General features: G+C 46.1%; 13 protein-coding genes and 2 long non-coding RNA genes across 48 annotated transcripts; 4 read left to right on the top strand and 11 right to left on the bottom strand.

Moving 5' to 3' along the window:
* Window positions 1-1,676: 1,676 nt before the first annotated feature.
* On the bottom strand, window positions 1,677-10,686 carry CD2BP2 (CD2 cytoplasmic tail binding protein 2). 3 transcript variants are annotated; one of them, XM_053266161.1, is made up of 7 exons: window positions 10,543-10,686; window positions 9,287-9,368; window positions 8,447-8,585; window positions 7,155-7,312; window positions 3,958-4,474; window positions 3,282-3,409; window positions 1,677-2,009 (listed from the first exon to the last, which is right to left on the bottom strand). In XM_053266161.1, exons 2-7 carry the CDS (start codon window positions 9,359-9,361, stop codon window positions 1,899-1,901), a joined length of 1,128 nt encoding a protein of 375 aa, XP_053122136.1. In that variant the 5' UTR covers window positions 9,362-9,368; window positions 10,543-10,686; the 3' UTR covers window positions 1,677-1,898. The 3 variants fall into 3 exon arrangements, with proteins under 3 accessions (XP_053122136.1, XP_053122137.1, XP_053122138.1); XM_053266162.1 differs by having other exon boundaries at window positions 3,282-3,406; XM_053266163.1 differs by having other exon boundaries at window positions 3,282-3,403.
* A 1,404-nt stretch (window positions 10,687-12,090) lies between these two features.
* LOC128330562 (sesquipedalian-1-like) lies at window positions 12,091-14,615 on the top strand. Of its 2 annotated transcripts, none has more exons than XM_053263627.1 (2): window positions 12,091-12,420; window positions 13,604-14,615. In XM_053263627.1, the coding sequence occupies exon 2, from the start codon at window positions 13,616-13,618 to the stop codon at window positions 14,249-14,251; it is 636 nt and encodes a 211-aa protein (XP_053119602.1). In that variant the 5' UTR covers window positions 12,091-12,420; window positions 13,604-13,615; the 3' UTR covers window positions 14,252-14,615. The 2 variants fall into 2 exon arrangements, with proteins under 2 accessions (XP_053119602.1, XP_053119601.1); XM_053263626.1 differs by having other exon boundaries at window positions 12,419-12,556.
* A 1,712-nt stretch (window positions 14,616-16,327) lies between these two features.
* TBC1D10B (TBC1 domain family member 10B) lies at window positions 16,328-40,999 on the bottom strand. Its single transcript, XM_053263819.1, has 9 exons — window positions 39,762-40,999; window positions 31,225-31,324; window positions 31,000-31,107; window positions 30,742-30,848; window positions 29,417-29,531; window positions 25,194-25,259; window positions 24,114-24,303; window positions 22,630-22,784; window positions 16,328-20,428 (listed from the first exon to the last, which is right to left on the bottom strand). Exons 1-9 carry the CDS (start codon window positions 40,631-40,633, stop codon window positions 19,703-19,705), a joined length of 2,439 nt encoding a protein of 812 aa, XP_053119794.1. The 5' UTR covers window positions 40,634-40,999; the 3' UTR covers window positions 16,328-19,702.
* Window positions 41,000-44,894: 3,895 nt separating this feature from the next.
* On the top strand, window positions 44,895-56,548 carry MYL11 (myosin light chain 11). Its single transcript, XM_053263767.1, has 7 exons — window positions 44,895-45,033; window positions 48,161-48,256; window positions 53,854-53,929; window positions 54,056-54,160; window positions 54,254-54,332; window positions 55,257-55,305; window positions 56,169-56,548. The coding sequence occupies exons 1-7, from the start codon at window positions 45,031-45,033 to the stop codon at window positions 56,271-56,273; spliced, it is 513 nt and encodes a 170-aa protein (XP_053119742.1). The 5' UTR covers window positions 44,895-45,030; the 3' UTR covers window positions 56,274-56,548.
* Window positions 56,255-67,621, bottom strand: QPRT (quinolinate phosphoribosyltransferase). 6 transcript variants are annotated; one of them, XM_053263762.1, is made up of 5 exons: window positions 67,576-67,621; window positions 64,436-64,518; window positions 62,562-63,118; window positions 59,990-60,121; window positions 56,255-57,997 (listed from the first exon to the last, which is right to left on the bottom strand). In XM_053263762.1, the coding sequence occupies exons 3-5, from the start codon at window positions 63,111-63,113 to the stop codon at window positions 57,776-57,778; spliced, it is 906 nt and encodes a 301-aa protein (XP_053119737.1). In that variant the 5' UTR covers window positions 63,114-63,118; window positions 64,436-64,518; window positions 67,576-67,621; the 3' UTR covers window positions 56,255-57,775. The 6 variants fall into 6 exon arrangements, with proteins under 6 accessions (XP_053119737.1, XP_053119738.1, XP_053119735.1 ...); XM_053263763.1 differs by lacking the exon at window positions 67,576-67,621 and adding an exon at window positions 66,708-66,718; XM_053263760.1 differs by lacking the exon at window positions 67,576-67,621 and adding an exon at window positions 65,236-65,263.
* A 161-nt stretch (window positions 67,622-67,782) lies between these two features.
* On the top strand, window positions 67,783-78,759 carry DCTPP1 (dCTP pyrophosphatase 1). Of its 3 annotated transcripts, XM_053264106.1 has the most exons (6): window positions 67,793-67,938; window positions 70,037-70,355; window positions 71,917-72,204; window positions 75,557-75,684; window positions 75,843-75,953; window positions 77,048-78,759. In XM_053264106.1, the coding sequence occupies exons 2-6, from the start codon at window positions 70,071-70,073 to the stop codon at window positions 77,274-77,276; spliced, it is 1,041 nt and encodes a 346-aa protein (XP_053120081.1). In that variant the 5' UTR covers window positions 67,793-67,938; window positions 70,037-70,070; the 3' UTR covers window positions 77,277-78,759. The 3 variants fall into 3 exon arrangements, with proteins under 3 accessions (XP_053120084.1, XP_053120081.1, XP_053120083.1); XM_053264109.1 differs by lacking the exon at window positions 70,037-70,355 and having other exon boundaries at window positions 67,783-67,938; XM_053264108.1 differs by lacking the exons at window positions 67,793-67,938; window positions 70,037-70,355 and adding an exon at window positions 67,974-68,144.
* SEPTIN1 (septin 1) lies at window positions 78,726-91,284 on the bottom strand. 2 transcript variants are annotated; one of them, XM_053264104.1, is made up of 12 exons: window positions 91,149-91,284; window positions 89,414-89,949; window positions 89,140-89,230; window positions 87,363-87,449; window positions 87,134-87,257; window positions 83,615-83,749; window positions 82,493-82,610; window positions 82,168-82,269; window positions 81,979-82,078; window positions 81,713-81,878; window positions 79,339-79,423; window positions 78,726-79,106 (listed from the first exon to the last, which is right to left on the bottom strand). In XM_053264104.1, the coding sequence occupies exons 2-12, from the start codon at window positions 89,414-89,416 to the stop codon at window positions 79,026-79,028; spliced, it is 1,092 nt and encodes a 363-aa protein (XP_053120079.1). In that variant the 5' UTR covers window positions 89,417-89,949; window positions 91,149-91,284; the 3' UTR covers window positions 78,726-79,025. The 2 variants fall into 2 exon arrangements, with proteins under 2 accessions (XP_053120079.1, XP_053120080.1); XM_053264105.1 differs by lacking the exons at window positions 89,140-89,230; window positions 89,414-89,949; window positions 91,149-91,284 and adding an exon at window positions 88,340-88,384.
* A 2,805-nt stretch (window positions 91,285-94,089) lies between these two features.
* ITGAL (integrin subunit alpha L) lies at window positions 94,090-181,430 on the top strand. Of its 8 annotated transcripts, XM_053260796.1 has the most exons (33): window positions 94,090-94,192; window positions 95,250-95,426; window positions 96,650-96,679; window positions 101,465-101,608; window positions 128,844-128,961; window positions 134,314-134,408; window positions 135,187-135,251; window positions 136,465-136,579; window positions 141,576-141,706; window positions 145,485-145,630; window positions 146,073-146,217; window positions 147,651-147,810; window positions 148,400-148,467; window positions 148,560-148,692; window positions 151,176-151,324; window positions 153,021-153,158; window positions 153,275-153,478; window positions 154,348-154,478; window positions 155,991-156,151; window positions 157,096-157,250; window positions 163,637-163,765; window positions 164,247-164,320; window positions 167,118-167,259; window positions 168,325-168,429; window positions 169,628-169,707; window positions 170,065-170,154; window positions 172,116-172,191; window positions 173,589-173,699; window positions 173,905-173,994; window positions 175,318-175,419; window positions 176,227-176,319; window positions 177,857-177,967; window positions 179,768-181,430. In XM_053260796.1, exons 4-33 carry the CDS (start codon window positions 101,545-101,547, stop codon window positions 179,927-179,929), a joined length of 3,543 nt encoding a protein of 1,180 aa, XP_053116771.1. In that variant the 5' UTR covers window positions 94,090-94,192; window positions 95,250-95,426; window positions 96,650-96,679; window positions 101,465-101,544; the 3' UTR covers window positions 179,930-181,430. The 8 variants fall into 8 exon arrangements, with proteins under 8 accessions (XP_053116771.1, XP_053116774.1, XP_053116770.1 ...); XM_053260799.1 differs by lacking the exons at window positions 96,650-96,679; window positions 101,465-101,608; XM_053260795.1 differs by lacking the exons at window positions 94,090-94,192; window positions 95,250-95,426; window positions 96,650-96,679; window positions 101,465-101,608 and adding an exon at window positions 98,238-98,529.
* On the bottom strand, window positions 120,316-131,908 carry LOC128329481 (uncharacterized). Of its 2 annotated transcripts, XR_008309676.1 has the most exons (4): window positions 131,299-131,833; window positions 130,575-130,891; window positions 127,818-127,906; window positions 120,316-121,818 (listed from the first exon to the last, which is right to left on the bottom strand). It is a non-coding gene; the product is annotated as an uncharacterized LOC128329481 (long non-coding RNA). The 2 variants fall into 2 exon arrangements; XR_008309677.1 differs by lacking the exons at window positions 130,575-130,891; window positions 131,299-131,833 and adding an exon at window positions 131,840-131,908.
* LOC128329482 (uncharacterized) lies at window positions 164,226-172,359 on the bottom strand. Its single transcript, XR_008309678.1, has 2 exons — window positions 172,096-172,359; window positions 164,226-164,480 (listed from the first exon to the last, which is right to left on the bottom strand). It is a non-coding gene; the product is annotated as an uncharacterized LOC128329482 (long non-coding RNA).
* Window positions 181,431-182,137: 707 nt separating the features above from the next.
* LOC128329480 (zinc finger protein 436-like) lies at window positions 182,138-190,197 on the bottom strand. 4 transcript variants are annotated; one of them, XM_053260804.1, is made up of 3 exons: window positions 190,075-190,197; window positions 186,485-186,585; window positions 182,138-184,984 (listed from the first exon to the last, which is right to left on the bottom strand). In XM_053260804.1, exons 1-3 carry the CDS (start codon window positions 190,134-190,136, stop codon window positions 182,949-182,951), a joined length of 2,199 nt encoding a protein of 732 aa, XP_053116779.1. In that variant the 5' UTR covers window positions 190,137-190,197; the 3' UTR covers window positions 182,138-182,948. The 4 variants fall into 4 exon arrangements, with proteins under 4 accessions (XP_053116779.1, XP_053116781.1, XP_053116782.1 ...); XM_053260806.1 differs by lacking the exon at window positions 190,075-190,197 and adding an exon at window positions 189,413-189,578; XM_053260807.1 differs by lacking the exon at window positions 190,075-190,197 and adding an exon at window positions 188,500-189,376.
* Window positions 190,198-197,177: 6,980 nt separating this feature from the next.
* On the bottom strand, window positions 197,178-198,348 carry LOC128329588 (BLOC-1-related complex subunit 6-like). Its single transcript, XM_053261090.1, has one exon. The coding sequence runs from the start codon at window positions 198,042-198,044 to the stop codon at window positions 197,322-197,324; it is 723 nt and encodes a 240-aa protein (XP_053117065.1). The 5' UTR covers window positions 198,045-198,348; the 3' UTR covers window positions 197,178-197,321.
* A 1,680-nt stretch (window positions 198,349-200,028) lies between these two features.
* On the bottom strand, window positions 200,029-209,477 carry LOC128329584 (zinc finger protein ZFP2-like). Of its 4 annotated transcripts, none has more exons than XM_053261073.1 (3): window positions 209,320-209,477; window positions 205,535-205,680; window positions 200,029-203,813 (listed from the first exon to the last, which is right to left on the bottom strand). In XM_053261073.1, exons 2-3 carry the CDS (start codon window positions 205,641-205,643, stop codon window positions 202,150-202,152), a joined length of 1,773 nt encoding a protein of 590 aa, XP_053117048.1. In that variant the 5' UTR covers window positions 205,644-205,680; window positions 209,320-209,477; the 3' UTR covers window positions 200,029-202,149. The 4 variants fall into 4 exon arrangements, with proteins under 4 accessions (XP_053117048.1, XP_053117050.1, XP_053117052.1 ...); XM_053261075.1 differs by having other exon boundaries at window positions 205,586-205,680; window positions 209,320-209,476; XM_053261077.1 differs by having other exon boundaries at window positions 205,625-205,680; window positions 209,320-209,476.
* Window positions 209,478-211,052: 1,575 nt separating this feature from the next.
* LOC128329585 (zinc finger protein OZF-like) lies at window positions 211,053-220,447 on the bottom strand. 5 transcript variants are annotated; one of them, XM_053261080.1, is made up of 4 exons: window positions 220,036-220,447; window positions 216,720-216,930; window positions 213,995-214,889; window positions 211,053-212,375 (listed from the first exon to the last, which is right to left on the bottom strand). In XM_053261080.1, exons 2-4 carry the CDS (start codon window positions 216,799-216,801, stop codon window positions 211,748-211,750), a joined length of 1,605 nt encoding a protein of 534 aa, XP_053117055.1. In that variant the 5' UTR covers window positions 216,802-216,930; window positions 220,036-220,447; the 3' UTR covers window positions 211,053-211,747. The 5 variants fall into 5 exon arrangements, with proteins under 5 accessions (XP_053117055.1, XP_053117053.1, XP_053117054.1 ...); XM_053261078.1 differs by lacking the exon at window positions 220,036-220,447 and adding an exon at window positions 217,862-217,967; XM_053261079.1 differs by lacking the exon at window positions 220,036-220,447 and adding an exon at window positions 217,862-217,935 and having other exon boundaries at window positions 216,720-217,093.
* A 125-nt stretch (window positions 220,448-220,572) lies between these two features.
* On the bottom strand, window positions 220,573-237,667 carry ZNF771 (zinc finger protein 771). 5 transcript variants are annotated; one of them, XM_053261086.1, is made up of 6 exons: window positions 237,446-237,667; window positions 236,383-236,498; window positions 228,167-228,256; window positions 226,027-226,182; window positions 225,785-225,886; window positions 220,573-222,275 (listed from the first exon to the last, which is right to left on the bottom strand). In XM_053261086.1, the coding sequence occupies exons 2-6, from the start codon at window positions 236,470-236,472 to the stop codon at window positions 221,346-221,348; spliced, it is 1,368 nt and encodes a 455-aa protein (XP_053117061.1). In that variant the 5' UTR covers window positions 236,473-236,498; window positions 237,446-237,667; the 3' UTR covers window positions 220,573-221,345. The 5 variants fall into 5 exon arrangements, with proteins under 5 accessions (XP_053117061.1, XP_053117060.1, XP_053117058.1 ...); XM_053261085.1 differs by having other exon boundaries at window positions 226,057-226,182; window positions 228,131-228,256; window positions 237,446-237,666; XM_053261083.1 differs by having other exon boundaries at window positions 228,131-228,256; window positions 237,446-237,665.
* Between the last annotated feature and the right edge of the window lie 4,311 nt (window positions 237,668-241,978).

Below are 241,978 nucleotides of genomic sequence, written 5' to 3'. Positions count from 1 at the left end.
TTCTTTGAGAGTTTCAGCAGGTGTGTGGATAAAAGTGATCCAGTTGACATAGTATGCTTGGACTTTCAAAAAGCTTTCGACCAAGTTGCTCATCAAAGACTTGAGAAAACTTAGCAGTCATGGGAAAAGGGGACAAGTACATGTGTGGATTGCAAACTGGTTGAAGGATAGGAAACAGAGGGTAGGTATAAATGGAAAGTTTTCACAATGGAGGAAAGTAAGAAGTGGGGTCCCCCAGGGATCTGTACTGGGACCGGTGCTTTTAAATGTATTCATAAATGATCTAGAAGTTGGGGTAAGCAGCGAAGTGGCCAAATTTGCAGACGACACCAAACTATTACGGTAGTGGAATCCAAAACAAGTTGTGAAGAGTTGCAAAAGGATCTCTCCAAACTGGGTGAGTGGGCAACAAAATGGCAAATGCGGTTCAGTGTTGGCAAGTGTAAAGTGTTGCAGGTTGGGGCAAAAAAACCCAACTTCACATATAACACTGATGGGATCTGAGCTGTCGGTGACTGACCAGGAAAGTGATCTTGGGGTCATGGTGGACAGCTCGTTGAAAGTGTCAACTCAATGTCCAGCAGCTGTGAAGAAGGCAAATTCCATGCTAGGGATCATTAGGAAGGGGACTGAAAATAAAACTGCTAATATTTTAATGCTGTTATACAAAATCTATGGTGCATCAACACTTGGAGTACTGCATACAATTGTGGCCACCATACCTAAAGAAGGCCATTGTAGAACTGGGAAAGGTGCAGAAGAGGGCAATCAAGATGACTAGGGGCCTAGAGCACCTTAAACACCTGTGGCTTTTTAGTTTAGAAAAAAAGACGACTGCATGGAGACATGAAAGAGGTTTATAAAATCATGCATCGTGTGGAGAACGTTGGCAGAGAGAAATTTTTCATCCTCTCCCATCCTAGAAACAGGCGTCATCCCATAAAATTGATTGCCAAAAAAATTTAGGACCAACAACAGGAAGAACTTTTTCACACAACACATAATCAACTTGTGGAATTCTCTGCCACAAAATGTGGTGCCAGCCAACAGCCTGGCTTTAGGAGGGGTTTGGATAACTTCACAGAGGAGAGGTCTATCAGCGGCTACTAGTTGGAGGGCTACAGGCCACCTCTGGCCTTAAAGGCAGGATGCCTCTGAGTACCAGATGCAGGGGAGTAACAGCAGGAGAGAGGGCATGCCCTCAACTCCTGCCTGTAGGCTTCCAGTGGCATCTGGTGGGCCACCGTGTGAAACAGGATGCTGGACTAGATGGGCTGTGAACCCACCGGCCTGATCCAGCAGGGCCGTTCTTATGTTCTTAACTCCCACCATGCCTGATTACTGGCCACTGTGGCTGGGGATGAGGGGAGTTGCAGCCCAAGAACAGCTGGAGGGCTGAGGTCCTGCAGCCCTGACCTAGGGCACTGGCCAACAATTATCTTCGCCCAGCCGAAGACTCCATCACTTTCCACACCCAGACACCATCTTGCATGTGCCTTTTTCTCTCCTTCCCATCCGCAAGGTGCTGCTGGAAGCAAGGGGGAGAGGGTGAGAAGAGGCACCTAAGGGGAGGGGAGACTCCACGGCCTGAGGACAGGCAGCTGCCAACCCAGTCCAGCACACCGTAGGAGAATGCCTCGAAGTGATCACCATCAGGGAAGCAGGAGACCAATCCATGCAGGTTGAAGTTGATGCTTTAATTTCTCACAAACCACGAAGCAGCCTCAGTGCTGGATGGCAAGTCAAACCTCTTCCTCTGCCCTTCCAAAAACACAAACACACACACACACCCCTCCCTTCCCCTGGCCCCCACCCCCTAAAGTCCGGCAAGTTCTTTCAAGCCGCCGTCGTGTGGAGTTGCATCTCTCGCGCTCTCTGGGGTGGGAGTCGGGTTCTGATCACGTGTAGAGGTCAAAATCAATGCGCTTCGAATTGTAGAACTGGCCCTGCGAATTATCTGCCTTCCTGCAGTAAACCCCATCAGGGAAGTAGCCCTGGGATACCCAGTCCTGGAGGGATACAACAAAAGAGGAAAGTGTGAGTGGAAATTGCAGAGTCCGGGGGGGCGGGGGGAGACGATGGAAATGGAGCCAATAAGCATTGGAGCCAGTGATTCATACGACCAATCAAAGTGAGATTCAAATACGGTTAATGCTAGCAGATGCAAGCACCATCACTACAGTACAGAGTCGGCCAGAAACAGAAGTTAGCAGAAGGCACCCAAGTCAATGGGACCTTCATTCTGTGGGCTTTGCCACCTGGCAATAACATGGCTTTTTTGGAAGGCTTCTGGAGGAGGCTGGGCTCTTTCCCTTTTTCTCTTAATATTGCTGCAGGTGGGGTTTTTGTATGCTGCTGGTATTCATTGCTGGGCTGCTTTTGCTGTTGCTTCATTCACTTTTATTTCATTTTAATTAGATTATTACTCATTATTGCTGACTGCTTGTTCCGATTGTTTAACGTTTTTACTGTTAATCACTTTGGATTTATTTATTTATTTTAGAAAAGCAGGATATATTTCTGACTCACTTTTCTATAAAAGCAAGCACCGAGGCTTCCAAAAAATATAGGAACCTAGGAAGCTGCCTTTATACCGAGTCTGATCATTGGTCCATCTAGCAGAGTTACTGTCTACACCAGGCCTGCTCAACTTAGCCCCCCCACCAGCTCTTTTTGAACTACAACTCCCATAATCCCCAGCCATACTGGAAAATAGCCAGGGATGATGGGAATTGTAGGCCAACATCTGCAGGAGGGCTGAAGTCGAGCAGCCCTGGTCTACATTGACCGGCAGAGGCTCTTCATGGTTTCAGGCATCCCTACCTTACCTGGAGATGCTAGGGATTGAACCTGGGACCTCCTGCAGACAAAGGAGATGCTCTACCACTGAGCGACCGCCCCATCCCCAACATAGGAAGCTGCCTTATACCCACTAAGATCCTTGGTCCATCTAGCTCAGTATCGCCCACACTGACTGGCAGCAGCTCTCCATGGTTTCAGGCAGGAGGCTTTCCCAGCCCCACCTGGAGATACCAAGGATTGATCCTGGGACTTTCGGCAAGCAAAGTAGGTGTTCTTCCACTGAGCTCATACCCAGAGAAAAATACAGCAGAACAATCATGGTACGGGTGCAAGAAAAGCATAAAGAAACCGAAATGAACAAGAACAGAAATGAAGCACCAAGAATCATGAACTTAAGACAAGGAAAAGGAAAAGAGATGCAACGAAGATCAGGAAAAACCATGCACAGTGATTCATCTGCCCCACCTTCAATCTCTTACCTGCATCTGGGAGCTACTGAAGGGGCCATAGAGTTCAGAAACATTTGTGTTCTCCCATTTATACTCCCACATCACCTCGGAAAGAGCATCGTCACTTCCTTGCTGCTGCGACTCATTTCCTGCTGCTGGAGAACATTAGAATATCAGGTTGCTGATTGCACCCAATTTCCAATAACTAAGAGCTGGCACACACACTGTCAGGACAATCACAGGCTGCAGCTCTAGCTGGGCTGTACTACTTCAAACATCAGGTGGGTGAGGGGAAATCACACATTCAAATGCTTTCCCACATAAACACTCTGCAAGCAGAAAGCTAGAGCATCAGGGAAAATGCAAAGCAAAGGACACACACACCCATATTAAATTTCCATACGCAGGGGAAAGCATTCAGTGATATAACCCCTCCTCTTCAGTGGTACTGCTCAGAAATAGCTGCACCATGTGAATCTCCTGACAGTGCATTTCAGCTTTAAAGCTCCACACTCCATCCCCTCCCCATATCCACACTAGTGTTCCCTCTAACAGGGATTCCCAGATGTTGTTCACTACAACTCCCATAATCCCCGAGCAAAAGCCATTGCAGCTGGGGATTCTGGGAGTTGTAATCAACATCTGGGAATCCCTAGTAGAGAGAACACTGATCCACACACTCCTCCACAACCCAGTGGCCTTTCACCTGCTGTCTTCTCCGCCAGTTTTGCTTCGTCAATATCCTCCGCAAACATGTCGAGTTCTGGTTCGGCAGCAGTAGCAGCAGCTGCAGGAGGATGATCCAGCGCTCGGAGCCTCAGTGCCAGCTTCTCCCGGGTCTCCTGGTAGATCTCATATACTCCTCGCGCCACCATTTGGTCAGCCAGCCCTGACAGGCGCTCCAGCTGTTCTTTCCGCTCCGGCGACCCGGGTTTCTGGGGCTCACTTTCCTCCACGGGTTCTGCCCCCTCTGGCTTGAGGCGGCTCCAGGGCCTCCGCTGGTGCTTGCTGCTCTTGGGGCCACCCTTGTCTCCGAGCCGCTGGATGGCTCTTGCCACCGTCTCACCAGGCTGCACTAAATCCACCATGCCTTCCAGCAATGCCTTCTTGTCCAAAGGCGTGCGGCCAACTTCAAGGTCATCCTCATCTTCCTCATCTTCCTCAACATCTGCAGAAGCCAGCAGTGGCTTCTTCCGGCCAGGAGGCTGTTCCTTAATTTTGACCTAGTTAGAGGGAGGAGAGAGTGAGGTGGACAAAGTCATAAGAGGAAAACAGTATTGCCTTTCAGGTCTACACAAAGGGTTCCAATGGTTGCCCTAAACCCAAAATAATATTTTTTCAGTTATTTTTATTTATTTTGCACACTTGTATACCGGCAGAGACACATATTCCTGGGGGGTTTGCAGAATTAACACAACCCTAAATTTAAGGCAATTAAAACATTAAAAACTATTGAAAAATGTTGGATAGGCTGAGTTGTTGTTGTTTTAAGCTGCCAGAGATGACAAAGCTCTTACTTGGGCAGGGAGGGCATTCCAAAGTCGTGAGAAGATGACAGAGAAGGCCTGGCCCTGGGTCACCACCAGATGGGCCAGTTGCAACTGAAGGAGGACCTCAGATATTGGCTATTTCTCTCTCAACATTCTCAAGGATGACATCTGGTTTGTTTAATACGCTTTGCCACTGACTACCCTGTCTTATCTGTATGGTAATGGAAGGCGGAGTACAATAAAAGCACTCTAACCTGCAGTGTTACACCCAGCCTTGTTTTTAGCAGCTCCAGGCAACTCCGGAAGGCTTGTAAAATTTCAAACTATTTATTTCCAGAGTTTATGCCTTGTCTTCCTACAATAATAATCAAGGTGACTAATTACATTCCAAAATATGACCACCGTAATCAGAAGAGGGGCTGCAGTTCAGCAGCAGAGCGTATGTTCTGCATGTAGAAGGCCCAGCTTCAATTCTCAGCATCTCCAGGTAAAAGAAGATCAGCAGTAGACAATGGGAAGGACCCGGATCTAAAACACTGAAGAACTCCAACTGCCAGTGGGAGTAGATCAGGGGTTCCCAACCTTGATCTCCAGATGATGTTCAGCGACAACTCCCAGGCTGGGGGTGATGGGGATTGTAGTCCAACAACATCTGGGGACCCAAGGCTGGGAATCTCTGGAGTGGACAGTACTGGGCTAGATGGACCAATGGTCCTATGCTCAATTAAAAATACACGTTAGGAATCCACATCCTTACAGTTTCTGCCATCCTCATGCCTTGTGCTTATTTCCATTATTATTATTATTATTTATTTACACAGTCAGACAGGTGTTATTGACTGGTTTGTTTTATCCAGACATCGAGTCCTTCCCAAGGACCTGGGATGGCTGAATTTTATTGTCAATGTTGTTGCTGCTGTTATAGATATCGTAGCAGAATATAGGCTGTTCCCAGTAAAGTTGCTTTTTGTAATTGGCTGATGGTGATTTCTGTGGCCCCTATGGTGTTGAGGTGCTCTTCAAGGTCTTTTGGAACTGCACCCAGGGCGCCAATTACCACTGGGATTATTTGGGTCTTTTTCTGCCACAGCCTTTCAATTTCAATTTGTAGATCTTTGTATTTGGTGATTTTTTTCTATTTCTTTTTCTTCTATTCTGCTATCCCCTGGTATTGCTATGTCGATTACTTTGACTTGTCTTTCTTCTCGACTACAGTTATATCTGGTGTATTGCGTGGCAGATGTTTGTCTGGTTGTTGTTGTTGTTGTTGTTATTGTTATTATTACATTTATATCCCACTCTTCCTCCAAGGAACCCAGAGCGGTGTACTACATACTTGAGTTTCTCTTTCACAACAACCCTGTGACGTAGGTTAGGCTGAGAGAAATGTGACAGGCCCAGAGTCACCCAGCTAGTTTCGTGGCTGAATGGGGATTTGAACTCGGGTCTCCCCGGTCCTAGTCCAGCACTCTAGCCACACCACCACGCTGGCTTATTATATGTGGCAATATTATAAGTGGCTTATTATATATGGCAATGTGGGCAGTGCTTGCTGTGGATGTGGAACTCAACTGATTAACTCCTCTGCTGTGGCTCCCTCTGCAGGTCTCTTGAGAATCTCCTTCCAGAATCTCTGGGCATATTTCAGAATGGTACCACACAAGCCATTCTTACCCTACACTAGTAGTGGCTGGTGAACGCTGCTCCGGCGGGGGCAGGAAAGCACCGCTTTAAACAGCAGCAAACCTACCCGCTGCTCATACCCAAAATGCATCCCACAGGCAGGCTGCCTTACTCCCGCTGCTCAGTTGGCCTCTACGGATGCTGTACCAACTCTTCAAATGGTCTTCGCACATGCAGGGAGGCCAGCTGAGCTGAGTAGCAGGGATAAGGCTACCTGCCCCTGGGATGCCAGGTTGGGTGCCCCCGCCCCACAGAGCATTTCGGGTACGAGCAGTGGTTGGCTTGCTGCTGTTTAAAGCAGTATTTGCCTACCCTCACCACCCCGCTGGAGCGACACTCACTGGCCAATACTGTTCTGCACCCAGTACAAATGGTAGGTGCAGTCAGAGAATCCACAGAGCCTCTCATTTCATATGCTCTCTACATCCTCGAAGGAACTGAGGGCACTTAAAGCTCAAGTAAAGGTAAAGTGTTCAGTCAAGTTGGTGTTGACTCCTACTCCTGGCAACCACCTGTGGTTGTCTTTGGTAGAATACAGGAGGGGTTTACCATTGCCTCCTCCCGTGCAGTATGAGATGATGCCTTTTCAGCAACTTCCTATATCACTGCTGCCCAATATAGGAGTTTCCCTTAGTCTGGGGAACATATCAGCCAAAGTACTTTGTTCCTAGGATAAGACAACCTTGCTCATCCCAGCTGCCCTGCCCTCAGCCTAGACAGGGGGTCTTACCCAGTCTATGTTGTCCAACCAGTTGTCCCGAATCACTGCTTCTTTCTTCAAGAAGTAGTTGCCCTCTGAATCAAAATGGCCTTCCTCCATCTCTTCCTGCAGATTGAAGGGGGTGATCCGGACACCATCCTCATAGTCAATGGTGGCCGATTCCTGCCCTACAAGTGGAAAACAGCCTCCTGTAAGACTGGACTGAACTACTGCAACTTTGGCATTTTAACTGCCGGAATCGGAAGAAAGTGCAACCACAAATGTTTCCACCCTGCCAGTATTGCTCTGCTCTCCTTAGCACCTCCTATCTGTCCATACATACACACAGGATCCATATTGTCCTACCTTACTGGGCCGTTGTAAGGATTACTAACATAAGGTATGGGAAGCCTTTGCACTGGGTCTTCACACCAAACATTAAAATCGTCATTCAGTTGCCCCGTTTCTATTAAAGCAGCCATGGGGGATGAGGCTGCAGCTCAGGGGCAGAGCATCGGCTTTGCCTGCAGAAGGTCCCAGGTTCAATCCCTGGCAACATCTCCAGGTAACGCTGGGGAAGACTCCTGCCTGAAACCTTGGAGAGCCACTGCCAGGCGAGATGGACCAAGGGTCTGACTGGACAAGGATCTGACTCGGTAGATGGCAGGTTCCTATGGACCAGTGGTCTATCTAGCTCAGTATTGTCTTCACAGACTGGCAGCAGCTTCTCCAAGGTTGCAGGCAGGAATCTCTCTCAGCCCTATCTTGGAGATGCTGCCAGGGAGGGAACTTGGAACCTAGATAGCAATAGCAATAGCAATAGCACTTACATTTATATACCGCTCTATAGCCGGAGCTCTCTAAGCGGTTTACAATGATTTAGCATATTGCCCCCAACATTCTGGGTACTCATTTTACCGACCTCGGAAGGATGGAAGGCTGAGTCAACCTTGAGCCCCTGGTCAGGATCGAACTTGTAACCTTCTGGTTACAGGGCGGCAGTTTTACCACTGCGCCACCAGATGCTCTCCCCAGAGCGGCTCCATCCCCTGAGGGGAAGATCTTACAGGGCTCACACTTCTAGTCTCCCTTTCATAAGCAACCAAAGTGGACCCTGCTTAGCTAAGGGGTCAAGTCATGCTTGCTACCACAAATGTTCCTATACCCACCCAGATGGCATCCCAAACACAATCAGACCTTATATTTTCATTCATAAGGACTAAAAATTCACTTTAAAATTAAAAAAGACAAGAATGTCACCATGCCAAGTTCTGTTATTAAAATCTACATGCCCCAGGCCTCACTCCTCATCTCATACTTACCCTCCACATCATCCGATGCGAGGATGTCATATTTACTACCTCGCCCTTCATCATCCTCATCGTCATCTTCCTCGTCACTGTCCAATGAGTGCTTGCCCTTAAAGCGGCTGCCAGGCCCTCCAACTGCAGGTTCCACCAGCTGTCCAAGAGACAGAAAAGCTAAATGCAGAAGGTCTGCTTTTAGAGATTTAGGTCTTTGCTGTTCTTCCTCAGTGTGGTTTTATTCACCAACTTGCAGTTACTTCAAACTAGCAGCTCACCCCTGATGAAAAACTGCTCTAAATCTTCAGGACTCAAGTAAATAGTCACCCAGTTTTCAATTATTTTAAAAAGCACAGGGGATGAGGGTGGGACACACAGATATTTCCCTCCTGAATTTGTCCCCTGAATATCTTCATCAATATTTGGGCTGGCCCATTGACCATAATATCAAACTAACACAAAAGCAAGAGTCAATACTTCTGCACAAGGTAATGACGATATTAATCCAGATACAAAGACAGAACAATGTGATTCCTAAAAGAACCAGAAACTAATTTAAAATTCACCTATACAATGGCATCATCCTGACATCTTTAAAACCAAAATTTAGTTTTAATAACTCCAGCAAGACATTTTGCAACTGTTTAATGTTGCAGCCTAGTTAATGTCACTCAGGAGGTAAGTTTCATAATCCTCTTCAAATGCCAATGGAATGTTACTGGGAGGGTTATAGGTCTGCCTGGAGTTCCTATATAATGGGCAATAATGATTGGTGAACATGAGAACCCTCAACGCCAAGCTACAGGAGGAAAAAATTGTATCTTCAAAACACACACTTTCAGACATTCAATTTCTCACCTTCTTCTTTGGCAGGCTCATTTCATCTTCATCCTCATCACCTTGATCTTCAAAGGTTACCTTGCGTTTTGACATTATGGCCCTAAAGAAAGAGACCCAGATTAAAACATGAATACTGTGGACTCCCAACACACAACATACTTGTCCACAGGCTACATACACACTTTTCAGGGAAGAACTTGGCAGCCTGCTGATGGGTTCTGACAAGCAGTTCTGGCAGAACCGATTAGGCTCTTATCTCCATCCTGCAGGTATCATGGAAAGTTTGTAAACAAGGAGCCATCAACGCCGTCTTCCCTACCTGTCCTGGTGCAGGGAGAAATCCTACCATAACACAACAGCACCAATTGTAGTTTCAAAGTCCAATGATTATAGAAAAGCTTAGCAAATCAAGATATTTGTACTTTCTCTCTATAACGGTTTGATTTAAACTATCTGAATTAAGGAGCCCCAAGTTTCTTAGCAAACATTGCTCAAAAAAGTTTGCATAATTTATTCTTTCAAGAGTAGTCTTTGGAATTCTGTTTATTTCTGCAAAGAAGTGGCTACTGAAGAAAAAGTACAGGAGGGAGGATTAAATCTCCAAATAGCAGCCCCCATGGGAAAATAAGTGAAACTCCCACTCCTTATTCCTCTCCTCAAGGATTAGAAGCCAACACCTCCCTAAGAAGACTTTCATTTCAAATTCAGGCAACAATTTACCTTCTTTAATTAAGCCTTTGGCACAACCACCTAGTCCCCATGCCCTACGAAAACTAAGCACATGTTTAAATAAATATTCTTCCCTTGCCTCTATTTCCATTCTCACCCCCACCCCCCGTTGTTTCTGCTGTACTGAACTATAGATTGCAACCGCCTGTGGCAGAGACCTGCCCTCTTGTGTTTTGTAAAGCACCATGCACAAAGTTGCAATGCAAATAATTGTTATAAAACAGCCTCAATTATACATGCAAATTAACTGCATAAGAGACATCCCCCATAAACCCCAACCGAAACTAGCAAAAACCAGAACCAGCTAGAGTAGGGGGAGGCTGCAAAAATCAAAGCAAACCTCTCTCCCATAGCAGAGAGAACCTCCTCGCTCATCTGAGGGCTCATCTGCGCAGTTACTAGAGCAACCCAAAAGTCCCCATTTCCTCCCCCACAAACAGGCTCCCGCCAACTCCCCAAAGCCCGAGCGCAGCGAGCAATTAGCATATGCAAATGAATGCCCCTCTTCCCCTCCCCACCCTGGAAAGAACGAAGCCGGTTCCCACCTAAGTCCTTAGGCAGGATCACCCCAAACCTCGAAGCACAACCACGACGAAGGAATCAACATCCGGGTCCTGTCAGTCACCATTCGAAACGGATGTGACGCTAGATAGGTAGAGGCATTCCCGCCCTCCGCGCGTCGGAAGTGACGGCACGTTCTTCCAGGCAGCCAGCCAGCCGACCTGGCGGTTTTATTGCTGCTGAGGGGCCTAGACGGGGAGCTCCGTGTCGTGCCTAGCTAAATTTTGTGCCAAGTGTTTGAAAACCGATAGAATGGTCGTACTCAGTGCTGTTGTTGTTGTTTGCGGGATGTGTGCTTGTTTTATTTATAAGTTTTAATCGTTTGTTACGGATCATAGTCAAAAGAAGAAAGCCGGACTGGCATGGGCTATAAGCCATGCTGAAACTAAATGAAACCTCCATGTTCGGAGGCAGTGTATCTGAAATACCAGATGCTGGGGACATCTGGTCACCACAACAGAAGGGAGTTGTTCTCTCTGAGGACTTTCTGGAAGCATCTGGCTAGCCATATAGGAAACACTAGATACCCTTGGTTTCATCCAGCTGGGCTCTCCTTATGGTCTTTATTTAATGAGCTCTACCTTATGGCCTTCCTGCCACATAATACAGCTGATTTGATTCACGTGTCCATGCAGACATTATCCTGCACAACTGAGTGCAGCCTGCTGCTTCATGCAAGGATCTGCAGATTAGGTTGCTAATCCAACACTAAGAGTGGTAGCCATATTAAGTTTGTTACAGCAAAGTGTCTTGTGGCCCCTTGAAGTCTAACGGATGTATTGTAAAGCCCACCTTGCCAGACTTTGATTCAACACAGCTATTAACAGAACAGGCTATCTGTGACCTAATTGTAAAATAACACAAAGCAAGATGATAAATTAGTGGATTACTAGGGTACTCTGCTAGAGGGCATTCCACACACCATCTTACCTGATAGGGAGAAAGTCTTCACTGGTCTCAAGATCTCTCTCACATCCCTTTCAGGTGTTCTGTGCTCCTTGAGGAGTACCTGATCTGCAGGAGCCACTACTTGATCCAGCCACCAAATGGTGCAGCAGGGAAAGGGCTTGACTACCAAGCCAGAGGTTGCCGGTTCAAATCCCTGCTGGTTTGTTCCCCAGACTATGGGAAATTCCTATATTGGGCAACAGTGATATAGGAAGTTGCTAAAAAGGCATCATCTCATATTGCACGGGAGGAGGCAATGGTAAACTGCTCCTGTATTCTACCAAGGACAACCACAGGGCTCTGTGGGTGCCAGGAGTAGGAGTTGACACTGACTTGACCGCACACTTTACCTTTCCTTGAGCTTTAAATGTCCTCAGTTCTCCCATTTTTAGCTTATTCAAAGGGTTGCCTGCATTTCCACCAACAGTTGTGCCCTTAGCAGCTGCTTGACTGGCTGAAAAACATCAGATGTACCTCAAAGCAAAATGATACTCCTGTTGAACATCTGCCTGCTGCTGTACAGCTGTCAAAGGCCCATTGTTCAGCACTTTTTGCTAGGATCTAGTATGAAGCTGAGGTACCTGTGATGAGGCAGGGTCTAGAGCGAGGCAGGCAGTTATTTTCCCACTGTGTTCTCCTGAAACATGTTAAAATAGAACCTTAGCTATTAACTTGAACCCTCGGCCTTCCATTCCCTGCAGCATTTTCTCTCTCTGACCCATGCACTCTCCCCTTAACAAGGTTCCCTTTAGGACCAGAGAGAACTTAAACTTGCAGTTAGTTCTTCTTTCTAGCTATTCTCTTTGCTCTTGGGGAGGAACTGCTTTCAAAGTAGATGCGAGTCTCTCCCCCAACAGAGTCTTCCTGGAACATAGAATCAAGTGATTTAGGCACACCTGGATGGAGAAAGCTAGGTGAGCTCAAGCCCCACCCCTTTACCTGGGAAACTATTGCTCTGTAACAGTAGAGGACGTGAGGGTAGGAAAAACTGACGACGATCCAAAGACAGTCTAACCCCAAAGGGGGAACCGCCTGCATTTAGCCCCAAAGGTAAGGAAGCTTGCATTCCAGTCAGACCTGGGACTGCTAGGGTGTGTTTCCTGGGGGGGATACCCTATATTATTATTATCCACTCACAGGAAGGCAGCCAGATCCAGTACTCTGCAGAAGGGATATAGTTCCCTGCCCCCATGCTCGCTTTCTACACTTCCTTAATTCCTTCTGTGTTTCGCTTCTAGTATTAGTCATTTTCTCCTCCGGTCTGTTTTCATTCTCCCTTACAACTGCGTCCACTTAAACATTCAGTAATTCTTTTTTCCCCCTTCCCTGTTCAGTCATCTGCCTTCCTCCATTGTCACCTTTAACTCTTACTCTTTTAAGTGCTCTTTTTCATTCCCTTCACTTCGTCCTGTATACCACAATTTGTTCACTAATTTCATTCTAATTCTTGCATCCTGATCTTGAACTTCTTTGCTTGATGCTGATTCCCCCCACCACTACTCTTAAAATGCCACTTCTATCCCTCCTTCCTACTTCATTCTCTCTCTTCCCTCTGGACTATAGGACCCAGCTTCAGTTTCTGGTAGTGCTGGGAAAGTCTGCTGTCTGAAACCCTGGAAAGCTGCTGCCAGTCAGTGTACAATATGGGGCAGGCTAGATGGCCCAACGGTCTGATTCAGTGCAGGGTAGCGCCATATAGTATGTGGTTCTGTGGTCTGATTCTGCACCCCACCCCCTTGTATCTTTCATGATCTTGTATCCCTCATTAGTTACTTGCTTTACCACTTATCCCTTGTCCTTCGCTTCCATTCCTCTTGTACCTTTTTTCTTATTGCAATACCATCTTTCCCCATTTCCCCCAACCTTTCTCTTACCTACAGCTCAACCTAGCATGTCTACTCAGAAATAAGCCCTGCTGAATTCAGTGGAGCTTACTCCCAAGTAAGTGCATCTCTAACAGGAATTGTAGCCCTGTTCTTTGTGCTTTCCCTCTCATGATCCCTCAAAATCTCTTTCCTCTTTGAGCCAGTTTCCTTGCACACCAACATGCATGTTCTGCTCATGCTCACTCCACCCTCTTCTCATCCCCACTGTCAGGGCCTGGCCACCATGAAACTCCACATTTCCAGCACCCTCACCTCTTCCCACCTGGGAAATCCTCCAGATCGCCAGGGATTCCTCTACAAGAAGAGCAATCGCAGTGCCTCCTACCAGCCTTATTGGTGTGAGCTCCGAGGCAACCTCCTCTTCTACCGGGAGCGATATGGAGACCGAGACTCACGCCTAATCGTCCTGGAGGGCTGCACAGTGGAGCTGCAGGAATCCGCCTCTGAGCCATACACCTTTGAAATTTCCTACCCTTGTGGGTTACCTGGTAGTCGAGCCTACAAGATGGCCGCTGAGAATCAAGCAACCATGGAGGGTTGGGTGCGGGCTCTCAGTACAGCAAGGTTTGCGTATCTTCGGGCCTTAACTTCTGAACTGGAAGACCAGTTTCAGGATCTGAAGAGCCAGCAGCTTCCCAAGCTGGAGGGACATGTGGGATGCTCAACAGCAGCCTTCAAACGACCGCCTCCAAAGCTGGTGGCAGAAATGGGCTCCCCAACCATGGATTTCACACAGCTCCATCAGAAATTTGGAGAGGAAATTGTTAGGGTGAGACTTTTGTGGCAAGACGAGAAGGCAGGCAAGAATCAACTTGAGGGAGACAAGCAACCTGAGGAAGATAACTTGATAAATTTGTAGCAGGGAAATAGATGAGGCCATATATTTGACCTCAACCAGTGAGGTTTGGGAGTGTTAAGAGCAGAGTTCCCTCTAACAGTGATTCCTAGCTGTTAACTCCCAGAATCCCCAAGCAAAAGCCATTGCAGGTGGGGATTCTGGGAGTTGTAGTCAACCACATCTGGGAATCCCTGTTAGAGGGAACACTGGATAAGAATCTGTCTGATGTTTCGGACAGAAGAGGCATATAGACCGCTGGGTAGGCCTTCCTGCAGTACTGTAGCTTGTGAACATCTGTGCAATGGAAACATTATGACATTTTTCAAAGCTGTGAAGATTTTTTAAAAATGCATTCTTAAAATAAAAATCCCGTGAGCAGTGGAAATTGTGTGTTCCTCTTCAACAACACAGGAGGCACAGCTGAGTGAGAAATGGCCAGTTATGGAAGGGAGATCAGTTCTTAGCTAAGGGACATTCGTATGAGTGCTTGGTGGTTGTGTTCCTCACTGAGCCACACAAAATGCTGCCAGACACAGTAGATTATATCACACACCCCGTGGGAAGTTGCCTTCAACCCAATCAGACCATTGGTCCATCTAGCTCAGAATTGTCCACACAGACTGGCAGCAGCTTCTCCAAGATTGCAGGGAGGAATCTCTCCCAGCCCTATCTGAAGGTGCCAGGGAAGGAACCTGGGATCTTCTGCATGCAAGCATGCAGATGCTCTTCCCTATCCCCTAGGGTAGGCCTGCTCAGCTTCAGCCCTCTTGCAGATGTTGACCTACAACTCCCATAATCCCTGGCTATTGGCCATGGGCTGGGGATTATGGGAGTTGTAGTCCAAAAACAGCTGGCAGGCAAGATTTGAGCTGGCCTGTGCCAAGGGGATTATCTTGCAGTGCTCACACACCTCCAATTCAAATGCAAACCAGGATGGACCCTGCTTAGCAAAGGTTATCACAAGACTAGGTCTCCTCCACGAATCCATGGCCACTTAAAACCCCAAAGGATCTTTGCTCCCAATAACTGTTACAGGAAGCATAGGGTTTAAAATTGGATGCTGATCAGTAGCAGGTTTTATGCAATAGTACTTTATGCTCACTGGTTCCCATGCTCAACAGCAATTTGGCCATCTAGGATACCCTTGGTTCAAGCCAATTCATTACAATACCGAATGACAAGCCAACGATACCTATCTTAAGAAAGACAAGAGTCCTAGTACAGGGGCTCCCCACCCTTGAGTCCCCAGATGTTGGACTGTAACTCCCCTTGAACTAGCAATTCCGCTGCTGCTGAAAAAAGAGGCACCTTTTTAATAAAGCGATTCTCTTTATTTAGTAGTGGGAGAGCAACTGGCCCTATCCATCCCCAGCACAGCATCCCTCCAGTGGCTGTTGCTGGTGTCTCGTGTTTCTTTTTCCTTTTTTAGATTATGAGCCCTTTGGGGATAGGGCGCTTTTTAATTTATTCCTCTGTTAAACCGCTTTGGGAACTTTTGTTGAAAAGCGGAATATAAATATTCATAGCAAGTGATATCTCATAATCCCCAGCCACAATGGCTTGAGAACCCCTAGTGTGGTAGACAAAGCGCTGGACTAGGAGTGAGAAGACCTGGGTTCAAATCCCAATAAAGCCCAGTGGATGATATTCAGGGTCTTCCAGGGTTGGCATGAGGCTAAAATGGGATAATTTTATATAAGCCACTTTGAGGTCCTTAGTGGAAAGGCATGATAAAAGTGTGATGCATAAATATGAAGCAATAATCCAATGGATTGTACTGAGCCAAGATGTTTGCTCCCATGAAGACTGCCCCGGCCACCCAAACGCATCCTTAAGCAGACAATGCCTTCCCCCCTTTCCATTGATATGACATAAGAGGTTGCTTACAGTGAGATCATTGGTCGATCTAGCTCAGTATTCTCTGTACTGAGTGGCACCAGCTCCCCATGGTTTCAGGTAGGAGTATTTCCTAGTCCTACTTGGAAGTACTGAGGATTGAATCTGGGACCTTCTGCATACAAGGCAGATGCTCTGCCACTGAGCTATGACCCATCCCCCTTTGAGCAGCTTCCCCCCCCCCCCCCGCCCCGTTGAAGCTATACAAACGAAATTCTTTAGATCCATATTCCAGGTGCCTTGCTGTGTTTCAAACTCCATTCTCAGATGGGAGGCAGGAGTCACCACTTTGGAATCTGGCTACTGGCAGTGCATTATCCTTTTTCTGGTTAAAACTCTATTTCTCTCAAGTGGCTTTGGCCTCATTAACTCTGATCGATGGGTTCAATTCAAAATGCAAGCTGATGGTTAAAACTAAATTGCAACATTATGGGCTCCTGCAGGAAGAACTTATTAGGCTTGGACATTTCCATGCCCCGAGGGCCATTACACAGCGCATTCTCGATATTGAATTACAAGGCCAAGCAGCTAGAATACCGAGAGGCTTGTACATGGCTAATCAGCTTTTTATCTGAAACCTGCTGACTACTTAAGTAACATATAAATCCCAAAATGTAGGTGTGCTCTAACTCTCGCCCGACTTAATGCTCTCCCCACAGCTGTTTTAGAGGGGAAGTTTAAGGGGATTCCATACTCTTTGCGATTATGCCCCTACGGCTCAGGCGCTATTGGATCCATCACCCATGTAATCTTATTTCGTGACTTTTACAAGGATATCCGTTCAAATTTTATCTTACCAATTTTGAAGAATATTCCTGGCCATACTGATTACTTTTATCTTGATTTCTTGCTGTCCAGTTTTAATGCTATGATTTCTAATTCGGTGGCCAAGTTCTGCTATGTTGTTTGCAAATCTCGATACATATTCGTATGATGTAATTTTATCTGATCAATGACCGAAATAAAGTGATTCTGATTCTGACCCATCCCCATGTGGCTGATCCCATTCAAGACAATGAATCTGAATTTTGATTGTTAACATTTTTAAACAAAGCAATGAAAAAATCCAATGAGAACGAGGCACGAACGACAAAAATAAAAAAAAAATTAACAAGGAGGATAGCAAGGGGATGTCAGCTGTAAACTTCCAAGTTTCTGCTCTTCCTGATTGGGGGGGGGGGAGACTAAAAAAAAAAACACAATTAAAAAGGCAAGGGGGAGAAATGGATGAATTCCTAATTTCCAGTGTCTGTCCCATTAAATAGGAGCACAAGGCCAAAAAAAAAAGTATCTGTATACATAATTACAATACTGAAACATATATATAATATATGTGTTATAGAGAAAGAGGTTATGTACAGAGATGAGGATGGGCTAATGGAGTTTTTTTGCTAGGTCATTGGTAGGACAGTGGACTCTAGGAGAAGCCGCCATTTTGGAAAGGTGAATTCTGGGAAGCAAAATTTTGAAACAGGTTCATGATTTCAAACTATTCACAACTGCAGAGAACATGACCTAAAAGGAGGAAACAATGCTGTGGAACGTAAAAGCAAGAGTTGCAAGATTCGTGTCCTGACTCGGTTCTAGTTCAATCTGACCAAGACAAGAGTTCAGTTTCCCAGTTGCCAGCATCCACATGACCGCTCTTCTCACAGACTTCCTCAAGTTATGATCCACAGTCCCCACTAATCTGCTGATAATTAACATCCACTAACACCCCAGGCCTTTCTAGACTAGACAGAATGAGAAGCCAGGAATCTGACTGGCTGGATTTTTCAGGGCCATCAGAGGCCTAGTAAGCAAATACCAGCATGTGGTAACATAAAAGGAGAGTGAGAGAGAGGGAGAGTGAGTGAGTGTATGTATACATGCTGCCCCAGTGTGGTCGCACAGCATACCACAGAGAACGGCATTCCAGTTATTTTAGAGGGGCCTGTTCACTTTTCACTGAGGGAGGGGGAGAAATAAAGCACACACCATTTGGGCATGTCTACACTCCAAACTAAAACCATTTTTAAACCTCTTTGAACTGCCCCAGCTCCCCCTTCAGAATGGTCTGTGCTGCAGGGCTCTCACCTTAGAAAGCATTCTCAGAACTACAGTTCCCAGGAATCCTTTGGCTGAAGGCATGCCCATTCAACTAATTTCCATCTGGCCTGGATTTGTAATGAAGATGTCTCCTTTGCAACCAGAAACCAGGAAGGATGGGGGTTGGATGTATTCTAACAATATTAAGGACAAATCTTTCCAGATGGCGAGGGCTTATTATAGTACACGGAAACTGTTGGCTGGGGGGGGGGGCGGCATTGCAAAGATTTCCCCCGTGGTGGCAGAAGCATGCAACGAACACAACTGCCTCTTATCTGCCAGCAGGAAGTGGCCAACCAAGGTTTCCCCACCTTATGCTTCAGGAATGTTTTTTGCCAGAAGGCCATGCTCAAGGGCAAGGAATGAGATTCTTTCCCTCCTCAATGAACAGCAGAACACAAAGTATGGCTTCCTCTCACTTCTCTTCTCCACTCAGGAATGGCTGTCCAGATTCCTATGTACCAATTCCTTTTCCTGACCACTGCTAAGAAACCCCTGCATGGGAGTTGTTTTAGGAGCAGCTGAATGACCACGTCTGCAGGGAGCAGGGTTGCCAACGCAACACTTCCCCAGCCCTGCTTCTTACAGCTGCATGACAGGCAGAAATACAACAGGCGAGGTCCGCCACTTTGGTGCACATCTGTGCTGGGGAAATGCCAGCCTTGTTAAATTTTCTGCCTGTTGCGTGGCTCTCAGAGTACAGAGCCTCTGTCAAGGAACACGGCAGCAACCCTAACTTGTAGGTAACCATGCATGGGAGGGTACGGGTGGAAAGAGAGGAGGAAGAGGGTGGCGGCTAGGGGGAACCTCTCATATGAGCCTCCTGGGAGCCTGTCAATTTGGGGTGGAGCAGGGGAATACCTAGCAGTGCTCCGAGGGCCGCACTGACCCCCAGTGGAAGGAGAGTTTGTTAACGTATTGGAGGAAGGGTTAGGGGAGACCATACTTTGCTCTTATGACTGGCCTTTTTGGAAGGAAGTGGTGTATGCAGCCTGGCATGGTTAATAGTTTCGAAGGAGAGAGGATTCTATATACAATGCTGGAGAGGGGTGTGTGGGAGTTATCATTAATAACACAACAACCTCCTTGGTTAAGACTCCAAGCTGGGAGGTGCGGGCAGGGACATGTGCACAGCCGCACTTGGGTGGGATGTGCAGCCCCCTTCTGTAGCCACGCAGAATGCAGCAGCTATCTTGGTTTGGTCCTGTTCATCAAGGAAGAAGGGGGTCAAATCCACCTCAAATCAGGCGCACAAAGGGAAGTGGAAACATGGACACAACTTAAAGACACCCCCCACCCACCCACCCCATTCCACGGCGGCTCTAACTTGGGTGGTTCAGTGCATAGCAACAACGACTCCCCTGGGCACACCTCCTCCTGTCCTCTGGGTCCCATGACCATGACAGACGTTCCAGGTGGTGGCCACCACCTTGGTCCTTGGCTGAAGGGAGGGTGTCATCGGGGCTTGTGCTGCCCCCCCAGCCCTACTCAAAAGTACGTGTCCTGCAGCACGGACGCCCCTGGGACTTCCCCATCTTTCCCCTCCTCGGCGGGCGGCAGAGGGGGCGCTTTGGGCTCCTTTTTCCTCAGCGAGAGCTTCCTCTCTTTCTTCAGCTTGGCTTCCTCTTTGGCTCGCTCCTTCTGCTGCTTCTTCTCCTTCTCTTTCTCCTGCTTCTCCTGCTCCTTCTCCCGCCTCTCCCGCTCCTTCTGCAGCTTCCTCTCCTGCTCTCGCGCCTGCTTCTGCCTCTCCTTCTCCAGCCTCTCTTGCTTCTCCCGCTCCTTCTCTTTCCGCTTCTCCTCTTTGCTGCTGCTGCTTCCGGTTTTCTTGGGGCCTCCCAAAGGCACGTTGTTCCCCGTTGGGGAGGGCAGAGCTGGGTGCAGCCCTTCGGAGACCACCATCTGGCTCTGGGCCACAGGAGGGGCTGGGGCGGGGGCGGCGGACACGGCCAAGGTGCCCACGGAGTGTGCCGGAGAGAAGGAGGGGCCGCCTGCGGTACTGTGAGAGACCCTTTGCTTCAGGCCGGTGAGGCTCAAGAGGCTGGCGCTGGCCGTCAGGGGCGGGTTCATCCGGTGGCACTCCTCGTAGATGGCTCGCGAGCCGTGCAGCCGGCGGGAGGGCTTGTACTGGAGCTCGCCCTTGGTCTCCCGCCACTTCTTCAGCTGGGTGGTGTTCTCCCGCTCGATGAGAGCTTCCGTCACGGGGATATTGATCACCTGAGCAAGGTGGGAGAAAGGACAAGAGTCACCCTCCTTTCCCCAGGCACCCCCTCCCCCAGCGCACACCTAGCGCCACCTCCTGTAGCAACACCCCACATGCCTACTGGGGAGCCTGCCCATTCAAAAGCAGGACAGTCTCTCTCGTCTGAGCAAGGCAGCAGGTCCGGTGATGAATAAACCGCCTCCTCTGGCGCTCCTTGGCCTGCCCACCTTTTCTTTCAAAGCAAAACTTTGAAAGAAAGAGAAAAGACTGGCCAAAGGAAGCTACTTAACTCTTTGTACTCTGGTCATATTTTTAGTGCAAACTCATCTACCCCCAAGCAGCTTAAAAAAAAAAAAATCTAGATTAGGGAGGGAAAACTACAGAGATCCAGTCCTTTCCCCACACGCCAGTGCAGAAACAGCTTGGGGAGTGATTTTGCACCAAAATACAGAAGAATTAGGAAAGGATTACACACCATCTCTCTCTCTCTCTCTCCCCCTCCCCCTCCCTCCCTCCCTGTTCTCCCTTCATTCTGACTCACAGACTGCTCAGACTGATTGGGTTCATTTATTTTAAATAAAGAATGAAAACAAACTCCGTGCCATGTGTGGTTTGGGCTTGAGATGGAGAGCTCTTCACAAAGCAACCCTCCCCACACCATTTGGGGGAACTGGGTCAGAGCACGAGAGCAGTCCTGCTGGAACAAAGGGCCAGCCTGCCCGCCCAGGGTAGTTTCCCACAGTGGCCAACCAGTAAGGAAGTCCGCAAGCTGGGCAACAGCCTTCCTCCCCCGCTTACCCTCCAGAACTGGCCTTCAGTGGCATGGCATCCCCACCAACATGGAGCTTTCATTCAGTGATCATGACTAATAGGCATCAACAAACCATGAATGTCTCTCATTCCCCTTTCAAAGCCATCCAAGCCAGTGTCCATCACCACATCTTGTGGCAGCGAGTTCCACAAATTGTGAGTCATGTGAAGAATACCTTCTTTGGTCTGTCCTGCATGCAAGGCAGTCAGCTTCACTATTTTTCAAGCAGGGGCCACTTTGGCAAAACACACACACACACACACACACACACACACACACACACACACACACACCCTTCAATGTGAGAGCCATTTCCCACTGTGCTGGGCACCACACAGTACTTCACTTTTCTCAGTGCTGGGAAGGCCGTTTGAGAGAGCCAGAGCCCAATCTTAAGAGCTCTAGGGAGAACGCCCTGAGAAGGGCTACACTTCCTGGCACTCTGTGAACACCTTCCAAGGGCTCAAAAGGGTTCCTTTCCCCTCAAAGAGCTCCCAGCCGCTGGGCAAAGTGCAGCACTGCATGGTAAAAACGGCTGCCTCCACATGGTGCTGTGGGGACTATGCAGATAATTCCGCTTTGGCCAAAGCTTCACAGGGAGCTGAATTTAGGATTGACGAGGGCTGCCACTGGCCCCAGGGCCTTACTACCTAGAACACTGCTGTACATCGAGGGCCTTTGTGATTGTGATCCAAGCTTTTTAGATCTCATTTCCAAGAAAGGATCAAAGGCCAACCTTCCAGAGTTTTAGAAAACAGCATGAAGCACTTTCATTCACCCACCCCGAGCATCTTTTGTGTGTATATTATTCAGTAAGGTTTTTTAAATCACACACCTTCCCACTCAATGATTTGGCTTTAGCATTTTGAGTGTATTTCAATAATTGTGATTATTGAACATGGATGTGCTTGCTCTTCTTCTGTAAGCTGCCAGAATTCTCTCTTCATCAAGTCTAATGAATCAAACCAAGGTGGCATGCATTCATTCTACACGAGTTCCATTTACTGTGCAAACACAGAATCAAATCTATAGTAAGAAATCTGAAATTCACAGCTCTTCTTCAGATTTAAGCCCCACGTTTCTAGTTCTTTTGGCTGCTGATACAAGTTTAGAAACACATATGCAAAATCTGAAGGGTTTTTGCAGAGACCAGGCAACCATCTGCCATCAAAGATTTTGGCCAAGATGCAAATCATCAGAATTGCTACAATAAAGGCACAGCACACCAAAGTTTAAATCTGCTGTTTCTTAGAATCATCTGCATTATCTGGACACCGTTAGCATTGTCCTATCTGGTTTTCTGCAGTACGGATATCATGTCATCCACTTATCCTCAGCAGAGAATCCACGCTTCCCGCCTCCAGCTTCAACGTCCGCCATTCTCTGCTCAGCACAGCATCTCACCTCATGGACCAGGAAATCCTCTTGCATGGCCTGAACAGGGAGGTTTCGTAGCTTCTCCATGGTCTCGTACATTCCCTGGCATGAACGCAGCTTGTCTATTGAGCCCAGCGTATTTCGCAACAGCACCAGGCCCACCCGGAAGATAATCTTCACCCCTGCAAGCAGAAGGAGAGGAGGGCGAATCAGAGGGCCAAGGAGGAGAAAAACTGGATACATGGCATGAGGCCAGGAATTGCTCTACATGGGACAAAGGGGGAGATGGGGAATCCACAAATGGGGGGCTGTGGCCCAGGGGATTTGGCAGGAGGAACAGATAAAGCTGACAACATGCAGCTCTGAGTCTGAGCACAACAAAAAATATTTATATATCACTTTTCAACAAAAGTTTCCAAAGCAGTTTACACAGAGAAATAATAAATAAATAAGATGGCTCCCTGTCCCCAAAGGGCTTACAATCTAAAAAGAAACATAAGATAGACATCAGCAACAAACACTGGAGGGATACAGTGCTGGGTCAGGTACTCTCCCCCTGCTAAATAAAGAGAATCACCACATTAAAAAGGTGCCTCTTTGCCCAGCTAGCAGGGCCCACGGAGAGCCCCATTGGGCCAAAAGGAAGGCAGATCCAGTTTCGCATCCTGCTTATCACAAGGGCAAACCAGAGGCCTCTGGGAAGCTCATAAGCAGGGTATGAAGAGAACAGCCCTCCTTTAGGATTTGTCCCCCAGCAATTGGTACTCAGTGGCAATCTGCCTCTGCACATGGGAGGTACCATTCAACCCTTGTGGCCAACAGCCATGGATAGACACGTCCTCCATGAACTTGTCCAATCCTCCCCTGAAGCCATCAAAGCTGGTGGGCACCCCTACATCCTAGGACAGGAAATTCTAAATGTCCATTGCGTATCATGTGAAGAAGGACTTTGTCTGTCCTGAATCTACCAACCATCAATTTGACTGGTTGACCCCGAGTTCTAGAATTATGAGAGAGGAAAAAGTCATTCTTGCTCTCCACACTATGAAGAACTTTATCAGGAACCTCTAACTATTCCCCCCCCCTCCAAGAACAGAAAGTTATTCTCTGCACCAGACGTTTCCAATTTTGTAGTCCAACAATATCTGGGGACCCAACCTTGGGAATCTGTGGTCTATACCACTTTAGGATAATTGTGTTAGCATGGATTTGGAATCATAGAAGCCCTGGCTCTTTTGCTGCTATTGAACAAAGTTCTAGCCTGCATTATTGCAACAAACTCGGCAATCATGTGAGCAACGGCTCAGGAGATTTCCTCCTGTGCAGTGATGGAAGGGCAGTTCAGAAAGGGAGCAGGAGGCGGGGGATCTGATTTCTAGCAGAAAGATCAGGGCTACTGCAGTTCTTTTGTATCTGGAAAGGCCATTGCCCCTTGACTGGATCAGTGGAAAGGGAAGGAGCAGACACTAAGGAACTGCAGGTGCAAACAGAAACAGAAGGACGAGCCTCACCTTCGCAGAAGAACATGTCCCAAACGCGCAGTACAGAGCACCAAGGCAAGGTCCGGGAGAAGATGCACATGAACCACTCCGTCATATACAAGATGGGATCAATCTTGTATCGCTTCAGGTGGCGGTAGGCAATGGGAGATGCCCGCCGTAGAAGGGCAAAGAAGATCTCACCATCCAACTGGATTGCCTCCTACACAAAACAGCAGACACACCTGGATGGAGAGGGAACTTCAGGGACTCTGGGACAGCACCCCATTCTCCCTCCGACCAGTGTTCCCTCTAACAGGGATTCCCAGATGTTGTAGACTACAACACCCAGAATCCCCAAGCAAAAGACATTGCAGTTGGGGATTCTGGGAGTTTTATTCAACAACATCTGGGAATCCCTGTTAGAGGGAACACTGCCCCCCACTAATGCTTCCACCTTCTTCCCTTGATTACAGAGGAGTCATAGATTAAAAAGTCAGTCCAGAGACAGAGAGCAGGCATGTTAAGCCTGGCTCTAAACCTGGTAAGTGGCAGAGAAAGATGTGAGCAGAGAGGCAAAAACTGCCCAGGACTGAAATGGTCCCACAGAACACAGTTAGAAGCTGCATGGACCTAACAGAGTTGTCTTTTTATGGACAAAGTCCCTGTGACTTTAACAGCGGCATAAAAGGCAGAAAACCAAAGATGAAACTTCCCAGCATGAAAAAGGTGTCATCTGTGAATCTCTGCCTGCTCTGTAGAGGTTTCTGCTCTGCAGAAATGAAAGTGTGGCAAGAGCAGGCATAAGCATTACTCTCCAAAAAAGACAACACAATCATTGTTGAATATTTCCAAACTATGAGCCTCCCCTCCCTTTCCCAGGAGGTCCTACGAAAGGACTCCTTCCTCTCCAGAAAGCACTATTCCAGAGGATTCTGAGATCTCCTCCTATAAGTTCACTTAGTGCAGTCAATCGTGTGAAGAAGAAGTGGAGGAACACCTGTCTATAAGGGATTTCTGATCAGCATAAGAAAGCACAGCCGTGTGAACAATCCCTAGAGAAATACTGAGCGACGCTTGCTTTTGCTCATGGGAATGCAGCCCAGCACTCACCAGCCCAGCACTGTAATAGCCAGGGAGGTATTTCTCACAGATCTGCACCAGGCACCAAAACGCTTGCTGCAGAAAGAGAGAGGAATTATCAGTACATACTATCTTGGCAGCCACACCCACAACACATACATTCTTCTCCCAAGAATCCTGGTTTGCTTCCTTCTGTCTCAGGGCCACAGTCTCTTCTGTTCTGACCACTACACTTCCTTGAGATGATTGTGCAGGTGTATCCAAGTGTTAATGTCTGGGGGGGTGAGGTGGGGGAAAGTGGGATGTGAACACACACAGCACCACCCATAAATTGTTGTGGGCCTCATTACTGACACCGCCCCAAACTTCCGTTTCTGGGCAGTTTACAGCAAAATAACAGAAATCAAAACAGAAATTAAATCCTTTAAAAACGCTTAAAACCACAAATCTAGTTAAAAAGCCTGGGTGAACTAATGTGTCTTTCAAGACTTTTAAAAAGTTGTCAGAGATGGGGAGGCTCTTATTTCAGCAGGGAGCACATTCCAGTGTCTCGGGGCGGCAACAGAGAAGACCTGTCGCTGTAACTGCAGACGAACCTCCCCAGATGATCTCAATGGGAGACGATGGGGCTCATAGTGAAGAAGAGGTTCTCTTAAATACCCAGGGCCTAAGCTGTTCAGGGCTTTATTGGTTATAACCAGCACCTTGTATTTTGCCCAGAAACTTATTGGTAGCCAGTGTAGCTCTTTCAATACAGGGGTAATATGGTCTCTCTGAGTTGACCCAGAGACCAACCTGGCTGTCACATTCTGTACCAACTGCAGTTTCCAGACTATGTATAAAGGCAGCCCCACATAGAGCGCATTGCAGTAGTCAAATCTTGAGGTTACCAGTATATGTACTACTGTTCTAAGGTAGTTTATCTCAAGAAATTGATGCAGCTGGCTTATCAGCCAAAGCTGACAGAAAGAACCTCTGCCTTGAGACATTAGGGAGAGGTTTGAGTTCAGAAGCACTCCCGGATTGCATACCTGTTCCTTCTGGGGAAGTGTGACCCCATCCAGAACCAGCAGATCAAAATTGTCTTCTGACCCTGCACAACAAGTACCTCTGTCTTACTTGGATTCAGTCTCAGTTTGTTATCCCTCATCCAGCCCATCACTGCCTCCAGGAAGGCATTTAGGGAGGTTATGCCTTCTCCTGATGATGTGGACATTGAGAAATAGATTTGGGTGTCATCAGTATACTGATAACACCCTGCACCAAATCTCTTGATGAGCTCTCCCAGTGATTTCAAGTAGATATTTAAAAGCACTGGAGAAAATATGGAGCCCTGGGATACGCCATATAAGAGTTCACGTTTTGAAGAACAAGAGTCTCCAAGTGACACCATCTGGAATCTGCCCAAGAGACAGGAGCAGAACTACTGCAAAGCAGTGCCTCCCACCCCCAACCCTCCAGAAGAATACTATGGTTTATACTATTAAAGGTCACCAAGAGATCCAAAAGTACCAACACACTCCCTATGTCAATTCCCCGTTGGAGATCATCCATCAAGCCGACCAAGGCAGTCTCCACCCCATAGCCTGCCCTAAAACCAGTTTGAAATGGGTCTAGATAATCAGTTTCCTCCAAGACTGTGTGGATCAGGGAGGCCACCACCCTCTCATTTACCTTGCCCAGGCATGGAAGGTTGGAGACAGGACTATAATTGCTTAATCCAATGCAGGCTTCTTCAGAAGAGTTCTAATAATTGCCTCCTTAAGATAGGAAGGCATCCTGCCCTCCTCAGAGAAGTGTTTATAATATCTACCAGACCCTGCCAGATAGTATAAGCCATGTCGGACAAGGGTCAAGAGAACAGGTGGTAGGCCACACTACCCCAAGCAGCTTAACCACATCATCAAGAGTCACAGACTGAAACTGATCCAGCATAACCACAAAAGAGGAGTTGCTGTACACCTCTGCATTAGACTGTGTAATAATTGTAGGTTCTAAGTCGGCCCAAATATGAGACATTTTATCCACAAAAAACTAATTAAAAAGTCACAACGGGTAATTGATGGTTCCAAATTATGATTCAAGGGAGAAGGGGCGTGTACTAGCCCTCTCTCAAGCCTAAACAACTCCACTGAGTGTGAGCTTGCAGATGGGCAGAAACTAATCGCTTCTTTGCCACATGTAATGCCCAAGCATAGGTCTTCAAATGCACTCTATGTTGTAATTTGTCAGATTTGAGGAGAATCTTTCTCCACTTGAACTCCAGTCATCTACCCTGCTGCTTCAGCTCCTAGAGTTCTTCCATATACCAAGAGGCCAATTTTGAAGTGGGTCAGAGAGAATGCTTAGGAGCGATCATGTCTACTGCCCTGGTGAGTTTGCCATTCTAGTTCTCCACCAAGGCAACAGAATCACTGGCAGAGCCAACACTAAATCCCTCCAAGGCTTCTCGGAATCCTATTGGATCCAATAACCTCCTTGCGTGGACCGTCCTAATAGGCCCCCTCACCCCTACGGAGGTGGGATGTGACTGTGAGTCCAACCTTAACTAGAGGGTAGTCCATCCATGACAATGGGGAAATCACAGGAGTCCCCATGCACAGAACACCACCATGATCAGAGAAAAAGACCAGATCAAGCCTGTGACCAGCAACATGCATCGGTCCAGAGACCACCTGGGATAGGCCCATTGTTGTCATGGCCTCTATGAACTCCTGAGCCTCCCCAAAGTTGGTCCCGAAATTGGTCCTGAAGTGAACACTGAAGTCCCCCACCACCATAAGCCTGGAGGACTCCAAGGCCAAGCCCGAGATCAAGTCGGTCAGCTCAGCTAGAGACTCTGTTGGGCAGCAGGATGATCGGTACACCAACAGAAATCCAAGTCTCTCTCTGGTCCCTAAACTCAAGTACACACATTTGATATGGTCAGAAACTTTGACAGGGATCCTGGTAAGGGAGATTTTATTTATTTTTTAAAAGGACCACATTCACCCCACCTCCCCACCAACGTCCCCTCCCCTGCTCCTCAACAGAGTACCCTGGAAGGAGAAGCTGGGACCAAACTGGGCCACCAGCCTCCCCCAACCAAGTCTCTGTGATACATACCATGTCTGTCCTTTCATCCAGAATCAGATTATGGATTATTTCAGTTTTATTCTGGACCGACCTGGCATTGCAAGGGAGCAAGGTGAGGCTCTATGGGTGGTTGGCACTGCTCCTCGAAGTCAAAGAGCTGGCAGGACAGCCAGAAGGGGAAATAGCTAGTAGATTTCTGATTTCCTCCCCCTGTAACGGCCTGCTGACTTGCCAATGTAACTTCTTCAATTCCCCACCACCACGGGAATAGACGCCTCACCCAACTCCCCATCTCCAGACAAACATAGACACATGGTAGACTAACTTCACCTGTCTCAACAATAGAAGCTTTCTCAACAACCATGAGATAACATACTCTGCCCAAGCCCTCAGTCCCACACCAAAGGCCTGGCCCCAAAGGCCGGCCCCTTTTGGCAGCTGCCTACAGGCCGGCTGTCTGCAGGCCAGCTGTGCCTCCAGTGCACCCTCCTTCCTTATCAGCCCCAGAAAGCCAGAGTCTGTCTCTCCTCTCACGAGAGACCCTGAGACAGGGCTGATGTCAATGATGCCCACAGGTATAGATGATCAGGCAACTGGGAAAGGAAGACCACAATGCTAATGAAGGCAGCAGAGCAAAAGCTGAGCAGAGCCAATCTTCTTGCTCTCCAGGCTGGGCAAGCGGGGTGGGAGGCTGCAATAAATCTCCCAGTTCAGGGAGATTTTAGCTTGGTTAAAATACAGTGGTCAACCCTGTGCCTGCCTAACATCACATGGAAACATGGCAGCTGGTGCTCCGGTGCCAGCTACTGGGAGAAGTAGAGAAAGGTGCTGGGACTCCTCCACCACCACCCTGGTCCAATACTAGCTCAATATTGTCTACACTGATGGGCAGCAGCTTCTCCAAGGTTTCAGGCAAAAGTCTCTCCAAGCCCTCCCTGGAGATGCCATGGGTTGAACCTGGGACCTTCTGTATGCAAAGCTGATGCTCTACCAATGAGCTATGGCCCCCTCCCCAGTGCCCCCACCCACCCACACACAGTGGGTCCCTTCCAGCCCCAACAAGCCAGGACCCCGGCTCCTTTCAGCACTCCTCCACTAGGCCTGACACCTTTTCAAGGAAGCCCATGCTCTCCGCTCTTTCCTGCCTTACCCTGCAAGGGGATAAAGCGGCTCCTCACCTCTGCAGGCATATGCATTAGCAAAACCGCCGCAACAGGGGCCTGGGCTTGGCAGTAGCCCTCTTCTGGCCGGTAGATGGTGTAGGCTTTCAGGATGCGGTAGAGGTCCTGCTGCCTGCAGCAGAAAGGAGGATGAAGGCTGAGAACTCAGAACCTGGGATGGCGTAGGGTGGGAGGGACATCGGACCCAAGTCGGAACCACCACTGGAAGATGCAAGCAACTAGTGCCCAGGGGGCACCCTTTTCAACCCAAGACCCCCTGAGCAAAGCAGAGTCACAGACCTTGCTTTAGGACTGATAAGATGAATAGATCCAACGAGACTCGCAAATCATAGACCATAACACTACAGGGGTCACTGAAAGAGACACGGGGTGGGGTGGGGTCTTACACTGGGGCAGCCCTTTCATGAGGGGAGGCAAGCACAAGAGGCAGCAGGCCGTTGGGGGTTCTAGGAGGGTGGCAGCAAGATGCCCCCCCCGCTGCACTGCTGCCAACAGAGCAGCTCTTCGGGACCAAGCTGACCCCTGCACGCTTCGAAAGGAGCACGAGGAGAGGAGAGGAGGCTGCTGGCAACCTCCCCACCCCACTGTGCCGCTTTCAAAGCTTGCAAGGGTGGGTCCTGAAAGGGGGCTGGCCACTAGCAGGGCTGCGGGGCAAGGCAGCATTTGGCACCTCGCCTCAGGTGCTGCAATGCTCTGGGCCACCCCTAGGCTTAGTAGGGCCCCATACTACTGGGGGTCCAGTTATCTCAAACCAAGGAAGAAGCGATGTTGGGAAATGAGGTGTAGGAGGCAGAGCAGTGAGGTGCCAAGTGTAGGGGCTCAGCAGGCAGGGATGAAGCAAGACCTGCAGCAGGCAGGTGGGTTTACCTAGTAAACCTTCTGTTGGGGTGGGAGGGAGTGATCTAGCACAGGGATTCTCAACATTGGGTGCCCAGATGTTATTGGACTTCAACTCCCATAATCCCCAGCCCCAGTGGCCTTTGGTTGGGGATTATGGGAGTTGAAGTCCAATAACATCTGGGGACACAACACTGAGAATCCCTGATCTAGCATATATAGTGCAGGCCTGGTCAAACTTGGCCCTCCAGCTGTTGTTGAACTACAACTCCCATCATCCCCAGCCCCAATAAATTGTACCCAAGGATGATGAGAGTTGTAGTTCAGCAACAGCTGGAGAGCCAAGGTTGCCCACTCTGATATAGTGGGCGCCATTTCAGAAAAGCCTGCATCACACTGGAGCAGCATTAGACATGGTGGACCTCCCAACCCTAGATTAGGAGGCTTTTGCCCCATGGTTCTGCCCCGCTCTTCCATCCTCTCACCCATGGCCTCCCCGAGCCGCAAACATCTCGTGGAATGGGAACTGCCTGTGTAGATCCTTCTCAATCACATCGAGCCACTTCGGATCTCCAGACTGACGCTCCAGTTCCTAGCAACAAGGCAGGTAAAAAGGAGAAGGCTGAGAACGCAAGAAGGAGCCCGGCTGGGTCAGCCTGAAGGTCCTTCTGGGCCAGCATTTGGCTGGGTTTCCATTTTCCTCTCCCCACAGCACAGGAGGCCAGAAAGGCAGTCAGAAATACCTCAAACTTCCCCAGGTTTTGATCTAGGAGCTCCTTGCTGTTTGAGAGAAGTTGCCATGCTTTGGCACGAAGGGAAGAGGGGATCCCCTTCCGACAACGCAATTTCACCTGCAACAACATGAGGAACCGATAAATAAATAAGCCAGCAAACCAAGCAAAATATTAGTCAGAATCTTTCTATACAGCAGGGAGGAATTCAGTACTCCAAGTCTGATCTCTGCCCACCTTTTGGAATCGGCGCGACAGCCATTTGTCCCAGTGGGAAAACATGTCCAGCCACTTGAGTTCCCGCTGTCTGGCCACATCTACAGGGATGCTGCTCTCACTGAAGAAAGAAGAGAGGCATTTTAGAAAGTCTGGACAAATTATGCAGATCTGCTTCTTTTGCATAACATTTGTTGCTCCTGCTATTTATGGGAGGGACAAAGGTCTCCAAATCTGGTCTGAAAGCATGTGAAGCAGCTGCCTTGTTGAAGCTAACCAGGTCTGGGTCTGGTCAGGGTATGGAAGGCAGACAGAGTGGGAAGCCCCATGTACTCCACTTGCAGTTGCCGCATGGGGGGCAAAGGCAGACATGTATGTAACACGTACGTCAAATACGTAAATAAAGTGATGCACTGAAGCTCTCGGGCTTCCTCCAGCATCTCAGGTTTCACAGGGACACAGCTACAAGTCCTTTCCTGAGAAAGGCCAAGCAGGGAGCCATACAGAATGCTGAGGGGCAAGGCCCTGGGATTAAACTGTGCCACATGGACCCCAAACTCTTCCTGCTAGAAACCTCTTCCCCACACATCCCTGGTTTGTATTTCCCAAGAGGACCCACCACCCTTCCACTCAAGAGAGGCAAGGCAGCCCATTGACCCAGGGGTTCTCAAATGTGGGTCCCCAGACACTGCTGGACTACAACACCCATTACCCATTTTGGCTGGGATGGTGGAAGTTGCAGTCCAACAACATCTGAGGACCCAAGATTGAGAATCTCTATACTAAGCAGATTTCGAATACCCTCTGAGAGAGCATGTATTCAGCCATCCCCAACTCAACGCATACCATAACATAAGAACAGGCCTGCGGGATCAAGCCCAAGGCCTATCTAGTCCAGCATCTTGTTTCTGAGAAGCTCACACCCTCTCTCCTGCTGTTGCTCCCCTGCAACTGACATTTAGAGGCATTTTGCCTCTTAGGCTGGAGGTGGCCTATAGCCCTCAGACTAGTAGCCATTGATAGACTTGTCCTCCATGAATTTATCTAAGCCTTTCTTAAAGCCATCCAGGCTGGTGGCTGTCAACACATCTTGTGGCAGAGAATTCCATAGGTTAATTATGCATTGTGTGATGAAGTATTTCCTTTTGCCGATCCTATTTTTCTTAGCAATCAGTTTCATGGGATGGCCCCTGGTTCTAATTCTCTCTGTCTCTCCACATCATGCATCATTTTATAGACCTCTATCATGTCTCCCCGCAGCCATCTTTTTTCTAAACTAAATAGCCCCAGGTGTTGTAGCCTTGCCTCATAAGAAAGGTACTCCAGGCCCCTGATCATCTTGGTTGCCCTCTTCTGCACCTTTTCCAGTTCTACAATGTCCTCCTTAAGTTATGGTGACCAGAACTGTACACAGTACTCCAAATGTAGCTGCACCATATATTTGTATAAAGACATTATATTAGCAGTTTTATTTTCATTCTCCTTCCTAATGATTCCAAACATGGATTTTGCTTTTTCCACGGCTGCCAGACGTTGTGTCCACACGTTCAATGAGCTGTCCATCACGACCCCAAGATCTCTCTCCTAGTCAGTCACCAACAGCTCAGACTCTATCAGTGTATATGTGAAGCTGGGGTCATTTTTGCCCTAATATGCATAACTTTACCCTTGCCAACATTGAACCACATTTGCCATTTTGTTGCCCACTCCCCCAGTTTGCAGAGATCCTTCCGGAGCTCCTTGCAATCTGTTCTGGATTTCAGTACCCTCAATAGTCTGGTGTCATCTAGGGATCTGCACAGAACAGGATGGGGGTGGCTTGAGGGGGTGGGGGGGTCTCGCTTTAAGGGCAGGGGAGGGTGCACTTACCCCCCCGCTCCCCCCCCACTGGTGCTCGGTTTTGGTAAAAGCCTCCGGGGCAGCAGTCTACCTCCCTGCTACCCCTTCCTCTTCTTTGGCCAGAAGTGGCTGGAAGTATTGGGCATGTATGTGCACACTGCGTGTGCGCTCATTGCAATTGTGCACACGTCTGACCAAGCGCTGGCAGGGAGGAAGTGGGAGAAGGGGGTAAGTGCACACTCCCCCGCCCTTAAAACAAGACACACACACTCGCCCTTAAAACAACACACACACACACACACACACACACACACACACACACACACACTCCAACCTCGAACCCACCCAGTGTTCAAATCTGTTCAGAGGCCCATAAAAGGGCCTCTAAACAGGTTCGTGCACATCCCTAGTGTCATCTGCAAGTTTGGCCACCTCAATGCTCACCCCAACTTCTAGATCATTTATGAATACATTTAAAAGCACTGGTCCCAGTACAGATCCCTGGGGGACGCCACTTCTTACTTCCCTCCACTGTGAAAAACGGTCCATTGATTCCTACCCTCTGTTTCCTGTCCTTCAACCAGTTACCAATCCACACATGAACCTGCCCCCTTATCCCATGACTGCTATGTTTTCTCAAGAGTCTTTGATGAGAGGAACTTTGTTGAAAGCTTTGGAATCATTAGATGGGCAAGCTGGAGTGCTTGCCCATTTTGGCCCAGAGGCTTCTGGCATTGGCATATAAGCAACCAATAAGCTATGTTTTCATGCTAATGAAAATATAGATATAGTGGACATAATAGAAACATGGTTATGAAGAATCTGTAGTATTCTTCAAGCTGAGCATTTCCCCACTAACTTTATTCAGGCCCTCCTCCACCCCTCCTCACCACTGAGTTCTATTCGCTTTGCCCACCTGCTTGTTTGTTAACTGCCCTCTGAGTCCACAAACATTCCACTCCACTGAGTCACAGGGGGGCAGTTTGGGGAGTGGTTTCACCCTCTTAAGAGTTTTGTCCCTTTCAGATGTTTGTGAAACTGATATATCTTAGTGTTCCTGCCGCTACCTCCCTCTCACCTGCAGGTGCTCCAGCTATGTGTCCATAAGGATCATAACACATCCAGCTCTTTCAGAAATAGATAGAAGATTCAGCTAAGGAGAAGGCAAGCTGCTCTAATTTCCCTTAATATCTACTTGCTATCTGTAAATACGTGTACACACACACACACACACACACACACACACAGAGAGAGAGAGAGAGTTAAGCACCAGTGCTACACACTGAAGTTAAAAATCCTGGATTCAGCCTTGGCCAGTCTTTCTGTCTGTGCCTTGCAGCCTGCAAAGGGATTGTGGGGAAAGAGAATATTGAGAGGGACTGGTGCGATATCCTTCCATGTAGCCTGTTGCTCTCGAGATAATGTCCCTGAGAAGTCTCTGCGTCAGAAAGTCTTGTGGCTTCTCACTACTCATCCCTGCTTCTGCGCTCACTGACTGCAAACATGATCCTACATGCACACGAACTGCGAGCTTCAAAGGCATCCAGCTTCCATAAGACATCAAAGGATGTTGGACGACTAGGCTAAGCTGAATGACATTAGGAGCTCCTTCAGCTAACTGTAACTCAAGATTAGCAGGCTCGTGAGGAGAGAATGGCAGGGGAAGTCAAGCTAGTCCTCGCATGAGAGAAAGTTGTGAGATGTCCAACTTCACTTGCTCCCCTTTTGCCCTTCTCGCCTCTATCAGTTTCAGTCAACAGGCACCGAGGAAGGTGATCACACACAGAAGGATCTGGGCAGGGCTCCCTCAAACAGAACCCAGCAAGAAACAGGAAGGGCGGCTTGCCAAACAGGAAGTGGTGGGGCTTTTTTTAATTGAAAAAAGCCAGGGAGGGAAGCAAGAGCCAGGGAAGAAAGAGATTGCCATAGTGAGTGAGGGAGGCCTCGTGGCTTCCTCCTCTAGACATGGGAAAAGCCCAAAGCTAGTGTTCTTGTGGGGCTCTGCTTCTCTGTCAAGCAACCCAGGAGCCTCAAACATCACTAGATCTCACCGACTGAATTGGTCTCTGTCCACTTCCCAACAACAGTGAGGTATAGTGGCTGGAACCCTAGGTTTGACTATTCTTTCCCAGTCAAGTCTGCATCTTGCTCTTCCTCCAAGGAACTGCGTGGGGCTTATTTTATCTTCACAACCACCTTGTGAGTGACTTGCCCAAGGCCTCCCAAGGGAGTTTTGTGGCCAAGTGGCAATCAGAACTTCGGTTTCCCACATCCGTGCCCAACACTCTAGTCACTAGCCCACAGGAGAAAATGATCCCAAGTCCAACTGCAGCGCTTTCTGGAAGCAGGAGCCTGGAACCTGGATTGTCTCACCACCTGCCAGGGGACAGAAGAGGCTGCCTGCAGAATATCCCTAGCTATACTGTACCACTGTTTACTTGCAAGCTGCTTTGGGAGCCAGTCTTCATTGATAAGTAGGCTATCAATATGATCAACTAAAAAAGCTCTACCTAGCCCCAAACCTCACTGGGTAACCTCCAGGAGGAAAAAACACAACACACTACTCCATAGCCTGGGAAATAAAACAGACACTTTAAATCATGCTGAGCCACTGGGATGATGCTGGGAAGAAAGCTAAATGCATTTCCACTGGGATAATGCTGGGAAGAAAGCCCAAATCCTGGGTCTAATCTGCCCCCAAATAACTCAGCAAGCCTGATTCCTCTATCCAAGTCTGTCTCAAGTGAACCAACTTTAACACAAATGCAAAGAATGATGGAAGTTTGGTCCAGTTCTTCTACTCAGTTGGCTACTAGACCCACAGCTCTGCCCTTACTGGTTGCTGTAGTCTTTGCCAGTCACCCGTCCCAAATATCTGGCTTTCCTTGGTGGTTCCAGCTCTGTAAGCAGCTGAAAGATGACAGAAGGTCGTACAGATGGATGAGCAGGGACAACAGCTAATCTACATCCGGAAAAGGACCTTAAACAATTGGTTCTAGCCCCTGGCAAAACAAGCATTGCCCCCACCCAGCCAGCTCACACAAGGCCCCCTAATCCCCAACACAAACATGCTCCATTCCTATCCAGCATTCTGCAGACAGGCAAACTCACAGTCAGCAGACTGTGCACTTGTTGTCCCACTAGGAACCAAAAGCACATTCCATGATTGCAATACAGTTATACAAATCAGGAGTGTCTTTTTAAAACTGATTTTTCATTTTTAATTTTTATTCAACTGGGGGGGGGGCGGCTGGAGCGGGCAGAATCAGGATGATCTGTGTCACATCCTTCTATTCTTAGAAATGGCTTCAGAAATGGGACCAATTCCTGGAGGGTATGTCTATCAGCTACTAGTCCCAACACCTGACAATACAGTTCAGAAGCAGAATCTCTCTGGTTACCAGACATCAGGTGATGGTTCTCATCACTTTGCCCTTGAAATTGCCTGGATTCCCTGACTGGCCAAGTCAGAGTGCAGATTACCTGGACCCCTACTTGATTCAGCAAGGCAATTCTCACGCTCTTAAATATTGTGTCACATGCTGAGAACACTTGGCTAAAGACGTTTCACTCATGGACCATGAGTACACTTTTCTTAATGAAAGCTCAGATTCCTGGGATTCAGAATCTGTCAAATCCTATGTTAGCAGCCAAATGCATATCACAACAGCAGCTTGTGCCTAAGGGGATCAGTGCAATAGAGGAAAGCTATTGCTCCCCCTCCCCGCCTTTTTCAGCCAACAGACCAGTCTTATTATTCCTAGCACGGCTCACATTTATTATCCTGCCCTTCCTCCAAGGAACTCAGGGTGACATACATGGGAAGCCCCCTTTTATCCTCACAACAACCCCATGAGGTAGGCTATGCTGAGAAATAGTGACTGGTCCAAGATCACCCAGTGAACTTCATGACTGAATGGGGACCCCACGGTTCTAGGATATCCATATGGTTTAGAAGACTTGCTTAGCCTTCCACCTGTTCAGCAAAACCATGCATTATTACCAGTGTTTCCTGTAACAGGGATTCCCAAATGCTGTTGACTACAACTCCCATAATTCCCAGCCAAAGGCAACTGCAGCTGGGGATGAAAGGATTTGTAGTCAACGACTTCTGGGAATCCCTGTTACAGGGAATACTAGTTATCCCCCTCGGGAGCCAAACAAGCCATAATGCTGGGCTTCACTGCATAATTGAAGGCTGCAGACCACTACCTTGCCAGACATTTAAGTCACCACAAGGTTTCTGAATCCACCTGGTGTCTGCTGGCTTTAAAGGGCCTGGACAAGCAGCTTCTGTCACAGTGGTAGAGAAGGGACAAGGAAGGGGCACATTCCTACTGGCAGAGCTAGAAAGCTTCTGCAGATATGTTTTTGCCCCCATCCCCTATTGCACAATGTCTTGCAGCTGAGGATGCATGGAGGGAGGGAGGTGGGAGAGGGTGCTGTCCAAAACAAGCAAACAGAAAGCCAAGCTAGATGTGTGAATGTCCACTGGAGGCCAGGAGTCCACTCCCAACACATTTCTCCCAATAGCCAAAGGTGTGCATTATTTACTGAGAGCCCGAAGGCCATGAAGAGCAGCCAGGCTGGGCAAGAAGAATGGTCCATCCAACCCTGCATCACATCTTCATGGGAGACTAGGAAGTGACAGGATAGTGATGAAGTATTCCCTAACCATGGTTGGGAGATTTAAGCTACAATAAAAAATTTACTTACTAGGGGTAAGCTTGAATATGGTGGGACTAGCTTCCAAGTAAACACACACTGGACTGCACTGCTGGGAATCTTTAACATTGGGTTGCTTTTCTTGACTATACAGCAAACGACACGGAAGAGAAACAAAGTCTCAAGATGCTTGAAAATATATTTCAAATATATTTCCAACAAATTTCAGCCAAAAAAGCCTTCTTCAGGACAACTTCAGTTTTTGTATGCCCTTGTAGAGTCTTGTTTGTAACCTGCAAATCAGTTGTGTTTTTTATCCTAGTTCCAGTAAATAAATAAAGCTATTGCATCAACCAACTCCTCTGTGTCGATTATGACCTAGAGGCAAAGTGTTATAGAAAAATTGTAACTGCCCCTGAAGGCAGCCTTTTGGCGGAATGTGGCAGGCTTCCAACAATATATATTTTCTAGCACAGAGACAGGCAACCTTGGCCCTCCAGCTACCGCTAAACTACAACTCCCATCATTCCCAGCCACAATTTATTATGGCAGATATAGTTCAGCAACAGCTGGCAAACCAAAGTTGCCTGTCCCTGTGCTAGCATCTTGTTGTCTCTCTTTGGTGGCATTTTCATGGATGCTGACTGGGGGATTTCATCTCTTTTTATACAACAAATGCAGCCACAGATGCAAAAATCCTGTGCGGGTTTGCTTAATCTTTAGCAATCCCCACATCTTGAGAACAGGGAGTTCCTTTGTCTCACTCTCCCCCCTCCCACCCAAGACATGGAGTTAATGGGGATGCTACTGGAACAAGTTGGCGAAGTACAGCTACAGAGCAGATACACTATTCTGCATAGTAAAAAGTCACAGATGTGACAGTCCGAATCCACACCACTGTAATGTTATAGCCCTCTCCCCCAGGTATTTGAGACAAAGACTGCTATGCAAGGAATATAGAAGCTCAGTCACAATGAGTAATACAACAAAGGAACCAGCACCCTTCCAGTGAAGTCACACACTCAAGACAGCTCTCATTTCAGGCCAATGAGGGCAGCATACAAGCTGAAGAGGAAAAACACAGTTATGGGAGAATTTAAAGGAAAAAAAGGAAGGGGCGGGGAGAGGACAATTGAGATCCCAGTCATATCTGGATAGAGAAATGAGTCATTTCACAAAATAGGAAGATCTTGCTAAAATATTACAGATGAAGTTACCTTAACTCAGAGCATTGATCCACTTGCCCAGTACAATATTGTTTACTAGCAGCGGTTCCCCAAAGGTCTCAGGCAGGGAAAGGCCTTTCCTAGACCTGCTGCTGAGATTCCTTTTCTAAGCCAGACATGCCAAAGATTGAACCTGGGAGTTTCTGCATACAAAAGTGTGTGCTCGCCATTGAGCTTTAGCCCAGTTAGGATGGAGGAAAAGCCAAGCCATTTGGGGTTGTCCCCAAAAATGTCAAACAGCAGCTGTGCCCACCTAATTCACACGACAGTTTTCACAGTACCAGGAGGTCTCACAGATCCTTTTGTACCTCCCAAGTGAAGGGGGAAATACACTTTGCACATCTTTAGACGAAGCCAAGCACAGAATTAGGGCCAGAGAAAACAGGAATTTTGCCTAGGGGGCAGATGATCCCATAACCCCCAGACCTCAATGCCCTATCAGAGGCGGGGATCCCTATCAAATTCCCAGAAAGTCATAGATCAGAGCCAACATTGCCCAAGCTAGATTGATGCTTTTCAAGAAAAAGGATGGACAAGCATCTCTAGATGATGCCAGGAGTGGCTATCCTATCTGGGTAGTTGTTTGGGACAAAGGTATCTATCTCCCAACTCTATGGTTCTCTACTAAGTGCATCCATCTGTCCAGGATGTGAGCTGGCACCCTCTATGGGATAAGATCATGTATGCTGCTCCTAGCACCCTAGCCTGGGTTGGAGCAGCATCTATCACTGGACATCTTGCCAAGATACTTTGTCTTAGATAAATAATATTAACTAACCCTCAATAGGGGCAAGGAAAGAAGACCATCATTTTGGTGTTCATACTTACAGTGCAACTGAAAACTGGCTGCCCCCTAGGAAACCATATTTGTCTGTTCTACGATACGCCAATCCATTGATCTCGGAATCGGAGCCCAGGGAACTAGCATCATCAAGGAATCCAGGGCCAGTGAGCGACTCCAAGGTGCCCGACATGAGACTAACAGAATCCAAGTAACTCAAGGTGTCAGGAGCCGGAGGGGCCTTGGGTGCCAAGGTGCCCAGGCTCGATTGAGAACCCATCTCCTGGAGTGGTTGCGAAGCAGGGGGCTCGTGAGGTGCCAAACCCTCTGGAGTGGTGGGTGGAGTCTTCTCTGGTGGAGTTGCAGGGCTAGGTGCCACCACTACTACTGTTGGTGATGCAGGTGTAATCGGGAGGGATTTCACCACAGTCTCTGCAGGAAAAGCCTCAGGTGATGACATCATTCCAGCATCATGAGATGACATCACTGATGTTCCATTGACTGTTGCCATAGGAGGCATGGGGTCAACTGAATTGACCCTAGGCACCGTCACCACAGAAGATAGGCCTCCCACTGGACCATCCACAGCTACGACTCCAGTATCAGATGCCATCTGCATGGGAGATGCTAAGTTTCCATTATTGTTGGCCACAAGAGACATCTCTATGGTCACCGTGGTCGATGTAGTTTCTGAAGCAATGCAAGATGCTGGTATTGTAGCATTGTCCACCACGATTTTTTCCACAGTTTCCACAGTTGCCACATTCGCCGTTGCCATGGGTGAAGTTGTCACGTTGTCTGCAGGCCCGGTGGGTGCCACAGGAGCTGGGCCTACCCCCTTAAGAGAGTGGAGCACTGAGCGGGGGGCATTATACCGAGGTGGGGGTGATGGGAGATCACCAGACCCAGCCTCCATCATAACAATACCCCCTCCCCCCCAATGGGGGGGATGCGGCCCAGTTGCTCAGCCAAAGCCTGTGCTATGGGGGGAGGGGGGAGGGGGAGGAAGCCAGCGAGCCTCACGCTCCCCCCTACCCAGGTAGAAGCAGCAGCAGCAGCAGTGAGAAAGAGAGAGAGAGAGAGACAACCACCCAGATTGCGCACGCACCTCCAGGCCATCCACTCTAAAGCTTGGCCAATGAGTGTTAAGGAGGAAAGCGAGCTTAGCCAATCACAAAGGAGAAAGAGAAAGGCTTTAGCCGGGAAGGTGGGGACCGCGGAAGATGAACCAATCAGAATGCAGTGGGAGAAGGCAATCATAGGAGACGGCGATCAAAAAGAGGAAGGGCAGCAATAAGGAACTCGGCAAAAAGGCGGGACTACTAGGGAGTGTCTGCCAATCGCAGGCAGCGAACCAAAACCAAGAGCCCGTGTTCCCAGACAAATTGCGGCTTTCAGGCCGGGAAACTAGACCAATCGGAGCAGAGCTGACTACGACAGTAGCAGGAAGGAAAGGAGGAACTGAGTTTAAAGAACCTCTAATCCGATAGGCGGAAGTACCGATAAGGGTTCGCCAATTGCAAGCAGAACAGATAATTAACCCTTCAAAGTCACGACTATAAGTGACGTTTGCAGGCGAGCTCAGCTGACAAACAGCAATTCCCGTCACTCAAGGGGTAGGTAGCAGGCATAGTAGGACAGTCTTGAGCGTTTTTGAGTGGCGTACTCTTGGACCAATGATGGATGTGTATATGGGCGCAAACGTTTCTATCTCTCTATAAATCTATCTATCTTCTTTCTATTTATATAATCCACTTAAGCCATGCGTAGAAGCGGCGACCGGCGGGCGTGGGTGGGGGGGGTGGAGAAAGCGACGACCGGCGGGCGTGGGAGGGAGGAAACGGCGGGAGTGGGATGGGCGGTGAAAGCGTGTGGGGGGTGAGAGAAAGCGACGACCGGAGCGGGCGGGCTTGGGAGGTAGAAAGCGGGGGCGGGGACTAGAGGCGCAGGTGGTCTGCGCCTGGTTCAGCTAGCAGACCAGTAAAACGAGAGCCTCGTGGGTGGGTGTGAAGGGTCCCACTTCCCACATAAGCCAATAGTGATGGGAGGGGTTGAAGTTTGATTGACATTCTCCCGTGCCAATCAAATCCAAAGGTTTGAGTAAGGCATCTGAGTGTCGCGGTCTGGGACCAATAATTAAACAAGGAGTGGGAGGGAGGTATATGGGGAACAGCGATTAGCACAGCTGGGTTGTCGAATGGGAGTCCGAGATGAGCTTCCCAAGGAAAAAAAAGGACTTCAAGTGTCACCTCACCGCCTGAGACGTCATTTTCAGTTTCTTGACCAAAGTCCCAGAATCCTTTGTACCTATGTTATGCCCTTTTATTGTGCTTGGCAACTGCAGTGTCATTTCTAGGATCTTCTCTTTCCCCCAAGGAGAGGGGAGCCTAAACTGGGTGGAAACCTCCCAGTTCTATTTCTGCCCAATTAATGTTGGGGGTTTTCCCACCCCTTTCTTTTCTACAACAGTACTAGCTTTAGATGTCCACACATCTGCATGAACGAATATAATGCAGATTATAAGATTTGTTTTTTATTTTGCCCTGGCAAAGTACATGTACCTCTAACAACTGTGCGGTATGGTGGAATTCAGCAGGTTGTGGTAGTAGGATACAACTTTCCCCATCATTGCATTGGGAAAAAGCTGCTCCACTTGAACTGCCGTTAAAGACACAGATTGGTGAGAGAGTATACTGTGCAATGGGTGCCAGGACTCCTGTGTTATCTTTCCAGGCTGGGACTGGGAGTAAAGGAAGTACATCTCTGGGCTATCAGGGCATATCATCTTCCATCTTGGGCATATGCCCAGGAGGAGGATGTGTCAGCTCAGCATGGTTAACTGTAAAAGGCCTAGAGGGTCAGGTTACCCTGAGCTGAATGGATGGGCTCTATCCTTCCTGCACTTTTCAACATCTTAGCAAAAAATAAAATAAAATCCATTCCTGCCCCCGTACATCTCACTTTGTTATCTTCACCATCACTATCATTTTTCAACTTCTGTTTTGGTTGAGTTCTGAGTTCTTTTTCACACAGTTCATAATTAATCTGTGAAATTATCTGCTGCTGGATGTGGTGATGATGGCCCCCAGCTTGGATGGCTTAAAAAGGGGCTCAGACAAATTAATGGAGGATAGGTCTTTCAGTGGCTACTAGTCTTGATGGCTATAGGCTACCTCCAGGCCCAGAGGCAGGATGACTCTAAATACCAGTTGCAGGGAGAAGCAGCAAGAGAGAGGGCATGCCTTCATCTCTTGCCTGTGGGCTTCCCAGAGGCATCTGGTTGGCCACAGTGTGAAACAGGATGCTGGACTAGATAGGCCTTGGGTCTGATCCAGCAGGGCTGTTCTAACGTTCTGCCTTCTCATCTCTGTTATTTTTTCAGTGTGTTTCAGTTTTTTCTGTTTAGCACTCACTCATCCATCCCTTTTGCAGCAATTGGGATAACATCAGTGCCTCATCATGGTACTCCACCACAACTCCATATTGAGATCCCCCATTGTCTCTTCCCTCATGTTGTGTGTGTGTGTGTGTGTGTGTGTGTGTGACATTACTGGATATCTTTCTCCATATTATTGTGTCCATTCAAAATCCTACAAAACTAGTGCCCAGTCAGGCCTATTATTCTGTCTGTTTTGAAAAGCAGAAACTGTTAAAGCCTGGATCAGCAAATAGGCTTCGAAGACAGCCATTGCAGAAGGGAATTCCCCATTCCTCAACACTAACAACCAACACATTATATTTCCATAGCCACAAGCACCCTCCTCACACCTCTCTTGCCTCCAGGTTGGCAGTTGGTGGATTTGGGTGTTCAGGAGGGTGGATTCCACCAGGAGACCTCTAGTTGCTGTTCCCTGTACCAGGAAAGAGGACAGCAGTGGAAGCTTTGAATGATTTCAGAAGCGTATGGCTGTCTTTTCAGTCTACAATATTCCTCTCTCATATTCTTTCTCCATACAATACATGGATAAAATCAGGGATAGAGGGAGGAATTAAGGGGATGAATGGAAAGGGTCTCCTGTAGCTGTCTGCAGCGAGGTGGGAGAAGCAGCTCAGACTACTATCTTTAGGAGTCTCTGTTCTTGCCTGTGTGCTTTGCAAGCGACAGCTGGGGCGAGCCATCCCAAAAAGGAAATTTTCTCAGGGACATTGGATACCCTTGGCTAGAAGAGAGAGAGAGAGAAGAAGAGTAGAGAGAGGGTTGAAGGCAAGAAGGGGAGTGTATTTGTCCTACTTCCTGCACTTTCAACACTATGTGAGGCCTTAAAAATATCAGTATAGGGCCCAGCATCCTTTCATCAGGCTGTGCTGAGCAGTGATGTGAGTACAGATGCTCAGGCCAGCAGCTGGCTGCCCACTTGTGGGCAGGTTTCTGGATCTGAGTTTCTTGGTCACCCACTGGAATGTCCCACCATTCCAGTAGGTGGCTTGGCCCTGAATTAAGGTTAGCCTCATTTTTGTTCCATGCCAAAATGTATTGTCAAGTTTTGGATCCAGCAACAGCTGCCAAGATTAAGGCTCATGGGATAATCTTAAATTTCAGAACAAGGCTAACCTTTTGTACTTTGCAAAGCTTTGTGAAGCTAATCTGTCAAAGCATCATTATTTAAGTGAATGCAAGATAGCTGGATTTCATACTAGAAATTTCAAAACCTATTTCCCCCCCATAGTCTTTGGAATAGCCCTTTAGCTCCCACACCTCACTGTAATGAAGCCTATTTCATGTAACTGAAATAAATGCATATTCTTCCCCTATTTGCCCCTCTCTCCATTTCCTTCCTCTTCCTCTGTGGTCTCCCCTGTGTCATATTTAGATGGTAAGCTCCTTGGGGCAGAGATCTGCCCTCTGCTTTGCACACTGACAATGCTAAATCAGTAAATAAATAAACAAGTAGTAAATGATGGTCTTAGCAATGGACCAGATCAGCTGTAAACAGGGGGAGAGGTTCATACTTGTCCCAAAGTATGGGGCAGGGCCTATACAACATAAAGTTGGAAAATAGGATTATCACAATCCCTTACGATAATAAGATTTTAGGGGTAGAAATTGTCAAACCTAATATACCTTCCCTTTCTCCAAGAAAGGAGTTAGCCCATTTGCGTTCCTCTGGAGTCTATTTCTGGACTCCAGTTACCCCCACCCCCAGCTCTGGAGCCAAACTTGAAGATGTAGCTATAGTTAGCTGCCCCGCCTCCCCCAAGGAGAGTCTATTTAACCCCGGGGGAATTCACAGCCTGTGTCTAGGCTCCTCGCCCATCTGGCCCCTGGGACATCTCCACCGCACCCACAGCTGCTGTTCGTCCTCCTGCTGAAAAAAGATGGTAAGTAGAACAGAAGGGTGGGGTGCAGGTACTGAAAGGTCCCAAAGGAAACTGGCTACCTCTTTATCATCCAATCTTGTGGAAATGTACAAAGCGGAGAGGAAATGAACGAATATCAATTTATCAACATATCTATCAATCTTCCTTCCTTCCTTCCTTCCTTCCTTCCTTCTCTCCCCTTACCTATTTTAGTAATATTTTATGAGAGCTACAGCAATAATTATGTCTTGAGCATCCCTTACCTATTTAATTCTCTCTCTCTCTCTCTCTCTCTCTCTCTCTCTCTCTCTCTCTCTCACACACACACACACACACACACACACACACACACACACACACTTCTAACTACCTATTCATTTCAGTTTCCACTTGTCGGCAGAATAAATATGTATTCATCTTAAGTGGCGCAGCAGGGAAATGCTTGACTAACAAGCAGAAGATTGCTGGTTTGGGTCCTTGCTGCTACTATATTGGGCAGCAGGCAGCTGCGATATAGGAAGATGCTGAAAGGCATTGTCTGATACTGTGCAGGAGGAGGCAAGAGTAAACCCCTCCTGTATTCTACCAAAGAAGACCACAGGGATCTGTGGGCGCCAGGAGTCAAAATCGACTTGACGGCACACTTTACTTACCTTGGAGCTATTGAGACTGGAAGTAGGAATACCTGTGGATGCTGAAGAGCTGCTGGGAGGCTTGATAAGGGGAAAGGGGCTGGTGAGAGGTGAATACAAAACAGCATACAGAATGTTAAGTTATGAAGGATGATTGGAACCCTCTTCCGGTATTCCAGGTCCTTTATTATCTCCCGCTGAAGCCGATCTCACATATATTTTCCCCTTCATATCCTCCCATTGACATGGTTTCTCTCCATACCCTAGGACTCCCTGGCAAATGATTTCAGCCCCTGAATAACTGCACAATGCTCCAATTTCTTGAGTCATGCGGCAAAACGCTTTACTGGGAATCAGCTGGACCCCCAGCTGAAAGGCACCAGCTGCTTGGGGCAAGGGCAGTTCTAAGGGAAAGGATTTTTTTTTAGAGAAGGAGCAAAGGGCAGCTGAGTAATTGCTGAGTAGGAAGAAGCTTCAGGAATTGCATTCCTAGAGGCGCCGCAGAATCCAAACAACGGGAGCCGGAATCATGTAACCCTTCCTTTTTTCTGTTTTAAGAAGAAGAAATCGGAATTTTCCCTTTCACTTTGAGGAACTTTGTGTGGCGTCATCCACACAGACCCGTCGTCGTCTTATGAAACCCAGCCAGGCCCCAGCAGAGAGCAGGTGTGCTGTGAGAGGTGCTTACAGAGCAATTGCTCCAGATCGCCACCCACACAAGTGAGCCAAGCCATGCTGCTGACGCCAAGAGACATGTCTTCATGGGGTGTCGTCTCCGTTTCTTACTTGACTCCCTAAACCTTTACAATTAACATTTCAGAAATCCAGCTCACTTCTTAGCCCCACTCTCCTCCTGCTACACACTTAAGACTCTACTGCCTAGGGAAGGAACCCATTACTACATTTTCTCCCTCCACCCAACTAGCTTCTAGTCCAAACTCTTTTGCTGCTTCCATCTCTGTCTGGTTTTAGCTTATCCCATTCATATACTATCATTTTATCATATCCAGTCATTTTTGTCCAGTCAGCACTCACTAAACTCACATCTTCCTCCCAGATTTCTCCTGCAAACTCCTGTCCAGAATATCAAGAGCCCTACTTGATTATCCCATGCTTGGGTGCATCTGGAATCCCTATTCTGCCATCCCTCCCACATCTTCAGAACCTTCTGGAACTTGCCTCATTGTCATTTGTCACAACTTGAGGGCCAAGTTGCAAGATTGCATTTTCCCCCAGTAGCTTTGAGCACACTGAAGCATTCTTCTAACACTTGAGAATGTGACTCCAGATTATGAAGGACCATGGTTCAATCTTGTATGTACACAGCATCACAGGAGGCATTGCAGCTGGGTTGTGGGGTGCTGTCAGCTACTTCAAGCAATAGATGCTAGGTCTGAAGGCTCTAGGCCATAATTTGAGTAATATTGTTCATGTAGTGACCAAATTTGGTGGGAGAACTGATGACTAAGAGTGTAAATTGTTCCTCTAGTACGGTTTTTTCTTTTCTCACATGGGACAGAGTTAAGAAAGAAGTACTATTTATCTTGGTCTTCTGGAAGTGACTCATCTGCACACCATTTAATATTAGACGCATCAGCTCCTGGGTGGTGATATTTTTCTGGTAGAATTGTTTTTGTTCCAAATTTGTTTTTCTCCAATTGTATTTGCCCAAATTGTAATCTTGCAGGGAGATATCAGGCAATATATTATTAATATTCATTTATTTTTTAGTCAGCATCTGTTAAAAATGTGACTGACATCCTGACTAACATACTTAACAGAATGCCCGTTGAAATTAATAAGATGTCAAATTCAATGAGACTTCTGTTGAGTAATTTAGGCATGATGTCAGCCAGTTTTTGGAAACTAAAATATATAGACTGTTTCCGGAGACATAAAACTAGTATATGTGGATAAGTTTACATTTTTAAATTACTCCATACCCACACATATGAAGAAATATTTGAAGAATAAATATTTGCTGTTACAGACCTGAAATATAGATTTGGGGTACCCCAAATATTATCTGCTTCAACCATCTGGCTTGAAGCTGGTCTCAATTCAATTTCTTGACAATCAGAAAACGTGTTTTGTGCTTCCAGACCATACAGTTAACTGGAACTTTTTTAAAATTCCAGGTTTGTAAGAAACCTTGTTAACGGCAATAACACATTTTTTAGTCTTTGACCCTTCCTCTCATGTTTTTGAAAAGTAATGAAGACTGATATCAAAATCCTGCTTGGAAATAAAAACCTAACTTTTAAAAAACAATTTGGGAATAATTATTTCTTTAAAAGTGAAAAGACATTCTTTCCCGACCTTAATTTTTTCAGATACAGAAATATCACAATATCACAAATGTTTTACAGAACAACATTCAGCATACCTTTCAACATTTAAATCTCCAGAAACCTGCAGAAAATGTGGCCCCTTTCCCAACCTTATTAAAAATGTCACTTGTTTTCATGCTATGGAGTGGTCCCTGCCATTAAAATCCCCATCTTTCTCCATTACAGGCACCCAAGAAGGCAAAGAGAAGGGCAGCAGCCGAAGGAGGAAGCTCCAATGTCTTCTCCATGTTTGACCAAACACAAATTCAGGAGTTCAAAGAGGTAAGAAAGAAGGAAAAGATGGAGGAGAGAATAAATGCAAGTTGCCAGAAGCAACACTGAATTCAGAGCTAGAGGAGGATGCTCAGAGCCATAACCTCACTGTGGAAATCCACCTAACCTTGCATCCTCAAGGTTCCTTGCATCCTCAGATGCACTGTGGAAATCCACCTAACCTTGCATCCTCAGATGTTGTTGAATGACAACTTCTATCATTCTTTGGCCATTGTGGCTATGGATGATGGGAGTTGCAGACCAACAATATCTGGAGACCAAAGTTTGAGAATCCCGACATAGAAATCACATGTTGTGGTCAACAAGGATGTGAAAGGTCTAGATAAGATATACAGAAGATATTTCTAATCATAAAATACTGAAGGAATCTGTAGAGTTCTCCTCTGTAGATATTTCTTGAAAAACATGGATGGCCATTGGTGGTGGATGGTCCAGACAGAATTCGGCCTGTAAAAATTGAGGGACCAGAACACCTGGGGGGAAAACAATATTTCTTGATCTACTCAGTTTCATATGCGAAGGCCTATGCCTCATCAGTCTTCCTAAGTTTCATTTTAACCCTTGACAGTTTTAACCCTATACAGTGCAGGTCGCAAATTCTAAAGGGCTTAATGAAGAGGAGGGGCAGGGTGAGGAGAGAGAGGTAGGCCTGGTTCACCCAGTTATTTGAATCTAGATTTAATATGGGTTACCAACATTAGTGTGATTGTGTGAACCCACGCCAAGGTGGTTGATGGTCCAAGATGAATCTGAGATCCCACCTTGACATGAGAGTCAGTGTGGTGTAGTGGTTAGAGTGCTGGACTAGGACCGTGGAGACCCGAGTTCAAATCTCCATTCAGCCATGATACTAGCTGGGTGACTCTGGGCCAGTCACTTCTCTCTCAGCCTAACCTACTTCACAGGGTTGTTGTGAGAAGAAACCTAAGTATGTAGTACACCGCTCTGGGCTCCTTGGAGGGAGCGCAGGATATAAATGTAAAATCATCATCATCATCATCATCACACTGATGTCGGTAACCCACATTAAACCTAGATTCAAACAATTGTGTCAGCTGGGCCATAGAGAATCAATCCATGGGGATTGATCAAGTTCTTCAGAGAAAGTTTCTTTGTCTCTATAGGACACAGAAGGCAGCGTGCAGGCTAGTTAGTCATGACCAAGCACCACTGAAATCAATGAGACGAATTTGTACGACAAACCCCATTAATTTCAATGGGACTTAGACATGACTAACTTAGCCTGGATGTTGCCCATAGCCTTTAGAAGAGCTCAAATTGTTGACACCTCCTAGCCTTAGAAGGTTTTCTCTTTAAACTTCCCCTCTTATTAGATCCAACCTCCCCTTCGCACACCACTGAGGTAGCCTCCATCCTCTAGTTGTCATCCAGTCTATAGCAAAATGCCTCCATTTAGGAAGCCAGTGTGATGTGGTGGTGAGGATCTTCCATATGAAGTTCTCCCACACATCTGAGATTCTTGGTCTTCATTTCAAAGAGGCCCTTCCTTGACCTTCTGCAGGGGGGGTTGCCGTTACCCCGCAGCACCCCCACCTCAAGAATGGTAGTGTTTCCTTTTTGGGACCCTTGAGACGCAGCAGCATCTATTTTGGGCAAGGAAGGACGGAGAAAGTAGGTGACAACTGTGCTTGGATGGAACAAGCAGCAGCTCCTTACAAGGAGATCTTTGGAGACAAATTCTGCATGACGGGCCTGGAGGAAGGTGGGGAAGCAGAAGCCCTAGTGGCTGCAGCCCATGGGGAGTGAAGATAAGCCTAGTATTGTAAAAGCTGAGAACACTCTTCCGTTTTAGGGCTCCAAATAGAGAAATGGGGTACAAAGATTATATTTGGGGTGGGGCGCAGAAAGAGTTATACCTGCTCATTCACAGAACGGGTTATCTTGTCTTTTGCCCTGTAGCTTTGGACATTTCTTCAGCCCTTCTTTCTCCTCCTTCACGCTAGTCCACCCTTTTTTCACACCTCTTTTCCTTTTTGACAAAACTTGTCTTTGGTGCAGAGAGCAAAGCTCACTACTGGAATATTATATATTCGTATTATATATTTATTAGGTTTACATCCCATCTTCCTCCAAGAAATTCAGGCAGCGTACAAGACTTTTCTCGCCTTCCCCATTATATACTCACATCATTCCTGTGAGGTTTACAAATACGAATACGACGAATATTTATATACCGCTTTTCAACAAAAGTTGAAGTTGAGTGGGGATTTGAACCCAAGTTCCCCAGTGCTAGTCTAACCACATTTCACCATGTTGGATTTAAGAAAAAGTTTCTCTTCTGGCATCACATTCACAACTCTTTGCACCTCTTGATTTCTGCCTTTTGCTTGGCTAATCTCCATATTTGAAGAGCTGCTGCCAGTCGGAGCAGATAGTACTGGGATAGACAGCTGAATGGTCTGACTCAGTAGAGGGCAGCTTCATACATGTATGTTCAGTTTTGCTCCTTAGGTTATGGAGCGTAGTGTCTCTTGGGCTGCCTATTTTTAGGGATGGGATGGGACAAGGTTGTGCTGCTTTGTTTGCTGAGATCACATTTCCAGAAGTGGGCATTTTATAATATTGCAGTATGTACATGTTAAGCTTCTCCAGACACAGACCAATTGTTTGCTTACATCAATGGTGCTATATAAATCTAGTTATACTACAGCTAAGTTGGCTGTCTTTATATCCACCCAAAGTAACTAAGTGTTGTTCCAATCAGTGTTGTTTTTGTGCATTTAATATGCAGTTCTTATACATGGCTTGGAAGGCATCCAACTGCTGTTCACCAAGAGAGTGCTTCTGTTGCTGGGAAATGGTATTTTCCGCTGCGCTCAAAGCACAGTGTTGATTTGCTGGGATAATGCAATTTTCATTCCAGCAATTAAAATTATTGTCTTGAAAATGAAAAGAGAGTTGGAAAGTTTGTCCACTTCTTCACCCACAGAGACAGTTCTGCACATACTGTGGTATTCTGCACATACTGTGGTATTTGGCAGTTCACGTTTAGCAGGAAAGCTCTACACGTAGTAGCACGAAGCAGAAAAGGAGGAGGGTAAGTGAGGCAAGAAGAGAGTTAGTTCTCCCTCCTGCCCTCCCTCCTCTAGAGACCTCATCAACAGCTCCTTCGGAATGTACCACCTGTCCCCTTAGGGAGGGGTACTGGGTTTAATGCGAGACAGAAGTAGATTGTTTCCATTCCTGGTAGAGGCGAAGAGGGATATCAAGTGACAGGTGTCTCTAGGGCACAGCTGCAGAAAAATGGGGAGGTGAGAGAGAGGCCCAAAGGAGTCATGCCAGCTGGGGTTGGCGTCTCTCCAATCCCATGATGCATTGCTAGATAAGCGACAGTGAAGAGAACTGGAAGAAGGACATGAAGGGATCTTGGGTTTCTCTGAGCATTAGCACAGGAACTCCTTGACTTAAATCATCCAGTCACCATTTAACAGGGAAAGCTATTTAGCAACATTCCTGAGCAAATTATAGTGTTTTTATTCCCCCTTGCTGCCATATCTATGCTGCTCTCTGCTACAGTTTGGAGCTAATGTTTCTTGATCAGCCTGCAGCTCAGTTACTTATTTTTTTGTTTTCCTCTTGAGTAGTAGAGTTTTTTAGATGGTAAAAAACTACTGATATATTATCTCCACTTTTTTCTCCTTTTATCTTAGTTATATGTGCTCAGATCTCTGTTATTTTGCCTGCTTAGTGCTTATGAGATCACGCGGCATTCCGTGTGTTCGTCCACCCCTATCAACTTTGCAACACCTGGATCAATATGAACCAAATTGGTTACAGTTATAATGACACATAGGGACACTTCAACGCCGTAGTTTGTGATGATGTTATCCACCCTAATTCAAGATGGTGAATGCATAAACTTTTGAGGCGCAAGTGGGCTAACTCGTGGACCGTCTAACCGATTTGAACCAAATTAGGTACAGTTGTAGCGAGTGACAAATAGGGACACATCGGTGGCATAGTTTGTGATGATGTAATCCACCCCAGTTCAAGATGGCAGACACATAAACATTTGAGGTGCAAGTTGGCTAACCTTGGACTGCCTAACCGATTTGAACCAAATTTGGTATAGTTGTAGTGAGTGACACATAGGGACAACTGAATGGTGTAGTTTGTAATGATGTCATCCACCCCAGTCCACGTAGACGTGGGAACATTTGAGATGCAAGAGGTCTAACTTGTGGACTGCCTAACCAATTTGAACAAAATTTAGTCCAGTTGTAGGGATAGTGAAAGGGAAGTAGGCAGATTAATTTTTACTAGAACAACTTGTTCTAATGAACATTGTGTTCAGGACCCTTTGTTAACTTCATTGCTATAGAGTTGTCTTTCTTGAAATGTGGTGATCTAAACCTGGCGTTTTCCTGCTTTATATCAACCAGCATCTAGAAAGGAGTGTTTCCTTTCCATATTGTAGAATGGAAAAAGGAGATAGGTCCAGAGACCACATCACTACTTTGTGGAAGTATTTTTATACTTTGTCAATATTGACTTTGTAAGCAAATTCATGCAAAACTAAAGCTGGTTTCAACTTCATGGATGTTTGCACAATGAGATGTATTGAAACATACATAAGACCATCAGTGCTTCTAAAATATAGGCACAGGTTTGTGCAGTCTTGCAACTACCAATGGTGAACATGGACATGTAGGGCAGGGATTCTCAGTATTGGGTCCCTAGATGTTATTGGACTTCAGCTCCCATAATCCCCAGCCCCAGTGGCCTTTGGTTGGGGATTATGGGAGTTGAAGTCCAATAACATTTGGAGACCCAATGTTGAGAATCCCTGATGTAGGGTATACTGACAAAGCATGTAATTCTGGAAAAGGTTTTTCACCCAGATCCATTGCTGAGCTTGGGGCCTGTTCACATGAGTGTACAGTACATTTCTCATCACTTGGTTATCAGCACTGGATGAATGGCAGCTGAATGTGTGAACTGACTCCACTGAATAGCATTGCATTTGGGGTGCCTTGAGGTGGTTTGAACCATCTGTGGTGTTTGATTTGTGGTAGCTTATTCACACATGCAAATCATTGCATGAGGCGCTAGTCAAGTGATGAACATTCTGTACATGTTTGAACCGGTCTGCAGAGCACCAGCAAAAAGGAGAGTTCTGACAAAACATTAACATCATTGCTGTTCTACATTTACCCAGAGCTTTACTGAGTTATATACAAAGATTACACAAAGCTTAGAAAACAGAAGCCCTTACTCTTGTGTAAATGTCAACAAAGGCTGTGGTACTATAATGCAGATCTACACATGTTCTGTATATCAGCTGAGTGTGGAATCTTCAAAAACGGAGTGTCCAAGTTTATGCAAAACCTGTTTGCAAATGGAAGGTGAGATTCAGAATTCTTATGCAAATATCATGTAGTCTAGGGCAGTTGTCATTAGATTCAAGAGCAAAGGTTATTTTGCTTGCTTGAGGGGAGCAAGGACTCAAGAAGAGTTATCTTACAGAACCTACATACTAGCAAGGTCCATTGCTGTTTTGGAAGGAAACGTAGAGGTGAGTTTTCTTACAATTGCACCATGGTTTCTCTTCTCCCTTTCCCTAGGCCTTCACTGTCATTGACCAGAACAGAGATGGCATCATTGACAAGGAAGACCTGCGAGACACATTCGCAGCTATGGGTAAGACAAGGGGGAGTGCTTGAAAGAATGTGATAGTGTGAGAGGGAGATAAAGCAAAGCTTTGAGGCTGATAGATGCCTCCCAGTCCAGCCCTCAGTGGCTAATCCTCTCCCTCCATCCCTGCAGGGCGCCTGAACGTGAAGAATGAGGAGTTGGATGCCATGATCAAGGAGGCCAGTGGCCCTATCAATTTCACTGTCTTCCTCACCATGTTTGGGGAGAAGCTGAAGGGTGAGTGATTTCCTCCATCCCGCTCCTCCTTCCTCCCTTCTTGATGGCATGTTCCCACCTCTCACTGTTGTACATCCTCTCTCATCCTACCAGGTGCTGATCCCGAGGACGTAATCATTGGCGCCTTCAAAGTCCTGGACCCTGAGGGCAAGGGCTCTGTCAAGAAGCAGTTGTGAGTATCTACCTCCAGCCCACTTCCAAAAGAAGCACTGAGCCGATCCACATGTAACATCAAGCCATGCTTTGGCCATCCTAAGGCTTATATGCTCCTGTTTCCACTTCTCATGTTTGGATCCCTTTCCTAGTTTGCTTATTCAGGGAAATAATAATTGGCCATTGCATCCAAATCAGCAGACTGTGGTCTGTACTCGCCCTCTGTACCAGAATTGGAATCCCTGGTTTGAAGTGGGACCTCCAATTAAGGTTGCTGTCTCAGGTGTGATGGCAGACTGTGGTTTACCTGAAACCAGCACTCAAGGAGCATGTGAAAGGAGGAAGGAAGGGGAGATGTGTGCCCCAGCCTCAGACATGACTGCCAGATAACCCCACTATCTCAAGGGACACATTGTACATATACACTACAAACATATGTCTCTTTTTATACTATTTCTGTCATGGTTTTCTTTGTAAAAAATACTGGAAATTGGAAACTAGTGGATTGTGAAAATTCAGATTCTTCACCAAACCACCTTTGTTGAAAGTTTTGAGAATGCTTTAGTCACCTCTAACCCTCCTAATGAAATGATGGTTCCCAGTGTTCCCTGGGGAGAAGGGATGATTTTTAAACCAGCTTGAATACATGATACAAAATCAGTGTAGATATGAATGATGTTGCGGCACTAGAACTGAAACACTTTCACAACTGAAATTCAAAGAGGGTGGGGTTAGTTGCCTGCTGAGTCCCACTAAGGAGCTGGAAAGCAAAAAACCAAACTGGACTCTTGGAGAAGGCTTGGAGCTTATGCAAGACTGGAGAGATGTCAATCTTATGCAAGATTGTGGAGTAAAAGCTGGAGGATTTGGAAACAATCTGACAGGAATTCACAAATATTTGGGCAATCCTCTCATGCACCCTGTTCTCTTTGCCTCACCATAGCCTGGAAGAACTCCTGACCACCCAGTGTGACCGGTTCACTCCAGAAGAGGTAAGGCAATTTAACCACATGATAATGACACCCTAATGTTGTCTTCTCTCACCCACATCTCCTTCTTATGCCCTTTTGTTTTCCTGCCATTATTTTTCTTCTTGTGAAAAAATAAAATTAATCCAAATTCTGTGAAAACTAAAATATTGGGTATGGGATAAAATATTAAAATTGGAAATACTTATGCAAAGTACACTTGCATACTTGTTGACTTATCAAATTGATTTCAATGCATGCACGATTTAATTTGAAGCCAAGACTCATCCTTAAAATCTTTCTTAATCTCAAGAAATAATGAAGTATCTCTGAGCATAAAAAGAGGATTTTATGTTACCACTGAATAATCATAAACCAGATTTACATATGGTTTCAGGCCTGAAAAGTGTAACTTATAGGCAGCTGAACTCTTACACCTCTGTTTATCCATGTTTGCAGGCTTTAGGATTGTAACTCTCATGTTATTCCAGATAGAGAGGAAAACATTTAATCAATGGGATGCTAGATACGATTGTCATGAAGCTGGATCACATGGTCTAAAACACTGCAGCTCAGCCCTGATTGGCTGATTTAAATGCTAACATTCCACTACAGAAATATGCCAGAAGGCAGTTGGTGATAGGGAGTTGAAGCAGCAACAGTAGTTCTGTAGAGAATCTTTTAAAAATCGTAAACAAATATCAATAATATACAGAATTTTGCTCCTGCATTAAACATACTGATATATTTAACTGAATGGAACTCACACACACTCTATTGCTCATAGGTGAAGGCTACCACAAGAAATGTTGTGTTTTTAGCCCTAGGGAACAGAAACTGATACAAAAATCAGACTTCTCATTTTAACCCCCTCCTTCTTCCTGCAGATCAAGAATATGTGGCACGCCTTCCCTCCAGATGTAGGTGGCAACGTTGACTACAAGAATATTTGCTACGTCATCACACATGGAGAGGACAAGGAAGGGGAATAAACGCCGAAGTCCCCACCCTTGCTTTGTGGGGGGAATCCACCAAGACACCCCCAGGCCGGGGAGTTTCCTTTACGCCGGTCCCTGATGATCCACTCACTTTTGTACCCCAGCAATATACATGTCACTCTGTTATTTATTATTCTTACTATTGTTTGGGGAGAAAAATCACACACCCCAAAGCCAACCCCTGCCCATCTCAACCAATCTTAACCTGACCGGGACCTTCCTCCGTAAAATGTCTTAATAAAAATGAGGACATCTCTGTTTCTAATGCCCCTCTTCTAACAGTCGGTTTTTCCTGCTCTTATATGGGATTCCCAGCAGCCTCCCATCCAGATTATTGATCCTGTCCATGCCTCTTAGCAACGCTCCCACATCAAACCATTTACTGGGTACCACATGCACATTTTTAATACTCCTGATTCGATTTCTGGGCATGTCCACATGGACTTCACTTGAACAGACCTATTACTACATTTTAATGTATAAACTGTTCTCACAATCAGTGCAATTAAAGAATGGGAGGAAGGTAATTCCCCCCCTCCCCCTTTATCTTTGCAATGCACACTTATGGGCAATGTGGGGATTGTGGTTACAGAACCTAGATGTGGTAGTTATTCTGGATTAATGATCATAGTAGACTGCAAGGGTGTCACCTGGGGTAGGAATCCTTGAGTTGGGATCCTTCTAGGAGTTGGGACAGAGCCTTGCTACAGTTCCTTCTTGAATTCAGAATACTGAGCAGAATAATCGAGCAGCTCTTTGGTTATGGCAGGAAGAATGGAGGAGGAGAGGGACCTGAGTTTGACAGAGAAAGAACAGGAATGCAAGATGGAATAACTGGGATGGCAGGAGGTTTGCAGCAGAATAAATAATTGTTTGAGAGGCGTCCTATGGTGAGAAGCGCAAGATTATGAGGGAAGATGGGGTGAGCGCTTTTGAGATCTCAGAGAGTTGGGGAAAGTGGCCCACTGCAGTGCGACAAATGTGAGGATATCTGGTGGCATCCCAAAGGCATTCAGGGAGCAATAATATGGATGGAGCTGTAGTGGGGCACAAACAGGTTAATAAATAGTGAGGAATCCGCTTTTAAAAGATTGGCACTTTATTGGCTAGCTCATAAAAACAGCCTGCAGCAGGAGTGGAAGGGGCATAACCGCAAAACCACAGACATTTTGAAGTGGCCAGGTGGCAGAATGGAGCTCTGAGAGGGATGCAGGCAGTGAGCCTTCCCCGCTGCCGCTCCACTGCTCCCTCACCTAGCCTCCTCCCACACGGTAGGTCCCGCTTGCTACGGCAGGTAGGGGAAGAGGATAGGCAGAGGGACTGGTGGAGCAACTTCACCACAAATGAAGCCCCTTCAGCCCACACAATGTTTTGGACTTTTAAAGGTTGGTACCTGGCAACCACAGTCCACAATGGATACAATCTACCTCCCACAGCAAACCTCCTGCCAGTTTAAATGGTACTTAATTACTGTCAGGCTCCCCCATCTTCACAAGTCAGAAGACAAAATTCCGCAGAGATGGCTTGGAGGCTGAGTCTCGGCAAATCTTGAGGGAGAAATCGACAGCTCTGGCTGAATTGGTGAGGCAACCGAGGGAGACCACATCAATATTGGGTCCCACAAACCGAGTCACGTTATCTTCGGAGATTCCTCCACTGGCTTCGACCATCACATGGGGGAAGGAGGCCTTCAGGGAGCTAGCTGTGGGGTGCAGATCCTACAAGAGAAGAAATGGGGGTCGATGAAACAGAAGCTGGGCCCAACCAGGTGCTCACCGATGTAGGCCTTATGCTTATGTCACCTGTATGGCAATGTCAAGATTCTGACCAGCCCCAGAGTCCAAACTACAAAGCCACTTTTTGATGAAGTTCCCACAAGGAACGAAGTGTCCTTTAACCATATCAACATCACCATTTATTCTGAACCTCTGCTTTAAAACGCCCAAGACAGGCATTTCAAAAGTGAAGCGAGCCTAGAAACAGTCAGTTCTTCCTGTTTCCAGAAGAAGCCAGCTGGGCAGTGCTGAAAAACATAAAAGCTAAAAAAACTCAAAACCCTGCCTGAAGCGGCAGGGGAAGGAAGGGGGAAAATCAGTCCTGTTGTTAGATATTCTGTGGAAACAGGCCCTAATGGGGCAAAGAATTTTTGCAGAATAGTCAGAATATAAATACAGATGGTCTAGTATGCTTTAGGTCAGGCCTGCTCAACTTTGGACCCCCAGCTGTTTTTGGACTACAACTCATAAGAACAGCCCTGCTGGATCAGACCCAAGACCCATCTAGTCCAGCATCCTGTTTCCCACAGTGGCCCACCAGATGACCCTGAGAAGCCCACAGGCAAGAGATGAGGGCATATCCTCTCTCCTGCTGTTGCTCCTCTAAAACTGGTATTGAGAGGCATCATGCCTCTGAGGCTGGAGGTGGTCCACAACCACTAGACTAGTGGCAATTGATAGACCTGTCCTCCATGAATTTGTCTAAGCCCCTTTTAAAGCCATCCAAGCTGGTGACCATCACCACATCCCAGGGCAAAGAATCCCATAGATTAATTATGTACTATGTGTGAAAAAGTACTTCCTCTTGTAAATTTCCTGATCCTAAATTTCCTGATCTTCAGTTTCATGGCATAACCCCTGAAATTCCCATAATCCCCAGCCACAGTGGCCGATAGCCAGGGATTATGGGAGTTGTAGGCCAACCGCCCTGAGCCGTTTTTGGAAGGGCGGTATAAAAATCAAATAAATACACAAGACAGATAAAACACCTGCAGGATGACTAAAATAAAATAAAAATCTGCACGAGGACTAAAATTGAACAGCCCTGCTTTAAGTTAATTAACTGTATTCAGAATTAACAAAGTTAAATTGCTGTTTAAAAATAAGGGCCATGGCTTGTCAGTTATCCCAGTGCCTTTATATTCACTGGCCAGAACAGTACACTGGAGAACAGGAGGATGTTAACTTCTTAGTGAGCAATTCAACAGAATACTGCCTCTATGCTTTTCCTCACAGTTGCACAAATAAAAGTAAAAAGGGCTAGAGATTGACTTTTTAAGTAAAAAGTTGAAAATTCAAGGAAAGGCCTGGAATATTTCTGAGGGGACCAGATCCTGTTGTGGCACTATGGCCCAGGCATAAATTCTTGCTGGGATCAGGATGAGATACATGTATATCAGTAGAGGAGTGAAGGTGGAGGCAGGAACAAAAAATGGACCTCAAGGAGAGGCATGAAACTGTTATAAATAAGACAATAATAATAATGGCCAACATATTTCCATTCCACTGAGGCTGCTGTGCTCTTGCCAGTGTTGGGTAAGAGCATATTTATGCATCTACTTAAAATGGCACGTGGGTATTTGCGCAGCACGACTTCCATGGGAAGCAACAGAAGTAGTACTGCACAAGTGCCCATGGGCTCTTTTAAGTAGCTGTGCTCGTGCGCTCTTGCGAAATACCACGAGGACTGCCTTCCACACGTGCAGCAGCCCCAGCGGGTCAGAAATGCCAGCACTGCCTTGCTCAACACGTCTGCCAATTATAACAAGAAAGCAAACCTGCCCAGCAAATTTTAAAATTGTGATAATTTCACATTATCATTTCAAAATAAAAGTCAAGATTCCCCAAGTCAGTTCCTATTACATACACAGGACATGATCTTGTGTTTTTTTTTAAGATTTCAGACTCTGACTCCATCTTGTCCCAGTCATGTACCTCAGGGGCAAAATTGTCCAACATGATAATGTCAGAACCACATTCTGCTGCTTCCAGGGCCTCTTCCAAGGAGCCACACTCGACTTCTATCTTCAGGGCAAAACTTCCGACACGCCGGGCCCTCTGGACAGCCTGTGGGTTTGTAAAGGTTTAGAAAAAAGCAGATGTGTGTTAAAATAGTGGGCCGATTCAGTGTAATGTGGAGTCAGGATTAAATTCTGGAGTCACACAATATCCCCAAGCTTTGGGAGCATGTGCTCCCTGTCCCCTTGCCTACCTGAGAGTCGAGAATGTTCTGCTTTCGATTCTGGTTAGGAACAAGTCAGGATCGCTCATTCCATACAAACTGAGCGATCCAGGTTTATTCTAGCCAGAGTTCTAAAATAAACATGGATCTGAACCTGAGATTAAATCAAATTGTATATTTGTTGTACAATTATGAAGACAAGAAGTTCAAGTAAGAACTAATCTGTCTACTTTCACTATAATTTTAATTGATGATTACTATCTTCACATTAGCCCACTTCTGCCTCAAACATTCTGCCTCAACCAAACTGTTGGACTCGCACCTCCTGCTTGAACAGCAGGTGGAGGCTGCAGCCAGAAGTGCCTTTGCCCAGCTCCATCTGATTCGTCAATTACGCCCTTACCTTGATCGGCAAGCATTAATGACAGTGACCCAGGCCCTTGTTATCGCCCGCCTAGAGTTTTGTGACACCCTCTATTTAGGGTTACCTTTGAGGACAATCGGAAAGCGACAACAGGTCCAGAATGCAGCGGATCGTTTACTTGTGGGTGCCAGAAAATATGACAGGGTAACACCTCTCCTGCAGTCATTACACTGGTTGCCTATTCGCTACCGAGTTCAATTTAAAGTCCTGGTTTTGACCTTCAAAGCCTTGCGGGGTTTGGCACCTGTTTACCTACAGACCTGCCTCTCCCATCCAGTTACATCCCGTCCGGTCAGATCTGCTCAGATGGCCCTTTTGTCGGTTCCCGAATTCCGGGAGGTTCGGGGTGCTAGGACCCGTGAAAGGGCCTTCTTGGTTGCTGCCCCACTTCTCTGGAATTCCCTTCCTCTGCAGATTCATTTGGTTCCTTCATTGTCGATTTTTAAGTCTCTATTGAAGACTTTTCTCTTTTGCCAGGCTTTTACCTTGTAGTGTACCTAATCCCCACCCCCTGTTAGTTACTTTAGTTTTATTTAGAATGGAATTTTAATCCTGTTTGTTTTGCATGTTTTTGTACACCGCCCAGAATCTTCGGAGTGGGCGGTATATCAAGTGTTTCTAATAAATAAATAAATAAATCCTCTATAATAAAACCCTTAAGTGTGATCCCGTGCCTCCTGTGTCTTTCTCGGCAGTTTTGGGCATGCGCAGAGCGCATGCCCAGAACCACCAAGAAAGATACGGCCGCCCAGACACGGGCGGCCATGTTGGCCAAATCGTTCCAAACAATTGCCGCCGCCGCCCGCCCGCCCGCCCAGCTGCCCGAGTCCTCCTCAACCCCGGCCCGCGTCAGTCGGGCGATCTAAGACCATATTCTGAGAAGGAGAGAGGAGCTCACAAACAGAGCTCCTCTCTCTGCAAAGCCTCTGCCCGAACTGGCGCTTTGGGCGCAAAGGACGCCTGTTGCGTCCTTTGCGTCCATAGCGGCAGTTCGGGCAGAGGCTTTGCACAGAGAGGAGCTCTGTTTGTGAGCTCCTCTCTCCTTCTCAGAATATGGTCTTTCATCGCCCAACTGACGCGGGCCTAACCAGGTGAGGAGGACTCGGGCAGCTTGGAGGGCGGGTGGGTGGGCGGGCGGTGGCGGCGGCAGCAATTGTTTGGGCCGATTTGGCCCTTAATCATGTGGGGGGGCGGGTGAGGAGGACTCGGGCAGCTGGGAGGGCGGGCGGGCGGTTGGTGGCGGCGGCAATTGTTTGGGCCGATTTGGCCCTTAATCATGTGGGGGGGGGTGAGGAGGACTCGGGCAGCTGGGAGGGCGGGCGGGCGGCGGCGGCAATTGTTTGGGCCGATTTGGCCCTTAATCATGTGGGGGGGGCGGCGGGGGCGACTGGTGGCGGCAAGTGAGAGAGCGGCGGGAGGGGTAAGTAAACCCTCCCGCCGCTCTTAAAGGTACCCCCCACCCAGAGCCACTAGCGCCCGTTATTATAATGGGCTGAAAAAAACTAGTAAATAAATAAATTCATACATCTGCCGTCTTGAATTGAGCTGGATGACATCAACACAAACTACGCTGTTGAGGTGTCCCTGTGTGTCACTACACCTGTTCCAAATTGGGTTCAAATTGGTTAAGCAAAAAGAACAGAGTATCCCAATACTGCTGTGTAAACATTTAAATAAATAACCAATAATTGGTTAAGCCCTTCACAAGTTAGCCCATTTGCGCCTCAGACATTCACATGCCCACCATCTTGAATTGGGGTGGATGTCCCTTCAACTGCACCATGTTTGGTTCAAATCAGTCTAGGCATTGCAAAGATGATAGGGACACACAATGGACACACACAGCTGTGTGATCCCATAAGCTAGTAGGCTAAAAAGGGAGAAACTGGAGAAACACCCACCTGTGTGATGCTCCCAGATGCCCACACATGGTTGTCCTTCAACATGATGAGGCTCCCGAGGTCAAAACGGTGGCAGGAAGCTCCTCCCACTAACAGGGCATATTTTTCAGGTAGACGGAATCCCGGAGTGGTCTTCCTTGTTCCAGCCACCTCTCCGTGCCAGCCAGCTTCTCGTGCTGCCCGACATGCCTTTCCTGCTGATGTGGCAATACCACTGCATCGCCCAATACAGTTCAGAGCCACCCGCTCACCCAGCAAGAGGTCTTTGGCTTGCCCACGGACTTCGGCCACCCGGATGATTGGCTCAGCCCATTCCCCCTCTGGCTGGAGCCACTTCACAGAGCAGCCCACTTCAGCAAAGATGGCCTCAAAGAAAGGGAAGCCAGCTAAGATTCCTGGGGATTTGCAGAGGAGCACGGCACATTCCTGTCGGTCACCCACAGCATAACCACCATAGTCAAAGCTGGGAACATCTTCATGCAGCCAGTCATGGGCCAGTTGACGCAACTGGGAAGCAGGGAGAAGATGTGAAAGATCGAATTTGGAGGCCATGAAGACTAGGGAGAATAAACCATAGAGATATTGACAAAGATATACCAGACAAGGCTCTAAGCAGCTAATGGAGACACTTAGTGGTAGGAATAAGTAATGCGACTTACCATTTCATGCCCTGCACATGCTCCTACTGGGAAAATCAAAGTGCTAAATTCATTTATTTAATTTTAGACTATCCTCCTACAAGCCTCTAAAAACCTGGGGAAACAGGCTGTGTGGTAATATTTCAAGAAATGTGTGGCATTGGGCCTCAACTCTCCATTTATTTAGGGGTGCCATGTTGGAAGACTGAAATTAGCCATCACAGCATAAGTGGTTGTATGATGTTTTTATTATTAGGACCAATTAAAATGCCACAAGGTGGTTAACTTGGAAAACTTGCTCAATACTTTCTGGCTTTTTATTTAGATTTGACAAAGGTGCTATTTTTGCTTTTGGATTCCCCCCTGCCCCAGGCCTAACAGATCAACAAGGCTGTCTCCAATTTTCATCTCATAAGGAGTTGTGTGAGTCTATCCAACATCTGAGGAGGTATCTCCTAAAACAGGGGATCTCTCAAACTTGGGTCCCCAGATGTTGCTGGAACTCCCATCATTGCCTTTCACTCTTGCAGCAGTTGGGTTGATGAGAATTGTACTCCAACAACATCTGGGGACTCAAGTTTAAGAAGTCTTGTCCTAAAGGACATCTCCAACTACCTGCCCTCGGTCCGCTGCTCCTATATCAGTGAGTGTATGTGCAAAAGAAACAGAGATGGATTGACAACTCACACAACCAAGTGAATAAATAACCTCTGTTGCCCTGTCCTGCAGGAGGGCAAAGGTCAAAATCCAATTTTACCCAAACAGGCTGACTTTGCCATTAAACACACTCCAAGGTAAGGAATTCAGTCTTCTACATTCATTCAAACTCTAACCACTCATTAGTGTTAAAGGGTGGGAAAGGGAGAGAGGTTAGAATTGCTGAAAGCCAAAACCATTGGAAGCAACTATAACAATGCAATTGTATGCATGTTTATTCAGCAGTGAGTAGCATTTTGTTTAGTAGGGCTTACTCCCAAATGAGTATGCAAGGGACTGCCGTTTCAAACATGTAACACATTAAAGAAGATAGCCCTCCCCCAACAGCCAACAAAATTAAAAACTAGCTGCAATTCCAGCTTGTCCACAGCAACTAAAAATGAGATCAAGCAGGACGGTTAGTCTTTTGGTGGTTCTGGAATTTTTACTCGATGATACATCCCAACACACACTCCACCCCCACAGTTCTGCAAGAACCCCAAATGTAGATAATTAAAAGAAGTAATTCTAGTTGCTTACCAGACAATCCAGGTTCCCAAATGTCTCCTTGCAACTTTTTCTCTTGTAGAACTGGTTGCACAAGAGAGAAATTTCCTGAATTCCTGAGGGGTGGGAGGAAGCATAGTAAGAGGTGGGATTAGGGTTAGGTTAGGATGATTTTTTTGCACTTTGGACTCTGGCCTTTTCTTGTATAAACAGTTGCCCACACCCCAGGCACAGCTGCATCTCAATATCAGTTCAGCTGAGTTGATCAAAAAGGCATTATATGGTCATAACAAGAGCCCTGTTCACACATTATGTTGAACTTACATACAGATCTCTACCCACAGTTATTCACATATTATTCAATTAGGTACAGCAGTAAACTTCTCATTTGTACCCTGCATTCGAGGGGGCCTGTACCCAGGTTCACTTCTATGCAAGGGTGTCCGTAGGATGGGCTTTTGTTTGGGGGCGGGGTGTAAAGCTCACAATCCAATATCCCACTCCCTGGGAGTATGGCCCAATGAATTCAGCGGGAACTGGCTCAATCCAGAGGGAGGCAACTTCCCCCTCTAGAGTGGCCATGCCCCCCAAAATTCTGGGTTTCACCTGGATTTTAAGTATCTCACCCAGATTGCTTAGCCCACCCAGATTCACCTGGATTTCAGCTTTAATAATAATAATAAAAAAAAAAGCTAAGCTCTAGCCTTTGTAGAAGCAGAGTTATGGAGCAAAACATGCAGTCACTATTCTGTTCAGAAATTATTTTTGAACCAAGTTACATAATATGCACATTAGGCACCCAGATTTGGAAAGCCAGAATATGGCAACCCTACCTCTTCCCAATCTGCCCAATGCCCATGCTTCTAAGTGAACACACGTATAGTCATTCATACCAAAAAATGTACTTGGGTACAGATATCTGCATGCGTGTATAACATAAAAAGGCAGTTCACACAATTGCAAACTGGGTAGGACAAGTGTCCCACCCAGCTTCTTCGGGAGCTGTGTGCACTCCTGATTTTTTTAATTGCATGCTAGCAATAAAAACCTTGGTAGGAGGAGTGGGGAGTGATCACCTGTGAGACAGGAGCTGGGTAGGACAGCACCATCTTACTCGGCACAAGCCGTCCTACCCAGCTCCTGCCTCATAGATGTTCACTCCCCACTTCTACCTTTTAGAGAGTTTTGAGGAGGGATTTCTTGATCTACCCCAGCAGCAGCAGAAGGGCCCAGGTAAAGAGAGCACTGAGAACTAATACTGTCTGGAGACATGGAGTTCTAAGTAAAGTAGTTGATTTAGGAAATCCATCTGGGAGATAAATAAAGGCCTACATGCCTCATTGCTAGCTACACAGAGGGAGGGAGAGGGGGAAGGGGAGGAGGAGGAAGTCTCTCCAGATGAGAGAATGAAACCTGAGATTATCAGTCTAACAAAAAGGGAATTACAGTAGAGAAAGCATAGTCAGAGAGGGGACTCCCTTGCTCAGTCTCTTCCCCAGTGCCCCTCGTGGTCAATAGGGTTGCTGGTGCTAAGGGTTGATGTCATCAGGAGCTGCATCTCCAACACCTCTAAGAGAGATTCCCAGATGTTGTTGACTACAATTCCCAAAATCCCCAGCTGCAATGGCTTTTGCCTGGGGATTATGCGAGTTGTAGTCAACAATGTCTGGGAATCCCTGTTAGAGGAAACCCTGAATATCACCTACATTTTTGCTAGAACACATTCAGAAATTGGGAGCGTGCACAGCTCCCGAAGCTGGGCCGGACACTTGCCCTACTGAGTTAACTATTCTGTGAGCTGCCATAATGTTTGAATAGGGCTAGAGTAGACGAGTGTTGCTTGAATGAAAGGGGAACAGATCCCCAGAAAGCCTGTCAGGAAATTAGGACTGAGCAGAAGCACCATCACACTTGCCAGAGGTGCCCGACTCCTACTGATGCTGTCAAAGGGGCTAATCCTATTAAGCTTGTCACCCATTCCTTCTTTCAAAGAACCACTCCTTATCTAGGATTAAAATGCAGTGTTCCTTTTCAAGTTAATAAGGAACACAGTTGGTTCCTTTAAAAAAAAAGTCTTACAATATGTTCCTTATTTTGGAGCTCTTCAAGTGGCAAGCCTAAATCCTATGCACATTCATTTGAGAGTGTGTCCTGTTGAGCTCAGTCAGACTTACTTCACAGTAATGCGCCTTTGGCCTGATCCAGCAGCAGCAGAGTTTTACTCTGTATGTTTTGGGGCCCCACATAAAATACTGCAAGTTGTACTGTACAGTTATGGAGTGAAAGAGACTGGAGAAACACTCACTTGTCTAACGATCTCATATGCCCACACATCATTTTTCATCACGATGAGGTTTTCCTCCCACTAGAAGAATTTATTTCTCTCACAGGAACATATACTGACTCATATACTGCCATATACTGAGCCTGACCATTGGTCCACCTAGTTCAGTACTGTCACAGACTGGCAGCGGCTTCTCCAAAGTTGCAGGCAGGACTCTTTCTCAGCCCTATCTTGGAGATGCCAGGGAGGGGACTTGGAATCTTCCACATGCAAGCATGAAAGTGCTCTTCCCAGAGCAGCCCCTTTTCTTGAGGGGGATATCTTACAGTGCTCACATGTAGTCTCCCATTCACATGCAACCAGGGTGGACCCTGCTTAGCAAAGGGGACAATTCATGCTTGCTATCATAGGACCAGCTCTCCTCCCTCATGAATGTCACTATTGGGCTAAGTGGGGAATCCTAGATTCCTGTGGCATGCACATTCCTGATTTCTGCTTGTGAGAACCTGGGGAAATTGGCAATGTGGGGTTGGCAGCACATGAACCCCACATTTACTCCAAATTGACATCTCTTGTTCAAATCCTAGATTAATGATCTGGGGTAAATGTGGGGTTAGCATGTTGCCAACCTCACATTGTAAATTTTTCCTGGGCTCCCATGACCAGAAATCAGAAGTACGCATGCCAAAGAAATCTAGGATTCCCTACTTAGCCCACACAGTGATGAAAAGCAGCCAAAGCAGCCGTCTGAAATACGCACAACAAGCAGGCACCAATTCAACATCTGTCTCTAGATTACAAATAGCCCCAGAACCTCTAGCGGCAAATCCCTGCATAGTAGCCACGCCCCAGAGTGTCGTTCCTTTGCTTAAACTCCTCCCCGCCTCACCATTGGCTGTTGAGGAAGGATTTAGTTGGTTTTGTGTGTATGTGTGTTTGTCAACTCCTCTAGGATAATTGGAGAATAGAAGCCCCAATGCTACATTCCTATTGGTCCTGCTTCTTGCGGAAGCAGAGCTGTGGTTGGTTAAAGGTGTCAGCACTCCAAAACTTATTTCCCGCCAGCTACCTCTGAGTGGACCATAAATGCGTTTGTCCTAGCTCTACTGGCCAATCAGAGTCCGCTGGGAGGCGCAAGCTCTCTGTGTTGAACCCGGGAAAACACGTGGTTCAGTAGACGGTCTCTTTGCGGGGGAGGCCCGCTAGGATTTCCTGTTGCTTTTTCTGCCAATTCGCGTGTACTCTGCACCAGGTATGTGATGGCGGAATATTTCAACTGGTGCGGCTTGTGAGTTGCAGCTGGTGGGATTTTTCCCTCCCTACTGCTGCAATTCTTACACCCGAGAAGTCGCTTTACTCGACAACTGGGATGGAGGAGGTTGACTGTGATTTAACAGAAGTGTACAGGGGAGGAGGACAGATGTGCGTCAGTGGAGGGACTGGAAAGATGAGATGAAGGTAGTTTGGAAGAGCCTTCCCTGAACTAGTGGGGCTTGCGGAAGTGCTTACATAGGAAGCTGCTTTATACTGAGTCACACCATTGGTCCATCTAGCCCGGTATTGTCTACACTGACTGGCAGCGGCTTTCCAAAGTTCCAGGCAGGGGTCTTTGTCTTTCCCAGCCCTACCTGGAGATGCCAGGGATTGAACCTGGGACTTTCTGTTGTGGAGCAGATAATTCTGCCACTGAGACACAGCCCCATCCCCCAAATAACCCTCTGAGAAATGCTTGACTAACAAGCAGAAGGTTGCTGGTTGGAATCCCTGCCGGTATGTTTTCCAGACTATGGGAAACTCCTATATCCGGCAGCAGCAATATAGGAAGATGCTGAAAGGCTTCATCTCGCACTGTGTGGGAGGAGGCAATGGTAAACCCCTCCTGTATTCTACCAAAGAAAACCACAGGGCTCTGTGGGTGCCAGGAGTCGAAATCTACTTGATGGCACACATTACCTTTACCCCAGATGAGATTCCAACCACACACCCTGCATTAAAAGGCCAGTGCCTTATCCATTGGCTACTGGGGCTTGATCCTTGCAGAATAAACCCAAGAGTCAGTCTAGTCTAGCACCCTTCTTCCTACAGTGGCCAAACAGATGCCTCTGAGAAGCCCACGAGCAGAGCTTTCAGGCAATAGCCCTTACCACCACTACCACCCAAATTGTATTCAGTGGTATACTGCTCCTGACAACTGCAGTTCTACTTGGTTGAAACATAAGAGGCTTGCTGGATCAGACCCAAGGTATATCTAGTCCAACATCCTATTTCCCCAAATGACCCACCAGATCATCCAGCTATCGTGGATAATAGAGGTTACTAGGTCTTGTGGTGTTTTTAGATGGTGAGGCTGAGGCCTTCATGACTGGGAGCTGTCTTCTCATTCTGTGAAGTGCAATGGATATGGATGCTTCTTTATAAATAACAACTTTAGTAATACACCTTTCCTCTGTGGCTTCCTCTGATGATCCTTTAAAGCCATCTAAGCCTGTGTCATCACTTAATTATGCATTCTGTGACAAATGATTTTTCCTTTGTCCTGAAGAGGGAGTGTGTGGCTGCTCCTGGTATATGGAGCAGCAAGGCAAGAGAGACAAAGATACATACTGAACTTGTGCAGACCTAAGAGTGAGAAGGAATTGGGGCCAGTACTTAGTTTCCAAAATGAGAACTGCCTGGACATCACACCATTTTTTTTGGAAGCTCACCTCCCTAATATCAGAAATAAGGGATCTCACTAGTGAGGGGAAGGCACTTGGTGTATGCTCAGATATGATGTTTAGAGCCTTGACATTGAAAGCAGCCTTGGGGGCTGAGAGCTGGAGAGCCTTGAGTCAGATTAAGCCCCAGTTATGGGTGTTAATGAGGGGAGAGAGAAAGTGAAAAGGAAAACCTTAAAGGCTAGGGCCAGGCTGGGCTGTAGGCGTGCCACCTGTTCCCTGATTCAAGGAACTGTTCTTTATTTAGGATTAAAATGTAGTGTTCCTTTTTGAGATAAGGGACACAGATTGTTCTCTTTTCTTCTTTTTGGCCTTGGGTTTGAGCCAGGGCCACTGATGGCAGGGGACAGTATAAACAGTGAAAGGAGGGTGTCCTCGTGTTGTAGGCCTCTAGAAAGCAGTATTCAGCCACTCTGTGGGCCAGATAGCAGACTGCACTGTGGTAGGAACCACAACTCCCATGAAGCTGCGGTTTTTTTTGGTTTGTTTTGTTTTTTGGTAAGCCAAAATTTCATCCTTGCCTTTGCAGGTGGTGGGAGGGAGGCTAAGCCTTGTGAAACAGAGCAGCCAGGCCTCTAGTGGTGCAGCTCATTCTGAGAAAGGCTCTCTCTTTCTCTTTCTCTCTCTCCGAAGGGTTTAGAACAGCTTTTGGTTGCCTACTGTCGTCATGGCATCTTCCTCCACTCTGACTCCAGCAAAAAAAGGCAGGCGAATGCAGAAATATCGTGAAGAATGGGAAAAGGAATTCCCCTGGTTGCGTAAAGTGCATTATGATGCTTTGAAAGCTCATTGCAGTGCATGTAACAGAGACTTCTCCATTTCGCACGGTGGAGTGTGTGATGTGAAACGGCACGCTGCTGGACAAGGTCACACTCACAGCATTCAAATGAGGGCTCCAAGCCCAGCCGTATCCAAGTTTCTAATTACTGAAGGTTCATCAGAAGCCAATAAGGTGCTTCTTTTTTATTATCTCTCTTTTGTACCGATTAAACGAAAGAGAACGGGTATGCACAAGTAATGCACTTCGAAATTGTTGTTGGTTGTTATGAGGTTGCATTCTGGCCAAGTTTCAAATGAGAAGCACACCTGAAATTGGTCATCTTGACTAATTTAAGTCCCATTAATTTCAATGGGACTTAGTTAAGACTAACCTAAGCTTGATGCTACCCATGAGTTCTAGAAACAACTTGCTTAGAGAGGCAGTTCTCTCTCGCCCACCGGGGGTTTGCCAATCGCTGGTAAACTGTCACCCCCCTCACCAACCGTGATTTGAATATTCGCGGTTGGCGCCATTTTAAAAAAAAGGCATTTGTTTTGGCCAATTTACAGGGTCATTTATAGGGTCAAGGGGCAATTTCATGGGGGTTTGGGGTGATTGGGGGGTTGGGGCTATTTGTGGGGGCTCAGGGGGTCATTTATGGGGGTCAGGGGACCTTTTCTGGGGCTCAGGAGGGATTTTTAAAAACCTTTTTTTGTGTTTCCAGGCACTTTGGCACTCGCAGTTCCCTTAACCCCATCTCCCATTGAAGTCAATGACTTCCCTACTGCAAATTTGCCAACCGCAAGGGTTTCCAGGAACAGAATCCTCGCGATTGACAAGGGACAACTGTATATGAATACATGAAATTTTAAAATATTACAGTATTTTCTAATAAACTACTGTTAATGTCCTGATACATTTTACCAAGGTCTTGCAATGCGTTTCTCCTTTTGGAGCGCTTTGGGCGGCAAGCCTAGCTGTCGCTGCCTTGGGTTTGTTGAAGGAGTCCGGAGAGCACTGTAGGCTGCTTGACACAAGGTGAATTTCCAGCACAGGAATTCCTTCTGTGTAGGGAGCACTTGTTGTATTTGTTAGATCTACACCTCCCCCGTGTGCACTCAGCAGGAAAGCCAACCATGATTGGCAGCGTAATCTTGTTTTGTCTACATGTGACGAAACAGGCACCTGTACCTTGATCACATATAACCAACATAGGGTTTGAGCTATTTCCCACACGGAAATGATGTCCATGGAGGAAATGTCATTTCCCTGACATGAGTTGTGCAGATCGTAGTATTCCCAAGGCCTTGCTGGTAACACTGCTTTATCATGAGAGCAGCTAGTTTTGTGGTAGCAAGTATGAATTGTCCCTTTTGCTAAGCAGCATCTGCCCTGGTTTGCATTTGAATGGGTGGCTACATGTGAGCGTTCTCTACTGCCAGACATTCCCCTTAGGGGATGGGGCTGTAGCTCAGTGGCAGAGTATCTGCTTTGCATGCAGAAGGCCCCAGTTTCAATCCCTGGAGCATCTCCAGGTAGGGCTGGGAGAGACTCTTGCCTGAAACCTTGGGAAAGCTGCTGCCAGTCAGTGTAGACAGTAGTGAGCTAGATGAAGCAATGGTCTGACGTGGTACAAGGCAGCTTCCTATGTTCTTTGGAAGCCTCTATGCTTATTTTTACAGAAAATTGAGGGAGAAATAAATTTATATCTCTTGTGTTCCTATGAAGTAAGTCTCTCCATCATCCCTTGCAGGCCTTACCAAACATGTCTTCATCAATGAGGGACAAATGTGGGGAAGAATACTGCAAAGACTGGGAGGAGGAGAAGGATTCAAAAGACTGGTTTCAGCCACTCAGAGACGAAGATAAAGCAACCCACAGGTTTTGCAAGTGTGAGATGCATGCACACCACTCTGATCTTCAACAACACATGGGCAACACCGAGCAGAAAATGAATGTGCCTTCAGGTTCTTCTGCACCTCTTGCTGATGCTGGGCTAAGTGTTTTGAAGCTTTCTGGGACCACAGCCTCCACATGCCCTGTAAGTAAGTGTGTGTGTGTGTGAGTGTGAGAATGAGAATTGTATATGAGACATCGTCCACACATGCAGCAAACTGAGACAGTAGAATACTGAGGTGGAGGAGTGGGTTGTACCACCTCAAACTGCAGGTGGGTGATCACGAGTTCAAAGGCTCTCCTATGTCCAAATGTTGCCAATGGAAAACCAACAGTCCAGGGTCAGTAATGGACCCTTAGTGAGGTACACGGGGGGCGGGGGGCGGAAATGGGCTTCCCTTTATTCTCTCTACAAGTAACATATTTAGAACAGAAACAGGGTTGCCTGGGACAAATAGAGATTTTATTAAATAACTCTCCCTCTGCATAGCCTCGTCTGGGTGCCACAGTTAAATTTTTAGGCACCAGAGAACCATGGTGGCTAAAAACTTAACTGGCACCTAGACTAGGATATGCAGGCTTTATCAAGCTCTGGTCTATCTAGGATTGATCAAGCTCAGGCCTATCACATGGTTCAAGAGTCTTGACCCAGGATAACCATAAGAGCATCTCCTCCCATATGAACCTTCTTTGACCCTGAGGGCTTCAAGGGAGTCTCTGTTCCAAGTCCTGACTTTTGGGGTGGTAAGATCTTGTAGCATTCAGGGTGAGGAATGCCTTTTTGGGAGGACAGGAATTTTTGTTGGCCTGCATAGGTTGCAATTGTTACGACTGGTGTGTGTATGTTTATGTCATGTGTGAGGGAACATGCATGGGTGCATTCTCAGCTATGTTTTATTTCCGGTGCTCAGTTTCGAGGTCTGCCAAGTACCAGGGGCAAGTGAATGAGTTAGTACAGAGGGATATCCTGGTGACCTCTCTCAGCAAACAAGTTGTCATAATTGAGTTGAATAAATAAGTTGGCATAACTGAGAACCATCTTGCCCGTGAGATCTTTATAGCAGATGGTGGCATGAGATTGGCTCTGTGGTGTCACCTGATTCCCAGAATGAGGATTCTAGCCTGTGGCAATAGTGCTTGAATGACCTGCACTTCCGTTCTCTGGCCAGTAGCTACAGTGGCAAACCATCACCTGGCAGCCAGTTCCAGTCCACAGTACTGACTGTGAAGAATTGACTCCCAGTTAATAAAGGGGCTCAGTTAAAAGTTTATATTTCTGTATTATTATTTTATTATTTATTTATTCGATTCCTATACCATCCTTCCAAAAATGGCTCAGGGTGGTTTACACAGAGAAATAATAAATAAATAAGATGGCTCCCTGTCCCCAAAGGGCTCACAATCTAAAAAGAAAGACAAGATAGACACCAGCAAAAGTCACTGGAGGTACTGTGCTGGGGGTGGAGAGGGCCAGTTACTCTCCCCCTGCTCAATAAAGAGAATCACCATGTTAAAGGTGCCTCTTTGCCAAGTTAGCAGGGGTTGCCATGTTGCTTGGCTTGTAGTACTTGTGTGGAGTGTGCATGGCAACGGTTGCCAGGTGCTTGGATCCTAGTTACGGTCTCTAGGGGGCAGAAGTTCTGTGGATTACAGAACTGGGGCGGCTGGAGAAAAGAATTCAGTTGGGAGTTAACTGGCAGTGAGTGAAGATGCAACTGACAGGGACTGACCAGGAAAATAATTGGTTAAAATAAGAAGGGTAAGGTGTTAAGATAAGGAGCTGATGGAAGGAAGGCTAGGAAGAAAACGTGTGAAGTCTCTTTAACTCCACTTCCAGATATAAGTTTGATCTTGGAATCAAACCCAACCATTTATATCAGCTAGAGTGAAAGGCCAATAATGAGAGGCTGGGAAATCCTGAAAATCGGAGCGTGGGTGATGGTTCTCAAACTTGGGTCCTCAGATGTTGTTGTTCTACAATTCATAGAATGGGAGTTGTAATTCAACATCATCTGGGAACACAAGTTTGAGAATCATTTCTGTAAATAGTATTCTTGTAAGTTCTGTATCTGGTTAAAAGGGATCACCATTTTGAGAAATAATACGTTCTCTGACCCTTCTGAATGAATGGACTCTGCTGGGTGTTTTCCAGATTATGAGATTATGGCAGAAGCATTGCAGGGTGCAACGGAATGGTGCAACGGTTTCCAACCATGAGTAAAGGGTTGTTCAGTGCTTCATGGTAAGCTGGTGGCCATTCAGATTGCTGTCCACTGCAACGTGGTTTCCAGGCGGGGATGAACCACAATTCTCCTTGAACCACATTTTCTGCCCCCTCTTCCTGCCTCATTTTTGCGCCAATGGGGGATGACGTGACATCTTCTTCTTTTTTTTTTAAAAAAAAAAGCTGTTTCTGTTGTGCAAAGCCATTGGGGAAAGCGCTGTTCAAAAACAAAAATTTACTTGCAGCATTGCACCTTGGGGATCAGGTGGATTTTGAACAAGAGGGTCGTGGTGGAAGAGTCAAGGCAGCTGTCTCCCTTGCTTTGCCCCCCAAAAGTGGTGAGCAAAGCAAGCATCAGCTCTTAAGGCTCCGCCCACTGCTTCCCCTTTGCACAGTGTAAAAATAATAAATAATGGGGGGGGGGAGATAAAATCAAAGCAGGAAGGACAGATCACCCCCCCCCGAACCACCCATGCCACTTACACCAGAGTAACATCATTGCAACCCTCATAAAATGGGAAAATACTGCTTCTTTCCTTCAACGTGGATGCAACGTTGTAGTGCTGCAGCGCAGCAATACAATCCAAATCAGGGCATCAGAAATATGGATGGCACCTTGCTGCAAGTGATGTGGTATAGAGAGGAGAGCTGGTCTTGTGGTAGCAAGCATGACCTGTCCCCTTAGCTAAGCAGGGTCTGCCCTGGTTGCATATGAATGGGAGACTTGATTTGTGAGCACTGTAAGATATTTGCTTTAGGGGATGAAGCCGCTCTGGGAAGAGCAGAAGGTTCCAAGTTCCCTCCCTGGCTTCTCCCAAGATAGGGCTGAGAGAGATTCCTGCCTGCAACCTTGGAGAAGCCGCTGTCAGTCTGGGTAGACAATACTGAGCTAGATGGACCAATGGTCTGACACAGTATACGGCAGCTTCCTATGTCAGATCGCAGAGAGTAAGGAACCACACTTAGTGGATACATTGAGAAACTGTTCCAGCGAGTAATGCAGTAAGCGCCGCCCTGGTGTAACCCTCATGCCTATAGTATTTGCCGCCTACCAAGGGCAGTGAATATTGACTACTCAAGAGCGAAGTATTGTTATGGGAATATTTGTAGTGAATAAATGGTGGCAGTGGAGCAAGGCAGGCTTGGTTGCCAGGGTGTAGATTAGCAGAACCGTCACACCAACGATCTGGTATCTAATTTAAAACTGGCAACATAAAATGGACAGCAAAGTGTCCTTATTTCACAATTGTCATTATGTTGTTTTCTTCACTAGGTTTTGCACCCTTTGGCCAGTTCAACAAAGATAAAAGAGGAAAAAATAGAGGAGGTGATGGTGGGAAATGGGCCCGGAAGCTTAACAGAGACTTTTCAGTTCAGCACTACGCCTACCTTGGAAGACATGTGAGATCCGTTCCCCATGATTGTATTAACCCTCGGTTTCTTCAGCTCACTTAATCTCTCCTCCGCCCCGCTGCCACCATTGACCCTTATGGACAAATCTACACTCCCAGTGTCCACATTCTTGCTCTCACACACCTATGTCTCTCTGTCTCCCACAGTCGAAGCATCCAATCTGCGTTTGCAACTGAGCGGGGCTGGGGGAAATACCACCAGCCTCGGAATCTTCTTCTTGCCCTCGTTGGAGAGGTGGGAGAGTTGGCAGAGCTCTTGTGAGTATTGATGAGGGAGCTGAAGCTTGGGCCATGAGGGCCCTGTTTTGGAGGGAAGAAGAGGTGCCTTTCTTGGGAGATGCCAAAATGGCCCTTGGAATATTGTATGTCTCTGTTGTAGTAATCCTCCTCCTAATGATGATATTTATTATTTCTTAAACACTTACAAAAGAAGGTGCTATGCTATATATCAGCATGTGGGAATCTAGATGTTGGAACTCCAGATGTTGCTGAACTACAAGTTGTAGTTCAGCAACATCTGGAGTTCCACAGGTTGGGAACCCCTGCCTTATTACTTGGAGTTAATGAGACTCTACCCACAGTTTTACATTAAAATCTACAGTAAATAAACACATGAGGAAAAGGAAAGTGGGAAGAGTAAAGACAATGGAGGAAGACTAATAGGAATCTCAGCAAATTATTGAAAGCCAGGGAAAGAACATATATCGAGGTGTTTTTTAAAAGAGTAGGAGGCAGTGAACCATACAAAGACTGGAGGGGATGAATTCCAAAGATAAGGTGCTATCAAAGAAAACAGAAGTATGAGACAACAGGTGTAATCTTTGATCTGAGAAGAAGGCAGAGCTCCAGAAAAAGTATAAAGAAAAATGAAAGAAGAAAGATTTTAAAAGTAAGTAGAATTGTGAAATGAATGCAGTAAGGGAAAGGAAGCCAATGCAGAGAGGAAGGAAGAGGAGAAACATGAACATATTTATGGGCAAGAAAGTTGAGTTGCAGAATGAAGCATAGATATCAATGGGATAAAGAGTCCAACAAGTAAGACATTGAAATAACCAAGTGTATATAGAAAGGTCATGTGGAAATAGCTGACGTGAGATTAATAATGGTTTCCAGGGCAGAGGGAGGCCCTAATGCCTCTTGGTTTTAGAAATCAAGCACTACCTATTCTTGGCTTGTTGCTAACCCAGGTCTCAGACTGCAGATGTTGGCCAACAACTCCCATCATCCCTGGATACTAATCATTATGATGGGAATTGTAGTCCATAAACAGCCGGAGGGCTGCCGTTTGAGACCCCTGTTCTAACCTGTGTCCAGCTACTGACCACTCACGTAGCATTCTCTGTTATCTTTAGCCAATGGCGAGAAGATGCCCCTGAAGGCCTACTGGGGTGGACAGCCTCAGAGCGCGAAGCCCTCTCCGATGAGCTCAGCGATGTCCTCATATACCTGGTGGCACTGGCAGCCAAATGCCGCGTGGACCTTCCCTCTGCTGCCCTCCGTAAAATAGAGAAAAACCGCCTCAAATATCCAGCCGAGCAAGTCTATGGGTCGTCCAAGAAATACACAGAGTATCAGAAATGATAACGGACACTGTCTCCTCTTGGGCAGGGGGAGATAAACTTACCGGTGTCTTTTTAGAAGTTACAAGTTCTGGGGACTCCAAGGATGTTTTTGTGACCTGGGGAGTATCCAGACTCTCAGTTCAAAGTGTGACCCTGCCTCAGGGGTGGTCAACTTGAGACTCTCCATAGCTGTTATTGGACTGCAACTCCCAAATTGCAGTTGGGAGTGCTGGGAGTTGTAGTCCAACAGTGGCTGAAGAGCCTCAGGTTGGGCCCCCTGCCAGATCTCATCTTGATCTTCGTAGAATGAGACCTGATTTAAAGGCAGTAGCAACTAGTAGTAATCTGTCCATTTGTAATGGATTGGGGTGTGTTTGGAAGGAACAGCAATGCTGTTCTTTCCTTTTCCCTTTTTTAGTTTGTTAAAATGTCTTGGATGATGTGTGCCCCAGCACACAGGAGGAGGAGCAGAAAGACACTAGCAGGTGAGGTGAGAATTACTAGTCTCTCAAAGCAAAGTATGGTGAAAACCCTACTTACTTTCTCGCTAAGAGAGCGAGCGAGCAGGGATTCTTCAGACACTATTTTAAAAGTTTAGCTGGACTTATTGGCAAGTGCAAAACTGACACCCTTCACCTTGAAACTATTCAAGTTTCAGGACTAAGCTAGTTATTGCATGGGAGATGCATGTACCAGTCTCCCCAGTTGTTGTTTCTCCAGTGGGTGGGGGACCCATAGTAGACTGCAAGTTTGGTTTTGGTAAAGGGGCTGTTTGACCCCACTGGATTTTCAGAATTGGTCCCTCCAACTGACTGTCCACTCATGGGAGAAATTCTTTATTTTTTCTCCTGTGGGTGAAAAAGTCACTTGGAGAAGGAACAACTTGAGCTGAATAAATGGCTGGTGGGGGAAGGATTAAGCAACTCCTCCCCACTGCTATTCTTTTGGTTCATACTGGCAGTTTCTGCAGTCCATCTTCCATGTAGCTTCTCTTTGGCCCTCTGCTCTTGAGTCCTCTTTGTAGGCTATATTCTTGTACCCCAACCAACAATCCTGTTGGCTCTTCTGGTTGCAGTGTTATACTGAGAGCTCAAAGTTCAACATTTCTCTGGCCTGTTGTTTTCCTGGCTCGAGAATTATGATCTATCCTATGTTATCAGTTGCCAAGTCCTCAAGCTATCCATGTGCCCCCATGACAGCTGCTACCATAATAATGCAGCCCCTCTTGCTGTAGTGGGCCTGTGGATAGCACAGACAAGATGTCCAGATAAACAGATAATCCTGGATGGATGGGTGAGATTATCAGTAAAGAAGCATCTGTTTGGGGAGAGAAAGTTGGGTCCTGCAGCCCAAAAAGAATATATCCTTGGAGTCGGGTATCTAGTGATAGAGATACTGTATGTTCCTATGGAGCACTGGTAAGCAGGTTGTGTGATGGTGGATGGATGAAAACAACTTGAGATCTGACTTGAAGTCATGAAAAATATATTTTATTTTCATTGTATCAGTCTCACATTTTATTGAATCAATACTGTGCCGGTGGGATGGCACCAAGATTTACAGTAGGAAGAGGGCTTTAAACGAAAGATCCCTTAAGTGTTGCTGCCTCAATCGCTCAAATACACAATGTACCCACCAACACGGGACACTGCCATCTCCAAGGTCTAGAGGGCCTCCTTGGTCACGGGCCACATAGAAGCAGGTTAGAGCATCTCTCTCTCTCTCTCTCCCAGGATTCCCTTGGATGGGTGGAGGGGGCCATTTCTCCTCAGAGGCTGTCAGATTGCTCCCCCTGGCTCTGCATCATCTGTGCCTGCATCCTCTGTAACACTTCTTGCATCCGGCGGAGCTGAGCAAAGAGGAAGATAGATAATGAGATTGTGCTCACCACTGAGATGGAGCCGGCTGCCGATCGCTTCCCCAGCAGCTGCCACAAGATGGGGGTGGGTGGGGCGGTAGGAGCTGGTTTGTACGGAGACCTGTTGCTCAGCAGTCAGTCATCACCAACTCGGAGATTAAACTCCAGACCTGAAACAGAGGATCCCTTCTGCCGCCAGGAGTCGTGCTCGCTAACCACTCACCTCCTCGTCTTTCTCACGAATCAGCTTCTCTGCGTCAGCCAGAGGCAGCATTGGAAGCTCAGTAGCGCTTTGGCGTGACAGCTTCCTAGGGCGACAAATACGAATGAAACAAATATTTATATACTGCTTCCTCACAAAAGTTCCCAAAGCAGTTTACATAGATATAAATAAAATGGCTCCCTGTCTCCCCCGCCCGCCCCATCCAAGGGCTTACAGTCAAAAAATGAAACCGAAGATAGATACCAGCAACAACCACGGGAGGGATGCTGTGCTGCGGGTGGCTCGGGCCAGTTGCTCTCCCCCTGCTAAATATAAGATGGTCACCCCTTTTAAAAAGGTGCCTCTTTGCTCAGTTAGCAGGGAGAGCTTGTGATAGAACCCAGGGGTCCTGACTCCTACCTGTAAAGTTTACTCTCAGCCCGAGGTAGCATTGCAACTGAAAGAGTGCTGTGAATTGGTTTGATTCTCACCTCTGCTGTGAACTTACTGAGGCTATTCTCACGACCAGCAAAAATTCGATTTTTGCTGGTCATGTAAACCACTGGGCCGCTAACTGGGCTTTCCGGATCATATGTTGCTGCGGCTCCTTGTGCTGAAACTCATGAGGAGACCCCTGACCGGGAGGCTAAAAAACAACCTCCTTGCTCGGGGGTCTCTCCAGCATGCTCTGTGCACTCACGCAGAGCATGCTGGAACTTCCAGGGGCTGCATGGCCCCTGAACTCCCAAGCATGGCTGATCTGGCTGCCCAGGGCTGCAGCAGGGATTGTCTGTGGGGAGAGCGGGCTAAGCCCGCTAACCCTGTTATGGTGGGTCTTACCGATCGTGAAGCCTGCCTCACTGAGTGGCCTTGGGCAAGTTACACTCTCAGCTTGAGCCCTCCCACTGCAATATGGGAATAACAATACTGGCCAGCCTTACAAGGTTATTGTAGGGTTACAAGATTGTGCACATGAAGTGCTTTCAAAGGCTGTCCTCTCGCGAGGCGATTGCTTCAGGTGGCAGAATACTGGGACACGAGTAGGGTGCCCCCTCCTCCACCCTGGGAGCAGCTTCTCAGACTCTTGCAAGTCAACAAGTGCATCTCCTCACCCTCTGTCTAGCTTGCAAGGCGCATGAGGAGTGAAGAGGCTGCTGGGAACCATCCTTGCCCCACTTTCCAAGCTGGCAAGCATTGCTTTTGAAAGGGGGCTGGCCCCCACCAGGCTCATGGGGACAAGGCAGTATCTGGCACCTTGTCTCGGGCACCACAATTCCTTTGGCTGCCCCTGAGCCTTTGGAACACCAGAAAGCCCACGCTAAGTTTTATTATTACCTGACAAAAACTTTGCAAAGGCTATTATATAGCTTTCCTCTGAAGAGAAGCATAGCACTTCAAGCAGCAGTTTCTCAGTTCTTTTCTCTGCTGGTTCTTTGTGTAGGCATATTGTTATCTTTCCTTTGTTAATAAGACTCCCCAAAGGGGTTGTTTTTTAAAAACTTCTTTTAGAAGTCTTTTGAACCTGAAAATAACTTCCCTGGCATGCCAGGCAGAATAATCAATTTAGGAAAGAGGGCACCAGTGCAGAAACAATGAGAGGAGACCTTAAAAGTGCCTGGGAAATAGAGTTTATAAGGCTCAATGCATTTCAAGTCAATAACTTTTCTTTAGATATGGTGATTAACAAAGTGTTAACGTTTTTAACTTTTGTAAACTGCCTTGGGATTGTTCTTAATGAAAGGCGGTATATAAATTTAACAATAAAATAAGTGCATGCCACCTCCATCAAGTTAGTTGAAAGAAATTGTTGAAAGTTGAGAGCCAGTGTGGTGTAGTGGTTAGAGTGCTGGACTAGGACTGGAGAGACCTGAGTTCAAATCCCGATTCAGCCATGATACTAGCTGGGTGACTCTGGGCCAGTCACTTCTCTCTCAGCCTAGCCTACTTCACAGGGTTGTTGTGAAAGAGAAACTTAAGTATGCAGTGCATCACTCTGGGCTCATTGGAGGAAGAGCGGGACATAAATGTAATAATAATAATAATTAAAAATAATTGTCCCTGGTATTTACTGGGAAATGGCTGTTATATTTAGGATGTATCAGTGGGGAGTATGTACAATTGCGCTTTATGATCATACATTTCCTCTTTAAATTCTTCACCAGAATCCCTTCAGTTGCTTTCCTCCTTTCACTTGTGGGTTCTCAAACCTGGGTCTCCAGACGCTGCTGGACTGCAGCTCCCAAAGACCATTCTGGGGATGATGGGAGTTGTATTCCAACAACATCCAGGGAACTACCTTTGAGAACATTTGCCTTAATTGAACTCTGGTCTCACACTTCAGTGCACAACATGCCCTTCCTCTCAAGAACACACAGGCATCCCGGAACTTGCTTACGCGCGGCTGCTGCGGTCCCGAACCCCAGTCCTGGCCAGACTCTGGATGCACTGTGCACGGTAGTTCTCGTAATGCACTTCGTGGGTCACATCCTTCAAGTCCTGCATATGGGTTTGGATCAGCATGTTCCGAAGCTTGAGGAAGTCACAGTGAGCGGAGTTTTCCACTGGGGGTTGGGAGTGGGGGATGACAAAACCAGGAAGTTGTCAGGAGCTTCCTGTGGGACACCCCCCTCTAGTAAGCCCCTCATCTTGAATGCAGCTTACCTTCCACTGTTCCCCAAGCATATTGCCTCCCCCGGAACACTTTGTCCTTCAACTCTCTGACCACATGACTAGATCCAATTACAGCAAAGGGGATGCTATGCTGCAGGGAGAACACCAGTCATAAGTTAGCACCTCCTCTCCAAATAACCCCACATCGCCCCACAAACCCGCCTCCTGTCCAGTTCTCACCTTCATTGCAGCATCCTGAGCTTTGAACTCTTCATCTTCGTCTGAGTCGCAATCGGGGAACTCATAAATGTTGATCCCATTTTCTACTAACTCTCGTCGGATCTGGGGGTTCAAGAGAATTGAAGCAAGCAGCTAAAAGACCCATGAAGTGTAGCTGCACCTGAGATGGGGGCAGCAGTGGGATACAAGGATGCTGGCACCAGAGATGCAGGTATTGGCATGGGACTTCTAGCAGAGTGTCTTCTTCAGATAGGAGAGTGACTTACTGTGTGCTTCTGTTTCAGCCCAGCAGTATTTGCAATGTACCCCTGTTGAGAAAGCTCACCTTCTCTTTCTTGTGTTGCACTTCTGTTGGAGTCAAGCTGTCAGCCTTTCCAATTACCGGCATAATATTGACTTTATCATGGATGGCATGGAGGAATGCTATGTCTAGGGGGCGGAGCCTGCAGCAGAGGAGGAGTCAGAGTCAGTGTCTTGGATCATCCCTCAGAGCATCTTGGAATTGGCTGGCCAGTATTATTAATAATACTGGCCACGCCAGGGCATTATTCTAGGGTGTGAATGCCTGATGTGCAAAACAGGAACCGAAATGTTGAAATAATTTATTGTACTCAAGTCTGAAACTAGTATTGCACTTGAACCTGATCATGTTTAGAGTAAAAAACAGGTTAAAAGATCCCTTATCAGAGCCCTTTTATTTTATTTTTAAAATTATTTTATTCCCGAGCACCTTGAAGTAGTGTTTAGCTGGTGCAAGTAATCCTTTTTTCCGCTCTGCATTCCTTGCAGAAGTGATAAGCTGGTGTGGCTGTCAGCAGTAACAGTGGTAAGCTCGTGCAACAGCAGGACAGATCCTTTGCAACCTAACTGCCCGGGTTCCAGAGTCTGATGGTAACAGTTTAGGCTGAAATTTTAGCTGGGCAATGAAAGCCTTTCCTGGTTCTAGGCCACGGTTGCTCAACTTCGTCCCTCCTGCAGATTTTGGCCTACAACTTCCATAATCCCTGGCTATTGCCCGCTGTGGTTTGGGATTATGGGAGTTGTTGTCTAAAAACAGCTGGTGGGGCCTAAGTTGAGCAAGCCTGTCGGCTGATGTCTGGCACAGCTCCTAGCTCCAATGTAACCTCCAGTGGTCAGTGTATTTCCTTAAAGGAACAAAAACAACTGCTGGGATTTAAGTCCACTGAGAAAAACCTGTGCCCCAATCCAGATACTTGTAGGCTGCACATGCCCAGTAGCATTTTTATTTTTTAATCTTCCCCAGGGTTGAACAGTGCTGGCAATAAATTCTGGCTCAAATTTAAGTTCCTATGAGGAGACTCTCCAGCTGTTAGACTACAACTCCCATCATTCCCAGCTCCATTCAACAGCTGGAGAGCCTCCAGCTGCACACCCTGAACTATTGCATGTCACTGCTCTCACAGCCTACATTTCCACACAATCTTACCCGTGTCCAAAAGGTGACAGGACATAGAGACAGCAGTGGACACGTCCATCCTGAATGTTCTTGCGGTCCAGGCCGCTCTCATCCCGAAAATACTGCTCAAACTGGCAGTCAATGTAGTTGGCAATTGGCTTCCAGCTGTCGGGAAAGAGGGAGGAGAAAAAAGGAGATTAGGCTAAGAGATTCAGCTGCACACCATGCTCAGTTTATAGAGTCTGTTGATTAGAATGCTTGGATTTTTGTTCTGGTAAGAACTAATCTGCCTAATTTCCTTTCACTATCATCTTAATTGGTAATTACCATCTTCACAAGTCAGTTCACTTCCGCCTCAAACGTTCACACATCCACCATCTTGAACTGGGATGGATGACATCATCACAATCTACACCATTGGGGTATCCCTACGTGTCCCTAAAACTGTACCAAATTTGGTTCAAAGTGTTCCAGGCATTGTGAAGTTGATAGGGACGGATGGATATACGGACACCATGTTAGTGCAAGGCTGTTGCACTAGCTTCTTGCATTAAGTTAGAGCTTGCATTTCAGACTAATATTGCACTAATGCAAGCCACAGGTGCACAATCTGTGGCACACCTCATTGGTTCTTAAAGGGGAATTTTGCACAACAGAGCAGTTTCAAAAATCCCTGTGCCTTCGTGAAGCTACGTGATCTTTTGGTGCTAGCACATCTTTGCTCATTGTGCAAGTGCAGCGCTAGGATATCAGCCAAGATTTCAAATAATGGGTGCCGCTGGATTAGCGAAGAAGAGCACAATGAAAAATATTGTAGGGCGGTTCACATGGTCGACATTAGAGTAGGAGAAGTCCCCTACTCTAATTTGGGAGCTCTATGTGCTGCTCCCGATTTTCAATCATGTGTCTGTCAAACACAAGGTCAGAAGTGGGGAGTTTGATTTTGACCCCAGCTGGGTAGGATAAGCATACCCTGCCAGTGGCAGCACCTGAAAAAACGTTGAGGGGAGACAGAACAGGGACAAAGAGCATTTATGGGTAGGTGTATTATATTTCTTACATGAAAATGGGGGGCAAGTGGGGGGCAAATGGGGGGCAAGCTGCTTGTCTGGGGTGGGTGGGGGTGCTTGCCCCTCCACTGAGCCGCCCTTGTGCCTTACCCAGCTTCCATCCCCAACTTCGGAACAAAGTAGGGAGGAAAACTGTCCTACCCAGCTGGGGCTTAACTCACCATCAAGGTCTCTGCCTTCGACCTTGTTTTTACCTGACAGACAATCAAATATCGGAAGCACACACAGTTTCCCAAACTAGGGTAGGGGACTTCTCCTACCCTGTTCTTGATTGTATTTATTTAGCATATTTCTATACCACCCAAAACGCAAGTTCTCTGGGTGGTATGACTTGCCCTTGTAGATAGCAAGTTGTTAATGTTATGTCCTAATGTGTTTATCTATATAAAAATAAACACATTAATATTTATATACATTAATATTAGATCCTCCAAAACTAGATCTTAACATTTTAAATTAACATTTATTTGGATTTTGAAATTTCACCATAATGTTGAGTTTGCACTATTTCAGTTCAAGCCGATAAAGACCAAAAATAGATCTAGGAGTTTCCAAGACCTGACAGTTCTCTCAAGCTGATCTATTTCCCAAACCTTTGCTTTACTTTTCATCTTGTTGCCTTTGGATTGATCTCTCAGGGTCTGGAGAAAGCGCCTGGTTTCGTGCAGGCACATATTCCATCACCTGGCACACGGCTAATCACGTGAACTGCTGCCATTGGATATGAGGTGATGTCATGGGATCTGAAACCTCTCTCTGTGCATTTAATCTACAGTTAGTGGTGTGCACGAACCGGTCCGGAGGCCATGTTAGAGGCCTCTGAACTGGTTCGGAACCTGGCCAGTCTGGCAGTCCAGCACTGGGGGGGGTGTCTAGCTTTAAGCGCGGGGGGGTAGTACTTACCCCTCCCGCCGCTCTTCCCCCTCTGGTGCTGCAGTTAAAAGTGAAGTTTGGGGGGGCGGCAGCGTTCCTCCCTGCCACCCCTGCCCCTGTCGTTGCCTGGAAGTTGTGCCAACACGCATGCTGCCGTGCGCGCACGCCGCGATGGGCGCATGCATGCTGGTATTTCACACAACTTCCAGGCAACGACGGGGGCAAGGGCAGCAGGGAGGAACGCTGCTGCCCCCAAAACTTCACTTTTAACTGCAGTGCCGGAGGGGGAAGAGCGGCGGGAGGGGTAGGTACTATCCCCCCACCCTTAAAGCTAGACACACACCCCAGTGCCGGATCACGCCTACGTGGTTCCGTGCACACCACTATCTACAGTGGTTGTTGTTTCACCATCCAAGCCATCACTAGATATTGCAATCATCGCATTCCAAGCACACAAATGTGAGCTCAGCCCAGGGGCAGTCCACACACTTTGCTGCCTGAGGTAAATATGGACCTACTCAGCTGTGAGTGTGGGTGTTGAGCATCCTCAGTTCATGCTTCCAAGGCAGTGGCAGCAACGACAAGCGCACTCAGGCTATGCTACCAAGCCAGACAGTGGTAGCAGGGGGTGGGGGAAGTAGGAGGGCAGATTGGGGGAAATGAACAGTGTGCCCAGAGGAGTAGCCACAGTGGGTGGTGGGGTGGTTCCGTGCTGGCGGGGCCTGACACTTCCTCCCCGCCACATGAAGTGACTGCCTCAGCCTGCCGCATGGAAGGGCTGTCCCGACTTGCCCTCATCTCCTCTCTCTGATTTCCAAAAGTTGGAAAAGCATCTGTGAAGAACTGACTGGTCATGGTTATATGTTGTGGTTATACCACCTAGACAGTTATATATCAGGTGGTATAAAAATATGATAAATAAATATGCCGCTTGGTGTGGGTGGGGTAGGGTTAGTGAGTTGAGCATGGCAACAGTCATCTGGGCCTTTCCCAGACAGCAGGCTTTAACACACAGGATTAAGAGGGGTGAAATGCTGCAAGTTACGGGGCATATCGGATATTTTGAATTTGCCCCAAAATCCAACGTAAAAAGTGGGGTGTTTTTTTTTACTCCGGACATAAATCAGGCTAGGCTCCAAGGCACAATGAAAAACCTGAATCTTGTATGGAGTGCTCTCCAATAGCTTGCGGGGACTTCGGCGTAAATCTGGATGATATGTGAACGACATTTTGCTTGGTTTGCTTTTGTTTTCCTTTGTGAAACAATAAATAAATCCTCTTTATTTTACAAATATTTGGGCTTTCTCTATTGAAGTAACAAGCTATGTCTAAAGCACTCCCTCATTATCAAAGGCGGTAGATATTATAAGAGAGGACTGTTGAAGATAAATGGTGACAATGGCTACAGGAACCATTACAGTCTGAATTCCACGTTTCCTCCCAAAGACCGAAGCAGTTTTGGCTTCCAGCATCCCTGGTTTAGCTCACCAGACTCACTTCCTCTCTGGGAGAAACATGGAATCCTGACTCCCAGCTCCCATTTTCTCTGCTGTAACTTCATGCCTCTGTTCTTGAGAAACTGTGGATCTGCAAAACACACACTTACCATTCCGAATTATCCACTGCATCCCCAAATCCTGGGGTATCGATCACTGTCAATTTCACTTTCACACCCATTTCTTCAATATCTACAGCATGTTTGACAATTTCCAGAGTCTGGGGGATCCTGGCTGTGAAATGGGAAAGACAGGATGCTATGTGGTATCCTCACCAGCTTCCCTCTTCCTGCCCCCGCCCCCCAATATCGCAGACCACAGTCACCAATCCTGACTCACCTTCTGCATCTGGAACCACTCGATCCTTATACAGATCTGTCAAGAAAAGGCTGTTGATAAGGGTGGATTTTCCTAGACCGGACTCTCCTATTGGAAACAAAAGCATAAGGGCAGTCCTGGAATTCTTATGGGCAAGGCTTATTCTAATGTGTTAGCTAGACACATTGAGGCTGTTCACACAACTGAAAACTGGGTAGGACAAGTGTCCTACACAGGTTTGGGAGCTGTGTGTGCTCCCAATTTTTGGTTTTGTGGGAGCAAATAACTAGGTAGGAGGAGGGAGAAGTGAATGGCGGGAGACAGGAGCAAGGTAAGACAGCTTTTCCTTCTACCTTGGTAAAATGCTGGGTATGAAAGCTGGGTAGGACAGTGCTGTCCTACCCTGCTTCTGTCTCCCACACCCCGCTCCTCAGTTGTTTGCTCCCAAACAACCAGAAACTGGGAGTGTGCCCAGCTCCCAAACCTGGATAGGATGAACATCTTCATTTTGTGCAGTGCCCCCCCAAAGTGCAATAAAAACATAGGAACATAGGAACCTGCCATATACTGAGTCAGACCATTGGGCAGAGGCTTCTCCAAGGTTGCAGGCAGGAATGTCTCTCAGCCCTCTTGGAGAAGCCAGGGAGGGAACTTGGAACCTTCTGCTCTTCCCAGAGCGGCTCCATCCCGAGGGGAATATCTTCCAGTGCTCACACTTTTAGTCTCCCATTCATATGCAACCAGGGTGGAACCTGCTTAGCTAAGGGGACAAGTCATGCTTGCTACCACAAGACCAGCTCTCCTCTCTTTTTGTGCAGTTGGGCCTATGGAATTTAATAAGGAAGTGAGTTGTTCTTTAAAAGGCAATAGAGAAGAAAAAGGAAAGAGAAACAGAAACAGAAAATAGAAATGAATACTGTTTGTTTTCAGTCTTTACAACCTTATACCATGTATTGGAGACTTCCCTTACTCTCTTCCATTTTTTGCAAGGCACCTACATTTTTCTTGCTTCTTCTCTGTCTGTTCCTTCCTTCTTCCTTCCTTCCTTATTTCCCCTCTCCCCTTGCCTGGCTCTTTAAAATTTTTTACTCATTCACATTTTCCTTTCCATCTTCCTTCCTTTTTCTTAGAACATTCTGGAGTAAAGCTTAGAATAAACCTTGCTTAAGGGCAAGACTGTGGAGTATATAAATAGCCTGTATTGGGATGAATCTAAAACTGGGTTCTCTTTGAGTCAGGACTCTAGGTTCTTCTCCCCACATCCCCCAAAAGGAAATATATCATAGTGAACCATAATAGAGAGCCTGAGAACTAGGACACGTGGGATTCTGCCCCTCCCATTCCACGTTGCAAGTGAGCATGACTCAAGTTATATTCCAAGGTGGTTTTACACAAAACATAGGCAAATGGACCAGTAATTAAGCACTCGCTGTTCAACATCAACTATCAGATTCTACAGAAACCTACCATTTAGGAGCAGCTCTTCCTCTTGTGCAACATAATAGCATGTCTGCAAGAGTGTAAAAAGATACACAGCCAGGAGGAAAGAATCTGTATATAGCCAAAAGGCCAGGGCTCTATTTCTGCTGGGGAGTGAAATAGGGCTGCCCACTCTGACTGAAGCTATTCCTGCAGATTTCCACCAACCCCATCAAGATTGTTGCCAATTCCTGGAAATTCTAGGCCAATCCTAGAGGGTTGGCCACCCTAAGTGGCAGTGGGCATTGTGGACCGATAAAACCTAGGAACAAGGATGGTGTTAAAGAGTTTGCTAAGATGTAGGAAGTTGGTGCTTTACCTGCTACCATGAGAGTGAAGTCAAACCCTTTCTTCACAGATTTTCGGTGGACTTGTGTGGGCAGAGTAGCAAAACCAACGTAATCTTTATCCTGAGACACAGAAACATCACATCAAGAGAAATCCTTCTGTCTGGGCTTTCCCAGGGATTCTGAGATATCCCAGCTACCCACTACCCAGTAAAGGCAAAGTTGTGCCGTCGAGTTGGTGTTGACTCTGGTTGGGGGCCCAAAAAAGAAGCAAGGCAAAAAGGGAATGGTTTTCTAGATTCTTACCATAGCTGGTCTCTGGCTGTACTGGAGAGATGCTGCAATAATGTCTGTGCACCTTGTTGTGTCTCACTGACACAAGAGGAAGTGGTAAGTCAGACAGGAAGCCAGTTTTCACCCGCATCTAGATCTCCCATTGGCTGGCCAACTTTCATTTCCTTTCCTATACTTTCCACCTGAGGGTGACGCTGGTTTTTAGTTTTAAGCTGCAGTGGCACCAAAGAATGATATTTGGGAAATGCTTTTTGTACAGATATATTCAGCCCTTCTTTTCTCCCCATTTATGCCTGATGGGCTTATAGCATGTAGTTTAGTTCAGCTTAAACCCATTTGTCTTCTGGTTTCCCACGAACAGTACTCTCAGCTGGCTTCCAACAAAAGCAGACACCGTCTTTATGTGGACAGGAGCATTGACAGCATGTGGTCACCTGGGTCGGCATATGTCCTGGATCAGTTTTGTAGTAGCCTGGTCTTCTGTGCTGCCCAATATTGGTAGATGAATGGATTCATGGCTTCAAAAACTGGAAGCGAGTGTTAGATTCCTTTAGAGAGTGGGAAGATTTCATTATAAAATGACAGCAGTGTAGGTAGGCCTGAGCCCAGATATTTTTAAATACACCTAGCAATGCCTCTATATGTGGGAGAAAACAACAATTATTTCTGTAAGAAATAATGTTCAATTGTGAGCCCCTTTGGGATAGGGAGCCATTCCATCATTCTTTTTGCTATATAAGCTGCTTTGAGAACTGTTTTTTAAAAATTAATTTAATTTAATTTAATTTAATTAGAAGAAGAAAGAAAGAAAGAAAGAGAAAGAAACCGACACAATGAGGAAAATTAATCAGAGTAGTCCCCCGACATGAAAAGGACAAGTTAGTCAATACAAGAAACCTACATCCAGTTAATTTTGATGGCTTTTAGTCATAGCTTAGTCATCATTCTGCCTCATGATTTGGGATGTTGTTCCACCCTTAGAGGCAATTGCTTGAGATAGCATTTGGGGATTTTCTGGGAGAACAGGGGAAAGATGGAAACCTCAGAAACATTGGTTTGCCTGTACATCTGAAACATGAATCATGGTTTGGAGTCTAAATTGCAGTTGCACAAACCATAAGGCCAAACTGCAAAATTGCAGTTAGCATTATCTCTGAACTAACCCTGCTTTCAACACACTAGTCAACAGCTATGAAAGAAGTGCTGCTGCTGCTGCTGCTGCTGCTGCTGCTAAATTCCAGATGAATGCAGCACTGGCACTCATGTGGGAGAGAAGGGCAAAGGTCAGCCACCTCCCCCTTCTCCCAGAAGCCCTGAGTCACCTGAAAATATGTCCCCGAGGGCTCTGTGTCCCCCAGAGTAATGTTTTCAGGTAGCACAGAGCGCTTCCAGGGAAAGAAGTCATCAAAATTCACCTTCTCTTCTGTGAAAGGGCTGGTGTTGCATTAGCCACACCCATCAGTGCACCAATGCTTCTCAAGTAGCAGTCACACTTTGCTAGTTGGAATGTTGCCCTCTATTCGTATATTTTCTCTGTATTTATCCTAGGCAAGGGCTGTCAAACCCCTGGCTGACGGGCCAGATAGGGCCCACACAGCTCTTTCCTCCAGCCCTCCGGCCTTCCTTCCACACACCATACCACGTATCTGCTTCCTTTCTCCTCCCCATCCCCTGCCCAGTGCCAAAGCACCAGTGGCTTCCTTCCCACGCCCCGACACACACACACATTGTGTCATTCCTTCCTTACCTGCTCCATCAAAGTAGTGCATTCAAAATCCTGGCTGGCTTCCTTCTTTCTCTGGAGCCACTCCTTCCTTTCCTCTTGCCCCATGCTGTGCCGAAGAGTCAACTGGCTTCCTTCTTCCTTCTGCCATCGGTGGTATTTCTCTCCCCCTCTTCCATCCACTCCCCACCCCCCGTCAATCCACCCCAACCCCTTCCCCTGTCTTTCTCTCTTGTCAAGCCTCCCCATGCCCCGCTCTCTCCTCAAGCCTCCCCCCATCCCCTCTCTCACTCCCTCTTGTCAAGCCTCCCCTGTCCCCTTTCTCTCTCTCTCCTTCTCCCCCACCAGCATTCCCTCTAACATTCCCAGATGTTGTTGGCTACAACTCCCAGATGTTGTTGATGTATGGGACTAACAACTCCCATCATCCCCAAGCAAAAGCTATTGCAGCTGGGGATGCTGGGAGTTGTAATCAACAGCGTCTGGGAATCCTTGTTAGAAGGAACACTGTCCCCCACCCCCTCTGGTCATTAGGAAGTATGATATGCATAATTTCTTCCCCCCCAAAAATAAAAATCTAAATTTCCCACGAGCATATTCCAGTGTAAAAGTAGTGCATTCAGTGAATTTGAGTGGCAGGGCAAGGGAGTTTATTCACAAGGGAGTTTATTAAGAAAGGGTGTAAGAGAAATAAGCCCTGCTCTGCCCCCTGCTGGTCTTATTTTCCCAATCAGAGATTTCACAGACAAGGCTGTTCTGCCAGCTTTAAGGGACATTCAGGTGATATACATGCACAAGTCATTTTACATGGTCATTTTTACCATGGTAGATGCACCACAGAGGTGGTTGGTTTTTTGTGTGGTTTTTTTTTTTAATTCTCTGTGCACCATTGTGAATAAACTGTATTTTCCTTCAAGTCAGAATAAAAGTAGTTTGAAAAGGCAGAGTTTATTCACAGATTGACAGTAAATGGCACTAAGAATATTATACAACATCCTTGGGTGTTTTGTGTATTTTTCTCCTTGTACTTATTGCACTGAAGTAGGACTATATCATCGACTGGAAGAGCCCTACATTGACAGAATCCTGCATACATACAGCTGTACAAATGGGACTCTTTCCCTGTGTTGAAATTAACGTGTGTAGGTGAGGTCTGGCACCTGTAATCACATGATCCCACTTATTAGAATGTCTGAAATGAGCTTCTCCTTTTGTATTGTTGCCCTAACCTCTAATCCTAGATGCAGGGCCATCCACAGCAGGGATTTTTAACATCTGAAGCTGCCTCTTGTCTCACAAGGATTCCAACCTCTGAGCGAACAGCAAAGATCCCCGGGTGCTCTTGATCTGGCCTCACTCGGCAGCAGCCAAGAACAGAGTGCTGCAACCACTGGAGAGTCTGGCCAACTGATGATGTCATCGGTTGGCATTGGGATGCCAGGGGCCCACCCACACAGAGTCACAGCCATGACCATGAGGCACACCTTGGGCAGCTCCCGATATCTTCTACAACAACAACGACAATTATTTATATACCTCTCTCTTCAACCAAAGCTCACAACATGGTTTACATAGAAACATGAATAATACATAAATAAAGTGGCCCCCTGTCCCCAAAGGGCTCTCACAATCTAAAAAAGAAACACAAGATAGACACCAGCAACAGTCACTAGAGGGATGCTGGGCTGGGGTTGGATAGGGCCAGTTGCTCTCCCCCTGCTAAATATAAGAGAATCACCACTTTAAAAGGTGTCTCTTTGCTCGGTTAGCAGGAGTAATTGGGGTAATTAGGAGTATCTAAATAAGCAAAAGCTAGTATACAAATAATCGTAGACAAGGGAGGTAGCAAGTATCTACATTACCTTCTGACAGGCAATATGAATATAGTGAAGAAAATAACAGTTTCACATACATCTCAGTTATGAAGGTATGTATATGCCGGGGGCACTGTGTTTTCATTTAAGGATCAATGCAGTTTATGCAGTTTTGGAGAGCTGTAGCTGTTGGGTGGAGCTTGTGCAGGTTCTGAGTTGTAATAATGAAGAGCAGTTCTGTTTTGAGCCCTATGTGATCTTTCTATTTTTTCTGCTACTAACGCAGCAGGAAGAATATTCTTCCATAGGCTTAGCTGATCAATAGGGAGATATAATCAATCAACCTTTATTTTGGTCAAAGACCAGCACAGGATATAGTACAAATACAAAGAACTAAAACTCATTAAAATTATTAAAAACCAGATAGATACACCTGTGTAACCATGGCTATAATTGGCCTAAAAGATAATAGCTATAACTATAATTAAGATCAGTTATATTATGATTATGATAATTAAAATACAACTCTACAAAACTGTGGGGTAATTAATAAAATACGATACTGTAGGCTAAGCCTGGGAGCTATAGGGAGATTAATAAAGTAAGGATCAAAGACAGAAATAAAAGATAAAAGATAAAATAGAAATCAATATGCAACTATCTTTAAAAGTATGACATCTAAAAACGTAGAACAGCTAAAATAACATATAAGAGCTACTCTGTGAAGTAGAGGAGCAAATTAAAAATTTATACAATCAAATAAAATGATCAGTAGTTAAAAGTCTGCTGCGAAAGATATTAACTGGCGATCAGGACCAGATGGATCTTGCACACTGCCCCACAGAACCTGGCAAAGGGAGATATAATGATTGAATGCCCTGTTTGTTTATTGAATGAAGGGATGTTATGTTACCACGAACGGAGCTCCTTTTACCATACCATTAACAGTCTTCTTTGAGAGATCTTTCACATAGAGCAAGTTGCCAAATTCTACATAACCATCCCAATATTGTCAAGCTGCTTCTGCCCTGACTAGTAACCTCCATTTCTACCCAAAACCGGTCTTTGTTTTGTTTCCCAAACTTCTAAGTTGCAAGGAGTTCCAGAGCAGTGCAGTTGGGTTTAGTTCCCTTTGGAGGAGAGAGCACTGGAGGAGGTTTTCCAAACCAATTTCTCCTGCTTCACTATGCTTAGGGTAGGGGGGAGTTCCTACGAAGGAGGGATTTACAGTGACTTCAATGCAGAAACGGCAAGGTACTGTTTATACCACCAACTCCTTTTTCCAAGACATTTCATTACAATTGATCCTTAAAATGTATGTCCGTCTCTGAGCAGAAGCCCAACACGCCCCAGAGTAATGCAGGGTGGTGGTGGTTAACTCATCACCATTGTCCTTCTCCGGCCACTCTTGCTGCCTGTAGCTGGCTCCCTCTCTGGGGAAGCCCAGCTCCCAAACTGTAGGCCGCCCTCATCATCGGCTGCCTCTCTGCTAAATTGCCCAGTGTAGCCTGTGAAAAAGGCCAATTCCATGCTAGAGATCATTAGGAAGGGGGTTGAAATTTAAAATGCTAATATTATAATGCCCTTATACAAATCCATGGTACGGCCAGATTTGGAGTACTGCATAAGGTTCTGGCCACTGTATCTTAAGAAGTACATTATAGAACTGGAAAAGGTGCAGATGAGGGCAACCAAGCTTATCAGGGGCCTGGAGCACCGTCTTCATGAGGTAAGGCTACAGCATTTGGGGCTTTTTAGTTGAGAAAAGAAGCAACTATGGGGAGACATGATAGAAGTGTATGAAATTATGCATGGAGTAGAGAGACTGGACAGAGAGAAACATCTCTCCCTCTCTCACAACCCTAGAACCAGGGGTCATCCCATGAAACTGAAGGCTGGAAAATTTAGGGCCAACAAAAGGAAGTACTTTTTCACACAGCACATAATTAATCTATGGAATTATCTGCCACAGGTTGTGGTGATCCTATCTTGGATGGCTTTAAAAGGGGCTTAGAACATATTCACGGAGGGCGGGTCAATCAATGGCTACTAGTCTGGTGGCTATAGGCCACCTCCCGCTTCAGGCAAGATGCCTCTAAATAGCAGTTGCAGGGGAGCAATAGCAAGAGAGAGGGCATGCCCTCACCTCTTGCCTGTGGGCTTCTCAGAGGCATCTGGTGGGCGACTGTGTGAAACAGGATTCAGGACTAGATGGGCCTTGGGCCTGATCCAGCGTGTTCTTTTGTTCTTAAAGCCTCTCCTAGGCTCTGCCTCCTCCCATGCCTCACTCCTTGTTTCCTCTTCCCCCAAGTCTTGTGCAGTTTCACTGGACCCCTCTGGGGCCTCACCGCTTCGGGCAGCTCCAAGAGAGATGGAGGCTGGTCGGGCTAGGCCAGTGCAGCTTTCTTTCCCAGCCCCTGAAGGGTGAGAGATGGAGGAGGAAGAGGAGGGACGCCCCATACCGCAGGAGCACTGCCACCTACCTTGGGTGAGTGAAGGGCATTGGGCAGGGCAGCGTCCAAACAACATAATATATGCATGTTTTAAAAGTGGTGTTTGGGGAGTGTTGAAAACGGCAGTGCGGGATACTCTGGCAGTTTTGGCTGTGCTGTATGGAGAGACCTCTGAGATACAGCATGAGGCAGAGGTGTGACCACCTGTGTGGGAGTTACTTCGACTCTGCAGGCCACCTCGCAATTCCATTCAGAGTTGCTGCTTGCGCCCTGCAGTCTATTTCTGGGAGAAAGGCAGCGCCATCTAAACAATTATATATATATTTAAAAATCCTGGTGCTCTAGTGCCACTTACAACCATGCACTAGCACGGAGGGCAGACATCTGAACATTCATTTAAAAAGCAAGTGGTAAATTATCAGATGTTACATTAGCTTGGATGCCAATGCCAGAAAATATAACAGGGTAACACCTCTCCTGTAGTCATTGCACTGGTTGCCTATTCGCTTCCAAATTCAATTTAAGGTCCTGGTCTTGACCTTCAAAGCCTTGCGGGGCTTGGCGCCTGTCTACCTATAGACCCGTCTCTCCCATCCAGTTACGTCCTGTCCGGTTAGATCATCTCAGATGGCCTTTTTGTCGGTCCTTGATTTCCGAGAGGTTCGGGTTGCTAGGACTCGTGAAAGGGCCTTTTTGGTTGCTGCCCCACTTCTTTAGAACTCTCTTCCCCTTCAGATTCATTTAGCCCCTTCCTTACTGATTTTCAAATCTCTATTGAAGACTTTTGTTTTTTTTCCAGGCATTTGCCCTGTAGTTTACCTGTTTGTTTTTTTCTTTTTTTATTAGTTACTTTAGTTTTTAATTTAGAATGTAGTTTTTAATGTTGTCTCATTTTGCATGTTTTTGTGCACCACCCAGAGTCTTTGGAGTGGGCGGTATATTAAATGTTTCAAATAAGTAAATAACTAAGTAAATAAATAAGTAAATAAATAAAATGCCGAGGAGTCCCCAGAGCTGCGACTCTGTTTTTGCTGGATTCTCATTAGCATCAGAAGATTAAAGGCCTGTTTTTTTGTTTTTTGACGGGCCCTACTGCTAAGTGATTAAAAATGTGAAAGAGATGCTGGGTGTACCCTACTTTGATTTACCCTTTTATTTTTATTTACAGTTCGCTTTATTTGTTTTTGCTTTACAATAAAGGGATCTTTCTGTTTAAAACCTAACAAGGTGCTCCTTGTAATATTACCTCTCCTTTCAGGAACCTCTCAGTGGGGAGGCAGACAATTAGGTAGGTGAATGGCTATTTATTTACCTATAAAAGTTTTCCCCTCTCTGAAAGCAAGAAAGGTAATAATAGCTTTGCTTGTATCACTCCATTGGCCAACAGAGGGGCACACATGGCAGAAGAGAGAGCTATCCTCCCCCTGCCCCAAGGGATACTGAGAAACATGCTTTGAATTTAGGTCTACATGACAGTAGCTGGAGCATCCTATTGATCTTGTGTCCAGATACTACAGTATTATACATAAGCAACAGGGATATTTTTAAAAGAAAGAAATTAACAGCTGACAGCACGCATCCACACACTTTGTATTTTGTGACCCAACCTGAGCAAGGGAGAGAGAAGATTCGGCCTTCCTGTCCCATTGGCTCCCAGTCCCTAGTGAAACCGCAAAAAGGAGCTTTAGTCCCTAGAAGTAGCTCAAGCATCCTAATGAACTTGGGTGCTGGTGCTCTTGCACAAAAGCACAAAGAATCGATAAATAAGGGAGATAACACTGAGAACTGTGCATGTGCAACATCTGTTATCAGGGCTTACCACCCACCCCCAACCAGTGAGATCGCAAAAGCTGTTTTAAATTTAGCACCGTGATCTATGCCAGTAGATGGAAAATGGAACATTCTTGTCCCCGTGTGCACTTATTCTCATGCAAGAGCATCATATAATCTTTTTTAAAATTAGAATTTGAAAATATTACTGGACAGCACACATGCACACACATGTACTTCTTGCGGACCTGGGCACAGGTGAATGCTTCAATAGGAAGCAGGAGGTGGTACACCCCGCCTCCTCTATAACCACATTGGCCAGAAGCCTGTCATGTAAACAAGCCAAGGTTGGAAAAACTGTAAGGAACCATCATCAACCACAATAAAAGGCAGCAATGTAGACAGCCCAGATTTATTCTCATTTATGCTTATTTATGCGTAAACATACTTATACGCGCTTATATTCTCTTGTCCGTACTTGTCCAACACACACCACTTCCTTCCATTGTAAAGGCCTCTGACTGGGGAAACCTGCTGGAGAGTATAGCATTGTGGTGCCATGAGCTTTATTTAGAAATGTACAAGCAGAACTGAAATGGAGGCAAAAAGACACTCCGGCAGCAGGCAGGAAGTTCCCCACCAGCCACTTGGGAAGCCCCTCCCCCACATCTTTCTCTCCCAGTTTCGTCAGCTAAAATCGTCTGAGCAATCGCTCTCTCCATCTCTCTTTTTCTCTCTGCTTCTCTGACCCTCCGCCAAAGTGCCAAAATAATGTGAATCTAAGTTTCCTACGCTTTTGCTTTTTCTTGTTCTTTTTAGAACATGCAGTCACAATGGCCACAATCTGCTTCAGAAGACAAGTGCAGGGAGCTGGTTTAAGGACAGGCTTTTAACCCATCCCCTTCAGTGGTTTTTCTGTTAAATGTTCTTCTCCCTCCCGCCTCCCGATCCTCCCTTAACATTATGTGAACATTGGGTCTCTATTTCTGTTTTCTGAGGGCAAACTGCCACACACACCCTATACACACCCTCCGGAGCCTTGGAGGGAAACCTCACCCTCAACCCCCTGCCAATAAATGGCCCACCCATTTAGGAAACATCCACAGCCATTAAAGCAACATGGAGGTTGAACATACAGATGGCATAGGACCCTGCTTCATACCAGCCAGACCACTGGTCCATCTAGCTCAGTATTGTCTACCCTGACTGACAGCAGCCCCTCACAGTCTCAGACAGGAAAATCTTCACAGCCATGGAGGTTGGAGATGCCAGCGATTAACCTGAGACCTTCTGTTTGCAAAAGTGCTTGTTATGGACCTTCCTTGAGAGGTTCTTTTGTCAAATCCTTGACACCAGTCTGGAAAATTGGTAAGAGATCCATTCACAGGACATAGGACATGTTAAATACTGTATTTACCTGAATCCAAGACTAATTTCCCCAGTTTATTTGGTTTTAGTATTTAACCTGTATTTTTGAGGGAGTTGTCTTAAATTCAGAGTTGTCTTCTATTTATATATTTATTTAATATCTTATTCTATTTCACGTTTGTTTGTTTGTTTGTTTGTTTGTTGTTAACTTTTTATACTGCCTTTCATTAAAACAATCCCAAGGTGGTTCACACAGAAAAATTAAAACAAGACTATAAAAATTACATAATTAAAATATTAAGATAAAATATAAAAACAGAACTCTAACTAGAAAATTTTTTAAAATACACACACAAAATAACCATACAAAATACAAAGAAGCAGCAGTAGAGACAATCACATAAAAGCCTGAGTAAAAAGCCAAGTTTTCACATGCTTTCTAAAAGCCGTGATGGAGACCGAGGAGCGAATAGCCACCAGGAGAGCATTCCAGAGTCTGGGGGCAGCAACAGAGAAGGTCCTGTCCCCTGTGCATGACAGCCAAGCCTCCCTCATTGTCGGCAACTGGAGCAGAGCCCCCTCAGATGACCTTGTCAAGTGGGCAGCAACCCTTGGGAGCAGGCAGTCCATCAGGTATCCAAGGCCCAAACCGTTAAGGGCTTTAAAGGTCAAAAGGAGCACCTTGAATTGGCCCCGGAAACAAACTGGCAGCCAGTGTAGCTCTTTCAAAATGGGTATGATGTGATCCTGGTGGACAGCTCCAGATAAAATCCTAGCTGCCACATTTTGCACTAGCTGCGGTTTCCAAATATTCTTCAAGGGCAGCCCCACATTACAGTAATCCAGCCGTGACATGACTAAGGCATGAATAAATGTGGCCAGATCTGCCTTCTCAAGAAAGGGAGATCTAGCGCACTAGCCGAAGCCATGCAAAGGCACCCCTGGCCACTGCCTCCACCTGAGCTTCCAAAAGCAGAGCCGGGTCCAGCAATACCCCCAAGCTGTGTACTTGTTCCTTCAATGGGAGTGCAACCCCATCCAGAACCGGTAGAATCTCCTCATCCCAATTGGCTCTCCTACTGACCAATATTACCTCTGTCTTGTCTGGAGTCAATCTCAGTTTATTAGCCCACATCCAACCCTTCACGGCCTCCAGCCCCCGATTCAGGACATCCAGTGCCTCCCTAGGATCAGGTGACAAGGAGACATAGAGCTGAGTGTCATCTGCATATTGCTGACAGCTCAGTCCAAGTCCCCGATGACCTCTCCCAGCGGTTTCATGTAGATGTTGAACAGCATGTTTTCTCTGTGTAAACTGCTTTGAGAACTTTTATCAAAAAGCAGTATATAAATATCCATTTGTTTGTTTGTCCCTAGGAGGGTGCGAGGTGGGGGTGAGCAACACTCCCCCTCAGCCACACTCCTTTGCCACTCCCCGCCATGTTGGATACACAGCAGGGCACTAGTGAAGTTAAATGAAAGGAGCGCTAAGGAGTTCGATCTCCTCCCTCCTCATTCCAGCGCAAAGAGAGAGGCTTTCGAACTTCTCAAGCCAAGCTAGTTTCTAAATAAGAGGTTTGTATGCACCCTGATGCTTAATCAGGGTGCACATGGGCCTCTCATTTAGTATCCAGCTTGTGTGGGGCTGAGAAGTTCAATCTCCTCTCTGTTTGCGCAAAGGAGGAGGGAGGCAATGGAACTCTTTAGCACTATGTGCTAAATTAATCCTAAAGCTACTAGGGAATTTTCCTCTACAGAAGCACTCCTTTCATTTCATTTCATGGAGCAGGGAGGGAGGTGCAGAGCAGCGGCTGACAGGAAGTACAGGGGTGTTTGGGCCTGGCCACAGGGCCTGGGAGAGCGTGGGGCTGGGTGAGCTCGCCCCGCTCGCCCCACCTAAAGGATGGGCCTGCTTCATATAATAATGACCACAAATCTGTCTTCCAGCTCTTTGACCTCACTTTTGGCCATATTTTCCTTTCTATTCCCCAGTATATAGAATAGCGCTTCATGAATCTGATGAAGGAAATGGGCTTTTGTGGACTAGAGTCCACAAAAGCTTAAATAAATTTGATAAAGCTTAAATAAATCTAGTCCACAGAAGCCTAAATAAATCTGATGTTTTTTAAGGTGCTACAAGACTCTGTTTTTATCCATTCACAGGAACTGGATGCCACAGTTGTAACTGTATTTCTCTCTGTCTCCTGTGATGGTGACATTCCACTTTTTTCAAAGTCATTTATATGTTTGTTTGTTTGTTTATTATATTTATTAACCGCCTGATAGAAAACATCTCCAGGTGGTTTGCATAACATCCAGACCTTTAAAAACAGCCACCATAAAAACAATTAAAAGTAATTCAAACAGTTAAAACAACATAACATTTTTAAAAACAAAAAATCTGAAGAAACAGGTGTTTCTTAAGAGCTTTCTTGAAGGCAGCCAGAGATGGAAAAGCTCTTATTCTGAACAAGTAGTTTGCAGCATAGGAGAGAGAATATGAAGAAGACGTTTCTCCATTCCCCAAAGGACTCACATTATAAAAAGAAACACAAGAGGCACACCAGCAGCAACCACTGGAGGGACGCTATACTAGAGACAGTTGCTCTGCCTCTGCTAAAGATAGAAGAGCCACCACTTTAAGAGGTGCCTCTTTGCCCAGTTGGAGAATATATGCTGATGTAGCCTCATTGCTTGAAGGTCACCTGATCTGTTCTTTTACCATTGGGTATAAAGACAGGAAGAAACTTGTCACCTTCAATCTTTTCTCCTCCCCACAATGTTTCACTCCTCCCTTGTAGACCACACAATAGGCACCTCCCTTGTAGACCACACAATTTTGAAATATAAGAAGCAGAAGGGAAGGGGTAAGACTTGACTTCCGCTCTGACTCAATCAGTTGCTTTGCTGGAACCTCTCTCTTGGCTTTATCTAGCACTTCAGCTGGTGGCCTGGCACCTTTGCCAGCCATGCCCTCTAGAGAGTAAACCCTTGAACCCTTTATGTCATTCCACCATGGCCGGACGTGTGCCGCTTTCATTCCACTTCCTGACCCTTCTGATTGGATCAGCAATTCACGGTAGGTTGCATTGAGTGGGCAAAGAACTAGGGTCTCTTGCTTGAGGTGGCCAGGATAGAGAGGGTTTGGATACTGGTTTGAGTGAAAGGACTGGATCTCAGTCTGCATGCACTGAGACCTGAAAACACGTCATCTTCTTCTTCTTGTTGCTGCTGCTGCTGTTTCCTCTTGGAGGATTTTACTTTGAGAGAGGATGACTATGAAGAAAATGAAAGACCTGAAGATTAAAACAGGAACAGATAATAAAAAGAAATTGTTTTATTTGAGGGGCAGTGGGGAGGAACAGGATCTAGTCCTCCATGAAGGCTCTGCCTTTTGCTGACAGAACTATATCCCCAGATTTGCCAGAACCAATTTGCCAGAAGCATGTGTCCCCCGAGAGTCACTGACTCCTGGTTTTGCATTCCAAGTTCATGGCAACTTTTTGTACTTTGGTGCCCTATTCCTGGATGCTTCTTGCCAAAATACCCTAGGTCTGAAACTCAAAACATGTTAAGGTTTGAAACTTATTTTTTATGCAGCGGGAGAAACTGATTTTGCAATCTTTCTGCAAGTGAAGCAGATTTGCTAGAATGGGTCATACCCACCTGTCCATCCATATGGCCCATGCTTCCTCCAGAAGGGGCTGTTTCTAGATGCTGTACATAGTGGTGGACTGCCATCCTAATGAAATGTACTAGAGAAAGTTCTATTGAAACTTGGCAGTCCTTTAGAGTAACTGCTGAGGAAATACTTTTTTTAAAAGGAAAGATTGTGCTGTCGCGACCAGAGAGCCATGTGGTTTTCTTGGTAGACTACAAGAGTGGTTTACCATTGCCTTCCTCCCGCGCAGTATGAGATGATGCCTTTCAGCACCTTCCTATATTGCTGCTGCCTGATATAGGAGTTCCCCATAATCTGGGAAACACACCAGCGAGGATTTGAACCAACAGCCTCCTGCTCTCTAGGCAGGTTGCTTCCCCGCTGTGAAATACTACTGAGGAATTTAATCCCGATGTTGGTCACAACACAGGAAGAGTCTTGCTGGATCTGACCAAGGCCCATCTAGCATTGTGTATGGAACTGCTTTCTTTTGTTTGTCTTGGAGCCCATGTCAATCAGTTCATTGCATGACCCTGAGTTCTAGTATGAGCAGAAAAATGTCTTTCTGTCCACTTTCTTTATACACTTCTATCATGTCCAGGTAATGTTTTCATGAGGCCAAGTGAGGTGGTCATCTCAGGTGAAGGACTGTGGGGACCAGCAGGGCAGCAAAATGCACCCCACTCCCTCGCCAGCATCATTGGATGTACTGCAATTTGCCATGAGGACAATGGAGTTGCTGGAAAAACCCTCTCCATCCCAACAATATATCTTCTTGTGGAAAATTAGTCAGTTCAAGTGTATTAAAAAAAAAATTTAAGAATGAGAAGAAGAAATGCTCTAACAAAATGGATCTGTTTTTGTTTCTGCCTTTTGTTCCTGAAGATACTAAACTCCTTATAGCTCTAATCTGGTCTCTGTACAGGGGTGTATCTAGGGTAGGGCAGGCAGGGCACATGCCCTGGGAGCCACTTGAAGGGGGGCGCAAATTCTTAAAATTATTTAAAAAAAAAAAAAATGGCCACCAAAAACAAAATGGCCACTTCACATGCTCAAATGGCCTCTGTGAGGCCCTAGGCCATGCCAGGTCTCGCAGAGGCCATTTGAGCATGCACAGTGGCCATTTTGTTTCCAGCAGCCATTTAAAAAAAACAACACACAATTATTTTAAAAAATGGCCACAGCACATGCTCAAATGGTCTCTGCGAGGCCCTAGAGGCCAGCAGTGGGAGGGGTAACCTCTGCAGATGCCCCCCTCCCACGGCCTATAGGAAGCGCCCTGAAGGGGCTACAGGTTAAAAAAATTAATGTAATATGTCACTGTACACATATTCAGTTTGGCACTATGTACAGAGAATCAGGGCTTGTGAATACTGAGCTGAAACATATGAGCTAGGATTGTATTCATTTGCTCTTACTTTGCTTCTTATGATAAGTGAGTTAAATGTGGTGTCTTAATAATATGGCTATTAATGGTGAGTTTATCTTTGAATCAGTGTGAAATCCTTAGTATTAAGGCCCACTGGGAGTTTCTTGCTCACTTTCTCTCATTTTAACTGTCTTTCTGAAATACCAGAATATATTCCAAGCAGTGACACAGTTTACTCTGCATATCCTTTAATTATTTTCAGAGTATCTGGGAAAAGCCAAATTCTCCATTTATTTTTAAAACTTATGTAATAGTGATGCTACAATGCATAGTAGAGAATTAGATAGGCACTTCTGTTTAGTTTTCCAAGTACACCTCCAAGTAGTATTTGGGTATTTCATGAGCCCCAGCATACTGAAATTTGTAGTTTCCCAGCATTTTTTGGTCTGGCTACATCCACTGCTAAATAGTTTTTGAAATTTTAAAAGATTAATGAGCTTGGCTTATATTTTTCAGCTGATATTATAGTAAAGTTATCTAAAAGATGGGTGTCAGATGTTTGGACAGGGGGCGCAATTTCAGTGCTTGCCCTAGGCGCTATTTTCCCTAGATACGCCTCTGGGGTTTCTCTCTCTACACACACACACACACACACACACACACACACACACACACACACACACCATTAAGTATATTTATATGCTGCTTTTTTAGCAACAAAGATGGCTTAATTAGAAAAATGTGAGGAAACGGTTCTTTCTCAACATGTTTCCCCTTATAATCATTACTATTTTATTTTGCTTTGTGCTAGTAACAGTAGCTCATATATAAATAACACATATTGTCTTTTTAATAAGCTTGTAATGGATTAAAATACCCCAACCTTTTGAAAGTAGCTTCACAAATTGCTAAAATGAACATTAAGCCTCCTCCACCACCAAGTCTATTTTTATACATTTGCTTCAAAATAAGGCTTTGCAAAACAGATCACAAGAAACTCATTTTAAAAACTCTCTTGTCAGTGAAATGCTTGGTTGTCTTTAAATCCTAAGAAATTGGGGTAACCATATATGACATTCTGCTGTCCTGTTTGAAATAAAATCAAATCTTTATTAGTACGGTCATTCGACCAGCAAAACACAAAGTGCCTCTTTGAAATCAAATTGGTGGCCTTTCCTTCTGTAGTGTATAGACAAGTGTACACTGTGGTGTATAGACATACACTATAGTTTATGCTTTTTGCTTAAACAAAATGCAAAGTGGGCTGCTTGCTGCTGTGAGAGGTGTAAAAAAGCTGTTCGAGTTTGCTTCCGAGTGTACATGTTGAGGATTGGAGTGCATGTGGCTAAAAGTCAATATAAATACGTATCTGTTATAGACACAAATATATTTTATTATGTCACATATCCTGTTCTTCCTCCAAAGAGTTCAGGGTAGTGTACATGATCTTCCTCCCCATTTTTATCCTCAGAACAATCCTGTGAGGCAGGTTTGGAGGAGAAAGAGAGAGAGTGTCTCACCTAAAGTCCTGGGTGCTTCCCAGACTGGACCCTACAATGGGGTCAGGACATATCTCGGAAAGGCACTACGTACATCATGGCACCACAGTCCCTATGCAGACAGCAGGGTGCCGTTCACATTTCCAATGCCTTGTTGTGAATTTAATCGCTGTGATACAGAGCAAGGACCTCGTATATCCAGCGTGAAAAAGTTGCTGTTTTTCTGGGTTGTTAGTTGCTGTGAGACTGCTCCCCCTGCTGTTTATGCGACTTGCCCTAATGCGACTTGCCCCAACAGAGGCATTTCGCTGCTGATGAGCAGCTAGTCTGGAAAGTGCCCTGTGTGGGTTTCATGACTGATTGGGGAATGCCAAGTCTCCCAGTCCTAGGCTTAACACTCTAATCACTACACCACACTGGTTCTAAACAGTGGGTGCATATTGATTGCAGGAGAAACCTGATGCAGGAGAAAAGGGAGATTAATTCTTAGCGGTGAAGTAAACTAGTGGGGAGGAGAATGTTGGATACCTTTAGAAAGCATGAAAGAGTTTAATTATTAAAATGTGGGGAGGCTGTGGGCCCCAGGCAGGTTCTGTTGGCTCAAGCCCTGGGTCTTTTAAGTACTTAGCAACACCTCTGTACAGGAGAGAGGAAGAGGGGAGAGTGGCAGGATTATATGTCCAAAATCTGGTATCGGCAGGTGTGTTGTTCAAAATTTCTTCTAAAAATAATTTTTAAAAGATTCAATATTCTTCTGAGTTTGGGTGTAAAAAGTAGTGCATTCCGCTAATTTACATTGGGGGTTGTAATTTTTACCCCGATTAATTAGCAGAGCACTAAAGAAGCTTCACACTCCAGTTACAGAGTAGAATGCAAAGTTTAGTTGTTGCAGCTATATAGAGAAGGCGGAGATTCTTGTAGAACTAAATACTAAGTAGATTTATTGGTGAAGTACAACTTTGGATAGGAAAGACCTAACCCTAATCTATAGAACTGCATAATGAATAGGGAGGGAGGGAGAGAGATGTTTCCATCTGCTCTCTAAGAGGAAAGGAAAGGAATCTGACTCTCACAGGAAATACCTGAGGAGTCCTATCAAGGGTCATAGAGTAGAGATAAAGCAGGGACAGGTAAGGAGACCCTTACTCACTATCTCTTCTCCCAATGCTCCTAGTGGTCATTACTAATAGTTGGTGCAAAATATCAATGCACTGGAACTCCATATCCAGCAATTTAAATGGCAGGGCAAGGGGCAGGGGAGGGGGAGAAAGAGAATGAGAGAAGTGGGGAAAGAGGAAGACAGAAAGTGGTGTGAGGTGGCAGAAGGTGGCGTAATACTATGTGTGGCTCTCCAGAAGTTCATTGGAATCCAATCTGGCCCACCACGAGATTTGAGTTTGACACCCCTGGCATAGCACATTTGCAAGAGAGAGAAAATCCAAGCCCCAATATTTTAATATGTGGGGGGAGTATTCCTGTTGCACCCCCTGTAATTTCATCCTGGATCCACCCCTGCATTCAGAGGCGGGCCAGAGTAGGTGAGGAGCACAAGACCGCAGGGGGAAAGATCAGGCGGCTGCTGCTTGCTGCTGCCCCCCCTCCTGGGAAAGAGCAGGGATAGCATCAGAAAGTGAAGTTAACCCTTTTTATGAAGCTGCTGCCGCCGAGGAACTGCCGATCTGGATCCAAATTCACAGGCACCCTGGCACCCACCCACCCCGATCCGTCCCTGCCCCTGCCTAGTGACTGTCACGGATAGTGCTATTTTTATACATGTATCTGTCCTTTTAGAATATTTGTCTAGGCTGCTTCACTTGAGCTTTATGTGAGTTCAGCCTGTGAGCTCAGATCCATCACTTTGTTTTGTGGCCACGGGCTGGTCCTCGAAGATATAAAAGCAAGAGAGGGACTCTGAAAACGTGCAAAGTGCACTTTCCTCTGAGCATTCCCACCCTTCTCAAGATTTAAGAGCCAGTTTTACTTTTAGGACAGCTAGGCCTATTAATTAATACATTTTGAATGAACAGAATAGCAGTTTGATGCGTAGAGATAGGCAGGGGAGAATAATGCTTTTCTCCAGGCTGTGGAAAGATTCGCCTGCTGATTTCTGTCTGTCAAGCTACTCTTCTAGGACTAAGAGTAGGCCAGCTTGTTTTCTTTCTGGTCACCTGGCTACCCTAAGAACCTGGTGTTTCTATTACGCGAAATATCTCAAATCCCTGCTTAGTCATGGGGCTTGTTTGATGTCTTTCAGTAATCCACTAGTCCTGACTAGATGTTCTAACTGGATGCCACAGTAAAGGTAGCTGTCTTAAACTGAGTCAAACGCTTGGTCCATCTAGCTCAGTATTGCATTGGCTCTCCAGGGCTCCAAGCAGGAGTCTTTCCCAGCCCTACCTGAAGAGGCTGGGGTTGAACCTGGGACCATCTGCATGCAAAGCAAATGCTCTACCATTGGGCAATGGCCCCATACCATGTTCATGTGGTGGAGGCTGAGGACATGTTTGCAAGGTGCAGGTTGCACAGTTGGAGCCTGTGCATGTTGGGGTAGGCTCCTGTGCAGATAGAATCCACAGAGGTCACGCAAGACAATGGGATGGGACCAGCTGGCATGACACCACCACCACCACCACTATGCGCACGCTGCACCCATTTGGAACACTGGGCTACTTTCTTTTGGCCTGGCACCCCCTGCCAGGCCAGTCCCCAGAGAGTAAGCCCCTGCACCCTTTATGATTAGATCAGCTCTTCATGGTAGGTTGCACTGGGTGGGCAAAGGCCTCTGAAGTCTAGGAACATAGGAAACATAGGAAACTGCCATATACTGAGTCAGACCATTGGTCTATCTAGCTCAGTATTGTCTTCACAGACCGGCAGCAGCTTCTCCAAGGTTGCAGGCAGGAATCTCTCTCAACCCTATTTTGGAGAAGCCAGGGAGGGAACTTGAAACCTTCTGCTCTTCTCAGAGCGGCTTCATCCCCTGAGGGGAATATCTTGCAGTGCTCACACACATCAAGGCTCCCATTGATATGCAACCAGGGCAGACCCTGCTTAGCTATGGGGACAAGTCATGCTTGCTACCACAAGACCAGCTCTCCTCTCCCGTCTCTTGGGTGTTGCTTGAGGTGGCCAGGATGGAGAGTCCACGGGTTTCTGTTGCGGACAGGAGTGGGCAAACCTGGCCCTCCAGATGCTGTTGAACCACAACTCCCACCATTCCCATTCACAATAAATTGTGGCTGGAGATGATGGAAGTTGTAGCTCAACAGCATCTGGAGGGTCACGTTTTCCCACTCCACCCACCCCCCGGGTCAGGGTGTGGAGTCTGGTTAGGGTGCAAGGGTGTTGCTAGATACTTAAAAGATCTGGGGCCCAGGACCACAAGCCACCTTTTTTCATAATGAAACTTGATCATGCCCTCCCCCTGCAATAAGTGTGTGTGTGTGTGTGTGTGTGTGTGTGTGTGTGTGTGTGTGTGTGTGTGAAGTCTTCAATATTTAAGTCTTCAGTACAGGAGCTATGAAGATGGAAGCAGCAGAGAGCCAGGTGAGGTTGGGACTGGGAGCTCTCTCCCGTGCCCTGTGCAGGTTCCTCTGCAGCTGCGCTTCCTCTCTGGAAGATGTCAGGGAGGAGGGAGGTGGCTGAGGAGATTCAGGATTCTGATCAATTCACTGGGGCCTGTGCCCCATGGATCACCCCTAATGATGTCCCTGTCCTGAAAGGACTGGACCCTGGCATCTAGCAAGGCTTCGAAATACTTGTGTATTTGTTTGCTTGTTTTGCATTAGATGATTTTACTTTGATGGATTCTGGAGAGAATGAAAGACATGGAAATTGAAGCAGGGATTGGTTGGTTTTATAGAAATTGCTTTATTGGCAGGGGGCAGAAGTGAGGAAAGTAATCTAGTCCTCTACAGAGGGCCCACGTTTTGTTATGGAAATCATATTCCAGATTTGCCAAAATGCATGCATTTACAAATTGGCAGCCACTACAGGGCTCAGGAACTCCAGTAGTCTCCTTGTCTGTGTCAAAAATTATGCCTGACAAGTGGAAAAAAATCCTGACGAGTAATGTACCAATAAACTCAAGGAACCATCTGACAAGTAAAATATTTTGTCATGCTGGTGAACAGAGGCAACATTTCCTGACCCCTGATCCACTATCACTGACCACAATGTTGCTTTGCATTTTAAGTGTATGGCAAAATTTTGCACTTTGCTTTGTCGTTCTTGGATGCTCCTTGCCAAAATACTGTAGATCTGAAATCTCAGATATGTTAATGGGGTTTGTTTTGTAGCCAAAATGGCATAAAACTTCTCCATGCTGCCCTGAGCTCCTTGGAGGCAAGATGGAGTTGAAATGTGGTAAATAAATCTGGGATTAGGTAAAAGTATTTCAGCTCTAGGGGTTGCCAAAAAAAGAAGAAAAACTCTCAGGGTTGCCAACTGAATCACTCTAGAAAGATCAGCTCTTGGATTTTTAACAACAGCCTGATGTTCAGAAATCAACAGGCAAAGCTTTTAAAGACATAGAGAGAAGCATTATCACCCATTTACACCTGTGCCCTTGGAAGACACAGGTACCATGGCTGGCTGAAAGGCTGGTAATCCTTTTAGAGCTTTTTGAAAAGAAGGAAAATGATGCCTGGACTGCCGTTTAAATGAGGATTTATGGAGAAGGCTGTAGCCAGCATATTCCAATAATTAGAGCGTGGCATTTCTTTGCTGACACTTTCCCCACAAATGGAGGAAATTATTGATTGAGAAAGCTTCTCCTACCATATCTGCTTGTTCTACAGCAGGCTTGCAAAAACCAAAACCAAAACAAAACACGGCGGGGGGAGTGTTGGCTCTATTAATCCCGGATCCTGAAGCGACTGAAATTCAGGGGCAGCACTTCCATGAGGCAATGTGAGGCACTTACCTCAGGTGTGGGTCTTGGAGAGGCACAGGGGCAGTAAGTACTGCACCACAGGCACCACCTCACTGTCCACTGCTACCTGGAGATGTCTACGAAATGAATTTTTCAATCCAATTTGAGTTCAAATGGAATCAGCCTGATCTGATTCGAGCTCAAAACTGCTGCCATTGAATCTGGATTGATTCAAATTTTATTTATTTATTTATTTGATTTGATTTGATTTGTATACCACCCTTCCAAAATGGCTCAGGGCGGTTTAATTTGAATTCAAATTGATTTGGCCTTTTTTTTTTAAGGGCTAGGGGCACCAAAGTGGGTTGGGTGGCGGGGCACCATGGATGCCGCCACCAACCAACCCACGTAGCAATTGGGCACTTGGTTGATTTTAGGTAAATTTAAAAAAAAATTATGAGGCCTCCTAATTTTACAAGGGAGACCTGGTCTATCCGTTGGGTTCAATGGGTAGACCAGCTCTCCAGCAAACTCAGTGCAGATTACCTATTAGGATTGCTAGAGAGTTGTTCTACCCACAGAACCCAATGGTAGACCAGGTCTTTCAACCCAATGGGTAGAGTGGGTCATTCCAGGTCACTGACCATTGCCCATTGGGTTTTGCCCATTGAGTTTGTTGGAGAGATGGTCTACCTAGATAATCCAATGGGGAGACTAGGACTCCCTAACTGACCCATTCTAGAGACCTGGTCTACCTATTGGGTTCTCTAGGTAGACCAGCTTTCCAGCAAAACCCATTAGGTTTGCTGGAGAGCTGGTCTACCCATTGAACCCAATGGGTAGACGACATCTCCCTAGACTGGATCATTCCAGTTAACTGACTTGGAATGACCCAGATAAATTTTAAAAATTAACCAAAAATAATCAAAGTGGCCAATTGCTACATGGGTTGGGTGGTGGCTAGCTCCCATGATGGGTAGCCACCCAACCCGCTGTGGTGCCCCTAGCAGCCCATTGGGTTTGGGTGACAATGGGATATTTCATGTCCCCATTGTCCCCTATGGGTGAAGCAAGCTGCTGCACACACCACAAGAAGCTTGGAGGTCTGACATTGCAAAAACAAAATGGATACTCGAATCGCCAAATCAATTCAAGCCAAATCTAGGGCGATTCAATTCAACCTCGAATCTGGTCAATACCCTCAAGGGTGATTCAATTCGAGGTCAAATAACTTGAATCAACCAGATTCGAGTCAAATCAATTCAGCCACGAATCAATTTGCACTTCCTCACCCCATGGAAGCACACTATCCATATTCCCTTCTTCACTTCACTGGGGCACACCTTGTCTTCTCCTCCCAACTTAAGCTACGAAGGCCCCTACTGCAACTGCATGGCTTGGTGGCATAGTCAGAGTACTCACATGTCGTCTGCTTCAGCAACATGGCCTGAGAATGCTGAGCAGCCGAGGCCCTTCTAGGTACTGAAAAGATCCAGGAGCAGGGATGTCATTAGGGGGTGACTTATGTGGCATGGGCCCCAGGGAATTGCTCAGTCCCTCCTCCCTGACCTCTTCCAGAAAGGAAGTGCAGCGAGGGAGGCACCTGCATGGAGCACAGGAGAGAGCTCCCAGCTTCACCTTGCTCTGCTGCTTCCACCTTCATAGCCCCTGTATTATAATATTGGATACTTGGGGAGAAGAAAAACAACAACAACCCAAATGTAAGTATTCAGGGGGGTGGTCATGATCAAGTTAATTATCAGAAGGGGGTCTGTGGGCCTGGGCCTCGAATCTTTTAAGTACCTAGCAATGCCCCGTCCAGGGACCACAGTTCTTTGCTCAGGCTCCAACTTCCACACTCTCCCTCCATTAGTAACTGTTTTGTGGCTGTGTGGTTTGTTGTGCCTTCTTCATACTGCTCCCCGCTTCAGAGTTTCTTTTATAGCAGCCAAGCTACCCAACTTCTTTTTTGTTCTTGTTTTTACCTCTCTCCTCCTCTGGCCTCCATCATTGCTGCCACTGCCACCACATCCTCACCACATCGTTCATTGCTGCCGAGCACAACCTGCAGGGCCACTGGGCAAGGAAGACAGCCCACAGCCCCAGCAACTCTTCCTTGTTCTTCTGGGCCTCTGAGGAAGCCCGCAGGTCGCTGGGGTCACAACTCCAAGAGAGAGGCCCCACTGCACCGCAAGGTTGCTTCTGGGGCCTGGGCCACCACCCCAAGAGAGCCCACAGCTGCCCTGCCTCCTCCTCCTGGGTCAAGAGAGCCCACAGGCTACTGGGACCACTGCCCCAAGAGAGAGTCCCCACAGCCAGGTCCACCACCGCCATAAGAAAGACCACAGCCCAGCAGCCCTGCCTCCTCTTTCCAAGTCCGTGCCTGCTCGGGCCAGTGCTGTAATTGGACAAAGTGCGACAAATACCCCCGGATCCCCAGTGGTGGTGGGGTCCTTGCTAGAGGGGTGGCAGCTTGCTCTTTTCCTCCCACCTCCCCAAAAGGCAGGGGTTGATCTTCACTTCTTGTCCCAGGGCCCCCTCCAATGTTGCTATGTGCCTCTGGCGGCTGCTGGGCTGGAATTTTCCCCTCCTCTGTACATGATCTGTCCCTCTCCTTCTAAGTGCTTGCTGTAATGGAGGGACAGAATGAGCATTGGAACAGAAGAAGAAACAGGGGAAGGTGCTACATCCATCCATCCATCCCCTTTTCATTATGGCCAGTGATGTAGCCGCAAATTCAGAAGTGCAGGTGCTCTCCATGACAGCCCCCATAGCCACAGGCACCATGACAGCCACACCCCTTGCTTAGGTAGACGCAATAATTTGCATGGGTCTCTCACAAGAAGAACATGTAGACTCTAGGGAATGTACTAGAATGAATGACTGGGAATGCCCACCAAAATATTCTGGGTTTTTTCCTAAATGGCCATAGGAATGAATGGGATTTCCAAATGGCTGTTGGCCATTTGGAAATTCGATTCATTCCATAGCCATTTGGAACCAGTGCATTTTGTTGGCACTCCCAGTCATTCATTGTAGGATATTCTGACACTAATCCAATGTAGGACTTGCATGCTGACAATCGCAGGTTCGATCCTTGGCAGCATCTCCAGGTAGGGCTGGGAAAGACTCCTGCCTGAAACCATGGAGAACTGCTGCCAGTCAGTGTAGACAATACTGAACTGAACAAGGCAGTTCAGTTCACTTCCTATGTTTCTAAGACAGGACGGATGGTAATAAATGGTTGGAAAAGCAAGAGCACATTATTTCCATGTAGAAAGGGCTTTGCATCCCTGCTGAGATCCTGGAGGGGGGGAAAGTAGCAGGACTGCACCCCTGCCCGTCTCTGCAGCACTTCACCACTGATTATGGCACAGACGTGGAAGGAGAGAGACAATCATGGATAGAGGAGGGGGAAATTCCAGACCAGCACATGCCCCCAATCACCACCTCTTCCATACTTAAAACAAGGTTGAGGCTGGGACTGGAGATCTGGGGCACCCAGCAAAGCATTTGGGGTACATGCCCCAGGGGCCCAGGGCTAACATTGCCCCTGCGGAGCCCTCAACCACAGATTTGAGGCATCATACTGTATTATGCCTCATGCAGCAAAATATCTTAGACCATCTCTGCAGAAGTCCCACTACATTCATTAAACCCACGTTGTGATTTTTTTTATTAAATGCACACATCCTCCTCTGCCTCATTTTGTGATATTTCCAGCTAGGTCTTTGGTTTCCATCTGAGTCACAACACGCATGGGAACCACTTTGACAGCATCCGTGGTAGCGGTAATAAAGTTGCGGACGACTCTCTAGCAAACCCAGTTTCTTGCCACTGTGGGTCTTGGCGGCGGGGAAGAAACCAGGCTGCTACCCCACATAGGAAATGAGTCTGAATCAAGCCATTTCACCTCAAGGATGCAGCAATGAGCTGCCAGTCTCCCAGAGTTGCCAGCTATTTCACTGGCCCTGCTGCTGTGTCTCTTAACAGCAACCCACCACACAAAACGGTTGCAGATGAAATGTTTGCCTATTGCAATGGAGTGCAGTGAGAGAGAAAACATATTGTGTGTGCACGTGCTGGCAATCATACTAGGGAAATTTTTAGACTTGCAGATATCAGTTTGTCAGATGAATGCCCGGGCTCTAGAACATGTTCTCAGCCTGTGAAGTAATTGTGACAAGACGGTCTCTGAGCATGTGCCAAATGCCTTTTAGCCTTCACAGATTCCAGGACTGAGCCACATAGACTCCAATTGTTCCTGTTCACTATGGACAGACCCAATTGTCTGCTATCTGGCCTTAGCAAATTATTGCCCTATTTTGCCTTATTAACATTTTTAGCATGAATTTTGAGTTCAGTTGTCATTATTTGGGGTCCAGATCCATCCCCAGGGACTTTAGAAGGTGAATCCTAAAGTAGGAAGTGGATATGAACACTGAAGTCTGTGTGATGCCCAGCTCACCGCTTCATGGACTTAAGCTACTAAAATATATTTTGAACTGTTATTGCTTGTGTTGTGCACTGCTTCTTTAAAAGTCAAGCCCAGAAGGCCTCAGGAGGAGACAGGCTATGTGAAAGAAACAGAGAATCTAGTTTCAGTTTTGTAGCAGAGATCTGTATGAGTGATTGTGCCTGTATCATCTCAGAAAAATATAACCTATAATTAACCAAACAAACAAATCCTCTCGTGGCTTATATATGGGTGGAAAACAAGTGACTGTAGAGTGAATAAATACAGCATACAGAAGTGGGAAGAGATAGTTTGTATTCTATCTAGCAATCTTTTTATGTTTGTTAATTAGAAGTTTGTCCCACTGGGATCCTGTAGCGAGTGTGCGGGGAGGAGTCAGAGAGGGAGAAGGAGAAAAATACCGTTGTTTTTGAATAAAGCTTAATTATTTCATTTATTTATTTATCAAATTTGTACACCGCCCCAAACTTTCATCTCTGGGCGGTTTACAGCGACATAAAACAGGTTAAAACACAGAAAATAAAAACCTTAAAGCAATTTTAAAATAATTAAACAAGCATCAGATTGCTTTGGTGCTTACAAGGGAAGCAGCAATAAAACAAGAGACATCAAGTAACTGGCAATGTGGCAGGGGGAGGATTCTTTCAGTAATCCTTGGTATAAGAATTGAAGTATGACCAATGTATCTGTACCCTGTTTTCATCTGTGATATGTTGGAGGGTATGTCCATAGGCAGCATTAAAGGCCAAGTTCTAACTCCTTGAAAATGACTTTTCTCCCCCACTCCCAGAAAATTATTTTTACAGGAACTCATGTATACAGGATGCAGGTAGACTCCTCAGAACCTATTGCATCTCTGGTGGGCTGTCATGCACTGAAAATATCACACTTGCCTCTATGCAAGGCTACCAACTGACCTAAATAACACCCCTCCCCCTCCCCCCCTCCAACAGCCCTGCTGGATCAGGCCCAAGGCCCATCTAGTCCAGCCTCCTATTTCACACAGTGGCCCACCAGATGCCACTGGAAGCCTACAGGCAGGCATTGAGGGCATGCCCTCTCTCCTGCTGTTACTCCTCTGCAACTGGTATTCAGAGGCATCCTGCCTCTGAGGCTGGAGGTGGCCTATAGCCCTCTGACTAGTAGCCATTGATAGACCTCTCCTCCATGCAGTTATCCAAATCCTTTTTAAAGCCATCCAAACTAGTATCCAACACCACATCTTATGGCAGAGAATTCCACAAATTGATTATTCATTGTGTGAAAAAGTACTTCCATTTGTTGGACCTAAATTTCCTGGCAACCTGTTTCATGGGATTACCCCTGGTTCTAGTGTTATGTGTGAGAAAAATTTCCCTCTATCCACTTTATCCACACCATGCATGATTTTATAGACCTCTATCATGTCTCCCCACAGTCGTCTTTTTTTCTAAACTAAATAGCCCCAGGTGTTGTAGCCTTGCTTCATAAGGAAGGTCCTCTAGGCCCCTAATCAGCTTGGCTGCCCTCTTCTGCACCTTTTCCATTTCTACAATGTTGTTTTTTAACTGTGGTGACCAGAATTGTACACAGTACTCCAGGTGTAGCTGCACCATAGTGTTGTGCGAGGGCATTATAACATTAGCAGTTTTATTTTCAGTCCCCTTCCTAATGATTCCTAGCATGGAATTGGCCTTTTTCACATGAATTGTCCCCTTTGCTAAGCAGGGTCTGGTTTGCATTTGAATGGGAGATTACATTTGGATACTGTAATTTCCCTTAATTATTTCTCTTAGGAGATGAGGCCCGCTCGGGAAGAGCACCTGCCTGCTTGCATGCAGAAGGTCCCAGATTCCCTCCCTGGCATTTCCAGATAGGGCTGGGAGTGATTCCTCCCTGTAACCTTGGAGAAGCCGCTGCCAGTCTGTGTAGACAATATTGAGCTAGATGGATCAATGGCCTGACTCGGTATAAGGCAGCATCCTATGTTCCTATGTTTAATCCTGTTATCTTCAGTTAAAAGGACCAGGTAGTAGACAATGAGGATTACTCCTGCCTAAAAACCTGAAGACAGGGGTGGTCCAAGTCATTTTGCTGCCTGAGGCAAGGGGAGTAACACCAGGAGAGGGGGCATGCCCTCAACTCCTGCCTGTTGGCTTCCAGTGGCATCCGGTGGGCCATTGTGGGAAACAGGATGCTGGACTAGATGGGCCTTGGGCCTGATCCAGCAGGGTTGTTCTTATGTCCTTAAGGGACAATATGACCCTCCTCACACATGTGGGTGTGTACGTCTGTGGCAGCAGGAGGGGCTGTTCTTGGCACCCTCTATCTCTCCATTCACACCTCACACCCGTATCTCAGGCAAAGGTTTTTCACAGAGCTGTGGGTATATCAAGGTTCTCTTAAAAGCATAGCTGTGGTGCTTGATTGAAGTTAGCAGTTCTTGTGGTATGGAAAACCAAGATCACCTCCTCCAGCTGTTCTACAGAAAGACAGGAAGAGATACAAGTTGTGTTACAATGATTCCTGCCATCCACATGGAACGACATTTTGCAGAGAGATGAGAAGTGAAAGAAGCCAAATGTCTGTGGGGGCACCCGGCAGGCAGATCAGAATACTCCTGATTCTGAGTTATTCAGAGGAGATTTCCCAGACACTAGGCATTACCCTGAGTTTACTGCGAGTTTGAATTTGCCCCCAAAAACGGCCACAAAAAATTGATTTTTTTTTTACCACGGACATAAATCAAGCTAGGCTCTAACGGGCAATGAAAAATCCGAATCGTGCGTGAATCCAGTTGATGTGCGAATGGTGGGAGAAGCATGCTAAGAGCCCTGTCTGGGAATGCTCCAGTAGATCAGCAAGGATTTCTGATTCCCAGTAGTTTAACACCAGCAAGTAAAACTACCAATTATGTGTTGGTAATTGGCCGTGCCCCCAAACCACTATTTTGCATGTAGCTCCATGCCCCTCCTACTAGCTGCTTTTTTTGCATCTGGCTCAGACAGGTTCTAGTTAAAAAAACAAAGTAGAACTCACAAGCCTGAAGTTTGCCCACTCCTGCTTGACAAACTGTGATCTGGGAGGACTTCAGTGCTTCAGCTGAGCTCCTTGACAGGCAGAAACTAGACATCTAGTAGCTGAAGCGTTCCTCGGTCTGGAAATGGAATCTAGCAGAAATCTTGCGTAGGTAGGTAGGCAGGCAGGCAGGTAGATAGTATAAACTGGCAAGCTCTTACCCTCCTTGTGACTAAAACAAGGCAATTAGAGAGGATGTTTTAATCTCCTCCATCCTTCCGTAGTAGCTGTGACTCGGACAAAAATGTGATATACAGAGATTAGCAACATATACAGTGTTTATCTCTGTACAGTATGGTACAGAGATAAAAGCAGTATGGAGATACCCTGATTTCTGCAGATCAAATCACTGTGAAGGACACAGCTGCTAACAAGGCTTTTAAACATTTGCAGGGAGGGTTTTCCAGAGCCAAGGGCTGCAATTGGTCCAACCGCTAGTTCTCAAGCTTTTCACTATTGGGGAAATCATCAACTCTTTTTGCATGTTTGAAAATCAGAGGTGCCAATTTTTTCACTGAAAGAAAGAAAACAAAATAGCTGACTGTGTGTGTGATTTTTGCAGGCAACACTATGTAAGCAAAAAGGAGGCAGGAGAAGGGAGTGTAATGCACTGGTAGGTAACGAAAAGGATGAAGTTGGCAGTGCATCTGCAGCATGGCCAAGCACTACTGTACGTTTTCCCCGTATCTGGTTAAAGGCACAGAAGCAGGGCCCGTGAAAACGTTGGCACAAAGAGAAATGGCATAAAGCCTTTGAATGGCATAAAGCCTTCAATATGAGAGCCGAAGTGGCTCCTGCTTGGAAAATAATGAAGATTACTAATGTAACCTGTAAGCCTTTCTGCAAATTAGGCACTTGCACGCTTTTCCTTTCTTATATGCCTGGTCTTTTTCTCTACCCTTGTTCCTAAACTTGTAATAAAGCCCATTTGTGTACTTTGACCATGCGAGGTTAGTGGTGTGTGTGAATGCTCTGAAAAAAGTGTATCCTCCCACGTGCCTATTTCTCTCACACAGTTTCCCCCAAAAATACAGTACAAAGGGATATTGGCCATGTCTTCCCACCTATGTAGATGCAAAGGCGGCCAGAGGTTCCCAGTGAACAGATCCTAAAAAAACACCCCTTACTGGGGTCTTTAGGATGGTATTAGTAGACCGTAGCAGGAAAGGGGAATCTGGAGGTTTTCCACACATATGCCTTGAGGTATATGGCGTGCACAAAAGCCTGAAATCGGCCCGTCTACCTCATTTGGAGGCAGCCAGGGCCGAGAATGGGAGCTCTTTGCCTGCCCGCCCTCCCAGCTCCTCCCTCTCGGACAATCAGTGGCTGGCGGCTGCGGTGGTGAGTGCTCTAGAGACTCCGAGTCAGTCCGCTGCTACCCTGTCACACCACTCGCCAGTGCCCCACCCGCCCCAGCCAGACCTCGCCCTGCCCCAGAGCAGCTTCCCTTCATCGTTTGGGAGGTGGGAGAGCTGCTCTCGCTGCCCTCCCATTCCACTGACACTGCTCAGCGGCGGCTTTAAAAGTCAAAACAAAAAAACACCCCTAGGTGGCCTTGTCCCCGTCACCCCACCCCCCGTCCCTGTCCTGATTTCTGCCAATGCAGTGTTGTGTTGGCAAACCGCCCCCCGCCCAGCACTTGCACTTGCAAATCACTTAGAGCAGCCCATACCCAAAACAGCTGTCAAGCTCCCCTTAATTGAGTTTTGAAACACGCAGATTTACTGGCATGACCAACACAAACATAACAGAGAAAACTGCAGGGCATAACAGAAGCCCCGGGTTATTTTTCAAAAGCCTCTGAAACTAGAGGATTTTTAAAAAACCAAACATACTTCGGGATAAGCCAGAATTCGCAGCCTCCATTGGGGAAAATCAAAGCCCTGTCTGTCCTGGGCCCTGATAGCCCGCAGGGATGTCGGGGTAAATCCAGCTAATATGTGGACTCCAATCAGGGTGCTTTCCAGACTAGCTGCTCAAGAGCAGCAAAATGCCTGCATTCAGGCAAGTCGCATTGCAAACGTAAACAGAAGGGGGAACAAGAGCAGAGGGAGCAACTAACAACCCCCCAAAACAGCTACTTCCTTATGCTGGATATATGACGTCCTAACTCTGTATTGCAGCAGTTAAATTCAAGAGAAAGCATTGGCAATGTGAACAGCACCCTGCTGTCTGAGTAGGGACTGCGGTGTCACAATGCAGGAAGTGTGAAAGCACAAGATCTGACATGACCCCGTTGCAGGGTCTACTCTAGGAAGCATCCTGGAGTGGATTCACAATAAAAGCCCTGTGTGAAAAGCCTCCAGAGAGGCAGCGGTGGATAATACCTGATCCCCACCCCCCGCCCGCCCAAGATCCTCATCACAGCATCTGTTAGCGGCATTTTGTTGTCATGCTGGGAAACAATTTAAAGCAGGAGTTGGTGGTCTTGAAACCTGATATGGTATCCTTTGTGTGTTTCAGAGAGCCATTTTAAGAAGTGCTTTCAAACACTATAAAACACATTTTGTGTGTATTTTTTCAATTTAGTGTCTGCATAGGTGAGGAACAGAGCAGAGGGCAAGATAGTGAAGAAGTGGTTTCAAAAAACCCGGAAACGTTTAGGTGCCTTTTTTTTTTACTAAGAAGAGAAATAACATAAGTTCATATAGTGAGAAGAATGCATCATCAGTGTTCTCAGTTTGAAGAACAGGAATTATTAAGAGTGTTAAGGATCTCAAAACTGTGTTTTTTGAGCCACATAGCAGACAATTTTATGGTGCATCACCAACAAGCTGTCACCCCCATACCCCACCCCCACCCCATAGCAGATGAAGCTTTTCCTGGAACTTCAGTGCTATGCCAGGAAAAGCAAGAGACCTGGCTAATTAGGCTGCCCAGGAGCAGGGCCTCTATATTTATGGCTGATCTGTTTCAGATTTAACTCATGATCACCTTCCTGGAAGCCCCATTCCCAGCAGGCCCTCTTCTTTATCAAGTGACAGCCTCACCCCCCAGATATTTCAACACAGCAAACAATTCTTCCTCTTTTGCTATGCAACACGATGTCAGTCAAAACGAGAGAATTGGGGCTGTAACCCAATTGAAGAACTCTTAGTTAGTTTAGCCATCAATGCAAATGGTGCTTTACAAAGAAATAAAAGACAGGTCCCTGCCCTGAGGAGCTTACAATCTAGATATATGTAACTAATCAGGTAATAAATTGACTAACTGACTGATATTGACATAAGTCAAACAGAGGGGGAAAAGAGAAAGAGGCAGGGGGAAATGGAGCGGGGTTGGGGAAAGTATGCAATTATTTCAGTTAAACATAGCCCTCTTCAGACAGGTTGTAATGTGTTCAGGTATCTGTACACATGTGCGTGTTTTTTCCTAAATGACTGTTCATTTTAAAAATGAAGCTGGGTACAGACCCTCTCAATGCAGGGTACAGAAAGGAAGTGAACGGCTGTACATGTGAAGAACGTGAGAATAACTGTATTATATGTGCATATCTATCTATCTGTACACAGATTGTACATGCTTTGAATATAATGTGTGAATGGGGTGGGTGGGGCTGGACTGTAGCTTGCTGGCAGAACATCTGCTTTGCATGCCGAAGGTCTCAAGTTCAATCCCTGGCACCTCCAGGCAGGGCTGAGAACATCTGAAACCATGCAGGGCTACTGCCGGTCAGTGTTATACTGAGCTAGATGGACAGTATAAGGCAGTTTCCTATGTAACCAATTTCAGCTAATGGATAATGATAATAACTGGTAATGAGATGAGATGAGCAAACCTAATCCCCAAGGAGCAGATGGATTCTGAGGCAACATTGGGCTGGGGTGAAAAAGAATACGTGTGCTTGGAACATCCTTTCACTCCTGTGCAAAAAATATCAGACACTCACCATGCATGCATTGCAGACACTTTCACACACATTTGCTGACGTACATTTCTCTGGCTCAGAAACTTAAAAACAAACAAACTCATATACCTTGGTTTAAAGTCAAGATTAATCCTGTAATCAGGAGCCAGCAGTGGGTCAGTGAGCCAGGAGGCAGAGAGCAGAGAGTGAGCTGTCGCCCAGCCGATGGACCCACCCTATAATGGTTGACCCCGGGGTCCAGATGGCCTCACTGATGGGCCCTTTTCTATTGATTGATTGACTGGTTGGTTGGTTGGTTGATTGAATTTATGTACCACCCAATATCGGAATCTCTAGGTGGTGTACAGAATTAAAACATAATATAAAATATAAAATATGTAAAGTTCATAAAGAGAAAAAAATCATAATAGATAAAAACACATTAAAATTTAAAAAATTGGTATCAGTTGGAGGCCTGGGAAAATAGGTACGTCTTCAGGGTCCTCCTAAAAACAAACAGAGAAGGAGATGCTCTTATTTCAGCAGGGAGCGAGTTCCAAAGCCCTGGGGCAGCCACAGAGAAGGCCCGGTCCTGAGTTGCCACCAAATGAGTTGGCGGCAACCAGAACCGGACCTCTCCAGATTATCTTAACAGGATCATTATTAAACATTGACTATTGGTAATGCTGTCACGCCCACTCACTGCCAGGGGGGGATCTTTCCTGTTTAGCCTAAACAGGAGTGCCCTCAGAATTCTATCAAAAATCTCTCAAAACCTTTGCAGTCGCATGTGGCTGGAGTGGGAGTAAGTAAGGAGAACTGAGGAATCCCAGCACAGTCAGAGTAAGCTTAAAACAATTACAAATCTAGTTGATTTAAGTACATATAGAAAAGCAACCGTTTACAGAGACAAGCATTAAAAGATGTAAAAAGCACGGATTCAAAAGCAAGGTAAGAAAGGTAAAGTGTGCCATCAAGGTGATTTCGACTCCTGGCGCCCACAGAGCCCTGTGGTTTTCTTTTGGTAGAATACAGGAGGGGGTTACCATTGCCTCCTCCCGCACTATATGAGATGATGCCTTTCAGCATCTTCCTATATTGCTGCTGCCCAATAAGCAAACAAGGTACCTTTTCATCCTGACCCAGTGATATTGTTTGGGAAATTGCTCAGGTCTTTTAAAGTCAAAGTCCCAGCCAATATACGAAGATGGGCAATCAGGCCCATGCGGTTTTATTTCATTATTTATTATTTTTATTTATTTTACATTTATATTCCGCTCTTCCTTCAGAGTGGTGTACTACATACTTAAGTTTCTACCCACAACAACCCTGTGAAGTAGGTTAGGCTGAGAGAAATGTGACTGGCCCAGAGTCGCCCAGCAAGTATCATGGCTGAATGGGGATTTGAATTCGGGTCTCCCCAGTCCTAGTCCAGCACTCTAACCACTACACCACGCTGGCTCTCTCACGCTGGCTGGATTTACTTGCTGCTCACAGATGGTGCCAGACAATAGGAAGCTCATTTGCACAGTATATCTTCTAATTAATTCCATTTGGCTGATTCCAACAAATTGGAAATCGCACAGAAGGTACCTGACTGACAGTAGGCTGTTGCATGAGGCAGAAAAGGCTCAAAATGGAGTTCAGAATAAAGGAAAATTCTGGCCTTTGGGTGGAATAAAGGCCAGGTTCTTCACACACATGCCTCCCTCAGGGGTCCAGACAGAGACACTTGTCCTCCCTTGTTTAATTTTGGCAATGTGCCCCTCTCCCCAATCCCCATGCGGGCCTCCTATGCTCCTCTCTGAAATGTTAGAGGGCATGGTGTTGAGTAGGCGATATTACACAGTACAGCGGGAAGAGAAGGGCACTAGTCGTGGTGATCCTTCCTGTGACAGCAGATCCAGGGCAGGCATCAGGTTCAGTAGTTCGGGAACTAGTGGTAGCTCTCACTTTGGCCTTGCTTCTCCTCCCTTCCATTCCAGCCAGTACTGCAAATCTGATTGGCTGGCTGAGTGAGGGCATCATGGCTGCGCCATTTTCAATCTCTTTCTCTTCTGGGATCCAGTCAAAGCCTGCCTTTCATTTTCATGCAGTGGGCTGGGCAAGGCCTAGAACCTACCGGACATTCCCCGGTTACTGTGCTTTGCAGAGGACAATAGTGTTGTCTCTTTCCCACCCTCACTTCTCTGAGTGGTGACTAGTTTCGTGGGTGCTGCACTTCTCAGCTTCCCTTTTCTCTTTCTCTCTTCCCCTTGGAGGAGAAACAACTGGAATCTCATGATATCTTTGTAGTATTTGGTATATTTACAAATATACCAGTTGAGCAATGGATGGAGTTGGAAGAGCAGTAGAAGCAGAGCACTCCCATAAATCAGCAACAGGTGGCTACATCCCTTCCTACAGAATAGATGATGATACCTTCTGCCTCAGTGCTTCGTTCTAGGCTACAAAAATCAGTCGGCATCTGTCTCGTCTGGCCTGCCTGCTGTTTTCCGCACTAGCCTGGAGCATTTCCAAACAGCAGGCTTTACTGCAAGAGTTTACTGCGAACTCAAATTTGCCCCCAAAACCTGATGCAAAAAGTGGATCCTTTTTGCCCCTGACATATTTTGGGCTATGCTCTAATGGGCAATGAAAACCACAAATTGTGTGTCAAGTGCAGGGATTTCGGGATAAACCTGGCTAATATGTGAATGCACACCCTCCATTCTGGAGAAGTGAATTAAAAGCCCCATCTGGAAATGCTCCTGCTCTGGCTGAGGAAAACTTAGAAGTGTGTGTGTGTGTGTGTGTGTGTGTGTGTCCTTATACTTTCCCATCAGCCCCTTATGTGACTACCTTTATTTGATATAAATCAAATAGATAGATAGATAGCAATAGCAATAGCAATAGCATTTACATTTTTATACCGCTTTATAGCCGGAGCTCTCTAAGCGGTTTACAATGATTTAGCATATTGCCCCCAACATTCTGGGTACTCATTTTACCGACCTCGGAAGGATGGAAGGCTGAGTCAACCTTGAGCCCCTGGTCAGGGTCGAACTTGTAACCTTCTGGTTACAGGGCGGCAGTTTTACCACTGCGCCACCAGGGGCTCATAGATAGATAGATAGATAGATAGATAGATACCTGCCAGACTCCTGATAACTATTGATAGCTCTGTGTATTACTTCGCCCTCGGGATGGTGGTGCAGAGCCATCCACAGAGCCATTTAGGAACATCCTCAGGGCCTCTTGGTCCATCAACCAATGCTTAATTTAACAAAAGAATAGGGCTGCCAGCTAAGGATCCCAAAGTCACAGTACTAGTAACTAAACCAGGGATGCTTGTCTTCCTCTAATGGCCTTCTCATTGCGAAAACCTTGAAAAGCTTCTGGGAAATACCAGTATTTCCGAGAAACTCACTGCGACAGGAAAAGTGTCACCAGCTACATTCCTGCAGATAGCACTGCTGTTAATGTTGCATGCCCAGTAACACAGTCAGTAAGCCTAGTGGTTGCACATTCTTGGATCTGGAACAGACATATGTTTATTATGTGTAGGTAAAATTCTAACGTGTACATATGACAAACATATATGTATATTGTACAGGCACACAGAAAAGAGAGAATCAGGATTAACAGCAGATCCCCATCTTGTGTACACAGGGTGGAAAATGCAGATTCTTTTTGCTACTTAATGCATGAAGCAGCTCACAGCTGAGGGGGACTCTGGGCCTCAGAACCAAAAATGAGATGTGTACTTGAATTGTGTGTGTGTGTGTGTGTGTGTGTACATATTACTGAATTTACCTGAATCTTAGATTAGGTTTCACCCCCAAAATCTTTGATATTAGAAGGGGAGGGGGATGTTAAATCCAGAATGCTGTTCCATTTGAGTAAATACAGGTATAACTTGTATTTAACCTATATTTTTTAAGAGGGTCATCTTAAATTCAGGGTCATCTTCTATTTGCATAAATATGCTATTAAGGTAAGGGTAAGGTTGTTTGACTTTGAAGGAACCACACAATGCTAGTCAATTGTTTTTAGAAAAAGTGTGAAATATATGTTCTGAAAGAGTGTGAAATATGAGTTTCTATTGCAAAACATGTGAAAGATGGAGAGATAAAGTCAAAGGTGCCTCTTCCTGCACATGAACACACACAACCTGCTGCCGCCTATGAAGATACTCTGATGCAACTCTTCCTTCTTAGAACATCATGTCTGGAGGTAGAATGGACTATACTTTCAGAAAGGAGTACCAGTGTGGTGTACAGAGTATTAGACTAGGACAGGGAGACCCAGAGTCAAATGCCCACTTGGTCATAAAGCTCACTGAGCGACCTTGGGCCAGTCATTCTCTCTCTCTCTCTCTCTCTCTCTCTGTGTCTTGTCTAACCTACTTCACAGGGTTGTTATGAGGACAAAATGGTGAGGAGGAGGAGGAGGATGGAATAAGAATGCAGTTAATAATACTGCAACTTAAACTCCAAGAAAGTTCCTGTCTTTGCTTCAAAACATTCACAAATAATTAATCATGGCCAGTATTAAGTGCATCTGCTGTGCCTATGGTTACCCAACGGGGGTGAGAAACAGAACACTCGGGGGAAATGGACAAATATGCAATACCGACTTCCTTATCAAACCTCTGTTTATTTTACTAACATTGCAATGATCGCCTTCCCATCTTAACATGTTGGTGTTTAGAATTTAGATCCTTTTGCTTCCCTTCAAATGGATCTGTTGCTCTCAGCAGTTTCCCATGGTGGCTGAGCAAAAGCAAAAATGAAGGGGAAATCCCATTGGTATTAATGTAGGCTGACCTTTCTGAGACCTCCAGTAAGCATTGCTGCCTGCACCTGAAACATTTCAGCACGGATATGTGCCTACACCTTGGACTATCTGAATGAATTAAAAAGGCAGCCCCTTTCTCTAGTTTACGTTGGCAGTCTTCTTGTGGTTTTATGATTCATATATCTGCAAAATATTGTGGTTGAGATTTATTTATTTTTAACCATGGAAGGGCAAATGTTATGTGCTGTCTCTGTAGTGTTGGGGTTATCCCCCTCCTCCAGCTTCATAAATTAGTTGAGCAAGGAAAATGTTCTGGGTGTGAGCCCACCACTTTTTCATGGAGTCATCTTAAAAGAAGGTTATTTCTAAGGACCCAATTGTTAGCCTTTTCTGATATTCAGATTTTTGTAACATGTTAATCTCAGCTCAGTTTCAGAGTCTGCAGTGTTCTCAGCTGTTTAAAAGTCTAAAAAACTAGAGGTAGTAGGGCAGCACCATGTATTTTATCCACGTGTCTGCCTCTTACAGTTAATTGTTTGAAGCAATGCAGCAGAGTGAGGTAAGATGGGCAAGTTTCCCTTGCCCACATCAAAAAACCCAAACAATGGAGGTGCTCATGCACAAGCATAAGCAGCAGATTCAACTGACTCGCCAGCAAGAGGCCAGGCTTGGTTGCTTCTTCTCTTGCTTGTGCAAGAGAAAGTAGCTGATTCACCTAGTTCAATTCGCCCAGCTTGCTGAGCAGACGCGGTTGCTTCTCCTCTTGCTTGTGTGAGAGAAACCAGCCAAATCACTCAGCTCGCTGGCAAAAGGTCAGTGAGTGGGCAGTAGAGGCCAGAGGAGGATGTGGAGGAGGAGAAAATGGGCAGCAATGTAAATGGCCCAAATTTGAATATGAATATATTTGAATATGAATGTGAATATACCCTTATTTATGTGTAAGTAAAGTGTGCCATCAAGTCAATTTTGACTCCTGGCGCCCCCAGAGCCCTGTGGTTGTCTTTGGTAGAATACAGGAGGGGTTTATCATTGCCTCTTCCCACGCAGTATGAGATGATGTCTTTCAGCATTTTCCTATATCACTGCTGCCCGATATACAGTGGTCCCTCGACTTACAAACTACTCGACATAAGTATTTTTCGAGTTACAAACGGCAGTTTTAGATCTGGTTTTAGATGCGGTTTTTTCGACTTACAAATTTTTAGATGGGGTTTCCTCGACTTACAATTTTTTAGATGGGGTTTCCTCGACTTACAAATTTTACATGCGGTTTCCTTGACTTGCCTGCCTGTTTACTGCCTGTTTATTCTTGAAAAGAAATGTTCCTGTGCAGTTTGCAAGCCTTACTGGGGGTCTGGGTCTTTTTTCTAGGCTCCGGAACGCATTAATCCGTTCCCAATGCATTCCTATGGGAAACCGCTTTTCGACTTACGAATTTTTCGACTTACAAATGTGCATTCGGAACGGATTAATTTCGTAAGTAGAGGGACCACTGTAGTAGCAGTGGGGATTCGAACCGGCAACCTTCTGCTTGTTAGTCAAACATTTCCCTGCTGCAACACTTAAGGTGACTTTATTTATGCATACATATGCATAATATACTCATAATATAATATATGCATAATATATATTTATGCATACATATGCATATAATGTACATATGCTTTATATACTCTCATCCTAACTTAACCCAATGTATACCACCTCCCCTAGAGTAAAGCCTCACCATTTGGAAAAGCTTGCCAACTTTTCCTGTGCTATCTCTTCCTCCATCACTTTGTTCATAGTCAATGTTATCCTCCTCTGTTGCAAAGGCTGCTGGGGCGAAGGAAATCAAGCAATTATTTATTTATTTTGGTCTTTGACCAGCTGAGAACAAAGGAAATGAATCCATAAATAAAATAATGTGCTGCAACTTTGCTCTGATGTGTTCTAAAATCATGATGGGGATGCAGTCATCATGCTTCCTCTCCCATAAGATGAAAGGGCTGGAAGTGAGATGAAGGACTGTTCTAGCACACAAACTCTCCCCGCCAACCTTCATCACAGCTTAGGGTTGCCAAATGAGCAGGAAACACCTGCCTTGCTTGCTCCTCTGCTTTAACAACAGTGTGGTTTGCAGCTATTACCATGTAACAATGCTTATTGCTAGCGGTGTAGCAAGGTTGGAGTGGGCCCTGGGACAAGATTTGAAGATTCCCCCCAATCTTTGCCTTCTGTGAGTACTGGCGGCAAGTAGTTCCTCCTTGTTGGGATATTCAGTCCCAACCCCACAGTCACACCTAGTCATTCTCCAGTCAAGCTGATGCAGACTAATGACATCACAGGCTATGGCAGCTTGGTGAGGCAGGCCTACCCCAATGCCAGTGAGAACAGACGGTGGCCATAGCCTCTTTTAAAGCAGGCCTGTTCTTGTTGGCATCGGGGCAGCTTTGCCTCACTGAGCCAGCATGGGTGCTTGAGAACACAGCTGGCACAAATTGGAGCCAAGCGATCAGTGGAGGGGGTGGGTGACCCCCAGACACCTGTGCCTCTGGACATCCCCTTCCAGCTCCATGGTAGCTACACCCCTGCTTATTGCCACACTAAGAAACCTCCCCTTTGGATTTCCAAACTGTTGTTAAAGGCACTGGAGCAGGCCAAGCTGCTTTTTTCCAGTCCTTTGGCAATCTTAGGTGAGGAAGAGAAACGAATTAAATGAATGTGCTGCTTACTTCTCCCTGAATATATGTTGCACTTCCTGTTTTCACAGGCCCTTCCCCATCTCTGGAGTACAACGTTGACATCTTTCCAGCAGCCCTCTTCTCCCACAACATCAGCAAGCAGTTTGGATACCAGGTCCTGCAGATTGGGGAAGGCGCTGAAGCAAAGTAAGCCTGCAACCCACCACCAATTGCAATGGAATCCAGATCTAGGGGCAGGCAGGGCAGGGAAGAGATTTGTTTTCAAGGAGTTTTCTTGTATTTGGGGTCCTCCTAACTGTGGAAAAGGAGTGATAGCAGTCTGCCCTCCCCCCCCCCCGCCACCTTGGTAATGTGCCTGTGCCTTTAACATCCAAAATTTAATAGGTGAAGCTTTTCCTGGCATAGATATAAAGTAATGGGAAAAGTTTCACCCACTAAATTTGTTAGGCTGTTTTTAAAGGCATGACAGGAACAGCTGGCAACTCTGGGTAGGACCCAGGCATGTCTCCTTAGGAAAAGTAATCCACATGTTAGAGATTACCACCAAGGGCCCCAATCTGGGGTGGAGCGGGTTCAAAGAACACAAGGCGCCCAACTCCTGGGAGCCGCCTGGCTCGCCCCTTGCCCCAAGCTCTAGTCGGCTTCATTCCCAGCTGGCTTTGTTGTTGGCTAGGTGTTTTCTTTGTTCCCTCCATGACCTAATGAAGAAAACACCCAGCCGACAATGAAGCCAGCAGGAAAATGAGCTCCGGAGAGCTGCACAGGCCCTTCCAGCTGCTGGCCACACCCCCTGCATGTGACATCACATGCCGGGGGTGTGGCTGGCGCACATGAGGGGCTGCTGGGGAGAGGGGCGGACACCAGCCTACTTCCCCCTAGCTACATGCCTGGCCCCAATCCCTCCGTCTGTGAGACTTCCTTATTGGGCGGGAAGTACTTGTGGCCAATACAAGCCAAAAGGCACTTGAATATTAATCTGGGAGAAGAGATAGAACCCAGACAGCTTCAAACAACTGTTATAGAAATAAACAAAGAAATAACAGGAAACAACCTCTAAAATTCCTCTGTACAATAGTTTTCTCCCTCCATTTCTAATATGCCACAAAATGAGTCCTTTCATGCTTTGTCTCCTGGGAGTTTTCCAAATGCTGATTTACTCCTGCTTCACTACACATAGGGTAGGGGTAGTTCATACAAGGGAGGAATTTACAGTGACTTCAATACGGTAACAGCAAAGCGGCATTAATACAGCCAACAACCTTTCCCCTGACAATTCATGATTATTGGTCCCTAATAAGTAATATAAGCCTGTTTGAAAAGTTGCCCTTAGGGAGAGTGTTGAAAACGGCAGTGTGGAATACGCCAACATTTTTGCTGTGCCGTATGGAGAGACCCTGCAGATAAAGCTGATAGAGCGAGAGGTGGAGGTGTGGTTACAGAACACTGTAAAAATTCAGTGTTTCTCCAATGTGTAGTTATTGTTTGCCGTGTGTCCAGCCAGGTCCCCTCGCACACAGTTTGCAAAGAAGGGCTGGGGTGGTTCAGGCCTCAGAGTACAAAGGGGAGGGAGATGTGCTTCACCCTGGTCCTCCTCCTTGGGCTTGTTGGTCCTGGTGTCCACCTCTCTCCAGAGGTCCAGGACACTACCTATCAGGACAGCCTCCTCATCCTTGGCCATCCCCTTTATGTGCCTCTTCACAAGCCTTCTACCTCCCACCCCCTTGGGCAGCCAATGCCCTCCTTTATTCCCCTTAACCAGTCATCCTTTACAGCTGTGTCTTGGCTGTCCTCCCTCCTACCTCTTGAGCCCCCTCCCCTCTGGAGGCACACTGCTGACATCATCACGATGCACCTCCTCAGCAGCTCTCCCTTGGACCTGCTCCGCCCGTAATGGCACCGTGGCCTCTGCTTGTACGGCCTGCCCTTGGCTGTTAGGGCTTGGATTCTGCTGGTCTGCATAGCCCCTGCTTCTCCTTCCTGGTCGCCGCCCACTGCCAAGGCCTTGGCAGGCCTCTGCCAAGGACTCAGTTATCCGTCCCCGGAGGAGGAGGTAAGGACGGCAGGCAGTTGCACCAGACACGGTGATTCTCTGATGTTAATGCAATTTTGGCTTAATCTGTTAAAAAATCATTAAAAATAAATGTATTGCCCAATTTACTTGAAATTAAATACACAGAGACCTGCCATCACTACTTGTGTGCCAAATTTCAGAATTATCTGCCCATATTGTGTTCTGAATTTGTTTCTCTTTTCCCCATAGATGGCTGTGTTTTTTGTTTGAGAAGATGCTCTTGCACAATTGTGCTACTTCAAAAGGATTTTTGACTTATTTTCTTCCTTTTGCAATAGCAGAGGTGTGCAAGAGCACCGGAAAAATAATAAAAAATAAACAAAAGTGAGGAATTTCCTAAGAAGTATATATGCACAGAACCTGGGGCCTGGACTTCCCACTCCTCCCAGTGAAAGCCCCAAAGTTGAAGCAGTGCTTAATGACAGTAGATGGAATATGAAATCACTCCTTACCTATCTGGACCCAGTGAATGACTCAATAGGAAGCAGGAGGCAGGGCACCCCCACCTCCTCTTGGCCACAAATGTGTGGGATCGATAACCTTATCCATCCATCCATCATATTTCTATACCACCTGATATAGACATCTTTAGGCAGCGTACAAAGTTAAAACATAAATGTAAAAACAATATAAAACAATTAAAATTAATAAAACAGATAAAAACAATCTCAGTAAATAAAAACATTAAAACTTAAATTTCAGTTAAAAGTCTGGGAAAACAGGTACATCTTGAGGGTCTTCCTAAAAGCAAGCAGAGAAATCCCTTATTTCAACAGGGATTGTATTTCAGAAATATGAACTTTCTGGAATATGAAATTTGAAATTTCCTGGCAAAGTATGTAAAACTTTGACAATTTCTCATTTGAAAAACCTTAATAAACGGTAATCAGCTGCAATAAAAAGCAACAATGTGAAACGGTCAAGATTTACTCCAATTTATGCTTATTTACACTTATATACACTTTATATACTTTTGTCCTAACCTGTCCTAACCTGTCCTAACTTATCCTTCCTCTTCCCACAGTAAAGTGCCCCTACCCTTGGTAAACCTCCAGCCTGCCCACTTCCTGCCTCTGCTGACAATACACTTCTACTTGCCTCTGCTGACAATACTGCTTCTACTTGCCCAAATGTCTCTCTCCCACTATTTCTTCACTCTATTTTCATCTATATTTCCTTGACTTGCTCCTCTCCGTCTTCAGCTGCCCTCCCTTCCTTAAGGGCCACTCCCCAACATTCTCATCTCCCTAGCAACTGTTGCTAGGAGCACCCTCCATTCTTTGACCCCTCCCCTTCTTCACTGCCTCCCAGAGTAAATGCCACATGCTATAAGCAAGGGCTCCTCTGATGATCAAGTGTGGGTTCATGGGTTGGTGGGGCTAGAAGCAACTCTGTGTGTGTGTGTGTGAGAGAGAGAGAGAGAGAGAGGGAGGGAGGGAGGGAGACTGCATGGGATCTAATTAGATGGGGAGCCATCTTCTTTGGGATGTTGGGGTCTAGTGGGGGCACTTGGATGCCCTGGTTGTCTGGGTGTTCAGGGAGAAAATTGGGTTAAGAGTCAAGGGATCAGGTGCTTACACTGTCACACAGTCACACAACAGCCTGGAAAGAGGAATTCCATATGTGTGGTGGCTGCTTTTGCTATTTTGGATTCCCCATCTGGGTGAGGTTAACCAGCAGGTCCACACCCTTTCGTTTTAATTCTGTGGTGGAGGAGGGGGCGTTCCCAGCTCTTGTTCAGCAATTTCACTGGATGGAAACTACATGGTTCCCCTTTTAATGAGAATATCCTGCTTTTCTGCATGGGTGTTTTGTTGTTGTTGTTATGAGGAAGTGAGAAAGTGAAGAGTTATGATGGGGAAGAGGGGGAAGATTAGTACTTTTTAGTTTGTTGGGAAGGTTCTTTAGCTGTGAGGTACCACAGCTTTCCTAGGGTCTTTCCAGACAGGAGTAAACTACAGGATGTTCAAAACTTCTGTGCACGCTCCAAGCACGATCTTTCTCCTTATAAACATTATGCTGCAGGCTTCTGTGCTACTTCTTAGCTGGATCTTACCCTCTATAAACATGCTCAGCAATGACCTTGTGTGATTTTCTCAGCTCCACCTGCTGGTCAGCTCGTGCATTCGGAGAAGAACCCATCATTTTTCATTACTCCTTTTGTGGTAACTTGGGGAAAGGGTGAGTTCTTCTTGGAATGCAAAAGCTGGCCAGTAGGTGGAGCTGTGAAAATTGCACATGGTCCCTGTTTGGTGTGTGTACAGAGGATAAAATCACACTGGGAATGAGTGTGGAAGCTTGCAACAGTATGTATACAGGGAATAAGATCCCACTTGGAACTTATACAAAAACTTTGCACATCCTGCAGCTTATTGCTGTCTGGAAATGCCCCTAATTGCACCATCTCCATGCAAGGTTTATTCAAAGCTTTGTTTCCTACTGCACAAGTGAGGTGGGTGTAGCCCATCCGCATCCACGAGCACCCCCTTATTCCACAATTTCCTGACAAAAAGGAAGGAAGAAAGGTAGCTAGGAAAATAAGAATAGAAAAAGAGACAGACAAGAAGAGAGGCAAAATAACCAGGGAAAGAAAGAGAGAAAGAGAAAATAAGAAAGATAGAAAGGAAGCAAGAAAAACGAGTGTGCCTTGCAAAGAATGTGCTTATTCAATAGGGTTATTAAGGTTAAAAAGAAATCATATGCATATTTATTCTCTGTTTCTTTGTAAGAAACAACCTATTTCCTTATTCAGCTCCATAGGTCCAACTGCACAAAAAGCTAATTCAGTGGTGGCAAAAGGGAGGAATGTTCCCCATTCAGAGCACTCAGGGTGGAGAGGAAGTGCAAGCCACGAAGGCTATTCTCACGAGCAGCAGAAACCAGGCTCTGGGCGCTAAGCCCGGTTTCTGCTGCTTGTGTGCTACAATGGGAGCCACACGGCTTCCTGCAGCCAGCTCTCTTAAATGCCCTCTCCCCATTAAACGAGGCTAGCGGAGTGCACGCTCCATTAACCCCAGTTTTTTGGTCATGTGTCGCCGCAGCGTGGCTCCTCACTGCGACAACTCACGAGTATACCCCCGGTGGGGGTGGGGTGGGGTACAACAAGCCTCCCGGTGTCAGGCGGCTCCCCAGAATGCCCCACACACTCGTGCAGGGCATGCTGGGACTTCTGGCCCTCAATCCCCGCCGCTCCAACTGGCTCTGTGATGGAGCCAGTAATCGTGTGGGTGGCCGATCCGGCTGCCCAGGGCAAACTGCCTGCTCGTGTGTGGGGAGAGCGGGTCAAGCCTGCTCTCCCCACAACCCCCCTTCTGGTGCTTCACATTGCTTGTGTGAAGCACCTCATTCTCGGGCTAAGATGGAGATCTGCATTTAGCCACAGGCAGTATATTGGAAAGAGGTTAAGTCTGGACATCAAAGACCATAGTACCCCACACCATGCCCTCTGTTTTATTACTGCTTTTCAGGATTGTTGTGGGAGCCCCCGGCGAGCAGAACTCCACAGGCAAGATCTACCAATGTAGTATGCAGAGTAAAGAGTGCCAGGACGTTCCCCTGGAGGGTGAGTTTCAGGGCTCCAGGATTTCATAGGCCTCAATTAAGAGGCCATCAGTGATCTCATGTAACTTGTGGCAGCTGTGCATGAACTGCATGTGCACCCACGGTCTTCACTTGATTGTTACATTTTATTCCTGCCGTTCTTCCAAGGTGCACAGGAAAGCGTTTTTGGCACCTTCCCCACCCTGAAGTTTTATTAGCAAATAACTTTATGAGATAAATTTGCTGAGAGACGGTAAAGGTAAAGTGTGCCATCAAGTTGGTTTTGACTCCTGGCGGCTACAGAGCCCTGTGTTTGTCTTTGGTAGAATACAGGAGGGGTTTACCATTGCCTCCTCCCATGCAGTATGAGATGATGCCTTTCAGCATCTTCCTATATTGCTGCTGCCTGATATAGGTGTGGGAAACATACCAGCGGGGATTTAAACCGGCAACCTCTGGCTTGATAAGTCATTTTTCCACTGCGCCATTAGAGAGAAGGTTACTGGTCCAAAATCACCAATGAGCTTCAGAGCAGCAATGTTTTTGCCAGTGGGGTGTGTGTTCCGGGATATCAGAGGTGGCTCTGAGAAGACCCACAATTCTTTCATCCTTTCTTGAAATGGCTGTGGGGGCAATCTTGCTTATGGCCTTTAGGCCTTGACAACTGCCCCGTCTTGTTGGGTACTGGTGCCAGCCACACAGAGATGTTATGGATGTGAGGCCTACAGATCAAAGGGGACTGAGATACTGTACATGTTTCTCCTTCAGAATTAACCCATCTGATCTATGTGTCTTTATAGGAAGTTCTGGAGTGTCCCATCTTGGCATGACTTTAGCACGCAATGCTCAGGGATCTCAGATGATTGTGAGTCTGCACTGGAATGCTGGAATGGGGGTGTGGGGTAAATTTTAATTCTGCCACAGGGTTGGAGGGGGGTCTGTGTATGTTCTCTTTGACAGCTGCATGACAGGCAGAAACCAAGAGGTAAAGCCTTTCCTCATCTCCATACCCCCATGCTGGGAAAGGCTTCTCCTGTTGGCTTTAATGAAGCTGTTAAAGGCACGGAGTGGGAGGGTCTCTACAGGGGCTTTGTTCTCTCCTTATAATTACTGAGTCCTCGAGTCGCAATCCACCTATATTACTGTGTCTCTAAGTCTATTTGAGCCTCGGGAGTCTTCAGAGGTCCAACCCAAGAGACACTGTAGTGGTTGAGGTAAAATAATCCAGATAAGATCCCCTCCCACTAATTAACATGGTCTACTGGAAAGTGTTTTTGCCCAGTTCCTGTTTATGTCAAGAAGGCATGTACAAGAGCATTTCCCAGTGCACTGTGTGGCCCATGAGTCAGATCTAATTTAAGCGTTGCTGCCCCAAATCATCTTGCCTTACAGCAGGGTAAGTTCACATTCACATTCTCCTGTCTTGCCCTCCCTTACAGTAGAATAGGTTCACTGGTAGTTCACATTCTCCTGTTCTACATTGCTAATTCAGAAGCTTTCCAAGTGGCAGGAAAGTGCGGGGATTTTAAAACTTGTGCAAATGTCTAACACTGTTTTACTCACAGTCCACATGCTCCTATAGCCCTCTGTGCTCTTTCCTAGTACGATTTGATTCTCTGGCCACATACTGATTTTGGACCTTGCACAATTTTCACATAGCCACCTGGTAGCCACTGCTTGAAGTTTTAGAACGACCTGTCCCTTTCCATTACAACTTTAAACTAGTAATGAAAACTAGTAAACTCAGGCCAGCAGGTGGAACTGTGAAAATCACGTGAGGTCCATGGTCAGTGTGTGGCTGGAGAGTGAAAGCACTCTACGAAGGAGCATGGAATTTATGGGAGCATGTGGACTGCAAGCAAGCTGGTGTTAGAAACTTGCACAGAAGTTTTAAAAACTCCACACTATAGCTGCTGTCTGGAAAGCATCTCAGGATCCCCTTCTGAGATTCCCACCATCTCCTGTGCTATCTTCTTAGCTCCCTTATTCCAGAACCTTCCTTTCCCCTAATGTTCACCCACTTCTTTATATGTATGCATTTATTTAAGTGTTGACTTGTGAAACCTCCTCTTTTGTAGGCATGTGGGCCAGGAGTTGCTCAACACTGCGACAAGAATCTCTATGTGAGCGGGATCTGCTATCTGCTTGATGCTAAATTGAGTAATCCCCAGAACATAACGACTGGATATGAAAGTGAGGAAGAGAGATACCTTGACCTCAGGAGAGCACCCACAGTTGTAACCCTTTGGAGCTCACTCCCTGCTAGATCCAGATCCAAGAGCAGAACCCAGGATTTATGGTTTAATAACAACAACAACGAGTCCTTCCCAAGGACCTGGGATGGTTTGATTTTATTATCAATATTGTTGTATATTATCAATATCGTCGTTGTAGCCATATGGGCCACAGAAATCACCATCAGCCAATTACAAAAAGCAACTTTACTGGGAACAGCCTATATTTTGCGATGATATCTATAATAACCAACAGTATTGATGACAAAATTCAGCCATCCCAGGTCCTTGGGAAGGACTCGATGTCTGGATAAAACAAACCAGTCAATAACACCTGTCTGACTGTGAAAACAAGAAATAATAATAATAATAATAACAACATTGAGTTCAGCCATTCCAGGTCCTTGGGAAGGACTCAGTGTTGTTGTTGTTGTTAACAACAACAACAACAACAACAAAATTGGCTTTGATAACAACAACAACAACAAAACTGAGTCTTTCCCAAGGACCTGGGATGGCTGAATTTTATTATCAATATTGTTGTTATATCTATAACAACAATATTGATAATAAAATTCAGCCATCCCAGGTCCTTGGGAAGGACCCGATGTCTGGTTAAAACAAACCAGTTAATAACACCTGTCTGACTATATAAACAAGAAATATTACTACTACTACTACTACTACACCGCTCTGGGCTCCTTGGAGGAAGAGTGAGATATAAAATGTAAATAAATAAATAATACTATTATACAACTCTGTCAAGCAGGTTGCTCTCCTTAGGATGGGGGCAGGGGCAGGCTGAGGCAACCGTGGCTTGACAAGGCCACTTCATGGTCACATTCACCTTCATGGTCAGGGACTTCTCAGCCCACAGCTCCTTACCACAAGACTGCATCAAGCAGAAGGGGAAAAGGCCAATGTGCAAGAGAGGAAGATTCTTTAAACTGTGAGAGGCCATCAGGAACAGCTCAATAAACATTCTTGCCAGAGTTCTATTGACAGATTTGGGTTTCATTTTCCCTGAAAATGCAATGTGGCTCACTTGTTGTCGCCATCTGGCATTCTATGTGTTCCTTAGGCACCTTGATGTTGTGCGCCTGCTCTCTTTGCTTGTGGCACATTGTGAGCTGAACACAATATAAGAAGAGTCCTGCTGGATCAGGCCAAGACCTATCCAGTCCAGCATTCCCCCCCCACCAACAGTGACCACCCAAATAATAAAAATAACAACCATAACCAACTTTTTTAGCTACCCCGTAACAAATTGTTCTTTGGGTAGCTCATGATAAAACAACAATGCAATAAAACATACAATTAAAACACATAAAACAAAAGATTACAATAAAATACAAAAGCATGTCAAAAACTTTTCTTAAAACCTATTTTAAAAGATCTGGGTGAACAGAAAGGTCTTCACCTGGCATGTAAAGGAGCAAAGTGATGGTACTAGGCAGGCCTCACTGGGGAAGCTATTCCAGGAATGGGGTGCCACCACCGAAAAGGCCCTGTTCCTAGTAGCCACCCACCTCACCTGTTTGGCAGGATACGCAGAGTAGCGTCTCTGAAGAAGATCTCAAATCTGTTTGAAATTGGACTGAATTTGTCTTGCAGACAAACCTATGAATGATAATAGCAGAGGGTGGTGTTGGAATATTGACCAGCCAGATCTCAGACAGTGAAGAACAGAACTCTGCTTTAGTCTTTACAGAGGACAAAAGATGGGGGGTGAAGGAGCAGGTCATCATTAGGCTGCCCAGGTACATGTATTTTTAACAGAAGAGATTTCAGCAGGTGAGACTTGTTATCAGGGCTCGGCCAAATTGGACGCTGGCCAAGGGCCCAAAGCCATCAAAGGGCCCATGGCCAAGGCCCTGGTGAAAAAATATGGCAACTGCCAGCATGCCACTAAGAAGTGCTCCAAGCCACTGCCACTGCCCCCAATCGTCCCCCAAGCCCTTGTGGAGACTCCCTCTAATGGTTGTGGTGTCTTGGAGGTCTTCCTTGACAGCCATGTTGGTGCCACCTACTGTTGCATCTGGTCCACTGCCCCCACCCCTGAGGCTGCACCACCAACTCACCCCTATGAGGGCCCACAAAGGCATGTGGCCAGTAGCTCCCTATGAACCTAGTGCTGGTGAGAAAAGCAGCTGTGATTGAAATTCCCTCACCTCCACAACAGTAAAGGCACAGGAACTCTGTCTTACTCTGCATTTGATTGCCCAGTTGTAACATCAAGTGAAGACAGCAGGCTGGAGTTATATCATGATAATCAGTGTTGTAATTTAGAAGTTTGTCTCTGTGGGGATTGTGTAGAGAGTGTGGGAGTGGAGTCAGAAGGGCAGAAGGAAAAAAGAGGAGTGAAATTGAGTTCTACATACACTTCTCAGTTAAATCTGCAAAAGACACTTGGTGTTTACAAGTGAAGCAGATACAAAACAGGCTTTTCGTCTTCATATCAGCACTGCAATTGTCCCTTTAAAAAACATTTTGATGGAGAGCAATTGCCTGTGGATCGCCTTTGGCTCCGTCCTATAATAAGCTTCACCTGCCAATTTCTGCATATTATTTATTTTGAAAGGATCTCTCCTGGTTTTTGCTTATAGAAACAAACCTGATAATAATAATAAAAGTAATCATAAATAAAACAGATAAAATTACAATAATCAACAGAGAAACTCCCAGTAAAAGCTCAGTAAGCAGCTCTGCAACTCAGCCAACACCATCAGCCTTCCTAAACAGTCACATTTTAACCTGGTGCCTAAAGGTATAGATTGTAGAGTCTTGACTGGCCTTCACGGGGAGGGAATGCCCAAGAACTGGTGCCACCACAGAGGAGACCCTGCTCCTTCTGGCTATACATAGTTCCTCAGACAACCTGGGCACCCCCCAAAGTAGGACCTTGAATCACAACCAATAGCAGACTCTGTTCCTTTTTCCAAGTCAGTTAGCAACTCTAGATGGGAGATAAAGAGATAAGTGCATCAGGTCAGATAGATCTCACTGGATGTGAGAAAGAGGAAGGTGAGGTTTTGAAACCATTATTTAGAAATCTCAAGATTAAGCAAAGACTAAAAACCCAGATGAGAAGTGGTTGCCAATAAATTATTTTTGGTGTTTAGGAAGTAATTCCACCTTCAGAGAATAAAGGACTTCTGAGGTTGATCATTGTTGCTTAGGAATATTTTCTGCAAAGTATTTTGCAGAGACCTGCTGAGTTAAACAGTGAAGAAGCACACTGCAGGCTCATCCTAACTCTCCTAGGGAGAATGTGGATTGTTGGAAAATATTTATTTATTTATTTATTTTTCCAAGAAGCCCATAAATGTGCATGGTTACATTTATCCTCACAACCACCCTGTGAAGTAGGTTAGGCTGAGAGATAGGTGATTGGCCCAGAGAAGAGTCTCCCTGCAACAGATGCCAAGTCTGATTAACTCTCAGTTCTTCCATAGCCAAAACTCACCTCATACAAAGACATTTCGCATTCTATTTATTGCTGGTTTAAGCTACTATTGGCAGCCCTGGAGACCAATCAATCTGCCTCCTCCGGGGCCTCCCCATCTATTCCCCAGCAGAGACCACCCAGTCAGGGACAGTCCCAGAATTCTGCAGCCTGAAGCAAAGTACAGTATGATGCCTACCCCCCACCTGTGGATGGGTGCTCAGCATTCTTGGGCCGTGCTGGCAACACAGTGAGCACTCTCAGATTCCGCCACCAAGCCAGGCAGTGGCAGCTGGGGCATTTGTAGCCTAAACCGGGGGGGCGGGGGCAGGGGAGGAGAAGAGGTATACTCCAGTAGGGTGAGGAGGGGGAAATGAACAGCAAGCTGCAGTGAGGCAAGGAAAGGCAGTTGGTAGTAGATGGCAAGGTGGCCAAAGGGATGGGGCTGTAATTTGGTGGCAGAGCATTTGCTTGGTTTGCAGAGCGTCCCAGGTTCAATCCTGGCAGCATCTCCAGCATGTAGGGCTGGAAAATATACCTACCCGAGACCTTGGAAAACTGCTGCCCATCAGAGTAGGCAATACTGGGACAGATGGACCAATACTGTATTTTTGCAAATATACCCCATGGGGTATACAAGTTGAGATGTGTGAAAAAATAATTTGCTGCTCATGTTGGAGAGGAAAAGGCTAAAGAGCCCTTTGCCCAGCTGAGACAAAGGGAGAATATTGCCGAGCGCTCTGTTGCTGCTCATGTTGAGGAGCAGGGGTTAACGGAGCCCTTTATTTATTTGTGGGTTTATATACCACCTACAACTCGTGTCTCTAGGTGGTTTACATCTTGGCATGTGTAGGAATAGATGAGTGGGTGAAGTCACGGTTGCCAGCCCTATAGCCTTTGCTTGAATCAAAACATTGCCCTGGTTAAAAATTAGCTGTGAAACAAGATGTTATTGCTTTGTTTCATTATTAGAAAAAGCCTGACACCATTTCAAGACGTTGGCTGACATCCTTCCTCCTGACTAATGAAACGTTTGTGTAAGGAGCAAAGTTGCACCAGCACAAGAAGATTGTGGCATTGCACTAAAAAAGCAAGGAGGGATTTGTGCAATTTACACCAAAATTCCATTGGAAAGAAATGAGATGTACTGTTGCATAAGGGCAAACATGCTTGTGGTAGCACAACACGAATCTGGAATGCAAGCTCCAAACAGTGCAAATGGCTAGTGCATCAGCTTTGTGCTAGCATGACTTCCTTTCACAAGTGCTTTGTGGGGATGTCAGCCATCTTTAATGTCTGCTTCTCTCTTGTACATAGTCTGGGTAACAAAGGCGTGCAGACAAAGACTCCTGCTTTTTTGAGAACTCAGGACTCCGGTGCCACAGCGTCCTCCCCTCTTCGCACCCAATTGCCCTCTCTCTCTTTCCTCGTTAACCCTCCCTGGGGTCTCTCCCCCCACCCACCTTCTGTTCCATTTGAGCTACCCAATCTCTCTCTCTTCACCCCACAGAATGCCTGAAAGGAAACTTGGACCTGGTGTTTCTCTTCGATGGATCGGAAAGCATGACAAATGCCCAGTTCAACACCACGCTGTCGTTCATGATAGACGTGATGGAGCAACTGCGCAACAGCACCATACACGTATGCTCTCTTTGTCAGGCTTCAGGCCTTGAGAAACGGGGGGCGGGTGACAGGCCATGGTACTTCGGGCCTGTGTCTGCCAGCTTCAGAGTTTCCCCTTAGAGTTATTTTTGAGTGCTGTTTTTGGCACATACTCACCAAAACTCTCACTACCGCTGAGCTCTCTTTCCTGTCCAGCCCAGCCTTTCAAAGCCCTCAGAGACATGCAGCTGAGGTAGCTTGGTTGCTACAGGATACTTTCATGCAGCAAAAACAGTAGTAGAGTACAATGGCGGCTTGCCTCTCCCGTGCTTAACAGAACCCTGGGGGAGCTTGCTGCAGCAGTACATACCATGTGTGCACGCTTGCCCTTTCTCTTTCCTCTGTGACTGTTTACAGCCAGAAGCAAGAGTGTGCACACAGCATTTTTCCCCCTCCTAAAGGAAAAGCAAAGTTATTCCAGTTGCTTTTCCGAGATTAATAAGTGTATGGAATGCATAAGGGCCCATGAGTGTTAAGAGCTGTGACCTTTCTGGATAGTACACTTTTCTGAGCTTATGATAACTGCAAAGGGTTCAAGCACCTGGTGCAACGATGCCAACTGATTACACCAAGAGGAGATCTAACTTACTTTATTATATTCTGCAGAATACAAGAAAGGTGATGCTTTATATCAAATGCAGCAAGGTAGAGCAACCCAAAATGGAATCTGCTCTAAGTATATATACAAAATGACAACAAGTTTCACACTTCCAGCAAATCAAAGGGCAGGAGACAGTCAGGTGATACATCATCATAGCAAGCTTCTACATCAAACAATGACTGACATTGTTACCACTTTACATTCCTAAAACTATGCATCGTTATTCTGAGCAAGGGAAACAACCCTCTTTCCCACCAAAGGGAAAGAATAGGATGGCCTATCACTTCATGACTGTTGCTGAGTTCAGGATACAAAAGTAACATAGGAGTGTGAGAAAGGGGGAATACATGAGAACGCTGATAGCAGCTAGCCAGATCCCCCCACCGTGTAGGAAGACATGTCAGGGCAGTCTTAGAGCCTGTGGCTCTGTATTAGCAATCTAAAATGGCGTAGCATATGTCAACTAAAGCAAAACTGAGTCTAGGGGTATTTTCCAGATATCACTTACTTCTGAGGGTTTCCAGATTTACCTTGCATGCGGAAGAGGAAGGGGGCTTCCGTATGCAGCAGTTTTTGTGGTTTTATTTGCTGCATTCATGTTGCTATTTTCTGTCCACTCTAGGGGTCAGAAGGTTGGGTTGCCCACTGGCTGTCTGTACTTCTCTCTGTTCCTCCACTGAGCTTCACACTATCTCCACATCTGCACTAAATTAAAAATAAAATAAGATAAAGATTTTCTGTGCACGTTCAGGTTAACGCAGTTCCAGTTTACTAAACTTCTGCAGCATTTCATCTCCCACTACTGCCAAGACCCTTATGGAGCTTGGATGGAAGAAACAAAAGAAACAATTTGATATGGTTTTAAATGTATTTGGACATTTTTGCTATCTGTAATTAATCACTTCCTGAAATAGTATCCTCCTGGCCACTTGTTCCACCTGTTCCACTTTAGTGACTTGACTGCATTTTTTGGTGGACCTTCCTGAGAGTAAGCCCCACTGAATACAGTGGGATTTATTTCCAAGTAAACATGCTGTAGCGGATTAAAGCCTTTGTCTCAGAGCAAGATCATGTGGGGGAAAGAAATGCTGAATCATCCCTGCTTAGCTACCTGGCTAGGCGTCTCCTAAAACTATCCTGTCTTATCGGTAAGTTCAAAAGGCTGCCACCACCACCCCTTTTATCAACAGAGCTTGAACCTCCCTGGGCTCAGGGTGGAATCCCAGGGAAAAGTCTCTTAACTTGGCTCTTGGACAAGTTCAAAAATTGTCCAAGTACAAGCCTACACGTGTTGAGAAAACTGATGCTGAACATTTAAGGACGTTTTCTGAGTTAAAAACCAACTTGGAGAGGCTTGTAAAAAGGAAAGAACTAAAAAAAAATCCCCAGTTTTACTCAATTACTATAGACCAGTGTTTCTCAACCACCGGTCCCTGGACTGCTGCCGGTCCCTGAAGGCTTGAGTGCCGGTCCCTGACTGGGAGTCAAACCCCCCCCCCCAACTGAAATCAAGGCACTCACTTCCTAAATTTTGCACATGGCACGGAAGAGGAAGAGTATCACGGAGGCATGGAACCCTTCTTGTGCCTTGTCTCCATGTGCTGCTGAGATCTTCCTACAGCTATCTTATTCCCTATCTTTACAGCTTCAAACTGTATGCGGTGCGGGGGCATGGAGGAAAAGGTATGGCAGTGGGCGCCACTTGAAGGGCTGCTGGTTCTTGCATGCTCATTATTTGCAGCCAAAGGTTGGTTGATTGAAACCCAGCTGCCTGTTGTGGTCGAGGCGCCTTGAGAGGGAACGCTGTTTCCCTCTTGCATCAGTGGGGCTTGCTTGTATGTTGTTTTCATTGGCCCCATGTAGCTTTTGAATTTTTCTAATGGCCCAACATACCCTCTCCACTGAGTAATCAGAAGCACCTCCATCCCCACCCCACACATACTGAAGACATACTGGAGACAAATTTGTTCACCCAGGCTTTTAGATTCAGGGGTTCTCAACCTTGGGTACCCAGACGTTGGTGGACTTCTACTCCCATAATCTCCAGCCATAATGGCCAAATGCCATTGTTGTTGGGGGTTATGGGAGTTTAACTGAGGGACCCAAGGTTAAGAACCCCTAATATTCCATGTTTGCAAAAGATTCCAAATTTAATTATTTTAATGCTTATATTATTTTCATTCTAAACTGCCCAGAGATGCATGTTTGGGGCAGTATAGAAGTCTGATAGATAGATAGATAGATAGATAGATAGATAGACAGACTTGAAACCAACCCCTTTACTAACTGCTGGTCCGGGAAACTGCGCATGAAGAATGTAGCGGTCCTTGAAACTCTGCACGAAGAATTTAGCGGTCCTTGACTCCAAAAAGTTTGAGAAACACTGCTATAGACTGCTTCCGTCTGAGGCTTTGAGCTTTCTTAAATACAGTCAAAAATACTTAGTAGGTTACAAAAACAGGTTGTCTTAATGCACGCTTAAATGTTTATAGAGTCTTTTGCAATGCCCTAGGTAGGGTGGGTATAGCCTAGTGTTTCTTATTTTAGTTACGTTACAGGTAAACAACAATAGAACTGTATCAGGAATATGCAAAAGCATGCACACACACAAGAAATATAAGTTTCTAACGCAAAATCTAACAAACTGTTCCCTGTGCTGAATTCCCTTTTCCTTGAACTCACCCAATTCCTGAGGAGAATCAAGCTTCTTGCAATCCTTTCTTTTAAAGATTTACAGAGTTACTCTATGAAAGAAACCTCCATGCCAGCTTTGAGCATGAGGGAGCAAAACCCCATTGCCCCTCACTAAGCCATTTTGCATGCACTTCTCTCCAACAAAGAACCCCCTTCTTGTTCCCAGAATTCCCAGCAGCTGCTCTCTAGGTCCCATCCACCTGGTGTACTGATGGGCTGCCCTAGTGTTGCAGCCTAGGGGGCAGGGCATGGAGAATGTGGTAGGTGGCTCCAACATGCTTTAAAATTTTGAGGCTTGACTTTTTGGCATTTAAATCGCCACGATTGGAAAGGTCAGGATGGAAACCAGTGTATTCTCACTATCTGTGATCCACAGTGTCCCTTAGTCCCACAACTTAGCCCCACAGTGCAATAACGTCTACTACAATGGTGCTTCTTCTGTTTTTCCTTCCAAAACTCCAGTTTGCTGCTGTGCAGTTTTCGCAGTCCACGACCACCGCCTTTGATTTTAATGCTTATATCAGAGACCCCAACCCTCGAAAACTCTTGGCCAATGTGCAACATGAGAAAAGCATCACAAATACTTACAAGGCGATCAAGTTCGTAGTGTGAGTAGTTTTACTTTCAATTGAGAAGGGTGATCAGGAATGGAGCAGCTTGGGAAGGGGTGGAGTGGAGCCCAGGGCAGCATGCCTTTGACAGAATATATAAGCCAAGAGATTGCCCAATATACTGAGTCACCCCTGTAGCCTATTTTGTTCAGTTGCAGTCATGAAAGGGAGCAGGAACCATCACATACAGGGGACTGGCAGAAGATAGCAGTGACACTGGGGTACCACCATAGGCTGTGCACTCTAATAGTTTGAAAACATTTGTTTAGGCCATGATCTCAGACTATCAAGGCAAGTTGTAGGGCTGGGCAGAGATGGAGTGGGAGCCTTCCCATCTACCCTGAAAGGAAGCCCTGCTCCTGAATTCTAAGAGTTTGTTAAAGCTGTAAGACTTGTTTGTGTGAACATGAATAACCATTCTCCTGTTTGCTGATGGCAGGGATACCATTTTCACACCTGAGTGCGGCATGCGACCACAGGCAAACAAAGCAATTATCATCATCACAGATGGACAGGCCACTGATATAGACACTGGGGGCATAAGCGCAGCAAAGAATAAGGCGATTACACGCTTCATCATTGGGGTAAGGCAATGGCCCTTTGGACATAGTGGCTGGGGATGATGGGAGTTGGTGTCCAACAACATCTGGGGACCGAAGGTTGAGGAACCCTGGTAAGGTATCCAGAAGCCTCAGGGCCATGCTACCACGAAGCAAGGTGAAGCAGACGCCTTCAAGTGGCAGTCTATGGGCCTCTTCTCAGGGACAGCACAGCAGCCCACCCAGCAATTCCACCAAGGATACAGAGAAAAGAAGACGAGTAAGCACTGTGTTGCTTTTTCTCTTCCCTTCCCAATAGGAAGTGGGGCGGGGAAGGAAAGGGGAGATATTTGAAGGATAGGCCTGGGTGGTTTTAATTTTTTTTTTTTTTAAGAAAAGGGAAGGGGCACCATTTGGTGCTCTGCTTCAGGGAGCCAGTTGTCATGGTTGCTACCAAGGAGGCTTCCCCAATTGGGGGTGGGGTGGACGGGCTGTGCAATTCAGATTAGGACTCTAGCCTTATTCAGACATTACGTTGTTCGAGTGTGCCAGTGTTGCTACACTCATATATATTTTTGTGTAAATGACTGTACCTGCGTTGTTTTAAAAAGTGAACCTGGGTACAGGTCCCTCAAATGCATGGTACAGACAGAGAGTGAAGTGCTGTACCTTTTTGGTTGTGGCCCCTCAGTTTGGAATGTACTCCTGGATGAACTTCACCATGCTTCCTCCCTCAGGTTTTTAAAGAAACATTTAAAGAGCCATCTTTTTAGAGAGGCTTTTTAGTTTTTATTTTCGGTCTGGGACCAGTAGGTTTTTAAACTGTAAATCTGAGTTTAACTGAGTCTAGTTTTTAACAGAATTTTATTAATTTTATATTGCTTTATCTGTTTTATTGTCTTTGTGAGCTGTCCCAAGCTGTATCGCCCTGAGGGACAAGATACAAATATTTTACATAAATAAAAACAAAAACCTGTGTTAAACATAACAAGTGGATAACTGTACCTCTGTACAGATCTGTACCTATGTACATTGTACACTCATCATACACAACAGAATGTCTGAATAGGGCCCATGTTGCTACGGGAGGAAGGTTAGCCTTTTCTCTATACACCATTTTCCTAACTGAAATGCCCTTGCTCAAGATGCTCCTTGCCCCACAAGGCAGTGGGGAGCATACAGGTGCTTGCCCATTTGGCCCTCCAGGGCAAACAGCAGCTGGAAAGGAGTGGGTGTGCAATTTCAATAAGGAAAATGAAACAAAGCGTCTGGAGGAACCAGACATCTCCAGTGCTCATTCAGCCAAGGGAACCTGAACCCTGTGGTGCAGCCACTGGGCTTTTTATGCTTAGGGGAAGAGAAGCCTATAATGAGGGGCCTTACTAGGTGGTGCCTTGTTCTCCCCACTCCTCCTCAGCTGTGTATGGAAATCCCAGAGTCTTGCCTTTGTGTCATTTAGCAATTAATTGCTTCCCCAGATTGGGCAGAAGTTCAAGAAGAGTGAGTCTGAAGTGTTTGCCTCAACGCCCAAGGAGCAGTTTGTGAAGCACCTTGACACATTTGAGCAGCTCAAAACCAGCTTTACTGATCTCCAGTCCAAGATCTATGCCATCGAAGGTGTAACTGCAGATGGGAATGGTACGGAATCCAGCCTTTTGAAATAGAAGCTTAGCCCAGATTCAAAGGTTACCTGCTACAAAGAAAGAGGCCAGTCATTAACTTCTGGCAGACTCCCATTCTATGGTACAAGCTTCAGGCATCTGCATTGCATGGTGTGTCTGAAGCTTCAGTTTGCACATCCATGTGTGCCAAAAGGACAAACCACCTGTCAGACAGATGTTCCCCTAGTGGCCAAGCTTAATTTCTGAAAAGAGGGGTGCTAGGGCTCCTGCCTTTCTAGAAGTCACATCCTCTAACCCAGAAGCCATGCCCCCTACTCTCAGATGTGCATTGGCTGGGATAACTTGGTGGAGAGATAAGTGCATTCTAAACATGCTCAGAGGCACACTCCCATGATTACTACTGCACACTGTGGTAGTGATGAAGCTATAGCCGTGGTCTCCATCCATTCCTAAATTTGATTGGTTCTTTGCAGCCCCACCCCTTCTTCCCCCTCCCCCACAGCTTTCATTTTCCTCCATGGTGCACAGTTGTAGCTCCTTCTGGGATAGGAAGGGGCAGTTGTCTACACAAAGATGTATTTTTCCCCCATCTGTGTATGTTGCAGGTACCAGTGACAGCGGCTCCTTCCACTTGGAGTTATCATCCAGTGGATTCAGTGCAGATATATCCCAGGTGAGGCAGAAGCGGGATGTGTGGTGTGGAATGTGAATTCTTGGCCCCATCATGCATTTCAAAACTTGTTTCTCCCCCTCTCCACAATGTAGGGCCGGGTGGTCTTGGGTGCTGTGGGTGCTGACAACTGGGCCGGGGGACTGTTAGAACCGCAAAATGATTTCATCAGTGAAAGGTTCATCACCGCCCCCTTGGCCAAGAAGGATATGGTAGCAGCCTACTTGGGTGAGTAGGGCAAGCTGGTATTCCCCAAATACTACATCCCACAGCTGTCTGGATCCTTCCTTTTAGGTCTCTGTGCTGGGTGTGTGTGTGTTGGTCTTTTATAGTATAGAAAGAGGAATGATAATTCACGTCTGGGTTTTTACAAAAATTAAATCCAGTTGTTTCTGGTCTTTCAAATTTCCACAGCATCCCCTGCCCCCTCCGCTTTGACTGAGCTATATCTGGCTCCTGTGGAGCTTGGAACAGGGCTGGGGTGTGTTGTTGAAGCACAACTATGCTTCTTAGAAGTGCCTCTGTTTTCAAAGAGACAAGCAAAAGAAACAAATGTTTGATTTGCTTTTAAGTGTCTCCTGCTTTTCTGGACATGGTTGCTGATTCTTAATTCATCATTTCCTCCCACCAGAACCTCCCCACTTTAATGATGTGGCTGCAAACCTATGTGCATTTTATGGGAGTAAGCCCCATTGATGGGACTTGCTTCCTGCATAGATTGTGCTGTTGAGACCACAACTGCCATTAGAAAAAAACAGTTGGGGATGGGACTGTAGCTCAGTGGTAGAGCATCTGCTTTGCATGCAGAAGGTCCCGGATTCAATCCCTGGCAGCATTTCCAGGTAGAGCTGGGAAAGATTCCTGCCTGAAACCTTAGAGAGCTGCTGCCAGTCAGTGTAGACAATACTGAGGTAGATGGACCAATATAAGGCAGCTTCTTATGTTCCTAATCTTCTGATTAACCCAGGTTGTTATATGCGGTCCTAGCACCCGCCATTTCACAGATCCGTGGTCAGGCCACGTGCACTCGGTCTCGGTATATATGTGTTTAAAAGGGGTTTAAATTCGGTTATCCATGGTTCCCAGACAGAAATGACCTCAGAAGTCATTTCCAGCCACCATTTTGCTGATCGGAGCCATTTTGTGGCTCTTTACTCAAACCTCCCCCCCCCCCATGATTTTTCATGGAAAATTGGCACAATTGGGAGTTTGGGGGGGACATTGCTGGATAGATGGGGACCTGCAGAGCATGGCAAGGTACATTATTTCTCCAATTTCAGCCTTTTTATTGGATTTCTTGCCCTTTTTTGCCCTCCAGGAACCTAATCCCCCAGTTGCCATTGACTTGCGTACTCATTATCCGTGGTTTTGTTATCCACTGAAATTGGTGGGAATGGAATCCCTGTGGATAACAAGGGCCACCTGTACAGAGGCGTATCTAGGGAAAATAGCACCTAGGGCAAAGACTGAAATTGCGCCCCCTGTCCAAGCATCTGACACCCATCTTTCAGATAACTTTACCATAATATCAACTGAAAAATACAAGTCAAGCTCATTAATCTTTTAATATTTCAAAAACTATTTAACAGCCAGACCAAAAAATGCTGGAAAACTACAAATTTCAGTATGTGGGGGCTCATGAAATACCCAAATACTATGTGGAGATGTACTTGGAAAACTAAACAGAAGTGCCTGTCTAATTCTCTACTATGCATTGTAGCATCACCATTACATAAGTTTTAAAAATCAATGGAGAATTTGACTTTTCCTAGATACTCTGTTAATAATTAAAGGATATGCAGAGTAAACTGTGTCACTGCTTGGAATATATTCTAGTCTTTCAGAAAGACAGTTAAAATGAGAGAAAGAGAGCAAGAAACTCCCAGTGGGCCTTAATATTAAGGGTTTCACACTGATTCAAAGACAAACTCACCATTAATAGCCATATTAGCAAGACATCACATTTAACTCACTTATCACAAGAAGCAAAGTAAGAGCAAATGAATACAATCCTAGCTCTTAAGCGTCAGCTCAGTATTCACAAGCCCTGATTCTCTGTAAATAGTGCCAATCTGAATATGTGTACAGTGTCTTATATTATATTTTTATTATTATTATTTTTACCCATAGCCCCTTTGGGGGGCTTCCTAAAGGCTGGGGGGTTTTTTTTTGCAAAGATTCCCCCTCACCCCGCTGGCCTCCAGGGCCTTGCAGGGACCATTTGAGCATGTGCAGTGGCCGTTTTTAAAAATAATCTTTTTTTTTTTTAAAGGCTACTGAAAACAAAATGGCCACCGTGCATGCTCAAATGGCCTCTGCAAAGCCTGGCATGACCTAGAGCCTCACAGAGGCCATTTGAGCATGCACGGTGGCCATTTTGTTTTTGGCAGCCATTTAAAAAATAATAATTACAAAATGGCGCCCCCCTTCAAGTGGTGCCCAGGACACGTGCCTTGCCTGCCCTACCCCTAGATACGCCCCTGCACCTGTATAGCGCTAAAATGATTTTCTAGCCCAGGGGTCTCAAACTCATGGACCATGGGCCATCTACTGCCTACGTAGTTCCACAATATAGCCTATGTGCTCTTAGCAAGTTACTAATCCTCCCTGTTGTAGAGGGTAAAGTATACTTTTGTTATGCAGGTGTGCCTTCACTTTATGCCTTCTCCTTCTCCTTTGTCTCTGTTGAATGATTTTTCTTTTCTTTTCAGGATATGCAGTGAAATTCCTAAAGCACAATCAAAAAGAGTTCTATGCTGCTGGTGCTCCCCGATACCAGCATGTAGGACGGGTCTTCATCTTTGAGGTCAACCTCACCACTACCAACTGGACTTTAACACAGGAGATAGAAGGGCCGCAGGTGAGGAGAATGGGGCACTAGGGAACTCTGTATTTGTTTGTTTAAAAAAAATTACATGCTGTCTTCTGACATTTGTGAATCTCCAAAATAGCTAACCAAGTTTTTAATGTTCAGATAAAAGCATCTGATAAAAATGAACATCATGAAGCTGCATGCAGACTTGACTACTGCAATGCGCTCTCTGTGGGGCTGTCTTTGTACATAGTCCAGAAACTGCAGAATGCAGCCTTTACCCTTCCATTAAACTACTGCTCGGGGCGGCTTACAACATTAATAAAACACACTGCCTCATTCGTTAGATTTCCTCCTGACTAATGCTGCACTAGTGCAAACGTGGTGCTAGCTAGTTCTGCTAAGTTGGGATCGTGCATTCCAGATGGTAGGCTTGTTTACATGACTGTTAAGCACTCCATATTTGTGTGAGTTATAAGCTAGGTCAGAGGAGAGGAAAGTGACTGTGTGGCAGGCAGACACAGGGTCCAGCGGTATTGGCTCCTGCCTTGGTAATATGCTGGGTAGGATGATGCCATCGGAGCCTGTGCCCACCTCCCAGAAGACCTAGCTTTTAACTCACACATGACCAAAAATTTGGAGCACGTGCACAGCTCCTGAAGGTGGGTAGGATGCTGGACTTACCCACACAACAGTCATGTGAACAGGTCTGGTGTTGTGCTGCTGCAACAGGGTGCGCTTTTGCCACCTGTGGCATGCCTGCTGCAGTGAAACGTCTTCCTCAGTCCCTATGCATTGCAGGGAATGATGTAAAGCTGTCTGCCATCCTTGCTACACAATCAGAACACCAGCACATGTGTCGTGAATCTGTTAGCTCGGCTAACCCAACAGGATTTTACAACCCCCTTCAGCACTCCCCCTGAGAGTAAACAGAAAGCAGCAGCAAAACCGAATGAAGGAAAATAAAATGCTCACAAAGCAAATAGTCAATGGATTAAATCCCCTGAACTGAAACTAGGTACCCTGCTCTAACACTAACTGAGTAATAAGTGGAAGGAAAAGACTAAACAAGGAATGAAACAAGTGAAGAACACAGAACAAGGAATTAAGGGAACAATGCAGGAAAGTACAGACAAGGCAAACTGGGACATAGAAATGGTTGAAATTCAAGAGCACACTATCTGCAGCCAACAAAGTTGCAAACAGCATCAGAGCAATGAGAGACTGTTGAATATATATGGCTCAAGAGAACCAGCAGCCAATCAGGCTTCCCTGAGTCAGCACTTTGGCTTTCTTTCTTGGGATCTCCTACTCCTGCATGACTCCCACTGAGCCTGCCTCTTGAGACGTTGTCTCAAGACAGGTGAAATCCCAAGCTGTTTCCCATCAGAGGTCATGTCTGGCAGCTGTTGCAAATCCTCAGCTCCAGAGTCTGGTTTCTCTGCCAAATCCTGTGGCTGTGCCTCTAAGCCCTCACTAGCTGATAAGTCCTCCTGCTCTGACTCTTCTGAGTCAGAAGTCTAAGCCATGATACCATGTGGACCAAGAGTGCAAGAGGCTGAGCAACTCTGAGCATCTGGCCAGCTTATGAGGGTGCATCTTTGTCCATTGCACTACTGAAGCATTTTTCTGGATGTCAGTCAGCATCCCAAAAGCCCCAATCCAGATTCTCCTTACCATGCATCTTGAAGGTCCCTGTGCTAGTTCCTCCTTAATCCCATACATTTGTATGTTTCTTTTGCAGATTGGGTCATATTTTGGGGCAGTACTTTGCCCAGTGGATGTAGACAACGATGGCGAAACAGACCTGCTCCTCATTGGGGCTCACCTGTATTTCACTGAGGCGAGAGGGGGTCTTGTTTATGTGTATGGCTGGGGACAGGTGAGCAAAGTGGGCCACACTCTGTGTATTCTGTGCATCCATGAGATTCCCATAACACTTTTCAGAATTGATGACTCTGAAAGAGAGTCCCTGTTTAAGAACATCTCTCCTTCCAGAACGGTCTTGTCCACCAAGGGGAGCTTCAGGGGGACACAGGATACCGCCTGGGCAGGTTTGGAATGGCCATTGCAGACCTGACAGACATCAATGGAGATGGAAGGACAGATGTGGCTGTGGGAGCTCCTTTAGAAGATGAGGAGAATGGAGTCATATACATCTATAATGGACATGGGAGGACCCTGAATATGCATTATAGCCAGGTAACAGAATATGATTATAAAAGTAATCTGAACACTAGTGGGCTTCAAGAGAACTGCTCGCCTGCTGCCACAAGAGATAAAGCAATTTAAATAATTAAAGGCTCCTATGAGCCCAAGATACCATTAACCAAGGAATCTCTGTGTGACTCTGTTCTAGCTTGGCTTCCTCTGTCAGGAGGTGTGCTCAGAACAGTGACTCAATGAGAACCACTGATGTGGGGGCTGCAATTCATACTCTTTCATGTGCTAAAAGTAAACATTTTTGGAGGGTAAGAGCAAAGGGTGCCTTTAATTCAGAACAGAAGTGTGCTCTGGCTACCTGAACTTCGGGAACTACTAAACTGTAGACACCATTCTACAGTCAAAGATTCCAAAGACTGGGCCGAAGGAGCACGCGGGGGCTTCCTTCCCTCGTGAATACTCTGCTTAAGCTCAGTTTTCCTTGGACTGAGGAGTGGACGAACTGACTTTGTGGTAGTCATAGGAATATAAGATGTGCCCTTCCGTCTAAGACCAAATGTCCTCCTAGACCAGCATCCCGTTTTCCAGAGTGGCCAACCAGATAACTCCAGGAAGCCCACAAGCCGAGCATGACAGCAGCTGCCCTACTCTCTTGTTTACCGCCTAGCCATTTTTATCCAGAGTTACAGCCTCTGCCCATGGAGGCACAGCCAATAGCCGTGGATAGACTGACATTCCACGGATACGTCTAATTCCCTTTAGCTCTTGGCCATCACCACTTCTTGTGGCAGTGAATTCCATACTTTAATGACATGTTTTGTGAAGAAAGATTTGCTTTTGTCTGCCCCGAATCTACTGGTCACATTGCTGTCCTATTGCAATAAACTACCAGCATTTATCTCACACAGAGAATTAAAGGTGCAAACGTTTCTCCCGGCTTGAAGTTCTTTGGACAGTCCATCTATGGAAAGACAGATCTCAGTGGAGATCAACTAACTGACATTGCAGTAGGAGCTCTAGGAAATGCTGTGGTGCTCCGGTAAGTGACTGAAAAGCCCTTGGGCTCTCTGGGAGTGGTGGTGTGCAAACAGAAGGTCCCTGGTTTGATCCCCCACATCTCCAGTTAAATTTATATTAGGAAGAGCTGTGTGAATATTCATCTGGTCTAGAGTTCTTGGATTCCATCCTTGCTCTAAAAGTAGAATGGAGTCTTGTGGCTTAGGAGTAGCAGATTATGAAGGAGGGAGTAGAACTATCATTATTTAATTATTTAATTATCTATTTATATACCACTTTCAGCAACAACAAAAGTTCTCAAAATGGTTTACATTTCAAATTTATAAGAAAATAGTTCCCTGCCCCAAAAGGGCTCACCATATAAAAACAGACACCAGCAATAGTCGCTGGAGGGACACTGTGCTGGAGTTGGAGAGGGACAGAACTTTGTCATGGCCCTCTGTGCAATCACACTAATGGGAGCTACGTCTGCACAGATAGTCCTTTGGGAAATGTCTCAAGCTCTTTGAGAGAGATGCTCCCACATCACTCCCACGTGTTCATTGTAGCTACTAGGGAAGGGCCATCTTAAGAGGTGTCTTTTTGCCAGTTAGCAGGGACTAATTTTGAGTTTACTTACTGTAAGAGGGGAAGCCTTACCAAAAAGAGTTGGTGGCCATGGTGAAGGAGATCCAGGACACTGGGATGCGATCTTTAGTTATGGAAAGGAATTGAAATCTAAGTGGGAGGGGGGAATCTTTGCATTGTCTGGAAGGGGTGGGGCTCCACTGGTCATATCGATGAGTGAGTTGTGATTTGGAGTCAGTTTTAAGGAGAGTTCACACAATCGACATTAGGGTATGAGAAGCCTCCTATCCTAATATGGGAGCCAGACATGCTCCCGATTTTCAATTATGTGTTAGATAAAAACCAAGTTTGGAGGCAGGGAGTTTGATCATCAGTTATGTCCCAGATTTTCTCACCTACCTCATTCAGAAACTGGGGATCAAATCTGGGTAAGGCCCGCTCACCCTATATCCAGCTGGGGCTTGAGTGGTGATCCAGCTCTTCACCTCTGACCTTGTTTTTATCGAAAACTGGGAGCACTCCTGACTCCCAGAAAGTCCTGGAGAGGGCTTGTCTTTCTGGAAGCTGAGATGAGAAGCCAACAGCTTGCCAATGAGTCAAGGTGTGGGAAAGTGAAGTGTGGGCTGTTGCCCTGCTAGTGGGGCCCCCTCCCTTAAGACTCCGAGACATTTGTTTCCCCTCCTGTTTAATTATAACTATGCTCCTGCCTGAAATGTACACAATAAAGGAAAGATTGTTGACATTTACCTCTGGTTTAGAAAGGGGAAGTGGGTCTTCCTCCCAAAGAGATGGTGGGGTGGAGGAGATATGCAAAGTGCCTCTCCCTTTCCAGGAAATTAACCGGGTGTGACTGCCAGACAGGTGTGAACCCCTGCTTCTTTTGTTCTTCTTAATGAATTAACCATTGGCCAAAAGAGCTTTAGTCTGTGAAGGATGGCAGGTTATCGCTGTGTTCTGTTGCCCACAGCTCCAGGCCCGTCATTACAGTGGCCGCGGCAGTAAAGTTCCAACCCCAGGAAATCCCAGTGAAAAATGTGGAGTGTTTGGGTGATGCCAGCTCCTGGAAGACTGCGTCGGTCAACCTCAGTATCTGCTTCAACACCACCTTGGCCACCTACCACTACCAAGGTGAGGGACGCCAGAGGGCCATGGAGATCTAGAGCTCCTCTTTGACCCTAATCCTATTCTCCAGGAAAGCATTCAGCATCCAAGACTGTAGCTTAGGGCCCGATACAAGGGCAGGGCCTAGGCACCAGGGTCGATTCCACACCGGGAGCTTAGTCTGGAATTGCTATCTTTTGTTTGCTCTCTCTTTGAAGATAATCCAGATGATGTTGCTGATAGTCTGCTACTTAGAGTTCTCTGTATTGTCCTCCCATCTTTTTTCAGACTTGCGTTGTGGTGATTTTTTCAAATTTTAAAACACAATTGCAGCACCAGCTGTACAGTGTGAACTGCCAAAGCACTGCTGAGGCTACCATGCCTTTAATTAAAAGCTTCCTCCTTTCAGCTTCTTCTCCTTTGATTGTTTTGCTTTGCTTTTTGTTCAGAAAAGCAGCAGCAGCAGCATTCCTGATTAATAGTCTCTGAAATGCTCATTAATGACAACTTCTGCTCCCTAGGGTAGTTACTGATTTATTCCCATTATTTTCCCCCCATTTCATTTTAAGAATTGCAAATAATAATACTTCACTATAAAAGAAAAGCAACCAGCAATTCAAGTCTCTCTCTCTCACTCACTGTAAATAGGAATTTAATTAAGAGGCTTGAGCCAGCCTGAGTTCCCAATCCCAGATTACCAATGTCACGAGGAGCTCAGACTGGTGTGAGCTCCTCCTGCCGCCATTTCCCCTGGTTCTCTCTCACATGCCTCCTCCCCCAGACTTTTGGCAGCAAAATGATTGTGAAAACCAGCCCCTTCTCTTCAAATCTAGACTTCCCCTGCTGTACCGGAAGGTCAGGAAGTCCTTCCCCACTGATCTATCACCCACCCAACCTCTCCCCCTTCCTACACAAGCTTCCTGGTTGAATCCAGTAGGCCACCTGTAAGCCTTCTTATTCCCTCCCTCCAGGTCCTATCTCTGCCAGACTCTCCTTCCACTTGGAGATTGATCAATTTAAGATGAAGAACCGAGGAGTGTTTCGCAATGGTGAGAAGGTTACACATGGGGTCCTCGAGATAATCTCTTTGAAAGAGGTGTGCATTCCAGAGAATATCCTTTTCCAGGTAAATGGAGGCTTATTTCCATTGCATCCAACAGTATCTGAGTGAAATGTGGTAGCTGTTTTATATAATTGGCTTCTGACCTGGATATGGAACGGAAACTGCATTGGTCGCCCTGATGGATAGGCCTGGTGGATAGACAGAGGGAGTGTGACTGTTAATTCTCCTGGAGCTTTCAGCCACTTTCGATACTGTCAACCATGGTATCCTTCTGGGATGTTTCTCTGGGTTGGGACTTGGGGGCACAGTTATATGGTGGCTCCACTCCTAACTTGATGGTCATATTCAGACGGTGGTGCTGGGAGATGCCTGCTCCACCCCCTGGCCTTTGGCCTATGGGGTGCCACAGGGGTCTATTCTGTTCCCCATGCAGTTTAACATCAGTTTAACAAGCCTCTGGGAGAAGTCATCCGTAGGTGTGGGCTGCGGTGCCATCAGTAAGCTGATGAACATAAGAACATAAGAACAGCCCTGCTGGATCAGGCTCAAGGCCCATCTAGTCCAGCATCCTGTTTCGCACAGTGGCCCACCAGATGCCACTGGAAGCCACAGGCAGGAGTTGAGGGTGTGCCCTCTCTCCTGCCATTGCTGCCCTGCAACTGGTACTCAGAGGCACACCCTTGAGGCTGGAGGTGGCCCACAGCCCTCTGACTAGTAGCCATTGATAGACCTCTCCTCCATGAAGTCATCCAAACCCCTCTTAAAGCCATCCAGGTTGTTGGCCGTCACCACATCCTGTGGCAGAGAGTTCCACAAGTGGATCACGCGTTGTGTGAAAAAGTACTTCCGTTTGTTGGTCCTAGACCTCCTAGCAATCAATTTCATGGAGTGACCCCTGGTTCTAGTGTTGTGTGAGAGGGAAAAGAATCTCTCTCTCCACTTTCTCCACGCCATGCATGATTTTATAGACCTCTATCATGTCTCCCCGCAGTCGTCTTTTTTCTAAACTAAAAAGCCCCAGGTGTTGTAGTCTTGCCTCGTAAGAAAGGTGCTCTAGGCCCCTGATCATCTTGGTTGCCCTCTTCTGTACCTTCTCCAGTTCAACAATGTCCTTTTTAAGATGTGGTGACCAGAATTGTACGCAGTACTCCAAGTGTGGTCGCACCATAGTTTTGTATAAGGGCATTATAATGTTAGCCGTTTTATTTTCAATCCCCTTCCTAATGATCCCTAGCATGGAATTTGCCTTTTTCACAGCTGCCGCACATTGAATAGACACTTTCAACGAGCTGTCAACCACAACCCCAAGATCCCTTTCCTGGTCCGTCACCGACAGCTCAGATCCCATCAGCATATACTTGAAGTTGGGGTTTTTCGTCCCAATGTGCGTCACTTTACACTTGCTAACATTGAACCTTATTTGCCATTTTGTCGCCCACTCCCCCAGTTTGGAGAGATCCTTTTGGAGCTGCTCACAATCCGTTTTGGATTTCACTACCCGGAAGAGTTTGGTATCATCTGCAAATTTGGCCACATCGCTGCTTACCCCTGCTTCTAGATCATTTATGAATAAATTAAAAAGCACCAGTCCCAGTACAGATCCTGGGGGACCCCACTTCTTACTTCCCTCCATTGTGAAAACTCTCCATTTATACCTACCCTCTGTTTTCTGTCTTTCAACCAGTTAGCAATCCACACATGTACTTGTCCCTTTATTCCATGACAGCTAAGTTTCCTCAGGAGTCTTTGATGAGGAACTTTGTCAAAAGCTTTTTGGAAGTCCAGGTAGACTATGTCAACTGGATCACCTTTATCCACATACTTGTTGACACTCTCAAAGAAGTCCAAAAGGTTGGTGAGGAAAGATTTACCTTTGCGGAAGCCATGCTGGCTCACTCCCAGCAGGGCCTGTTCTTCTAGGTGCTTTACAATTTTATCCTTGAGGATGCTTTCCATCAATTTGCCTGGAAGGGATGTTAGGCTAACCGGCCTGTAATTTCCCGGATCGCCCCTGGATCCCTTTTTGAAAATCGGTGTTACATTTGCTACTCTCCAGTCCTCTGGTACAGAGCCCGATTTCAGGGATAAGTTAAATATTTTAGCAAGGAGGTCGGCAATTTCACATTTGAGTTCTTTGAGGACTCTTGGATGGATGCCATCCGGCCCTGGTGATTTGTTAGCTTTCAGTTTTTCCAGACAGTTTAGAACATCATCCCTTGTCACTTCTATCAGACTCAGCTCTCTAGCCTCCATCCCTAAAAAGCCTGGTTCAGGAACAGGTATATGCTCAGTATCCTCTGCCATGAAGACAGACGCAAAGAACTCATTCAGTTTCTCTGCAACCTCCATATCCTCCTTAATAATCCCTTTCACTCCCTCATTGTCTAATGGCCCAACCGCCTCCCTGGCAGGTTTCCTGCTTCTGATGTACTTAAAAGAAGTTTTTGTTATTCCCCTTGATACTTTTGGCTAAATGTTCCTCAAACTCTCTTTTTGCCTCCCTTATTGTCACCTTGCATTTCTTTTGCCAGAGTTTGTGTTCCTTTCTGTTCTTTTCATTTGGACAGGCCTTCCAATTTCGGAAGGAAGTCTTCTTCCCTTTTATGGCTTCCTTGACGGTACCCGTTAGCCATGCTGGCATCCTCCTGGACTTAGTGGTACCTTTCCTCCTTCTGGGTATACAATCTAACTGGGCTTCTAGTATTGTGGTTTTGAGTAAACACCATGCACTCTGGAGCGAAGTGACTCTCCTGATTTCCCCCCTCAGCTTTCTTTTCACCATACTCCTCATTTTGGAGAAGTTTCCTCTTTTGAAATTTAAAATGTCTGTGTTTGACATCCTTGGTGATTCTCTCCCCGCATGTATGCTGAATTTGATGGCACTGTGGTCACTGTTCCCTAAAGGGTCGATGACACTGACATCACGCACCAGGTCCTGGGTGTCACTCAGAATTAGATCCAAGGTCGCCTTCTCTCTGGTCGGTTCCATGACAAACTGTTCTAAGGCACAGTCTTTTAGCGTATCTAGAAATTTGACCTCTTTGTCCTGACTTGAATGTGAATTTACCCAGTCTATGTGTGGGTAGTTGAAATCACCCATAATTACAGCCCTGCCTCTCCTTGATGCCTCCCTGATTTCCTCCTGCAACTCCCAGTCACTGTCGGCATTTTGATCCGGAGGGCGATAGCATGTCCCCAGTAGCACGATTCCTTTCCGGACTTGTATAGTCACCCACAGGGTTTCTGTGGAGGACTCCAGTGCATCTAGGTTTTCTAGCTTGTTAGATTCTATCCCTTCTTTAACATACAGTGCTACCCCTCCTCCAAGGCGCCCCTCCCTGTCCTTCCTATAGAGTTTATACCGAGGGAGAACAGTGTCCCACCGGTTCTCACTGTTCCACCATGTTTCTGTTATGCCCACTATGTCTATTTCTGCATTAGCAACCAAGCACTCCAGCTCACCCATCTTGGCTCGGAGGCTTCTGGCATTGGCATACAAGCACCTATAGACTGAATCTTTCCCCTGATGTATGCTATTCCTTTGACCTGCTGGCACAGCCTCCCGTCTGCTCTTTATGCAGTTCTGCTCCATCCCCATCTGTTTTATTTGAATTCTTTGCAGCCTCACACTTTAAAGGATGTCTTTTGCCAAACGGGATACTGCCCAGCTCCCATCAGCTGTTCCCCAGGTGTCATTTTAAAAGCTGCTCTGCAACCTTTTTGATTTTAAGCGCCAGCAGTCTGGTTCCATCTTGGTTCAAGTGCAGCCCGTCCCTTTTGTACAGGCCTTGCTTGCCCCAAAATGTGTCCCAGTGCCTAACAAATCTAAAGCCCTCCTCCCGGCACCAACGTCTCATCCACGCATTGAAACCCCTCAGCTCTGCCTGTCTCACTGTACTTGCGCGTGGAACAGGTAGCATTTCTGAGAATGCTACCTTGGGGGTCCTGGATTTCAAAATGCTACCTATCAGCCTAAATTTGGCTTCCAGGACCTCCCAACTGCATTTCCCCACATCGTTGGTGCCGACGTGCACCATGACAGCTGTCTCCTCCCCAGCGCTGCCTAGGAGCCTGTCTAGAAGCTGCGTAATGTCCGCAACCTTTGCACCAGGCAGGCAAGTCACCGTGCGGTCAACACGCAGGTCACAAACCCATCTCTCTATCCCCCTAATGATCGAATCACCAACTACAAGGAGGCCCCCACCCCCCAGAGGAGTATCCCCTGTGCGAGAGGATATGGGCTCATCATCCACGGAAGGGGTCCCTTCTAAAGGAGCATTTCCCTCTTCCTCAGACCAATGTCCTCCTCGCCCAAGACCTTCATTCTCCCTGACAGCAGAGGAGCTACCAGCCCTGGAGTGGGATGCCTCTATCACATCCCTGAAGGTCTCATCCACATGCCTCTCTGTCTCCCTCAGCTTCTCCAGATCCGCCACCTTGGTCTCGAGGGAACGGATTTGTTCCCTGAGAGCCAGGAGCTCCTTGCACCAAGCACACACCCATGACTTCTGCCCATGGGGCAAATAGTCGTACATGTGGCACTCTGTGCAATACACCGGGAAGTGCCCCTTCCCCTGCTGACCTTCTATCTTCATACTGTTTTAGTTGGCTGTTTACAGTATTTAGGGAGCTTATTGTCCATTTATTAGATAGTTTATTAGGATAGGACTCAGCTGTAATGGTCAGCTATTTAACTGTCCAAACAGCCTTTCCCAAGAATATGAGAGATACGAGGGAGGGATATGTACTTACGTTCTCTTCTCCACCAGGCCCCTTGTGATCCTTGTGATCACGGGGACTTGTTCCAGGCTCCCCCGCACACTTCCCGCTAAACTCCTGCAAAACTCCTATGTCCTGTTTGCTATCCCTGTCCGCTATGCTCTGTTTGCTATGCTCTCGGGCCTACACCTCATATGTAGAGTAGGCTTCCAACTGTCACACAGGATGTGAGTCAAAGGAAGGAATGTGGGGCCCCTCCCAGCCCTAGCTGACTCCACCCCCATTACTAAGTAACACTGCCTTTAGGTAACCCTAAGAACTCCTAGCCCTGTTATATGTTAACCCTAACAAGTAACCCTAACAAGTAACACACACAGAGACAGAGGGACTAAGACCTACCACTTAGAGAGAAACAGCCCCTGCTAAACTCCCCTCTTGGTTTGTTTGAAGTGGAAAAGGCTAGATGTTTAGAAGGGCTTGCTCAGCTTCTCAGCTGTGTCTCCCAGCTCTACCTATCTTTTAGTGAGCAGACACCAGGGAGACAGTGGATGTTCTGAACCATGGTTTGGAGGCTGTTCTGGACTGGATGGGGACCAACAAACTGAAACTTTATCCAGATATGATGGAAGTGCTCTGGGTTGCTAAAACTGATTATCCAGGTAGTGAGGTAAATCTGATCTTGGACGGGATCACCCTCCCTCTGAAAGACAAAGTTCACCGCTTGGGGGTGCTTCTGGACCCAACGCTGTCCTTAGAGGCACAGGTGGTGGCGGTGTGCAGAAGTGCCTTTTACCAGCTACAGCTGGTGTGCCAGCTGTGACCCTACTTAGAGAAGTTGGACCTGACTTCAGTCACTCATGCTTTGGTAACATCCAGATTGGACTACTGCAATGCACTCTATGTGGGGGGTGCCCTTGAAGATGGTTCGGAAGCTTCAGCTGGCTCAGAATGCTGCCGCAAGGATGATCATGGGTGCAAGTCGCTTCACGAGTATAACACCCATCTTGCGGCAGCTTCATTGGTTACCAGTCCACTTCTGGGCTAGATTCAAGGTGCTGGTCTTGACCTTTAAAGCTCTACACGGCTTGAGGCCAGGGTACCTTTCAGACTGCATTTGCACGTATGAACCTGCTAGGGCCCTCCGCTCATCATCTCAAGCCCTGCCCATGACCCTGCCACTAACAGAGATCCAGTTGGCGGGGACTAGACACAGGGCCCTTTGGGTTGTAGCCTCTTGACTTTGAAATGCCCTCCCTGAAGAGCTTCACAATGCTCCCTCTCTGTTTTTTAAAAAAACAACTAAAACCACATCTTTTAAAGAGGCTTCTTAATATTTCACCTGTTGCTTATATCTGGTAGGTTCTTTAGTCTTTTTAAAATTCTTAGTTTTTAGCTTTTTAAAGAATCTAATTTGAAAATTTAAAAGCTAATTTTGATTGTGGTTTTAGCTTGGATTTTTTAACTTGCTTAATTTGGTTAATTTTATTAGTCTGATTTTATATTGTAACTATTTTATATATGTTGTGAGCCACCCTGAGCTGTAATGTACTGGAGGGGCGGGGTATAAATGTTTTAAATAAATAAGTAAATATATAGACACTTTTGTGTGTTGCTAAAAGCACAGCTGCTGGTGGAGCTGGCTAAATATGCAGGGATCTCTCTTTAGGTAGAAACTGACAACTGTCAGGGGTGTTTGATGTTGCATGGCATCTGTCTCCATTGCCTTTCAGAACTGCCTTGAGGATTACATCAAGCCTATCGAGGTCTTTGTAAACTTCTCTCTTGAGGATGGCCATGAACCTAACAACGGGAATCCTAGGCCTGTTCTGAACTCCCAAAGCAGCAACACTACACAGGCGGTGAGTGGCAGGAGCCAAGAATCCCGATTTCTTGAAAGAATGTAAATCTAACAGAGCAGGATAGTCTAAGAGGTCCTGAGCCTGGATTCTGTGGGAAGGAAGTGGAGCTAAAGATATAGGGTGGAGGAAATGTGGACACAGTAAAATATGCAAAGTTGACACCAGTTCCTGCTATGTACAGTAGAAGCACAATTTTGAAATGTACAAAGCTAACTTGGAGTCCTTGTATGTTGGGAAATGCATGAAAGAAGCATTATCTTGCCAGTATAAAACAGATCTTTTGAATTGAAAGTAGACTTCAAGAGCCAGAACTGGAATTTCTTAGTGGAGAATGGGTGGGATCTAGTGTTTAGAGCAAGGAGGTTGGAGGCTCCTTGTGAACCTGGAAACTGGGTAAGGTCCAGCAATCTTGGGAGAAAGAAGCAGCATGTTCGACAAAAATACCATATTAACTAATTGATGCTCTTCATAAACATGTTAGATTCATTTTCAGAAGAACTGTGGGACAGATGAAGTCTGTAACGCTGACATGAAAATCGTCTTCCATAGTTCAGGGTATGTATAACAGCCTCAATGCTGGCAGTCACATTTTTGTATGCAGAATATGATAACAAGTTCAGCGCAGCACAAGGATGGCAGGTCTTAGTTCTGGGCACTGGATCTCAAGGCTACCTGGGACTCTCTACATTCTACACCTGCCTGGGAACCAGTATTTCTGAAATAATAAAAAATTAGTAATTAGTAATAAATTAGTAAATTAGTAATAATGAAATAATAAAAAAATAGCTTATCCTGTGCAGAACATATGCACGCTAGTACTTGATTGCTCCCCTCACCCCCTGCCACAGCCCCCTCACCTCAGAGATCTCTCCACCCTCACCTGAGTCACACTCCTGCTTCTCCTCCTCCATCCAGTTGCTTCCATTCCCCTCACCCGTCTTGGTCACTTCTCCATCCCTTTACTGCATCCCCCTCGCCCCTCTTGGTCACAGCTGCAGCGTTGCTGGTGCCTATCCCCAGAGACCTCCCCACCTTCACCCGAGCCCCACTCCTGCTCCTCCTCACAGGAGGAGCAGCAGCAGTAATTGACTGGGCCCTTCCTTGCTGCTGCCACTGCCATGGCTGCTTGTTCTCCTCAGGCCGCTGACAGGCCCGGGCGTGTCCCTTGCCTGCCTGCCTCCGCCAGTGGCCTCGGTAGCCCCAAACAGCAGCAGTGGTTGACTGGGCCCTTCCTTGCTGCCAATAAGCTCCATGGCCGCTCATTCAGGCCTCTGACAGGCTCAGGCCCATCCCTCGCCCTTCCTTCTTTCTCTCTTCCTCTCCCTTCTTTCTCTCTCTTTCTCTCTCCTCCACTTGCTGTTTCTCTTTGTCTTTCTTCCCCTCCCTTCTCTCTCTCTCTCCCTTCCTGAGTTAACGGATCTTGTTCATCTTGTTTCCTCATCTAATTCACACAACGGCAGCTTCCTTCTACTGAAGGGGCTCTTTCCTCCCTCACAACCTCTCTCTTCGCAGACCCCTGTCCACCAACCAGTAACAGTTGCATTCCAATTGACCTTAACCATCACAGGCTTCTCCTCCCTATCTGCGTACAATCCTGGTCACCACATCTGAAAAGGACGTTGTAGAACTGGAAAAGGTGCAGAAGAGGGCAACCAAGATGATCAGGGGCCTAGAGCACCTTTCTTATGAGACTAGGCTACAACACCTGGGGCTATTTAGTTTAGAAAAAAGACGACTGCGGGGAGACATGATAGAGGTCTATAAAATCATGCATGGTGTGGAGAAAGTGGATAGAGAGAAATTCTTCTCCCTCTCCCATAACACTAGAACCAGGGGTCATCCCATGAAATTGATTGCCAGGAAATCTAGGACCAGCAAATGGAAGTGCTTTTTCACACAACGCATAATCAACTTGTGGAATTCTCTGACACGAGATGTGGTGACAGCCAACAACCTGGATGGCTTTAAGAGGGGTTTGGATAACTTCATGGAGGAGAGGTCTATTGACGGCTACTAGTCAGAGGGCTATAGGCCACCTCCAGCCTCGAGGCGGGGTGCCTCTGGGTACCAGTTGTGGGAGAGTAACAGCAAGAGAGAGGGCATGCCCTGAACTCCTGCCTGTGGCTTCCAGTGGCATCTGGTGGGCCAGTGTGTGAAATGGGATGCTGGACTAGATGGGCCTTGGGCTTGATCCAGCAGGGCTGTTCTTATGCATATAGAATCCCCACTGCCCAATCACCATGGTGCTTCTGCTCGCGAACTCTTGCAAGAGCTGCTACACACGGGATTAGCCATGGGTACACCTTAGAGAATTATATATAGAGATTAGTATTTATAAGGTGCCATTTGAATGTTCAAAACACACAGTATCTCAGAAATCCTTACAACAGCCCCATAAGATATTGTTAGGATCACCATACAGTCGGTGAGGGTGGCACTAAGGGAATAGTTGCTTGCCTAATGATATATCTATACTACAAACATGTAATTATAATAGGAACCAAGATGTTCTATGAGTGGAACATGTAGAAAAGCAGTTCTGAGGAACACTGGCTGAGAACTGAAACCTAGGACAGCAGCCATTTTGAGTTAAGCAGTAGTAAGAAGAGTCTTCTGTGGCATCCGGTTATAAAGCTTGTAGCCCCAAACATTTCAAATATTGGTTTTAGACTAAAATAACTATTGTGGCTTCCTCAAAATCCCTGTAAATTGATGAGGCTGCTGAGAATTCAGCTTTGGCAACACAAGATTAACCAAAAGTAGAAAAGAAAGATGAAAAATGTGAGGGAACACTCTAGAAAGCATCGAATCCCAGAGATATTCTTCACAAGCCAGATGCTGTGGCAGTTGACAACTGAGGAGTGGGATCCTAGCCATGCCTACTTAAGTGAGGTTCTTCACTAATTATAATTGGTGGCAGTGTTCGCTCTAACAGGGATTCACAGATGTTGTTGAGTACAACTCCCAGAATCCCCAACTGCAATGGTTTTTGCTTGGAAATTATGGGAGTTAAGGTCAACAACATCTGGGAATCCCTGTTAGAGGGAACACTGGTTGGAGGAGATGTTCCTTGCCTAAAAAAGCTCTGAGGCAAAGCTCTAGATAGAAGATTCTGAATGAGGCTCTGTGCAGGCACAGAACCTTATAGGTGTGAGTGCACAGAGGCCCAAAAAGATTCCTATTAAACCAGTTTAGAACGTTATATGTAGATATGCCCCACAGCCATTCAGCAGATTCATGGCTGAAGTGAGATTTGAATGCTATACCAGGCCTGCTGTCTGGTATATTAAAAAATGACACCCCCAAAGTCAGGAATACAACCTTGCTAATCAAGTTGTTCTCCCCCAACTAGATCTAAGGAGCTGCTTGTATTGCCTGGAAAAGAGGTGAATGTGAGCCTGCAGTTGAAGAACAATGGAGAAAATGCATATTATGTAACCCTTCATGTGCCTCACATTCCAGGCCTTTCCTTCCGCAAAGCTTCTGTGCTCAAGGTATGTGTTCGACCCACAAAAGGGCAGGCTTTCACCACCACTGTCACCCCCAGCAACATCAAGAGAGAGAACATGCCCTCACCTCTTGCTTGAGGGCTTCTCAGAGGCATCTGGTGGGCCACTGTGTGAAACAGGATGCTGGATGGGATGGGCCGTGGCCTGATCCAGCAGGGCTGTTCTTATGGTTTTATGTTATCTCTTTTCCTTAAACTGTGATCTTCCCAGTTGGGCTGGGGCACTAACCCTTGGTTAAAGTACTGCACACTGATATGCAGGGAGATGGAGGGAGAAACCCAGACTCTACTTTGATCTCAGGATTTCTGTAGATTTGGATCTGGCTCACTGTTCCCCTCTAAGGCGTGCACACGTGCAAGTGCTCACAAGTTTTCTGATGTCCACTCAGTTAATTTTAGATCGCGCTCATGTTGAATTAGAAAGGCCCCACTCTGAATGCATCTGCGTACACAGTGCCTTGATACTGCTGCCCAGAATAAAACTCATTCCGCACAGAGATGAAAAAAATTAGAGGGACCACTGGTCCGGCTGTTACTTTGCAAGATAAAGTTTGTTTATTTGTACTTATTCAAGAATACTTAGGAAGCTGCCTTCTGCCAAGACTACCCTGTTCACTTTGCAAGTGAAATGGACAATTCATGCTCACTACTGCAAGACCAGCACTCCACCTGTAATATATCAATCAATATTTATTTATTTATTTGATTTCTATGCCGCCCTTCCAAAAATGGCTCAGGGCGGTTATAGGTATAGGGCTTCACAGTATAAATTCACAAAGCAGTTTACACTGCAGAGAAATGAAAAAGGGGTTCCCAGTATCATGTTTGTGTGTAATTATATTGTATCATGTTTGTCACACACACGTGGGGGAGATGCTGGTTTCTCCCCCACGTGTGTGTGACAAACATGATACAATATAATTGGAAAATACAACATAATTGAAAAAACAGCCACTGGAAAATAAACTGTGCTGGGATGAATAGGAACAGTTGGCAAGCTGCAACTGGATTAATTTCTCTGTGGTTCATTTCCCTACTTACCTTCTCACAGTCCACTACTCAAACCATTGTGAACTGTGATGGGATGCAGCAAGGTCAAGACTCCAAGGACCTCTTGTGCAATATCAGCCACCCAGTTTACAGGGAGAACGCAGAGGTCAGTATGCAGTAACACCGGTGTGTTGTTAGGGGCTTACAGTGCTTCATATTCACTATTCATTTTGAGTAGGACTCAGTCTGAGCTAGAGCTCAGTCCCTCACCTGTTGCCTTGACGTTCGGGTGGCCACTCCTACCCTGTCTTCCCGCCATGTGTGCATCATCATCTAGGTCAGCATTTCCCAGCTCCAGGACACTGGTCAGTGTGCTGCGCTGACTCACTTTGAGCCAGCTACAAAATCCGGGCATCCACTCCAAAAGAGAGGAGTTTAAACATCTCGCTTTTCGAGCCAGCTCACTCCCGTTTGCACTGGGAGGGACTTGTCCAACCTGGTGCATTATGGGGCAAGTCTGCTCCCTCCCAGTACAGGAGCAAGTGAGTTGGCTCTAAGTAAACAAAAATTGTTGGTGGGGGGATGGTCGGGGGACAGATTAGGGAGCAGTCTGCTGCGATCTTTCTTAAAGAGTGCTGCTAGACTAAAGGGGTTGGGAAGCACTGGTCTAGGTCATAAACTATGCTTTGAAAGCAGACACCACTTCAACACTGAAGTCTGTAGTGACAATATACATTCCCATACGATAGGGAACTCCCTCCTGTTTGGGAAGCAAAAAAATCACTTGTTCCTGACAGGATGCTGTCCCCTCATCACCCCCACCCCCATTATTGGCAGAGCCTGAGGCTCTCCCTCATCCCTCAGTGCATTTGCATTGAGCCCTTTGAAGTCTGGGTGAAGCCCATATATTATAATGAAAGAACCAAATAAAGGAAGCTGTGCACAAGGTGGAATGGAGCGCGGGGGGGGGGTCATCTGCAGGACCAGCAGGAGGTGGGGGCGGATTCTTTGGGAAGAGAGAGAACTGGCTGTAAGACATGTGTAACATGTGAGTGGTTGTGGGAGACCATTGCAAACAACCATGGGGAAGGGACACCTTGGCGGATTTAGTCAGTGGAAATCTGATGGGCAGAGGTAATGGCATTGGCTTTTGTAGAGAGGGATAATCAGAAAGCAAGCATATCCCCTCTTCCATGAGCACCGTGTAAAATAAAAAAGAATCCACAACAACATGGCTGTTGATATCAGGGTGTGCATCTCACGTAGATCAGGACTGTGAGGACAAAAGGGGAGAGTTTGATGCTCGCGAGAGAAGTGCAGGTGTGGGGGCTGCCTCACTTCTGACTAACTCGCCTTCATTTCAGGCTCTGATCCAACTCCAGTTTAGCATCCTTGACAACAATGCCTGGGGAAATGAGGTGAAGATAGTGGTCAATGTCAGCAGGTAAGTATATACTAGCTGACATACTGCGCAACATTCCTTTTGCGTTTTAGTGGAATGTATGCACCATTGCACGAGAACACTCTTGCACAAATGCACAAAATGGCAGAAATGGAGTTGCACAATGGACAGCCATTGTAAATGATATAGACATTTATAGAAGAGGATGGTGGCTATTCAAGATAATATAATGTTCTGTGGAACTGCTGCTTTAATTTGACAACTAACGGTGGGAAAGCATTACCTCAGCACTATAAGATTCTAGTGTGGCAGCAGCCGTAGACATGGAAATTGGGGCCATTTCTAGGGCAAGTAGGTAATTTGTATATTCTTGACATTTGTTTGACATTTGTCTTCCAGTGAGAATGAGGAGGATATAACATCCCTTAGTGACAACAATGCCGCTGATAGCATTCCTGTCCGGTACCCCGTCAACATCATTGTCAGGAGGTAAGGTTACCTTTTCCCCTGGTTCCCCTACAGGCAAGGGTGGAACCCAGGAATTTCAACCAGGACAATGTGTATTCTGCTGTGCCAGTGCCATGTGAGCATAGCATCTGGTGTTGGGGGCAGAATTTAGACTTCTAAACATCTGAGTTTTTATTGTATTTTTCTTTTTTAAAGTGTAGTTTCTCGCTCTTATGAGTGAGAAGCTAGGCTTGAAAGTGTCTGGGCTATGCCTTGTGGAACTCCAGAAGTGGAGAGGAGCAAAGCTGAGTAAGAGCACCAGTGCTCAAGGCCTTGTATCGCTTCTTTTCCTGCCCCTTGAGTGCCACAAACAAAATGAATTCTGCAACCTAAGCAATGTATGGGCATTTCTTTATTGTGCATAAGCCATCAGTCTCAGAATCCAACTTTTCTTGGTGAAGAATTCTATTTAGCACATACTTGGTTTGTTCACACAAACAGCAGCAGGGTAGGAGGAGCACCCAGCCTGGGTAGGACAGCGAGATACACTCCTGATCGACAGTCATTAAGGGAGGAGGAGGGGAATGTGATAGTGTGCAAGACAGAAGCTGGGCAGGACAGCTTTTTCTCCTACTTCAGGAAAATATTGGGAACAGTATCTGGGTAGGGCATGCTACCCAGCTGCCACCTCGCACACGATCACTCCTCCTCCTCCCTTCCTTAATGTTTGCAAGCACATGACTGCCCATTAGGAGCAAACCTGGCTCTCCTACCCCAGCTGGGCACTCCTCCTATCCTACCAGCAGTCGTGTGAACAAGCCTAGTATATCCTTCATTGCACTTTTCAGCAGAGGTTTAGACTTTCAGCCCAAAACAGAATTCAAAAATGGTCTGATGATAAGAAAAATGGCATTTCTCCAAGATGCTCAGATAGCCATTCGGACCAGAGGTGCCTTTGCACAAATTTGACTAGGGTGCCAGATGTGTCTCTTCCCAAAGAAGGCAGATCTGGCCACTGTAACCTATGCCTCAGTCACAAGGTGCTTTGATTACTGTAATACACTCTATGCTGGGCTGCCCTTGAAGAGTATTTGGAAACTGAAGGAGAACTGCCAGTCTTGCAGTAGCAAACGAGAATTGTCCCCTTTACTAAGCAAGTTTTGCTTTGGTTTGCATTTGGAAGGGTGACTACATGTGAGCCTTCTCTGATGTAAGATATTCCCCTTAAGGGATGGACCTGTCATTCAGTGGTAGAGCATCTGCTTGCATGCAGAAGGTCCCTGGTTCACTCCCTGGCATCTCCAGGTAGGACTGGGAAAGACTCCTTTCTGAAAATTTGGAGAGCCACTGCCAGTCAGTGTAGATAATACTGAGCTAGATGGACCAATGGTCTGACTCAGTATAAGGCAACTTCCTGTCCTATGAATGATAGCTAGTGCAAAATATGGAAGCTAGACTGTTATCAGGAGCGGCCAGGGTGGAGCATAACACCCCTATACTGAAAGAGCTTCACTGGCTACTAGTTTGTTTCAAGATCCAATTCAAGGTGCTAGTTTTCAGCTTTAAAGCTTTATTCAAAGGACTGCCTACTCCCAAGTGAATCTACAGGCCTTACAAGGTCATCTGAGAAGCCCAGCTGTCATGCATCAAGGACAAGGGCTTTCATGATCATGACCCCAAGGCAACAGAATGCCCTCCCAGAGGATCTGCATTCTGTTCCCTCTCTTCCAGCCTTTGTAAATGCCTGAAAACCTTTCTCTTCAGACATACCTTTGAGAAAGAGGGAAAATCTGGTTCACTCGTCTTAGCTAGTATTGTGAGTGGTTGGGGCTTCTGTGGAGGCAGTGGGAATAAGGGGTTGCAGTAATGATGCAGGGGGCGCTGTTCAGTTCACTGCCACAAGATCAGTATCTGTGGCCAATATTCCGCTTGGATTAGGGGTGGCCTTGTCTTGGCCTCACTTCTTGCCTCTCATTGTCATACCTGCTTTTTCTCCAATGCAGCTTAGATACATCCATCCAGAGAGTGGACTTCAGTTCCCTAGACCAAGGAAACAAGACTGTGACACACCTGTACGAAGTGAGTGATAACCCACACGCTGCACAAACTAAGAGTTCTAGAATTCCTTTCCCGATGCTCAGAATCCAAACTTACTGGGAGATAGTGAGCCAGGTCTCATGATCAGTGAGACCCAGTTTTGGAGTGTGCGCGGGGAGGGAGCCCTGGGCGGCCGGATCGGCTGCCCACACGTTTGCCAGCTTCGTGACGGAGCCAGTGGGGCCGCATGGCCCCTGGAAGCTCCAGTATGCCCTGCACAAGTGTGCAGGGCATACTGAGAAGACCCCTGGAGCCGGGAGGTGGCTTTTCGCCTCCCCTCTGGGGGTCTACTTGTGAGTAGCTATGGCGTGAAGCTGCACTGCGGCTACTCACGATTGGAAAGCCTGGGTTTGCAGAGTGCTCGCTCTGCAAACCCAGGCTTTGGGGAGGGCTAAAAAAGTGGGCTAGCTGCTTGTAAGCTACTGGGCTTGCCCGCAAGCCCGGTGATTTACATGATCAGCGAAAATCGGGCTAGGCTCTCCTAGCCTGATTTTTGCTGATCGTGAGAATAGCCCCAGTGGGCTAGGACAAAGGAAATAGCCCTGAGGAGACCCAAAAAGACTGGCACTTAAGTGTGCTCCAGTCTCCTTGCAGCCATGGTGGTGGAGGGGAGAGCCACACACCCTTTAGGGACAGATTCCTGGACACAAAAACATGATCTGAAGGGAGGAGAGAGCTACAAAAATTGTGTCCTCTCCCTCCGCCTTCCTGGGATTGAACCTTGCAGGTCCTGGGATTGAACCTGGGACCTTCTGTGTGCAAAGCAGATGCTCTACCACTGAACTACGGCCCCGTCCCTGTCTCTGGGTAGCAACCAGTCAGATGCTCTTACAAAGCAGGGCATGATAAATATAGCTTTCCCATGTTGCTTGTCTCCAGCATCTGAGAGATTCTAGTTTTAGCAGGGAAGGGCAAGTGTTGAGTATTGATCTAAAATTACTAGTCATGCTTTCAGCAACAGGTCTACAGTAATGAAACAATTCCCAAATACATGTTCTGACTATATGGTGCACCAACAAAATGTTCACCCACATCCATCTGTTTTCTTGGGTCTGTCTCCTACCCAATGACAGAAAAGAGAAGTATCTTAGAGCACTTTGTTTGCATATCACTTCAGCTTCAATCTCCAACATCTTTAATTAAAGGATCTCAGTTAGACAGGTCTTTCCCAGCCCTGCTGAGACCTTTGGAGGTCTGTTAATCAGATTAGACAGTACTGAGCTGGATGGACAAATGGTTGTCTGACTTTATATAAGACAGCTCCTTATATTTGTGTTGCCTCTACCCACTTATGTTTCCTCTTTGCCAATGTTCTGTCCACTATCCCTTGAATCCTGTTGAGCCTTTTTGCCTCTGTCTCTTTCTGCTTCTCCCCCTAGGTGATCAACAAGCCTATGGGTGCTTTCCCATCTCCTGAAATGACAGTGTTTGTGATGGTGCCATCTGTACTTCCTTCTGGACTGATATGGAAGGTGGATACTGTCCAAAGTGTAAGTTTAGAAAGAGAAGGTGGTAACTGGATGCACAGGCTGGAAACGCAGCACCCCCTAGTGCTGGATTAGGACAGCTAAGTCTGGGTGGAAGACAACGTTTGGATGAGCTGAAGTATGGCTAACAGAACAGTCAAATTGGAGACAGGAATCTGTAATTTATATAAATATGAAGTGGTAACATGGTTTGCTCTCCTTTTCCTAGGATCACGCTGTGAGTTGCCAGCCCCTCCAAAACAATACAAAAAGCACAAGAGCATCAGACGGCATCAAAAATCACTCCCACCAGATTGAGGTAGATTATCTCAGTATGAGAGTTGCTTTTAAAACCCTAAATTGCAGTATCTGTTGGAAGATTAGTTCTCACACTCTTGAGGTACCGTTAGAAGGCAGTCAAAAATGCAGAGTGGCCAGGTGTTTCAGGGTGAATGAGCCTTTTGAAGGGGCTTTAACAATCAATAGGCAGCTCTTGGTATTAATAATAATAATAATTATTAGTATTATTTTTTTGATGGAACCGGATTGCAATTGATTCCACAGAGATGTGGACAATAGCTCCTAGCCTCACATCTTATTCCTTACAAGACTGCCCCATTGGGCACTGAGATTCCTCATCCACCAACAATGTATCCTAAAATGCTTTACTTAGGGGAAATCTGCCTCAATCTGCTCCATCCAAGTGGATTCCTTGAATGTATTGGTCGTCCTGTGCTCGAATGTTAATGTGCAGCATCGATTTTGATCAGAGATAAATATTTTCTAGTTTTATAATGCATACTCTCTAGGCTTTGTCTTTAATATCTTTGCCTTCATATTTAGATCCCTACAACTTAACAATTGTGAATAAACTGTAAAATTTCCTCTGGAATTGCCTTTGTCCCTATAGCAGCTTCTCTTCACTTGTGGTAATTAATCCTTACTTCAAGTGTGTTTAAAGCTGGAACATCCAGGGCTGGTTATTTTTGCTCCTGACTTGCCTTGCTTTGGGGATAGCACCAATGAGTAATCTCTGCTTAGTTGGGGCATAGATCAGGATTCGAAGAGTTTTTCACTCCTTCTTTCTTCCTTCTTGTGCAGTTCTGCCATTATCTTAGAGTAAATTAGCAGGGCCTACCAAATAAAACCACAGGGCTCTGTGGGTACCAGGAGTTGAAATAGACTTGATGGCACACTTTGCCTTTACTATCATTGGACATAAAAGTTTGGTCAGAGATAATTCCTACTAATAGCATTTTATTTATTTATTTATTTATTTATTTAAAATGTGTTTCTGCTGCTTTTCTAAAGACAGTTTCATATGTAATGGCAGCAAGTAAGTAGGAGGGAATTACCAAGAGTGCATGCTCCTTTTATTGCCACCTTTTCCATGTTGTGTGAACCCAAAAACATTGGGTTCTCTCACTGCCAGCTGATGCAAATCATCTATCACGATGATCAAAAGGTCTATTGAGGCCTGCCTGGAGTCGGGAGGCCACCATCCACTCTATTACCACCAATGTACTGGTTGGTGGTAATCTCTATGGTAAGATCGACTGTTAAGATCTAGGGATGTAATGACTCCTGAAAAATGAAAGTTAAGTGTGGATTCACTTTTTCTTTAACCTCTCTTTTTTTCTAGAAATGTGAAGTTAAAAACTTTCTCATCTACCAGTGTAATCTTGGACAAAATAATTCTGGAATCAATGTTACTGGGGTGTTGCATGCCACCAAAGAAATTGAGGTAAAGATTTCTGAATTGTCCAAAAAAGGTAACTTGTAGGGGATACCAACTTCCATCCAGCTTTAGTACTGTGGTTGGGTTTATAGACGGTTGGAAGAATGGGATCCTTTCCCTATTTAATGGGTTCCTGGTTTCAGTTTATTCCAAGTCCCAGTATGTAAAGCTGAGAGGGCAGCATAATGAAGATACGGACCATAACAGTGGGGAAAGACTACATCACTGGTAGAGCTCATGCCTTGCATGCAGGAGATCCCAGGTTCAATCCTTGGCAGAGAAATAGCCCTATCTGAAACCCATAAAAACTGCTGTTAGACAATACTGACCTAGATGGACCAGTGGTTTGATTCAGTATAAGGCAGCTTCATGTTCCTATAAATAAGTTGTGACAGTAAGAAATTATGAACTCAGAAGGCCAATACTATTTGATATTTTGTTTGCAATTGTATTTAATAAAATGTGCATGAATAAGATGGCAGACATCATCCATTCTGGTGAGACAAGTAGCACTTAAGCTGTGATGTTCTTCTTCTAGATTTGCAAGCATGTGGAAACATGGTAAAATATCTGAGTGGGTTTCTTACCTCCTAAGAGAGACACCAAAATATTGTGACTTTTTGAGGGAGCTATTGCATAAATTTAGAGTATGTGTTTTTTTAAGGTCTTACTATATATGGCCATCCCATTTTCAAATTAGTCATTGCAATCAACAAAGCACATTATACTTTAAGCATAAATTGGATTTTCTGCATATGAATTGTGTTGCCCAATGTGACTTGAGGTTCATTGTGCTTTCATCTGTCTTGCCAGTGTTACTCTTCATCTAAGCTGTGCACAGCCTTGTGGTTAGAATTTGACGACAAAAGATACAAGCAGTACTACAACATTGCACTGGAATCCCAGGTAGCTGCTACTGATGAAATGATCTCTTTTCCACCCTTATTGTAGAAAAATTGCAACATGCATTCTTGTCTTTCCTTCCACCAAACTATTTCCTTTAGGGTACTGTTCACAAGATCAGCATCTTATTCTAGATTATTTCAGAATCAACCACGTCTTTGCTCACTCAGAGCAAATAAAATATGGTTTTATTAAATAGCAACCAGCCTCAGAATTGATAATGAAGGCACTGACGTGGTGAATAGCTTCTGCCTTTTAGGATCGACCATCAACAGTAAAGAATCCAGCAGTCAAGAAATATGCTGCAGACTAGCACTTGGTAGGGTTGTAATGAAGGCCTTGAAAAGGATATTTAGATGCCGTGACATGTCCGTACCTACAAAGATTAGAATCGTTTGGACAATGGTTTTTTCCATGACACTCTATGGATGCAAAAGCTGGACACTTTTGAACTTTGGTGCTGGAGAAGAATTTTGTGGATACCGTGTACAGCCAGGAAAACAAACAAATGGATCATAGAACAAATCAATCAAGAATTTTCATTTGAGGCACAAATGACCAGGCTCAAACTATCATACTTCGGACACATTATGCAGAAACCCAGCTCCCTTGAGAAGTCCATAATGCTGGGAAAAGTTGAAGGAAGAGAAGAAGAGGACGACCTACAGCAAGGTGAATGGACTGTATTATAACAGCAATGAATACACCACTGAGAGACCTTAAAGGCCAAGTGGAAGACAGATCATCCTGGAGAGAATCTATCTATGTGGTCGCTAAGAGTTGACACCGACTTGACAGCGCTTAATCAATCAATCAATCAATTTTGTATACTCTTTTTGTGTACGTTTATAAAAGCAATATTTAACCCATGCTTAATTATTATTTGAATTTCAAATTAATTAATCAGGAGCATGCTCACAGATTAAATAGTCAATTTTTAATTCAGCAAATCCCACTGTTTACCATTCTGCAGCTAATCTACTTTTGTGAACCAAAGGATGTCTAGTGTGTTAAATAGTATCTAATCTGTGAGCTTTGCTTTTTGAGCTGGATGGTTTTCCTTTTGCTGGCATCATGAATTGTAACTTCTAAATGTCACAAATGTATATAAATGTGACAGACAGATAAACAAACAAAGTCTACCCTTTCCTCCTCTCTGGCAGCCTGCAACTTACTTAGTACAATACTATGCCCATTACTACTTTCAAATGATTGTAGGTATGCAACTATCGCTAGCTGGTTTATTGGAAAATGTTAAATTTTATTTTACTGCTGCTCTATCTGGACATACCATGTTAGCTGCTTTTATTCTTGACTATCTGATAACTGGGCTTCTATTTTTAGAAACAGAAAACATATCTGGTATATTGTGTGTAGATCTAGTTGAAAGGAGCTACTAAATAAGAAACTTCTAATAGGACAATATAGTAAAAGGATGATATGCCACTCCCGAATGATATACAAAGATCTTCTTCAAATATGATTTGTGATTATCTGCATGCCTTCTATGTTACTTTCTTTATTCCACTCGCCTCTACAGGTTACCACTGAAGTGGAAATGATTTTCGTGATGAACTACCTCCCTGTGATTATAGGCAGTGCCACTGGAGGTTTTCTCTTGCTAATTATCATCATTGCGGGACTTTACAAGGTAAGGAAGGCCAGCTTTGAGAATCCAGGGTTACTGCGAGAAGCAGGGGAGGTCAGCTTTTTTCTGAGCAATTGAATAAAAGGCGCTGCTAGACTAATGTGACTAATTACTACTTCAAAAAGGTCTCTGCTGCTCTGTGCAGAATTCCAAAAGGTCTTCTCCAGCTCTGTTAATACTGGCTGATATGCAGAGCAGACGTTTAGGCAGCCTGCACAGAGAAGCTGCTCCTAGCTCAGCCAGAGTCCTGCTGAACAGCAGAGAGTGCCCACATGGGGGGGGGGCAGGGATTTTTGCTACTCCCCCCACCTCCAAAAGTACTCTTTGCCTTTCAAACATATGTCCCTGAGAGATGCACAGCGTACATCCCATTTCAGTTTAAAGAGAACATCTGGATCAAAGCTGTCAGACAACCACCTTACCAAAGTTAAGCCCTTTTAAGTTCCATAAATATGAATTGGAGGGATTGTTTAATACTCTCACTGGAATCCGTGGACTTTAAAGTGCTTAACATGGGCTGTTTGTGCCTATTACTCTCATCGCTTTGTAGTGTTTGTGCAGACCGACGTCCTGGCTCATGCTGCACTTGCACAATGAAAACTTTTGCAGTGTTCTTCATTGTAAGGTCCCAGGGCCAGTGATGGCTCCCATCAATCCTAAGGGCGGTCTTCAACTAATTATTTACTAGGCCTGTGTGAAGCTTGGGCCAAAGCTGAAAACTCTGCACAGTCCTCCGGTACCATGCGGAGATGGCAGTTTTCACCATGCAGTGCTGTGCTTTGCCCAGAGCCAGGGAGCTCCTGTGAAGGATATGAAGCCCTCTTGAGCCCCAGCACCATCTTGGAAGGCTTGCACAGAGCACTGGGAAGTGGAGCCCTTCCCAGTATGAGAGGATTCTGTCTCTCCTCAAGGGCTCTCCCAGTACTGAGAACACCGCCATACTGTGCGGAGGTCAGCACCGTGGGAAACTGCTTTCAGTTGAAGGTTTCTGCCCAAAGTGGCCCCTGCTTAACAAATCGTGAAGATCGCTGCTCTAGTGCAAGAAAATCACATCGCTGTGCTAAATCACGGAGGGTTTCAGAATTACGCGATTGCGCAAAAGTTCCCTGTTGTGCAAGCTAGCACACTAGTCTGAAACTCCAGATGTAGCAGAAATAGCTAGCGCAGCAGCCTTGCACAAGTGCAGTGTTCGTCAGGATGTCTGCCAGTGTTCAAGCTCCTGTAGGACAGGATAGCCATGGTGGGTTAGGACCTACTAATGGGTTATTGCCTGACCTGAAGTGCATCCAGGACCATCCCTTGCGGGGTGCGGGGCCCAGGCAGTGCTGCAGAGATGTGGGGCCTGTCTGAAGTCTTTCTACCAGAGCATGGTTCCCACTGCAGCAGCTGCAGCCATCCCAGCTGGGCCCCATGGCATGCTCTGCTCGTCTGTACGCAGTGGTGGCTCCAACTGGACTGGACTCTACTCTGTTCAAACCAGAGGGGAGCAGGCCATCTGGAGCTGCACTGCACACAGCTGAGCAGAGCATGCCACGGGCCCAGCTGGACTGGGAGTGCAGCTGCTTGTTGGGAACTGTGCTCTGGGGTGGCAGCAGACAGGGAGATGCCAGTCTGGAAACTCTGAGCCATCTCTAGATTGCAGATTGCAAGTCCCAAGGTGAAAGACTCCCGGGTTAGCCTGAGACAGTGTGCTGCCAAGCTCCATGGCCGAATTGGGATTTGAAGCTCAGGCTTTCACATGCAAACCAAAGATCTTATTGAAGTTATTGTTTATAAACAGCTTCCCCTCCCTTTTGTCTGCAGTGCGGCTTTTTCAAGCGTAATTATAAAGACAAGCTGGACACTGAAGAAGAAACAATGAGTGCATTGCAAGAAGACAAACCAGAAGGCAATACAGAGGGTGATAAAGAGATAGAAACCAAAAGTTTAACAGACCAAACAAATGGAGAAGTTGAGAGCAAATGACCAGATCAGTTTCCCACCCCACCAGCTGTACTCAAGATAATTTGCTTTCAAGTGTATGGAAGAGGAAAGAGAAATCTCATCAATGCTGGCAATGAGGATTTTCACTCACTCGCTTACCATTTGTACGTCTCCTCTTGTGGAAAATGGGACTGTGACTGCATTTATTTCTGAGTTTCCATGGTCTTCTTTGAAAAGTACTTGTCATATGAATACTTTGGGACAGTGGGTGATAGGGACATATGATGAGAAGGCCAGAAGCAAGGAGTTATAGGCAGGAGCTGCATTCTTATGGACTACAGTACTTGTATGTTCCTGCTGCCCCCTGATTAAAGGGACAGGCACTGTTTTGTGTGTATATAACATGACTCTTTTCTAGATTAAATTAAGAGTTTTGCTCCTTCTTCATCTGCCACACTCCATATCAGAGATGGCTAATTCTATAACAGCACCTCAGGTGTTTTCTAGTATTATAATAGAGACTTTGACATGGATACTGTGAAGAAGCATAGTTAAGCTGAGCTATTGAAGAGCTAATTTCTGTTTCCCTCCAAAACATTCTGTTGCACAAAAGGATGCTTGGTGCAGCAAGCTCCGGGGGGGGGGGATGGTTACATTTGTGATTGACAGCCAGCAAGCACCCAAGGGGCTAGGCTATTATGAAACCTCCACTCCCTATTGGTTAAGTTGAGAGTCCTGACCCTGGAGGGAGAGAGCACAATCGAGTCCTGAATGTCTGTTCCTAAGGCTGAAACTGTGAAGAAAAGCTGTGTGAGTAAGCCTCTAGCCTAACATTACAGAACTAGAAGTTAGCTGAAAGTTTTATTTTATTTTTCATGCTTGCACTTTTCATTTTGTACTTTCCTGTCCCTGTTTTCTTCAAGAAATATGTTCTAACCGTTAAACTGTAGTGAGCTGTTAGTGTCTGAGTACTCTGAGGAGTTAACTCTCTTCCATAGGCCTTTCAATTAAGAACATTATTATTTGGATGGGGAAGACTAGAGGGGCTTCGTTTTCAAGGTGATCCAAGGCCACTTAATTGTTTTCCGGAAAAGGGGAAGGTTCAAGGAGTTGGTGGCAGCATACCAGGTTGGAAAGAGTAAATGGGAAAAGAGGGTGTGGTGACTTTAAGGAGCTGCAGTTTGTTCTCCGCCTTTCTCCCCAGATTCTGTGCACTGTTTCTTTTTCCTCTCTTAGAAACAAAGGCTGACATCCAGACTAAATTACACACCTGAGTTGTCCTATTGAAATTAAGTAGTCATTTAAAGTAATTCCGGAGTAGTACTAATGAGTAACTTACTGGGTGTCAGCCAAGGACTTTTAGATACTTCAGAAAGCCAGGACTCTGCTTGGGGTGTGTGTGTGTGTGTGATTTGTTTGTGGAATCTCTACCCTTCAACTCTGCAATTATCTGGGTTTTCAGTTTCAGAATACATTAATGTTGCAATTCAGATTAACTAATTTTGACTAATATAATATTTTTACATTAAAAGATTAAAATCCATCAGTTTTTATCTTCATTCTTTGGAAAATGTGTGTGTGTGTTTTATAGTTCCTCCTTAGAATATTCATAGCAATGTCACAACAAATGTAATTAAGTATATAATGTATGCCAGAATACAACTGCTTTTCAGAAGGTCTATATAATAAAAGGCAAAGTGGGGGGATGACATTCACAAAAACTGGGCCAGAATACTTAGTAGTGTTAAATGGTTTTAATTATAGTGTTAAATTGTTTTAATTATACTGAGAATGGAAATTACTGGCCAAGACTCTCTTAAATAAGGTTTGCCATGGGGCAGGAGCACTACTGTCCAAAAAACACATCCCAATCAGTGTTCCCTGTCAGAAGGAATCCCAGATGTTCTTGACTACAGCTCCCAGAATCCCTAGCTGCAGTGGGCTTTGACTGAGGATGCTAGTCAAGAACATCTGGGATTTTCTGCTAGAGGAAACACTGGTCCCAATCTCTTTAGGGCACATAGAATTGTTCATGCAGTTCTTTGTAATCCAAGACACTCAATTCTGATCTGCTATCTAGAGATTAAGTAAGCATTTTGTAATTGTACAATAATTTTCCTTATAAAAATATACACCAATGTTCAAAATACTCATGTTATATGTATTACTATATCATAAGGAAATTGATTTGAAAATATTTGTTTTGATTACAATCCTGGCCCAAAAGTTAATGAACTTAAGGCACCTGAGTGAAATAAAAAAACAGCATTTATTAGTTCTTAAGGAGACACGGATAAGAGCTGGAAAGCAGAGTTACAAAAATAACTACAGTTAGGGAGGGGAAGGGTCTGGCACATGCAATAAGAGTTGTAAAAGCTGTTCTAGTTAAATACTGGAATTTTACATACAGCCCGGATTCTGCTGGGCTTCTAAATAATAACAGTGAAAATAAAAGGACAATGTTAATCATTCTTGCTCACAAAGCACCATTTAGCCAGTGATTTCATTTTGAAGTGAGATGCCCTACCAGATCAACTCCAAGAGTGAAGCAAGAATTGCTCAAATGGTGGAAAAAGACACCCATCTCTTCATGAAAAGGCACCAACCTCAGGGGAGGAGCTTGACAGATTTGACAGAACATGGTTTGGGTTGGGGAGTGTTGCACACTATGTACATATGTAGGGTATGATTTTAAAATAGTCTGAATAAGACCACCCAATTTGGAATTAATTTGATCTGCAAATGGCAGAAGACTTGGGACAACACAGGTTGCTGGGTCATCATAAAGCTTGACCATGAGGCAGCCATTTGGTGGTACCTAGCACAGGCATGCGGGTATTGGGGTGAGGAACACTTTCAAGTGGAGAGCAGCTCCAGCAGAATCTCCCACAAATACAAGCATGGCCACGTTCTCTGCAGAAGAACAAGACCACTTTGCACCCAGATGGAGTTCTGCTATTTCTGTCCACTACATCCAAACTGATGGCTTGCTGGTTTTGGCTATAATACACACTCCCAAGGCCTCCCACTCCTAGACTCTCTTCCATTCGGCTACAGCCAATCACTTTGATTCCACAATATCCTCATCTTCAACCTGGCAATCCTGTCTCCCACTCTTTCCCCACTCTCCCTCCAAGCTATCCTCTCTGTCCCCCTGCCAACTTTGCTTCTCACTATCATCTCCACTGTCTTGCCACTCCTGCTGCACACATGTGTTCTTCTGCCTTACATTCCCATCCCTGGCATTCCCCCATTTCTCCTTCACACTTTCATCTCCCTCATTCTGCCACTCTTGCTCCACACTCTCACCTTGACACTCCTGCCTTGTGCTTTGATCCCCATCACCCTGCAAATCCTCCGCACTTTCATCATCATCATCATCATCCTGACACTCTAACCTCATGCTTTCGTCGCCATCATTCTGCAAACCCTCCTCTACCCTGTCGTCATCGTCATCGTCATCATCTTGACACTCCAGCCCCATGCTCTCAGTACAATCGCCTTGTGAACCCTGGTCCGCTCTCTCATCCTCATCATCCTGCCACTCTATCCTCACAGTTCCACCCAGGCCATCCTTCCATGCCTGCCTCATGGTCTCTCCACCGTCCCCCTGCAATCGCTGCTCTACACTTTCATCAGCATCATCCTGCCACTCCGGCCTCAGACCCTCATCCCCATCATCCTCCCATTCCCGCCTCATGCTCTCATCCCCGTCACCCTGCCATTCCTGCTCCATGATCCCTAGTCCATTGCCCTGCCACATGCTCTCCACTCCTCCGTCCACACCCTGGTCTCCAACACCTTCCATCCCTGCAGCTTCCCACCCTGCCACCAAAGTCAGGGTCTCTCCCCTTCTGACATGGGCTCGCCGATGCTGGGAAAGTGCTGACTTTTGGCCAAAGCCCCGGCCACAGTAAGGGCAACGGAAAGGCTTTTCACCAGTGTGGGTGGCTTGGTGCTGAAGGAGAGCAGAGCTGCGCACAAACCCTTTCCCACAATCAGCGCATGAGTAAGGCTTTTGGCCAGCGTGGATACGCTGGTGTATGTGATAGGTGGAGCTGACACTGAAGCTCTTCCCACACTGGTTGCAGCAGTAGGGCCGTTCACCTGTGTGCGTGCGCTGGTGTTGCAAGAGGGCAGAACTTACACCAAAGCCTTTTCCACACTCATCGCATTTGAAGGGTTTCTGGCCTCTGTGCACCCGCTGGTGCTGCTGGAGGTTGGAGCTCTGGTTGAACCCCTTCCCACAGTCTGGACAGCGGAAGGGCCGCTCACTCATGTGGATCCTCTGGTGCCGGATAAGATGGGAGCTCTCAGCAAAGTGCTTCCCACACTCCGGGCAGCCAAAGGGCCGCTCGCCTGTGTGGGCACGGAGGTGGCGGACCAGATCAGCACGGAGACGGAATGTCTTGGTGCATTCCCCACAGGAAAATGGCCGTTCTCCAGAGTGGAAACGCTTGTGCTGGGTGACTTTGGAGCTTTGTGAAAAGCATTTCCCACAGATGGAGCAGACGTAGGGCTTCTCGCCTGTGTGGATTCGCTTGTGCTGGATGAGATCAGAACTGTGGCTGAAACTCCGTCCGCACTCAGGACAGGTGAAAGGGCGTTCACCTGTGTGTGTCCGCTGGTGGATGATAAGGTTGGAGCTTTGTGAGAAGCCCTTGCCACAGTGAGTGCAGCGGTATGGTTTCTCACCCGTGTGAGAGCGCATATGCTGGACCAGGTGGGAGTCTTGGCGGTAGCTCTTGTCACAATGGGGACATTTGTAGGGTTTCTCACCTGTGTGGACACGACGGTGCCGGACCAGGTGAGAGCTGTTGCTAAAGCTTTTCCCACAGTCAGGACAGATGGTGGCTTTGGGCACCCTGTCATTATCAGAAAGGTGGTCAGTTGATTCCTGCCCCACAGAAATGACAGATTCACCATTACTGACCTCACGCTGAGTAGTTTCCATTGGACAACCTTCTGCTGTGACTCCTCTATCTGGAGAGACTTCTTGCAGCATCTCTGCCTCTCTGTGAATCTCCTTGTCTTTTTTCTGTATCTTCTGTGATTCGGCTCCTTCTTCTTTATCTTCATTTATTATCTCAACACCTTCTGTGAGAACAATTATACAACAAGTTTTACTTCACTGTTGCAAATTGAACTCATAATTTTAGATTGTTCTCAGCTTTGAGTGTTGGGAAAGTAGTCTTGTGCATTTTTAAACAAACAGTGTTGACAAATTCAAAGGAAATTGACCCCTGAACCCAATCCACACCTAATTCAAACCGCCACAAAACCTTGCAAGATGAAATCAATCATAGGAGATTTTTTAATATTAGAAGAGAATTAGAATTGCCATTCTGTTCTTATGCTCTTATTTATCCACCATTCAATCATTAAAAGAAAACAATTGAATTGTGGGTAATTACATTAGAGCATTAAAAAATGGCAATATATGATAGCGTATAAGATAGGGCTTACTGTCACAAATAAAATGTAATTGTTCATCTACACCTAAAAGCTTCTCTGCAAGATTTGGGACAAATTAGAGGTGAGCTTTTGAAGTTACATTAAAGCTAGCCAGCTGTATGAAGAATGGAAGTATAGGGTCTCCACTCTTTTTAGTGTTTGTTAAGGCTAGAAGGGATCATCGTTTATAATGTCTTAACTAAGCATCTGCTCCAACTGAGTCTTGTGCTTATTCAATGCCAGTCCCACACTTGATAATGGGAGAGAAAGACAGACCACAAGACAGATTCCTGCACCAGAAAATCCAGCAGAAAGGTTAAGCTGAGTGCTGACCTAAGCATTCAGTATGCAGTATTTGTAATCTCTCCTACAAATTCAAAGGAGTGGTTGATGACATTAGAGAGCTCAAATAAAATAGAAGGAAGAAGAATTAATCATTTTGGCTATGGAAACTGTTGGGAGCAGGGGCATCTTCCTGAGTTTTGAATAAATAGGACTGACATTTTTGTTACAAGGATCCAAACCCAAGCTTTACTCCTCACTTCCTTTCTAACAGATCTGGGAATATACAGTATCCTATATTCCCTTTTTGATGTCTATAGGAAAAGATGATGGCTTTGATCAGCTAGTCAGTTTATGGCAGAAGTGAGATCTGAAACAGGTACTTCTTGATTCACACACAGCTCAGTCTCTTAACCATTGCACTACACTAGGAGCGGCTGGTGAGGGCAGCACCGGTGAGGGGCAGGGGGTGCTGCCCTCCTTAAAGAGGCACCTTTAAGGAGTAATAAGCAGGTGCTTACTAGCATGTATGCAGCACCTGCAAGCTGCTGCACTCTGCCCGCAATCCCACGGGGTGGGGGGGGAGCGCTCTGCCCAGCATCTGGTGGGGCCGCAGCGGGGCCCTAGCCTCTGCGCGTACATGGAGCCTCCGTGCAGGCGCAGAGACCAAGGCCCCGCCAGATGCCAAGCAGAATGCTGCTGCCCCACATGGGATTGTGAGTAGAGCACGGCAGCTTGCAGGTGCTGCTTAAACACTGGTAAGCACCTGCTTATTACTCCTTAAAGGTGCCTCTGTCCACCGCCCCTGGCGCTGCCCTCAGCAGTTGTTCCTGCACTACACTAGTTCAGTTCATTCCTCACCTGCTAATGTCTCTCCTTCACAGGCATCCTGAAGATCCAGGATGCATGTTTCTTTCCCACTTTCCATATGGGAGGTCACAATAGTATTGGCACTGGGGAATCTGATTGTTAAGAAAGAAACAGATTTGTATAAGATGAAGTCATATATGTAATGCTCAGAATGAATAACCATATTCCAGTGCTCTATTGAGGCCCACAAAAGAGAACCCCCTCGATACACACACACACACACACACAGTTCCATAAAACACAGTCTCACAATATCAAAGTTTTGTAGGACATCCCTCACAAATATAAACTGCTAAATGCAAAATTCTTGCTCCATAATATAGCATAATATACATATTCCTATAGAGCCTGATAGACAGTTGCCTCAAGCTCCATGAAGCTCTACATAACAGCTGTACATAACAGCTCAAAAAAAAAGAAGTACAACCCTACACAATTACACAGACTCATTTCAGAAGCATTGCTCTGACTAACGATTGTTTGCACGGTATATATTAAGCTGCTATGGCTTGTGTCTCCTAAGCTGGAAACAGACCATTTCTTAACTGTCCCCAATCCCCATCCCAATTCTTACAATCCTGTCACCACAGTTTCATGACTCCATTGCTGTTTTGCCTCCCACCCCTTTCACAGCCCCTTTCACTTCATCTTCCCCTTATGTTGCCCAATGAGATGCTGCTACTGCAGTCATGTCAAACCTTATTTGGCGCCGTCTCCCTTGTGTGTTCCCCGTTGGCTTTGTTTTCATTAAAGAGGGGGCATGGGGATGCTGTTAGGTGTCTGGCTATGGAGATCCGCTTGCAACAGGAAGGTCCCTTCATGATTAAGACCCTTCTACAACTGTACTTCCTTCTGAGTCCTTTCTAGGAAGCATCAACTCTGCAAGCTCTACGGTTTTAACTCAGTCACTCTCACTTAGAACTGCCATGTGATCCCTGTTTAGAGAGACATCCCCTTTTTCTGAAGCACTGCCTAACATAACAGATGCCCTATAGTAGCTATGACTTGGGGTGGGGGAATTCTGGAAATGCTATTGTCTTCCCACAGATGTTAAGCAACTGCTTTCTTTTCTCTCTTTTGCAATCCAGAGATTCCTTTTTATTGTCACTGCCAGTAGAAACTAGGCTTGGGGATGGATAGAACAGAGAGCTTACTAATTATTATTTATTATTGATATAATGCCATCATATGCAACATGTATGCAGTAAGAGGATAAATTCCTGACCTGAAAAGCCTACAACCTAAAATTTGACAAGGGAGACCTCAGTGAGATCCAGTGTGGTGTAGGAGTTAAAATGTTGGACCTTTAAATCTGGAAGATGGCAGTTCCCCCACTCAGCCATGAAGTTCACTGGGTGGTGCCCTTGGGCCAGTCATTATATCTCGGCCTAAGTGACCTGCCAAGGTGTTTTGAGGATAAAAGGGGAGAAGAACCATGCACAATGAACTCTTTGGAGAAGGGGTTGAATATATAAATGCAATTTTTGTCCCGTGAACTATTGAGTGACAAAGAGTTCTTTGTGAACTCTTTTTTAAAAAAACCTTCCTTCCTTCATTCTTTCCTTCCTTCCCAGAAAGTGGTATTAGTATTATTAGGGGGGTGGAAATGGACTAAGCACAGGTAAATGGGCAGCATTTTTTTTAAAGGTAGTTTTCTGGCTATTATTCCAGGAGACCCGGTCTGTGTTCCTTACTGGCCATTAATGTGAGTCTCTGGGTAAAGATTGCTCTGGAATGTGGAAAGAAGAGGTGTCCCTGCCGGCTGATGCAAGGCGTATTAGTGTGAAAAGGAAGAAAAAGCAGCAGCTTCGAAGAAACAGACAGTTATGAGCAAGTCTGAAGCTGAAAGAGAGGGCTGAGTACCACAGGGCTTCTCTCTCTGAAGATGAAGGAGGGTAGTGAACCTCCTGCCTTGTAAAGGTAAAGTGTGCCGTCAAGTCAATTTCAACTCCTGGCTCCTACTGAGCCCTGTGGTTTTCTTTTGGTAGAATGCAGGAGGGGCTTACCATTGCTTCCTCCTGCGCAGTATGAGATGATGCCTTTCAGCGTCTTCCTATATAGCTGCTGCCTGAGATAGGTGTTTCCCATAGCCTGGGAAACATACCAGCGGGGATCTCAGCAACCTTCTGCTTGTTAGTCAAGCATTTCCCCGCTACACCACTTAAGGTGACCTTGTAGAAGCACTTTAATTTATTACATTTATATACCGCCCCGTCCAAAGGTGGTGAGCCTTTGGATGGGGCACGTATGCTGCTTGCCTCGGCTTGATGTTCTACCTGAATATTTGTAAATAAGTAACATACTAATTTACAAAAAAGCTATACATCGCCAGTGATCTGTCCTCCAAAGCAAGCCAGGCAGCAATGGAACCTCACTTGTTGGGAAATGAGCATGTGGTGTAATATAATACATTTATTTCCGTTTCTGTGCTTAGTGGGGCATGGGGAGTGTGCCAAAAGTTTCACTGAAAACATGGACAGGGATTTGAAGGAATTTCATTTCATCAGGACATTGATTATTTGACTAGTCTTGTCTCAATTTTGCATGAGATGATGAGTGAGATGATGCATCAGCAATGCATACTAGTTACATAAAGGAACACACGGCAATCCTTTACATTTCTTAAATTTTGTTCTTGTATTCCTCAGATACAAGTCATTTGCCGCCCATCTTCTGGGCTCTGCCACAGAGATTTTATCCAGGGCCCTCGACACTATAACCGCAACTCCCAATATTCCCAGCCATAATCTGTCCTGTCTTCTGGAAGCCTGTTTTATCTGTCTTGTTGTGAAGGTTTTCTTATTTAGGGGATTTTTAATTTTTTTTTTTAAAGACAAATACAGCGCCTTGTGCACGGTTTTTAAGAACGCGTTTTAAAACGTTTGCTGAGATTACTAGACCACTATTAAAGGCGCGTGCCTTTGCTGAAAGACAGACAACAAAGCCAAGAGTTTTGCTAGTTGCTGCCCCTCGACCTCCCCACGAACAAAATAGGCTTGGGACTAGAGGGGAGGCAGCAGGGGGGGGTCGCTCCCTCCTCCCCCCGGGTAGTCGAACAACGCGCAAGTCTCGCGCCTCTTTCCCCCTTGTGGGCCGCCAAACTGTAAGCCCTCGCGCACACCCACTTGAGCCCCGCCCCGCATAGAAATAAGCTAAGCCCTGCAGGCGCACGTTTCCCCGCCCCCCAACTGTTATTGGTCGGCAGAGGCCGCGATCCGTGCGTCGGTTGGTGGAATCCTGATCCTTTTAAACCGCCAATTTTACCTCAGCCTCCCCTCCCCCCACCTACACCACTATGAGTTTTCTTCCTGCCACTGTCCTAGTACCGTATATACCCCAAGTATGAGAAATCACTCCCCTGCCCCCGTGAGAATTAATCCCGAGTAACTACTACTCTTTACTGCTAGTACTTGATTTTTGTTTCGTATTCAAGTGGTGGAGGAAAGCAACCCCGTTCAGGTCCTCCCCCACTTGAATACGAAACAAAAATCAAGTACTAGCAGTAAAGAGTAGTAGTTACTCGGGATTAGTTCTCACGGGGGCAGAGGTGTGATTTCGCATACCAGGCAAAATGGTCTTACTTTTTGTTGAGAGGCCTGACGGCCAGGACGCTACAGGAGCTGTGAATGGCTGGTGAAGCCATCCCCTGATGTCTCACAAGAGACTTCTGTGGTCCACTCCAGACTCTGAGCAAGGAATCCAAGCTCAAGAGTGAGATGATTTATCTTCATCTCCCTGAGTCAGGGCTGCAGAGATCCACTAACAATGATTTATTCACTCATGTGGTTGAGGGGGAAAGTGCGTGCCCTTTGGACTTCAGATCTGTTCCTTCATGGTAACTTTGAGGTTTTCATTCATCTTCCTTTATTATTCATTATTATTATTATTATTACATTTATATCCCACTCTTCCTCCAAGGAGCTCAGAGCGGTGCACTACATACTTAAGTTTCTCTTTCACAACAACCCTGTGAAGTAGGTTAGGCTGAGAGAGAAGTGACTGGCCCAGAGTCACCCAGCAAGTATCATGGCTGAATGGGGATTTGAACTCAGGTCTCCCCGGTCCTAGTCCAGCACTCTAGCCACTACACCATGCTGGCTTTATCTCAAGCTAGCCCTGATGTAACAGGATTTCATGGAGCTGAGCATCTTGTCCCATTAATGTCATTGGGTCTTAGTAAAGATTTTGTCCAGTGAATACAAGAACAATGCCTGCATGAAGAGAGAGAAATGTTTTAGCATTAAAATATTATCAAATAAATGATGGCTTCAAGTTTGGGGAACAGAAGGGTAGGAGAATTAAAATTGGAAACACACAATTGTATCTAGGAGAGACAGATACAAGGAAGACGGAAGAGCTTCAATGTAACATATAAGAGAACCAGATTTGTTCTTGCATTGGTATTCATACAATTTTGTAGTTAGTTTTTAAGTATTTAATTCTGAAACACAAACGCTAGCTTCAGGTGAGTGGAATCCTTTCCACTCACACACAATTCCCAGTTCTCAGAGAATAGGCTGTGGTTTACCCTGGTTAAAAAGCTTCCCATAAAACTAGTCCAACAAAGCTTATTCCACAATAAATCTGTTAAAAACTGACAGGCGATAAAATGTTTGCTGTAACAGACTAACTCAGCTGCTTTGTTGGAATTTGGTTAAAGAAATCCACTTTGCACTGTTATGACATGCGGGGCTAGACTCTTGTCTAAGAGATCTTTGGATTAAAGGCTAACCTGTACCCAGACACAGGAGCTATACAAATGGGGGAGAGAGGCTAAAAATTCGATAGTAAACATTCAAGATTTATTAGAAGAGAACCAAAATATACATTCTGATTAGAGAATTAGCAATATAAATCTTTACATAGGAATTTGGTAGTACAGACTCACTTGCGAGGATCATTAGCTCAGAAAAACAATACATGCAAACAGTGCAGTTGAGATGAAAGACGTAAAGCCATCGAATTCTGGGAGGTTCAGGCACAATTCCCAAATAGTCTACTTACCACTTGGAATGGCTGTCAATTTTGTAAAGCTACTTGGGAATGGACCCTGGGACAGGTGGTGATGAAAAGGAGGGGAGAGGAGGAAGAGGGTGGCAAGAAAGGAGTCCTATGCTAGAGGAAAAAGGGCTAGAATGGGCAAATTGGGTTCCTCTAGTTAGAGGAGAAAGGCAATGGTAAGCCACTCCTGTATTCTACCAAGAAAACCACATGGCTCTGTGGTCGCCAGGTGTGGACACCCACTCTGAAGGCACACTCTTTCCCCTTTCCCCTTTAGTTAGCAACAAGGGGGAGAGTATACCTTTCCTGTCTACATACCTTTTCCTGGGCTGGAATGAAGAGGTTGGAGATCTGCTTGGTTAGTGAAACTCCAGGCAACTGGGTTGAAGTTTGTGATGGGTCAGGGACCCAAAAAGTGAAACCAGCTCTTTAGGAGTCAGAGATTCTTGAGGTCAAGAAATTCTGACCATCCACAAAATGTTCGTTCTCTCTCTCTCTCTCTCTCTCTCTGGGCTTTGTGATGGGGTGGATGGTCCTTGAGGCAGAGACTAGTGTGGTTTTAGTCTCTGGAAACAGTTTACAAGTGTTAATTTCTCTCTGAGTGTTTAGATTGGACGTAAGAGGAATTGATTCTAAGGAAAAAATTATATTCTATTGTTGTCAAAAGGGAGGCGCTAGTCTTGCTCCCAGCATGTCTCATCTATTGCCTTTGAAATTCAGCCAGGCTGAGTCATCTAAAGGTAGAAGCAATCTGGGGTGTGAGGCTAATCCTCCAGGTTTAACTGAATCATGAGTTTCTAGCCCTTAAGGCTAATTCAGTCAGTGGTAAGAAATCTTTTCCATGCCTGAGAGGAAATTGCTCTGAATACTTCCTATGATTACATTTAGTTGAGTGGGGGTGCTTTTATCATATGTATAGTCCTTAAGTGGCACAGCAGGGAAATGCTTGACTAACAAGCATAAGGTTGCCTGCTGGAATCCCTGCTGGTACTATATCCAGCAGCAGCAATATAGGCATCATCATCTCATGCTGCATGGGAGGAGGCAATGGTAAACCCCTCCTGTATTCCACCAAATAAATCCACAGGGCTCTGTGGGCGCCAGGAGTCAAAATCAACTCGACAGGCACACTTTACCTTTATATCAGACTGAGTTGCTGTTGTAGTTGATTTCCTTTGGGTCTAACTTCCCAGGTCTTCCCAGATCAGTGATTTTTCCTTCTCCCATATGCCATTTCAACATGTATTTTTCTCTTTGGTCTCTGGTAGTGCCAATCTGGACCTATAAATCCTGATTCTGCCTGGGATATCCTAAAGTGTTGTTTGGGCTGGGAAAGGGGTTTTTACCCAGACGTTCATGTGAAAGGTCCCATTCTCTTGTTTATTGTTACTTTGTATGTTCCACAGTTGAGCACCTCTCTTCAAAATAAGTTCTGGAGCTCAGCTGTTGCTCAGATTAAGGTTTTAGCCTTACATTGACTAAAACAGATTCCTGCACCAGTTACTACCAAGAGTTATTTATTCTTAATAATCAAGATTGCAGTGTCTGAAAAAGTATTAGTGGGGGAGCCATCTGCCTTGTCCCACCTCAGATTGTCCCACGTGTTGGGAAAGTATATTTGATACTGTCATGATAAGGGGCAGGGACTTGATACACATCACAGGTATCTTAAAAAAAAAATAAAATCCTATCATTCATCCCTGAAGATGAACAAACACTGACTCCAAGGTGGGATTCTTCTGCCAAAATAGCCTTATGGATTAGTCATATAACAGAAGATAAAAATAAGCAGGGGGGGGACCACCCCAATTGATGGGGTCTGAGTGGTCAGTGACTGACCAGGAGAGAGATCTTGGGGCCATGGTGGATAGCTCATTAAAAGTGTTTAAAAGTCAACTCAGTGCACGACAGCCTTGGAAAAAGACAAATTCCATGCTAGGGATCATTAGGAAGGGGACTGAAAATAAAAATGCTAATATTTTAATGCCCTTATACAAGTCTATGGTACATTTGGAGTACTGCATACGGTTCTGGTCATCATATCTTAAGAAGGACATTGTAAAACTGGAAAAGGTGCAGAAGAGGCCAACCAAGATGATCAGGGGCCAGGAGCACCTTCCTTATGAGGCAAGGCTACAACACCTGGGGCTTTTTAATTCGGAAAAGAGGCTACAATGGGGAGACATGGTAGAGGTGGATAAAATTATGCATGGAGTAAAGAGAGTGGACAGAGAGAAATGTTTCTTCCTCTCTCACCACACTAGAACCAGGGGTCATCCCATGAAACTGAAGGCCAGGAAATTTAGGACCAACAAAAGGAAGTACTTTTTCATACAGCGCATAATTACTCTAGGGCCATTAGCTTGGATGGATTCTCTGCCATGGGATGTGGTGATAGCCACTAGCTTGGATGGATATAAAAGGGGCTTAGGCAAAGTCATGGAGGACAGGTCTATCAATGGCTACTAGTCTGGTGGCCATAGACCACCTCCGGCCTCAGAGGCAAAATGCCTCTAAATATCAGTTGCAGGGGAGCAACAAGTGAGTGCATGCCCTCAGCTCTTGCCTGTGGGCTTCTCGGATCAGTCCCAAGGCCTATCTAGTCCTGCATCCTGTTTCACATAGTGTGGTGTGAAACAGGATGACTAGATAGGTCTTAGGCTTGACCAAGCAGGACTGTTCTTATGCTTATGAAATTATGCTTATGTTTTGGGTTTTTTTTTACTCCTCATGATTAATTGCTTTCAAGTGAGAAATGTTCAAACTCATTCCAGGGGTATCTCAGCCTTATACCAGACTGCAAAAGCTGTTTGCTTTCTCTCGAGAAAGGTCTTCTGTGCTTCCCAGTTTCAGTTGGGCCATGCTTCTGGAAGTGAAGTCCTCATACGTGCAGGCATACATTTTCTAGAGTATTTTTCTATCTGCATACTAAAAGCAATGCAGAAGTTCAGAGAATTATAAAAATACAATAAAACAATACATTACTTATTTAAATCACATAATTAAATAATGTGTCAAAAATTGAGAAACGGCTGCAAAATCAACAAGCTTGTTGAAAAAGAAAGGGTTTCACCCACCTAATGGTGAAAAGAAGTAATTCTCAGAGTACATCAAAACTTTGTGGGGAGTGTGGTGTCACTACTGAAAAGGCCCTATCCCAGTTGACTGCCAAATGTATCTCTGAAGCAGGCAGGATCTGGAACAAAGATCCATTAGAATATTTTAGTGTTCAGGCAGGCTTATATGGGAGTTTGCAGTCCTTACAGTATCCAGGCCCCAAACATTAAAGTACAGTTGTGCCGTCGAGTCAGTGTCGACTCCTGACACCCACAGAGCCCTGTGGTTGTCTTTAGTAGAATACCGGAGGGGTTCAGCATTGCCTTCTCCCACTCAGTCTGAGATGATGCCTTTCAGCATCTCCCTATATCGCTGCTGCCCGATATAGGTGTTTCCCATAGTCTGGGAAACATATGGTGTTTCATATGGAACATATGGAAACATATGATGTTTCAAACGATGGTGTTTCCCATAGTCTGGGAAACATACCAGCAGGGATTCAAACCAGCAACCTCTTGCTCCCTAGGGAAGTTTCTTCCCCACTGTGCCATTAGGTGGCGGGGCTTAAAAAGTAACTATCAGCACCTTGAATTGTGCCAGGAAACAAATCAGAAACCAATGAAGACAGTGGAATTATGGAATATAGGGGTCACACTGGACTCCCAACAACAATCTGGCCTCAGCATTTTTGAACTCTCTTCACGGATAGCCACATGAGCATTGCAGTAATTAAGCTCAGTATGATCAAGGCATGGGTGTCTGCGACCAGAGCTGCTGTGATCTTATTATAAGAGATTTTATTATCAGGCAAGGCTGTAGAACCCTGCAGTTAGTAGCCTCCAGCAGCTGGGAGGATGGGGGTGAGAGCAGCAGATTAGCATCTCCCCCATCATTATATGCAGGAACTGGTACTACTACCAGTTCCTTATATTCTGCCAGGCAAGGCTGACTCTAGGTTTCAGGGAACTCTCAACACTCCATGGATCCCCTTCTAGCTGGGTAGGCTCCCATTCTCTGCCACCGCCACCACATGAACGCCATGGGCATGGAAGTAGTCTAGGGGAACTGCAGTGGGCCCTTCTGAAGGCTTTGGGCCCTCAGCAGCTGCCCAACAATGCCAATCCTTGCTACGGAGCCCAAAAATACCAATCCTTTCTACCAAGCAAAGATGCTGCAATATTTGGTGAACCGTTGTTAATTGCTAGGGGAAACCCCCCAAGATTTGGTGGGTTTTGTTTTTTTGTAGTCATCAAAACACTGATTCAGCATTTTATGAAAGTTCAGCAACTGGTTTTAATTAAAAATGCATAGAAGGAGTAAACTAGACAGGCAGGCTTTGACAAGAACACCACAAAATTCAAAGAACAAGCAATCTCAAACAGGAACTGTGTGCTGCAATCCTCCGAACTCAAATTTGTCTTCCCGCCACAGGCACATAGAGATAATATATGTATCCCTTACATTTTATGTATCTTTTATTTATTATTTATTTATTGTATTTATCTTATTGTATCTTTGTGATTGATTTTAGTTGCTCTAAGCCAGAATGGGATTTTTAGTCTTGGATCAAAAACAAGGTATAACTATAATAAATATATATTATACAAGAGCTATAAATAAAAAATAAGTGCAGACTGAATAAATTAATATTTCTGCAGGGTGTAATCCAGAAATGTGAATTACACCTTGAATGGTGTACCCCAAGATAACATGTAGAGAGATGGCAATGTTCTTTGGTTGGTTAACAGCAATATTTGTTCCCTATGAATCCAGAGCAAACCCCATCATCTGATGTATGTGTTTACTAAACATAGTCCACTTGAAAGTCCTGTGTTGGGCTTCTTTTGTTCCTATGCAAGTCAGCTCATCAGAAAAGGAAAAAAGCCAATTGGATTGTTCTAAGGCCAAAGCTCTGAATAGGTGATGGGACCTCTCATAGGTTGAAAAGTGAAATATGAAGGTGAAATATGAAATACTGAGGTGTCTGACTGGGCTATAATGCAAGATGACACAAGATCTAGTTACACTTTATCCACTGACAGATGCTCCCATTCCCTATATCAACCAAAAATGCTGAGGCCAATGCTGCAGCCACCCATTTACAAGGTGTCTGGCCATGGCAACTCAGTAAGCTAGGAATGGAAACTCTGCAAGTTCTCAAAAAGCATTCCTTTTCTCTAGCCACCATATATTGACACAAGACAAATACCTCATGTCATGCATTTTGCAGGAATCAGATACAATGACCCGAAACAGAATCTGAGGCCTGACACCAGTGGGTTCAACTGAAATGACATGCAAAACTACTATATCTCTTAGCTGCAAAAACCTGCATCTCCTGTTCATAACTGGCACACAATTACGTCTGATTTATCAACTTTGTAGGTCATGACACCAGTGTGACTGAAAAGAGAAGTAGGGTTACAGATCAAATGACACTGGGAGAAGTGATGTGACATAGCGAGGATCTCAACAGGGATGAAGCAGTGCAGAAACCTTGTTGAGTGGGGAAGAAGGGGCACAAGATGAGCTGAGCAGCTAGGCCCCCCAGTTTGGTTTCTAGATTGCGAATGTGGGGAAAGATCCAAGATATTTAGAAGGGGGCAAGATTTCATGAAATTTTAGAAACACAGCCACAATCCATTTATTATAGTGCAAGAAAAAAACACATATAGTTTCCCTTTAGAAGTATGAATCACAGTAGATCAAGCATCTTCCCTACTGCATTCCCCGCCACTGAGCAAGTTAATCAGTTCCTCTAAAAAGTGCACTACTTGCAAAGTGCCTCAAAGATTTCCAGGGTCCTCTTAATATCCCGGATCTGTTTTGTAAGGGTGTGGACAGGCTGCATGGAGCGATCCAGCTCTTCACACCTTGCCATCAGAGTGTACATCCCTTTAATGCTCATGTCCACAGATTCACCCAAGCTGTCCACAGCATCCCGGTATGTCTGGATGTACCCTACGCTGAGGGCTGTCATGTTCTGGATAGAGCTGTTCAAGACTCTCAGCATCTGGTCCACCTTCTGTGCCACGTCTCTCGTGAGCCTCTCCAGATCCCGAATCACCTGTGGGTCAATTGGGGGGATGTCTGCCATTTTGCCCCTAACAGACAGTTGCGATGACATTGACGAGGAGGAGGTGGGTTCCGCGTCATCTAGACTGCCCCGGGAGCTCATTTTGATCTTCATCTGCAGGTTGTTGGCCACAAAGTGGGTCAGGTCCCCATCATGGCTCACTGTCCCTTCCAGCTCCAAGGCACTGGATATGGTGGCCCTCCTGCCTTCCTGGGCCTTGGAGGCTCCATACACCTGGCTTATCCCATCCAGGCTATGACTGTCCAACAAACGGCCTCCCACCATTCTTTCCCGGGCTGCCACTCGCACAGGATTTGGCAGCCTCCTGGATTCTTCCCCAGCTACGGAAGAAGACGACGAGGAGGAGGAGATTGGGGTCTGGATATGCACCTGAGCCATTATATGCTGTCCCTCCATCGTGCAACGCAGAAAGATGATCTAGAATGCGAGGAGCAAAGAAGAGGCAAGAACAAAAGAAGCAGAGAGGGGAACACAGACACGGAAGGAGCAGCTTCGGAAGGAAGACAGTATTGCTGGAGGCAAAGCGCAAAAGGCATTCAGCTTTCCCATTTCCTGCAGCCGAGCTCCTAGCGACTTCTCGGCGCCTGTAGTGGGCGGAGAATCCGCTAGGAAGGGGAGGAAAAAAAGAACAGGTTGGCTAGAGAGGACGCATGGAGGTTTCTCATTGGTATTTCCAAAGGTCTTTACAAAGAGCCAATCAGCGAGCACCCTCGTCAGGAGAGGGGACGCTCTACGCCAGAACAGCTCTTCTGCCGGAAGGCATTGGACACAAGGTAACATTCCTGATTCGCCAGACGAAGGGGCGTGTGGGAATCTGGACTCACCAATGGGGACACTGCGAAGCCATAAAAGGGCAGGGGGAGTTAAGTCTCAGCGGTCTCTGTGTTTGGATCTGGGGAGGGCCAAAGTTGAAGCTAAAAAATGCACCTTGCTTTTGTTTGTTATATTTCCAAAGGAACGTGTCTCTTATTTACCAATTTGCTTCTGGCGGGGTTTGTCCCACCCCCCCCAAACTTGAATGATAACAGCAAAGTATGTTTGTAATATGTCTGTAGTCTTTTCCTGCTTTTTGTCGAGAAAGAAATAAGGTGCGACTAGGCAGATGGTTGGGAAGAAGGAATGATGTTCTCAGAGGGTAACTTGGAACCTCAGGCCCATGAGCCCAGTATACCTCCCTCGCTCCTGATGGTCTACGATTTTATTGGTCCCCATCCCTGCTTTTATTTTGACCCCAGCTCCACAGCTAAATCAGCCAGGTGTGAGTGAGGAGAGTGTCTGCTGGGAAAAGATCTCTCTCAGAGGAAAATGAAAGCAATCCGGGGAACAAATTAACGTGGCTCCCGACTTCCATTTCACCCTTCTTCCTCCATCTTGCATTTGTATTGGGGATTGGAAGCAGGGACGAATGCAGGTAAGAAGAGAATGTGCAGATCTGTTTATCTGCATGCTGCCCAGCTTTGGGAATGGGATCTATCTGTCCTGGTTCCCAGCTCCTTAATCCTCTTACCTTTTTGGGGGTGGGTGGGGGAAGAACTATTGCAAGCCTCACATACGGAGGGAACCACATCAGCACTGGTGGGACAATACATTCTGAGAAAAAAATGGCATTGACAAAAAAGGTGCAGTGAGATGAGAAGGTAGGGGTGCTCCTCAAATGAACATTCAGTCCCTGGGCCTCTGAAAGGCCTTGACCATAAAAATGGTAAAACTTCATAATATTGGTAAAACCCAAAAATTCATCTAGATCATGGATCTCAACTGCAGCCTTCCAGCTGTTGGACTACAACTCTCATCACAATGCCCAGTAGCCAAAGATGATGGGAGTTGTAGGTCAACATCTGCCAGAGGGCCATAGTTTGAGACCCCTGATCTAGATGGGTCCCTACTGACCCTAATCCAAAAGCAGACCCATCCAGCCTATGCAATCAAGCATATCTTGTGGCATGTCTGTTTTACATTGAGGAATACTTATGGGAACTGTTCTTTTTTTTAAAGGTGAACAAACCATGTTTTCTCCATTTGTTACATGCAGATGGGATATCTTGCTATGGTCCCTGAGGTGTGAGGATATTATACCAGTTTGCACACATCATTGTGGTGAAGGAGTTTCCTGTTGCAAAGGTGAACTGTGTTGCTGCTGTCCCTCCTAGTGGGACTAACCAGCACTGCAATATAATTACAGATTATATTGCGTAGTTATAATTTGCATCCCTGCTATTACAATCTGTTCCTTGCATTTGTGTTAGCTTTAGGCTACATCTTGTTGATTTTAATTTGGCTTCTTAAAATGAAGTAACTGCTTGTCAGTGTCACTCATCTGTGGCCTTGGGCTACTGCAAAGCTACAGAGATGCAAACAGAGTTCTGGTTTTCATCTGTTCAAACACAAAAAGCAATTCCTTATTTATAACGTACACTGCACTTTTTAGTGTTAGCCCTCACAACAACCCTGTGAGGTAGGCCATTAATGCTTTTATTTTACAGACTGTGGAACTGGATATTATAAGAGTTTGCTAAAGCTGCACATCCCAATGAGCCCATAGCTAAGTTGAGAGTTGAACCAAGGTTATTCAAATTCATTTTTCTTTATCAGCTTTCCCCTATAAAACTGGGTATTAAAACTTTTGTTGTAGAAATTCCTTTCTACAGATTTCTTCTTTTAAAAAGGTACCTGCTGGGTTGTCCGATTTGATTTGTTGTGATTTTGTTCAACTGTTGATGATACTCTTTCACCAGACAAATCAATGTAGTTTTTTTTTTAAGATCTTGTCCTGAGGGCAGCTCTAATGGAAAATTGCTACATATTTTTCTTTTGAATAGTTGTCAGTTATTCAGCAGAAGAGAATATATGCTCTTTAATTCAGAGTCTCAACAAATTCCAAGCTGCAGAAAACTTTGTAACATATGCACTCCAGAGTATTTCTTGTTTTCTTTCTCTAGATTTACTGCACCTTAAAAACACACAATTTATATAACAGAAATACCACCCCACCCCAGTTACAGCCTGGGAGAGGGATAATGAAGCAGTGGTTTCTTCTGTGTTCTTTTCTAGACCACAGAAATATTTGGTGGAGGAATCTTAACCCGGGAGGCCATAAAAGAGTAAAACATAAAAACAAGAGGCGAAGGATCCCCATTTGGCAAAAAAGGATGACAAGCAATGCTTCAGAGATGCTGACACCAGGAAGGATTTAGATCCTAAATCTTCTTCCCATTAAATAACTTTCTGCTGTGTGTAGAGGAGGAGAGCTGGTCTTGTGGTAGCAAACATGAATTGGCCCCTTTGCTAAGCAGGATCCACTTGGTTTGCATTTGAATGGGAGACGTGTGAGCATTGTAAGACACTCTCCTTAAGGGATGGGGCTGCTCTGGGAAGAGCATCTGCATGCTTGCATGCAGAAGGTTCCAAGTTCCCTCCCTGGCTTCTCCAAGATAGGGCTGAGAGAGATTCCTGCCTGCAACCTTGGAGAAGCCACTGCCAGTCTGTGTAGACAATGCTGAACTAGATGGATCAATGGTCTGACTCGGTATATGGCAGGTTCCTATGCTGTGGGGCGGGAGAGCCACACTGGATATTTTGGATGTCTGCTCAATTCCCACCTGAGAGCAGACACTGGACCTGATTCTGCCCAAACCACTTGAAACTTCCACTTCTATCCCAATAATACTTAGACCACTAGGGCAGTTCACACCATTGGTACCTGGGCAGGAGACGTCCTACCCAGCAGCTGTACCCAACTCTTTAATGAGTGGGGGAGAAGCCCTCTGACCCAGCTGCTGCTTAGCAGAGAGTCATTCCCCATCCCCACTTGCTTTTTACTCCCACACAATTGGTAAAGGGGAGTGTGCACAGCTTCCAGACTTGGGTAGGACACGTCTCCTACCCAAGTACCAATCGTGTGTGAACTGCCCTGCGGTGTCTTTATGAGCTAACGCAATGTGGGGAAGGGCTCATCACTACCTGGCCACGCAAGAAGAACAAAGCCTGGACCTTACGACCGGAAAAGACTGGCAGCTTAGGCCCTGCATCCTATAATGCCGTCTGAGTGTGGGAAGGAGAGGTCTCTGAGCCCCTTGGAGCAGTTCTCATTCTCTTCGCCCTCCAGCATTCCCATTAGTTAGTTGCGATGACCCCCACCAATGCATTCTGTCCCTATACCATCAGACTTGCACTTGCAGCTGTGAGGACCAGACACTTCTTTTTAAAGATGATTTTTTTTCAGGACCATTTTTTATTTCAGTTTCTGCTTGGTGCTAGAACTGATCCACAGAATGCAAATGGGCAAATAGGATGTGGGCTTCTAGAGAGGCTTCCGTTCCCACCTCGCTCTTTAGAGATCGATTACTGCAAACATGCTTAGATCAAACTTGCTCTTTCACCATCATGAGCTGGAACCCCTTGTCACATGAAGACATTTCTAAAACAGCTCACTCATCCCTTTATAAAAACCCACTCATTCCTTCATAAAAACCCCAAACTTGACATCTGGCACACTCCTCTTTCAGTCATCAGGTTCCTCTTTGATCCACAGGGACACTGTTGGCAATTCTTCTGTAAGTTCCACGTGGACATCTTCTAGCTCCTCCTTTTTCAACCACGAAAGTGACCTCATTTCCTCTAGCTGAATGTCATTTTCCTCTGGCTCCTCTTTTACCTCCACATCCCATGTCCCCGGAGGAAGCACCAGTACCTCATCAGCGTCTCCTTCAGTCTCATTATTATCCATATTGTTGTCATCTTCTTGGGGTTGGACAAATGGGTCTTTGTAAAGCCTGGTGTCCACGGACTCGCTGTCTGTGCCAGGAAGCAAGGAGCTCTTGGCATGGGTCCTCAAGTGCTTAGCAAGAGCAGACCGCTGGCTGTAGTTCTTGTCGCACCGGATACAGGCATAGGGCTTCTCCTGGGTATGGATCCTCTGGTGCTGTACCAACGTAGAGCTCTGCTTGAACCCCTTGCCACACTGGTCGCAGCGAAAGGGCCGTTCGCCTGTATGGGTGAGGTGATGGCGCTTGAGGGCCGACATACCACTAAAGCTCTTCCCACACTCTCTGCAGCTGTATGGGGACTCGCCAGTGTGAGTACGGAAATGCTGGGTCAGTGCCGAACTTTGGCTAAACCCTTTGCCACATTCCTGGCACTTGTACGGCCGCTCACCCGTGTGGAGCCTCCGGTGGGTTGTAAGCACCGATTTCTGGCTAAAACTGCGCCCACAGTCTGGACACGGGTAGGGTGTCTCTCCCGTGTGTATCCGCCGATGCTGTGTCAAGGCAGAGCTGGCAATGAAGCTTTTTGGGCAGTCTGGGCACTGGTAGGGTTTTTCTCCCGTGTGCGACCTCTGGTGTTGAAGAAGGGAATAGCGCTTTGTAAAAGATTTACCGCAGGCTATGCACAGGTTGGGCGGGCCATCTTCAGAGTGGGTGCGAACATGCTCATTGTAGAGAGCCCGGCGCATGAACCGCTCGCCGCACTCCCCACAGGCAAAAGGACGCTCGCCTGTGTGAATGCGGCGGTGCTCTGCTAAAGTGGTGCTCCGGCAGAAATCCTTGCCACAGTCACTGCAACGGTGGAGGTTCCTGCTACCTGAATGTCCAGCGGTAGCGGTTCCAAATTTTTCACCACCACCATCACCCTGGTGGGAAAGAAGATGCTCCACCAGCAAGGAGATCTCTCCGAACCGCTTCCAGCATTCGGTACATTTGTACGGCTTCTCTCCTGTATGGCTGTTGAGGTGCCAGACCAGGTGGGCCTTGGTGCTGTAGGCTACCCCGCAGTACTCGCACCGGTATGGTCTCACACCATCGTGGACCCGCTGGTGGCGAGTCAAGTTGCTCTTCAGCCGGAAGTTCTTGCCACACTCTTGACATTTGTAAGGCTTCTCACCTGTATGGATGCTTTGGTGACTGGCCAAGGTGGATTGGACAGAAAAGCAGCGCCCACAATCTGAGCATTGGTATGGTTTCTCACCCGTGTGAATCCGCTGGTGGGCGAACAGTTCACAGGTCTTGACAAAGCTCTTCCCACAAACGCCGCAGATTACCCGGCCCACTCGCCGATGTTTCACTGCTGAGTTTGCTAAACTTCCCTGAATTTTTGTCCCTGATGTAAACCGACCATCTTCTCCCTTTTTGCTTGCAGGTTCAGCTGCCTCCACCTTCTTCTCCGTTCCTAGGGAGAAGAACACAGTCCTATTGATCCATCCACTCTTATCGCCCCTACTGCAGTCTCTTAAGCCTTCTATAAAGTTCCTGCCATGCCTGGAACAAACCCTCCTCCCTACCAGGAAAGCTGCCTCCCTCAGTCCCCATATCTTCGATAAAGTCTTTCTTGAAGCATCATAGAGTCATCTCTTCTGCACTATTTGCTACCATTTACCTATACTGGAGATTCCAGTATAGTCCTCATAGGAACATAGGAAGCTGCCATATACTGAGTCAGACCATTGGTCTATCTAGCTCAGTATTGTCTTCACAGACTGGCAGCTGCTTCTTCCCAGAGCAGTGCCATCCCTTGAGGGGTATATCTTGCAGTGCTCATGCTTCTAGTCTCCCAACATGCTTCTAGTCTCCCATCCCATGCTTCTAGTCTCCCAGCCAGTGTGGTATAATGGTTAGAGTGCTGGACTAGGATCAGGGAGACCTGAGTTCAAATCCCCATTCAGCCATGAAACTAGCTGGGTGACTCTGGGCCACTCACTTCTCTCTCAGCCTAACCTACTTCACAGGGTTGTTGTGAAAGAGAAACTCAAGTATGTAGTACACCGCTCTGGGCTCCTTGGAGGAAGAGCAGGATAGAAATGTAATAATAACAATAATAATAATATGCAACCAGAGTGGACCCTGTTTAGCTAAGGGGACAAGTCATGCTTGCTACCACAAAACCAGCTCTCCTCTCCTCACCCACAAAAATATGGCCACTCCACAAGGGCTTGTACTTTGCACAATAGGCTTGAGTTGTTTCTATGGACTCTGTCGTATCTATCCCCTCTGTCTCTTTATCCTATTACTATCTCCTACCTAGAATAGTCCAGCCTCCTAACACCTCCAGCCGCTCCAGAAAGGGCTCATGATTCTGCCTTTGCAGTTGGGCAACAGGACACCGGGCTAGAGAAAGATCAATGGTCCGATATAATGTGCAAGCTATGCTGTGACTGACAGATTCAGCTGGAAATTTTTCAGTCTCTGGTTTGCTTGAATTACTCCCTGTCTTTGCCTGTACTAGCTAAATACATATGCTAGTCCACCCCCACAAACAGAGAGACAACTTTCCCTTCAGTTAATGGTAAGAACTTAAAATCTAATCTCTCCTTTTTACCTCCCTCTTTTTATGCTCTTTCCTTTTGGTGTTGACTTACTCGTAAGCAGAGTTTCTGCTCCCTTTAATATAATTACTGTTCAGCACCTAGTTGTTGGAACACTTTATAAATAAGCTGTCTGTGTGTTTACCCTAACAATTTCCCATTTCTGATACTGCTCTAATCATTGTGGTGTTTTTAAAAAAAGCCTACCTCCCTACATACTTGGAAAATGTTATATGAAGAATACAAATAATATTTATATCCTGCTTTTCAACAAAAGTTCCCAAAGTGGTTTACATATAAATAAATACATTGCATAAAATGGCTCCCTGTCCCCAAAGGTCTCTCACAGTCTAAAAACTAAACCTAAGACAGACATCAGCAACAGCCACTGGAGGGATGCTGTGCTGGGGTTGGATAGGGCCAGTTGCTCCCCCCCTGCAAAATAAAGAATCACCAGTTTTATAATTTGCCTCTTTGCGCAGTTGGCAGTTAACACCTGTGTTTCCAAACTGTCTGAAACCCTGAGGTAGTGCTGTAGGAAACAAATAACACAGGAGTCCTTAGTGATTATCCTTCCACCCAGGCTCACTTTCCCAATTTCCACTGAATGGTCTTGGAGCTGGTCTCCCATTCTTCACACCTGCAAGGCGATTCTTATCCTCTGAGCATTCTTCCTTACCCTCCTCCTCTTGGTCCATCTCAGATGTTGCAAGATGTTTGCAGATGAGAAATATGCTGCTCAAATAATAGAAAAAGAGGGGTAAATTAGCTTATTAGGTTTCATCAAAATCTATCTATCCATTCTCTTAGACGTGCCCATCGCTAATCCCATGCGTGGCAGCCCTCGCGAGAGTTTGCAAGCAGCTGCTGATAGCAACGGGGACAGGCTAGATTGAGAATATGGTGGCGGTGGTGGTGGCTGGCCAAAGAAAGAGACAGGTGGGCAGCTGCAACCGGCAGACAGGCAGGTAGCCACGACTGGCAACTGGCTGGCTGGCCGGCAGACAGAAAACCACAGCAGGGGTGGACAGGGGGAGAAGAAGAAGAAGGGCAGGGGGCGGGTGGGGAAAGATGAAGGTGGCAGGCAGGGCGGGACGGGACGGGGAAGAAGACAGGTGGGGGGAGAATGTGGTGTGGGTGGGCAAGCAAAGAAGTGGTGGTGGGGTTGGGGGAAGAAGGCGGCGGCAAACTCTGCCACGGATCAGCTAGTCTATTAATAATATCACCTGTTTATCACTGGTAACTAAAAGAGGGTCCTAACGGAAGGGGAAATATTGTGGGTTCTGTTTTCCTGGAACATTGTTACCAATACATTTCCAGGCTTACCTCCAGAACCATGAAGACTAGAAAATTACTTTATAAAAATAAAAAAGACCAGAAGGGAGTCTCAAGATTCAATATTGTGTTTTCAGTTATTTTAATTGTAAACCGCCCAGAGATGCAAGTTTTGGTCTGTAAATAAATGTTTTAAATAAATAAATAAAATAATAAATAATATTCCTGCAAAAGCCTTACATTGGCTACTGTCATCACAATCACTTTTAATCTATTTCAGCACTGCTCATCTTCGGCCCTCCTGCAGATGTTGGCCTACAATTCCCATAATCCCTAACTATTGGCCACTGTGGTTAGGGATTATGGGAGCTGTAGTCCAAAAACAGCTGGAGGGCTGAAGTTGAGCAGCCCTGATCTATTTATTTAATCTCTTTTCCTCCTGCATTTCTATAAAACTATATTTAAAGCAGCTAACAACATATCTAATGTATATCACAAAACAACATGATCAATAAAAGCACAATTTAAAAACAAAGTTAATATTGGGCAAGGTCTCACAATCAAAACAACATCAGTTAGAGTAGAATCTATACATCCCTGCAGCACACACACTCCTGATTTCTGAAAAATTTTGGCAATGTGTTGGCAACATGCCAACCTGATATTTATCTGAGATTGTTAATCTAAGATTTTGAAGTCCAGTTGTTCATCTCAGTTAAATGTTGCCAACCCTTGAAATTTCATGACCAGAAATTGGGAGCACATGTGCTGTAGGAATGCATTCCCATCTAACCAACATTATTTTGCTCATGAGAACTGGCCCATAATATCAGACTCATGGCACCACCATTGGAACAAATCATTTAGAACTTCAGATCGAGCCACATTTTGCAATTACAAGCCTGCTGAAATAAGAGGGGCTTAAGTGCTTGACTCCTTATGGAAAAGCAAGGAGCCTGATGGATCCTCTCAAGGTGAGCATTCCACAATGTTGACATTGCCATAATCCCATTTCATACCCTCCCAGTGTTTCAGTGATGGAGGTGGGACACAGCAAGGCCTCCAAGGATTAACCAAAGGCTCGGGCATGTTCATAAGGGAGAAGGTGGTTCTTAAGGTATTCTGGTCCTAGCTAAGACCACTCAGGGCATTAGAAGTTAGCACTAGCACTTTGAATTGAGCCCTTGAAGTGACTTTAAAGCCCTAGAAGGTTTTTAATGGGAAGCTTGAAATATGGGATACCAGCAAGGTATTATTTAAAAAGACAGAATCCTCCCCCGGAGAAGGGAGTTAGCATTCTGCTTTTCTGCTTTTCAGTGTCACCAAGATGAAGAAAAAACCTCAGGGTAGGGCTCTGTGTTTGCTGAGGGACTAAGGAAATAGGACAAGGTTGACAGCCCATCTGCCTCTTAAGAAACAGACTGCCTCATTTACTGAACTGATAGCTGCAGACACCAAAGAGCAATGGGGCCAAGTATCACCCGTCCATACTATGATGAAGCTGAAAAGCACTGGTGTAAACAACAATGAGCCCAAAAGATCTGACTCCATATAAGGCAGCTTCGTATGTTCATTTGCAATCAGTGACACAAGCACACGCCTAAAACCTACAAAGCAAGAAGAGCTAGAGATCTTAGACTGGGACTCCTCTGAGGCACAATAAGTGGTGACCACCACTTACATTCTCAAATGGGATATGCTTTACCCGCCTTTCTTTAGCATTCATTCTACAAGCATCTCAGCAGGATTTTGGAAACGTTTCCATTCCTTTGAGACATTACTTCTTCCTAGATCAGCTTTTGTCATGTTCTAAAGGTCAGACGCCAGGGTCAGATGCCAAGCAGGCAGAGACTGTCGCTTTCCCAAAGCTGGTCAGTACAGACCACGTGACACACCCACACTTTGACCATTACCCCTCACTCCTCTCCCTGTACCCAGAAACCACTCCAAGATAAAAGTATTTGTTTTGTGGGTTTTCTGTCCCATCATTTGATCCAGAAGGATCCCAGCGGCTTGCATATAATCACACTGGGCTGCTTCTCCCCTGTGTGATGCTATTCCCATCCCATCCCATCCCATGCCGTCTCACTCCCTTGTCTGCTGGCAAGCGGTGGCTGGGCACTCCTTACTCCCTTCCCTGCCAAGACTGGAGGGGCTTCTCACCACCCAAGGGCAGAGAGGGAGGGATGTGGGTGGTTCAGCAACCAAGACGGTCACCATATTATTGATTTATTTAACATATTTTTATACCGCCCAAAACTTACGTCTCTGGGCGGTTTATTTGTTTGTTTATTCGATTTCTATACCACCCTTCCAAAAATGGCTCAGGGCGGTTTACACAGAGAAATAATACATAAATAAGATGGATCCCTGTCCCCCAAGGGCTCACAGCCTAAAAAGAAACAAGATAGACACCAGCAACAGTCACTGGAAGCACTGTGCTGGGGGTGGATGGGGCCAGTTACTCTCTCCCTGCTAAATAAAGAGAATCACCATGTTAAAAGGTGCCTCTTTGCCAAGTTTAGCAGGGGTTGCCAAGTTAGCAGGGGTTAAAATAAAAACAGAAAGTAAAACATTAGTTAAAACAAAAACAAAACGTTCAAAACATTACAACAATTTAAAAATTTTAAAACAATATTTTAAAACAGCACTAAAACAATATTAGTTAAAAGCCTGGGAGTGTAAAGATGCGTCTTCTTTGTCTCAGATTATGGCAAACGCAGGAGCCGCCTTTGCTCTGTCTTCCCCGACGCTGCAAAGCTATACAAACCGGCGAGTTACAAGGGAAAGGGGGCGGTGACAGCAGCCCCCCCCCCCCCCGCGCCCTGGTCGCATTTCTGCTTGTCGTGCAGCTGTTTGAAGGGATCCTGTAAGAAACGCGGCTGGGAAACCCCCTAATTTGCGCAGCTGTTCCAGCCCGCAGAGTTCCACTGCCGGTCTGGTGGTCCCCAGTACCCCACATCCCAAATCACAAGCCCGACCCTCGGATATCTCAGCTTTGCCCAAGTCCCACTGCTCAGAACAGAGAGACAGTTGTGTGTTTTTAAAGTTTCAAATAGTACATAAAGTAAACCCAGCCCTGGACTTCCCATCGCTCACCAGCTTACGCATGTTGACGGCTCTCCCGCTTTGATATCCTCAAGTCAAGCTTGGCTCTGCTTTCCGAGGGGCTCCTAGAGCAGAGGAAAAACACACACATACACAATACAGGAAGGTCCTTTTTGTTGTCGCCCTCCCCTTTACCGCTTCTTCCGGGTCCCCTCTAGCATGTGAAGATGTCTCTCGTGTTAACCCCTAAGAGAGGTAGGTAGGGGTGTGTGTGTGTGTGTGTTTAAAGCCCCTTGCTAGTAAATGTTGTTCATTGTATTTCGTGCAATGATTTGTAAGATTAATGCAATGAATTGGAAGCATATGGATTTATTTTTCATCATTTTTACTAAGTGGTGGAAAATTCAACCATTATTCCCCTCTCCAGTTCCACCCAATTTGCTGATGTTACCCTCTTCAGATCAGGAGTCAAAAAACATGCACTTATTTAGTTTTTATCCTATCCTTTCTCCATAGAGTTCAGAGTGGCACATGTGGTTTACCCTCTCTCTTTACCTTTCCAACAGCCCAATAAGAATGTTTTCAAGATTGCTTGTGCAAAGTCTTGTACAAGAGAGGAACTCTTCTGGTCTCACTCTCATGCTCTGGAAAAAAAATTATGTTCTGCAAAATCAGAAGCAGCCCTCTGGCAGCAACCCTAAATAATACATGTTTCAGAGAGCAAGAGAGGGTACTAATTTTGATCTTTAGTCTAGAAATACTCTTATTAGGTGTATGGATTTTTTGCAAGAGGGCAGCAGTGTTCCCTCTATCCCCCCCCCCATCTGTGTGTGGAATGAGTTTTGTTCTGGGCAGCAGTATCAAGGCAGTGTGCGTTGATGCTGCATTCGGAGTACAGTATACCTGATTCAATCTGAGCGGGATCTAAAATTAACTGAGTGGACAAAAAAATTGTGTGGGGCACACACATACGCATGCCTTAGAGGTAACACTGGAGGGCAGAGTAATGTCATATTGTCAAATATCTGGAAATTATGTTTCTTCTCCCCCACCAGCAGTACCTACACATTCATAAATATATACAGAATGTATCTTGAGTAGCCAATCTCAATAGATCATTAACATCATTTGAGAATTTCTTACTGTCAAAGACAACAAGAAAAAGCTTGTTTCAAAAATCTATGCAATCTCAGTAATACTACTATTAGATAAAAATGAGAGGATTAGTATTCATGAGGAGCCATACAATAATTTGTAAAGGTACAAATACAATAATATTTAAATGTTCTCCTTGGAAGACATATCTGATATGTATCAAAAATTAATTATTATATAATGGGCATATGTGATCAATAATTAATTTCCTGGATGCCTATCTGATACAACTTCCAGAAAGAACCTGTACAAATTATTGTATATGAGTGGTATTATGAGTTATCTATCTTACCCAAGATGTCTGGAATTCCTTCAGATTTAAGTTGAACATGCAGCACTCAGAGGAACTTTCCCCCATACTTGGTGGGCCTGCAACCTAGTTAAAAAACCTAAAAGAAAACAGTTCTGCAATGTATTAAAAACGTTGCAGGTTAAGGTAGTGTTTCACATCTATTGTAGTTTTTAATCTGTTTTCAAGGATTTGTAAGAAATTACCATAAGAACTATTGTTGTCAATATGCTGATCATTGTCACCTATGGAGGTATGGGGGAAAAGAGTGTGGCACATCATGCTGATGCGCTCACTTGTTATACATCATTTCGGGAGACATCCAATTGGACAACTGAGACTCTTTCCAATAAACTGGATTTTATTTATACAGTACTGGAATGCAACAAAGCCCAGATAAAATATGACAAAATACTTGTTAGTAGTAATGTAACTTTTTCAATGATCTTTTTGTGTGTGTGCTTCCTTTTGTCAGTTTTGTACTTTAATGAATAAAGAAATAACCAAGAAGAAAAGCAAGAGCCCTTCTGTGAATTGAAACAGCTTGCTGCTAGCATTTGGATCCAAGCCAATGGCCTTTCAGAAATATTTTATCATGAATCACCTGCAGCATCTTGTGGAAAGGTGATGTACAGTAAGCAAATGAATAGAGGTTGCATTGTTCAATTCCTGCCTACCATGAAGCACACAGCCTCTGTCAGGGGAAAAGGGGGCAGCCCTAGCTAAAGCTTCCTACAGGGTGCCTGGGTTTATTAATTTATTTAAATGTATATCCCATGACGCCATGTTTTTATTTTCAGAACAATCCTATGGGGTAGGTTAAGCCGAGAGAGTGTGACAGTAAGCTTCAGGATAGGCAGGATTTGAACACTGGTCCTCTCACACTAAATCTGGCACTCTACCCACTTCCCCACACGAGTGTAAGGTGTGTGGGTGGCTTCATGCTTTAGTTCACTTTGAAAACCTCCTGAAAGAGAGGCAAATGCTAGTTTCTGAGAAAAACACTGTTACGTTAGGAAGCCTTTCAACCCGTCCTTATGCTAGGTCACCATACGCCTCTGATTCTGGTTCCTCTTTAATCTGGAGGCCTAAATTGGTACCCCATATCTCTGGGGAGATGACTGTCATGTCGTGCTCTTCTTCTAGATCCTGTGGTTGGACAAAAGGGTCCCTATAGATTCTCACCCCACAGGGCAAGATCACAGCGTTGTCACTGTGTTTGACCCTGTGTGTCCGCTGGTGCTGTGTTAAGGCAGATCCCTGGCTGAAGCAGTGGCCACACTGTGGGCAAGTGTAAGGATGCTCCCCATTGTGGACTCTCTGGTGCTGGATGAGCGTGGACCTCTGGCTGAATCCCTTTCCACACTCAGGACAGACATATGGCTTCTCTCCAGTGTGGATGCGCAGGTGTTGTGTGAGGGCTGAGCGGTGCTTGAAGGCTTTTCTGCAGTGGGAGCAGCTGTAGGGCCTCTCGCCTGTGTGAATCATCTCATGGCGCTTCAGGGCAGAGAGGTCACTAAATTTCTTCCCACAGCCTGAGCATGCGTAAGGCGTCTCTCCAGTGTGAAGTCGCTGGTGTGTGATGAGGGCAGAACTCTGGCTGAAGCGTTTCCCACACTCAAGGCACTGGTAAGGCTTCTCACCTGTGTGGATTCTCTGATGTCTAGAAGATGGAGCGCAAAATGGGGAAAATAACGCCAAACACCATCTCACACAATCATCTCTCCACAACATAATACATTACACAATCAGTACTATGGCAAGCATCAGGTCTATCACGCTTCATGTGCTGAAATATATACCCAGGAAAATCTGGAAGAAGGGGTTTGGAGTACATAAGAACATAGGAAACTGCTTTATACTGAGTCAGGCCATTGGTCCATCTAGCTGAGTACTGTCTACACTGACTGGCAGCAGCTCTCCGAGGTGTCAGACAGAAATCTTGCTCAGCTCTTCCTGGAGATGTTGGGATTGACCCTGGGACCTTCTGCATGCAAAGCAGACGCTCTGTCTCTGAGCTATGGCCACACCTCCCAACATGTCAGTTGCACTGGCCAGGAATTGCACACACACACACACCTATGATCATTTTTCTAGGCCCTACCTACCCCCTAGCACTGTTGCTGAACATGTAAATATTATAAGCATATTATGAGGCTGTTCACATGACCAGGTGTGGGGAAGGCTTTGCTAACTTATCTCCCCACCCCTGGCAAATTAACAGATTGCTGCTGAGAGCACGTCTCACACTCCCAGATGATCCATGCTGCTGTTTGTGCTGCTGTAAGCAGAGCGGTTCTCTGGAGGCTGGGACAATGCGTCTTGGCCTCTGAATATCCCACAATGCCCCACATGACGAGTGGCAGTGCATTGGGGGATACCTCCATGAGAAGGACATTCTAGGCACACATGATCCCGGTGCCGGGGTTAAGGCTGCCTTTATCCTCAGCTAAAGGCCGGGCTTAAAAGTGGGTTAGGCGGGCAGGCAGTGCCAGGATCCATGCAGATCCCGGAGCTTCACACAAGCAGCTGAACCCAGGCTGGGCTGCCCTAGCCTGGGTTAGGTCGCTCGTGAGAACAGCCTTAAAGAACAGTGATGACTCAGGCCTGGACTACGCATGCTGCAGAATGAGGTGGCAGAATGACCAGTATAATTGCAGACTGTAGATGGGTTCTCATGTTTTTATTATTTATTTATTTTTATTTTTTCACATTTTATATCCCACTCTTCCTACAAAGAGCCCAGAGCGGTGTGCTACATACTTGAGTTTCTCCTCACAACAACCCTGTGAAGTAGGTTAGGCTGAGAGAGAAGTGACTGTCCCAGAGTCACCCCCAGCAAGTATCATGGCTGAATGGGGATTTGAATTCGGGTCTCCCCAGTCCTAGTCCAGCACTCTAACCACTACACCACACAGGCGCATTCTTGAATGCTCCCTTGCTTAAAAAAAAAGTCCCTGCAAGTAGAAAACTAGTACTTCAACAAGAAGGCTGGGTTGCAAACCTCCTCCCTGATTTGCTAGTTTTCTATTTGTAGGCAGCTTTTTAACATGGGGAGGAGGATTAAAAAATGACACAGCCCACCTGCAGTTCGAAGTGATGCTGCCTCTTCTACCACATCAAGAGTTTGCTGCAGACGTAGACTAGGGCTAAATCACAAGGTGAATCACGGGAGTCAATTGGCTCTTTATTAAAGGCAGACTTGAACGCTATGCAAATGTCCTGTCCCTTGTGTTCAGGCCATTCAGTGCTTATGGACAGCTATCCTACATACCCTCTTACCTCTTTAGGGCTTTGCGATCACTGAACCGTTTCTCACAGTCAGGACACTTGAAGGGCTTCTCTCCAGTGTGCAGTCGCTGGTGGGTGATGAGGGCGGAGCTGATGCTGAAGCTCCGCCCACAGTCACCACAAGCATATGGTTTTTCCCCTGTGTGGGTCCGCTGGTGGAGCATGAGTGAAGATCGCTGGCTGAAATGCTTCCCACACTCAGTGCACCCAAAGGGTCTCTCGCCAGAATGGACACGGTAGTGTTCTGCCAGGGACGACCCACGTCGGAACCCTTTCCCGCACTCCCCGCAAGTGTAGGGTTTCTCTCCCAAGTGCTTCTCCAGGTGACTCAAGAGGGACACGGACTCCCCAAATTGCTCCTCACACTCCTGGCATTTGTAGGGCATGTCCCCCGTATGTTCACTTTCGTGCCGTGTCAGGTTAGTCTTGTTGCTATAGCTGGCCCCACAATGGGCACACTTGTAAGGTTTCTCTCCACTGTGGGCTCGCTGGTGGCGGGTAAGGTGTTCCTTGTTTCGGAAGCTTTTCCCGCACTCAGTGCATTGATAGGGCCTGGCCCCTGTGTGGATCCTCTGGTGCCTGATCAGGTTAGAGCTGTTGCTGAAGCTCTTCTGGCAGTCCGAGCACCGGTAAGGCTTCTCCCCTGTGTGAATTCTCTGGTGTTTGATGAACTCGGACAGTTTAGCAAAGTTTTTCCCACAGTCACTGCAAACAACGGCGCCAGCCCTCAAGGATCTCCTTCGTGGCAGGACATTGTCCAAGTTCCCCTGTGATACCTTCTGTGGCTGCTTCTCCTCAGCCACCACTTTATGCTGGGGATTCTGGGAGCTTCCTGGTTGCTGCTGCTTCTCCAGGTCCTCAGGGTTCTCCTCATTCATTGTTTCTGCTAAGAAAGAGAAAAGAAGGATGACAAATAAGATCCAGAGGGAAAATCCAGAGGGGGCTAAAAGAGGGCTGCACAGAGAAGATGTCTCCAATGTGGTGATGTTTTTATTGGGATTTTCAGCTTGCGGTATTCCTAAGCTTCAGTGTGGATCACAATATTAAAAATGCACATTTTAAAAGAAAATAAATGAGAAGTCAGTCTAACAGCCTGATCCGTGCTAGGTAAGGAGTGCAGAGTAGATGCAAGGGCCCCTGCAAACATGCCAATAGTTTATTTACTTGTTTATTTTAACGTTTATATCCCGGTCTTCCTCCAAGGAGCCCAGAATGGTGTACATGGTTATGTTTATCACAACAACCCTGTGAGGAAGATTAGGCTGAGAGATAAGTGAGTGGGCCCAGAGTCACCCGGTGAGTTTCATGGATCTGAACTTGGGTCTCCCTGGTCCTAGTCCAACTTCTAACCACTGCACTACACTGGCTCTCTCCTGCCACAGTGTATCTGCAAAACAGAACTCCTTTTTATGTGTACTGAAACATTTTTTGTCAATCTAAGAATACAAAACCGAGCCTGCCTTCTCTAGATATCCTGCCTCTAAGGATCCAAACCCAACACACACACTATGAAAGAGAAAGGGACAGATAGCAAGAGCATGAGAGTGGGAGAGACAAAAAAGAGGGGAAGGGAACTAGAAAAAACACCCAGCCGTGGCATTGGGAGATCTGGATTCCATGAGCTCTAACTATTCAGACCAGACACCAATAATTTTTTTGCTAGCATCACACCTTTGAAATATTATCCAGGTCCAGAAGCTCCTCCATCCAGAGGACAGTTTCCGATTATAATTCACTCCCTGGCCCAACTCCACATGCTAAGGACTTGTGCGTGCACATCCCTCTCGCCTGCCATTGTGCCACGTGTGTCTATTTGGGCTGCGTGTAGAGAAGCAGTTTGGATGAAATGCCTCCCCCGTGCAATGAAGGAAAGGTGCCCAGGAGGGAATGAAGCATGCATTCATGAGGCACACACCTTCCAGTATTCCCTCTAACAAGGATACCCAGATGTTGTTGACTACAGCTCCCAGAATCCCCAACTGCAATGGCTTTTGTGTGGAGATTATGGGAGTTGTAGTCAACAGCATCTGAAAATCCCTGCTAGAAGGAACACTGACACCTTCTATTCAGATATGGTGGGCCGAGGAGATAACGTATCTTCTGAACTGGCCCCAGATTTTGGTGTGATCGGGTTGATGCTTCTAGTGTTAGCTATCACAGCAGCATGCAATATCTGCATTACACTTGGATCCCATTGTCCTCCTCCTCAAGGAACATAGGAAGCTGCCATATACCGAGTCAGACCATTAGTCCATCTAGCTCAGTATTGTCTACACAGACTGGCAGTGGCTTCCCCAAGGCTGCAGGCAGGAATCTCTCTCAGCCCATCTTGGAAATGCCAGGGAGGGAACTTGGAACCTTCTGCTCTTCCCAGAGCAGCTCCATCCCCTGAGGGGAATATCTTACAGTGCTTACACGTCTAGTCTCCCTTTCATATGCAACCAGGGCAGACCCTGCTTAACTAAGGGTCTAAGTCATGTTTGCTGCCACAAGACCAGCTACTTAATGGAGCACTTTAATGTGGTGTCAGGCCATCTCCCATCAAGGGACTGGCCAGGCTCAGATCTACTTAGATTCAGCCATGTAACTGTACCATGTTCCCTCAGATCTTCCTCTGAAAGAGATCTTACGTGTGCAGCCTATCACTTGGACTGGATAACAGTGGCAAAAATTGTCTACTTGGAAGACCTAGAGATAAAGGCAGTGAACTTGTTACCTGTTCCCAGTGACTGTGGATGATCAGCTGGAGGGTCAAGGAGCAGATCTCTTCCTGGGGATGCAACTGAAGTGTGGGGCATCCTCTATGCAGTCAATTACTTCCGTCTAGTTTCAGGCCTAGTGCTTGAAATTTCACTAATTTCATTAGTGCTTTAATTGTAAGATGCCATTTGGTACATTATCATCAGCATCAATTGGCCATATAGTACCTTCAGCGTAGAAAAGCAATTGTCAGTTTAAACATCCATCCTCTCAGACACCCATTTTATATACAGGGATGAAAAAAATAAATAGCAGTTTCCCTGGTGAGTCTTCAGCTGATGTGGCACTTGAGAGCAGCCAGGCAAAGGATCTTTCTAGAGCTGCCAACATCTGTAAAGCACCGATAACCATGAGCTCAATCCCAGGGAGTGTTTTGGGGATCCATAATACAATGACTATAAAGCAACTCTGCCCATTAAGGCTGCAATGCTTATTTGGGAGTAAATCCCATTAAACTCGGCGGAACTGAGTTTTCTGAGTAAGTCATAGGATAAGGCTGTCAAAATATTGTAACAATGATTACCAATGAGACAGGGAATTTCTCTCCTCTCCCCCACCTTGCCTAAGGCCAACAAGCTGAAATCAGGCAGGAGGATATATCAGAAAGTGTTTAACTCTTCTCTCTGATGAAAACACACCCCAGTGAAGTAGGAGTAGCAGCATTTACTTTCTAGGAAGATTGGGTTCTGAGGTTCTACTATCCCCTGGAAGTTCCGCCTTTCACTCTTAGGTAGGGGTGTGTGTGGGTGTGGTTACTTAATATAATGTTTCTCAACATTGGGCCCCCAGATCTTCCACCAGCTTCCAGTGGCTGGGGATGATGGGAGTTGTAGTCCAGCAACAAATGGGAACCCAACATTGGGAAACCCTGACTTAATAGCAAAGAGAGAAGCACCACCACATGCTCAGAGGCAACTTTACTTGCATGCATTCCAAGACTGAGCCTTGGTGTTTGGAAGTGTAATTAATATAATTAAACCCTTAACCTCAGCTCTGTCAATAACTGGCACACTCACACCCCTCCAGCTCTGCCACGAGTCCGGCTTTATTATTTGCCCTCTGATCCAAAATCACCGCCCTGCCTGGGTTCTAACTCACCACTCTCATTGGCAGGGCCTCTGACTGTACTGAATTATCCTTTGCACAAGAGATCCACTTCCTTGGACACTCCCTACTGTGAGTGGCATGAGGGGGAGGAGCCACAACCACAGGAAGAGATTTTGCTTTTCCCATTTCCCTTCCTTTGGGTTTTGGAACTCTGTGGTTTTAACCCATTACTGCCACTTTCCAAGAAGTAAAGAGCCTTATGTCTAACTTCAGAGTTTCCCAACCTTGGCTCTCCAGATGTTGTTGGGCTACAACTCCCATCAGCCTCAATCACAACGGCCTGGCCATTGTAACTGTGGGTGATGAGAATTGTAGCCCATAAAAACAAAACAGACCCTGATAATATAACCAAAAACAACTAAATATGTGAATGGCTGATACTTCTCAAAGATTAATTGAACTTATTGGACACATGAAAAAGACACACTGGAACAGCATATATTACTGGGAAGTTGTTGTGGTCTCATAGTATTCAATATTATTGTTCTATTGTTTGTGTATATATATTGCTATAAACGTTTGGCCACCACATCTTATTTATATATATCCAGATCTACTTTCAATATAATTTGTATCCACATATTTAGTGGGTTTTGGTTATATTATTAGGATTTCAGAGCCTTCACATTGTTCTTGCTTAACCATATTGCTTTTTTTTCTTAATTCCACTGCAAATTAGCACAACAAAGCTAGGAAGATGGTGTTTTCTCAGTTTGCTGCTGTTGGGAATGGTCACCATGTGTATCTTGTCTACATTTGAGCTTTGCCTAGAAATGTCACAAACTATACTTGCACTTTATGTCCTTATGAACCTGCTGTTTTCATCCCCATCCCCGTATTGGTGTATGTACCCACTGTATGTGTATGTGATCCTGCATAAATGAGGATAACATTTTGCATTGGAAGTCTGAACTACAAAAACTCATGCCACAATAAACCCACGACCCCCTTTGGGGTGTTTATCCCTTGCAGCGGTCACAACAGCATGGAGACACTCTCTTGCAGGAGTTACCAAACTTGGGGGGTCCCCAGATGTTATTGGACTACAACTCCCATCATCACCGGCCTTTGGCTGAAAACCCAAGTTTGGGAAACCCTGGGATAGAGCGCAATATACTGAAAATCAGGACTAATCAAAATATCTTCTTGCCTACACAGGTGACCAGCCTCCAGCTGCATATACAATTTTAATTCATGGCCCATTGACTATGGCTTCTCTCAAAGACACAGGGCTGGTAAAAAGCAAAACACCTAAAACCCATGTTTACTGTCTTCCTTGATAGGGCTTATGGTTCAAATTCCCATTCAGCTATGAAGCAAACTGCCCTTGGGCCAGTCACTATGTCAGCCTGACCAATCTCACAGGGTTGTTGTGAAGATAAAATGAACAGGACGACAAGATCTGTGCATGGTAATCTGAGCTTGGAGGAAAAGTGCGTAGGAATGTTATTATTAAAAAACCATGCCACTAATTCACCCTGCCCCCCGCATTTCCCCCTACCTGTTGGTCACATGGGCCAGCAAGGAATTAGATATATGGAAGCAGCACAGCAAATCTCAGGCAAAATCCTCACCCAAACATGATCTTAGAAAGGGCTCTGTCTATTTAGCTGATGGAACCAAGTGCTTGAAATTCTTAGAATGTCAAACTTTCCTTTAATTTAAAAATAATCATAAAGGAGAATACTTTTCTAGCCTTTATAAATGGCAGAAGAAGCTTGGCAACATGTGGACAGTGCCTGGTAAGATCAGAGACCAGATTTGGGCCTGAGCAGGACATGACATGATCCCAGGCTGCAGTCTAGTATTAGCTACTTGCCTTTATCCTTGGCTTTAGGGAAGCGGAATACATGATATATACAAAACATGAAGCCCTATGCAAATTGGCTTCAATTGGCACAGTTTATTCAAGGTTCCTTGGTGCAGAATGTTGATATATGTTTATATTTTTAAATTTTTTATCCCACAGCATATACAGCCCAGACCTTAGAAGAGTCCCCTAGAGCAGGCAGTTTGGGGAAGAGCGTGATTCTTTGCTGAGCATGAGCTAAAGGAGAAAACACAATTTCCCTGGCATGCCACACTTGTCGTCCTCTCACAAAGCCGGACACAAGCCTGAAGAGAGAGCTCTACTGGACAGCTGAACATACAGACGTTATACGCACACTCCTCAGGACAGCTTGTCTCCAGCAACCAGGGGTATGATCCGAGCTGCCACTGCAAACCCTTCCTCCGCCAGTCAGGTGCTGGTTCAAGTGTCTGCCTTGCTCTGTGCTGGCCACGATTAGGAGACAAACCACCTTTGAAGTGTCAAGACAAGAAGGGTAGAGTGTTTCCTTTCCAATCTTTTCTGGTCTTCAGGCTGCTTTGGCTGGTAAGGTAAAGGTAAAGTGTGCCGTCGGGTCGGTGTCGACTCCTGGCGCCCACAGAGCCTTGTGGTTGTCTTTGGTAGAATACAGGAGGGGTTTACCATTGCCTCCCACCATACAGTCTGAGATGATGCCTTTCAGCATCTTCCTATATTGCTGCTGCCCGATATAGGAGTTTCCCATAGTCTAGGAAACATATCAGCGGGGATTCGAACCGGCAACCTCTGGCTTGCTAGTCAAGTCATTTCCCTGCTGCGTGTACCAAAATTCAGCCTTCCAGCTGTTGCAGAACTACAGAGAACACTTATCAGTGAATGAGTCAGTGAGGCCCAATAATATTTATATAGATTTATATATACATACACAAACCTCTCCCCCACCCCCACTTGGTCAAACCAAAACAGTAGGCCACCGTCTTCTCTGGATTCAAACCCTCTACATTATATACATCCTATTCCTCATTCCCTCATGGTATTCTTCACTGCCAGGAGGGGAAGCTGGCAACAGACATCCACACCTCAAGCCTCATGTTGACTTCACCTGTTGCACCAGCATTCTCAGTGCTGTTGCCTCAGAGCCTTGACCACTGACCTAATGCTCTTTCCTGGAAAGGCAAGACAAAGGGAGCAAGGGGCAGGACATTTTTCTTTTGGGGTGGGCGGGTGTGGAGGAAGAAGTTGTAAGAATAAAAGTATGGGAAACAGGAGAGGGAAAGGACTGCATTTTTTCCAAATGCCCTCCTGAGGAACTAGCTTCAACCCATCTTCCTCTGCAATCTAGGACTGCCACTCCACAACCTCCTCCAGTTTTATTTACTCCTTTCCTTCACAGCAAGAAGCAGCGTGACTCTGTGGACAAGCTGACAACGTTCCAGAAGCAGATTCAAGGCCTACTCCATCCAAGTGCCATTTCAAGCCTATTCTTTCACAGATGAAAGTACAGGGCTTCGTTGTATCTCCTCCCCTTCCCTCAGTCCAATGATCTCTTAACTGATTTAAGGATCAATAGATCTTCCTCCCCATTTTGGGGGTGGGGGGAGGGTCTGATCCAGTCCTACACCCTAGGGGGCTACAGAGGCCCTGTTGCCCGGCTCAGTGGCCGTCTGGCTACGTCCAACAGCTGTTACCACACTCAGTACAACTATAGGGCCCCTCCCCCAGCACTGAGCCTTCTTGGCTCTGCTCCTGAGGGCCGGACTCCAGCCAGAAGCCTTTCCCACACTGGCTGCAGATCAGGAGCCGCACACCCTCCTCCTCATCGGTATCATTGCGGCCGTTAGGGACACTGGCATTGGCACACAGGGCATCGTGTCTGGGCACACCACCCAGGTGGGGGCTGGCGCTGCGGGCATTGGCGTGAGTGCGACGGTGGCGAATGATGTGGGAGCTGAGCCGGAAGCTCTTCCCGCACTCAGTGCAGACGTAAGGTTTCTCGCCGGTGTGCACGCGCCAGTGGTCCACCAGATTCGAGTGGTGGGTGAACCTCTTGCCACACTCCGCACAGACGTACGGTTTCTCACCGGTGTGGGTGCGCCGGTGGTTGGCCAGGGTGGAGCTCCCCGAGAAGCGCTTGCCGCATTCCTGGCACTGGTATGGCTTCTCGCCAGTGTGGGTCCGCTGGTGGCGGGTAAGGCAGGAGCTCCCGGTGAAGCGCTTGCCGCACACACTGCACTGGTAAGGCGTGACGCCCGTGTGGCCGCGGCGGTGAAGGTTATAGTTGGAGCTCTGGGAGAAGGCTTTGCCGCACAGCTCACACCGGTAGGGCCGCTCCCCAGTGTGGAAGCGCCGGTGCTGGAGGAGGTTGGAGCTGGCCGTGAAGGCTTTGCCACAGTCCCCACAGACATAGGGGCGCTCCCCGGTATGTGTCCTCTGGTGCTTGGTGAGAGCTGAACTCTGGTTGAAACTGCGGCCACAGTCATTGCAGCGGTAAGGCTTCTCGCCTGTATGGATGATCTGGTGCTTGGCCAGGTTTGAGCGGCGGCTGAAACTCTTGCCACAAACGCCACAGGTGTTCGGACGTGAGGAGGAGGAAGGTGACTGCAGGAGACCAAGGAGAAAAAGCTGTCACAGTTTAGGGGGCATTCACAGCAGTGAAGTATTATGTGTGCCTTAGTTCTGAACCCTCTGTTTTGGTTTTTAGACTCCAAACCCTCTTCTGTAGGTATACATTCCACACCTTATGTGGCATTATGTTGACTGAAATCTGATAGTTATGTCCCAGTTTGTTCGGTGTTCTGAGAAGCGATGTAAGGGGTGCTACTTTACAAATCATCACATGAGCAAATAGTTCAGGAACAGCAGTAGATACTCTTTTTAAAGTAAGATTAGGAATATAGGAAGCTTCCTTATACTGAGTCAGACTATTACCCATCTAGTTCAGTATCCAGGCCTGCTCAACTTAGGCCCCCCAGCTGTTTTTGGACTACAACTTCCATAATCCCCAGCCACAGTGGCCGATAGCCAGGGATTATGGGGAAAGTAGGCCAACATCTGCAGGAGGGCCTAAGTTGAGCAGCCCTGCTGGAATTGGCAGTGGCTCTCCAAGGCTTGAGGCAGGAATCTTTCCTGGTCCTACCTGGAGATGCCAGGGATCGAACCGGGGACCTTGTGCATACAAACAGATGCTCTATCACTGAGCTATGGCCCTATTCCCAATTCTCTTTATCTGCTCCCTAGTCACTTTGGAATTCCTTCCTCAATTAAAAAAAAAAGAATTAGGGGTGCATTAGTGGTTGTGCATTAGTGCATTAGGGGTTGTTTCAACCTGAGGAAAATGTGATGACAAGCACCATTAACAACACACAAGGCTGAAGAGAGTTTCTACAGAGGAGAGAGATCCCTGAGGTTTGCAGGAAAATCCTGCTTTAAAAAAAGCAAATGTTTGATCTCCCAAGAAACCCAAATCCAAAATCCATGGGGACCCAGGGCAGTGCCTCATGCTGCCGGCAAACCTTTGCACCATGAGAGCAACAAAGGAAGACTGGAAGCTGCTTTCTACTGAGTCAAACCATTGGCCCATCTAGCTCAGTACTGTCTACACAGACTGGCAGCGGCTTCTCCAAAGTTGAAGGCAGGAGTCTCTCCCAGCCCTACCTGGAGATCCCAGGGATTGAATCTGGGACCTTCTACGAGCAAAGCAGATGCTCTGCCACGGAGCGATGGCCCCAATCCCGTTCCCAACAGATAACTGTGAGCTCTCCGCTCCTGGAGTCTGGAACTGGGCGGGAAGGGAAGCTTCCCACCGGCATATTTCCAGTCTACAAACTGAAGCGGGTGGGGTGGATTGTGCTCAGGGAATGGGCACTCTCAGGCATGCATTTGCCAAGCCCAATTCTTTAAGGATCCTTTAATCTGGAAGGATCCTTTAATCTGGAAGGGAGAATGGTGCTTTACAGTTGAATGGGCTGGGGGGTAAATCAGAGACACCCCTGCTAAGAGGCACCTTTTTAACGTGGTGATTCTATTTAGCAAGAGGAGAGTAACTGGCCCTTTCCACCCCCAGCACAGTACCTCCAGTGACGGTTGCTGGTGTCTATCTTGTCTTTCTTTTGGACTGTGAGCCCTTTGGGGACAGGGATCCATCTTATTTATGTATTATTTCTCTATGTAAACTGCTTTGGAAACTTGTGTTGAAAAGTGGTATATAAATTGTTGTTGAATACAGATATGGTCTAGACCAGTGTTTCTCAACCACCATTCCGTGGACTGATGCCTGTCCGTGAGACATTGGGTACTGGTCTGTGAGGCATCACTAATAAAAATCATCCCCTTAAAAAACAATTTTGGGCCGGGAGTTCTCCGGAGCTCATTTCCAGGCAGCCATCGCTGCTGGATAACATTCATTTCACTTCCTCAAAATGAACATTATCCAGCAGAGGGCTGCCTGGAAATGAGCTCTAGAGAACTGCCCAAAATTGTCCATTGGGAGGTGCCTGGGGTGGGGGTGAGGGGGGTGACCCCCTTCCTTACTGCTGGTCCAGGAAACGGTGCATGAATAATGTACTGGTCCAAAAAAGTTGAGAAGCACTGGTCTAGACGCACTGCATTGCTTTCAACAGAATGTGCATCAAAACGACATCTTCAGCTATATCAGGATACTCATTTGGATGAGCATCGAAGAACACATCCCACTGAAAGCCATGCAGTGCAGATAGATCTGCACTTAGATATACACTTTGATGTATATCCAGTTTAGCCCCGTAGATCCCAAGATAGCAAGTGATACAAGGGTGGAAGGTGAATTCCGCAAGTGGTTCTACTAGGTTGGATCATGTGAGGAAGCCTGGGGTGGGCAGGAATAGAGAGGGATGCTCACAAGAGGAAAAACATTCTCCAGTTTGCCCCACCCTGCTTCTGCTTGAGGACTGGATCTATCAAAAGAAGAGGAGATAGGAACAAATATACAAATGGTGCTTGCTTTTTTGTTGTTGTTGGCAGGTCTGTTTGTATAACTTTTATAAACATTTGAATTGCCTAAAAAAAAAATAAATCCTGTACCTTGAAGAGTTGCACAGGAGGGACAGACCCTCCAGATGCAGCTTCTCCCACTGCTGCAGCACTGAAATGGGGAAAGCAGCATGTGGGAAAATTTTCCCTATGCACAGAATCTCTACAATGCAGAGAGTTATGATGAAAAGAGTGTGGCTTGGCAGTTGTGGCTGCTTTGAACAAGTTCGGTGCCAATACCAAAAGGACCATAGAGGAAGAATACATAAAATGAGCCACACGTTGAATCCAGAGAGAGCCAGTTATTGCCACAATTCACAAACGGCTAATATCCAGATGCTCCCTAAACATCAAGAGGACACCAGTGTTCCCAGGGATCACAGGAATAGCAGCACCACAGAGCCTAAAGGCAAGCGCAGCATCAGCGGTCAGTTACTCAGGTCCTGGTGGATGGGGACCATCAGAGGGCCCAGTGTGAGCCCAGCAGCTCGCCTGCCCAGAGCCCAGACCTTTCAAGCGGCAGCACGACTCTCTCAGCTGAGAGAGTTTCTCCATCGCTGCTCTTTTCTTCCACCTGCCCCCTTCAGAAGTGGGCTTCCTCCACAGGGGTCCCTGGAGGAAGCCCATTCACAAATGAGGTGGGAGAGAAGAGATGGCATCAGAGTCGTTTGCTCACTGGCAAAGTTGCTCTCCGAGACTGAAAGAGAAGCATCCACTTCTCCTGGCCACTCTGCCCTGTATGCCCCTCACTGGGCCCTGGAAAACCTACTGGAGAGTGGTGGGCGGCCGTCAGCAGCAGTGCCATTTTAGATTCCCCAGGCCCTGTCCCCTGACACAGCACCAGGGATTCCTAAATTGGTGCCACTGCTGATGCGGCAGAGGCGCTGAGGAAGGAGCTGCCGTTACCCAGCAAGCTTGCTGCCTCGGTACCTCCAGGGAGTAAAAGGCCAGGAGCCACCGAAGCGGGCAGGGAGGGCTTTCTAGTGGAGGGCATTGTTCCAGGATGCTCCCAAACCTGGTGCCTGCCCTGCCTCAAAGGTCCACCCATCAGTCACAATTCTCTTCCCCAGCCTTTCCTGCCATATTTCATTATTACTCACCAAACTCCCATCTATTGGGATGGTAACTTTTTGCACCTCAGATTCTTGGGTCTTCTGCTCCTCCGACTCCAACTTCATCTCCTCCTCGTCACGTGGCGAGTCCTGAAAGACCACAGAATCAAGCTAGAGTGGGTTCGGGGGAGAAAAGAAAGAAACAACAACCTCTCTCCCTAACTTCGAGAACTAGTCCTTTTCCCCACTCAATCAAGCTTTGTTTTCCTCTCCTCCTCATCTCCACTCACCCGTTTCCCATCTGCAGAAACCCTCCGCACCTCCACCTCAAATTCCAGATCCTCTTCCTTGTCTTTCTCCTTCTTGACTCTCCTCCGAATCACCAGCTCTTCCTCACAGCCCTCTTCCTGTGTTGACAGCCCATCTGGGAAGGTTGAAGAATCCAGCTGGAAGAGGAGCAAAAAAGAGAGAAGTGGATTAGCATTTGTCCGGATCTTCTCCTTCCAGGGTCAGCATCTGGGCTCTTTACAATGGGCAACCAAGTTAAAATGTGCAGTTCCAAAATAATATCTGTGCTTCTCAATTTCATGGAATGCAACTCCAGGCAACAAAGTATGTATGCACAGACAACGAAAACGCACAAGTATGCGCTGTAGTGGCACACGCTTTGTGTGCCAGGCACACGCACATACCATTGTGAGGTACTGAATTTCCCTTTTTAAAAGTCCTGGTCCAATTGTTCTCAAAGGACAGAGGAGGCCTGCACAACTTACGATTCACTAAGTCAAACACAACCCATAAGCCATGGACTGTAGCACTCCAGCTGCTGGACAACCCAACAGTTGAGCGGCTTTAGGCAGGCAATACCTAGCAACAGACACACGGAGGGAAGGAGAATTTTTTAAGATGCAAGCAGAACTCCATATAAGTATTATCTGAATCCCAGAAGGATGCTGTTAATCAAAAACAATTGTATAAATTTATTGTTGATTAACAAAAGCGAAATATAATGGGCAAGACATTTCGGCTTCCACCTTCTTCAGCTGCTCCCATGTTACATGAAAGGTACAGCAGCTGAAGTGACAGTTATGGAATGTCTGTGATGTTCCGCAGTCTAGGATTGGCTGCTGCCATGTCAGGTGCTCTCCTCGAGGTCGAGGCCTCCTGGGCTAGAGACCCAAGAGCATGCATCCAAACGTTCCCTCTCGCACTGATGGCATCCTTGTTGCAGTAACTAGGGATATGCACGAACCTCTTCAGAGGCCTTTTTACAGGCCTCTGAACAGGTTCGAATAACCGGCAGTTTGGCTGATTCGAAGGCAGGTGGTGGTGGGGAAGATATCTTTAAATGAGGGGGAGAGTGCTCTTACCCATCCTACGGCATTTACCCCGCCGGCGCCTCATCAGATTGGAAGTGACAGGAAGTAGCCAATGCACATGTGGTCGTTGGACGCACACACACACACGTCACACTCGCACGCCGGGTATTCCCTGTCACTTCTGGTCTGACGAGGCAACAGGGCGGCAGGAAGGTAAGCTGCCGCCCCGCTGGACCCTTTTAAAGTGTAGTGCCGGCGGGGGGAACACGGTGGGAGGGGTAAGAGCACCCTCCCCCGCCCTTAAAGGTATCCCCTCATCGCCTTCAAGCCCTCCCGCTGGTTCCGTGCACATCCCTAGCTGTAAGTGACAAGTCAGATAGTTTGTGTTCGTCAGTGTTAAAATGGTTTGGCTACTGGCTGTTCAGATTCTTTCCGTTACGATGGCTGACTTGCGACTGTGAAAACAAGTACATAGGTCATACCGTACCTTTCCTATATCATCAGAGAGGCTGAAAAAGGAGGAAGCAGAAACATCTTGCCCATTATATGTCTGTTTTGTTAATCAACAATAAATCACATACACCCATTTATGGAAGATTTATGTATAACTTTATTGACCCCTAGGTAGGCTATCGTAACTTGTGCAGGCTGGGCCCAAGAGAAACCACTGATTGGGGGTGGGGGGAGGTTCTCCCAGAATTGGCCTCAATCTCTAGGTGACTCTTGAAGCAGTCCTGAAGGCAGACACTCGCTCCCAGGGAGAAGGAGAAGCATCCAAAAGGCATTTGTCACTCATCTATCATCCAGCCGATACTGTCCTTTCTGGCTATAAATAATAATTAGGCAGCCCGAGATGTAAGGAGCATAAACAAAGAGGCCGAAAGTAGTCAGATGCCAATCAAGTCCTCCAGTCTTTCAGAGCACACAAGGCCTTTCATGGGGTGTGTGGTGAAAGGAGGCCCATGTTACAAGTTTGTACTGGGCCCAGAAAAATGACACTTGAACATTTCTGGAATAAGGATGAGGCTATTTCCGAGGTCTGAGATGAAACAGCCGGTTTGTTTTTGTCACTCACAGCATTGTCATCCATTGGGCTCTTTAGCATCTTCACCTCAAATGGAGGACCTTCCTCTCCTGAGATCTTTTCCTTTCTGTCTGAAGTGACCAGCAATTTCCGTTTTTTTGGAGAAGAGGGTTGAGGCTGAAAGATGAGGCAGAGGGAGGGAGGGAGGGAAACTTGATGAGGCAAAACACAACAAATCCAACCCACCCGCCCTGTGGCATATGTATTCAACATTTCAGAACATCCAGGAGAAACACACAGATGATACTCAGAGGGCCCTGGCTCCCCCACCCTTAACCCCCCCTTTTTTTTAAACCTTCCTGCTGCCACACCATCCCAATCCTTCCCACACACTCTAGAAAGATAAAGAACCAAAGAGCCCAGAGGAGAGCTGGTCTTGTGATAGCAAGCATGACTTGTCCCCTTAGCTAAGCAGGGTCTGCCCTGGTTGCATATGGATGGGAGACTACATGTGTGAGCACTGCAAGATATTCCCCTCGGGGGATGGAGCCACTCTGGGAAGAGCATAGAGTTTCCAAGTTCCCTCCCTGGCTTCTCCGAGATATTCCTGCCTGCAACCTTAAGAACATAAGAACAGCCCTGCTGGATCAGGCCCAAGGCCCATCTAGTCCAGAATCCTGTTTCACACAGTGGCCCACCAGATGCCACTAGAAGCCTACAGGTAGGAGTTGAAAGGGGCATGCCCTCTCTCCTGCTGTTACTCCCCTGCAACTGGTATTCTTTGAGGCTGGAGGTGGCCTAGAGCCCTTGGAGAAGCTACTGCCAGTCTGTGTAGACAAAACTAAGCTAGATGGACCAATGGTCTGTCTCAGTATATGGCAGCTCCTATGTTCTCATCCACAGTCCATTCTCATATGTACACAGGAAACTACCTTATACTGAGTCAGACCATTGATCCATCTTGCTCAGTGTTTCTACTCTGACTGGCAGTGGCTCTCCAATGTTCCAGGCAGGAGAGTTTCCCAGCCTTAACTGGAGATGGTGCCAGAGACTGAACATAGGACCTTCCGTATGCAAAGCAGATGCTGTGCAATGGAGTTACGGTTGTATCCCTAGGATGTTGACAGGTCAGCAGGTTGTTGCAGGGGAAGGGAAATCAGAAACTTAATTGCTGTTTCCCCTTCTGGCTGTCCTGCCAGCTCTTTGACCTTGGGAAGCAGTGCCAACCACCCACAGAGCCTCGCTTTGCAATGCCAGGTCGGTCGAGAATAAACCTGAAATCATCCATGATCTGATTCTAGATGATGGGGCTGAACTGGTATGTATCACAGAGACTTGGTTGGGGGATGCTGGTGGCCCAGCCTGGTCCCAGCTCCTTTCTTCTGGGTACTCTGTTGAGCAGCAAGTGAGGAGACGTGGGAGGGGAAGTGGAGTGGCTGTGGTATATAAGAACATCTCCCCCCTTTGGATCCCTGTCAAGGAGTCTGACCAAATTGAATGTGTGTACTTAAGTTTGGGGACCAGGGATAAACTGGGACTTCTGTTGGTGTACCGATCATCCCACTGCCCAGTGGAGTCTTTAACTGAGCAGACCAACTTGGTCTCGAGCTTGGCCTTGGAGTTCCCCAGGCTTGTGGTGCTGGGAGACTTCAATGTTCACTTTGGGACCAATTTGTCTAGGGCAGCTCAGAAGTTCATACTATAGGCCTATCTCAAGTGTATCGGGACTGACACATATTGCTGGTCACGCACTTGATCTGATCTTTCACTCTGAATAGGGTGGTGTTTCGTGGGTGGGGACTCCTGTGATTTCCCCATTGTCACAGACGGACCACCATCTGGTTAAGTTTGGACTCACGACCACGTCCCATCTCTGCAGGGGCGAGGGGCCTAGTAGGATGGTCTGCCCGAGAAGGTTATTGCATCCAATAGGATTCCAAGAAGCCTTGGAGGGATTTAGTGTTGGCTCTGCTGGTGACCCTGTCGACACTCTGGTGGAGAACTGGAACAACCAACTCACTAGGGCAGTGGACACGATCACACCTAAGCATCCTCTCCAACCTGCTTCAAAACTGGCCCCTTGGTATACGAAGGAACTACAGGGGCTGAAGCAGCGAGGCAGAGCACAAGTGAGAAAGACTTGACTTGAATCTGACAGATTATTACATACAGCGCATTTGAAGATGTATGCTTTGGCGATACATGTGGCAAAGAAGTGATTCTTTTCTGCCTGTACCGCGTTCGCAAGTTCACGTCCAGCGGAGTTGTTCAGGGTTATGAAGGGGCTAGGGTGTGCCCCTTTCCCCTTGAATCAGTACTTGGGGAGGAGAGAAGCACCCGACTAATCTTTTTCAGGTGTTTTCACTCCTGTTTGGTCTAATTATCTTTCATCAGCAAGATGAAGATCGGAATGCGCGCAGAGCTTTCCCCCGCCCCCTTTGGGAAAGTCTGGAGCACTCTGGACAACCCCCTGGGAGAGACCTTTCTGCTTCAAGCACCAGGCTGAATGGAGAGAGGTTTTCACCAGCCTTATAAAGAACAAGTGAGTTTTGGCCCGTTGAATAACGGGCGCTAGTAACGGCGCTCCTGGCCCCCCGCCGCCATTCCCCCTCCCTCCGCCGTTCCCCCCCTACCTTTAAGGGCCAAATCGGCCCAGGCACTTGCCCCCGCCAGGCCGGGGAGACGGAGACCCGGGGGCGGAGCGGAGGCCATGTAACTTTAAAAAAAAAATTTACTCCCGCGGCCGCCGCCGACCGCCCACCCTCCCTCCCAGCTGCCGAGTCCCCCTTACCCTGGCCGACTGCTGTCGGCCGAAGACAGCCCTTAATTTAAGAGGCAGAGAGGAGCTCGCAAGCAGAGCTCCTCTCTGTGCAAAGCCTCTTGCCGAACTGCCGCTTTGGGCGCAAGGGACGCAAGCGCCCAAAGCGGCAGTTCGGCAAGAGGCTTTGCACAGAGAGGAGCTCTGCTTGCGAGCTCCTCTCTGCCTCTTAAATTAAGGGCTGTCTTCGGCCGACAGCAGTCGGCCAGGGTAAGGGGGACTCGGCAGCTGGGAGGGAGGGTGGGCGGTCGTCGTCGGCGGCCGCGGGAGTAAATTTTTTGTTAAGGTTACATGGCCTCCGCTCCACTCCCGGCCTCCATCTATTTTGGCCGAGGCGGCGGCTCTGCCGCCGCCTTGGTCACTTTCCCGCCGCCTCCTCTCCAGCTTCTTCAGGGCGGCCACTTCTGGCCGCCCAAGATGGCTGCCGGGTGCCGGCGAGCGTGTCTCCCTTGCCCTGTTCTGCGCCTGCGCTTCGCGCAGGCGCAGAACAGGGCAGGGAGGCACGGACACACGCTTGGTGTCTGTCCACAGACGGACACCAAGCGTTTTATTAGAGAGGATGACATTGCTACATTTTATCTCTAACTTCTTGCCTAATAAATCTCTGAGACGACCTCGGCTTAACACTGGAATTCAAGTTGACAAGATCCCCTGCGTTTTTCTTTTTTATATTCTGATTTTATCATTTTTGAATCTTCATGGATCCCCCAGTAGATGAAATGGCGCCAAGAGGAAGATTGACTTGGAGAGGAACAGAACTTTGCATGACCCACACTTGACTTTTCTGCTTAAGTTTCTGCAGAGTCCAGCATCACGATGCCTTTTCTATCCATTTTTGTTTTTCTTAGTGAATCCCTGAGTTGACCATGGCTTTTGAGCTTGCAAGATCTTTTTCTGATTTTTTCCTTCTTCTGTTTTTACAATTTTTGAACTCCCTACTGACTTTGCTTGAGGTAAACGGCTTTAGGAAGAGGGCTGACTGTGAGGGGATTGAGACTTTACATAACCAACGTGATTTTACTGCTTAATTCTTAGCAGAAAGCAGCATTTAATTTTGATCAGCTTCTAGTTCTATCTTGAAGAATTTCTGTGAGAGGTTTTGCAAAGCGTTTGATGATCCAGTGACTAATTACTTTCATTTTGAACTTTAACCACAGCGTTGGAATTCCAGGACTGATAAAAGTGTTTTATTTCTGGTAATCAAGTTCTTTGCTTCTTGCTCGGCATTTTCTGTTTCTGATTTTTAGTAGCATTACAGAAGTTGGGATGGAACAGATGAATGAGGGTTTTTAAAAAGTTTTTAACAGCTTGAATACAGCTGGAACCTTTAGTAATGTTATCGGTTGGGACTGTAGAGATAAATGAAAAGGGGATTTTAAATTTCTGAGCTTTTGATGCTTCCCTCTCATATTATGGATTATGGTGATAAAAATACAGGGGGAAAGAAATAACTGAAACGTTTTGGCATTTTTTTTGGGGGGGGACATTTGGACTCTCTTATTTTTGCTTTATAATAATTAGATGAATATCTTTCATTACTGCTGATGGAGTATAAATATCATTCAACAGTATAACCCCTATCCAGAAGTCGGGCTTGAAATTCAACATTTGAAATTGAAATGAGCAAAATAAAAGATCTAAGACTTTCCCATACGCAAGTTTCTCTTTGTTTGGAATTGAGAGCCAGCGTGGTGTAGTGGTTAGAGTGCTGGACTAGGACCAGGGAGACCCGAGTTCAAATCCCCATTCAGCCATGAAACTAGCTGGGTTACTCTGGGCCAGTCACTTCTCTCTCAGCCTAACCTACATCACAGGGTTGTTGTGAAAGAGAAACTCAAGGATGTAGTACACCGCTCTGGGCTCCTTGGAGGAAGAGCGGGATATAAATGTAAAAATAAAATAAAAATTAGTTCCGGCAGTGTTTAGTCTCTTGGCAGTGGTCCCCCCTCTTATCTTCTACAAGAAATGTTTAAGATTTACACATTAATCCCTTGAAGGACAACCAAAGACTTTTTTCTGGGACTCTTTATTACTCTGTTTTGATATTGAGAAGTAAATGATACCCAAGAATTAAATAATATGCCTTCCCTTTTTATTTTAAATTCATTATCCTTATTATCCTCATCTTTTTTCATTAATGAGATTTTAAAATTCTTTTGGTTTATTTTAAGGTAAACATGTATACATTCAGGTTAATACAACTGATATGTTGGGTTGGTTATGTTGGCTATTATTATATGCTTACCTAATATGAATATATGCATTTTATTCCCTTTGATTAAATAGCGAATTTATGACATTGGTGAATAGGGAAATCTGTGCTTAAAGGCATATAGGGGAATTTATTTGTGGAATTTCTCATTGGATTCTCTGTCATTGTAGTTTCCAAAAGTATTACAGAGACTAGGGAAATCAGTCTATACATTTATACATTTAGTTAAATTCAATTAATGTTATATTTTCGTCTGTATGTGTAATTAGTCTGTTTCAACATGAATTGGTTTTATGTATTCCCTGTCAATTTAGCAGCTGTAATAAAAAATTCTGGGGAAGAGGGAAATCTTTATACTTAAGGGTAATGTTATTTTTTCTTTATTTTCTTTTTTTCAAATCATGGGTTAAAACTGAAGTGTGATTTGGTGGTATTGCATTGGATTATGGCACTGAATATATATTTGATTCCCAGAAGATTGATTTTTCTTAGCGGAACTTTCCACGGACTTTTTAGGAGGTAACTAAGTTATATTGTGTAATGAGAAGACAGCCGGCATTGAGAAGAGAACCAGTATGAAGTTATTACTGTGATCCGCCTAAGATTTTGCTGCTTGGATTTGGCACAGAGTTCTGCATTTATTTTCTCTCATTCCTTTTTCCATTAAACAATGGAGTTTGCATGTATTAGTAATAGTATTTAGTAATGAAATTCTGTACTTTTGACTAAATTCCTTCATCTGTTATTCACACCATGAAATTAATATTGGAGAGATCGCTTTTTACTGGGAAAGCTTGAAGCAGAAGCTTTTCCATGTTCTTTCCTTATCAGAATAAGGATCTTAAAGACACTGACCATTCCCGGCTTTTTTCTAGTTTTTTTTATTTTTCTTGTCTATCTTGGATTTTATTCGTTCACCAGCTTGACAAACAGCATTGTTAATGGAATTTATAATCATTACATATATTATTTAGTATTCTGCATTGAACTTTTTGTTTGTAACTCAGGAAGCTGGGATGGATAAGATTAGAATATTCATAACCTTTTCTTTAGCACCATAGAACATTCTAAACTTATTTTTCTAGTAGGTTAGACTCAGGATTTTGAAAGTTTAGGAATAATTTTTAATTTCGCATCTTTCATTTTCAATTAAACAGGTTTTTAAATCAGATGAAGGACAAAATTGGAGTGGGGAAATTTACATTTATTGATTTTAGTGATCTGGCCGACTTAGATCCAAACTCCACAATTGTTACAGAGTCTGATGCCGAGGTGACCAGCAGCTCCTCTTATGTGATGACCCTGGATCAGTTTCAGTACATGACTCCCAAGGATGTGGACAAGCTGCTTGGAATGGTGCAGCCTACCACCTGTCCTCTTGGATCTCTTGGTGGCCTTCAATACTATTGACCATAGTATCCTTCTAGAACGTTTGAGGGGATTAGGGGTGGGAGGCACTGCTTTGCAGTGGTTCTGCTCCTACCTCATGAGCATATTCCAGATGGTGTCTCTTGGAGACTGTTGTTCTTCAAAATCTGAACTTTCGTATGGTGTCCCTCAGGGCTCCATATTGTCTCCGATGTTGTTTAACATCTACATGAAACCGCTGGAAGAGATCATCAGGAGATTTGGTGCAGGGTGTTATCAATATGCTGATGACACCCAAATCTATTTCTCCATGTCAACATCATTGGGAGAAGGCATAACCTCCCTAAATGCCTGCCTGGAGGCAGTAATGGGCTGGATGAAGGATAACAAACTGAGGCTGAATCCAGGAGCAAGGGAGGAGAGCTGGTCTTGTAGTAGCAAGCATGACTTGTCCCCTTAGCTAAGCAGGTTCTGCCCTAGTTGCATATGAAAGAGAGACTAGAAGTGTGATCACTGTAAGATTTTCTCCTTCGGGGATGGAGCTGCTCCCTGGTGTCCCAGGTTAGGCGGTGGCCAGAAGTGCTTTTCTATCAGCTTCGGCTGATACGCCAGCTGCGTCTGTTTCTTGAGGTGAATGACCTCAGAACGGTGGTACATCCGCTGGTAACCTCCAGGCTGGACTACTGCAATGTGCTCTATGTGGGGCTGCCTTTGTACATAGTCTGAAAATTGCAGTTGGTACAGAACGTAGTAGCCAGGTTGGTCTCTGGGTCATCTCGGAAAGACCATATTATTCCTGTGTTGAAGAAGCCATACTGGTTGCCTATACGTTTCCGGGCAAAATACAAGGTGTTGGTTATTACCTATAAAGCCCTAAATAGCTTAGGCCCTGGAAATTTAAGAGAACGTCTTCTTCACCATGAACCCCATTGCCTGTTAAGATCATCTGGAGCAGTTTGTCTGCGGTTGCCACCAACTCATCTGGCGGCTACTCAGGGATGGGCTTTCTCTGTTGCTGCCCCTGGACTTTGGAATGCGCTCCCTGTTGAAATAAGAGCCTCCCCATCTCTGGCAACTTTTTAAAAGGCACTGAAGACTCATTTATTCACCCAGGTTTTTAATTAGATCTACAGCTTTAATAATTTTAATGTTGGGTTTTAAATGATTTTAATGTTTAATTGATTTTAATGTTTAATTGATTTTAATTGTAAACTGCCCAGAGACGCAAGTTTTGGGAGGTATAGGAATACATTAAATTCATCATCATCGTCATCATCTAGGAATGCCGACTGTTATTTCCCTCCTGTTCTAACCAATTTCCCCTAATTAATATGTTGTTCACTCTCGTATGGGGCCTGTTCCACCCCAGATGTAGCTGCATGTGGGCTGCTGTATATCTAAGGAGAATATATAGATCAATCACATTACAATGAAAATAGACATGTATACCTTAGTCCTTCTTCCCTCCTGACCACCACCTCTCACACAAGACTGCCCTACAAGTCTGTCCCTAGAGACCTCTTATATATGCACACCTTACTGCCTTGTGCCCCTTCTACTCCCTTCTTCACTCTAGTCCTCAGCCTTTTCCTCTGTATCTCCAGGGCTGCCTCCGCCACCACCAAAGATCCATCCATATCCATCCATCTTGTGAGAGGACAGAACAAGGGGGTGGGGTGGAGAGTTCATTATAGAATCAGGCTTGAGACCACATTGGGTCTCCAAATATTTTAAGAACTGCCCATTGGTCCTGCCCAGATCTTCCCAGGATGCTGTTTGCTGACTGTTTTATCTGTACTGGGTGAAAACAGACAGGATGTTTTAGGCCTCTTTGACAGAGAAGCCTCTCCCAGAAACCCAGAGATGGTGAGGAGCATTCTGTGTCAGTGGTCCTCTGTCACTCACCCCGCTCCCATCTTGAAGCACTGTCCGTGTGCCAGAAAGAGAGGTTCCCTCCAGCTTCTCTTCTTCCACATCCTCCTTGTCGTCGTCCATCGTGGATTTAAGGCAGATGGAGATAGCTTTTGTGGGGAGAGAAAGAAACTGAAAAGGGGCCAAGGCTTCCACCCTAAATGTACTTACATGGAAGTTAAGTCCTCTTACAATCCACTCTTTTTAGTCTATTAAGTCACCAAGAAATCAGTGGGACTTTTTTTTTTTTTTGCCTATGAACTATCCTGCCAGGTAGGCCAGTGGCTGAGTGACAGTATCTTGCCCAAGGCCATCTACCAGGTCAGCTTCATAGCTGAGCAGGGATTTGTATCTGTCTTTCTCACACCCAAAGCCAGCATTCTAGCCACTGTTGTGCCACTCTGGATTTCATCAAACGGGACTTACTTCCAAGTTAATTTGGTTAGGAACATGCTGGGAAAGAAGGGGAGTACTGTGTCAGGGCCCAAACCTGTCTGAAAACCCTGCCCCCAAAGCCCAGATATGAAGGACTGGCTTCACAGACATCCACATAAGTGGATTTAGGACTGCTCAGTGGGAGAGGAAACACATTCTGCACATACTCAGAGGAATACTCTCTTCCAAATTTGCATGTATCGGGACTGAACACAGGTTCAGACTAATAGCCTTGTCCCTGAGAATCCAGGAGTTCCTGGCTCCCCAAACTCGCCTCTTCTGATTGCCTTAGAGGGCCAGAAGGACCACCCCTTAGTTTATTACATTTCCACAGAAAAACAAGCGAGCGAAGCGGGGCTGTGTTGTAATGCACCCCCTCCCTCTCTGCAGAGCAACAGCTGCTTCTGCAATCCACGTGGTGGCCCACGGACCCCCGATCCTGCCACGTTCCTCTTGGTAAGGAGATATTTGGGGAGGCTGGAGAGCGGGGGGGGGGGAGACGGATTTCCCCCGGCCAGCAGCAACTCCGGGAAGGAAGTTGAGCGAGGGAGTGACTGCTTCCTGCGATCCAGGCTGGCGCCCACCCCACTCTTTCACCCTCCTCCTCCTCCTCCTCACTCACCCGGGGCCTCTGGAGGAGAGCAGCGGTGCTGGTGTCGGGGAGCAGCCCAGTGGGATCCAGAGACTCCCCACCCTTTGGCAAGCGCAGCAAAGCGCGCGCGGCCACCACCCAATGCGCTTTTACGCGAAGTGGAGACCTGCTTGGAGGAGGAGCGGGGTAAGCTCCTAGGGGGAGGAGAAGAATGTTAGGTGGCGGGGAAGGCGGGGGGAGTATGACAGAGGGAGGGTGCTCCGTGTAGATTGGCTAATAGCTCCCCCCCCCTTCTCTCATTGGCGGAGAGGTTGGCTGGAGAGAGAAAGTGGCAAGCGCGGCAGCGGCGCATGTTCCTGCCAGACCTGAGCAGGGGTTGGACCCAGGAGTCCTGCCCCCACCCACTCTCCTCCCCCCTTTGAAGACACCGACTTGACGGCCCTTAATCAATCAATCAAAGCTCACTTCAGCGAGCTCACTACCTATGAGTCCCGAAGCCGGTGAACGGGACTGAAACTGATTCAAGAACCTATTTCTGCGGCCGACTCTAGAGGATGTGACGACATAGAATGAAGAAGAGTGCCTTTGAGCATGTGCAGAAAGTCTTAGCCACACCAGGGAGTAGCCGTCATCCCTTGCCCCCACAGATCTGGACTTCCACAGTCGGAATGGTGGCGTTATATTTTAATCTGTTTGGAAACAGAGAGATGGATTGTGCACATTAGAGGGTGGAAACTGGTTTCCCTTTAATTGCAACCAAATAAAAAGAAACAGAATTAATATTAAGCTACCAGGTCATAGGATGTGGCTTCTAGGGTTACCATATTTAAATCTGAAAATCTGAAAAATGAAGACCCTTTTCTCACCACCTTAAAAAAAACCCCAAAAAACATACAAAGACCAGGTCTACCAATCAGCTTCAATGGGAGATACATGTACAAGATAAATCACAAAGAATAAAAACAATCAAATTTATTGTAGTATAATTACTGCTGTTGTGAATTGTCATTGTACTTATATTAAGTACATTTAAGGTTTAGAGAGACTTGTCAGAGACTAGAGCCCTGCTCACATATTATGTTGAACACTCATACAATGAGTGTACAGTATACAGAAGTACAGTTACTCACACATTGTTGTACACAGTATACAAAAGGACAGCAGTACATTTCCCTTTTGCACCATGCTTTTGAGGGGCCTGGACTCAGGTTCTTTTCAAAATAAGCACAGGCACAGTCATTTACACAAAAATATGTACGTGTGTGTGTGTGGACACACACACACACTCTTACAACACTTCTGAGGCCTCTTGCATTTCATGGATACTAGTCCTCCTTGCTTACATGATTTTTTCTTTGAACCCGTTTGTGTGTGTGTGTGTGTGTATACATGTGGAGAAAGAAAGAGACTATTTTAAAAGCCTCAAACAGCACTCCAGACAGGTATTATCTGCATCCGGAAAGGATGCAGTTAATAAAAAAGAATTATAACTTTACTGCTGATTAACATAGCAGAAATGATAAGGGCAAGACGTTTCAGCATCCACCTTCTTCAGCTGCTTGTATATAAATTAATTGTTGATTAACATATCTGTTCTTGACAACTGAGGATAACACTTCAGGCATTTGATGAAGAGGACTGCAGAAAGTTTATGCCACAATAAATTTGTCAATAAAATACTACAAGACTTTTTGTTGGATTAATCAGTAACTAGCTTAACCCGTTCAGAGCGTCTGCACATTAGTACTTGATTGCTCCCCTCACCCCCTGGCACACCCCACTCATCTCAGAGAGATCTCCACCCTCACCTGAGCCACACTCCTGCTCCTCCTCATCCATCTGCTTGCTTCCATCTCCCTCACCCCTCTTGGTCGCGGCTGTAGTGTTGCTGGGGCCTAATGGACAAGCTGCAGCCCCCTATTCACAGAGACCGACTCACCCGAGCCCCACTCCTGCTCCTCCCCAACAGAAGCAGCAGCAGCGGTTGACCGGGCCCTTCCTTGCTGCCACCACCGCTCGTTCCCCTCATGCCGCTAACAGGCTCGGGCCGTCCCTCGCCCTCCCTTCTTTCTCTCTTCCCCTCCCTTCTTTTTCTCTCATTCTCTCTTCTCCACTCTCTCTTCCGCTCTGTCTTTCTTCCCCTCCCTTCTTCTCTCTCTTTCTCTCCCCCCTCCCCACTTCCTGAGTTAGCAGATCTTGTTCATTTTGTTTCCCCATCTAATTTACACAACAGCAGCCTCCTTCTCCTGAAGAGGCTCTTTCCTCCCTCAGGAACCCTCTCTTCACAGACCCCTGCCCACTATCCTTTTATAGATTCCTCTTCTCTACAATCAAGAACATCTTCCAACCAGTAACAGTTGCATTCCAACTGAGCTTAACCATCACAGGCTCCTCCTTATCTGCATATGGAATCTCCACTGCCCAATCACTATGATGCTTCTGCTCACGCAGGTTCCTCCTCCCTATCTGCATATGGAATCCCCACTGCCCAATCAGGTGCTTCTGCTCATGAACTCTCCTGAGAGCTGCCACACACAGGATTAGCCATGGGTATGCCTTAGAGAATTATATATATATATAGATCTTTGATCTTTTCAGATGAAGGGCTACCTATAACCCCCACCCACTTTTCATTTTTTACCATCTGTGCCTGAACTTCTGCTTTTCTCTATCTATCTCCTGCTCAACCTCTCATCTCCTTGTTTTACCCTCTCGAAAAATCATTATGAAAGAAAATGGTGTGACGCACCTTAAGCTGGCCCACAATCCAGTTCTGAGACTGTCCCAACCCACCAGTTGCAACTCGCAAACCAAATTAGATGAACTGTTGCCCTAACTTTGAACATAATTTGAGGCATAGTAGTCTGGTGCTTAGCCTTAAGGCTTGTTTTCAAAGAGAGGTGTGCTTCAACATGCAGATTGCCTTGACTCACCTCTGGATAGCCTCAGCCTACCCAGTCTTCCAGACTAGCCCGTTCCAGAACAGCTTGAGTGATATTGCCTCTCAACTTATAAACCAAGGACTGTTCATGCTCAGTATGCCAGTTGTCTTTGGAACCACCATACAGGGCCCATACCCAACCCCTGCCTCCAAATGAGACCAAATAGCATTTTTGCTGCTCAGGAATTACAGCAGGATGATATTTCCCATCTCCCTTGACATCTGCCTACTCCTTTCCACCAGTAAGCTTTCCTTTAAGCAAGGAAGATGATTATCTCCTTCCTCTTACTTCCTGGAGATGTTAAAAAAAAGCAGCCAAACCTGATGAACCACTATGTTGTGATGCATCCCATCTTGTGATGGTGCCAGATCATTTCCATATTAAAATACTCTAGAAGCAGATGTGGGTTTTTCCCGCCTCTACTTTAATGTGAGGTTTTATTCCTTATGATTCTTTGGAAAGATTAAGGGAGGTTTGTTTACCTTTTGCGACCCAGCACCATAAAGGGTTTTCATTTGGAAAGAAAGAAAAAAGTAGGAGCTATCACTTCTTTAACATGTCAGTCCCTTTCCTGACAGGTTTTTTTTTGGGGGGGGGGCCTCTATACACATGTATGTATACACATACACACACCTGCCAAGGATAACACTTAGTGTCTGACAGAGTAGACTATAGTGGTCTACAAAATCAGCTACAATAAACTTATTAGTCTTTAAGGTGGCCCAAGAGACTCTGTTGTTTTTCCTGACAGAAGTCCATGTCTTTTAGACCAGGATGATTGGGATAAATTAAACTTTTACTTTCCCCATCATAACAATGCAGTAATAGGAAAAGCTGTACCTCCTGAATTTCTTCCTTTCATGCAGCTGTTAAAAGGAACAGGAACTTCTGACAGGAAATGAAATGGTAACCCTACTTCCTGACTTGCATTATAGATTCCAAAAGAATCAGGAGGTAGGATGCAGGAATGGTTGGACCATTCATTTGAGATACAGCATCTTTAAAAAGCAGCTAGATAGATATGCTGCAGGACTTATCTAGACAAAACACTATCTAGGCATGTGAGTTTGTCCATTCTTAAGAGATTTCTATGCAAATGTAGTATATTATTCAATTTCCCATTGCCAAGGTTGAGTTCTGGCAGTGCAAATAGACTCTGGGGCTAAGCCAATTATATCCTGCACCCAACTCTCACTACAGATTGGACTGCCATGTGTCCAAAAGTGAGAGAGAAAACAGCAGCCAGGGATCAAGTGATCAGATCAATGTTTTTAAATGGGGCAGCAGGGAAATGACTTGACTAGCAAGCCAGAGGTTACTGGTTCGAATCCCCGCTGGTATGTTTCCCAGACTATGGAAAACACCTATATCAGGCAGTAGCGATATAGGAAGATGCTGAAAGCCATCATCTCATACCGTGCGGGAGGAGGCAATGGTAAACCCTTCCTGTATTCTACCAAAGACAACCACAGGGCTCTGTGGCCACCAGGAGTCAACACTGACTCGACGACACACTTTACCTTCAAGGTTAAAATTAGTTTTCTGCTTGTTTAGTGTTGCTCAGCATAAAGTATTGAACTAATAAATACATCTAGCCAAGAAGTTAAAAGGGGTGGGTACA

The sequence above is a fragment of the Hemicordylus capensis genome, chromosome 6 (assembly GCF_027244095.1).
Source record: "Hemicordylus capensis ecotype Gifberg chromosome 6, rHemCap1.1.pri, whole genome shotgun sequence".
Taxonomy (NCBI): domain Eukaryota; kingdom Metazoa; phylum Chordata; class Lepidosauria; order Squamata; family Cordylidae; genus Hemicordylus; species Hemicordylus capensis.
The sequence above is the reverse complement of the archived record's forward strand: the minus strand, read 5'-3'. Positions and strand labels throughout refer to the sequence as shown.

Bases quoted from the DNA above. Each gene is read 5' to 3' on its own strand.
- CD2BP2 (XM_053266161.1), bottom strand. From the start codon at position 9,361: ATGTCAAAACGCAAGGTAACCTTTGAAGATCAAGGTGATGAGGATGAA. The intron at 7,313-8,446 runs GTAAGTATGAGA...TTCCACTTGTAG, and splicing joins CGCATCGGATGATGTGGAGG to GGCAGGAATCGGCCACCATT. The intron at 2,010-3,281 runs GTAAGAGATTGA...GTATCCCTCCAG, and splicing joins TCAGTAGCTCCCAGATGCAG to GACTGGGTATCCCAGGGCTA.
- LOC128330562 (XM_053263627.1), top strand. From the start codon at position 13,616: ATGAAACTCCACATTTCCAGCACCCTCACCTCTTCCCACCTGGGAAAT.
- TBC1D10B (XM_053263819.1), bottom strand. From the start codon at position 40,633: ATGATGGAGGCTGGGTCTGGTGATCTCCCATCACCCCCACCTCGGTAT. The intron at 24,304-25,193 runs GTGAGTGCTGGG...TGTTTTGTGTAG, and splicing joins GCTATTACAGTGCTGGGCTG to GAGGCAATCCAGTTGGATGG. The intron at 20,429-22,629 runs GTGAGATGCTGT...CACCTTGCTCAG, and splicing joins AGGATTTCCTGGTCCATGAG to GTGATCAATATCCCCGTGAC.
- MYL11 (XM_053263767.1), top strand. The intron at 53,930-54,055 runs GTAAGACAAGGG...CCATCCCTGCAG, and splicing joins AGACACATTCGCAGCTATGG to GGCGCCTGAACGTGAAGAAT. The intron at 54,161-54,253 runs GTGAGTGATTTC...TCATCCTACCAG, and splicing joins GTTTGGGGAGAAGCTGAAGG to GTGCTGATCCCGAGGACGTA.
- QPRT (XM_053263760.1), bottom strand. From the start codon at position 65,261: ATGGGCATTGGGCAGATTGGGAAGAG. The intron at 63,119-64,435 runs GTAAGCAACTAG...TATTCTCCCTAG, and splicing joins TTGGGAACCTGGATTGTCTG to TCTTCATGGCCTCCAAATTC. The intron at 57,998-59,989 runs GTACATGACTGG...CTTCTCTTGTAG, and splicing joins TGGACAATTTTGCCCCTGAG to GATCTGCACCCCACAGCTAG.
- DCTPP1 (XM_053264106.1), top strand. From the start codon at position 70,071: ATGGCATCTTCCTCCACTCTGACTCCAGCAAAAAAAGGCAGGCGAATG. The intron at 75,685-75,842 runs GTGAGATCCGTT...TGTCTCCCACAG, and splicing joins ACGCCTACCTTGGAAGACAT to TCGAAGCATCCAATCTGCGT. The intron at 75,954-77,047 runs GTGAGTATTGAT...TGTTATCTTTAG, and splicing joins GGAGAGTTGGCAGAGCTCTT to CCAATGGCGAGAAGATGCCC.
- SEPTIN1 (XM_053264104.1), bottom strand. The intron at 81,879-81,978 runs GTAAGCTGCATT...CCCAACCCCCAG, and splicing joins TGCTTGGGGAACAGTGGAAG to TGGAAAACTCCGCTCACTGT. The intron at 79,424-81,712 runs GTAAGCAAGTTC...TTGTCGCCCTAG, and splicing joins CGGGACCGCAGCAGCCGCGC to GAAGCTGTCACGCCAAAGCG.
- ITGAL (XM_053260795.1), top strand. From the start codon at position 98,427: ATGCCAGCGATTAACCTGAGACCTTCTGTTTGCAAAAGTGCTTGTTAT. The intron at 141,707-145,484 runs GTATGCTCTCTT...CCAAAACTCCAG, and splicing joins TGCGCAACAGCACCATACAC to TTTGCTGCTGTGCAGTTTTC. The intron at 147,811-148,399 runs GTACGGAATCCA...TGTATGTTGCAG, and splicing joins TGTAACTGCAGATGGGAATG to GTACCAGTGACAGCGGCTCC.
- LOC128329480 (XM_053260804.1), bottom strand. From the start codon at position 190,136: ATGGCTTCACCAGCCATTCACAGCTCCTGTAGCGTCCTGGCCGTCAGG. The intron at 186,586-190,074 runs GTAAGACCATTT...CTTAACAATCAG, and splicing joins GTCAGGCCTCTCAACAAAAA to ATTCCCCAGTGCCAATACTA. The intron at 184,985-186,484 runs GTGAGGAATGAA...TTGTTCTCACAG, and splicing joins TGAAGGAGAGACATTAGCAG to AAGGTGTTGAGATAATAAAT.
- LOC128329588 (XM_053261090.1), bottom strand. From the start codon at position 198,044: ATGGAGGGACAGCATATAATGGCTCAGGTGCATATCCAGACCCCAATC.
- LOC128329584 (XM_053261073.1), bottom strand. From the start codon at position 205,643: ATGGACCAAGAGGAGGAGGGTAAGGAAGAATGCTCAGAGGATAAGAAT. The intron at 203,814-205,534 runs GTGAGCCTGGGT...TCTTCTCCCTAG, and splicing joins ATTCAGTGGAAATTGGGAAA to GAACGGAGAAGAAGGTGGAG.
- LOC128329585 (XM_053261080.1), bottom strand. From the start codon at position 216,801: ATGCCCCACACTTCAGTTGCATCCCCAGGAAGAGATCTGCTCCTTGAC. The intron at 214,890-216,719 runs GTAACAAGTTCA...TCTCTTTCTTAG, and splicing joins TCCACAGTCACTGGGAACAG to CAGAAACAATGAATGAGGAG. The intron at 212,376-213,994 runs GTAAGAGGGTAT...TCCATCTTCTAG, and splicing joins GATCGCAAAGCCCTAAAGAG to ACATCAGAGAATCCACACAG.
- ZNF771 (XM_053261083.1), bottom strand. From the start codon at position 236,472: ATGGACGACGACAAGGAGGATGTGGAAGAAGAGAAGCTGGAGGGAACC. The intron at 225,887-226,026 runs GTGAGTGGAGAT...GTGGTCTTTCAG, and splicing joins TTTCTGCAGATGGGAAACGG to GACTCGCCACGTGACGAGGA. The intron at 222,276-225,784 runs GTGAGTAATAAT...GGTCTCCTGCAG, and splicing joins TCCCAATAGATGGGAGTTTG to TCACCTTCCTCCTCCTCACG.